Source organism: Ictidomys tridecemlineatus, chromosome 13, assembly GCF_052094955.1.
Source record: "Ictidomys tridecemlineatus isolate mIctTri1 chromosome 13, mIctTri1.hap1, whole genome shotgun sequence".
NCBI classification, from domain to species: domain Eukaryota; kingdom Metazoa; phylum Chordata; class Mammalia; order Rodentia; family Sciuridae; genus Ictidomys; species Ictidomys tridecemlineatus.
The window spans coordinates 46,195,002-46,403,014 of NC_135489.1; the positions used below are offsets into that span (position 1 = coordinate 46,195,002).

A 208,013-nucleotide genomic window follows, 5' to 3' on the forward strand; every position below is an offset into this window, starting at 1 on the left:
GGGGGGATGGGCATGAACAGTGGGATCAGATATGAAACAGAAGGAGAGAGGATTTTTTTCCCTTTAAATTCTTTGAGAACATATCACTGCTCTGGCCCTTTGACTAATGGGGGTCAGCTCTTGGGGCCCAGTGGGCAAAGATAGTCATGCCATGGAGAAGCTATTTCAATAGACTCAGAGACTCTTGGCTTCCAAGAAGGGGAAGTGGCAGCCAGGGAAGAACTGTCATTGATCAGGCTTCTCTTGGGAAACTTGGGCTACACTTAACCAACTCCCCCATCCCTGTGTGGGGCCCCAAGTGATGAATTCCACCTATGCTAAGATATGGAATTCATTCTATTCTGTGGTAAAGCTGATTCTTCTTAAGAATTTTCTCTCTCATCCTGCATGGTCTTTTCCAATTGCTTAGACTCCATGGCTGCCTCTGTTGAGGTCTGAAGCAATCTGATCCCCAGTTATGGGCTGGAGGTGAACAACCCACCCAGTTCTCTCATCTTTTTTTTTTTTTAATATTTTTTAGTTATAGATGAACACAGTACCTTTATTTTATTTAATTATTTTTATGTGGTGCTGAGGATTGAACCCAGTGCTTCACGCATGCTAGCAAGTGCTCTGCCACTGAGCCAAAACCTCAGATCCAGTTCTCTCATCTTTAAAGTGGGAAAAATAGTTTAATCTCCTTTTAGTTTTGTTGAGATAATTAAGTAGAGAAAAAAAAATTTTTTCTTGATACCAGCGAATGAGCCCAGAGGTGCTTAACCACTGAGTCACATACGCTGTCCCCCCTTAAAAATATTTTTATATTTTATTTTGAGACAGGGTCTCACTAAGTTGCTGAGACTGGTTTTGAATTTGGGATCCTCCTGTCTCGGCTACCATATAGTGACAGTACTCTTTCACTATGACGTTCTGCCTCACCTTGATCTCAGGGCAATGGTACTGAGCCAATCATGGATTAAACCTCTGAAACCATGAGCCAAAATAGACTTTTCCTCTTTTAAGTTGTTCTTGTCTGATATTTTGGTCTCAGGGGTAAAAAAACAGATTCACACACATTCATCCATTTGAGAAGTCACAGGGTGTGTTGTGTTTCTAGATAGTCATGATCATCAGTCTCCTGTAGATCTGGTGGCTTAGGGAAACAATAGCTATTCAGGTTGGTTCATTTTCCCCATTTCCAGCATGATTCCAAGTACTGTTCACTCTCTCCAAGCCCCCTGGCCCTTTTGCCCTCTGTCCCCATTTAAAGGGGCCTCACTTCATGTTTAAAGGGAGAGCAGAAGCAGTCAGGGAGAATGCTCTCTCCTTCCCACTGTTTATCATGCCTGCCTGCCCACATCTGTACTTCTCTTTCCTCCTTTCTGCCATTGAGAAGTACCTCCCTTCAACTTGACATTAACCCCTCTGCCTGGGCACATTTGGCAGTGGGCAGGTAACCCCTGAGCTACATCTCAGTCCTTTTTTAAAAAATTTTGAGATATGGTCTCATTAAGTTGCTTAGGGCCTTGCTAAATTGCTGAGGTTGGCCTTGAATTTGGAATCCTCCTTCTTCAGCCCCCTGAGTCACTGGGATTACAGGTGTGCAACACCACACCTGGCTCCTTGGTCTCATTTTTATTCTAATTTTTCTTTTCAGGAACCTGAGGATGTCTCTCTTTTGGTTTAAACATTAAACATTCTCCTCTGTATCAGCTTAAGGCATCCACATGTCCTTCCCATTTAAAAAGCCATGAAGCAAAACCAAAACTTGTTCCTTCATCCACTTTTTCCTAAGTCGGCTCCCCAAATATTGCCAACACATTGAGGAGACAAAGCTGAATTTACTGTGGCAATACGGGAGAACAACAGGGCTTGGCATGCTTTGGAGTGAGGAAGACAAGCTCATCTTTGGGGAATTAGGAATTTGGATTGAGGTGAGTCTTTTATTATGGAGATTCAGGAGTAAGCAGTGATCAGGATGCAAATATTCCAGGGTTGGTGGAAATTCAAAGTTGGCATCTTCGGGTACAAACTGTTGGTGCTTTCCAGTGAAGAGTTACGGGCCTCTGGGGAAGTTTCTGCTGGAAATAATCACACCATGTGCTAAGGAGAACAGTCCCCCCCCTCCGAAAGCAAAAATTAATAAAGACAACAAAGTGGCAAAGTTGTCCTGAGCTCTTCAGTCTGACTCCAGACACTTTCTAGAATTGTGCTCATGAAGGTCCTCAGTGATGTTCCTATCTTTAAATGCAATTGAGACTCCCAGGCCTCTCGGGGGCATTCATTCAATTCTTGCTACCAAGGAAACAGTCCTGTCTCAGCTCTCATCAACTATCACTCTCCCATCTGCCCCCTACCTTCCTCACCATGCTTTCTCCTCTCTGCAGACTTATTCTCTTCTTCCCATTATTAGAAGTTATCATCCCTCAAGCCTTGGTCTGGCATCTTCTCCTGGGGCAGTGTCATGCATACCCATCACTTTGGCCACCACCTCTGCACAGATAATTCACACATCCTTGTTGCCAGTGCAGCCTCTTTGAAGTTCTGGACCTACGTTTGCAACAGCCCCATGTCTCCTCTGAATGTCTTCAAGGCTTTTCTTGTAGGGATTCTATAGTTCATATTATAACAACCCCCCAAATTACAGGGACCTAACACAATTTATTTCTCACTGGCATAACGATTCAAAGAGAGAGTTCCTGATCGGCTGTCCCTCTTTAGACTGTTTCTTTCCACATGGTAAATCAAAGGCCAAGGTTTCTTCCATCTTGTGGCTCTTCCATTTTCTGTGTCCTCCAGTTGGTAGGGAAAAGAGAGTGTAGATGTTATGTGCATGCACATGCATGCACTCACACACATTGTCATAGCAGATAATGCAGAAGAATCATGCCCTCTTAGCCCCTTGCTACGAAACATATTAAAATGTGATTTCTGGACTGGCAACCCTGGCTATCTAGAATCTTGAGTCCCATCATCCTAGGCCTTCTGACTGGGCATCTGTATTTTATTTTTATTTTGTGGTGCTGGGGATGGAACCCAGGGCCTCGTGCATGCTGGGCAAGTGCTCTACCACTTGAACTACATTCCTAGGCCCGGGCACCTGCATTTTTAACAAGTTCCTATGTGTGTTGCAGTTTGAGAAGCCCTGCTGGGATCAAAATCTTTGATTGCCTTCAGTACATTTTGTTATGACAGCTTGACACCTCTATGGATGTGACTCTCAAACTTTGAAATGTAGAAAAGTCAACTGGGGAATTTGTTGCACATAAAAATCCCTAGATGCCATCCTCAGAAATTCTAGAATTCTCCTTTCTAAAAGGACCCTGGGTGATTCTGATGTAACTAAGACCACACTTGACAGGTGCTCATCAAATACCTCATTAGGGACTAGAGATGTTGTTCAGGGATAGAGCATTGACCAGCCTGAGCAAGGCCCTGGGTTCAGCCTCCAGCACAGCACAACAACAAAAATAATGACCTCTTTAGTTTTCCAGCAGATTGTTTGATTCTGAGAGTAACTGGTCTCTGAAGACTTCTCTTGACAACAATAAGAGTTCTCTCTCCAGGTCTAGGTCTTGTGCTAAGGAAAATTTAGAGATGAACTGTTTTAACTAGGAAAAATTTATAGAATAAATGGGTATTTCTCCTCTTTCTCTTCCTTTGTCTTGTTTTCAGTTCTTTGATTTAAAGCTGTTGTAGGGACTTTTTAAGAATCATATTATTTACTCGGGGGTAAAAAGGTATGTTGCCTCTTCCGGGATGGCTGAGTTGACATACTTTTTTGGATGGCTTGGTGAGGCCAGACCAAGCTCTGGAATGGGAGCTCTGCAAACCCTTCAGGACAAAGTAATGTCTCCCCAAAACGGTGGCCCCAAATGTCTAACTGACCAGATGGAAAACACCCATCCCCCAAAGTGATGGGGAATTGTAGGGACTTCCCAAACCCAGTGGCCAAAGGACTTTCTGTTCAACCACGGGATGTTGGTTGTGCTTCGAGTGGCCGCTTATATCCAGTGGGTGTGTGTGGGAATGTAGGATCCTGAGGTGTCCTGGAAAGGAAAAGGGACTGTGTGGCTGTTGGGGAACAGATTGCCCTCAGTGGGGCCAGCCAGCAGGACAGGTGGCAGCCAATGTCCAGAGGGAGCTTTGAGGAAGGACCTGGGGATGGGAGATCCCGGATGTGAAGCAGAGGTGCAAAGAGGCAGGAAAGGGGGAGCTTGGGGGTAAGCCAGGCTCTGGGTTGACAGAGAAGGGTGGCCTGGAAAGCTTGTGACAAAGACAGCTTAAAAGGCAGGATAGTGGGGCTGGGATTGGGGCTCAGCTAGCACATGTGAGGCCCTGGGTTCGATCCTCAGCACCACATAAAAAATATATATGAATAAAATAAAGGTATTGTGTCCAACTACAACTAAAAAATAAAATAATAAATAAACAAATAAATAAAATAAAGATATTATGTCCAGTTACACCTAAAAAATAAATATTAAAAAAAATTTTTAAAAAGGCAAGATAGTGAGAAAAGTGACCTCACTGCAGAGACCAGGAGTATGGAGTGTCCTGGGGTCGGGGGTGAGGGGTGGGTGAAGCAAGACCCTTCTGAGTGCAGAAGGGTGGGGCTGGAGGTGGTCTGGGGAGGAGAGAATACAGAACAACCTAGGCCTACAGAGAGCCACCACAGGGATGGCATGGGCCCAGTAAAAGGGACAGGTAGCATCTCATCCAGAAGAGCTTGTTTGGATTTGGGGACCTGTTCTTGGACTTATGAGGCACCTTGACCCTGTTGTCTGTGATTGTGTCCTGAGGCTGGACCAGGGCATTTCTCATCTGCGGTGGACAACAGTGAACCATGTAGCAGGGTCTTACCAGTGACAAGGTGGAGCCATGGCTCTTCACAGACCGTCCCAGGTTCCTCAGGGTGAGCAGTGAGGGACTGACTGGCAGCATTTTTAGCCTGGGCTCCGAGGTAGACCTAATGAGGGTGGCCGTTTGGTGTCAAGCTCTGCTCAGATACAGTTGTAGGGCAGTGTTGGCCAGCAGGCCTCCCTCTCTGGGATGCTCTGCCCCAGAGTGAGAGGATCTAGGCTCAGTGGGAGACACAGAGAAGGCCAGGCCATCTGCCAACCCTGCATCAATGAGCCCAGAGTCACCCGCTGACCCTCCGCATGGGGAGGAGAATAGAGGGAGAGAAGCCAGCTGTCACTGAGGGGAAAGGCCACTTGTCAGGGCAGGTGTCCATGGGAGCTTGACTCAGCCAAGGTCGTAACTGACTGTTCATCATGGAGGAGAAATCCTCGAAGGTTGTGACTGACTGTTCATCATGGAGGAGAAATCCTCGATGCCCGGGGGCCTCATAATCACCCCCATGGAGTTCTTAGTTCCTCAAGTTAGCACCTAGCGGTCATTTGTGTTAAAGGCAACATCAAAGCACCCAGTGTCCATAATACATTGGCCCTCAAATGTGGGATCCACCTAGTTAAAAGGATCACTGTGCCTCTTCAGGGACATCACCTGTGTTCCCAGGACTGCAACCATGGCCTCTGTTTGCCCAAGCAGTTGTGCCCAAGCAATGGGGACAAGAAAGGAACAGAATCCAGATGAGTCCTCATTTGGTTCTAGAGGTCTTATTGTCCACCATGATGTTATCCCATAAAAATATGTGTGTGTCTGTGCGCATGCGTGAGTGTGCATGTATGTGCACACGTATACGTGGACTAACTCAGTTCAGGGGAGGGAGTAATAATTGTTTCCATTTACTGAAAGCCAACTCTGTGCTGGGCCCTCGTTTGATTTTTCCAGAACCCTCCTGATGGGAGGTCTGCTCAGAGGCTTGTTAAGATTCACATGGGCCTGCCAGTCTTAGGAACTTTCCAACCTCCTACGCCTGCCTCACCTGGGTCAGTAGCTTCTGGGCTCCCTTGGGGGCCCCTGCTGAGAACCGTTTTTTCTTTTCCAGGCCTTTCTGATTTTGACTGTGCTCTCCCCCCCCCCCCAAATATCCGTACTCTAGGCTTCCCTTGAAAATGGCTGTCACTCTCCCTAATTCACACATGAAAGGAGAGGGGAACATAGGCTAGCCCATTCGCGTCTTTTTTTTTTTTTAATTTGGTCAATAAAAATGAGATTTGGTTTCATGGGAGATAGCAGCTGCCTTAGGAAAAAATGGTTATCTGGCTTCGATTCTTGTACAACAGTATGTAGTGTTCATAAGGGACTTCTCGGTGTGCCTCGAAGGAGTCCTTTTTCTAGAAATAAGGGTTTTTAAAAAATAATTGATAGTGAGAGGTTCTGGCAGAACATGCCATCCATCCTCTGCTTTGGACCACTGGGTTTTCTTTTTGGTTGTCTTTTATGATCAGCTCCTGTTCTGAGGCCCCTCATGGGGACTCACGAGAACTCCAAAGTCTGGCAGGGGCAACTTTAGCTGATGGGCAGGGGCCCAGGTGGGCTGCTCTGAGGTCAGTTTCACTGAAGCCAAGCTTCCTTGGGTCCTTTCCTTTCCCTTTCTCATGTGATCCTCTTGACCTCTCCCATCCATTCTTGATGCTTTCTCAGGACTCTCCTGAGAAATGCTTGGAAGTATAGACCCCCCCCCCCATTGCCTGTGTTTCCTGTCAACTGGGGGAATCAAGCAGGCAAGCAGGAACTGATGGCATGTGTGATGGGGTAACTGGAGTGATTGCAGAGAAGGAAGGGATGGTGAGACCGAGACGATCAGGGTTTCTTGGTTGGGGTGGGACCTGGGCTGTGGACGTACACCTGGACCCACTCTCCTGCTTTCCACTTTCTGATCAGTGCCTCTCCCTCCAGAATCTAACCAGAACCTGAAGGTGTGAGGGAAGCTAGTTACTGTGGTCTGCAGAAAAGAACAGATTCAGAGTTGCAAGGAGAACATTTTGTCCAATGGGGTCATTGTTTTGTCATGGTTTATCTGACATAACCAGCCATTTTGGAGAATTCTGTGTGCCAGGCACTGTGGTTGGTGTCTGGGGAGATAGCAGTGAACACCAGTCATGCCCTGCTGACCCCTGTGGTCTTGAGTAGCAGTAAGTGACGGTGGAGGTGCCTCTCAGCCTCTGTTAAGTAGAGGTGAACTAGAATCTACCTGTGACATCTGGAGGCTGCAGCATGAGTGGTATTGGACAGCTCAAAATCTCTGTATCATTCTTGGGGCTGCATTGTGAGATGTGTCCTTCAATGACTGCCCACTTGCCCAGGTATGGTTGGCTCAGCATTAGAGAAAAACACATTTATACTGAATACAGTGACTGAAGGGACAAGAGACAAGGAATATGCAGAGCAGTCGGGCAAAGAGAATTAGTGTTAATTATAACACACAGTGCAAGATCATGCATGTACAATAAAACAGTGGGTGGGATGTTGGTGGACAAGAACATTGGCCACTTCACTGTGATCTGTTTACTCCCCCTAAACCTTTAGTTCACTTGTTAGAGAAGTACATTCCCAAATACCCCATGTTTGACTAGAGGCCCAGATGCGTGCCCCGCAGCAGACATGGAGGCCACTCATACCTAACAGCATGATGCTATGGAGTTAGTGGCTTCAGATCCCTTCTCCTCTCAGTGTGTCAAAGGGCTGGTGGTTGCTGGGTGGGGTCAGGATGAGGCCCTTCTCACCTGAGAGGATACCACTGCAGCAGGCCCAGGGGGACAACTGACTCCAGCCTGCCTCTGGCCTTCCACCTTCTTTGCATTTCTTTTTGGACCTAAGCTGAGGCAGAGTGGCCCATTGCAATGGGACCTGGGTTTGGATCTTGCCTTTGTCACTTGCTGTATGCTGGGCACGTCAGGTGATGTCTCAGAGCCTCAGTTTCCTCATGTATGAAACAGGGAGCAGGATACCTAGATTTAGAGCTTGTTCCAGGGTTGTATAAGACATTCTTTAGGTGCCCAGCACAGGCCTGGGTGTGGTGTCCTTGGTGAATCCTCCCCTCCTCCCCAACACCAGTGCCCAGTGTCCAAAGGCTTATCTGTCCACCACAGTATCCGTCTCTGGCGTCTTACCAATCTCCTGGTGCCTTGGTAAGTCGTCTCCAAATGCATTTGCACTAGTCCTCTGAACATGAACTTGTCAGCTCTGGCTTCTTGGTTTTCTCTTGTGGGACCAAACATTTGCTCTAACTTACCCCAGCTAATTACCTGGATGCCAGGCTGATTCCCAACCCTGCTGCTTTGACCCTCCCCTAGCACTTTTGAGTTTCTGCATTATTTGGCTCCCTCTGGTAGAACTAGAAGCCCATAGAACCCAATATAAGATACATTTAATAAACATTAAGTGAACTTCGATGAATGTATTAACAAACTGGAGACCTGCTCACCCAGGGTGTCCCTAAGGTCACAGCTCTACAGCTCTTAGCCATTGTGTAGGGGTCATGGTGCCTTCAGTTGCCCCAACTCGCCATTGAAACTTCCCATCCCTGGGCCAAGGAGAGCCAGGCACACAGGCTGACCCAATCCTGGCTGAGGCGATAAGGCTACTGGAATCCAGGTGCCTGCTTGGGACCTGTGTATTCACTGTGGCTGAGTCTAGTTTGTATCTTTCTGGTCTTTTGCATCCAGAGATTATCTGATGAGGCAGCTAGGTAAACTGAGTTAGACCTACAGGATGACAACTTCTTTGGGGTTTAAAAACCATTGGCATTTTTTTCTGTATCTTTATCTAAGGCCAATGCTATACAGGACAAGCTGTACCTTTTAAGAAGATAATTCTGTCCTGGGCTTATATGGAGGACTAATGCTTTTCAGACTTCAGTGCATACAAATCACCCAGGGATGTAAAGATGCAGACCCAGTAATCTTAACACGCCCCTAGGTGATGCACATGCTGCTGGCTCTTGGCCCACCCTGAGCAGAGAGGTGGGTGGAGGGAGGTGGGGTATAGGGAAGCAGGGTACTCTCAGGCATGTTTGTGGTGTAACCAGCCCTACACTTGCACATTTTCTGAAGTTAGTAATTTGAATGGTCCTGTATGGGATGGGGCCTTGCTGGGGTACTCTCTCATTCTGGATGGGCCCTGTGTTGTGGCCATGTGTGGTTACTTTTGGCTTTTTAAAAAAATGTCAGTTATTCCTTGCAGGTACATTTTGGAAAACTGCTTTTTAAGCTGGTATTTTTAAAAAAGTGACTCCAGATCTGTACCTCTGGCCCTCAGTACTCCCCTACCTGGACCTGCTGTGACCTGGCTAGTGTTTTCCTTAACCAGACTGTCCCAGGGAGGTGACTTCAAGCTGCTCTTGGGAAGCTCCCCCTATGGACTGCTTGCTTTGATGAACTCAGTTCCTTTGCTGGGTGGACGGCACCAGAACTTTCTAGTAAATTTGAGTAGCTGGTTCAATTCTATTTTGTTTGCAGCTTGCAAGAGGCAGGAAGGTTTCAGTTCTCCAGTTATCTGAGGCAGCCAGGGCTGGGGAGGGCAGAGGGCCTGCTGTTCAGCACTGAACAGGAAATGTCTGAGGGAGAGATAAAGAATTCGGTAGCAAGAGCATGAAACAGTTTTATTTGCTGTTGTGGGATGAAGGGTCAGGAAAGAATAACAAGAAGGGGAAGGAACCTCGACCCCCTCCCCTGCCCCCCATCACTAAGGTAGGGCACATGGTACAGAGTGATCTGTGTGGAGTTAAGTGACCTCCCCCAGCCAAACCTGCTGGCTGATGACAACAGAAAAATCCTGGAAGGGGAATTTCTCATCAGAAAGAAAAAGCCCAAGAAAACAAACTGTTTGCCTTTAGTATGGATTTCCTGTTTTAACATGGGTTTTATTTAAGAGGAGAAAGGAGGGACAGTGGGGATGTCTGTGTCCCTGGGTTGGCTGAGGCTCAGGCCTTCAGGCAGGTATGGAAGAGGACAGGGACTTGCCCCAGCCCAGGTGGGTACCACCTTTCTGCTTATTTGATTCCCATCTGCTCCCCAACAGCCAGGGCTGACTAGAGGAGCCCAGGCCAGCTCTGGGGGAACCTACTCGGGCAGAACCTGCTCGTGTTTTAACTGAGGAGTGTTTGGCTGGGGTGAGCTTCCCCATGGATATTTGTGAATGGAGAGAACCAGAGAGGTTTCAGGGAGGTCTTGAGAGGGAGCAGGACTTGGAAATGTCCAGGACTGCACTGTGATAGAAGACGCCCCCCGCCTTCCAATTCAAAACAGAACTCTCCCCTCCACAGATCCACAGAATAGAACTTAAAATTCAAAATTAATCTTTAAAAGAGAAATGGACCAATAACTTTCCAAGTCCATCTCATAAACACTAAAAAAACAAATCACCCCAAAGCCAAGAATATTAGTCTGGACTATTTCATGACACAAAGTCTCAGGCTGCCCTCCCATGTCAGTCATTAGTGTCTCCCTGGGTCATTTTTAGAGGTTCTTCTCAGAACGGCTCTCCACCTGTAGCCACTGTCCACACACCTGAGCCAGGCGTCTCATCAGAGGTGACAGACACCAGGAAGTTGAAAGGCATTTTGTAGTTTAGGAGATGGAGATGCTTTGAACACTCTGAGCTTCTCAATTTGCTTTATTGATAATATATGCACCTTAAATACTAGTTGATTTAGCTTTCAACTAGTAGACCATGTTCATTATTATCCCTACTTCAAAATCACCGATTTACAACTGATTCTGGCCCAGGAAACTTGTTAGCAAAATATTAGGATTGAACTCAAGTCAAACCTAAGACTGATTTAGAAGCCAAGTATTATTCCCTGTTCTCACCAGCTGCTGCTTGATTGCCCTTGCCCCATCCTGTAGGAACCAGGCATGGTGGTGCCCACCTATAGTCCCAGCTACTCAGGAGGCTGAGACAGGAGGATCCCTTGAGCCCAGGAGTTTGAGACCAGCCTGGGAAACAGAAGAAAAAAAAAGTCCATCTTGTAGGGCTGTAGGATTCTTCTGAGCTCTGCTAACAAAAGCCATATACCCTCACTACCCACATCCCACTTTCTCTGGGTGATAGTGGCAGATCCAGGTCTGCGACCCCACTACAGCCTGTGTGTGACGGAGGCCGAGGAATTTACCACGGAGGGGGCCAAGGTGACTGGTGAGACCTTCGTCTCTACACATACACATACATCTATATATAAAACAAAATATTTTAATTCTTTTTACATGGCTACAAACTTTCTTCAGCCAGGTGACACCTGTCTGGTGGCTAACAAGGTGACCATGCAGTGACATGAGTCAGCACGGGTCATGCCCGAGCATCAGGACAAGTCGTGATTAAAATTCTGCACCGAGAGCTAAGGATTCACGGCAACAAGAGCCACCGTCTCCTGAATCAACTCAACCATGGCTCAAAATGCAGTCTGTCCCAGTGCAAAAGCCACAAAACGCGTCATACGTCTTACCCCTATACTGGATTTTTATAAAACACATATTTAGCACAATCAATGTGCTTATTATGCACTCTAACATAGAGCACAGGGACGAGACTGATGGAGCACGACCCCCGCCGTCTCCACAGTGGCAAAGTGTGCAGACCAGACAGGTGCCCGCAGTGGGATGGCAGGAAGGTAGAGCCACACTCCACGCCTTTCTGCGACTCCTCCAACACTGAGAACTTAGTCTTTGTCCGAATGTGGCAGGAGCAGTCACAAAAACAATGTCATTTCCTAAGGGCAGAAGATGCCAACCTGGAACCGAGGGATTCTTAACCAGAAACCACCCAGAAATCGTTGCCCCAAGTCAGCTCTGCAGAGGGTGACACTGACTTTGTGGGCTGAGGGCTGACGCAGGACCTCTGACACTTGCACACTCACATCCACATGCCCCCGGGGGAAAGTGCACTTCCAATGGCTGATACAAAAATAGATTGGCACACTCTTTTGACACAGGGAGGGTAGAAAAGTTTCTTTCAGTTCTGCAAATCTGCTTCCCTCGTCTGCTCTAGCACTCTGTGCTCAGAGTTGGAATGGGTCTGGAGCGAAGGCCCAGGGTCACGCTGGCAAGGTGTGCATGCCTGGCAGGAGGGCCCTTGGAGGCAGCTGAGTTCTTGCTAGGTAGGGGCCTTTGCTGTCCTCAGCATGAATCTTCTTTTCACTTGCTTGTGTAATGAATGGCTCACACTCTTCTCGGCCAGCCAGACTGAAGACTCCGTGAAGTTTCCAGTACTGCTTCTCTGCGAAAACTATGACGAGGATAAGAAGCTTGGTACTTTTGAGTTTTACTTTTTGCATTTCCAGTAGTGAACTCCGCTCCACGGCGCTCAGAGGAATGGTCCTTCACCCTGCTGGGCCCTGTGCTAGGAGTTCTGGATCAGGCGTCTGTAGTGTGGCATGACTTCGTGCTCTGGTAAATGGAGTGCAAATTCTAAGGCCACTAATACTGGGAATTCAAAGGCAATCAGTTCTCGCCTATTCAGCCGGAACTTCTCTTCCAGTTTCTGCGATAAAATTAAGACATTTTAGTTTTAAAATTAAAATCTAAGGGGTTTTCTTCCAAGTGCAACTTCCCTATCCATCAGCCAGTGAGTGCTCACAGAGAAACTTACGAGTCTGTTTTTTGTTGCTTTCAGAATACCTGAGTCTGGGTCACTATAAATACCAGTTCTGGAGGCTGGGAAGTGCAAAGTCAGGTGGTCACACCTGTTGAGGGCCTTGTACTGCTTCAATTCCTGATGGAAAGTGGAAGGGTGAACAGGTACATGCAAATGAGGGACAGCCTTGCTTTATCATGAGCTACTCTTGTGGTAAGTAATCTAGTTCTGAGAAGAACAATTCCCAAGAGAAAGGCATGATATTATTATTACTTAGTTGTTAATAGACCTTTATTTTATTTATACGTGGTGCTGAGAATCGAACCCAGTGCCTCACACATGCCAGGCAAGTGCGCTACGGCTGAGCCCCAGCCCAGGCATGAATTCTTAACACCATCTCCTCTCCAAGGCCCCACCTCTCAACACTCTTGAGATGGGGAAAAATTTTCAACATGAGGTTCAGATGGGGCAAACCATATTCAATTACACACCCATTACAAGCAAGGCTCAGGAAGAAGGGGAGGTATGGACGGCACTTCCTGCCATGAGTTCTGGTGGCCTATGGTCTGCCAGGAGACTCACATAGGTCCCATCACTTCATTTAATCTGAAGACTCTCACAAGGTTGGTATTGCACTGATCTCCATTTTACGGGCTCCAAGAGGTCAATCACTTGTCCAAGGGTGGCAGACTGCAGTGCTGAGAAGCAAACTGACATGAGACTCCAGCACCACCCTGTTACATCCAAGTTATTCAGGTCTAGAAGTAAAACTAAAACGGAGCCCATCACCTACAACAATAATAACCACACCTAAGTTCTGAATGCGGGGAGATGATTATGGGCAATTCATTCTTTTCATCTTACCCACAGGGCCTCAAGTCCTGGTGAGGCTGCCCTACTTTCAATGTCACGTATGTGAGCTGTGGCTCCCTGACTGTCCATCCAACTGCAGGGGGATGGCATTAGAAATGGAGAAGAAATCTCACCAGTAGAGCTGTTGTTGCTTGCACTCAGATTATAACTGAGATGGGCTTTATTTCTTTTTTTTTTTTTAATTTAGTTATACATGGCAGTAGAATCCATTTTGACATAATTATAAAAGCATGGAATATACTTTGCTCTAATTCAGTCCCCCGTACCTTACTTTTTCCTCCTCTTTATTGATCTCTCTGCTCTTAGGTTTATTGCTAATGCAAATAGCTTTTTAAACCACTGCTGATATATTCTGCACTAATACTATCAGCATTTGCTGTGTGGCATATTATTTAACTATGATGTGAACAGTATCATAATTTTTATTAATATTTCTCAAGGTTCATTAGTTCAACAAAAATATATACACAGGTATAGAGTAGTTCCACTTTATCCATGGGGGATATGTTCTAAGCCTCCCTAAAGATGTCTGAAACCACACAATACCTAACCCTATAGATTATTATTATTATTTTTACTATATATACATACCTATGGAAAAGTTTAATTTATAAATTAGGTGCAGTGAGATATTAACAATAATAACTGGTGGTAAAATAGAGTAATCACACTATAGTGAAAGTTATGTGAATGTGATCTTAATTATTTATGGTCCTGTACTCATTCTTCTTGTGGTGTGAAGTGATATAATGCCTCTGTGATGAAGGCATTGGGATGCGTTAGGCTACTAGGGGTCACGTCAACACAAGTACTGACACTGGGAGAGTCAACCTGACAAACCAGGTGGCAAAGTGACTGATGGGCAGTAGCATATGCCACGTGGACAGAGATGACCCATGTCCCAGGACACAGTGGGACAGAGAGATTTCATCACACTACTCAGAAGCGTGCAGAATTTAAAACAAATTGCTAATTTCTGAAATTTTCCATGTAGGATTTCTGGACTGGTTGACTGCAGATTGGCAAGTACCTGCCTCAGCTCTTTTCCTTTCCCTTTGCTTCTCAACTAAAAATGGTGCTCCCTAGCATGGCCTCCCATGGCTGTGGCATGCCTACTATCTGGACTCTGTTTGTGTTTCTCACAAATCCATGGGTGCCCCATACCCCATACTAGGAGGTGAAGCCTCTAGGAGTAATTAGGCTCAGAGGAGATCTTAAGGGTAGAGGCCTCATGATGAAATCAGTGTCCTTACAAGAGAGACCAGAAAGCTTGCTCTGTCTCTCCCTATGCAATTAAGGATACAGCAAGAAGACATCTGCAAGTAAGGAAGAGGGCCCTCATCAGGAATCAAAGCAGCTGGTACTTTGACCTTGGGCTTGCCAGTCTCCAGAACTACAAGACGTAAGTTTCTGTGGTTTAGGAGATCTAGCCTACAGTATTTTGCTATGGAAGCCCAACCTAAGACACCCCTCCTCTTGGGAACTGTGAGTAATAAACCTATCTTTTCAATGGCATTTGTCTCCCGATCTGTTGGCTTTACCGTTCCCCAAATTTCCTATTACTACACTGAATTTTAAAACAGGTATTCATGCATTCACCCTAGGAGATCAGTGTTTTCTTGCTTTGATGAGACTCTCCTTTAAAAGAAAGACGATACTACCCAATGCTGGAGCTCTTTGGTCTTGTCCAAATAGATCATCCCCCCAGTTCTAAGAGAGCCTAGGAGAAGGCATCTGACATTGCTTGTGGGAAGGTCAACTTCATGGCCCTTAGCTGTGTAGAAGTAAGTGTCCCCCAGCCACCAGGATGAAGGCTACTTACATCAATTAAATGCTTGACTTCATGCTTTTTGAGGTCACTTCCGATCTTGGCTGCTAACAGCACACAGGCTCCAGCACAAAGCTTCCGGTTCTGCTTGTTGAGCTTTCCCTTGAGGGCGAGCTTCTCAAAGTAGACGAAGGCCATGGCCACCGTAGGCTCCTCAAAGCCACAGTCCTCCTGGGCAAGTTTCCGCATCTCCCGTTTCAGACTAGACAAAGAAAGCAGGGGAGAATTTCACTAGAACCCAAGAGTTTCAGGGGACCCCCAAAGAGGAGGATGACTCCATCGGGAAAGCATCTTCTCTCTTTCATACCCAGAGGGTGATGTGGGATGGGATTAAATCCCCAGAAGTGTGAAGGTGACATTATGTGTGGAAGAAGGCCACACAGTTGGGAGTCTGGCCCCTTCCTGGTTGGTCTGGCTGCCCAGACCATGTTCACTTTTGCTCCAGATCCAGTGCCCAAAATCGCCACTTGCAGGAGGATGACAGACAGGCAGCAGGCCAGGCAGACAGAGGGGCCAGCAAGGGCGCCAACGAACATGACGTGGAACACAGAAGGACCCCACTGAACACATGTGGCTAGCTGAGGGTCCCCTTGGAAACTAAGGGCGGAGCTATCCCGAGTCAAAGAGGGACACCATCTGGGGAACTGTGCTCATTCCAGGGATGATAATAGAAATAAATCAGGCACTTGGTCTAAACTCTGCCAAATATCAGTTATGTTCATTAACTAGGACAGAAAAGGAGTCGGCCTAAGAGCACATCAACCAGTGTCCTTGGGAAAGCCGCCCAGCACACGGACAAAGCGTGAATACTTGATTTTTCTCAAAGTTTTTATGGGGGGGGGGTTCTTTGGCTTGGAACATGCCAGAATCAAATCTTATCAGGATATACACTCGCATAAATACATACGGGCACATATTCCAACATGACATGGCTGTGTAGCCTAGCTTCTGTTACCATGCACATGTATGCACAAACACCTGCAATCATGCTCTCACGGCACACAGACACTAGTTAGTTCCTCTCTGGCCCAGCAGGGTCAGTCACCTTAACTATTTGGCTGACAGCCAGGGTCACCGTATGATTGATCTAATCAACCACATGGGAAGTACAGCTTGTCTTTTTTTTTTTTTTTTTTTTTTTTTGGCTGCTTTGGTGACTACTTAAATACAGGTCCTAGCTATCATCTCTGGGAAAGTGATTTTAGATAAAGTTATCCCATTCCCCAAGATATTAACCCTTTTCTCTTTGGCTTTGCATATACTTGAGAAACCAGAGAACTGAACGTCACCCATTCTGTTTTTCAAAATATACGTCTTACTGAGCTGGCACATTGCATGCACATAGCCTGAAATGTTTCTTTCACTGAATGAATGTCCTTCCAGATCTGTGTCAATCATAGGTCTGGAGCTTGGCCTTCTGTCCTGGCTCTCTGGACTCTCCCACCATATCCAGGCACGAGTCAGCCAGCTGTAAGACTTTTTTTTTTTCTTCCTTAACTGAATGTGACCATGCTTCATTCCTCAAAGAACAGAAAAAACCATCACAGAAAGCATGAGCTTAATGCGGGCTGGAAGAGAGGCTAGAAGGGCAAGTTCAAGGTGAGTTAAGGTGACATAAGTTTCCCGTACCTCCTTATTTTGCTGAGTGTCAGCTTAATATGAGGAAACTTCTCCTTGAAGGTCTCGTTCATGTCCTTCTTGAGATCTGAGGGCTTCACATAGTCAATTACTGTGGTCTGTAACAGATAAAGCAACACAGGTCACTCATTAAGTAAGGGTCCTATGAACTAATGATGTGCAAGTCACAGCCAACTTACAACTCCAAAAATGTGATGCAATGAGGAAACTCAGATTAGAGCCACAATTAGGGTCTCTGCTGAATCCAGGAGGGACAGTGGCTTTCTGGAAGCTTATGGAAAGGAAATCAATCACCTCATCCTACTTATAGCGATCTTTAAAAAAAACTAGCCTGTAGACCATCAGGAGAGAGGGAGGGGAGTCTTTCTTTACTGCATTTCAACCTATGGTTCACACAGTGCGGTGCTTAAAGGCACCAGGTTTGAACTTGCACAGATCTGGGTTCAATCCACAGCAGACCATTCATCAGTTGCAGGTTTTGGAAGATGTTATTTAATCATCCTATCTCAAGTGGCACGTCTGTGAAATGAAAACAATAACTGTACCTACTTTACATGGCCATTGGAGAACTGTGTGAGAAGTCAAGAGCTCTTGGCATACAGCAAGCACAATAAATGCTAGTTACTGTTTTTTAAATGTATTAAATTGACTAGGGCATTACAGTTATAAAAATAGTGGGGTTCATTTTTGACATTCATAAATGCATAAACTGTATTTTAAAAATTAGAAAATGTACAAAACTTACCATTTTAACCATTTTTAGGTGTAAAGTCTAGTGGCTTTAAGTACATTTCACATTGTTAAGCACCCATCGACACCCTCCACCTCCAGAACCTTTTCATCTTCTGAAAAGGGCAGCTCTGTACCCATCAAACTCTAATTCCCCATCTACTCCCTCCAGCCCTGGCAGCCATCACCCCACCATTTTTCTCTGTGCATCTGCCTCATGTAAGTGGAATTATGTATTTCCCTTTACGTCTTCAAGGTTCATCTGCACTGCAGCATGTGTCCGAATTTCCTTTCTTTTAAAGAGGCTGAATGACATTCCATTGTATGTATATAATGGTAGCTATTATTAACAGTCCCTTGAAACTAGAGTTCCTCCCCGCTCTCTAAATTCTATTCATCCCTGAAGACTGGCTCCTTTGAGCGCTTTCTGAATATTCTAGTCTTCCTTGTTCCTCCATGCCCTGCACAGTTAACTGTCAATTAAACAGTCTTTTGCTGGGCTCCCTGGTTAGTCTCATCCTTCCTTCACTGTACGCCTGCCAAGGGCTGGCTCTCTTCTGGCTGACTGTATGGCAAGAATCTTCACCAAGCAAAGCCAGAGGAAGCAGCAGCTGCAAATTCGGATGTGAAGGCCCATTCCCAAGGATGGCCCACTGTCAGCAAAGCACATCCAAGGTTTCCTTAATGGCTCTAACAAAAGTTGGTGGCTTTCTCTGATCATTTCCATGTATGAGATACTTGGTTTGATTTTTAGAACAAGTTCATGGAATGTCTCTGGTGGTAGTTACAGCCAAAAGCATGCAAACAGCTAATAGATCCCAATTCAAACGGATCTTAATGGTACCTTCTCTGCTTCTCTGGAGAATTAAAGCAAATGGTCCCAATATGAACTCCCAACCTGGCTTAGAGTTTTGTAACACATGGGTAAACAAAGATTTAGTGCATCTTCTTCCTGATACTTGATCAGGAAGGGTCTCCCTGGGGCTGGTCCGTGACATGTCCATTCTCTTATGCGCCAGTGATGTGCTTTATGAGAAGTGGCAATCCAACTCTGACCAAAGTATTTGGACACGTGCATCTGTGCTTGCACTGTGTGGCAGGGAGGGGAGGTGCACTTGGAATTTTTATGGAGGCCTCTCTGGCTGCCAAGGTCAGGCAGAGTGGGCACCGCCCTGGGGCAGCTCTCCAAGAAGGATTTGCCTCCCTCCTGCTTCAAGAACCACTTAATTTCATCTCAAAAAAACACCTCTGGATTGAATAGGATGTAAGATAGATGGATAGATAGATCTTTTTATTTCCATTCCTGAAAGCAGGATAGAGGGTTATCATCTACCATGCTTGCCTCCAGCTGGGCCCACCAGCCAGTCCTTGTATCCTGAATACCCAGCACAATGCCCCCATCTAGGTACCCTGACACACCAGACAGGCCCCTTCTGCTCTTCCGCTGTGGACAAAAACCATGAGACTGGAATGATATGAGCAGGTTTAAGCAAAGTGTCACTTGCCTTTGTTGGGGGCCAGAAGCCCTATGAGTCCTGAGCAAGAATACCCCATTCTGTAATGATCATTTGAGTTTTAATACTGGTTTCCATGGAAATGTCTGAGGCAATGGGAGGCCTGGATCCCACCCTGCAGCAACTACAGCAGCTACCTGGACAGTGCTTCTATGAAGATCCTTGCAACGGTTCTCTTGAAAGAAGGTCCCACTACCGAAAGAGAAGTCTGTGAATGTATCCCACCCACCCCACCTGATAGACAAGGAAACTGAGGTTTAGAGTGAAGAGGCTCACCCCGACCTCAGCCAGCTGCAGACAGGGCCAGAGCTGGGAACTTGGTCTTCCAGACTGCTTGCTTCCAACTCATCCTCCCACAATCCACTCCCCCCACCAACAGTCCTCCTGGCTTTTCTTTCCTTGACCAGACTGAATGGGCAGTGAGAGGAGCTCCCACCTTAAGGGGCTCTTGGGAGGTCTGGAGAAGTAGTAGCCTGGTGGCTTCCATTCCAGTGTCAGGCAACACAGAGAAGGTCACTTAACATGTGGTCCCTATCTGCACCAAGACACATTTCCTAGGTGATTTCTACACGCCGAGGTCAAGGGAGCTGCACATCCAATTCTCCCCGCCTGACTAGCACCTGTTCCAGGTTCAGCTTGTGATGCTGCTTCTGCAGGCTCATCCTGCTAAGCCACCCCCCTGCGCACATGGCTCTTCCTGTGACTCGCCTTCATGAAACAATAAGCTCTGGATGTCCACAGTGAAGGGCAAGACAGCTAATAGTTCTATTTCCTTAAGACTTTGTACTTAGGAGCCCCCCAAATGATTCCAGTTTTCCCTTTAGAATGCTCTGGTATGAGAAGGCAGGACTGGAGAAGTTACACACCTGCCATTTCCATTGCCAAGATGCACTGAGGGAGAAGTCCTGGAGTCCAGTTTGTAGCCTGGTGTCCATTTTGCGGGTACAGACCACAACAAGGGCAGCGTGGGTCTGGGGCTAGTGGTCAGTGCCACCCTCCAAGCCAGGAGTCAGAGTCCTGATCCCAGAGAATGCGAGTTTCTGCAGGGTGGCTTGGGGATCATTTCTGAATTTTGACTTGGGCTGTTCTGTCAGCCTCCTTAATGATTCTCTGAACTCTTCGGTATCTACCCAGCTGCAACACACCCCTTTCTTCTTAAACTAGCAAGAGTAGATATAGAGTTCTGCAACTAAACTGGTAAACAACACACACTATACTTCCATTGATGGTCTTGACCACTACCACTGGGGACAACAGGATAAGAGGAGAGTGTCTGATCCCCTGAAGGTCTAAATGTGGTCAGGTCACTGGATTCCACTGGGGGTCTTGCCCCCTATCTCTGACACACATTTCCTGGTGAGTCCAAGCCTCAGAATAACTCCTGAATACCAACTCGGCCCAACCCATGGCCTTGGTAAATCATGCTTATCAGTCAGAGCACTGGAGGCTGGTGGAGAATATGAAGTAACTATTAGTCTCCTGGGGCTGCTGTGACAAATGACCACAAACTAGGCAATGACAGCAATGCATGGTCTCTCAGTCTCTGGGCAGAAAACCTGAAATCCAGGTATGAGCAGGCCGCGCTCCTTCTAAAACAGAATCTTGAAATAGAAACTCTGGCTCTGGGTAGAGACCTACCTTGCTCAGAGTTTCTGGTGGGCCCTGCTTGTCCCTGGTTTGTGGATGCCACTGCTCTAACCTCTGCCTTTGCATGGTGCTGTCCCTCTTGGCTGTCTTCTATGACTCTGTGTCTCCTTATGTGGACAAAACCATGTGAGATTATGAGGCCTACTCCAGTTTGATTGCATCTTAATTTACTTTTGAATAAGGACACACTCTAAGGTAGTGGAGGGTTAGGAAATCTTTTGGGGGACACGGCTCTGCCCACTAACTCCTCATGGTGCACTCTGTGCAGCTCGGTGGACCCTGACCCTCGGCTTCCACACTGAGCCTAGCTCTGCCCCTCACAGAAGGCCTGAGCCTTGGTCTGACAGAGGACTTCATAGGAGCTTCCTTCCCTGCCTCCTCTGCTGGCCATGACCACCCTTCTCTGTGTCCCCGATTCTCCGAGTTGTGGCTCAATGGGAAAGAACTGACTCGGGAGCCAGACCTCTGGGTTTAAACCCAGCTCTGCTGTGCAGTATCTTGGTGGCCTCCGGCAAACTGCTTAAGCATTTGGGCTTAGGCTTCCTCCTCTGGTTTCTCCATCATCTGCTAGATGCTGATGGCTGTGGGACATCTGCTCAGGAGGTGGCTCACATTCAGCACACAGGATACTCATTTGGAACAACAGAGTCAGCAGTCCCCAAAGTAACAATCTGCCCCAAGACCCTTGCTCAGACAAGGCCTTCATCCAGAGTTGAGGTTATAAACAGGCCAAATTCTTGGTACTAAATAAATCACCCTGTGACCAGGTCCATCTCTCATGTCTTCAGGTATCTGAGAAATGATGTCCCCATTGGCCTCTTACCCCAGGTCCCAGTCTCTGGAGCACAGCAGGCTGAGATTTCTCAGCACAGTCCTGGATATCTTGAGGGAGCCATATGATAACACTCAGAGGCTGGACATCTCAACCATGTGGGAGACCACTCTCTTTCCAGCCATGGTCATGAGCAAAGAGGCAGTACTGGGAAACTCGAGCTACAGGCAGGGATTCCCAGCCCCCAACCTTTCTTTCTGGCTTGGGAGAGAATCAATTAAACGTGAAGCTGTTGCCTTGTTTAGGCTCACCTACTAGTGGAATGGTAGGAGTTCTAAAAATCAGCAATGCCTGAGTTTTGCCAGAGTGTGTTACTATAAATCAAAGTGCTAATTAAGCAGACTGTGGCTCCTTCCTGGTCTGGGACAGTCTGTGTCATTGACACCTAATTCCAGACCACAGAATTTGCCAGATGAAGGGCTCCTCTTGGCCTGCAGCTGTAGCCAAAGCAGAGCTGGCTAGGAGACGGATGGGCAGCTCTGGCCCTGCGGTGCTTGCATTTTTTTTGGAGAAGAGGTCACTGTGCTCTTGGAGAGGTCACTTGAATGCACTTTCTCGCAGCTGCCTGTGCACAGCTGCAAAAAGGGGAAGGGGGGGAGGTCAGCTGGGAGGAGGAGACTATCCAAAACTGTCCACAAAGAAGCCCTGCCCAGCCTGCTCCACTGGAGATGGGAAGCAGAGTTAGAAAGGGCTGGGGTGGGGTGAACACCCATGAATCCCTTCAAGATACCAAAATGAAAAGTCCACGACTGAGTTATCTAGCCGGAAGAGTCCACCACTTCTATCCTGGAGATGCTGGGACACCCTTTGTTTTTCAGAAAAACAGTCTTGACTAATCACAAAAGGAGTAAGGGCTGCCGAGGAACTGAATTAAGCCCCAGGTGCAACGTGGGGAACAGAGGGCCTCCCAGGGTAGGGTTGGGGTACAATGTGAGCGGGTACGGGCACATATACCGCAATACTAATTCTAGAGAGGTCAGGGGTTCAAAGCAGATAGGTTGCTGGTCTGATTCTGATAAAAGCAGCCAAGATGCCTCCGCTTCAGGGCCTGGAAGAGCTCTGACCTTTGTCCCCTACTCTCCATAGGAATTTATGAGCACCTCTGAACAGATGTGTTTGCTGTGGATTCTGCTCTGGGGACCACAGACTCCTAATCCCTAGAAAGGAACATTCCAAGGGATCTGGGTTCCAGCCCCAGGGCTATTTATACCCTAGGAGCTGGCTGGTGATCTGGGGCAGGTAGACACCTCTCCATGCCTCAGTTGCCCTGCCACACTTGTGATAGGAAGGAGGCATCCAAGGCAACCATCTGGGCAGCTCCTTGTAGCCCTGCAAAATCAGGGCTCTTCTGCTTTGCCTGCAATTGACCGCCAGCCATCAGCATTTCCAGCTCAGCTGGGCACTGGGAAAGCAGATGTTTGATGCTTGTTCAGGTTAATTAAGCAGGGGGCGGCCCTGGACTAAATCTATGTAACCACCAACAGATGGGCATTTCAGCTGTCCTGTGCATTGAATCCCTTTCCCTAGGAGGACAGTAAATCACAAGGAAACTATAGGAATGAGCAGGCAGTTGACACAGCCTGGGGCTGTATTTGCTATTCTACTCCTTGGATTCTAATTAAGAATGTGATCCTGAATGGACTCTCCTTCCCATCCCTTTAGGGGAGTAGCCCTTTAATATTCCTCACCGACATGAAATGATTTGAGGTTGATGCTGTCACATGGGGCAGTATAGAGCTCAGTCTGTGGCAGGTATCTGCTGGATATTCATCTGGTGCTCCAGAACTTCTGGGGTAGTGTCTCTACCCATTTGTGATGACACGGGGTGGCTATACCCCGAGTTCACACATACCCAGATGTTATTTGGATGTACTTCAACATACATGCTGCTTCTTTTTTAAAAAATATTTTTAGTTGTAGATGTACACAATACCTTTATTTATTTTTATATGGTGCTGAGAATCAATGGGTTTGGCAAGCACTCTACCCCTGAGCTATAGCCCCAGCCCCTACACATGCTTCTTAAACCGTGGCCACAGACGTGAGCCAAATTTGCATAGAATGTCATGTTCAAAATTAGAAAATGATGACCAAAAAATCCAAGAAAAATACTTAGGAAGTGAGCAGATGCTGCACATCTTGGGACTGTTTTTACAAGAAAAAAAAATGATTTAAAAGAAGAATACTGTATTACTGCTATATGATACAACATGGATGAACCTTGAACATATTTTGCTAAGAAGCCAGGCCTATCTATTGTATGAGTTCAATGATGTGAAACATCAGAATAGACAAATCCAGAGAGACAGGACGCGGGGCCGCCGAGGGATTTGGGAGAACAGGACCAAGGAGGATTACTAAAGCCTATGGGGGCTTCTCCGGGGGATGATGAAAATGTTCTGGAATTGACTGTGGTAATGGCCACATAACTGAATATACTAAAAAACCCCACTAAACTGTGCACCAAAGACAGGAATTGTACGCTACATGAATTATATCTAATAATGCTGTTGCTCAAAGCCACACGAAAAACAACAGCCACCCCCCACCACAACCCAACAAGGCATTTTAATTTCTCACACTTAAAGCTGGCAGGCCTCCAAGACCCTGCTCCTCGGTTGCTGCCCAGGCACCCGATGGAGCCTCTGGAGAGCACTAGCAATCTGACTTTTGTAGCTGGCACCGCTTCTGTCACAGCGGCCCGTCCCCCAAAGAGTGAGCCATAGGCACCATGAATCCTGAGCATCCTGGAAGGGACCTTGCAAGGGAGGGAGGACCCCAGTGCCAGCTGCGATAATTCTCCAGCAAATCCACCCTGCAGGTAGGTACATAATTGCCTAAGTCATCGACACAACTTTTCATGAAACACAAAGCCACAACGACACCAAAAAATTATTTACACATGAGGGGCACATGGCAGGTTGAATGAGTTGCCCTTTCGTCGAGTTGTTCAGCTCCCACTGCCAGCATCTCACACTGTATTGGAAACCCGAGTCTCAGACATTGTCTGTTGACACTGTGGGATGCAGGGAGGGAGTGCCGAGATTCTGCTATCATAACAAACAGGCACTGTATCATGAAGATCAACTCTACAGATGCTCTCTTGAGACGCAGAGGTATCATAAAGGATAGTTTTTTTTTTCCCTTCCTCCCTTTTTTTGGTGTCAAAGCAGGGTGAGAGGGATTTCTTTCTGAGAAGGGAAAAGGATCCAAAATTCCATTCAAGTCAAGTTAATTTTGTTGGCATTACCTCAACGCTGTCACTTTCTTCTCTTAATTGCTTTCCAAACCCATAAAGGGAGAAAAAAAAAAAACAATGAAAAACCACTACCCACATGAGCTGCCAGGTTCTAATGATAAATAATAACTCTCTAGTGAAACCCTAATTACATGCCAGGCCGTGTAGCGGCCGGAAGCATCCGGTTCTGACTCAAGGCCTCCTGCCCTCCTGGGCAGCACATTAACTAATGCCCTACAAGAACCTGCATGCAGCTGAGCGGTGCAACGTACTTTCATGTCCTGTGGTCACCTTCTAGAAACCCAAAGTCCAAACCACAGGAATAGCTGTAATTCAGTCTCCATGCCTGGCTTGGGGATTTTTTTTTTTTAAGTTCAGAAATCTCACTTATGCCCTTTCTCAATGGATCTTAGCAGGAATGACTGCATAGATCCAAGTTTGAAAATACAAATGTCACTACAAGTTCAAGGCCACTTTTAAAAAGATATCACTTTTACTCTGTAGATGCGCTTCACCTCTGGAACTCTCCAACTCTAAGGCACGCCCTAACTGTGGTGATGAGTGGCCTTTCAAACAATGAAAATATGCATCTGACTATATCTTGGCTGGGTGATGTCATGTGACTCGAATCTCTCCGCTAGGTATTTACCCAGGAAAAAATGAAAATATTTGCCCACAAAAGACGTGTGTGAGAATGCTCATAGCAACAGCACTCATAATGTCTCTATGTTGGAAATCTCCCAAATGTCCATCAACAGGGGAACATCCAACACCACTCAGCAATCAAAAAACCTACTAATATACATGCCTGGGCGAGTCTCACAGATATCAAATGAGAAAGCAGATGGATTAAAAAAAAAAAAAGACATAGCCTATGATCTCTTTTACATGAAGTTCCAGAATAGGTAGATAAACTAATTATGATGCCAAGTCAGATCAGCAGTTGTCCTAGTGAGGAGGTGGACAGGACGAGGCAGGAGGAAGGCATTTTCTAAGGGGACAGAAATGTCCTGTCTAGAATAGCGGGGTGGTGACAAAATTCATGGGATTGTACACTTAAAATGGGTGCATTTGGTTGAGTATAAACTACACCCGATACAGCTGCCACAGAATTAGATGGGTAAAGGATTAGCACATCACTTTGAGGGGTGCTTGGTTCTGCAGAGGCCACTGGGACATCCCATAGCCTGAAATTCCACAAGAACAGGACATTCCCGAAAGACTGGACAGCAGCCTCAGGTCCCAAGAAACCCAGGATAAGGCAACAATACTATGAGGCTGCATGGTCCCCAGGGCCTGCTCCCATCAGCAAGTAGAGGTGGCAGCAGGAAGCCCTGGGGAGAGTGGGCCAGAGCCTGCTTCACAAGCTGGGGGCATCTAGGGAGGGAAAGTGCAGACCCAAGTAGGGTCTGTTGGCTTAGAGCTTCCCACACCCACCTAGGAGCCAAATGTGCCCCAGGCTCTCAAAGAGGGCTTTCAGCAACCTGGTTCAAATACCCTCTAGCTTTTGCCCACCTTGAGAGTCACTAGCCTGATACAGGTACATCCCTGAGCCTGGAGCCACAATGGGGAGAAAGGTTTGTAGGGATCATCATTCTGTGGCCTTGACCTCCCTGCACGCCTGTGTGTGTATGTACACAAAGTCAACTTCTTTGACACTTCAGGATTTTCCCACGGGGAAATTCACCTCCACCAATCTCCTACTGCCTGTCCACACACTCCTCCCAGCTCTAGTGATTTGTCTCCCCCTTTATAGTCTGACTTCCCCATTTGTTCTAAAGTTAATGAGAATGGGGATTATGGCTGGTTAGTTCTCCACCGGATATTAAAAACACCCAGTGTGGCACATATGAGGGCCCCAACAAATTTGCTGAATGGGTAAATTCTGTACCTGTTACTCAACATGTAAAAATCAAGCAAACACACAACGACAAAGAACCACCCCTGTACTCTTGTTCCTACAAGTTCAGTGCAAATGCTGAGAAAATAGTCCTGTCATCCATGCCTGCTTCTAGGAAGGGTGTCTCTGGGAAGCTGGGTTGAGGCTCTTTGTAATACATACTGTCATTGACTTAGATAACAGCGGGCAGGGTGGTGCATGCCTGCAATCCCAGCTACTCAAGAGGCTGAGGCAGGAGGACCTCAAGTTCCAGGCCAAGTCTGGGCAACTCAAAATAAAATAAAAAGGGCTGGGGCTATAGCTTAGTGGTATAGCACTTGCTTGGCATGTGCAAGGCCCTGGGTTCAGTCTGCAGCGTTGAAAAAAACAAAACAAAAAAACAGAAAACAAAACTTGGATGATAACATTTAAAAGTAGATTTCCCACATTATCAAAGTACCAGTATGTATAGTTAGGAGGCAAAGAAGTCTTACAGATCTGACCATTAAATGCAGCTCATGAGCAACTGCATTCTCTAAACATGACTCTTACGGGAAGCACAAACTGTGGAGCCAACATGAGGAAATGAAAAATGATCCATTTGGGAACATAAAATGAGGAGGAAAGACCTATATGCTGACTTGACAGGTCATCTAACACACTGTCTAAGGAGGAAGAATTATCCGTGTGCACGTGCATGCACACACACACACATATACTAAGCCCAGGACATCAGAGTGCACAATGAAATTTAAAGGGGGAAAAAAGAGGATTGGATCTGGCACCAGCCCCACAGCAGGCTTGTCAAAGGGGAGGTCAATGTTATCATGACATGTCCACAGGAAAGGTCCCTGCCAGACCCCACTGTTGGCCATAGTGCACTTCATACTCTGTTAAACTGCCCAAAGAACCATATTTTGTCCTGCCCTTGGGTCAGCAATCCACTGCACAAAGCCCAGCAATCGGTATTCAGACATGACCCAGAAAAGCGAACAGAGCCCGGGCCAGGAGTTGTAGCCTCAGCATCCATTTCCTGCCTGTCCAACCATGACCATCAACTGTGACCCTCACTTGGACTCTGGGCCACAGTTTCTTGCCTAAGTTACTCAATCAACAAAGTGAACTTTAATAAATAAAGCCGTGCACCACAGAAAGAAACCAGATTCTTACAGGAATGGCAGATTTCCAGTTGCTCCCTCCTCGATGTCAGGGCCATGGCTCTGGTCATTTATTGAACACTTTATTAGACTGTTCAATAAATGTGTCCTAGAGCGGAGGCCTAGGATTAAGGGTAATTTTAAACTAAATGCCTTTGGAAATCCATTCTGACTCAGAGTGGCACATCCGAATGGCCTCTGCAGAGATGCCAAATATAAGCAGAGATATGCTGAAGGTACCTGGCAAGGGCTGGCTGGGTACTGCCAGGGGTTTCCTGACAATGGCTGAAAACTCTAAGCTCCAAGTGCAGATGTGGATGTCCGTTGAGTACATGGGGTTGGTTTGTGCTTTGGTGTCTGCAGACAAGAAAGCCCAGAACAAGGACCTTTGGGATGCTTGATGCTCAGGTGAGGGCTCCTAAGAACAGCACAGGAGGAAGAGAACCAGAGGAGGAAGTGCTGAGCTAGGCCTGCCCTGCCAGAAGGCAGGGAGAGATGGGGTATTCTGGGTTGGTGTCCAGGCCGCTGATGCTGTGGGGGGCAGGCCTGCTCAGTCCTCCCACAGCAGCCGGGCTCTGCTTGCCTTGGAGTCAGGGCAGGTTTGCCCAAAGAAAGTATGTGGGACCCTGGAAGTTCCCCCTGGTGTCAGGAGAAATAGTAGCCCTTGGTGGTGGGAAAGGTGGTTAGCCCAAAGCAGAAACCAGAACTATAACAAAGGGAAAAACAGGAAGAGTCTGTGAAATAAAAACAGCAAGGAAAGCATTTGCATCTAACACCCACAGTGTCCTACTTTCACTTTCCCAAGAGATAATTCTGTCATCCCCAACCTAGTGCCAATTGTTTGCTCTGAGTGCACGTGGAATCCTGCATTCAGTGAGGCAATCCAAACAGAGCTGGACTTGAACTTGGCACTTTCAGGGATGGGCTAGGTCCTCCTCTATGGAAGTGTAAGCTGGGCCATGCTACTTCAGAGATGAGGGACCCCAACTTGAGCTGGTAGCTTTCACAGACATTGGAAACCCAGCCTTCTCAACCCCCTAAAAGTGGTGTTTACAGGCCAGGTGATCAGATTCCTGGATACCACGAAGGTGCTGGTCCTTCTGTAGGGAACCACCACTAGCACTTTTCCAGGAGATGCTCCAGGCAGAGCAGTTTCTGATAAAGTCCCCAGTCTGTGAATGCAAGCAAGCCACCTCCAAGCCAGTCCAGGTGACTGTAGGGATGAGCAAACCATCCATCCATCCCACGCTACTCACCATGTATGAAGGAAAGATCAGAACTCGCTTGTGCTTGCCACAAGGCCACTGGGGGTCATCCAAGAGATTTGGGTCATAGTCCATAAAGTCTCCCAGGTCACTACCTGAAGATCACATGCAAAATGATAATTAGGGGCCCAGGACTCTCTGAGGCAGAGGCAGCTAGGAGAAAGCCAAGTACAGTCACTGAAGACAGTTTTCAGGGAATCTGGCTCAGTGTCATATTCCTGGCTCTGGTTTTTAGCAGACGGCTCTGCATGCCAATGAGGTGTAGCCCCTTGCCAAAGGGTTCAGCAAATTCTTACCATTCTCTTTTTTTCCCTTCCATCTTAGAAAATTATATATTAATCTTCCTGACCCAGAAGTGTAAAAATCTTTATATAGGACCTGAGATGCAGAGAGCCCTTGCAGGTTACAGAATGTGGCCTTGAAAAGATTCATTTTCTAAATTTGCAGGCCAAATTACTAGATTCATGTCATGCCATCTAAGAGGCATGACTTAGCGTGGAAGCTTCTGGGCAGGCTATTGTGTGCAGAGCAACTCAAACCAGAGCATCCACCAGGGTACATAGCTGTAAAAGACCACAGGTGTCTGGGACATGAGGGCGGAGGCTCGGATGACCTGGGGAACTGCACACTCACCTGGAATTTCTCTGAAAGTAGAAATAATGCTATTTCTTAAAGAACTGGTACCCTCATGCCCATCCTTACTAAGGTTTGTGTGGATAGAGTTGGGATATGCACATTTTCCTTTAGTTGCCAACTTTGCTCGAGAGAATATCCACAAAGGAAATATCACCCTCATTCTGTACTTCAGGGTCCAATTATTTTAGGGGAAAATAAACAGGAAAAAAGAACAAAACAAACGAACGAAAGACACCCCAGAGTTTCACGATGTGACAATGCAGGATTGTAACCAGGCGAAAGGTGAATGAGGAGCCAAGTGGTCTACAGAAGCGGGGAAACCCAAACTGCTCTAAATGATGCAACTTTAGCATTTCTCCATGTAGGTAAGACCCTACAGGATTGGCAAGTGTGACATCTAGAGATAAGATCCCCTGTCACCTGGTTATGGGCCTACATGGCCTGAGATCACGTTTTCCCTAAAGTAGTGTCTTCTGGGAAGACACTAGTGTCCTCCAGCGTGCAGAGGGAGACACAAACCACACTGTGAACTGAGGCATCTCCTGTCACAAACTACCCAGAGCGCAGAAGGGCCAAAGTTACCTGTGTCGAGGCTCCCCTGGGTGCTGCTGGCCCGGCCTATGGAGAGGCTGCGGTGGCTCAGGTTGCGGAACTGGGAGAAGGAGGAGGTGGAGTCTATAGTATTCCTCCGGGCTCCGAAGGCATTTGTGGGTAACAGAAACTGGGTATAAGAAACTGTCTACAAGGTAAACAAACAAACTAGTGATTATTCCCAGGCAAGGCTAGGTTTGCATTCTGACCAAGATATGTGGCTCCTCCAAGTTCAGATCTACTTTTTAAAACCTGCAATTCTAAAAATCCAATGAGATCTGAAAAATGAAAAAAATTTTGGGACTCACACATGCCATATTTGTGCCCAAATTCCACCCTAGCGGACATGAGGTGAAACATAGTTTTAACAGAGCTCACTTAGTAGGACTATTCTCATTTTGTGGCAGAAACGTTAACATGTCCGACACATCGTATTGCTTTTCATAACCTATCCGGCAGGATTCCAGAACACATCAGGCCACAGAATCTCCCATGATGTTCCTCAGCAGACGCTGTTTGTGATGTTCAGCTCTATAACTCCCCTCCCTCCTGGGGAATAAAGGTGGAGCAAAGGCATTTCTCTTCTCCTGCCTGGGGAACTGCACCCTACCTCTACCTGGAGGCTCAGGGTTCCTGTCATTCAGGTAGAGGAGTGACCAGTTAACTTGGAGGTAAGGAGGGCAAAGGTCATTCACAGCCCCAGAAGCTTCCCCTGTTGGAACTATTCTGGGATGGTTTCCCCAAGGAAACACAGGCTTTGGGAGGGTTGAACCTAGTGGATGCAGGTCAAGTTCATTTTCAACTTTCACTCCTCAGATTTCAACCCAGCTTGAAACCATTTAAGGTTGAGGGATTCTTGGCCCCTTGGGACCATGAGAAGCCAAAAACTTCTAGTAGTTGGAATGTTGCTTGCTTACACCACCAGTGAGTAATGTTCAAACTGCCACTTCATCCTGGAATATCCATGTATTGTGGGTGGGTGGGGGCAAGAGTGTGAGGTACTTGTGTTACACACTCAGTTGTCCAGGTGACTGTAGGGATGAGCATACACATGCTCAGTGGACTCCGCCACACGGTTATTCAAACAGCTTTGGTGGGTTTCCATCTGCACAGTGGCAGAGCCGGGGTGGGCTGGTATCACGTGCCCAGGAATCTGCCCCCAGAGCTTGCTTCCCCCCGTCACAAGTGGGGTTCAGTCTGACTGCCTCTGCTCCCTGCCCCTGGTAATTGAGGGCCAGATGGACTTACCTTCCCGTCAGCACCCAGCTCCACACCTTCAAGACCAATGATCTCTTTCAAGCTCATGGCGCCTGCTGACTGCCTCCCTCCATCCAACTTCAGATCCCTGAGGAGTACAAGCCAAAGGGGAAAAAATGCTTTTGTGTGCACCCCAAAGAACGACGATGATGTTTACGACATGAGACACCACAGTTGCACTGACAAAATGACCAAGTGGGTCCTGGGGGATGGAATGGGATGACCTGGTGTCCTTCCTTGGGGGCCTCACCGTGAGGTTCTTGCTGGGGGCAACTCCATTTTATTTGATTTACATGGAAAAAGGAAATCCAATTGATCACAAAGTCTGCAGATGGGAGTTGGGCTCAGAAGCTGGAGGCGACCAATGCCACCTCTTCCTCAGCATGGGGCCAGTTACTGAGAAGCCACGGGAATGCTCTCTGAGCACCCGGGACAACTGGGCCTCCGGGGCTCCTGCTGCTGGGTTCTTTTTAAAGCTCTTGAGGCCACCTCTCCTTTACCAGACAGGAGAAGTAAATCTCCTAAACAGGCATCCGTCTCACTGCTGGCAATGAAAGAATGAGTGGCACAACAGTCACCCTCACTCGTTTCCTAGGCTGCCTGACAAGGTAGCATCTTTATTAGACAGTAATTCCCAGTAAAATGACAAGCATTTACACAACACCACATGATTCAAAGACTTGCACACACACACACACACTTGTAAGGAAACTTGGAGGGACAAGACAGGCATGACTATTGTTAACCCATTTTACAGAGGGGCAAAGAGAGAGGTTCAGAGTAGGTAAATGGCTTGCCAAGGCCACCGGGATAATAATAATATGTTGAAGGGACTAGTCTTTTTTGTGCCCAATGCTCTTTCTAGTACACTTGCTTTGCTTTGGAGATGCAAGATGGGCTCCCCGTGACTACCCTCATGTGCAACCGCTCGCTTTGTCAAAGGATGATCCTCCTTCCTTATGAGTTTTTCAAACTCTGCACATCAGAGTCCACTCGGGGACCTCTGAGAATATGGGGAGGACCTGGGCATCCATACTTCAAGTGACCCAGGTGACTCTAAATTGCAGCCTCATTTGGGGACCGTCTCCCAGCCTCTGTCTCTATGATACAGGGTGCTGGTAAGGGAAAGCCACCTCACACTGAAAGCCTCCTCACTGTGTGATCTGGGCAGAGGGACCGTATTCAGGGAATGAGAAGCCAAGTAAGAACAAGCCAGACATAAAGGGAGACTCTCCTGGCCAAAGGTAACCGGGAGAAGGAGAGAGGGACAGAGTGGGAGTGGGGAGGACGGGCACGCCCTTCTCAAAGTTGGAGGACACACAGGCTGTCCTCACCTGTGCCCTTCCGAGGGTGGACTGGGTCTCTGGTGTTACGTAGAATGCAGAGTCTGATCTGAGACAGTTTTCAAAATAAACACCCCAGGCCCTCGGCACCCAGCATTGTGGCAATCCTCCTCAGAAGGCGATGGCCTCGGCATGCTCAAAACACCACCAAAGCCACAGAACAAGAGCAACCAACCCGCCCATCCCACAAGTCTTCGCTCTTTCTATTTATTTTACTTTAATCAGCGCTTCTCCCATTCCTCCACCCATACCCCATGCGTGTGAAAGACTTCAGGTCATTCTAAACAGCCAACCTGCCCCCTTAAGGGACAGAAAAGGACAGTAAGTCTTGCAATGGTCAGTGTTTTCAAGAAGGTGCAGGCCACCCCAATGAGGGCTCTAAACACGTTCTGAGAAGGAAGCCCTTTTCCACGTGTCTGAAATCTTCCACACGTGTCCCCTCTGGCAGGGACCATGCTCCCTGAGGGCTATGAGGCCCAGGATTATTTAAACCCAAACACACTGCACCCACCTTCAACTCGCTGCTGCCAAGACCCAGCAGGCCAGAGGACAGCGGGACTCAGGGAGGCCACCAGGTACTGTCCACACCATCCAGACCTGCTGCTCTGCCTGCTACTAAGCTACTCGGGGCAACTTCTAGAAGCCTTCGGAAAGCAATTAAGGATGGAGACATGAACACATCAGAGCATCCACACGGGGAGAAATGCCTACAAAGAAAACCTTGAGCAAAGCGAGGAGGCAGAAGTCGCACGGTGGGGAGGGACCCAGGGGACCAACAGCAGCAGTGCTGGTACAGAAAAGCAGGCTTTGGTTTCAGTGAAGGACCTCGGCACAGTTCCATGCACTCCGGCTTTGCTTAAAGTTTGCTAAAGCCGAAGCCAGCAATGAGTCTCTCATATTCCCAATTTTCTCCTTGTTTTCAGAGAACGTCATTTAGGGCTGAAATTAATAGAAGAGAAGGGAAGATCTTCTCAGGATGAGAAGGCCAAGGGAAAGGAGAATGTTAAAGCCAGCCTGAACTAAGAGCAATCCCAGGGGAGCACTAGGCTGGCTACACAGCATGTCACAGGTAAGGACACTGAAGGACTTATTTACTGAGCAGGCGTAGTCTGTCTCACCAGTACTGGTTTATAAAGATGGGATGAAACATGGGTGCTTTTTCATTGAACCCCTCTTCATTTATCTTCAATTTGCTCACAGCCTTCCCTGAACAGCCTCATCCTGGAGGCCAGCTGTCTGTTTGCGGCTAAAGGTGCAGATCCCAGTGAACAGAAGCAAACTAGCCACGGCTCACCCCACACCCTGCTTCTTGGTGCTAACCTCAAGGGAAATGAAGCTGTAACAGAAAATATACTCTATGTGCTCATCTTAAACCCAAGAGTCCTCTCTCCAGGAGCTGAACCCCAAACCCTTTTTAAAAGATTTGCAGACCCAGTGGATTGTCCAAGGGCCTTGGGGACATGAAAGAGAGGATTGGGCGAGGCTCTACCACACCTACCCAGAGGAACCCATCTGGACAATTAGTGTGACTTGCTGGAGTCACTACTTCCCACTGGCTTTTCACTTACATCATTCTACTTTCTAAGCAGCTGGGGCCAAGCGTAAGGAAATAAGATCCATGGGTCCACTTTCAACTGCACCCGAAATTACATATAGACTAGGACAGACCAGCACTATCCACTAGAACTCCATCTGTGCTGTCCCATGTGGTGGTCACTGGGCACATGTGACAAGTGAGAACTTGGAAAAAGATCAGCTAACTGAGGAACTCAATTTTTAAAAAAATTTTTTTTCCCACAATACGTTTATTTTTATGTGGTGCCAAGGATCAATCGAACTCAGTGCCTCTCACATGCAAGGCAAGTGCTCTACCACTGAGCTATAGCCCCAGCCCCTCAGGAACTCAATTTTTATGTTATGGTTTGGATGTTAGGCGTCCTCCAAAAGCTCACGACAATGCAAGAAGGATTAGAGGCACAAATGATTGGGTTACGAGAGCCTTAACCTAATCAGTGCATTAATCCCCTAATGAATTGGGTAGTAACTGTAGGCAGGTAGGGTGTGGCTGGAGGAGGTGGGTCCCTGGGGATGTGCTTTTTGTCCTTATTGAGTGGAGCTCTCTCTTTTTCCGCCTCCTGGTACCAAGCTCTGTGCTCCTTCCCTCCGCCATACTGTTCCACCACGATGTCCTGCTTTACCATGGACCCAGGGCCATGAAGTCAGCTATCTATGAATTGAGACCTCTGAAACTGTGAGCCCCAAAATAAACTTTTCTTCCTCTAAAACTTTTCAGGTCTTTTGGTTCCAGCAGTGATAAAGCAGATAATGTAAATTAATTGAAATGTAAAACAGCCACAGGTGGATGATATGTACCACATTGGATTATCTTAGTGCTTGTCAGGACTTAGGCTGCCATGAACTGTACCTTCCCATGGCAAAGACAATACAGTCACAAATGACACATTTCTGATTCTGATCTGGTCTCTTAATTTTTCTTCCCCAAAATGGCTTGGCCATTTTTTGGTCTGTTGTCCTCAGGACCTGTTTGCCTAATAGGCCCCAGCTCACTGAAGAGACTGTCAGATGTCCTAGAGACAAGACCCAGCAGGATTCCCCCAGTGGGGTGGGAAATAATGACCAGCGCTCCGTCACCATCCTTGAATAGAACTCCCAGCCTTAACAGAAGCTCCCAGTCCAAACATGGCACGCTGTAGTAGACTTTCCTGCCCAAAGCAATGGGGGTAGGAGCGGTGGGGTGTTGACAGTGCTGGAGAATACCAGCCAGCAAGGACTGGTGGTGCTCCCTGTGTCCTAGGGATTACAGAAGGCTCCGGGGTCCTTCACATGATCCTGGAGGAGGGAAGGATACCCCAGGATAAATAAATTTGAAAGTCCTTTCAGTCCTGATGAAGGGGGACTAATAGTTCATATTAGATACATTAAAAAATGGTAATTTATTGCACACTGAATCTACTACCCTGGAATCTGCTACATTCACACTTTAAACACTCCCACTGGCATGATAACCACCATCACACCACTCTAGACCACTGATTGCTTCATGGTGGCTGGAGACAGACACTTTTCTGTACATTTTCTCTCTTGGATTCAGGGAGAGGTTGTCACTAGCTTTGGGGTTCCCATCTTGGTGGATGTGAACTAAGAGAGCACATAGGGTGCTCAGTGCCACCACACAAAACAAAACAGGTCATTGAAGCCATTTCTAATGAACATGGGTTCCCTTTTGTCAACTGTTGAATTTGTGTAGACAGAGATTGTCAGGATCTGAAAAACATTTTTTTCATAAAAAGGCTGACAAACTACTCTGGGTTAATTTTTTTTCTTAGCTAAATGCTCTAAATAATGTCACTGCAACCTGAAATTAACGTAAATCATAGGAAATTGCTCTTCTTTGGCTGTATTTGACCCATATAATGACAGCAATTTTACAATGTACCCGCTAATAGTACTGATGACTGCTCAGGCCTTGAGTGGCCTTTGCTTTCCCATGGTTCCAGAAGCCTAAATAAAGGGTTGGTGTTGCCTACAGACAGTAACTGTGAACACTGGATAGTCACTGAAAAAGAATCTTTAAGACACTCTAGTGAAAAAGAATTCAGCAGAAGTCCCAGTGGAGTAGCGATAAAAATCTCGATGTTTCCCAACATCACTGTTCTGAATTCTAACAAACGCTATGAAAATGAAAATATCTGTTTGATTCACGTTGCCAGCACTAACCCTCCAGTACCAGGAGACAGAGCTGAAGGATATGGAAGCGAATTAAAGTTGCACTTTTCAACATCTTTAAAGAGTCTAGATTATTCGTTCCCCCAGATATATCTAGAGTTCAAATATTAATTTATTGTTACGATTTAGATAGGAAGTTTCCCCAGAACCTTGTGTATTGAAGGCTTGGTCCCCAATGCAGTAGTGTCTGGAGGCAGAGCTCTTGGGAGGTGACCGGATCATGAGGGCTCTGACCTTATGAGTCCATTAGTCCACGGATGGATTAATAATCTGATGGCATTACTGGAAGGTGGTGGAAACTAGGGTCTATTGGAGAAAACAGGTTACTGGGGGTATGCCTTGGGAGAGTGTGGCTTGTCCCTGACCACTTCCTCCTCTCCCAGCCCTGCTTCCCAGCTGCCATAAGCTGAGTAGCTTTCATTCCCCATGATGTTCCTCCTCACCTCGGACCCAGAGCAATGGAGCCAACTGATGGTGGACTGAACCCTCAAGTCAAAATCAATCTTTCTTTCTCTAAGTTGTTTTTTTTCCCCCCTCAGGTATTTTGTTACCCTAATGCAAAGCTAATTAACACATTTATATTCCACTTCCTTTTAAAAATGGAGGAGGAAATGCCATACACAGATATCATCCAAAATTATGTCTGTTAAGGTTGAAAGGCTACAGCTTATGATTAGTCAGGTTACAGGAGGAAATCTCATTTCTGCAGATGCCCTAATGGAACCACTGGTAAGTAGCCACAGAGAACTGAAGGTTCTAGTTCTTGTCTACCATATCCTATTGATGCTTCAGCTTGGACTTACTTCCCTACACAAGCTCATTTCCCATTCTGTGCAGGCTTGGTAACTTCTGCAGAGGTGGTAGGCAATAAAGAAACTTTGCAAACCCAGCATAAAGATTTTCTTCTTTTTTTTCAAAGACTGATGTTTGAAACTGGCCCAGAGGAGTAGTTGCATGGGGGAACAAGGGAAGGGCTAAAGGAAGGTGTGAGGCCACTGAAACCAGAGGTGAAGGTATATTTGGCGAGAAAGCCAAGCAGCACTTACACCCTTAAGCAAGAAACGGAAAAACATGCTGGCTCATTTTGGGGACGTAACATCCTTCACAGGATGGCCCCATGATTCATTTAACACATTTCTCCCTGAAAGCCTGTAACTTCTTGGTAGGAATCCCCAGACCCGTCTTAAGTCTTTGCCTCCACAGCATAAAGCCCCCCAAATGCATGTGATTTTGCCACTGTGGGGGTCACCTGATCAAAGCAAAGGGCCAATCTAGATACCTAAGTGCCCAAAGGGGATTATCTAGGTTACTATTAACCATAAAATCGCCAACTCCTGATTTCATCTTTTACAAAAGGCAAAATGATTTTTCATTTCCTCTTCGTGGCGTGCTGGCAAAGGCCCAGCTGGCTGCTCACTGAACCATCATGCATGGAATTGATCTTGATGGGAAAACAAGATTCCCTATTAGATAACACCAAGTTCAAGCTATGGCTCTTTCCTTGGGGAACATCATTAATTTGAACTAGAATTACTCCTTTAAAGAAAATATGATCTGAATCCTTTACACCTGGGAAGTAGATGGAAAAGAGTGTTTGTGTTTCAATTAACTGGCTTCCAGGACTTTCTTCTTCTAAGATGGGGTTGTCCTGCCTTCTAACTGTGATCATTTTCTCTAATGGTGGCCTCGCTTAAGACCCTGGAATGCCAGCGAGGCGCTCCACTGGGCACTTGCTCTTTAAAGGACGACAATAGCTCAAACACTTTGATGTGTAAATAATTTAGGAGCCGATTAAATATTAACAGGATTTCTAGCCCCTTCAAAAAGAATAAAGGCAGAGATTGGCTGCACAGAAAGCAAAGCTTGAAAGCTGGATTAGGAAAGGAAATACCACTGTGCACTAATTTTAATTAAGAGATTATGCGTCCACTGGAACTCCACCAGTGTTCATCTTAGCTGCAGAAGCCCCATTTATTGCCTGCTGGAGTTCGGATCTGGAATGTTCTGCAAAGACCCATGTGTTAAAGGCTTGGTCCCCAGCCAGTGGCAGGTCTGAGGTCAAGGGGCATGTTCTTAGAGGGGAGAATGGGACCCCCTACCCTTCCTTTTTTTCACATCCCAGCCATGAGGTGCATGAACTTCCACCAACACACACTCCCACCGTGATATACTACCTCACCACAGGCCCCAAAGCCAGCGGGCTAATAGACCTAAGTGGATTATATCTAGTATTTGTCAAAGTAACAGAAGGCTAACACCCTGCTCCTTCAGATGCTGTGCAGCTGCCATCTTGGATCGGGTCTGCTTACTTAGGTCAAAGCAGAGAATCACACCAACAACATTCAGAACCAATGGACAAGGCCCAGAGCGAATGGGGGAAAAAAAAAAAAAGTGAAATCAAAAGCAGCTTTTGGTCTAGAAGTCCTGCCCCCTCACACTCAGCACTTCATGGATAAGCCACCCCACCAGGGCAACTGGCAGACAATGAAGGGGGTCTTAATGTAGCTTACACCAAAATCTTTGTGTAAAGGCAGCTCCTATAAACAGCCGGATAAATGGCATGATTCACCCATGAGATCATTCCAGAATGGGTCTGTGTGTGTGGGAATATGCTCGTGTGAGGAAAGAAACACAGTTTGTGAATGTGTAATTTTCCACAACGAAAAAAAGAGAAGTTTCTGGGGGAAAGTGGTTGGGCAGGAAGGGGGGGGGGATGGGCCTGGAGCCAGGCAGAGAGCATTTAGGCTTGAAGGCTCTCTCTAAGAATAGAAGAAGCTGTTCTCTGTGTCACAAAATGATCAACACTCAGGAAATGGACCCAAGCGGATGACCTCATCTGAATGCCCTGAAAGCCAAAAGCTAAGGACATAAACACCATGTGGAAGCTGTTGACAATTTAAAGTCACACCCCCAGAGATACCTTGCAGTCCACTGGAAGACCACTTCCATCACACAGTCGCCGATGCATCTGGGGTAAGCAAACCCAGAAACCTTCGCTCCATCATGGATAGGTATCCAGATGGGTCCGCACCTTCCACGGGCACCATGGAAATGGGTTTTTGCTGGAATCCTCCAGTTTGGTTTGTTTCACATGACCTCCAAACCCAAGTTTACTGGGTTCATTTCTACTTTCCTCGGGTCAGATCCATATACCTACCGATGTCCAAATGCTTCTGGAAATTAAGAACATTGGGGGGCACTGGCTTCAGTTCCCTTTTGCATAGGGACAGTCCCAGGACCAGCCCTCCTGGGACCACACCATGCCTGTGGTCTCTCTCTCTCACTCACCAGTGAGTTACACTCCAAGTTTCTGAGCTGGTAGCCCGACTCTCGGAATGCATTTTCTCATCGCTGCTGTGTGATACATGGAGATCAGCCCACAGGGTACCCTTTTCGCCTCTAATGTCACTGAACCAGCTCCACAGTACAAGCAAGAGCTCTGGCCATAGAAGCAAAACGTCAGAGGGTAAAAGAGGGCAAAGGAAAGGGAGGAAGTGGAGCCTTTCTCTTGGTTTCCTGGTTTGCGACCGACCCTCAGCAGCCTCCTGAAAGCTCCAGTTTGCATTATTCCAGCTTCTTCTCTGAACCTCCCTTTCCTTCTCTGGGCTCCGGCATCCTTTTTCCTAAGCTGTTTTTTTTTAAATTTTTTTTCCTCCCATAATTTCTTCCCTATCTACATCTAAACCCATAAATTCCCTTGCAGTTTCCTGATTTTCCACCCCTGGTTCTGCGGTAGTGGCACAGCAGCAAAGCAGGATGCGGGTGGGGACTGGAAGATGAGAGGAGAGTGGTCTTGGATAGGAAGCACGGGGAGAGTTGTTTACTAAGCAGGGGAAGAGTCGAGAAAGTTCCTTCAAAGTCCCTTTATGCACCAAACTTTGCCAAGCCAAACCACAGATCCACGCTAGAATAGAGAGCGCGATGATGACTCATGTGGATAAAAGGCAGAGAGATTCAGGCTTGGCCTTGGCAACTGTTAGCTGAGGGAAGAAGAGCTGGTTTAAGACTGGGATTCTTCCAGAAAAAACGGTACAGTTTACAAGCCTCATCTGAGAAGAGTGTTTACAGCAACAGGGAGATTTGATGTTACAGTTATGGTGGAAAAGATGGGCAACATCTGTTCCCCTTCTCCACAACAGGTTTCTACTAGCATGTTGTGAAAGGTGGGCTCTGGCAAGACAGACCAAAACAATCATCTTCACATTCCACACAAACATACTAGTGGGGGAAAACTGGAAGGATATATACCAAAATGTTAATGCTGGCTTTGTCTAAGGAGGTGAGCCTCTCATTTATATCTTCCTTTTGTTTGTATGGATTTTCCAAATTTGCTTTCTAAGCACGTACCACTGAGGAAAAAAAAATTAAAGTCCAAATAAAAGCAAATCTGAAGATGAATTCATTGTGTATACAGAACCACTCGGGGAACCAGGCTGGAGCAGTTCTAGAAAGAACAAGGAGACAACTCTGGACAACAAAAATGGACCTGAAATAGACACACAGCCTGTCAGGCACACAGAGGGAACATTTCACCTAACACTCTCCGAGCCTCTGAGGTTGACATTACAGTCAGTTTTATAAATGAGTAAACCCAGGATCAACAAGGCTAGTTGGTTCACCAGCACCACCGAGTGCACCACTCCACCACCACCAGATGCCCACCAGCACCGAGGGCGAGGATGGACATGGGCAGTAGTTTCCCTAAAGGGGGAATGGTGGAGAGGAGGAGTGGGCTTCTTGTTCCCATTCCCGATTCTCCAGAACAATTCTGAGGTCAGCCGTTTTATTTATTGGTGTTCTGTATAAACTTGGGTTGAAAGATTGGCTTCTGAAGCTTTAAAAAAAAAAAAGAGGAAGGGGTGGTGGGAGCCAGAGAGGCAGAAGAGAAAGCTACAGGCCTCAAGAGGCTGCACATTCTTTCTCATTCGGGCTGAGGAGTGCTCCTTATCACTGAACTCCATGGAATTGGCATTACACAAACTAGCTCCTGTTTCAAGCACCTTTTAATAAGTCAGCTCAGGGACACTCTGACAAGTAGCAGCAGTGCCCTTATGTGCAGGAAGGGCTTCCATGTCCACGGAAGTCTGTTTGGCTTACCAAGCTCGGCTCGTAGGCCTGCTGCTGTGGGAGGTAATCCATCCCTGGTAACGACTGGTGGGACCACAGGCTCATAGCCATGTAATTTGAATGGAGTGGGCACAGCCTGTAGCCAGTTGTCAATCTAAGCACGCCAGTAAGTCCTGACATCTTCCTAACGCACGTACTGATTAGAGACGGCCAGGCTGGGCTCCAAAAGGGTTGGGCGATGTGGATGATGTGCCTATGGGTGGGGTGAGGAGAACCAAGGCAGGGGCTTCCTTCACTTTATCCTGGACATGAAGAGGGGCTCTAGGGACAGGGTGAAGTACTGAGCCTGGGAAAACTGCTTCCTTCTTAACTATGCTAGATGCCACCCAAACACGTCCCTTGCTTTCAACAGAAGCATTATACACAAAGGGAAAATCATGTATTGATCTGCTCAAAATAAGGCTGGGGGTTATTTGCATTTTGCTCACGTGGTGCTGATTCGAAGTTCAGACAACTCCATGTGACAGAGGGCTAGGTGAGCCACTCAGCCAAGAGCCAGGCATGCCAATGGGGCTTGGGGAAAGTCAGCAGGTGTGACCTTAGCAAAAGGCCCTGGGATTTCTTGGGTTTCACATTAAGGATTCAAGTATTTGTGAGCTGCACTGAGGATGCGCAGCAGGCTGCTCAGGCCAAGGCAGATCTGCACAGGCTGGGGGGGCTGATGGGCAGGGGGCGCCACCGGGGAGGGAGCATGGGCCAGGGCACCTACATCTGGAGGTGGCTTGAGACCCTCTTTTGTCACTGTAGGTGTAGCAACTTTCATTGTTGTTGTGACAGAAGCACTCTGAGAGGCAGGGCCCCGAGCTCCAGGCCAGACCCCTCTGGCCTGAGGTCCTCTCCCAGGCCCCTCTTCCCAGCCATCAGAGCAGCTCTGCCATTTCTCTGGAGAGGTCCACAAGAACACAGTGCCAGGCTGAGGGCTTCTGAGACAGGACTTGCTCCTGCTAAGGTAGACTAGCCTCATTTGTTGGGGGAAAAATATAAACATATATATACACACGTTTGTTTTCCCATATATACATGTATACACACGTGTATGTAGGTATACGAGTACACACATATAAACATAAATTTATATTTATATGTAAATCTTCCACAATATTAGCAATTCTCAGAAGCCTGGAGATGGCCCTCAGAAACATTTCATTCCTTCATTCAACAGATGGAACCCAAGTGTCTTCTACGCACCATGCACAGTGCTGGAGCTGCCTTAGACTAAGACACAGTCCATACCCTCAAGTTAAAAAGAAGTCCACAAAACTTGTTAACACTTTTAAGTTGTTGTATGCGCTACCATGGGCTGAGGCAGAGATGCCACAAACATGAACAAATCCTTGGCATGGTCTTGGGGGTGGGGGCTGGAAGGCTGGGGCAGCTCCCTGAGAACAGAACAATCTTCCAAACTTTGCACCAAGCATTAGAGCCCCACAAGCGAGGAGAACCTTACCAATTAAGGAACTGTGAGCACCCTGCTGGGGCTGAGGGGGGCTGGGGAGAGATGGTGCTAGGGAGGAGAATCCAAGCCGCACCGAGAAGGGCCCTCTCTCTCTGCTAAGAAGCCCAGGATGACGAGAGAGGTTGACCAGGGGAAAAGCCTTCCAAAGACACAGGCTGGAACCTCCAGCTCTCATCTGACTTCAGACCTGTTTTCTTAAACTGAACAGGAAAGAAATCACAGATGTGAGTTGGGATGAGGAGCTGGCTTCAAAGGGGAGGCCTGAGTGGGCAGAGCAGGACGGCTGGCCCTCTCTGCCACCAAGCCCAGGGCTGGGATGGTGCTGCTTATTGCTGGGCCTGGCAGAACTTAGACCCCTGGGGTTCGGGAGCTTATTTGGATATCTATGGAATCTGACAGGAAATTGTCTTGCTTTGAAGGAGACACGAGCACTGGGTGGGATTTCTTAGGGACCCTGGCTGCCCGGAGGGTTCCACAGGTTAGAGTTTTCCTTGGGTTGGAGTCTTCAGGGGCCAACCCAGGTTCAGTTTGGGCACAGGTGGATTCTTCAGTGACCCACTGCGGAAGAGACCACAGACTGGCTCAGCCCACCCAGGAAGACTGCACCACATTTCCAAGGTGGCCTCCTCTCCTGGGGTCCCCTCCAGAAAATAATATACCAAATAAAACTGCAAGAAGTCACTAGATCTGCACATTTTTCAAAACTGCCAAGTGGAAGTGCTCAGGTAAAACCTGGCAGAGGAAGTGAATCACATGCGGGGGAGGACTTCTAGCAAGCCCTGGCATGGGGACCAGTGGCAGTGGCAATAGTGTATCTATGGGAGAAGTCCCAGGGCATGGCTGTCAACTGGCCCTGGCCACACTGGCTCCCACTGTGCTATCCCCACGTGGCCATCCTTGTTTCTCTCCACCAGAGTTTGTGTGCTATTGCCCCAAACTGGCCATCAGAGGATTCTGTTGTCTGCAACCCGGGACAGTGTATACTAACTACTCTGTACTCCACACCCGTATCGCTCAGGGCCACCGTAGGAGTTTCATGCTGCAGGCACGACTTTGAACTCCTAAATATAAGAATAAAGGACAGTTCTCATTCAGGATTCACCCAGAGACACATGGGGTGTGCCCTGGGAGGATCCAATGCCAGGGGTAAACCTGCAACCTCTAAAAGCCATTGAAAGTCACCACCCTGATCTCATTTAACCTACAGATGATTTCCTGAAGTGTCAGAGGCAAGCAGAAAGCTCTGTATTTGAACTGTCCTGCCACCCATCCTTTGTGCAGAGGCATTTCTGGCATTGTACACAGTCACCCTCCCACTGGTCGTCTTTCTCAAAAGCATACATTTTTTTCATGCACTGGATCAAGTCTTTGGGGAAAGGCCCTTAGGAAGCCGTAAATCACGTCGTGGTGGTGTTCGGAGGGTGACCTGGGTGCAGCAGAGAAGATGCTTCCAAGACAAACAGGCAGCATTTCAGTGTCACGACAGGAATGTGCCTCTGCAGACAGCCACAGCATCAGTGCCACATAGATGCCTCCCCCTGTTCACATTTCCTGGTCTTCAGATGACAAATACCCACATGGGGATTCACAGATCATTCTTCACTCGAGATTCTACCCAGAGAAACCTGGGGTGTGCCCTTGGAGGATTCAGTACCACAGGGTAAACAAGCAACCTCTAAGACCTTTGAAAGCCACCACCTAACAGCTCAGCCAACAGGCTCCTGGAGGTGGCCTCATGTGGCACATGTACAAGAGCCAAGCTGGTCCTGACCTTGGAGCTTTACCATCACCCAGATGCACAGTAGCTGGCATTGCCTGGGTGTCACTGGTCCTGAGCCAGCAAGCCCAGCCCCCAAGGGGTGGTCATAAAGGGAAACAGACTTGCTGCTCCAGTGTGTGGTAAGCCTGGGGACTGCCTCTGTGGGCTGAGCTGGCCCCAGCACAGTGAACACAACAGGTCAGGATATTTAGCGACCCTCCTACCAGTGGGGGAGATTGCTAACACCTTCTCTACTCCAGCCTTCTCAAGACGGTACTATGAGCACCTCCCTTAAATGAAATTCTTGGGAGGAAGAAATGAGGGATCTCTAGAAGGCATAGAGAACAGTGCCTAGCACCTTGAAAATAACATTTAGATTTCGAGGTTTTTCTTTTTATTTATTTATTTAGCAGTGCTAGGGATTGAACCCAGGGACTCACCCATGCTAGGCAAATGCTCTATCACTGAGCTATATCCCCCAGAGCAGGTTTTAGCTTTATTAACTTTATTTTAGCAGGTTCACACAAATGTATGACTACACTCTTCAGTTATTCCTAAGGAAATACACTCTTCTCTCAAACAGATTTCTCTACAAATTGAGGCAAGGAAGCATAAGTTTGAATTCATTGGTTAAATAACCAGAGCCATCTGCTTCCAGTTGAAACTCTAGAGAATCACCTTGGGAACCATCCTAACATCAGCTTGGTGGAACCAGGTGGCGTGAAAAATGACCACAAACATCTCACATTGTTCTGGAGCACAGGTTGTTCCGGGCCCTCTCCTGTGGTCCACTCCAGAAAATAATTTAGCAAATAAAACTGCAAGAAGTCACTAGGATCTGCACATTTTTAAAAACCGCCAATTTTTAAAAGCTGGATGAAGAATAACTATTCGGGCATGAGCTCGTAGAAACTGCCAATCGTTGACAGGTGGGAAGTGTGAAGAACACATCTCACTCATGAATTCCTTGTTGTATGAGACTTACCGCTTCCACATGGGCTGTGCCAGCAAACACGAAGACAGCCATCTGAGCTGGCAGGATCTCTGGAGAGGAGAGCCAAATGTCCCCACCTTACGGATGAGGAGCTGAGACAGAAGGCCCAGTGAGCACTAGGGACATCCCAGGACCTGGTCCCCAGCTCTCTTCCCTCCTCTCATTACACAGAGCCCAAGGATGCAGTGTTGGCCAGAAATGAGATTCCAACTTGAAGACAGCCGTACTTAATTTTCTGTAACTAAAGAGCCACTTTCTCTAGGGGCGACCTTTACAATCCCTCTGCCTGAATTCACTGAACTCTTCCTTCTGTGTTCCAACACACGCTGCTTAGAACTCACACAATTATTTGCTATTTTGTTTGATGGAGAGTTTGTTTATACCCGATTTCTGTTTAGGCTCCATGAGGCAAGAGTCATTGTATCCCTACTGCCTTGGGTGGTGCCTAACATAGTAGGTGCTCAATAGAATTGAGTGCGTAAAAAATTTCTGGCATGCAGTGATTGCACATGAAGGTCCACACAGGTAGTGTGTAAGAATGGCAATGCACTTGTGGAGGTGGGTGGAGGGAAAGGGGCGTTACATAGCAAAGGACTTTTAGGTAATGACTTGGGGACAGTTAAAGTGTTCTCCAGCTCCTTCTTGGGGACCCTAATTTTCATGAACTGGAAACTCATCCCTATATCACTGTCCCCTCCATTCACTGTAATCCATCAGAACCTCACACTTACTGGGGTAAGAACGAGTGGCCTAATGCACAAATGAATGAACAGACAGTAAAACCTCTCCTAAGATCTGTCTGCTTTGACCAACTGATGCCAGGAGCCAAAATCAGCTCATTTCCAGCTAAAACCAAGAACAAAGCTTTGGACCACTGTGGAAGGCGAGGCAGGGAAGCCAGGGTGCAGGAGGTGGAGCTGGGAACCGCTCTGCAGCACCAGAAGCCAGAAGCCAGGTGTACTGAGATGAGGCTTCCCGGGAGATGCATCCCAGGTGGAGGTGGTTCAAGTCCCCAATGGAGGAATTTTGGAGTTTCCTGATTTTATAACTTTCTTCTGACAAAGCTGGGACTGTGTATTATCCCCTTCGTTGGGGACGTGTGTTTGTCTGGAACCGTCAGGCACACATGGCCTGGTCTGTGTGCCCGAGTACAACGGAAACACGGGTGCCAGAAGCCAGAGCTAAGTTGCAGAGCTGCTGCCTGTGCCTCAGCCGCAAAGCATGAAGGACAAACTACATGACCTGAAGGCCCTGCCACCACTGACCCTTAGACGTATATATATCTAAGTCACAGAGAGGGTTTCAGTTTAAAAGTAAAGGAATTTAGTTGGCTAGTTAACACATCCATGAACTAAAGTAGGTTGAAATCTGTATATTATTAGTAAATTGACTGGTGTTTTGACTAGTATATACTTATCAGGATATTTTTATTAATATTTGAGCATAGCTGGTTCTCAATAATCAGTAAAAAGCAAACTTAATTATGGAAAACAGGTTATTTATAAACAGGACGCCTGCTCATTAAAAAGGCAAAAGAGCAGAATGTTCTTAATCCTACTGCTAAAAAAATATGCAGGATTATGAATTGTACTCATGGATTCTTAGGTGCTCAGGTAGAACTTGCTGTTGAGCAGGTAACGGCATTAGGGACAGCGAAGAATCCAACGTGTTCTGTTATAGGATTCATTTTTATGCACCTTGTTTTCCTTAAGGAGTGGCGGATTTGAATGTGCTCTTTTCCAAGATGCAAACAGTGACGTTCCACATTCAGTTTGCTTCTCCATCCCGGGCCAAAAGGCAGAATGTCCAAATTCCCTGACAGTTCTGTCAGGTGGGCTTCCCTACAACCGGTGAGGCCTTCTGGAAGTGGGAAGGAGACCCAGGGATGGACAGATGCTGTTTTCTAGCACCAACTGGCTGACATCTAAGCATTTCCTGAGGTTTTTAAAAATAGGGAGGGCCACATGGATCCACAAGGATGCTTTAAGGAGAGGGCTTGGATAACCTCTTCCTGGGTAATCTTGGTTAAAACATGATTCTTATTGGCTTTCCAACCAATTTTCAAATTTATCTTCAATTAATCTTCAAATTAGCCATGCATGGAAGTAACTTTCCTGTCCATTCTATGCAGGGGCAAACAAGCTCACAGAAGGTAATTTAATTTGCCCAAGTGAAAAACTTGTCAGTCTTCAAAGCTCTCCACACTGATCCCCTCTTCTACTATCAGAACTAGGGGTCCTTGATCAGCTGGTCCCACCTACCTCTCTGCAAGTCAAGTGCCATGTGGGGAAACTGTGTCCACAAGCTCCTATGAACCTGTTACCCTCTGGAAGGTTGATAATGTAACGTCTGGGGGTTTGTGTGTTTGAAAAAGTTTCTACAAATAGGAACTTGTCTGGCCTGGCTTCCAGGACATGGAAAAACCTTTGGCTGGACAGACAGAGGTTCAAATTCCCATTCTGGCCCAAAGTTGGTATTTGAGACTACAACTCTTAAAGATCATTATCTATAAAATGAGGATACGCATTAAAGGAACTCGGGATTATGGAAATTAATTCACCCTTTGAGGATGAACCCAATGTGAACACTTCAAAGGTAAAAGCACAGAGAAACCAAATCGTCATAAAGAAATGGAACGAGTCCTCTGCCAGGAAGATGCAGTAGTTACCTGCTGGGCTACCTTTAGCATCTATTAAAAGTTATAATTACTTGTGCCTAATTCTGTGTCTCAAGTTCAGGGTGGACAGCAACCAGGCCCATCCTTCACCCCCTGGATCCTTAGTATCTGATCACAAGGTAAGGCAATCGGTGAATGAGACAGAGTTAAGGAAAAACTGGGTTAACTGGAGAGGTCCTGCAGGAACCCCAGAGAAATGAGGCTTACTCTGCAATGCCCACCTAAGCCCCAGCTGGAAGAGGATGTGCTGGCAAACGGCTGTCACCCGATGAGGCACATTCCTCTGGAGGTTTATGTACAGGCTGCTCACACTCAGGATATTCAGGGTCCTGGGGACATCAGTTGCAACCGGATGAAAAGAGCTGGCCCTTTAGGGTCACATCCCAGGTGTGAGAGCTGCTACAAGCTGAATTCCCCAGGAAATGAGCCTATGGGGCCATGGAAGGTTGATCAGGTAAAGAAAGCTTTTCTGTGACATTCTCTAGGCCAGCCCACTGGCCACCACCCCCAGATGGTCCTTATACCTCTGAGCTGCAAGATCTGCTGATGATTTCCCCAGAATACTTCTTTTGCAAGGTGGTTGTAAGGAGGCAGCTAATAAGAAGGACCAGCCCAAAAATGCATGCGCAGACACACAGTGGGATCACTGGTGCTCTGAAGGCATGCACCAAACTAATGACTGTGCCAGGCTTCCGTGAATAAAGATTGCTCTTTTTCTGCCTCATGGAGCTTCTGGAACAGACTGTAATCTGACAAGTCTAGAAGAGCCAGGGAAGGTCATGGTCAATGGGAATTCTGGGCAGAGCTCATGGAGAAGGTGCAAGATGAATAAATGGTGAATCAGCCCCAGAGGCTACACTGCCCTCTTTAGGGGTCTGTAATGTGTTTGGCTGTCACAATGACCAGAGAGCAGTTCCCGCTTTTAATGACTGAAGGCCAGAGCCAATATCCTATATTGCTCCTGACAGCCTCTGCAGTGAACTGCCCAGCCCTAAATCCCAGCAGCATCCTAATGACCCTGGTGACATGGGAATGGGGTCTGAGATCTAGAACAATGGAGGGAATGAACATAGGCAGCAGGGGTAGAGATTAGGAGGGGACACTCTGCAAGGACAGATCCACAGTTATTTTTTTCCCAGAGTCAATGGAGGGCCTTTTTGATATAAAGAGGGGAATGTTTCTCTAACCTGTAGCTAATTATATGTTTGTTCTTGGTGCCACTTACGATATCTGCCCTTTGGTGGCAGCTCCAGCTTGTTGGTCAGTTTCTAAACCCAAGCCCAAGATACACCTTGTGTGTCTTGCACAGAGAGCCGCACAGTTTTGGTCCAATTCCTTTCCTGATGTCTTTTTCCAAAAGTTGGTGTGACCCTGTGGGATGTGGTGGGCCCCATATTGCTCTTGCTTTGTAGTATTGGGAAAGGTGATAAAATGCACATTTAGAAAGAACAGGCAATATGAGAAGGACACACAAGGGACGGACACACACACACACACACACACACACACACACACACACACCAAGAAGGAAGCCTGCTGGCTGAAAAGAAAGCATAACGTCTTTTTTTTTTCTTTCAGATTCACAAATACTGAATTTGCAGCATCAAAGCAAGGCAAGTTCACGAACATGGAAAGGGAAGCCACATTAGGCACACCGGCATCTGAACTTTTCACCCAGAGAACTACAAAGCATGCATGCATATACATACCCGGCTTGGGTACTGTCGCGATACGGCAGCACGGAAAATATACTACAGAGGGATCTTCTGCCACTGATAAGGACTATTCTAAAAAGTGGAACAAAAAAACAAACAAACAAAAAAAAAAAACAACAAACTAAATGCAAAGACTCAAATTAAAAAAAAAACAACTCTATAGCAATTAAGCATTCACAGGATTCACAGCAGTATTTGCATACTCCCGCCCCCTCCTCCAACAGATGGTATTCTGCTCTCCTTGCAAAATGCAGCCTCAGCACAGAAGTATGCTGCCTCTATCACCCAAATATTAACACGTGCGACACCAGCGATCCGTGAGTCCTTTCTCCCTTAAAGAGGTGCTGGCTGTAGGCTGAACATGCAAGACGGGAGCAGACAGTGCCAAGTCTGGGGTGGGCAGTGCTGGTGAACAGTCAGGCTACATTTAAACTACTCATTTGTCTTCTGCAGTAAACAATGCAAGAGCAATAGCGCCAGAAACCCTGAGCAGGAAAGACACTCCGATGCCATTATGATCATTAGGTTTTTTTTTATATGCTGGCAACGTGTTAGGTTCTGAGAATAGATCGAGGGAACAATTACATAATCAGTCTTAGCTTCCATTCCTGCCATAAAGAAACTACTGGAAACAGTTCTGCACGATGCTCTTATGCAATCCAAAGCCACTTAGAAAAACATTCAAAACAAAAACAAAGACCCTCAAAAGTACTTATCCTGGCATCTGAGAATAACTTTTGCCAAAGGGAATCGCTGATGAGAAAAATGGATAAATGAGTGAAAGAGATTTAAAAACAGCATTCTCTTTAGTGTCAGGTCAACATACATCACAGACAGAACTTACTTACTTTTCTAATATTTTCCTTCAATAATCATAGTGAGACCAGAGAAAATAGTACTTAGGCAAGGATCAAGGTTTGGGAATTCTAACCTTGTTTTAATGCTAGGCTATTAGACTGCCGACAGCCCTGGGAGAAAGTCTGGTTCTCTGGCATGGCAAATCAGGCCTCTGCTCCTAGCTCTGCTTTCTCGTCTGAGCTTTATCACTCGTTTATACTAAAGTGTTTGCAGTACCCCAACCTAAAGAACAACAACAAAAAATACTTGCTGTTTTATACCTGTGCCCATCACATGCTATTCCTTCTTTACGTGATGCCACTCGTAACATCACTTGGTGAACTCCTATCGATTCTTCAAAACCCAGCTGAGAAGTTACCCCTTCAGATTGACCCTCTGCTGTTGCAACCCCCTGCGGATCATTCCTTCTCTTCTCACTGCTGTCTCCACTCCTTTTCATGTTTCCCGGAGTGCCCTGGTGTGACCAGTGCTGCTCACCATTTGCTGCTTCCTCGCCTAGAGAGCAAGTCCAAGGGTTTATAGCACATGGTGTCTCCTCCATAAATGTTCATTTGATGTCACTGAAATGTAGCCTGACTGCAGAGCAGCACCAGAGGATGCACCAAGGGGCGGGTGGGGCCAACTGTCTGTTAATCACAGGATGGAAGCAATGCTCCCAGCTAATATCAGCTGTCACGGTTGTATAACCTCAGGTAGTTTACTAACTCTTCTGAGCCTCGGTCTCCTCCTCTAAAAAATGGGGTAAAATTAGGAAGTCTTTCATTGGAATGCTTTAAGAGTTAAATGTGTCCACACTGGGAGAATTCTTGGAATAGCACCTGGCAAAGAGTGTACACACTTGATAGATAGGAATGGTCTCCCCTGCAGATCAGCTTCCTGGGGTGAAGTTGTTTCAGCAGCACAGTACTTAGATTGGTACCTCTCCAGATCTCCGTGCTAAGTACCCAGGCTGCTAAGTATGAGAGGCGATGCTGTGGACAGCTGAAGGACCACAGGCCTGGCCCATCTGCAACGATGTAACACAGCAGTATGTGTCTGAAAGTTGTTTCTCCTCAGATACTTGAGACCCCAACTCTGCTAACTGCAGCGAGGACAGAAGCATCATGTCCTGAGTGGGCCGTCCAGGCCTGTGGGGCCAAGAGCCAAATAAAACTCCTGCTCAATACCTGCCAGGTTCCTTGGGCTCTGACATGAAGCCTGGCCACAGAGCTTCCTACGTGACGGTGACCCTGCAAATGTATTTAAGCAGGCATAACAAGGGTTAACACTTGTTAAACATCAATTACAGGCCAGACTCTGAATGCTTTAACTGACGGGACATGAGCCAGCAAGAGATGCACCAGAGTTCAGTGAAGCTCCAGCAGGTACGGCAGACCAGGGATTTGAACTTGAACTCTTCACCACCATGAGTGCTCTTCTGTAATGTGCTAGAAAGGCCTGCTCTGGTGCTTAGCTGGGCACCCTTGGACATCAATAAGTCTGTCTTCACTTATGTTCCACGGTGGCTTTGGAGCCTGGCCTGCATGTCACCCCAAGAGTGTTACACCAGGACAGTGCCATTATCAGAGCTGGAGGCACGCGGGCTGCATCCCCCCCTCTGCTCAGTCTGGGCCCCTTCTGGATGATGGACAGAGGCTCTCCACCCTCCCCCTGCCGTTCCCACGATCCATCCAAGGGAAAGCTTGGAGCCACTGGCCGTCACTCAACACCCTACAACTACTGGCTCCGTATGATCCCGCTGCCTTCATCACCCATTGCTGTGTCTTTCCTTTCCACACAAGAGCTTGTTTGGACATTTTTAAGAGAACAAGAAAATGAGAGAATACTGATGCAAGCACAATCCAGGCCTTCTTCCCAGTGCTGCAACGCAGGGTGCCTATCCATCCGTGGCTGTGTTGTCCTAGGAAAATGAGTGCTCACTCTGGGTGGTCCTCGCCATTCGTCTAGGAGATGCTGGCGACGTGGCTCTCATTCAGAAAAAAGTATTACTCTACAGCATAGGCCAAGTTTGGCAACTGTGAACAGGGACGGCCTCCCAATAATTCCAGGAGGGTTGGCTCTTCACCGGTTGGCCCGTCTTCAGCAATTGAAATGGGAAGGATGAAGGAAGGAACTCTGCATCCTTGGGCCTTTCCCTTTTCTCCCCGGATCTGATCATCTCATGGACTCCTGCTCTCCCCAGGGATCGGAGACAGAATCCATGGCAGGGACCCAGACAGCAGCCCTACAACAGCACTGCCAACAGGGCTCCCAGACACATCTTCCGTGTTTCCTGAAGGAGTTCTGGCATCCGGGAGAAACAGCAGAATGCATGCAGAGCAGGTGAACCAGCCTGCTCAGCTTGTCACGCTAACTACTTGGGGCCCATGATCCTAACAACAGGTCCTACACGACCCTCTGCTGTGTTTAGAACCTCGGAGTTCTTGGGAATTTGCAGCTTTCCTCACATGAGGGACATCCATCAAAATGCAGAAGCCCAAGAAGAAAGTCTTGGTGATTTGGTAAGTCTCCTCAAGTGCCTGTTATTGATGAAAGAATTAAATCAGATGCTGGTAGTCATGAATGTCCAAGGACAAGCTGGGCGTGGTGGTGCATGCCTGGAATCCAGTAGCTTGGGAGGCTGAGGCAGGAGGATGGTGAGTTCAAGGTCAGCCTCAGTAAAAGCGAGGTGCTAAGCAACTCAGTGAGACCCTGTCTCTAAATAATACAAAATAGGGCTGGGGATGTGGCTCAGTGGTCGAGTGGCCCCAAGTTCAAGCCCTGGTACCCACCCCCCCAAAAAAAACCCACAAAAGAATGTCATAGGACAACCAAACTCCACATCCAATGGGCTTCAGAAGTTGACTGCTTCCTTGTCTTTGCCTCCAACTACTGTTGCTATCTTCTTTTATGCCCCATGGCACACAAAAAGTCACACAATTTTCACCATCTGTGACATACAAGACTTCACTTGAAGTCAAGAAGGCCAGAAAGCCTTGCTCCAAAAAACGATGACTTCAAAAGAGGAATTAACTCCAGGGAGATGGGGCTTTAAGGAATGAAAGGTCACATTTCCATACAAACATCTGTCAGAGGGGGGAAAACGTAGCAAAGGAAAAAGCTCCACAGAGCTGCCGCCCGCCCACGTGGGCCAAGATGCCTCTGGAAACACCACGTTCTCCAAAACTTCCAGGAAGCACCGAATGTTCCCTGCAGCTGGAAGTCATCAAACTTTCTTCTCCACGTTCCGTGCTCCTGGGAAGTGTGGCCGGTAGGAGGGATCTTGCAGCTTCAGCCCACCAAGCCTCCCTAGCCTCACTTTGCTCGGAAGATACTGGAGCTTCAGAGCTGCCAGGAGAGGCTCCACACATCGCCATCCCTCTTGAATCTGCTTTCAGCCCCTCGGCCCAGAGCTGGAGGAGACTTCACCAGGGAGCGTCTGACTCCACCCAGGATCCTCAAGGGTTCCATCATTTGCCACAAGCTGGCTTCTTGATCCATTTCCAGAACCCCGGGGAGTCTGCTGGCCACGACAAAGTTCAAATTCATCCAGGTGGAATATTCCACGGCAGCGGAAATATTCTTATAAGGACAATAAAAATGAGCAATCAGCTTTAAGGGGTGAAGGAAATCGTGTCTCCCACAATGGAGGTACGGACAGTGAGGCCTGATCATAGCCCAGGGGTGTCCATAGCCCAGTGGGGGAGGTCACGTCCGGTACCAGTCACACCTACAAAAACACATTTCCCGGATTCATTCCTTACTGAGACCCAGTATCCATGGATGTGCCTTGTTTGGAAATAGGGTCTTTGCAGATGCAATAGAATTAGGATGAAGTCATATTAGATGAAATCTAATAAGCAGTGATCTTATAAGGAGAGAGGGATCTGGAGATACCTAGACAGACACAGAGGGACGAAGACTGTGAGGCACAAGCCATGGAAGCCAGGGACTGCCAGCAACCCGAGAAGATGCCAGGGACGATTCTCCCCCACAGCCTTTAGGAGGAACACGGTCCTTCATGCCCAGCCTCCAGAGTTGAGAGAACCCCTTTTTGTTGCTTTAACCACCCATTTTGTAGTGCTTTACAGGGCAGTCCTGGAAAAGAAAACCCAGCTGGCACCGTCACTCTCTTCCTGGCAGGGCTCTGTGCCACACGTCACCTGCTGGGTAGATCCTCTGGACGTCTAGAATATATTTGCTGAGCCCCAGGAAGATGAAATGATAGAGACAAACATCAGGAAACAAATGAGCGGAGTGAAATCTGGAAAGCCATCGGCTGCCCAGCTCCACTCTGACCCCCTTTCCCACAACTGCTGCGTCCTCTCCTCACAATGCTTTATTAAAATCTGGAAGAAGGGGGACTTGACCCCTTTTTCTCCCTCTTCTGAAGGGTTGGCAATTACATAATGAGAGTTGACGAAAACAGCAGCAACAACAAGAAAAGGTTCCTGCGCGCCCCATTCAAATACTCATTAACCATTGGGGGGATGCGCTTCCTCCTTGGGAAACGCTCCCCTCGCTGTTGGAGGTGGCTCATTCTGGGTACAAGGGCAAAGCAGAGTTTATGGGGCGTCCAAGAACATTCTTCACAAAGCGATCCGTTCCCTTCCTGGAGTGGTATGGAGACGATATCCTGGTGCCAGGGAGCTGGGAGGAGGGAAGGTGCCCTGGAGAAGAGGTGCTAGAACCAGGAGCCTGAGGAGGCGGTGGGGCTCACCTGGCTCAGGACTTGGTATCTGGGTCAGGCTCTGGAGGAGGATTCCAGCAGGTGAGAACAGGAAATGCAGGGAGAAGGGAAGCTTAGACAAGCTGCAAAGGACTCGAGAGGCAGGCAGACAGCTAGCATACATCAAGTGGAGAGATGGGGTCACTGATATTGGTGGTATCAGTCTTCTTATCATGACGATTAGGATTACCACCACCACAATCAACTCCATTACTGCTCTTATTATGACTACAGCACAGGCCTTCACTGCCTGCTAAGGAGGTGTACTTTATCCTGCCATCTAGGGAGTGGCAGAAGATTTCAGAGAAACAAGTTATGTGACCGTCTGCCCCTCCTCCTGCCTACCACAGGTATTTTGTGAGCACTCCCTCTATGCTAGATATTTGCACTAGGAGTTGAGGATCCTACGATCAACGATGCAGCCAAAGGCTCTATCCCAACACAGCTTGGTGTGAGGTCGGAGATGTTTACATGTAAATTCTGAGATGGGGACGTAGAGGGCGCTAGTGAGCACACAGAAGAGCTGCTAACCCAGCCTGGAGGAAAGGACCAGATGAGTAAATGGTAATCAGGGTACAGTATAGAGAGATGTTGGCTGAAAGGACTGGTGAGGAGTTGCAGAGAGCCTAACTGAGGATAGTACAGTTCCCTTCACTGCGCCACTCGCCAGGCGTTCCCACTGAGGATAGTACAGTTCCCATCACTGTGCCACTCGCTGGCGGTCCCACTTCCCTCTGCAAAGCACTGACCCATGATGCTGCCTCCCACAAAGCTAAGGTGAAGGGCTATTTATTGTATAAGCCACATCCACCGGCTTGCATGTGTATGATTTTTGTGTCCCAAACCCGTTTCCATTTAGTCGTACTTATTACTTCTATTTGCTTTTATTCAATAAAAGCTGCACTAACTAATGTGAAAAAAAAAACAGGAAAAAAAAAGGTGTTTATATTAAAACACTGCTGAATGCTTTTAAAAATAAGGGTGGGAATTTAGCTCAGTGGCAGAGCACTTATTTACCTAGCACATGCAAGGCCCTGGGTTCTCTCTCCAGCAAAACAGAAACAACAACAACAAATTCAAGCAAGGCCAGCCACTGGGAGGAAAAAAAAATGCAGTTGAAGTAAGTACGGGGGTAAGGTAACTACAAAACTTTAGGGGGAAAAAATGGTCAAAATCCAGAAGGACTTGCACTTAAGATTTTTGGGTCCAGTCTGGACATCCCAGCGATGGGTGGGGGTGATGACATGCGGACAGTTGATGTCACAAACTCTCCCTAGACCCACAGGCAAAGAAAAGACTGTTGCACCGATAATCACTAAATATGCCTTAAAGCACAATGCTAAATACGTACAAATGTGTCCGTGACTTTGTGGGCATTTCTTCTAGTGTTTACCAACAGTGGCCCTTAACCAAGCACGACTGTAGCAATTCAGCACAGCTGAAGGCTGGCATGGCGGGAAGAGTGGCAGAAACTGGTAAGGCACCAGTTAGCGGACCTGGAGTCATCCTGGAGCTCAGCAGATCTGGGAGCAGGCTGGGGGTCCCCGGCTTCAGTGAGTGATGGAAGCCACGGCACAGAGGAGCTCTCACAGGGATGGCAGTGCCATGAGCAGAGGGTAGGGGGCTGGGATAGAGCTGCGAGGAAAGCAGCAGGTCAGGATCACAGAGCAGGTGAGGCAAGGGAGTGTGCATCTGTTAGGGCCACCATGACAAAGCACCAGTGTGGTTTAAACAACAAAAATGTACTGTCTCACAGTTCTGGGGGTCAAAGCCTCTGAAGTGTCACCGGGGCCCTGCTCGGATGGACAGGCCCTTCCTGGCTGCGGATAGTTCCTTGAGCTGGGCAGCATCACCCTCATTTTGATAAGACAGAAGGCTCTGTGCGGTGTTTTTTGTAGAAGGACACGGGTCACAATGATGAGGTGTGGGGGAGTCCACTCTACTCCAGCATGACCTTACCTTAACCAATTCATCTGCAATACCTCCATTTCCAAATAAGCTCACATCCTGTAGTACTGGGGATTAGGATTTCAAGTTATGAATTGAAAGGGGGACACAATAGGGAGGTAAGAAGAAAACAGGTTGAGCCTGAGTCACAGAAGTTAGGAAATCCTCCAGACAGTCCCCTGTCTGCTCTAACAGGACAGCACTGGTAACCGTGTCCTCAGTGTGGCCCTGGTTGATCTGTTAAAAATAATTACGTTTTCCTTCCAAGCACTGCCTGCCCCTGATGGCCAAGGCTCCAGGCTCTTTCACTAAGGGGAGAATTACAACAGATCTGCCGAGAGAAGGTTGTGTCCACGTGGAAGTGGTTTCCAACTCTACACTTCCTTCTGTGACTCTTCCTATTGTCTATAAATCACACTGGCTGTAAACAGCAAGGGCTTAAGTCCATGAACTTTCCAACAGCAAAGGTCGAATGTGTACACACACCCACAGAGGCACCTAGTGCACTTGAGAATGAAGATCATTTCTCTTAAGGACACAGAAAACGCTGACATCACAGCACCATCTCCACGCTTTTTTTTTGAGGGGGAGGTGTGCAGGGGGTTTACTGGGTATTGAACTCAGGAGCACTCCACCACTGAGCCACATCCCAGAGCCCTATTTTATATTTTACTTACAAGACAGGATCTCACCAAGTTGCTTAGCACCTCACTTTTGCTGAGGCTGATTTTGAATTCACGATCCTCCCGTCTCTGCCTCCAGAGCCACTGGGATTCCAGGTGTGCAATACCGCACCTGGCACCTCCACACTTTTTGAAGAGGTATGAATAATGAAACCTGGGCTGTGTGATGCTGAGCCAGCACCCAGGCATGGCTGGGTCCCCCTGGGCACCTGCGTTCTAGTGCCAAGTGGCAGCTCCAACCTTCCTCCCACTACTCATCAGCACAGGCAGGTAAAGCGGAGGAGACATGACGGACTGAGACATGATGGGCAGCGAAATCCCATGGGCTGCGAGCCGTGGTGACGTCCTAGAAGTTCTGGAGGCTCCTTCAGGCTGGCCACTCACTTTCCCTTAGAACCGAGCTTTTGCTGAAAATTGGTGGCTAATGCAAAGATGATAGGGATGAAGTTTCCCTGCTGGACTGCTGCTGTTACTGTGATGGGAAGTGAGATGCATGCTCAGCAGGGGCTGTCCTCCCAGAGGACACACGCCACCGTCTGTCACACACTAGATTCGTTCCAGGGAGAAGCAGCAATGATACTCATCTTCCTCCAAGGCAGTCTGTCCACATTTTATTTTTTGAAACATGCCACTTTCTCCAACTCATTTTTCAAACTAAATCAGGCTGACGGAATTGATGAGATCACAAACAAGATCTTAGTGCACTCAGGGCTTCACAAACCCCTTTTTCCTCCCAAAGTTTTCATTACCAAAAAGAAAAGCTACCATGTGATTCTAGTTCCGGCTCTTTTTTCATCTTATTTCAAAAAGATAAAAGGTGCTGAAATCTTCCATGTCTTTTTTTTTTTTTTAAAGCTTTTTTTCCTATCGAGTTCACACTTAAAAAGAGAAACCACGCTTGCTCATTTTTTAAAAAAAATCCACTCCCATCCCGTATCCTTTTAATTTTAAATCAATTTGAAAATTCCTCCCAAAGGATATCACAGCTCAGTAGCTCAGTCCACTTACTGTTGAGAGCATTTCTCTCCTTGTTCACAATGAAATGCTTCTGGAAGAAGCCCCAGGACATGGGCACTTCCGGGGCATGTGGCAGCTGTCACTGTGTGCGATGTAGACGTTCCAAAGTCCGATGACCTGGAAGACTCTCATCTGTTGTTCTCAAAGACACATGTTTATGAGTCTCAAGACCTGCAAGCACCAAGAAGAAATGTCCTTCCTTTCCTAACAGGATGATGAGGGTGACTAGACATCACTGTCATGAAAGTACTGGCTGTCTTCAGTCTTCACGCTCAGAATCTCTGCTTGCCGCTCGGGGGATTCAGTCCTACCTGCCCAGCAGTGGGCTTTCACATAGCAACAGCTGGCCTTGCTCACCGAGGCTCTGTAAATGCCTGTCGTTTTCCAGGGTGTAACTTAGGCCCAAGGACTGAGCTCTGTCTTTACTTTTGCTTTAAGTCAGTGAAGATGCAGATGGGAGTTATGGTGATTGGCAGCTCCCCCTCAACCAACCACCCTCAACCCAGGATGTTGAAGGGATGCTGTGGTGTGGGCCATTGGCTGCCTCTCTTCTTCACCAAAGGAGCAGATGTACATTTGTAAACAGTTTTTTAAAGGCCTCAAGTTATTTTGAACTTCACATCAAAATGAATTCATACCACCCTTTAATTAATAATCAATTTATTTTTGGTGGTGCTGTTTATTTATGGTACCAGGGATTGAACTCAGGGGCACTCAGCAACCACTGAGCCACATCCCCAGCCCTATTTTGTACTTTATTTAGAGACAGGGTCTCACTAAGTTGCTTAGTGCCTCCCAGTTGCTGAGGCTGGCTTTGAACTTGCAATTCTCCCATCTTAGCCTCCCAAGCCGCGCCCAGCTGGTGCTGGGTATTGCCTCAGGGCCTCACACACGCTAGGCAAGAGTTTTACTACCACTGAACTTCATCCCCAGTCCCTCACCCTTTGATTTTTCTATAAGAAAGAGATTTCCTAACATGATCTGTAATGCTTGTCCTTAACTCTTGGTTGGTCAGAGTGGTCACGTTCAAAGGCAGGCCAGGTCATGCCTCTCTTCTGCTTGGCACCCCCCATGGCTCCTACCTTGTCTATAAGCATAAGTTCCCCAACTTCTTGAGGCTCTTCTTCTCCTCTCTTCCTTTCTCTCTCTGCCCCACCATACCGGCTTTCTTACAGTTCCTCAAACACACCCTCTGTGTTCTGGCCTCAGTGCCTCTTCAACTACTGTTGCATCTACCCTGTGGCTCCTCCTGTTGGGATAGCATAGGGCTGGCTTCCTCCCCTCCTGCACACCTCCACTGGGTGCTCTCCCAGGGTGCTGCCCAGCACGCCTCCCTCACCCCTTGACCCTCAGCAGCTCCAGTCCTTCTCCATAGCGCATGTCTCTCTCTCCTGCTACATGTTGAATTGTTTATCAACTGTCTCCCAACTAGTCTCAAGGCAGGACCTTCCCTGTCCACTTTATTCACTACCCTATCCCAAGAGCCTCATCAGAGTGGGTGTCGGGAGCACATTCTGAATAGACAATCCCCGGGCATCACCGCAGTCCGTGTAGTTAAACCACTAGCTAGAAAAGGGAGGGGGGAGTCCAGTCCAGGCAGCCTGCGGCAAAGGGGATGGTGGGAGGTAAACACCCATGTGCTGTAACAGAGCACGGATGGCATGGTGGAATGAGAGAAAAAGTCTCTGTTAAATTCTGATTTTTAAAAAACCTTTCGCTAAAGGCCAAGGACTAAAAAAAGAATGGCTTAAGCAAACTCATAACTCCGTGAGAGAGACATTAAAGTCCAGAAAGAACTAAAGAACTGGACCCCCAAATTTTACCTTCTGTCTAGAAGCACGATTCATTCTGAGAAGTCTACTGCAAGGGGGCCATCAGAACACAAATCCAATGTCCTCAGACATGACACTCACGCTGATCCCAACACAACAGATGGGACCAACCCTAACTGTATGCCAAACAACAACAACAAAAACAGTATGTAAAAGCCATACATGTGTCTGATACTAGCCTATTATGACATGCTAAATTAGCTTACCCTGTATCTTACATCAAATTATTTGCCTTGTGGGAACACGCTGTGCATCTAAATGCCAAGAAGTTTTTTTTATATGAACTTCTGAAAAAGTACTGTACTGTAACTGACAGTTTAACTAAATGACATTTGTGCTCATCTTAATCTTGGCGAACCAGGCTCCGCATTTCTAGCTGATGACGCAACTGCATCCTGGTTCCCGTCTGTAGCGTGCATTCTCTCTGCCTGTCCCTGCTTCTGTCTTCCATGTGCTGCCTGCAGGCGAGGCTTCCCAGCTTCCTCTCCAATCACAGTCTATGTGGGGAGGAGATGCTGCTGCTGGGAACACGGTGCTGTTCTGCTCCAATCCCCCACTGCCCCCCACCCCCTGCAGATGAAGGTCAAAGGTCACTAACAAACTCCAGCTGCAGCAGCTTCTGCTGCTTCAGAATCGCCAAGCCCCTTGCAATGAGCTGGGCTCCACTGGGCTGTGCTCGCCTCCAGGAGCAGCCTAATGTTTTGCTGAAATAAAAACTGTAATGTCTACAGCAGCCCCCTCATTTACTAACCTAGTTATTCCATCCATGAAGATGAAGTTAATTTAACGTGACTTTTCCTTGGTGAACTCATGCGGACGGCAAGCACCCTCCACATTCTTTGCTAAAAAGCACACAAACCATCTGTTCCCAATATCTGCCTGCAGTCAGCCCCAGGCTTCTCCAGTGTGATTATCAGAATTCACCCTCCGCTACTATCACAGCCTCTTTCCTACGCAAGGCGGCATTTGCCTGGGCATTAGACTCAGAACTGCTTTTAGTCTTCATGGCATTTTAAGGAATACTTCTAAATTCTCTCCAATTCCTGGGATCTGAAGACTGAAACCTACTAATCAGACCTCTCCATTCATTTACTTAACACTTAGTGAGTGCCTACTGTGTGTTGGCACACTGCTTTGTTTAGGGCCTACATTTTACAGTTGTGCTTGAAGAACTATAGTTCCTTATAGTTCCTCTCTGAAGAGGCTAAATGTAGGCCAGCAGCTGCCATCAACCCCAAAAGGCTCAGATCCTGTCCCTTCCTCTGCTGAATATGGTTTTAAAACCACCATTGAGGGCTGGGGCTGAGCGGCACAGCACCTTCCTAGCATGTGTGAGGCACTGGGTTCGATCCTCAGCACCACATAAAAATAAATAAAACAAAGGTATTGTGTCCGTCTACAACTTTTAAAAAAATATATATGCCATCAGACAGTCTGTAAGAGTATAATTCAGTGTCACTAAGGACATGTACCATGTGTGCAAACATCCCATCTACTTCCAAAACTTCTCTGTGACCCTCAAACAGAAACTGTGCCCACTCAACAATAACTCCCCTGCCTCTCAGCCCCGAGTAAGCTCCCGTCTATTTTCTGTCTCTAAGAGCTTTACCTATTTTAGATATTTCATATAAATGGAGTCGCACAATATCTGACCTTGTGTGTCTGGCTTCATTTGTTCGCTCGGCAGCATTTTTGAGGTTCACGTGCAAGGCGGCGTGTCCTGCACTTGACTATTCTTCGTGGCCCAATGACCTCCTGCACCACGTTTTTGTTCTGTTTATCCATCTATCCTTTGATGGACACTTCTTGTCTCCACCTTCTGGTTACCATGAATAATGCTGCCCTGGTCTACAAATACCTGTTTGAATACTTTGTTTCGATTCTTTGGGGTGTATACCTAGCAGTGAATTGCTAGCTCATGCGGTAATTCTAGTTTTTTTTTTTTTAATCAAGTACTAAACTGATTTCTGTAGCAGCCACACCATGGAACGGTGCCACCAGCAAGGTACATGGGCTCCAATTTTCTTCTCTTTCCCATGGTATTTAGTTCCTTTGGGGCTTTAGTCTCACTTTATTTCATTCTTATAAGCTTGCTCAAACCATTCTTTTCTAAGTCGTAATGATTTTTTAAAATCAAAATTCCAGACTTCTCTCACATTCAACCACGACGTGCTGTGTTACAATGTATGGATTTCACCTTTCCCTTCCACGAGCAATCAGATACCTGCATTGGAATTCCACTCTCCTCCTCCTGGCTGTGTGCTCTTTCGACTGAGAAAGATCAGTGCTTTAGTTTACTGTGTTTGTGGTAACAAATTACCACAAATTTAGTGACTTAAAACAACAGAAATTTATGATAATTGTGGAAATCAGAACTGACATGGGTCTTGTTGCTGGAATCCACTGGAGGCTTTGAGAAGTGGTTTCTGGCCTTTTCCACCTAGAGACTGCCTGCATGCCTTGACCTGCAGCCCTATCTCTATCTTCAAAGCCTCCCAAGGCTGGATAAGTCTTACATCACATTACCCGACACTGATAATCTTGACTCCCTCTTCTATATTTTTGGGGGGAGGGGTACCAGGGATTGAACTCAGGCACTCAACCACTGAGCCCCATCCCCAGCCCTATTTTGTATTTTATTTAGAGACAGGGTCTCACTGAGTTGCTTAGCGCCTTGTGGAGGCTGGCTTTGAATTCATGATCCTCCAGTTTCAGCTGGGATTATAGGCGTGCACCACGCACCCAGTTCCCTCTTCTACTTTCAAGGACAGTTTACATTGGGCCACTAATCTCCTACTTACAGGTCAGCTCACTGGCAACCTAAAAGCCCTCTTGCCATGTAACCAAACATGAATTCAAGATCTACTCCTGAAGACTGAAATTTATTTAAAAGATACCTCCAATTCAGGCATTCAGCAAACACGTATCAAGTCTTGAGTTAAAGTATATGAAATACTTTGAGTCTGACACCCCGTAAGCAATCAATCAATGTCACCCATTATCATGTAGCTATCATAGGCTCTTTTGGCAACATGGTCCTAGCCTCAAGAATTCACTCCTTAGTCTGCACTTTTGGAGATCTGTGCCTCTAAAATCCAGGGGAATGCTGCTTTCCTTTCTACCTGTAAGTCTACCATCACTCCCCCAGGGTCCAGAGCACCATCCTGTCTTCTGTGTTAAGCCAGAAGAGCAGCAGCCCCCGCCTCATGACTTCCCCTACCTGCTAGTGACAAAAAAAAAAAAAAACACCTACAGGTCCAGTCAAGGGCTCATCACTCCCTGGGACTGTAATGGTGGAGGCTGTGTCTGGCCCGGGACCTGAGTCAGGGAATGGTCCTCCTTTGCCAGTGGCCTGCAGCACAATTCCCAGTCACCCTCAGCTTGCTTCCTCGGCACTCTCCAGGCCCCAAGATTTATTCCTCAACAGCTGCTTGCACATTATTGGCCATGCAGTCTACTTGGGATTTTTTTTTTTTTTTTTTTGCTTTTTCCATGCTACTAGTATTGTCTTTCATCCTATCTGGTTCTCCGTTTGAGGATATCTATCCTCTTCTCCTATCTCAAAACTGCTCTTGAAACTCTTGCTTAGGTCAGAGTCTCACCACAAAGCTGTCTGCTCACTTTGTGAGCTGCTCTCTGGTCCTCGCTATGAGGCGGGACCCAAATCTTCCTCAAGACTGGGCCTCTATCACACAGTCAGCGGATCTGGGGACAAGGGAGGGAGTCTCAACACCAGGGTCTTCAGTTGGGAAGAGTGACTGGGCCCTGGGTCTGCCCTGCTAGGAGGCTGGGCTGGGTTGTGCTAGATGAAAGTCATCAGGAAGGGGGTCACCACTGGGCAGGAGCAGGACTGGAGCAGTGACTGAGAATGTTGGGGTTGGAGGAACCTTAGCAGCTGTGCACCTGCCACTCCTGAGGTGGGTGGGGCCAGAGACCCCTACCATGAGCACCACCGGGACCCCCTCCTCCCACCACCACTGGGGCTGCAGCTCCTCTTAAGTGGCATAGCCCCCCCCCCTACCAGGAGTCCCCCTCTGCTCCCACAGTGCTCTGCTTCCCTTTCTCCAAAGCTGGGTCACATCCTCTCATTCATCGGCTCCTACCCACAATTTCCTCCTGTCATCTCAGAAATCCGATTTTCTTCCTGGCTTCCTCCCAAGTTCTGAGGACGATCCATCCTTGCTAATAAATCTGAGGGAGGAAGGCAAGCCCCTCCAAAACACGAGGCCTTTCACGTTCTGTTGGTACTGGAAGGGCAGCTCTCACCTGGGCAGGTACGGCCTACCGAGGCCTGTGGGCCTCACAGCTCTTGTTCCTGCCCTCACTTCCAGTCCGTGCATCCTGGGTAGGCCAAGATTCCCCTCCAATCCCCCCGGCCAAACTTCCAGCCACTGCGGGTCTCTCCTGTGGATGCCGCTTGTAGGTCAAGGGTACGTGGGGAGGTGGCTCCAATAATGTCCTTTGGAAATCCCGTGAGTCCAAATCTTTTATGAACTACATCCTCTCACGACCTAACCCTGCCAGGGAATTATCTGACTTTGTGCCAGCCTCAAGAGGCAGAACACTATTCATTTGGCCCATTTTGTTGGCTCTGTCATTGATTTTATTTAGGAATTAAATGCTCTCTGTGCTTACGCTAATGTCAGAGAGATGATGGGAGAAAAAACACAAATGTAAATAAGTGACGGTTATGCTAAACCGACTCAAAAGAGATCGTGGTTAAATGAATAGAGTATAATAATTGTGACAGTATGTGTAAGGGTGAGAGAAAATTTGTTAAAGTATTCCAGTAAAAAAAAAATAACAGTCGAGTAAATTTTAACTAATAGCTCTGTACTCAACGTACGAACATATACCAACTTCATTTTGTTGTTCTAAAACCATTCCAACTATTTTAAAATTAGGTTCCCTATCTTGATAAGGCTTAAAAATTAGCTATAAATAACTCCAAGAAAATAACCTGTAAAAGCCATAGTCATTTTTAGTGTTATTAAGTAGGTTGTAAAAGTGTATTTTTCAACAACCAAATTACAAGAATTCTGGGCTTGAAGGAGCCTTACTGAAAGACAATTTAGCAATTTTCATTTTTTTTTGGAAGGACTAGAAAATATTAGTAGGACACATATGGTCTTCTAGAAATTAGCAGACCAAATAAAATGGGCCAGGTGTGGTGGCGCACACCTCTAATCCTAGTAGCTCAGGAGGCTGATGCAGGTTGATCAACAATTCAAGGCCAGCCTCACCAACTTAGTAAGGCCCTAAGCAACTCAGTGAGACCCTGTCTCTAAATAAAATACCAAAAAAAAAAAAAAAAAAAGGGCTGGGAATGTGGCTCAGTGGTTGAGTGCTCCTGGGTTCAATCCCCTATATACCACCACCACCCCTCAAAAAAAATGATGATGATCTGAAACAGGACAATTCTGCTCTGGGTCAGCATCTCTAACTCGCCCACTCTAGCCAGCAGGGAGGAGCTGTCCCTGAGGGTTACAGAGCATCAGGGGATCCAGAAACCAGGAGCTTGATCCCCACCACAGGGCTGGGATGAATGCACTTAGCCATGTGATCATAAGCATGCTGGCAATGATGACTCTATTTGTCATCAGGAGAGTGTTGAATCTCAAGGCCATATAAGTTTCAATTACAATAATTTTTATTTAATAGTGCTTTTCAAAGGAAGTACCCAAGAGCTGGGTAAACACCTATGTCAGAGGTCAACTGGCCCAGGAATCTGAACCAGCCCTGAAGAAGAATCTGTTGGCAGAGCCTTGGTTCCGTCTTCCTAAAGAGAGCTGAAGCCACAGTCAGAGCCAGAACCAAAGCCAAGAGCTAGAGCCAAGTACAGGAGCAGATCTGGCAGGGAATTTATTGACCACCGCATACAGTGGTGGTAAAAAAAAAAAAAAAAAAAGAAAAGAAACAAAAGAAAAATAAAACCAACAAACCAGGGAGAGAAAACCTGTTTTTCTGTTCAAAGCATTTTATAAAAATATTATGTATTGCTCTAAAAAAATCGAATTTTTGCTGGTCTAAGCTTCCCACCAAGATTCCTTTTGGTGATTCTGGAAGGAGTGGGTAGAGATCATCTGGAGGGGGCAGGGTCCCCCGAGATCCCTTTCATCCTAAAAGTGTAGGCTTAGCCTTGTTCAGCTCTGGCCATGAAAATGGTTCCCCCCCCCAACCCCACCCACGCCAGGCAAGGCAGCTTTGGGTTCGGGTGGTACCTGCCATTCCTGGTATCGTGTTGCCGCATGTTCTTGATAAAATGAATCTTCTTAAAATTCTTTGGTCTGGGCGAACCTGAGAGAGTTCGACATCTGAAAAATAAAGTGGTTTCAAAAACAGAGTCAGTTGCCCGCTGGACAGCTGAGACATCTCCACACAAAGACAGGAAGGAAAGACCAGACAAATGGTTTGAGTCACCCCCAGGCAGGCAGGAGTCGCTGGGATAAGGAAGACAAGGAAGACAATACGGCTAGAAGCAAGGAAGTTAAAAAAAAAAAAAAAAAAAAAAACCCAATGACAGACAACTTCCTTGATAATACCGATAATATTTTATATGTGTCTCCAAAAGCTGGCTAATGAAAACTACAGTCTACAGTTATCATAGCATAGTCTACACAGATTCCAAAGACATTATTCTTTATTGTCATTAAAAAAAGAATCCTCCTGCATCAACACAGGTAAAGGGAAGAGAAAGTTGTAAACTTAAAGGCTCTGGGGCTAGAGCAATAACATGGGAAATTCAGTTTCAAAACAATCCTGAAATCATTTTGCTTCCAAAGCACAATTTTGGCCTGACTTGCCTGGACGGTTGCCTCAACTCCAACTTGACCATGCTTTTAATGCGAAGAAGAATCAACCCAGCTAGTGTGTTTCATCTTTTATTTATTTATTTATTTTTGCTTTAAGGTAAATTTTAAATAAATATCTACTGAATCAAAGTGACTTGGATTCAAATTTTCTCCCCCTACCCCGAAATATACGACATTCACTGTACTGCAAGTCTAAAGGCCATATAGATCTTATTTTCTATACAATATATTCAAAGTTACCTGGGAAATTCTAAGTTACAAAACTAACATCATCATCATCACCACCATCAAAGCAAAAAGCCCAATAAGTGAGAATTTGGAGTTTGGTCTTTTCTTGACAAAGGGAGCTATGACTTTTCTGGACCCCCCACCCCCAATCCCACACACCAAAAATCCTTTTTGACCACCGGCTCCAAGAGCTGGCTTCTGCTGTGGGGCACAGGTGCCCGTGACCTTGTTTCAGAAGGCAAGTTTGGGAAAGCAGTGCCCAGCTTCACAAAGGCCACGCAGAGGTCTGGGCTGGGACCTCATCTGAATTCAGTCAGTTCTTACTAACAGGCTTCAGGCAAAGGAGTAAGATCAAGACTCAACAGGAAGTGAACGTGTGAGGGGCAGGTATAGGAAGTAGGCTGGGGAATGGGTAGGCTCACAGGCCTGTAGAGCAATCCCCATCTTTACCGTCTCCCAGAAATATCTCCAGGGAGGTCACGCCTGGCGCATCTTCCACCCACCCTGACCTACACTTCTGCTAAGGGCTGATACTTCTGGGAGACCTTTCTCATAGTGCTGAATGCTATTTTCCCTCCTTAAGAAACAGCACCTTGAAATGTAATTTAACTTGCAAAAATACCTCTGAATTAGTCAGTGTGACCAAAGCAAAGGGATATACACTATCAGATATTTATCTGGCCAAGGGCCTTCCATGGGCTGTGGATCCAGAGGACAGCCCCACGTCTGATCATCATCTACTCCCTTGGAGCCAGAAGCTTTGGCAAAGACCACATCCTCCCAACCTCCACCATGAACTCACTACGGTGAGTTCCGACCCATGACCATTAGAGTGTGCAGGTCACTTAAAGTTTCCACTGTGTCAGACACAGAAGGTTCTAGAAATATGAGATTGCTGAACAGAAGAAAATCTCTGAAAGCCTAAAGGAAGGTATGGTTCCAGGGGTTCTAGATAGGGTCAAGGACTCAGAAGTGTCTTACTTTTTTACCTCACTCCACCCCCAAAGGCAGAGTTCTTGGGCCAGCTAGTCTGAGGGTGGTGGGGGGTCAAGAGATCAAGAGTGCAGTCCCCTCACTGATCCTGCCACTTTAGCAAACTCTAGCACCTTCCTCCTCCCACCTCTAGGAAGCAGGAATTGGTGCCAGCCCATAGGAGGAAATCCTAGCTGCTCCCCATCTCCAGGAAGAAGGAGCACCAAATTCCAAGAAGTCAGCAATAAGGCCAGAGGTAGCTGTCCATGCCAGCTCAGCAAGGCGGCAGTGACAGTAAGAACTTCAACAGCAGAAGCCATCAGCACCCATCAACAGGATAACTCAATAAAAGTCCTGTTTTTATATCAGCTCCCCTTTCTAACTATATACCCTCCTAATCTAGCTCTTCATTCAGCAAGCTGTTTGTTGTCTTGCCTTTTTAAAGCACTCAACTAAACCACCAGGGAACCTAAGTGATGCTTTAAGAGAATTGTGGCATTAGCAACAATTGCCAAGGAAACAGGGATACCGAGTGCGCCGGTTGCAGCAGGTTAAGCAAAGAACAAATTAATTTCAAAGCCGCCTGCATTAATCTGTAAATATCCATTGAAAACCATACATTTTAAGTGATGCAAAATTAAAGTAGGATAGAATTAAACTAAAAACTAATTTAATGAAAGATTAGCTCTTTCTTGTTAGCACTGATTATAGGATACACTTAATGATGCAAAAGTTTTAATAGATGCCTTGGAGCCATTTGTTTTATGTGCTAAGCTTAAAAGCAAGTTGGGTTAAAAAGCCTTCGGAAAGACCCTCAGAGATGGAGCCCACTCAGCCCTCCCATTTTACAGACGGGAAAACCGAGGCCCCAGAGACACTAATAGAGATTGCAAGGCCACATAACCAGTTACAACAGGCCAATCTCTCAGCACCCCAGATCCCAAAAATAAAGGACCCTTCTACACTGTGTTAATTTTTATTTCCTAGGAGCAAGTTCTAAGTTAAGTATGAGAAATATTTTTTTTAATTAAAAAAGTCCATTTGGGAAAATAAAGACTTCTAAAACTGCCCTGATTTCTGATTGTTTTAAATGGTTTACACTTAATACAAAATTGATTCGAATTTTTCATCACTATATTCTGTAAGTGAAAGTTCAGTGAAGTCATAGTTAAGGTAGATAAGCCACTTTTTTTAATATATATATATATTTTTTTTTATTGGTTGTTCACAACATTACAAAGCTCTTGACATATCATATTTCATACATTAGATTGAAGTGGGTTATGAACTCCCAATTTTACCCCAAATAGATAAGCCACTTTTTTACTTAGATCCTTTGCCAGTCTAGACAGATTCTGAGAGGAGGGTTCCAGGATATAGACCATGAACACAGCACCCAGGTTCTCCTCCTAGGCTCCCAGAGACCCAGTGTCACCTGTGTTCAGAGGCATAGTGGCCCTGTCATGGAACCCTGGGGAGGGAGAACTTTCGCCTGTATACCGAGTGTCCTGCTCACAGCTGCCACACAGTTCTGAAAACTGAAGCTTCTAGCAGCCTCTTAAAGCCCCAGGGCCCTTTTTTAGATTTCTTCACTGATTTTCCCATTTGCAGCAGGAGGAGAGGGAGCCTTGGTCAGAGGTGACCACACTGCTCTAAGGCCAAAGCCACTTGCAGCCACCTGAAGACATTGCTCCTCCATGCTTAGCAATTATCTGGACCAAAGCTAGTTTCCCACCTTGACTTTTAATGCAGGTCACTGAAAAGTGTTCCTGCGGGGAAACAGCCTCCTCCCAAGATTCAAAAGTGGCTTGCAGAAAGCTCGTGACCAAGTTGGGTACTCTCCACCACCACGGCGGCTCCACGCTGTTCATCCTCCCGTGCTCCCAGAGGCTGCACTTATTTTCAAAGACTTCAAAAGTGATGATGAGACTTTTGTGGCTTTGGCTTTTTTCCCTCTTTGGGATGATGTCAGTGACCAGAATCACAGTCACATGCCACTTTCAATTAGAGCCTTGGCCAGTCTGGGCGTACCCTGCCCTCTACTTCTCTTGTGGTTGGGACCTGTGGATACCACCTCCAGCCTGGGAGTGGGACAAGGAGCCCTCTCTAGGGTAAGACACTGCCCTCCACAGCAGCACCTCCCAGGCTCAGGGGGGAAAGTCCGGGGACTTCCAAGTCCTGACCAGCAGCCAAGGCACATGGAGTACAGATGCAGGTTCAAGGAGGAATGGATGCAAATTCATGGGGGGGGGGGGTCACGGGGGCTGGGGTTCCTGCCCACTGGCTGCCTGGTGGTCCCTGTGCAGGAAGCCCTAGAGTTCCATCTTGCCTCAGCCCCTTCTGCAGGGTTGAGACCCACTTCCTCACCCCACGCTGCTGCCCCCATCCAGATGAGGGCTGCAGAGGTCAGTATTTTCTCCATGGAGGGGGCCTGGTTGGGCCTCTGTATGGGTGTCAGTCAACAGAGAAAGCAAGAGTAGAGGAGGGGTAAGTTACAGGTACTGCAGAGCTCAGCAACCGCCTTCACCCAAAAAAGATGCCTGGCCAGCACTTTCCTCATCTCAAGGGGGAAATGGAATGCTTTCAGACCCCAGGGAGCTCTTCAAACTGTCCTAATTGGGTTTCCCCAGCAACCAGCCAGGGAGTGATGTCATAGTGCCCTCCTAAGGAGTTCAGCCGTCCCTTCTTGCTAAAAATGAAGTTCCAAGACTATAACGACTGTGTAATTATACCCAGGACAATACCGGGCTCTTCTATAAAAGTCGCAGCTTTCAAAATGAAAAGGTGGGCGATTCACTCAGAGGTGGAGCATGCACAAGCCCTTGGGTTCAATGCCCAGCACTGAACAGAGAAGAAAAAACAAAAGGGGCGGTAGGAGGGCGAGGGTAGGGGACCATAAGAGGAAAAGCACCCAAATTCACAGATTAACTAAGCCACTTGCATACATAATAGGGATTTTCTAGTTTTCTAGTGCTGTGTCCTCAGGGTTGGGGCTCCATAGGTCAAGATGGTCATTTTAAAATTTTAACTCTGTAGATCAAGAACTTTAAAAATAAATCAATCTCATACTGCCAGCCATTTATAAATACATAAATGAAATAGAAAAATTACCTCCGGAGAGGGGCATTCTCTTCAATATCTTCCAGGGTCTCCAAGGATGATCTCTGGGAGATGAGGCGACGTCTACAGAGAGGAGACAAAAAAAAAAAAACAAAAACCTAGGAGTTAAAATCGGATTGTCAAATTGATCAGACATGTCTGTAAACCTGAAACTGTCCTTAAAAATGAAGCCCATTATCTGATTCAAATGTATGATATGTCAAGATCATTGTTCTGTCACGTGTAACTAATTAAAACAAATTTTAAAAATTAAATGTATAGATAACATGAAAAAAAATAAAGCCCATTAAAAATAAATAAATAAATAAAAATGAAGCCCATTGCCAGGTGCGGTGGTGCACACCTGTAATCCCAGCAGCTTGGGAGGCTGAGGCAGGAAGATCATGAGTTCAAAGCCAGCCTCAGCTAATGAGAGGTGCTACGCAACTCAGTGAGACCCTATCTCTTAAATAAAATACAAAATAGGGATGGGGGTGTGGCTCAATGCCCCCGAGTTTAGTCCCCTGTACCAAAAAAATTAAAAATAAATAAAGCCCATTAAAAAAAAAAAGATTAGACAAAAGCTGTCTGTAAGAGGCTGCCCTGCTCTTACCCTGCACGGGGACCTCCACCTCCACCTTGCCTTGCAGCATCCTGAACATTCCCCCTCGGGAACAGGGCTTCTTTGTGGTGACTAAGAAAGTGATGTTATCTTTTTAGGCTACACTTTTCCCTAAAAGACAAGGTGTCTCTTGTCACATGTAGTATAACTGTGTGAAGGTTTTCTAAAACACTAGATAATACTGTTAAGTATGAAGTATCAGTGAATTGAACTAAGGAACGGATAAATCAATTTTCAAACCAGACTAAATAAAAATCTCAAAATCATTAGGAAACAATTTAAAAAGTTGTTGTCCATGCAAGGCTTTGAATTCAAAGACAACCAGAAGCAAAGAAGAAATTCTTCTTTTAAAGGAATTTCTCAGAGACCAGTAAGAATGAATATTCAGCATGATTATGTGTGACAATAACTTTTCTGGGCTGCTAAAGAATCGCATACCACCTGCTAAAACCTCCTTAGTCTAGTTTCTTTTGCCAGGCTGAAATAAGAACAGGTCCTAGTTAACTAAGAATATCTAGTACAGGAGCAGGGCAGGCTGGTGGTAACTTTAAATAAATCCATTTGAACAAGGACCACTCATTTTATAGAAAATGATCTGCCTGGGGGTGGGGGGGAGTGGATCTTTGAAAAGAAAATAGGACTAAAATTAAAAGTTAATTTTCTATTATGTTTGACAACTTTTAGGTTAAGAGCATGCAATCATAACTATGTTCTAGTTTGTTCTGAAGAACAAAGAGTGAAACACTTTGGGGCTTCTGTGTAAACTTCTTCTGAACAACTACCCTCAAAACCTTTTGCTTCATGTTTTACTTTTGGTAAGATAAACAGAAAGGTCATTTTTGCAAACTATTCAAGGGCTACATCAATTTTCCAAGAGTCCTTCTTAATCTTTTGATATTCAAATCCTTTTTGAACTGCTCCTCACACACACTCCTCTTCTTTTTCTCTAGCTATACATGGTCTGATTTCCTCAGATCCTCATCCATCAATATGTGAGCACCAAACAGTTCCCAACATCACGGGCATTGTCCCTGTGACACCTTGGACCTTCTGCAGGGCCACAGTTTCACCTTGTAATTAACTAATACTGATTTCCCATTTGCACAGTACTGCCCCAGTTTCCCCCGGTTAGCCAGAGCTACAGGGGAGACACTGGTCTTACCTGGAAATGAGGGAGAGGTCCCAGGAGAAGGGTTAGTGCATTCCCCAGTAAGCAGAATTTCCCAGTGCAACCCTGTAACTCTGGAGTGCTCAGCTCTCCAAGAACCCCAGTGATAGCATCCTACAACTGTGGCTCTGAAGCACCTGCATTTTCAGTTCAAACACAGCCTCTCTGAAATCTCAGTTAATCCTGGAGAAAGCGGGCAAGGGAGCCGCCAGGCTGTCCAGGTGCTCAGTTTAGCTGGTATGCAGTCTCAAACTGGGAATGGGTCATCATGTGCCTGCTACTGTGGCTCTCAGCAGCAGCAGGCACCCTCCGTCCCCACAAGTCCCATCCACAGGTCTACATAATTCCACCAATGGTCATTCCTGGGTACTAAAGTTTTGGGACCTTAGAAAGCTGCTCCAGCCTCAGTTTCCTCATCTATAAAATGGGAAAATGAGAGTAACTAAAAATCAAATACATGCAAAGTCCTTGACATTCGGAAATTCTAAATGAATATCGGGTGCACCCTGACCTGCATCCCAGTTCAGCTGACTAGGATCAGGATGACTGTCCTAGCTCTGACCCTTCCCTCCAGTTCCAGCCAGTAGGAAGTAGAGTCACGTGCTCCTGCCACACTTTAATATCATGCTCGTCTACCACAGGGTGCTCTGGGAAAGCTCCTATTATGTGTGTCTCCTCAACAATGAAAGAGTTAATGGTTTCAATGATATTTACTCTACCCCTGGAGAACACTGAATATTTTGAAATTAAAAGTGAAACATTGACCCAAGGATGCACACCTAAATCACCTGGGAGAGAACGTCACATCCACAGGCAGAAACAAACATATAGCTTCATGTGCTGGAAATCTCAACAAACTCACAAACTTGGAGCTTTCCTTTGTAGAGCACCTTTTTCAGGTGACCAGTAAATAGTCAATCGAATGTGCCTCCGGGTGGCTACAGGGACCCTGAAGTGGGAGGACTGCCCTCCTTCATCCACCCAGAGCAGGTCCTCTGGAGGGTCTGCAGTCAGCTGTAGGGTGGGAGACACAACCCAGGCCCCAGCAAAGTTCAACCAAGTTCATCTTCCCCATGGAGCCACGACCACCCGGCTGCCCACCTGCTCAACCAGAACCTGGGGCACCTCGCCTGCTGTGACCCAGAGCTGCCCTGGCTTGGCTCCTGCCCTCGAGGGGCTCACATTCAAGTGGGAATCTGAAGGACCACCGAGAACGCCATCAGAATCTCTCAACCCCACCACCCTCGGGGGCTGTCTCCTGTGAGGGGCAGCCTGGAAAGCCCTCCAGCCCAATCCCACACGGGGTGCACGCAGACTGGGGCTCTATCATTCAGAGCACGTATTCACCCTAGAAAAAACAAGTCCTTTCACAATAACCCTACCGACAAGCTCTTCCCACACTGGAAAAGAAAGCTGTTTATCTGGAAAATAACCAAATCAGAATATAAAATTCTTTCTATACAGTTATAGGAATATAATAATAAGTACTTCTTTTTCTTGGTAGTACTGGAAATTGAACCTAGGGGGTTGCACATGCTAAGTACTTGCTCTAACTCGGAGCTGACTAGTCAGCCTTTTGTTCCTCATTTTGAGACAGGGTCTCCCTAAGTTGCCCGGACTGGCCTTGGACTTGCAATCCTCCTGCCTCAGCCTCCCGAGTAGCTGGGTTTACAGGCCTGCACTGTGTCCAGTAAGAACATTTCTTGGAAAAAAAAAAAGTTCTGATATTTTCCTCATGAGTTGAACATGTATAGATTCACGCACACATTGCTACAGACTACACATACCCTCCCTTCCTAAAACTCATGTTGAAATCCTAGCACCCAATGTGATAGTATTAGAAGTGGGGTCTTTAAGAAGCAATTAGAGGGGCTGGGATTGGGGCTCAGTGGTAGAGCGCTTGCCCAGCCTGTGTGAGGCACTGAGTTCGATCCCTGGCACCACATAAAAATAGACAAATAAAATGAAAATACTGGGTCCATCTACAACTAAAAAATTATTAAAAAGAAAAAAAGAAGTGATTAGATGTGTGGGATCCTCACAAATGGAATTAATGTCCCTATAAATGGGATCCCAGAGCACTCTCAGCTCCCAAGGAGGAGAGAAAACACAAGAAGCCAGTTGTCTGTTACCTAGAAGAGGCCCTCACACTAGCCCCACACTACCCTGGCACCCGGATCCCAGACTTCCAGCCTCTTGAACTATGAGAAAATAAAACTATATCATTATAAGCCACCCAGACTATATCCTTTGAGATGGAGCTAGAGCTCAGTAAGGACCACCACAGTCAATACAAAGACACTGTCCTGTGGCATCATGGGATACCTGCCCTTCCTACGATGACCTGTGCATTGCCACAAGGGCAGGCCTTTGGACCTCAACAGTGCTCATTACCACCTTGCTAGATCCTTCCAGGATATGCAGTCATGTCTTCCATCTCCCTTTCTGTCCTTAGGGAGCCCACAATGGATGGGGTGGCTAAGGGCAGGCAGCCAACCTTAACCAGTCACTTTTCACCCTACAATTTGCCCCATGGGCTAAACGCATCACCATGCCATCTCCTTATCATAGGGCACAGTTAATAAGCAGAGGTATCTGCATAATTTAATGACTGATAAAGAATACCTAGCCATGGTCCAAAAGAGCAGGCCACCTTGTTAACCAAACAGGCTATCCAGTAAGAGACTGGCAGGGCTCAAAGCAAAAGCATTATGCGCTGACATCATCAAATGGAAGCACTTCTGTCTAGTCTCCAGACTGACGTCCACTTGGGGTTCCTCATGTGGTCTATTACAAGTTGGGGCCTTCCATGCTAAGACGCCCATCTGGCTCCCACACATAAGGCTTACATTTATCAGCCTCCCAAGACAACCAGAATTGTTTTAGAACAACTCAGTGCACGATTATGCCCGAGTAAGTCATAATCCAAGACAACACAGACATCTGAACACACCTATGTGGACCAAATTAATGCAGCACTCATCATTAAGCACTAATGGTTCATCCTGGGGATGGGGAAGTCACTATATGCTCCAGGGACCCACTGCTGGGCAAAGTGGTCCTGTTATAATAATCTCATACCAACAGCTTAAGGAGAGGTGGCTGTGGAAGAAAAAAATGGGGAAAACCCCCATCTGATAAGACTATGAAACTGGGGTACAGAGGAGTAGGAGAGGCAGAACCTGGGCCAACATTTCCAAAGTGTCTTTTATCACAGAAGGGTCATTGGCTCCATTTCCAGGGCAGGAACAGTGGCCAGACATACAAAGTAAACACCCAGGGGAAGGGGACCCCAGGACCTGAGAATGCTCAAAGGCCTTCTAGTGATTTCTCTGTCACTGTCCTGGTTGGCAGCAGCTCTGAGGGGTTTAGGAGCAGGTCAAAGAAAAGTTATGTGTGGTGACTTTGTCAGCCATTTCAGAAGAAGGTCCATCTCTCCTTAGCCTTGCAGGGCATCAAGAGAAATGGGGCTTTTTTTTTTTTTTTTTGGTACTAAGGACTGGACCCAGGGGTGCTGAACCACTGAGCCCCATCCCCAGCCCTTTTTTATATTTAGAGACACAGTTTTGCTGAGTTGCTTAGCGCCTCGCTAAGTTGCTGAGGCTGACTTTGAACTCACAATCCTCCTACCTCAGCCTCCAGAGTCTCCCGAGCCGCTGGGATTACAGGCATGTGCCACAGCACCTGGCTGGGGCTCACTCTTACCCCTGCTGACCAATGAGGATGTCACAGGGTCATCCTCGGGTCCAGTGGAGCAAGCTGGTCAACTTGAAGACAAAGGAAACGGGCATTGGCCAGAGAATTAGCCCCAGCCTGTGATGTGCTAGAAGGTGACCCCTGGCTTTGGTCTGTTTCCTCACCTTAAACCAGGGAGGTTATTTTCTACCAATGCTCTGGAGCCTGGCCATACATCCAAATGCCCAGGGAAGGTTAAAAATCACTGGCACCTGGGCCACCTCCAGAGTCTAACGAACTTGTCTGGCTGTGGCTGGGTGAAGGTTTGATTATTTTTTTTAAAGCCCCAGGGATTTTAATAAGGAACGAAGAAAGGTCTTTCCCATCATCTTGCCCAAGTCAAGGGTGGGCATGGCTCTGTTCTTTGAATGAAGGTCTTGTAAGGGTCAGTGAGCAAAGGAAAGGGGGCTGTTGAGTCTAAAGGACTGAGGTTATGGAAAGACCAGGATGGTTTTCAGGTACGAGCAGGTGGATCGAGTATGGAATGTACGTGTTACATATGTCAAGAATCAGATGAGCAAAGACCTAGCTCTGTTTCCCAGGGAATGAAACATCAGCTGAGAGACAGGAAGGGACCTTAGGGACCCCAGGGCCAGTCATCCTCCGCTCATGGAAAGGCCATTTCCACGTGGCCCTTGCCTTCCCAGCGTAGGAACTCCCTGCCTGGCTGCGAGCTGGGCCACTAGAGGGCAAGGTGTCTCTTCACAGGGGGGGAAGAGCCGCCAGCACAGAGACCTCCATCATACAGGTGACAGGCAGGCTGAGGTCACCATGACTTCACATCTGTTCAGACCGTTGTAATGACAGGGAAAAAAACCCCAATCGTAAAAATAAAATTTTAGTGGAGTCTCGAGACACCCACAAGCTTCAATGGACTCACCTGCCCACTGACCAACCTTCCTGTAACCAGAGGGAACCAGGCTAGACAGTCAGCTGCCCGGGGGCAGGCCTATGCCTTCCCCTCCTGGGTCTCCCTAGGAAGGGACCAGGCTTTGCAAACAGAAGAGCAGCTGAATAAACTAAAGAACCCCTCCATCAGGCAGGTGGGTGTTCTAAGACTTTTCCCAGAACAGTACCCTGTCTTCTAGTCTAGGCTCTTCTGTGCACGATTATTAGCAGACACCCCATTTCATGGGTGAGTTCTCAGTGTGGTCAGCAGAACCCAGAGCTCATCCTCAGGAAGCTCCCCAATGTCTCGGCACAGCAAGGTGATGGGGAAGCAGTGGGGCTGGGCAGTGACGAGTTCCATGTCCACCTTAGAGACTCAGGGAGGGTACCATCTCCGTCTCCTTTATGACTGAAAGCCTCAAGGTGCTCAGTCAGGACCCAGCAAGACGAGGCTTGGGGACTCACCAGCCTCAAAAGTAGAACTGGCCGTTTCTGACAGCTGGACAATCCCTCTGTCAAGTGTTCTAAGGTCCCATACTTTCTGGGTGTAAGATCCTGGATCTTGCACCCCTTCCTCGCAGACACATTCTCCTGCTCTGGAAATAGGATTTAGCTCATGCAGAAAAGGCAGTCCTAACACATGACATAAATCTGTCACTTGTCATGGGTTTTCCTACAGAAGCCTACTGCTTGAAGGAGCCCTAAAGTGCAGAACTATGTGTCAACCCAAGACCTAGACTGTCATTTACCTATCTTTTGTGAAAATGCTGGTTTCCAGATACTAGGCTTTCCTTAAAGCAAGATGACTTCTCTCAGTTACCTCCTTCACTTCTCCAAATTTTTTTTTTTAGAGAGAGAGTGAGAGAGGAGAGAGAGAGAGAGAGAATTTTTAATATTTATTTTTTAGTTCTCGGCGGACACAACATCTTTGTTTGTATGTGGTGCTGAGGATCGAACCCGGGCCGCACGCATGCCAGGCGAGCGCGCTACCCCTTGAGCCACATCCCCAGCCCCACTTCTCTAAATTTTAAGCTGCCAAGGGGCACAGCACATTCTTGGCTCTGTGGGCAACAGGTAAGTTCAGGTAACATTGTTTGTGCACGGGCAAACTTTAAAGCCAAGATTCCAGATGATCCTTCAGCAGAAGTCAAGTCAGACTGCTCACTGGAGGAGCAACCACTGTGGCCCAGGGCCTCGGGTTCACAGCAAAGTCAGCTGTCACTTCCTGATAGGCACGGCATGGATTTATTTTCATTTATTTTTCACTTTTTTTTTTTTTTTAGTTGACAGACCTTTATTTATTTATATGTGGTGCTGAGAATACAACCAGTGCCTCATTCATGCCAGGCCAGTGTGCTACCAGTGAGCCCCAGCCCCACACCAACGGCATGGATTTTTAAAGCAAAATGGCCATCACTTCCGTCCGAGGATGTGTTCAGCAGGTAAGAACTTAGTCTTGTTTCCACAGACCTACGCTTTTGTCCAGCAGCAAAGGTGCGGATGAACTTGAACATGGCCTTCTACTTGTTTATCTGGCAATATGCTGCAGGAAGAAGTCACAAAGAAGAGCTGTGGAATCTGACAGAATGGTGGCATACTGACTAAGCCAGGTCACCAGGCTGGGTGAACCCAGTCAGGGTGCTGGAGCAAAAAAAGGCACACAGCTGGAACGAATTCAGAGGAAGAACTCAACATCCCCAGGGGCTCACGGAGTCTTTCTCGAAAGGAAAGAAAATAAAATCATCTTTAAGAAAAGGAAGAATGGGGCTGAGGATGTGGCTCAAGCGGTAGCGCGCTCGTCTGGCATGCGTGCGGCCCAGGTTCGATCCTCAGCACCACATACCAACAAAGATGTTGTGTCCCCCGAAAACTAAAAAATAAATATATAAAAAAAAAAAAAAGAAAAGGAAGAATGGTTAGGATTTTGTCTTGTTTTACAGCATTGGGGATTGAACCCAGGGGTGCTCTACCCCTGAGCTACACCCCCAGGCCTTTTTATTTTGAGATAAGTTGCCCACCCTGGACAACTTAAGGAGCCTTAACTGTCTCAGTCTCCAGAGTCGCTGAGATGGCAGGTGTGTGCCACTGTACCTGGCCAGGATTTTGTTTTTAAATAAGACAAAAAAGCTACAAAACTGATTTTAAATCTGACTCCTATTTTGAAGTCTCCTGCTGATAAGTCAGGCAAAAGCCAATTAAAGTCAATACACCAAGAGCTCTCAATTGGCTCGCTGAAATAAGATCTGTTTCTACATTGTTATCCGCAGGTCAAGAAGAGACTCTCTCCAAGTTTACAGAGAATACAAAACAGCGCTTGGGTTTCAAGGTTCTCTCCAGAACTGCCAAATCCTGGAAAACCAAGTGTAAGGTCATCTCGGCCTGTCAGGCTGTTAAGATCAGGAGCAGTCATCCAGCCAGATTTCCTAACAAGCCAGGTGTTCATCCCCCAGAGCCACAGTCCACCTGGTCCACTGCCACCCTGCTGATCCGATAAGAGCCAACAGCCCCTTTCCATCGGGTCAGGGGAAGATCCACGAGGATCGTTTCCCTCTGGGAACAAATTCACACCCCTCAGATAAGGAGGCTGGGGAGACAGGTCAGGAAACAAGCACAGATCGGACACATGTGGCCACTCTGAAGACACTGCCCAGGCTCCTGGGACATCTTTGGGTATCAGGAAATACAGTTGCCAGTCCAGGGCCCCTGGCTGGATGATAATCACAGTCACCTCATCCTGGAGGGAGGGGCCTATCCTGCAGCCAGGGGGTGCACACTGATCAAATGCACCCAGAAGAGAAACCAGGAGAAGGCAGCACAGGGCTTTCAGGGGTTTTTAAGTTAAGATACAGAAAGGTTTTGTGGGGCTGATAAGTGAAGGGCACCGATCTTCCTACAGAACACACTGGATTCCCCTTTAGAGGTGGAAATGGGAGGCGAGAGCCACACCAGGAAGGAAAAACACTCAAAAAGAGTAGTTTCACCATAAAAGGGGAAGACACCCACCACCACCACCCTAATACAAGTCCAAGGAGCTTGGGGCCAATTCACAGATGTTCTGAATGATTTCAGGATTCACGAAATCTGCTTCAGATCCCCCCCACCTCTCTGTACCGGGGCTTCACCTCAGGGACATTTAGCCACTGAGCCACATTCCCAGCCCTATTTTGTATTTTATTTAAAGGCAGGGTCTCACTGAGTTGCTTAGCACCTCGCTGTTGCTGAGGCTGGCTTTGAACTCACTATCCTCCTGCCTCAGACTCCCCAGCAGCTGGGATGACAGGAACACGCCACCATGCCCCGCCTCAGGTGTTCTCTATAAAAGGGATTCCTTGAGCCAGGAAGGAAGGGTGACTGGGAACGTGGTCCCTGGGCTGGGTGTTAAAGGCCAGGACAACCAAGTGTAGGAGAGGCAGGGGAGGACACCTGTGAGCTCAAAGGAGAGATAAGATTTATTTTAACGGGCAGGAGGCCCCCCCGAGTGTGGAAGGAGGTTCCACAAGTGTAGTCAGAACAGGCTTCCCAGAGTGGAACAGGATGGGACAAAGGTTTGTGTGAGGCCTAGGAGGAATGCCTGGAAGCCAAGTCCAGGCCCAGGGAAGGAGCCAGAGACAGACAGGCTGCCAGCCAGATAGCTACATTAGCTCTAGGAGGAATCAGAGACCCTGAAGGCCAAGTGGACACACTGGACACGTGCACAGACAGGCAGAGCTGGTTTTGCATCATGATGGTACAAACGTGCTCACACACGACCAATTCTGCCTGAGGTCAGAACAAAGGAGGTCCAGGGACACTGGCAAGGCTCATTCAGGGGGTGAAGGCACAGCAAACAGGGGCTAGAGGTGACCCACCCTCATAAGCACCAGCATCCACTGTCTGATGGAACTCAACCCTCACGCATCTCCAGCATTTGCAAGAAGGTGGGGGGGGGGTGGCTGGTTTTATCCTGCACCCTCCTCTCTATTCAGGATGGAGCCTACTCTTAAACACCCCAAGTCTGGCAACGGCCTGAGCCTTGGGAATATTACCCTTCTTTCTTTCCCAGACACTGGATGAATTATTGGTGTTTTAGAAGAACACCTTTTTATGCTGAGGATTTTCTAGGTCAGATACACATTCATCTTTCATTAGAAAGCAAAATGAGGGTCCTCTGGACCCAGCTCTATGGAGTTTGCTGCACAAAGACTGGAGAGGGAGGTGAGAAAGCCCAAGTCTGCATGGAGGTAAACACCTCTCCCTTCCTCCCTGTTCCATGGGAGCTAATTTAATTAGGACCAGCAGGGGGTCAGGCTGAGCTGGTTACAGCCAAGCTGGTATTTAGGGACCTTTATGTGGTGCCCTCCTGGTAAGGACACTGGCATTAAATGTTCCCCTGAGTCTCTCCCTTGGTTTCCAGCCTGACCTTTCTCTGTTCTGAAGGGCCTTTAACAGAAATGGATTCTGACAGCTCAGGAACAGCAAGCAATTATTTATAGCAAATTCGAGATTGATGGGGTTTCATAAATCTTTATTTTCTAGGAGTCTTTCAGATTAACTGTGGCCCATGCTGATCAGCAGTTTATGAAAACAAAGACGGAGACCTTTTTCTTGTCTTTCCCGATTTCCTACCAAGGGGACTGATTCGTTTCTGGAAGCCCTTTTAAAAGTGGCTATTTCTCTTTGGCCACCCTATTCATTCCCTTTTATAAAAAACTGGGGAGGGCTGGGCACAACTAAATGAGAGCCTAATAAGAGATTTCAGGGATATGAGATGCCCCATGGTGACCAAATCCTACTTCAAAAGAAAACACAGAGCTGGGCATGGTGCCAAACACCTGTAATCCCAGTTACTCAAGAGGCCGAGGCAGGAGGATCACAAGTTCAAGGCCAGCCTCAAGGCCAGCCTCAAGGCCAGCAAATTGGCAAGACCAAAAATAAAAAGGGCTGGGAACGTAGCTCAGTGGTAGATTGCCTCTAAGTTCAGCCCCCAGTACCAGAAAGGAAAAAAAAAATAAAACACAGAATAGGTAGAATCCTCCGTTCATCCCAAGACACAGTGTACTAGGCCACCCGCTCTGTGAAGCCAGCCCTGACATCTTCTGAATTCCTGTATCTGGTTACTTACTACATTTGGAAATATTCATATGTAAAATACTTATAGACTGGATACTTATTGGTCTAGGAGGGGCAAAGAGAGAGCTTAACAGTCCCAGGTAGTCAGATTAATATTTCTCTTTTGAGGATCCTCATGAACCCAAGAGCAGCTCAGGCCACATCAGGAATGAGGCAGAAACCAAAGCAGGACTTAGAGATTATCTATAACGCTGATGCCCAAACTTGTTTTATGCAGCCAAATGCTTTTTTCCCCCCAAACTAAACCTTTCACCAACTCTCCAAATACAAAATAAATGAGAACAATTCCAACTTGTATAAATTTAAGTGTAAAACATCTACTTTTAACTCCATCACTGTTAGAGCAGTGAAACTATTCTGATGTATAAACAAATATGAAACCAGAACGTATGGACGGCATTTCTAGTCTGGGGTCAATCTCAGCATCTAACATGTTTCTTTTGGCCCTGGTTGTACGGTAGGGATATAATCCCCCTGGACGGAGATAAGTAGGTATCTATGGTAACCATTTTTAAACATCTCAGGACCCAATTCAATTTAATAGATGTGGCCAGTGAAGCTTAACTGCACAAAATCTACTTACTCTGGCAACATGAGTTAATCAGTACATAGCTAATTAGGTAATTACTGCATAGGTCACTGGTGTGTTCAACTTTGCAACAGAACACACTGACACTACATATGTGTTACTGTATATTTTATTACAGTTTCAAAAACTTTCTATACACCCATTTCATATATAATACATATGCACATATAAATTATATCCCCCAAATGCTAGTTACCTCCTAAGACCAACAACTCCACTCCTAGATATAATCCAAGAGAAACACAAGCATACGGTCATGTGAAAAATTTACACAGCAGCAGTTAATCACAACAGCCAAAAGGCAAAAACCCAAATGTCCACCAACAGATGAATGATGAAGAAAATGCAATATTATTCAGCCATAAAGAGCAGTAAAGCACTGATACATGTTACAGCATGAACTTTGAAAACACCATGCTGAGCTAAAACAGCCAGTCACAGGAGAGTCAAGTCCACAGACAGGAAGCAGGTGAGTGAGTGTGGAGGGTGGGGTATGGGAGCGAGGAGCGATGGCTAATGACCACAGGGTTTCTTTTTGGGGAGATAAAAATGTTCTAAAATTAGACAGGGGGAGGGCTTGCCTGGCATGTGTGAGGCCCTGGGTCCAATCCCCAGTACCATAAAAAATAAAATTAGATAGCCATGGCAGTTGTACAACTTTGTGAATATACTAAAAAGCACTTTAAACAGATTGCGTGTGAATTGTATCTCAATAAAGCTGTTACAATATTTATATATGACACATAAAATCTAGTACATAGCAAAATATATATTGGAAGCTGGGCGTGGTGGGACATGCCTGCTGGGGATACTGAGGCAGGAGGATCACAAGTTCTAAGCCAGCCTCAGCAACTTAGTGAAACCCTGTCTCAAAAATATCAAAAGAGCTGGGGATGTGGCTTAGTGGTTAAGCACTCCTGAGTTCAATCCCTGATACCAAAAAAATGAGAGAAAAAAAAAGTATATATATATATTGGAAAAAAATATATAGTGAAACCATGGAATTCCTAAAGTCCTTGCTGAGATCCTCAGGGCCCCAGATGACACATCTTGAAAACCACGGATATGCACTAATTTCTGCAAGAGTGAATGGCTTACCTAGGTCAGAGCTGGGTGATGGGAGAACAAGGATTAGGGACCAGGTGATCTCATTTCAGAGTCAATCTCACTTCCCTCTGAATGTGGGTTAAACAGCTCCTCTGGGTTTGCCAAGCCCTCAGCAGTGGGCACCAGGTTAGACATGGACAAAGCCTCACAGCAAACTATCAACTTGCCGATTTTGTGGCATCTCCCACCAGCTGCCCTGAGCTCCTTTTCCTACAAACAATTCGTCCATTTTGCCTCAAGTATAGCACCCAACGTCTCCTGGGGAGTCCAACTCCTTCCCTCTGTGTCCTTGAGACCTCAAGGGCTACTCCCTCCCATATCCCTGACCCCTGGTGGAAGACTTCCTTGCCAATCACCTCTCTAAAGGCCACTCTGGTTTTCAGAAGAGCAACCCACAAGCACCTTTGGTCATCCAGGAGGAAAGACAATACACCAACCAGGCCGCTGTGTCTGCAGAGTAGTTTAATTTTTTAACAGCTCGCTCAGAGCCTTTTGAAGATATATTATTAGTGCATCTGCCTTACTGTATATATAATTAGCCACCACAGTTCTAATTACCAGGTTTCCAAAGTGAAGCTGCAGCAAGAGAGCTGTGCCTAAAGCCACATGAATAGTCACTTAGATGTAATGTGGATTCCTCCGCTTATCGGATTCAAAAGCCAATCTTAAAGGTCTGAAAGGTTGGCACCCTTTATGCCAGGGCTTTGGTGTGGCATCTGACGGTTATTGTAGAAAACAATATATTCTTAACAACTAAGAAGGGTGTGGGATATCCTGTTTTCAGAAAGCAACAGGTTAAAATAAATGCAATCAACTACCATTTATTTTCCTAAGGGTGTTTAAAGATGTCATTCTTTAGGGCAAGATGTTTGAACGTGGGTCCCTGTACCTCAAAGGGGCTCTATGTGAACTTTGTAAAAATCAGATTAAAAATGTGTGCCCACCTGTCCATTTCCCCTTCTCTTGTAAAACAGACCAAATGATCCCAAGAAAAAAAATTAGAAAACTCTTCTGTAGGGCAAAGGATGATAACCACAGGGTGGCAATAGGCCAGGAAGGTTACACTGACTGTGTAACCTAAGCAAGTTGCTATGGCATCACTATCATTGTAACAAACACACTAACATTCAGATGTGCTAGGGGTACAAAGAAGGATCAAGAAATCTAAGACTTGGTGCCCATTCGAGGTAGTGTCTGAACTATGCTGAGAGATGCCAAAGCAACACCAACGTAGAAATGAGGCCAACCTGTGAAAAATGGGTAACTTTGTAAAGATGACAAGGACAAAGACCACTTTGACTAGCAAGCAGAAAAGGGGGATGGGGCAGACAACAGTTTATATAATTTCACCAAGATACTGAGGCATGGATAGAGCATGCACAGTGGAATGGTTCAGGGCACATGAGCCCCTCTTTACCTTCTACCATCCTGGGATCAAAACCATCCGAACTTAAACTGTGGTTCATCCACGCATCCAGTCACCCACCCTTCACTGATTAAGCACCCACTACAGGGTGCTGGGGAATCAAGAATGACAACAGCGTAGGCGCCTTCAAGGACAATCTAGTGGGCAAACACAGAGCTCATTATAAAAATGGAGAGTACACCCAATGATGGTAACAAGGAGGGAAGAGCCAGCCTAGCTCCGGTTAGGGACATAGAGGAACAAATCAGAGAAGTCTTCCTGGGTGTTGGCACCAGGACAAGCCCTGGAGGTCACTAACCTGGGCAAGGAGACCAGTTACAGAGGTCGCATGTACACAAGCCCCACCCACCCCACCCAATCATCTTATCTGTAAGGGAAGGAGCCAAGGCATGGGAAAAGGCGCTCTTAACCTTTTCTCTACAGAGTGGGGCAGCCCATCCACTTGCTCCTGGCTCTCTGCTCGGTCCGTACTTTCACAATGCCCTTTGAAGCTGAACTTGTCCAATGTCAGGACATGCAAAGCTCCTTCTATGCCGATCTGTGCCTATTAAACTGATTCTCACAGTTAATGCCTTGTAATCATCAAAAGCCCATTTTCCTGGGTCCATAAAACCCCAATCTGGCTTCTGATATTTAAGCAATAAAAAGCATAAGGGGCATTAAATGAACCCAATGCCCATCCATGTGCTGCCGGGCACCTGGGACGTGTGGTCTCAGAACCCAGGAACAGGTAAAGCTCAGAAGCAACCCTGCCCTCCATCAGGCAGAGGGCAAGCACAGAGGGGGACATCACTCTGTGTGTGGTCAGATGTCCTTCACACCTCATGAATGCTCTTAAGGCAGACCCTAGCTACATGTTATAATCCCTCTGGGGAACAATTTGCACCAAGTACTCTGCTAAGAATTGTCCAGACATCTTCATATTTGATTCTCACAGTAACTGTAACATGGGTACCATTCTCCATTTTCCAGATAGAGAAAGTTCCAATATGGCATATAACTTGCCCAGGACCTCAGAGCCAAGAGATGGTAGATGAGGCTAAGTCCGTGGCCCTTCTCTTAGAGGAGTACATTCTCATATCTCAATCTTCAGAGGTAGGTCTCTGCATGGAGGAAGAAACAGGGACTATCTTCCAGAATGAAGGGGCATTAAATGACAGAGGACTATTTGGCCATCCCACCCTCCCACAGGGACTAGTTGCCCGCTCTATTGCTGGCTCTCAACTGTCACCCCATGCTGGGCCAGCCTGCAGCCCACAGGCTGTCCATGTATGAGCCACCTACCCTGTGACTGCCTATGACCCCAGAGAGGAGCTGGCTCCAATGAGAGGGAACTATAAGGTTTCTTCTTTTTTCAAATTGATGCATAAACCTTGTACATAGTTATGTGGCACAGTGTAATAACTTGATACCTGATTACAATTTGCAATGATCAAAATCAGGATGATTAGCAGTTCTCTCTCCTCAAACATTTGGTTTTCAAAGGAGCGCAGGGCCTCTACAGGTCACACACCCCTTCAAACTCTCTCAGTACTTTTCCCTGTGACAGGGCACCTGTTGCCAAGTTCTTTCTAAATTCTGATGAATTCTCTGGAACGTTCAATAGAAGTGATGCTCTTTCTGTTTCTGTCATGTTTGGAAAAAAGCTCTTTTAGCTTCGAACAACTGCAAAGTTTATTTTCAAATGAAAGTTATCATGCCAAAGGAAAAAAAAGAAAAGCTTTATCCAGCAGAGGAGGGATGATCTGGGTTTTAAAAAATAAACCTTGGAACCTCGAATTGGGCTGGAGGAGGCTTCGCTCTTGGAATTCCAAGGCGCCACTGACATTAGAAATAACTTTGCTTTTCTGGCAGAGAGGCAGCCGCTTAAGAGGTCTGAGATCCCTTGTTTAATGGGTTTTATATAACAGATCAGGTCTTAGGTGACCAGGGTCCAGTGGAGATAATGACCAGGGATATGGAAAAGAATTCTGCCGGGGAAACATTAGTACATAAGGGCACACACAGATCAGGGAGCGAGGTGAACAGGACAGGGTGTCTCCCAAGAAAGGAACAGGCCCAGGGGATTGTCTTCTAGCTTCCACATCAGTCCTGCGTAGGGAAAGCTTTGCTCCAAATTTATTATGGTAAAACATACATTTCATAAAATTCGCCAGTTTAACCATGTTTAAGAATGCTATTTAGGGGCACTGAGTACATGTACATTGTTATGCAGCCAATACCACCATCTTTCATCTTCTGGAATTTTTCATAATCCCAAACTCTGCACCCAGAGAACACTCACTTGCTATTGCCCCTCCCTAAGGCCCTACCAACCCTCCTTATACTCCCTATCTCTGTGACTCTGACCCATCGAGGCATCTCATATGAATGGAATCACACAGTATCTGACCTCCTGTGACTGGCTCATTTCTTAGTGTAATGTCCAGGTACATACATGTTATAGCCTGTGTCCGGATCTCCTTCCTTTTTAAGGCTGAAAGATATTCCACGGCGAGTGTAGATCTCATTATCTGCTCACTCCTCAGTGGACACTTGGGTTGTTTCCACCTTTTTAGCTAAGGGACCTAATTCTGTTGTGGACACGAGTGTGCAAATTTCATACCTCTTTTCCTTCACTCTGAGAGGGAAAATTATCATCAATTCCAAACTCCAGGGTTGGGGTTGCCCCAAGTAGCCTCCTGTGTGAAAGGAACAGAGGGATTCCCAGGAGCTCCACTGTCCAGTCCTGACACAACTGCTGGTGTCACCCCGGGAGCTGTGCGCTCAGCTCCACGGGGCTCACACAAGAATCTGCCCATTGCTTTTAAGCATGGGAATGATCCAAGGGCTCAAATGCCTGCAGGTTCCAATCTCCTTCAGTGCCAATCCTGCGTCATGCTTCCGAAAATATGCCCCCTTTCCTCCAATGAAGCAGTGCCACCTGCTGAAGTCCCCAAAGGAACACCTATGGACTCCAGAAAGCCCCTGGCTTGGAATGGCCCTTCCATTCTCCTCTCCTACATACAGGACCCCCTCCCCCACAGTTCCCTGGGCCCCTGGGCATATCCCCTCTGCTGCAGGGTACATTTTCTATTCTAGCTTTCCCAAGAACTCAGGGTCCCCTAGGCCCAGGGTTGTAATTTACATCAGGTCCACAATAAAGGACTGTTGAATGACTGAAGAAACCAAAATACTCAGTGCCCCCAAGACCCTGAAATAATTAGCACCAAATTAACACCACAAATTCTAATCGACAGAATCTAACCAATATGATTTCCATATGGATGGCACCTTGTAAGTCCTTTTGAAGAATATTTTGAACGAGCTCATAAAACGGCCAAGAGAGGCATCTGGTAAATAAAAAAAGACAGCATTTCCTAACACTTTTGAAAAAAAAACTGGCCCACAGCTGGACCATATGGAGCCTGATGATTCTCCACGGGAGAAGTGAAGACAGCCCAAGGGGCCAGTTCCTTCAGGACAACTGGACTCTTGTGAAGTGGCTCCCCAAGTTTCCAGCCACATAAGAAGAAAGATCCAAGATGTATTCCAAGGGAGCCTGGAAAGTTTTCATTTTTTTAAATTAACAATTAAAAAAAAAAAGAAAAAGGATGCAGAGTTTAAATTACCATTAAGCAAACATAAAAATACTGAAGCATACTCCCAGGAGATTAAGGGAAATAATTTCCGCTGATAATGATCTTAAGACTAGTTTTATCAAGTGAATCAAGCACAAGGCAGCTCTGAGTGAGTGATCTGGTTTCTATTTCCAGCTCTCCTGGTCCTGGTTAAGTCATTCAGGGCTGGTTTCTGTTCCTGGTTCGCTGCTCTATAAAATGGAGGACACGCCACCCCTCATGCTCCATGAAGACATTCTGCAGAGAAATCATGCACAGCCACTGCAGGACACCCCAACTTCTGATGAAGAGCCACCCTAGGAACTCAATATGATATATGTATATATTTTTAAATTTGCTGGGAATTGAACCCAGGGTCGCTCTTCCACTGAGCCACATCCCCAGTTCTACTTCTTCTTCTTTTTTTTTTTTTTTGAAACAGGGCCTGGCTAAATTGCTGAAGCTGACCCAGAGCTTGCAATCCTCCTGCCTCAGCCTCCAGAATTGCTGGGATTACTGGGATTACAGGAGGGTGACACAGTGTCCAGCCTCAACACAATCCAGGAATGGAGTGCTATGCTATCACTCAAAGTCACACGAAAAATGGGACTTAATGACAAGGGAGGATGCTTACAGTGTACTGATTGGTTAAAAAAAAAAAGAAAAAGGGGAAGCATACCCAAAAAGCATGCAGTTTGGTTTTATTTGATTTTTTTTAAATGGATAAAGATGAATGGATAAAGACACTGTGGTATATATACACAATGAAATATTACTCAGCATTAAGACAGAACAAAATTATGGCATTTGCAGGTAAATGGATGGAGCTGAATAGCATGCTAAACAAAGTAAGCCAATCCCCAAAACCAAAGGGTGAATGTTCTCTCTGATAAGTGGATGCTGATCCATAATGGGGAGGGGGGCATAGGGAGAATGGAGGCACTTTGGGCAAAGAGAGGGAGGGAAGGGGATACGGAGTTTAAATAACCAGGAAAGACGGTGGAATGAGATGGACCTCATTACTCTAGGTACATGTAGGACTGCACATATGGTGTGACTCTACATCATGCACAACCAGAGAAATGAAAAGCTGTGCTCCATTTGTGTACAATGAATCAAAATGAATTCTGTTGTCATATATGGCTAATTAGAACAAATTTTTAAAATTAAAAAATATTTTTTAGTTGTCAATGAACCTTTTATTTGTTTGTCTGTTCATATGTGGTGTTGAGAACCGAACCCAGTGTTTCATACGTGCTAGGCAAGCGTTCCACCACTAAGTTACAACCTCAGCCCTGGTTTGATTTTTTTAAAAATCAAACATTTATACACCATCAAACATTATAACTGACAGAACATGACCCCTCCGCATCCCTGTGTGTATGTACATGTCCTATACTAATATATTAACTGGTCAGTCATCTTGGAGTGGTAGGTTTATAGGTAATCTGAATTTGTATTTTCTAAATTTTTTTGTTGTGTGTTATTAGAGAAAAATACACAGTTTTAAAACTAATGCATTCTTATTACATAGAGTTATAAACATGTACATCCATATTATTATGGTATTCTGGGTAGTAAATAAACAAATGGCAACATTCTTGAACATAATAGGTGGAAGGGCAAGAAACAATAAAAAGTTGATCCTAAAAAAAATAAAAGGCTGTGACCAAATACTTCTTGGTTGCTTTCACACACAGAATTCCTAGAACTGCTGATTTCCAACAGACAGGAAAGCCACTCATTTCCCTTGAAATGTGAATTATTGGGCAACATCAAGAAATCACTGCATTCTAAAATGACTTCCTTTTCCTTTTGCAACTCGGAAAGGGAAGGCTTCTATGTGAGGGAGCTTCTAGATAGATGGAGAAAAGAACAAAAGCTAAATTTAGCATGATGTGCACGTGTCCATAGCAGAATCACTCAAGGTAGCCAAAAGGTACAGAAAGAAAAAGCATCCACTGATAGGTGAACCGATATGCAAAAGCTAGTCCATACCTAACAGTGGAAAAATGGAAGGAACTTCTGGCACATGCCAGCACACGGATGAACCCTAAAAGCATTAGGTGAAGTGAAATAAGGGGAGTTATTTAGAGGGTACGGAGTTTCAATTTTGTAAGAGCAAAAGAGTTCTGGAGATTGGTTGTGCAACAATGGGAATATACTCAATGCTACTTAATTGTACATTTAAAAAATGGTTAAAAGATGGCAAAAAATGATATAGTTTACCTTAATAAAAATGTTTGAATTATCCAGCAAAAGAAAAAAAAAAGGCTTCAGCTTGTTGTTGCTTTGCACTCTGCTCAGTTTGACTGGTAGATGCAGGGAGCAATTTCTGGAACACAGAAACATCTCCTTTCCTTGTCTCAAACCTTTCTTTCCAAAGAGACCTGGCCTTGAGCTAAACCCAACACGGAAAAAGAATCTCAATCTCGCTCGTGCAAGTGGCCACATCAGCTCAGATGTCAAAAAAGTATTCTTTAATAGGCTACAGCACACACATGGGTGCCTCTGCACTGCCCTGTTCAGACAGTGGGGTCCCTAGGAGGACACCGTCAAGGTCAGGTGTGTACTGGCTGCAGGCTCCTATGATGAAGGACAGTGACATGCATGGACCTGAGAAGGGACTACCCAAAAATACCCGCTTGCACCGGATGGCACGCTGGGTGGGCTAGAGTTGGCCCAACCCTAACTTGCAAAGTGAAATTAGTCACCAATGCTGTTTCTGGGAGATCTGAGAGAAAGGATTCTTTAGATACTTCAGGGGAAAGTGGTGTTTCAGACTACATTAAGTTCCTGAAACAATTCTACCTCTTTAACAAAGGAGGGTGAGAAAGTCCGCCACACTGGACAAAGAGCCCCTGAAGTAGCATGGCACAGTAAGACCTCGACCCCAGAACCAACGGAATAAACTTGGGTCCTGGGATTTTTAGATGAGCTCAAGAAACACTATGTGCCTCGGTTTTCCCATCTGCAAATGGGATAACAAGACCTACTCTCAAGGACACAGATTACATATGTTAATATTTTCAAGCACTTGTTTTTAAATCTTTTTAAACAAAACAAGAACCAACAAGATAAGTGTTCGTGTAGTAAAAGGGAGCTAGGATACATCATGCTCCCGGATGCAACTTCCACCTGAAGGGACCCCTGGTTTCAGTAACCATACTTGCTTCCTTTGTTAAATGACTGCATAGTCCAGTGGCTTGTGTCACTATAAATCATGCTTACGAGCCTAGGTAGGCACTCCATGGTGCGCCCAGCCTGTAAAGCTTCTGCATCCACTCCCTCTCCATACTCCCTCAATGCTACCTGTGCTTGCTTCTCCCTCCTCAGACCCTCTCCCATGTCCTCTCTCCCTGCCCCAAACAGTGACAGCGCAGGGTGCTGGCTCTGCTTCTTGGCTACCCTGCCTCCTCTATTCAACTTCTCAATACAGGAGTCCCCTCTGAGGTTCGGTTGTCATCTCTCTGTACCTCTTCCTGGGTGAGTTCATCTTTAACTTTGGTTTTCAATATCGCCTACATACTGATGGCACCTAAGCCCAACACTGTCACCTCCTTACTTCAAAGTTCCAGGCTCCTGGTATATAAGTCGCTTCCTTAAACCTCCATGAGACATCTTCACAGGCAGCTCTAACTTCCTGTGCCAAACTCAGCCCTTCCCTCAAGCTGTCCCATCTCAGCGATCTCCAAGAAGCCGGGTCACAAGCCTAGTCGCCTTTGACTCCTCTCCCCAACACATCCACGTTCCATGCATCACCAAACACTGTCCCATTTCTGAAACAGACTATGAATCCTCCGCTGCCTGCCCACCCCAGCCTGACCCACCATCACCTCTCTGGCTTCAAGCAGCAGAGCTTCAAGCAGCTGTGTGCCCACTGCACCAAGAACACGCTAATGCCCCCCCAGGATATCGGCGGCCCTGCCTACCTCTCTCCACTACTCACCCTTCCCAGCCCCGTTGCAGTTTTCCTTTCTGCCCAAACTCTGCTATTTCTTGCCAAGTGGCCTTGGAACATGCCCTTATGACCTATGCCTGGACCTCTTTCCAACCTACCCCTCTTGGCTGGCGATCCCCCCCCACCCAGCAGCCTAAGACCCCTCTCCAAGAGGTCCTCCCTGCCATCACCAATGGCAGCAGCCACCCCCCACACCCCACTTCTGTCTTTCACAGTTCGCATCCTTTTCTTCCAGGTCGCTTAACACAACTTATATTCATACATGTATTTATTTGTTTGTTTGTTTCCTGCTCAGGACTGCGAGTTCCTGCAGGGTGAGAATCAAGGATATTTTGTTCCACCTTCTATGCCCCCAGTAAAAACTCAACAAAGGCCTCCTAAAAGAAAGATCTGGAAGCGAATGCCAGGTGTGTCTCCTTTAAACTGCCTAAATTTGTAGAAGGACATTTGGACCTTAAGAAGGTAGTTGTCCGAGTCCTGCTTACAAAGACTGTAAGGCACCCACAATAATCAGTGAAAATTAGCTACCTATTATAAAAACTGTCTTATGTTTTCTTGATTCTTAAACACTGTAGTATGGGATAAGTGTGCATGAGGCCCTGTCATTCAATCCCCAGCAACCAACCACCAAAAAGTGGTTCTTTGATGCCCTAAGTCAAAAAGAAAATAATTCCAAAAATGTGTATAAAGCATGATAACACACACAAAAAAATAGGTGTAGATATACACAGACACATACATGACTTAGTTCTTAGACTCCATGACAGCAGTAGAAATACTGGACAAATAAATGGCTGGATGCAGATAGAGCCCACACCAGGAGTTAAATGCACCAAAAGTTAGCAAAAGTGATGGGATTTCACATATAGACTTATTGTATTTTTAACTGACCCTCTTTTTTTTTTTCTTTTGTACGTGCCTGGCCAACTGACCCTCATTTTTAACACAACTGTAACTTAGATACAACCTTTTTAGGACATAGCACCCCACAGAAAGCACCAGTGAAGAGTTTTGGGTAAGCTGGATGCACTGGCGCATGCCTGTAATCCCAGTGGCTCAGGAGGCTGAGGCAGGAGGATCACAAGTTCAAAGCTGGCCTCAGCAGCTTAGCGAGGCGCTAAGTAACTCAGTGAGACCTTGTCTCTAAATAAAATACAAAAAAGGGATGGGGACATAGCTCAGTGGTTAATTACCCCTGAGTTCAATCCCTGGTACCCCGCCCCAAAAATAAATTTATGTGAAATAGGCAAGACATGATGATAAAGTGAGAGTTACCATTATTGTTTTGTTTTACATTTTCAAAGTGAGATTTTTATCAGTCTGGAAGTCAGCAATAACCTTCTGTTATTGTTTTTTCTGAGACAGGGTCTCATTCTGTTGCCCAAACTCCTAGCATCAAGAGATCCTCTTGCCTTCTCCCAAGTAGTTGGGACTATAGGCAGAGGCCAGCACATCTGGCCATGGGTCAGATTTTATTTAGAAGCTTTCACCGACAAGGGAATCTCAGAATAAAGACCAGGCTGGACGGACACAGGGTCCCCTACCAAGCACATCAGGGAACGGTTTGGAGACAATGACTGTGAGCACCCCACACCTGACTCTTACAACTTCAAACATTGAATGTGCTCAAGGTACCTCCAGGAAGGGGCTGCTGGAGCCACCAGCAGGCCATCGACAGGTGTGTTGGGCCATCACATGGTCACACATGGCAGCCACACACCGCTCAGTCCCGGACGTGCAGTGGAGGATCTTACAAAAGACAGCTTAGCCTTTTCTATTTCTAAGTTTGAGAATCTTGTAAACCATCACTTACCAAAAAAGCTATTTGAAAAAAAAAAAAAAATCAACATATCCTTTTGAAAGTTCTTACTTGGGCTAGTTTTAACTTATTTAAGAATTTCAAAGAATGTAGATAAAGAGTTACCTTAAGATTCCAAAGAGAAGTAGAAAAGTCCTGATAGCCTGTGTCGCTTCCAATGTGTTTAAAAACAAACAAACAAACAAAAAAAAACAATCCCAGGGGTGGGGGGAGGGAGGAACCTTTATCATTCATTTTACCTTTAAATTTTTATCTTTAGTAAAAATTAAAGATTCTCGGCTTAGGAGGCTGGGGCAGGAGGATCTCAAGTTCAAAGTCAGCTTCAGCAACTTAGGGAGGTACTGAGGATTTCAACAAGACCCTGTCTCTAGATTAAAACACACACACACACACACACACAGGATGTGGATAAGTGGTTAAGCATCCCTGGGCTCAATCTATAGTACCAAAAAGAAAAAAAAAAAGATTCTTTTAAGACAAGTACAAAAAGCCTGTGCAAAAGGGTAGACTAATTTTAATCCTGCTAGGAGCAACAACCTTTGTCTAGGCGTGTGTGTTAATTATTTATTTTTCAACTTAAACAGATGCCTTTCATAAGCTCACATGGTCGGGATCAGCTGACTGGAGTCTATTTAGCAGCAAATCTTGCCCTGGGCAGAATGAAAAGATGAAGAAAGAATCAGCTGCTCACTGATACAAGGTATACAGGAGAAAAAACTATCTAGGGTACAAGGTCTACTTCAACCACCTCACAAAACATCTGCTTATAGGAAAGGTCCCCTCTTCTCTCAAGGAAATGGGAGTTTTCTAAAAACAGCACTTCAGCAAGCCTGTACTATTATTGCAAGCAGGTGAGGCAAAGAAAAATTGACTATTAGGGAACAGGGCAAATATGAATTTAGGTCTGTAATTTTGTGGAAAGAAATAACAAAGCTTCCCCCTGGGTCCCTGGGACTGGAAGGTTCAGAGACCCTGACTGTAAGACGTTTCCTAAGTGGCTCTCAGTTGTCTAAGGCCTGCTTTACTTATCTCTAACGGAGGCATCTCCCATTCAACTGAGAGCAGGGCCAATAGAGGGACAGAGACAGGCCGAAAGTGGGGCTCTCAGAAGGGAAATAAATAAATGTCCCAAATTACTAATGCATCATTATTATACAGATGTGGAAAACAACTGCGTGTTTTGTAATCATCTTCTGTTGGTGACACGAAAGGCATTCTACCAAGTGGCTGGACTGGTTGCCTGAGAGATATCTGTCTGGGTCCAGGGCAGGCTGCAACCTGAAGACCCTGCATGGGACGTGGCTTCCTCCTCCCCATCCCTGTGGGACACACAACTGCTTTTTTACTAAACAGATGCTGGTTAGCAGAAGGAAGGGAAGGAAGATTTAAATACACTTTAGTGGCTGCAAAGATGGGGGTTTGGAGTGGTGGGGAAATTCACTCCTTCCCTGACTAGTTATGCTCTGCCTTGTGACATCTCGTGTCCTCATTCTCTTTTATTTTAAATTTTCACAGGGACTATTAAACTCAGCAGGTACCCACTAATATTTGCTCATCTGATTAGCAGTCCACTCACCAAAAAAAAAAATGACACAAGGTTAATCTGCTGACTGCTGATGGTCAAACTGGAAAATAAAGCTCGAAGACAGATTTTCCAGGCCTGAGCTCTGTAACCCAAACAGATCAAAAGGAACTGGAAAATTACAAAATCCCTTCTTGGCTCTGGGCTGTGCCATTACCGCCATACTATACCATTTCCCTCCTTTATTTAGAGCCTTTGTTAATAGACTCAATGTGCATTTCCTGAGTACCTATCACACCAAATGACCATCTGGGCCAAAGTGCAGAGGGTCTATAGGGTGCCAGGCCCAGACCTCAGCACCAAGTCTGAATTAATTCAGTTAAGTCACACATTGTCCCTAGGGTTGGGTTCATCACTATCTTTGTTTTACAAATAAGTAAACCAAGCATCAGAAAGGTTTTACTTTACTTCTAAATCTCCCAAAGCCCCACAGGTAAGGAACAGCAAAGCCAGGATTCCAACCTAGAGTCTGGCCAGAATTTAAGCTCTTAATCATAACTCAATGCTGCTTCTTGTCTAATGCAATCACAGATAGGTCATTTTAGGTACTATTCAAATATGATGACAGATAGGTCATTTAACTTTCTATCATTGAAGACACTTGTCCCATCATGAAGCTCAGCTGCCCACACAGCATCATGGAAGGGAAAAGGAACTTGGGGCTGGGAGATTAGACTCCACCTTCTGCTGTGACCAGGAGCCTCATGTATCCTCATCCATAAAGAGAGGAGGACAAAGCCAGCCCTTCTCACCTCAAGGAATAAATGTGATGGGACAAAGCAGGCCTTTGTAGAGGAGAAAATGGATTCCTTCCAGACGCCCCCATCTAGGGAAGCCCCCAGCACACAGCAAGCATCTTAAGCAGTGTCTGAAGAAAGTGCACTGGATCCTCATTCATGGATTCGGTATCTGCAAATTTGCCCACTTGCAAAATTTATTTGTAACCCATAATAACATCCATCCCACTTTCATGGTCATGCGCATGTGCAGTGGTAAAAAGATGGGAGTCATCTGGCTGAAGTGATCAAGGAGACACTCAACCTTTGTTTCAGCTCCTACTGTAAACACGTATCCACTTCATGGCACTATGCACCACACTTTTTCTTTCTTTTTTTGTTGGCAATTTCACTATAAAATGGTCCAAAGCATAATGTTTCAGTGCCATCCAAGCGTCCCTAAACACAAGGAGGCTGCCATGAATTTTAGGGACAAAATTAGTGTGAGAAAAGCTTCCTGCAGGCATAAGTTACAGTGCTGCTGTTTGTGAGTCAACTAAGAACAAACAGTGCTTATTAAAGTATCTTTAGCCAGGTGCGGTGGTGCTTGCCTGTAATCCCAGCGGCCTGGGAGGCTGAGTCGGGAGAATCATGAGTTCAAAGCCAGCCTCAGCTAAAGCGAGGCGCTAAGCAACTCAGTGAGACCCTGTCTCTAAATAAAATACAAAATAGGGCTGGGAATGTGGCTCAGTGGTTGAGTGCCCCTTAGTTCAATCCCTAGTAACTAATAATAATAATAATAATAATAATGTATCTTTAAATAGAAACACATAAAGAACAAGATTATGTACAGATTGATTATGAAGATGCTGTGACCAGAGGCTTGCAGGAAACTGTCCCTGCACTTCCCCTAGGATTGTGGCCCAGTGTTCCCTAGGACTGTGTCCACAACAACTTTATAAATGAACCACTCTGAGAATGAGAACTGGTGATGTTAAACTCTGTTACAGAAGTCATCCCCTTAGGAGAGGCAGCTAACATAGGAGAACAGAGTCCAGAACCTGACTTCCAGAATCCTGGCTCTGACGAGGAGGTAAAAGTACTGAAACCCACAGTCTTAGTGGCCTCTAATCTCTGGGTCTCCTGTCCACATTCAGGAAGCCACTGGCCAGTATCCGCCCAGAACACAGTGTCAGCAGCTCTCAAACTTTTGTTCCAATGTACATCAGCTTCCTTCTTCACCCATGCGTCGGCCCCTGTGAGCAATACCAAGGTGTGTCTGCAGGCTGGAGGGGTCTCTGTGGGCCCCTCTCTGTTCTAGTGGCTCACTCCACCCCACCATCCTCCAACCACATCCTCACAACCAATAATCCTCTTTTCTAGGCTGAGTGTCGAAAGAGTTTCTCACTGAAGTCTGACAGCACCCCAAGTTTGGAGCCAGAATAGACTCCACTTTCCCAGCTCTCCAGGTGGCCTCTGACAACTTCCAGGGGAAATGTGCCTATTCTCACATGGCCACACCTCTTCTAGAGCATCCCAGGAGCAGACATGGCCATCAGACCATTCCCAACTTAATGCACAAGTCATTTGAAGGCCAGAGAGAGAGGGGCCTACAGGATAAGGAAATTCTGTTCAGTCCAAACCTAAGACTCAAAAACGAAAAAAAAGCTACTGTTTTCAGCTCTAGGGGAAAATGTGGTCCACCCCACCAGGGTTCTGGGATCCTGCCACGTGGAGCCCACATGAGGCCCTGCAGCCCCAGACAGAAATGCTCTTGTACTTCTCCTCTGCCCTGAGGTTGAAGGAAAACGGAAATGCAGTGACCAGCTCTGGACATGGCTACACAAGGCTGAACTCACTCCCAATGCACGCGGGAGATGCCAATGCTAATAAAATGTCACCTCAATTACTTTTGCCAGGGTTATAAAAAGAAACTGGAGACTTCCTCCCTTGGGCACCTTCTGTTAATTGCCATTTATAAAAGTTCTCTTTTCTGGGTCTCTAATACACATTCTTTTCCCTTTGGAAAAAAAAAAAGAAAGAAAGAAAAACTTCTAAAACACCAATCGGCACTCCAAATGGCAACGTGACTTGTTGTCCAACTCACACTCTCAGATCAGCTTGGGAGACTGTCTGAAATGCAGGCATCTGGTACTAATTTGTGACAATATAAAAATCAATGCTGAACTCCCATGTAAATATTTCTTTTTATGCCAGATTTCACCAGCCTTCACGTATCTTATTCATTTCCTTATATTTCAGTCTTGACTTTTATTTTCCTGGCTCCAAAAGAACTAAAATTACGCAGAATGAACGTCGCACCTCTTTACTAAGCTCTGCAGGCTAAATTCTTTCCAGCTCTGTGAAATAACTGTTTGCAGGAAGACTGGATTGAAATATATCATTCCCACTGCTCCCAGTCTGCCTGGCCTCAATTATTCACTTGCGTTCGTAGCAGACAGGGTCCATTTTAAAAATCTGGTTTCACCATCCCATGTACACACAGCAGCTTGCCACCGACGCAGAGCCTTAGTCAAACACAGGCTGGGTTGTAAATGACAAGAACGTCAGCATATATTCCTAGACAGTGCAAGTGACAAAGAGCACAGGTGTCAGGAAACACCACCCAGATTCTAGAGCAGAACCTATTTTGCTCAGGAAAGCCACCAAATTTTAGACAAAATGTTACAAGTGTCAAAGGGTGACAGAACCCAGAGGCATGATCTTTAGTTAGACAGGATCCCAATCCTGCTGGCTCCCCAGGACTTGGGGAGAAAAGGACACACTCTCAAGTTCAAGTCCCTCATTTACATGGTGATATCAGATCCTGCAAAATCTGTAAAACACCAGAAGAGTATCTGAGAAATGATAATCACTTCAGATACTGAGAACTAAGTTTCAGGTACTACAATAAGTGCTTTACCGAGATCATCAGACTTGCTTTTTGCAGTCACACTATGAGGTATCCAATTATTAAATATCATCTCCCCCTTCACAGAGGACAACTGAAGCTTAGGGAGCTCAGGGAACTTCCTAAAGCCACCCAACCAGGAAAGGGTAGATATGAGATGTGCAGCAATTTCCATATTGCTCCATAGCTCATAAAGTGAGTATTTAATAAACACCATTATGCAACTTGTATTTGGGGTAAAAAATGGGAGTTCATAACCCACTTGAATCAAATGTATGGAAGATGATATGTCATGAGCTTTGTAATGTTTTGAACAACCAATAAAAAAAAAGAAGAAGAAAAGAGCCAATAAAACAAGGGAAACATGCAATTGCTGCCCGTGATGCAGAGCCCACACCAACCTGACTCTGAACCACAGATCAAGAACACCTCTCCCGCACGCTGGGAACTGGTTTAGTTACCACAGGCAACCACTGTGCGCTTGACCAAAGATATCTTTTTTTTTTTCCTCTTGGAGAACAGATCCTCCCTCATAAATATGAGAGGGTTCAGACTTCAGCACCTGGCAATTAGTTGAAAATCTGTACAGGCTGACTTAGGAATTGTTCAGGAAATCTAATGACCCAGCACAAGGATTTTTTTTTTTCCTGTAATACACAGAAATTGTATGTCATTATGATTAGATGCATGAAATCCGATTCTTAAAAAAAAAAAAACCAAAAACCTGTTACATTCAACATTTATTTTGAAAGGTATTATTAGAACTTTTAAGCCAAATAAGTTAGAAATGAGTACAGGATGTGGGGTGACCTCTAAGCATAAACACCATTCTTAACTTTGGGAGAAATGGGAAACTCTCCATATGCACATCATCAAAGAGTTATTTATAAGGGCTGGAGATGAAGCTCAAAGCCCCAAGTTTCAATCCCCAGCACAGAAAGAAGAAAAAGATACTTCTAATCTGTAGATAAAGCCCTTCTGTTAGGACAGCAAGACATAAGATTTGGGGGGTGGGTGGGGCTGTGGCAATTAAAAGAAAAAGGATCATCCTAGGCTGTACAATTTTTCCTCTAGGTAGCATTTTTAAAATGCCTCTTCCGTCCCTGTTCTCCATGCTCAATCCGTCTCCAAACCCACTCCGTTGCCCTGTGACTGCTGACTCTACTCAGATCTTCCATCACCACCACTGTGGTCCCAGTGACCACTGAAATGGCCTCTCTCTGGCCTCCTCATACTTGCTGCTCCTCCCATCCGCCGCAGTCCTAGCCCCGGTCTCCTTCACCAGCTGCTCCTCCTGACTACCTACCCAGTCCTCATCAACTCTGCCTGTTTGTCCTTCCTTGACCCACCAACGTGGCACATACCACAGGCCAACAGAGTCCAGGCTGCCCCCACCTGTAACATAAACCATGTCTGCAGCCTTCCATCTGCAGTATGATTGCTCAAGAGTCTCTCTCCCTTTGGATCTAAGCTTCACGATGGCAGGGACCAGTCAACTCCTCTGCGACCAATGTCACCACCAACACACCCCTGGAGCGCATCAAGCCCTCATGATCTCTGCCCTGACCCAGACTATTGTCTCTCCCGGAATGTTCTCCCCCAAAGCAGAAGGCTCCCAAATATGTCTCCCCAAATCCACAATCCAGTCTCCACACAGCCATCCGTGGGATTTTAAACCACTAGCCAGAGAACACTGCTACCCAGGGTAGCACTGTGCAGGGGCTTCCTCTAATAAAAAGAGAACTCTCGCAGTGTGTATCAGCTCCCCCACATTCACTGTGCCCCAACCCCACTCTTGTTGTTCTTCCTAAACAGATCAAGCATGTTCACATCCGAGGGCCCTGGAACATATGGTTCCCAGTGCCTGAAACCTGCGTTTCACCTTTCGATGGCTTTAACTGCTTCTTCATCTTCCTCAGAAAGGCCTTTCCCGGCCACTGGATCCACCAGATGTTCTCCGACCCCAGTGATTCCCTCCCCACCACTCTCCAGAATGTATCTGACTTGTCGTTTTCCGATTGCCTTTTTAAAGCCCATCTCCCAGACTAGACACCAAGATCCATGATAACAAGGGCCCCATCTCTCTGATGCACCCCCGGATCCTCAGGGCTGGGTAGAAGGCACTGAACAAATCTGTTTCACTATTTAAAACAAAACTGCTAAGACCTTAAAATAGAAGTCAATGTAAGATACTCTAAGACACAGATGAGGGAACAGAGAAACACCAGACAGGAGGCGGCTGCCAGGGAGAGCTCAGGTGCAAGGAACTCAGAGCTGAGTCTAGAAGTTCACCACATAGACAGCGTGGCCCAGGGAAGACAGAAAAGCAGCCATGAACTTACATAGTCATGTACAGCCTCCATCCTGTCACCTGGGCTCTCAGCGGGGCCTGGCTTAGGAGGTCACTTCCACTGATTTATGCTAGAATGCCATGAAGTAAAATTAAAGTATATCTCCTAATAAAAGCACCAGGTACTGTTTCCATCTTTCAGAAGGTACAGTAAAGCTTGAGGAACTCAGGAGGTTTTATCCACTGTGAATGGGCATCAGATACACCCTGAGAGCTGGATGAAACAGATGGCTAGGCCCACCTCCAGGGTAGGGTCTGGGAACTGCATTGCTAACAAGTTCCCAGATACTGCTGGACCAGGGAGCGCGTTCTGAGAACTACTGGTCTATAGCCATATCAAAGAATTAAAACCAAAAATATCCAGTATAGACTTTAGGGTTCCCCTCCCCTGCAAAATTCTATGGTGCCTCAGCCACCTGTAGATCTGTAGATCCCCATTCCCCCAATTCAGGCTTGGCACTGGGACTTGCTGTAATCTGGATCAAATGTCCCCCAAAGACCCCTGTGTTCAAGGCTTGGCACTACTCAGGGGTGGTGGAACCTTTAAGAGGGGGGTCATGAGGGATGCCCTCAGAGGAGACCGTGGGAGCCCAGCCTCTCTTCCTTTTGCTTCCGGACAGTGATGTAGCAGTTCACATGCTCCCACCCTGAGGTGCTGCCCCATCACTGGCCCAAAAGCAATGGGGCCAACTATAGTTTCCTTCCACCATGGCACCTGCCTCCAGCTTCTAACAACCCAGCTCTGGTCACACCTGTCCCTGCTCAAAAGTCTACATGCTCTTTCTGAAATGGAACTCGCTCTTCTTAACAGAGTATCCGGCACGTTTAAACATCAAGCACCCATGGCCAAGTCACAGCCAATCTGTAGGCCCACCTCAAAAGCCATCTCTAAGTCTGCCACAGGCTCCCACCTCAGGAATGCCCCTCTCAGCTCCTACCCTGCCCTTTCAGTCTCCTCTTTGGAGCAGGCACCAGGCTCCATCATCTCTGGATGACCAAGCCACCCCAGCTGGCACACAGGTGCATGTGCAGAGTAGATACTGAAATCGCTGCTGACCCAAAGCCAAAGCGGCTATACCTGGGAGCCCTGGACAAAGACCTAGCTGTTTAACCAGGGGAGCAAAGGCAGAAGGTGAGGGCCACGTGCAGAAGAACCTGAGCACAGGGAGGGAAGATAGAGGGGAAAGGTGAGATGCCGGTGGAGTAGCATTCAACACTGACTCCATGTGTCGGGGTCATTATCCATGGGACCCCCAAGGAGCCCTCACTCCCAAGTGGGTTATCCTGCAGTGGGGGCTGGACAGATTCACACAGACTGAGGGCTGTGGCTTCTGCAAAGCAGGTGAGCAAAGGTGAGCCTCCTGGAATTATCTAGGAAGTTTTGCCTTGCTCTCACAGGTGCCCCACTGCGGGTGACAGGGACACTCCTAGCAGGACTGCCTCTTCTATGAGCCTGTGTAGGCAAGACCAGCTGTTACTCTTTGTTTTTTTGTTTTGTTTTGTTTTTTTAAGAGAGAGAGAGAGAATTTTTTTTTTTAATATTTATTTTTTAGTTTTCGGCGGACACAACATCTTTGTTGGTATGTGGTGCTGAGGATCGAACCCGGGCCGCACGCATGCCAGGCGAGTGCGCTACCGCTTGAGCCACATCCCCAGCCCCTAGCTGTTACTCTTCACCTCATCCTTCCTCTGCTATAAAGCTAGAGTGACAGGTGTGGGAATTCATCCAGCCTTGCTTGATTTTGGTGATGGAAACCGTCAGGGCCACAGGCTAGGTGGGATAAAATCAGCAACTCATGCAGGATTACAGTTCTCCTTCAGGGCTCGGATTTTACTATTTATGAAACTAAAACAACACACTCAGGGTTCCAGAACATCAGCTCCCCATGATCTCGGAAGACCCCACCCAACTTCTCAACTGCTTCCTGAGAGAAGTGCAGGGGGTAATCTGGTACCTTCCAGGGCAAATGGAAATACCAGCTCCGACTTTACTGCTCAGTCGCTATGGGGCAGACCTCACTAGGTGCTGAATGCTGCTTTTTTATTTTAACACTTTGACACCCCAAAAGGCAGCAATTCTTATCCCCACTCTACAGATAAGGACAACGAGGCTCAAAGGGGTTCAGTAAGTTGCCCAGAAGGTGCTACTCAGGGTCAGAGCCTCTGTGCTCCAAAGCCAGTCTTTCCCCTTCTGCAGCAGTCGGGGGCAGAAAAGGAGCAAGAGTCCACCCCCTAGGGAAGGAACTGACACCAAACTATAACCCAGACAGCTGCCATCCTTAGGAAAATTTTCCACCGCTCACCTCAGCCCAGGGTCCTGCTGGCCTGGCCCAGAGGTTATCACGTGAAAATCAGCATCCGGGCTTGATGAGAAGGTGCTGATCTGTCCGGGCACAGTATTTCTTTGTACTTTAACATATGACCTTGACTGACTCTGGCCAATAGGTCTGACATGAACAATGGCCTAAGAATTTTGTTCTTTTAACTGATTTATAAATGAAGATTTGGGGCAGGAAGGAGAATAAATTTTCAAAGCACTCAACAGGAACCTTTGGTTTTCTTAAAAGATATGACTATGGTAGAGTTTTTGTTTTTAAACTCCCAACTTAAAATCTGAAGATGCAGATTTAAAAACTCCAGCTGGATACCTGTTAGGTGTCCCAGCAGCTTGGGAGGCTAAAACAGGAGAACAGGAAGATAGCTAGTTCAGGGACAGCTTCAGCAACTTAGTGAGACCCTAAGCAACTCAGGGAGACCCTGTCTCTAAATAAAATACAAAAGGGCTGGGGATGTGGCTCAGTGGTTAAGCACCACTGGAGTTCAATCCCCTGCACCCAAACCAAACAAAACAAAACATACCCTCCAGCTCCAGCCAGACCTGGTGGCTCAGGAGGCTGAAGCAGGAGAATCACAGGTTCAAGGCCAGCCTTAGCAATTTAGTGAGGCCCTTAGCAATGCAATTTAATGAGACACTGTCTCAAAAAATAAAGAGGGCTGAAGATGTGGCTCAGTGGTTAATTCTCCCTGGGGTCAATCCCCAGTATCAAAAAAAAACTAAACCAAAAGCAAAACCTCCAGCTCTTCCACATATAGCAACTTTCTAATTGATGTGATCCTACCGCCTTTTTGAAATGTCTTAATGAAAAAAATAAATGCGAGAGCACTTTGTAAGTTTTAAAGCACCAGGATTACCAATTATGAATTTTGTGATGGATAATTTTGTGATGGATTTTGGTTTTTGCTCCCTCCCTCCTGCAGTACTGGGAATTGAATCCAGAGCCTTATACACATACACTAGGGCTTTTAATTTTGAGACAGGGTCTCACTAAATTGCTTCTGGCCTCACTAAGTTGCTGAGATCTGAGACTGGCCTTAAACTTGTGGTCCTCCTGCCTCACCTCCGTAGCTGCTGGGATCACAGGGTGCATCACCACAAGGGCCTCATGATCTTGTGACAAGATAAATTGAATCTCACAATTACTTTAGACATTTGCAATCTCATCTGCCCTCTTCACTATTCACCCTCCAAAAGCAAACTCTTATTCAACTCAATAATACTTCCTGGAGAACTAATTTTCAACTCTGGATCAATCATCAGCCCCATTAACATGCCAATTTTTGTCTTTCAGCAAAAAACTCTATTTAGACTTTGCCTGTCTTCCATTCCTTTTAATCCCTGCCTTCCTGAAACTATCAAAAAAGACATTTTCTTCCATAAATAATTGGGTCAATGAGGAAAGTGCTTTAAAATAAAAATCAATGTGCTTAGCACACAGAAATCTTTGGCATTCTCAAACATTTTATTAGTCTCTTGTTGAACGGTATTTTAGTCTATTTTTCACAAAATGTACCTTAGACTTAAGTACACAGTATTCTATAAATCAGAAACAAGACTGGGTTTTTTCACATACTCCCAAATTTATTGCAATATTCCAAGTCCTCAAACACTAACAATTGCATGTTCTATTTTACAAGCTTTTGTCTTTGTGACTAAATGTGCAGCAATAAACCCCAAACCACATTAATGATAACCTCGTTAAATATAAACTGGTGTGCAATTATCCAAACTACTAACACAAACAAAGAGGGAGGGGAAAAAAAAACAGGAAACATTGATTGATTATATGTTCCTGAAGGCTCTTAAAAACCAAACAAAAATAAAAACACAACATTACAGTTTGTTTAAAAAAAAAAAAAACACTTAAATGATTTTATGATTCTTAACATGTAATGCTAAGGCAGTCTGTTTCAGCTCTAGCATCTGCACCAAAGTTTGGGTTTTAAATGAGGGCAGGGTGTTTTGTTGAGGAGGTGGAAAAATGGGTGGCCGATGACCCTGGGGGAAAGTCACATGCTTTCTTTTGACAGTGACATTTGAACAGCCCCAGAGGGCAGAATGGAACAAAAAGATGGGTATGGCACAGCTCCTGGTGCACATGCTAATAAGCCAGCTCTCTAGAAGCAGGATAAAAAGCCTGCTGGCCAATTCCCATGGTGTAAACACTCCTACTCTGAGACTCAAAAGACACCAAGCAGCCCCGAGGCCTCTATCAAGTCCAGCTGAAGCATGCTACTGCCTGCAGCTGAAACCCACAGGCAGGCGGGACTCACCTCACCCCAGGAACGGGGACAGTCAACTTGGCGGCTCAGGTCAGTTGTGAAACTGAGGAAAAGGTGGTAGATAGACTGTTTTCACCCAATAAAGGCGCAGGAGTGGCTGCAGGGAGAAAATAAAAACCCCAGGAGGAGTGGGGCTTGTAGAAATAAGAGGTTTTGCCTGGTGTCTAGCAATCAGATTTCCCTACTGACACAACTGGGTTTTGTTTGGGTGTCGTGGTCGCTCTGCAGAGGGAGGCAGGTGGTCCATTTTGGTGAAGCCAGTCCCCAGCTGATGCATCATCATACCCCTGAGCCGAGAGGAGGTACTGGCATAGTTCAAGGGCTGAACAAGGTCAGCCAGGACAGCATGCAGGGCTCAGTGAAGCTTCATCAAAGGAGGGAACATTCTGTGGGAAGGCGCCAGGGACCCTCCCCAGGGAGAAGCCCACACACGGAGCAGCGATGGTATTCTCTAGAAAGCCAACACAGGACAGCAAGGGTGCAAAGGAGCAGGGGAGAGTACATCTGGGAAGAGAAGTGGTGTCACTGGCAAACTAGGCACTGGGCCAAAGGCTGCCTTGAATGAAATACAAGGAATTTAAGACTGACAAGATCAGACGTGGGTCTCAGCAAGGTCCTTCTGGGGAGGGAGGGTTAACAGGGGTCAAGCAGCCAGGAAGCTCTCAGAAGGTGACCTCATCCCTCAGGGTACAAGTCCAGGCCAAGACAGTGAGTGTGGGCAGGGAGGGGCCCAGGGCCCTGCACACCTCCTGGGCACTGGGCTAGGGCAGAGGTGGCACCCTTTTTCTGGGACAAGACAGCGGGGAAAAATAGCTTAGAGTTTTGCAGGTCATATGGTCTCGGTGGCAACTACTCAATTCTGTCATGGGAGCACAGAGACAGCCAAAGAGGACACATACACAAGTAGACACTGCAGTTTCCAAGGGAGTGTTATGTATACACAGCCACAGGGCCGCCGTTTGCCAACCCCTGGCCTGGGGAAAAGGCGACATTGAGAAGATACAGAGGCCCAGGAAGGTGACGGGGTTATTATTCCCATTTCATGGATGAGAACCTGGTTAGGATGAGGGGCAGAGCCATCACCACCCCGGGGGAGGCCAGGCTGGTGCTCCCAAAGGGTGACCCCACGCCCTGACAAGCCAGGGCCAGAAGTAAGAAGCAACAAAGGAGACGGGATCCGGCTGAACAGGGGAAGCACAGGAAGGCACTGGGCAGAATTTCACTACTGTGGCCACAGTGATCCCCGTCCACCCTGGCCCTGCCTCTGGGTCCTCATGCACAAAGGTCCTCCCTGAATGACAGAGAGGTAGAAATGTAAATAAGGAAATCAGAGTAGGTGGTGACCTTTGAGGTCATTTAGGTCAACTTCTGCCAGGTTCAGATGAAGCCAGTTTAACAAGCATTTGTGAGTCTGGCTCATAGTCCACAGAGCCAAGTGAGGTGGGCAAGACGGCAAATTCTGGAGCCTAGCTGCCAACCCAGTTCCCACGTTCAGACTGAGAGAACTTGGGTAAGTTACTTAACCTCTCTGTGCTTTGAAACAGGGGTGCTATATATGAATTCAGTCCCTATAAAGTGCTTAGAATAATGCCTGTCCCATGTTTGTTGAATAAAAATACTGTGTCCTAGGCCATTTGCAAGGCCTCCCACAGGGGAGGGTCAGAAGAGTCCCACTCTGTGGGGGCTCAAACACCCAGTTCACCTCTAACCAAACACTCATCACTGTGCTAAATACTTGTTTGCTTACCCAACACAGTCAGGGACCCGGTTTTATGTCTCTATCTCCTACGCACAGTGATGCCTCATAATTGATACTCATTATGTTCCAGTTTTGTTGAATGAATAAATGATGCAAGGCATTAAGTCTCATTAGTAGAATTTCCTCTACTACATACCTGACAGATAACAAAGCACCTAATGCCACCCCTAGTCCACTGCGTGACCTTGAACTCCTGCCTTCTGGGGCTGAAGTCAATGTCTACAAAAGTGCTTTGTGAACTTAAGGCTCTTTAGCCACTAAGTTAGAGAGATCACTTCCGCCCAGAGGAATGGAGTGTTGACTGGGGAACTGACCACCTTGTCAGGCAAGGTGGCTTCCAGCTTGGATGGCCCTAAGTTCTTGTCCAGCTAGGAGACCTACAGCTGAGGGCTCCCTGCTACTCCAGTTCCCTCTACTCCACTCATTCATTCATTCATTCATTCATGCGCATTCTGAGACCAGTGCTGTGGAACAGACACCCAGCTGCTTGGCGCCTAGAGTTCAATTTCCCACATGTCCCCATGCTAAACGTGTCCCAGGCCCTGCAGTGGGCCACAGGAATGCTAGATCAGGAAAAGAAGGCAGATTCATCTGTCCCAATCCTTTAATTCCACCAGGATTCCTAAGAACCCACCTGGCCCAGAAGGTAGGGTTCCCAAGTCTCTGTCCCACATGAGGTCACCACCTCACCCACCAGTTCTTCCCATTCTGCTCAAAGCCTCCTGTCTGCAGCCCCCATCCACAACCTAACCATCTCCAGGCCCGAGGGAAGCTCCCAGGCCAGCTGTGGGACAGTGTACAGAGCCCTGCAGGCTGCCCCACCCTTCCAGAGAGCAAAGGGTCACCCTTGAACTCGCTGCCCTCACTGGGCACTTGCCAGCACGGAACAGGCTGCTCGTTTATCCTGCCTCCTGAGCTCACCCACACCACAGGCTCTAGGAGGACAAGGATGGGGGAGTGGGCGGGGACCGGGATGCCTCTGCCAGCAGCTAGGGCCACTAGTTGACGGCCTAACTCCCAGCCAGGCACAAACCAGGCGTAGGCTTTGGAAAGTGTCCTGACCAGAGCCGGGCCTGGCCTGAGACTGCGTGCAGCCTGGGCTTCTGCCGCTGGGAAAATGGCTCAAAGACAACTTTAGCAATAAGCTAGGGAGATCAAAGTCACATGGCCAGGTGGTGACAAAGTTAAGGAAGAATGACCATCTCCCTTCCCACTCGCTGATTCTCAACTACTGGTCCGGTCGCATTTTTCTTTTCAGGCAGGACACTGACATTCGTTTACAGCCAGAGCCCAGTTTCCACCCCAAGAGGGGCGGTGCACAGAGGAGGGGCAGAAGCCCTAAGTGGCCAGGGTAAGCAGTCGGGAATGAGCCAGAACTCAGCGAGCAGGGCTGAGTGACCTTGAGCAAATGACTTAACACATCAGAGCTCCAGTTTCCTTAGCCTTACAATAGGAACAAATCAGTACAGGATAAGCCTCCCTCCACAGAGCCTGGAGCTAACAAAAAGAAGAATGTGCCATTGAAGGGACCCCCCCTCCCCCCCATCCTAAATACATTAACATTTGACTAGCCTCTGGAAGCTTTTAGCACCCCCTGCCCACACTCAGTCGCCGGCGCCTGCGTTCCACAACAAATGTCATTGCCACAGGCATCTAGTTTAAAGGGCCCAAGCCATCCCCCAGGCTCTCGGAGGAGAAGGGCTAATTAACCTGCCTGGGATGGAAAGGCTACCCTGGCCACAGCACTGGGATCCAGGCCAAGGGGCTCCTCTGCACCTGGTTCCCTCCTCCCATGGAGGGCCCAACTCTCCACGTGGCTTGATTCAAACTCAGGTGTTCAGAAAAGGTAAAAGACGCTTGCCATTTCTCAGGACTACCCCAGTCACCAAGTCACCCTTCTGGCAGGCACAGAGCTTCCACCTGGGCTGGAGACGGCTGCTGGGCAGCTGTGTGGCCATCAGAAGCTCCAGGAAATGGAGTAATCAGGATTGCTGCCAGCAGCTGCCTGGGTGAAGTTTTTAAAGTAAAAGAAGCCTTAAGACACCTTCTAAGTTTACACTCCCTTTCACCCATTAACACCCTCCTGGTGGGAGTCTCACTGCTCCAGCAGAGAGGAAACCCAACAGGGGTGCCTCTGCACACCCCAGTGCAGGATCCCCAGGCCACAGTCCAACAGAACAGAGCCTAAGACGCAGCAGCAAAAACGGGGGACCCAAACACAAGAGGCAAAACTTGCCAGGAATCACTAAAGGAGGTACAAGCCAGATATAAGGACAGGTAGTCAGGGTAGCTAGTTAAATCGGGTCTGAAGGAGAAAATAAGAGTCCGATTTGAGCCCGGATTGGAAACAGCCCCTGGGAGACTGGAATGATCCTCAAGTCTCCAGAGTCCTTAGATACTCCCCCTCCCAGAAAGGTTGTAAATGAAGCAACTCCAGAGCAGACAGGGAGCTGCTAACCAACGCCCCTGGGCAGATGCTCCCTTCGGCCAACAACTCCACCTAGGCCCTTTCAGCCCACCTGCACCTGCACACTCCCCCACCCCCTGCCATGCCATCCACAGGCCCCAGTCACTCTGCAGGATGAGGGGAAATAAACAAGGGAGAAGAATGGAGAACAAGGAAAACTTTAGACATATAAAAGCGACAGGACTTCCACATCCCACAGATTCCATCTTTGGGTCTGTCCCCTTCTTCCACCCGGGAGACGTCTGTTTTACTGTCCTTTAATCAAGTTTCTTACTTTCTACTCTAGGCTTGGTGTGCTTCTCTGGTGTTATACTACAACATTTGAGAAAGCAGGACTCGTCAAGGTAACCGGTAACCTGCGATATCAAATCACACCAAAGTGACCTGCAAGATGTATCCTAGACATTTATAGTCAGCAGCTCAAACATGATAGGTGGCCTTACTGTGTGCAAGGCAGGGTGACAAGGGTTGAGTGCCTTAGGGAAAATATGTCAGGCTTGGATGTCAAAAACTCAGGTTCCCTATGTCAAAATGCATTCTACTGTAAAATTAATTAAAAAAAAAAAACTCAGGTTCCTATCCTGGCCCAAATGGGGCCCACCCATTATCTTAAGTGCCTCTTAGTAGCTGGGCCAGTCCGAGGTAGTTAATAGGCCTCCCTAAGGCCCACGGTCTCCACCTGTGAAAGAACTCACAGTGGCTGTGAGGGTCAAATTTGACAGATGTCAAGGATCAGCATACAGAAATGGTATGATCTTCACCTCTCTTCACTGAGCACTCACTCATGCCTAATCTTAGGCATGGAAATCTTACTCCCTGTTGTATTTCAAAGTTTGGAAGTTCAAGCAATTCACCCCATCGGTTTTAATTCCTTGGACTGGTTTAAGACTAAGCAGTGCTTCCCGCAATTTAATTTGTAAATGAATCCCCTGGGGTTCCGGTTAAAATGTAGATTTGGGTTGAAGCAGGAGGGTGGGGCCGAGGAGTTTGCATTTTTAAGAGCTCCGGGTGAGGCTGAGATCTGGGACCTCAACTTTGGAGCAGAAAAGTTCTATGGAATTCAGCTAGAAATGAACCCAAGACAAATCTAATTTCATTGGCAAATGACATCCAGGTAAAGTAGTATACAGAAGCACACAGGCTGGCTTCTGAAAGGGAGCTCACTGGGAAGGGAGGGAAGGGAAGCCCCGAAAACAGGCCTCACCCGTGCCTTATTCAAATAAGTTTGTACTTTAAACCAGGTGAAAGTACACTTCAGAAATCATAAAAGCAGTATACTTCAGACAATGGTCTGAAAAACAGTACATGTCCTAGGATATGCCACATTTGACCCCATTCCTCAGCCAAGTTGGGCTGGCTTAAAAGGCCTCTTCTCAAATTAATTTTCTCTACCTCCTCCCTTGCTGGCACATCAAATTTGATACTGTTTCTGTTGACAGTTGTCATTTTAAAAGTGCCTATCAAGTTGCCAGATATGGACTATTCAGATATAGTAAGATGAACATGACTGACAGGTAAGGATGCATCTTAATACTAACTCATCTTAATGTGTTGAAGTTCGAGGAATCAAGAAAAACATCCTAAAGGTTCACAGAGATGGGATTAGAAAGTAAATTGTGGATGTTCTTTGGCTCAGAAATAACAACCCAAGATAATCCATATCCCCTGAAATTAGCTGCTTAGAGAAAGAGCAAGAGGTAATCCGATCTCCAGCTGTTTGCAGCACAGGGAACACATCTGTCTACCAGGTGACACAGGCCAGCCCTTGCACACTGGCTTAAAATAACACTTATGTTTATTATAATTCCTGTCATGACCCACTGACTGCTGGGCTTGGGCTCAAACTCCAGAATTATGAGCCGGTGTGCAATGTCAAGCAGTAATACAGGGCTGCCCAGAAACTGCTGAGTGTGCACTACTTGCCCAGAAAGGGATTCCCCTCCCACACACTCACCCGCTACTGGGGAGATGCATGCTCTAACAAGAAATGCCAGAAGCAGACTGTCACCTGTGCCCAGTGTCACTAATTCATCCATGCAATCACAAGGTTGCTTCCCAGACTCCACACCCCTGGCCCTTGAGCCTACAGGCACTTGAACTGCAATCTACACATCAGCACCGGCCTGATTTCATCCACCGCCAAGAGTCAACTTTGGATGAGCCGGCTTGTTCTTTGACTTGATTACAAGAAGTTTTCCAACAGGCTACCTTCTTACTTGGGCTAGAGCAAAACAGGCGCATTACAGGAGACAAGCTGTAATAGAGAAGTTCTTCCAGCTCATCTTGATGCCTTCAGAATCTTGGCAAGAGTCTACCCCTGAAGGGTAAACTGAGGCTAAATCAACTGCTAAATCAACCGAACCCAGGTGGAGTCTATGTTGTAACTTACTTCACAGTAGATTGACTTAAGATCAGAGCCTCCCAGGGAATAGGCATAAATCTCGCCAGTTGCTCCCCACTCCCGCTGCTCCCCAAACTCCAAATCCCACACAAATCTAACAGACGGTCCCTTGCATATGATAACAAGCTCCTGCCATTTCCTGAATAAGTAAATAAGAAACATTTCGTGGTTTTGCTAGTTTGCCTGCAGGTAAAATAAGCTCTTAACTAACTCAAGCAAATTCATCCTGGAATGGGGTACGGAGGCTCAAGGGAATGTAAAGACTTCCCACTTCTTAGGAAAGCAAAAAGAAAACGCCAAGTTTCCCCCTACCACAGCAACACTGAACTCAGGAACTTTGGAAGGTTCTCGCGTGTCTGCTACTAGTTCAGGCTCCCGCGCGCCCAGCCGCGAGCCCCACCCACCGCACCACGCTGCTACCGCCGGCTGCCAGCCCAGCTGGAGGATCGCACCTCCGGAACCGAACCGGGTTCCAGGAAGTCAGGATCTCCTAGTGCTGTGAGGTTCGGGAGCCCCTTTTTAATGGGTTCCTGCAACTCCCAACTCCCGGGCCGTGACATTAGCAGGGTGCTCCTGCTCTGCAAGTGCCAGGTTCACAAACACACGTGTGACCACACACCCCCTGGACTCTCTTCCTCTCGTGCCCCAAATGGTTTGGAATTCGGGCCAGAAGCCCTGGATCCAAATGGACGCGGGAAAGTGGGAGCTACCAGTGCGTGCAGTACAGTCTAGAGACTACCCGGAGGCTGGGCGTGCCGGGGGTGGACAGCGACGCAGAGCAGGGCGCGTGTAGCGTCCAGGATACTCACCGAGACCTCTGCAGCTGCTCAAAGGCGCTGGTGCTGCCGCTCTGACCCGACTGCTCCAGGGAGCAGTAGTTTTGTGAGATCTGCCTGGAGAAGGCGATGGGCAGGATTCCCTGAGTGAACGAGTTGAGACGGCCCCGACTGCCGCTCCCACTCCCGGGGGTCCCGGAGCTCAAGAAGGCGGCTGCCGGCACCTGCACGGTGGTAAAGGCATCGTCCTCCTCCAACTCCTCCTGCTCGGCACTCCCGGGCCCATCCAGCAGCTGCAGTTGAGAACAGGCGGCTAGAGGCGCCGACCGGGACGTTTGCAAAAGCTCCCCCGACGTCCGGCCGGCGCCCAGAGGGCTAGCGAGCGCCCGCGACGCTCCGGGGCCAGGCAGGGTCGCGTGGCCGCCCGGAGCCAGGGGCGGCAGCAGCGAAGGCTGCAGTGGGAAGGGGCTAGACCCAGTAGCCAACGCCGCGGCCGCTGTGCCCGGTGCGGCGAGCGCGCTGCAGCCGGCGGCCAGTAGGCTGAGCCGAGTCCTAGCGCCGTAAGCGCTGCCCGCTCCGGGCTTAGCTGCTCCGCTCTCCTCGCCGCCGCCCCACTCCTCCTCCTGCAGCGGCGGCCGTCCGTCCAGCGAGATGTTGGTGAGGAAGGAGAGGGCAGCCTGGCGGCGCCGTGGGTCCATGCGCGGCTTCCGGGGGGGTTCGGGCGGCCGCTGGGCCGGTGCGGCGGCCGCGGACTGGGGCTGCGGCAGCGGCGGCTGCAACCCGCTGGTGCCCGCGGCGTCGGTGCCGGCGCTGCCGCCGCTGCTGCAGGCGGCTGTGCCGGCGGTGGCGGTCGCCGCCGCCATTGTGTCCGTCTGCGGCGTTAGTTCCGCGATGCCCGGAGAAGCGAGCGGCGCCGAATGCTAAGCGGCTGGCGCGAGCCGCGGCGACCCGGGCTGGGTAGGGCGCGGGGCGCAGGCGGCGTGCGCGGCGGCCCAGCCCCCCCGCGGGCGGGCCATGCTCGCCCCTCGGTGCTCGGGCGGGGGGCGCCGCCGACCCACACGCGCGCCTCCCTCACTCGTGCTGGTGCTGCTGCTGCTGCGGCGGCGGCTGCTGCTGCTGCTGCTGGCTCGCTGGCTGTCCGCCCGTCCGCGGGTCGCCTGGCTGGTCCGGCTCCCGGGCCCGGTGTTCGTATTTATAGGTGCGCGCGCCCCGCGCTCACGCTCCGAAGCAATAACACAGTATCACGTGTGGGGAATGAAACCTGGGAAGAAAACAAAGCCGCAGGCGGCGGCCGCTGAGGCGGGCGGCGGGAGGCTAAAGGGCCAGAGGAGGAGGAGGAAGAGGAGGAAGGGAGAGCTGGCGCGTGGCGGGGCTGTGCAGGTCGTCCCAGCTGCCTGCAGGGAGAGTTGGTGGCTCCCGGGGCGCGCAGAAGCCAGGTGCGGGAGGCGAGCACGTTACCCCGGCACGCTAGCTCTGAGAATTGGGGGTGCAAACAGAACCTGTGAGTCACAGCGTGGGGATGTGCTCCAGGGAGACTTATGATTCTGCAGGAGAGTTATTTGGAGCGACACAGAGATTTGGACAAGTTAACTGGACCCTGCCTTACTGTTGGACCCGACCAATAAGTCTTATTAATAGTTATACCCGTAGGTCCGCAGCCCCACCTGAAAGCGTAGCTAACCACTGAGGTGTCTCTTATTCATCCGCAGGCCAGGGGAGCTACCCCAAGACGAAGATATGCGCTGAGGAGCACGCACATTTTCCGTGTGATCGAACTGATTTACACCCCCGCCCTCCTATTTCATACTGCTGGAACTTTTCATCTCCCTGAGTAAAGACTAACATAAATTTTCACTTTGGCCCTAAAATGTGATTGGTTTTCTATAGAGACTGAGACGGGCTGAAACAGTCTCCTTTCTCCTTGTCGCCTTGCAAATTTTTGAGGATTATGATCTTTTCCACCCCCATAATCTAGGACCAACATGGATAGCTACTCTGGCACTTATTTCATAAACATCCGTTTGACGCCTATCTTGTCTTCTTGAGATGTGGGTTATTTGCCAAGGACGCTATGACCCCTCCAGAGGGGCGGCTCCTAATCTAGGAGGTGTCGCAGCCCCAACCCCACCTCCTACCAGTGAGGATGGGGGGTGGAGCCATCGCCTGAAGCAATCAAAAATCGTATGGGGATTTCTATAGGCAGTTTGAGTGATCTCCCAAATGCAGTAAAGAACAACTGTCACACTGAATTAAACTCTGTGACACCTAAAAAACTTGCTTCACTTCTCTGAGGGAGAAGCAATGTGCTTAAGATCAACAGATTAATTTAATTAAAGGTTTAAATTTAGCCCTGGAGCTAATAGGTAACTCTACATTGAAATTCCACTCCATTTCAAGTTCAGGAAAGTAAATTAAGTAATGGAGAGCAAACACAGTGTCCAGAGATGTGCAGCCAGCCTTGAGTAGGAGATAGGTTGTGTTTCAGGTTACATTTGCTCTGGGACACACAGGTCACATGGCTTTTTACATGAACATGAACATGAACAATTGTTCATATTTTCTGCCTTTTTAGGCCTTTTGAAAAAGTGGAGCTTGGTGTCTATTTACTGCATTCTTACAGCAGCTAAGTCAAAGCTTGGTGATCAACTTGGAAATTTCATCAGGATTTTAATTACTTTATTTACCTTGAAACATCCAAGTCTCTTTATTACAGTTGACTTAATTTACATAACTACTGGCCTGATTGTGCTAGCAGGCAGTATTTAATGAAGGACTTCAACTCTGCTCCTATAAAAGAAAGAACTTTCTATATTACAAAATGTTAAGCAGAGAGGAACAAAAATCAACAATCTCATCCATTAAAATACCTTAATATTTTGACTTGTGTATCTTTTTATTTTTTTATTATTAGTTGTTCAAAACATTACATAGCTCTTGACATATTTCATACATTTGATTCAAGTGGGTTATGAACTCCCATTTTTCCCCCCATATACAGATTGCAGAATCACATCGGTTATACATCTACGTTTTTACATACTACCATACTAGTGTCTGTTGTATTCTGCTGACTTTCCTATCCTCTTGTATCTTTTTAAAAGAAAATCAGGCTGTTTGTATCATGTGGGTTTTGCCTCCTGGTCCTCATCGTCTTTCCATTTAGAATATTCTCCTAGAGCATTGCTTTAATGGCTACACAGTATTCAGTTTGAGGAGAAACTATAAGTTATAAACCTGTGCATTTAATAAGTTGGTATTTCTACTTTTGCTATTATGAAGAGAGTGATGATGAGAAATGATAAGTCTTGCTACCATGCAATATTATTTTCTTAAGTTAAATAGTTGCTGGGGCCAGTCACTTATCATTTTAATCCAGAAAACTGCTTCCTCGAATTCTTGCTGGCTGTTAAAATTTTTCATTAATCTCCATTACTTTACCCACTTGATGTAACTCTTTTTTAAGTGTCAAGTATGCAAACTAATTTCAAATATTTATTAAAGCATTAAATAAGAATCAATGTCTGTTTTACCTCAGGCCTCTATGATCCCTTATGAAGTACATAAAAGTTGTGATTTATTGTCTTATGACCACCCTGTGATGATGGAGAGAGCATTATCATTAATATTTTAAAGAGAAGGCTCAAAAAAAAAAATGAATAATTTGCCCCTGGTCAAGTAGACCAGAGTGGCTGGGCCAGCATACAAACCCGACCCATTCCAAGACCTTTTTACATTCTTGCGCCCTCTGCTGGTAAGGATGTTCTGCAGGAAGGGGCAGTCTCTAGACGTCATTGTATAGTCAGCCTTAGGAAGCAACAATAATGGAAATAATACAAGCTTTGAGGTAAAAGGGTCTGGGTTTTGAGAGTCACTGAGTTTCCTCTCTGGGTTACTGTGAGAAAAAAAATGAGACTACATGAGGAATGTTTTGTAAACCTTACTTTAAAAATGTCACTTGTTATTTCTACTATCCTAATCTATTTAATCCCTGAATTATCCCAAATTCATTTATTTTTCAACTATTAATTAGTCAATCAAGTATTATTGAGCTATTCCTATGATTACAGTACCATCTGTGACAAAGGGATAAGGTGGCCTTAAGCCCTGGTACCTTTGTTAGCTGAAATAGTAGAAAACAAAAGCTCAGGACACATTTAAAGAAAAATACAAAGTCAACTCTGATTAAAGTGTCAAGTGAGCAGTATGTTATCAGAATATGGAAAAGGAGCTTTTAATTTGAGCTGATACTTGTAGGGGAGGGTGTTAAACAAAAGCCAGGATTTTAGCTGACCTGGGAGATAAAAGAGGCAAGCAGAGGCAGTTAGCTAGAGTTTAGATTGTTCCACAAAGGACCGTGGAGTGTCAAAATATTGCTCTTCAGGGAGGCACTATTGGGAGGTAGTAGACCTTTTATGAGGTGCAGCCTAGTGGGAGGAAATTAGGTCATTGGGGACATGTCCCTGAAGAAGAATATGGGTCCCTCTCTGGTCCCTTCCTTTTTCTTTTTCTTTCTTTCTTTCTTTTTTTTTTTTTTTTTTTTTTTTTTTTTGGTACTGGGCATGAACCCAAGGGCATCATGCATGTGCGTATTAGGCAAATGCTGAATCTCTAAGCTATACCCCTAACCCTGTCCCTTCTCTTATTGTCTTTCCAGCCATGAGGTGAGCAGTTTTGCCCTACCTCATGCTCCCACCATGATATGCTTCCTTACCCGAGGCCCAAAAGCAATGGAGCCAACCAATCATGGATGGAAATCTATAAAACTATGAGCCAATATAAACCTATTCTCTTCATAAATTGATGTCTTAGGTATTTATTATAGTGACAGAAAGCTAACACAAACTTTGCATACAAATTCCCTGAGTATTATAGGTATGGAGAACTAGAACTTGAAATATAATTCTTTACTGCCAAGTCCCCTTCACTTTCATATTGCTCCTTTCAAGTTTTCAGTCCCAATCTGAAAACGTACTTTGCATGCATGAACTCAAAATGCACTAACTGTTTAGATTGGCATATGCAGGGCTAGGGGTCCATTGGAGGAGAAAAAGGAAGAAAGAAACTGCAAGTAATCAATAACCCTTAAATAATTCAGTAACCAAAATGTCTGAAAATTTCCTTATAGATGGTAGTGAACAACCCTCATATGTTTTTGATATGGTGGAAAATAAGGTTTTAGATTCAGGCAAACCCTGGTTCCAACAGCATGGGACCTTGCTCCAACCTGGGCAAATTATAAGTTTTATGTGTTGGTAGCTTCATCTGTAAATGTAGGTTTAGCAATATTTTACCTTGAAGAGTTATGAAGATTACTGATAATATAAATTATGTAATTAGCACCAGAGTATCTGGCATTAACTGGGTAGCTATTGGAAAAATGTAAAATACAGGAGGTGCACCTTAAGAACAGCCAGGATGTTTTAGGTTCTAGGTTTCTGTAGTTTTCACTGGTGCCAGCAGACAGACAAGACCATGAGAAACTCTAGCTGTCAGCTCCAGTTCAGATCGGATTGTTTTACTGTGTGTTCCACCAAAGTGCAGACTGCTACCCACTACTAAACCATACACCAGACTCTTAAATCTAAAATATAGGCCTGGTGCCCCAAGAACCTGCTGCTTTCCTCAATCCAGTAAAAGAGGCTGAGACTAGAAACGGGGACTGTCCAAGAGATGGTCCTCAATGTTCCTGCTCTTCTAGAAGTTTATCTACCCTATGGGGAATTATGATCACTTCTGTTGCCCTGGGAGAATGGGGAGGTGGAAGAGGATGGGGGAAGGGCCATTATGTCCCCTTTTACAATTTAGCATAGATAACCTTTTTATCTATTTTTTTCTTGCATAATTTCCCCAGGACATTTGGGATTAGATATAACATTTAAATAAGATTTCACTAAAAGCTGAGGGATATTAGGTGAAGAAATAAACACAAAAAGGAATAAATATACAGCTCCATAAAGCGTCTTACAAAATATGACTTTCTCCTACCCCTAATCCCTATATTTCCTAAATGCTAACTCCATGCCAGTTTCCAGTTTGGTTTCCGAGTACCAGGAGAAAAGGATGTGGTCCTATCCTGGATCCCTCAAGCTAAGTAGCACAGAAAGTTAGGCTAATATGTATTCACTAATACATTAAGAATTTTTAAAAGAAGAAGAAAAGAAGAGCTTTATACACTGGGATCAACCAATCCCTGGCACACTTCCTATGTAAGAGTCTATTTCAACCTTTGTACCCCAGAGCCACCCATTTAGGACACCGTCTCCCTATAAGAAAAGGCCAAGAGGACTTTGCTACTTCCTGGCAGGGTTCTGTCTTCCACCTGTCTTCCTGGCTGAGGACCTGCCCTTCCCTTGGTGATTAGCAATTAGCACCACAACCCCTGACACTCACTGTCCAAGCATAGACCCAAACAGGACCATTTTTGTGTCTGGACTTCTGACACTGTGGAGGAAGGAGGAAGAGCAGTTATTTCTTTTTTCTTTTTTTTTTTTTAAAGAGAAAGAGAGAGAGAATTTTAATTTTTATTTTTTAGTTTTCGATGGACACAACATCTTTGTTTGTATGTGGTGCTGAGGATCGAACCCGGGCCGCACGCATGCCAGGCGAGCGCGCTACCACTTGAGCCACATCCCCAGCCCCAAGAGCAGTTATTTCACTGCAGTTCCTGCAAAGGACCTTCCAGATTCTATAACTTGTGTGAGAAGCTGAAGAACGTAGATGATGCGGTGCCCAATGACTGTATGAACTGTCCAATAAACGTGTTATTGATTTATCGAGGGCAATGACTGAGGCCAAGAATGGGTTTTGGTACCTTGTGGATATGGGAAGAAGTATCAGTGTTCCAGGTAACCTTCCGCTACAGTCTTGTTGGAGGAGATGTCCAAAGACAACAGTGCAGATGTATTCAGTCTTCAATTTTCCTCTGTTCATCGAAATTCTCCCTTGGATGCAACTCAGCCAGTTGTGGAGAAGAGGGTATTAATAAACATTCAGAAGGAAATGGTCCATTTGACAAGTGTCTATGAGAGGCTCCTATGAAGTATGAGGTTGCAGGCTTGAGCTGCAGATAGATCTGACTCGTCACCAAATCTGGAACCTCTGGGCCTTCGTGTCTATACCTCCAAGCTACAGCAAATCCTACATCTCTTGCAGGATTATCATACAGATTAGAAACAAGGCATGTAGGGAGTGGGGATATAGCTTAGTTGGTAGAGTGCTTGCCTCACATGCAAAGGTCCTGGGTTCATATCCCCAGCACCACAAAAAGAAAAAGAAACCAGGTATGTATAAAACACCAAGTGAGTAGCATACAGTGGGTGTTTGTGGGTGGTGGCTATTCTCATTATTTAGAGGCTGGCTATAAAAAAGAAACCTGGAGAAACATTCCACTGAACAAATGAGGAGTAGATATCTTGTTTCATGGCCTAATTGGGGAAAAGACTCCATTTTCTCTATTCATACTAAAACTTCTGAAAACTAATACATAGGGGGTGGATTTTCCTATACCAACTAATTTTCCAACCCTCGGGATACCAACTGGGTATCCTGTAGTTCACTGCAGTTCAATTCTGATGTTATCTGGAAAGACTGTCCCAAAAGGCTGCCCTTCACTTCAGGCATTAATTACAAGGATCAAATACTCAGATTCCCCCCACTTTTGACCCTTGACTAGAAGTCGGGTCTGACAAGCTTCTTGTTGGGTGCCAGAATTTGCTATGATGGCTCACAGAATTCTGGGAAACACTGACTTATGTTTATTTAAAAGGATGTGATAAAGGATACTGATGAACAACCAGATGAAGAGGTGCATAGGGTAAGGTCTCAAGGAGTCCCAAGCCCAGGAATTATTGTCTTCATGGACGTAGGATACAACACCCTCCCACCATATTGGTGTATCACCAACCTGGAAGCTCTCAAAACTCTTTTAGGAAATTTTATGGAGGCTTTGCCACATGGGCAACTCAATCTCTGGCCCTTCTCCCCAGAGGATGGGAGTGGGGCTGAAAGGTCTAAGCTTCTCATCATGGCTTAGTCTTTCTGGCGACCAGCTCCCACCCTGAAGGTATCTGGGAGCCCATCAAGAGTCACCTCATTAGAACAAAGGATGCTCTTGTCACCCAGGAATTTAGGAGCTCTGTGTCAGGAACCAGGGTCAAAGACCAAATATTAGGACAAAACATACTCCTAGCACCCTTATCAGTCAGGAAATTACACGGTGTTTAGGTTGTCTGTGCCAGGAACCAGGGACAGAAAACAAATATACACTCCTCAGTATGTCACAGTGTCTAAGGCATTAACTACCATAGGAGAAACCTGACATCAAAACTGTTAGGGAAACACGCTTCAGACGCTCCCATGAAAACTTCATTCATAATCTAGCTGCAGAATTTAAATGATATTGGCATTCAGAAAACCAATGAACGTTCTTTGTTGTGTTACCTTTATACTTGAATCATACCAGACCCCTGGCTTTATTTTCTACTGGGATGCATGCACAGGTTATGGACAAGTTCTTGTGTATATACAGCTTGTGCACAGCTTATGGACAATAAAGAAACCAGTTCTTGTGTATATACAGCTCATGAACTTGTGACTTCCAGATGGCCTGTGTGCCTGGGCCTCTGGCCCATCTACGCGTACAAACAGGGAAGCAGGAGGCACTCTTCCCTCCCAGGGCTCTGTCTCCCAGTGTAACAGCTTTGTTCTGTAGTGTTTGCACTCTCTCAGATCATTCTCACATCAGAGTGGAATGAATGTGGCCAGATTCTGGGGGAAACATCACCAGCTGCTCAGCTGGATTGGCTGGTGGTCCATAGTGGCCTTTGCTATTGGATGGGCATCCAAGAAGAGGCAGCTCAAGAAGGAGAGATGCAAATGGCTAGAAACCAACTGGAGGAAGAAGGGAGAGCGAAGGACACTCGTTCTGTTGGTGGGGTGTAAATTAGAACAACCTCTCTGAGAAATCATTTGGCAATATTTATCAAGACCCTTAAGTTGTTCACAACTGAGAGCATCAGCTTTGCAGTAAGAAAGACTCACATTAAATTTCAACCCTTGCTGTGGTTTCAATCTGGTTTCTCCAGCTTTTGCTGGAGTTCAATCCCCATTGTGAGATGGTAAGAGAATGGAAACTTGTTCTGATGATAGTGTGTAAGGTGTGGCCTTTAGGCAGTGATTGGGATTAAGTAAGGTCATCAGGGAGAGACCCCTGTGATTAAATACTGGTGGCTTTGTAAGAAGAGAAATACCAGAGGAGACATCTCTTGCCATGAGATGCCCTGCTCTGCCTTGAGACTGTTGGCAAGTAGGCCATCACAGATGGCTTCCCTTTGACCTTGGAACAGAACCATGAGCCAAAATAAACTTCTTTATAACTTACCCAGTCTGAGGTATGTTATTAGCAACAGAAAATGGACTACGATAGCCCACTATCATGTGTTGAGCACATTCCTCTGTTTATTTGTGTTTCAGCTTCATCATTTGTGAAATGCAAATAATGCTGTCTCCTTTTTTTTTTTGATGCTGTCTCTTTATAGCACTGTTATGAGGATTTAGTGCTTCAAAAAGAAAAATGATTGGAACATGGTAAGCACTCAAGAATCATGGTTAGTGAAATAACTTCTAAGAAGCTATTGAAAAATGGGGTCAGAGATTGATGCACAAAAATAATTCATCCCAGTATTATTTAAAATAAAGAAAGCTTGGGAGGTAAAGATCCTAGATGTGGAACAATTATTTAAAAAGTAAATTACGATTTACTCATATAATGGGATATCATGCTTCTACTTTTTAAAAATTATCTTTACCAAATTTTCTTCATGATATGAAAAATGTTTTTTTTTCTTTTAAATAATGCTAACCAAACTAAACAGAATAAGCTGATTATAATATCCCAAGTTTGCAAGAAAAAAAATGGAATTATTTTAAACACCAATGTATGTAAAGGAGACATATAATATAGTTAAATGACTTGGGCTCGGGATGTGGCTCAAGTGGTAGTGCACTTGCCTGGCGTGCGGGGGCACTGGGTTTGATCCTCAGCACCACATAAAAATAAAATAAAGATGTGTGTCCACCGAAAATTAAAAAAATAAATATTTTTTAAAAAAATGATTGGCCAGTAGGAATATGTTGATTTTTATTTGCTTCCTTTTGTTTATCTAAATAGAAATAAATGGGGGCTGGGGTTGTAGCTCAGTGAAGTGTTTGCCTCGCATGTGTGAGGCACTGAGTTCCATCCTCAGCATCACATAAAAATAAATAAAGATACTGTGTGTTCATCTACAACTAAATACATATTTAAAAAATAAAAAATAGAAACAAGTGTATGTTCATATGATTTTTTTAAACAAGAAGTGTTGTGTTTTTGAGAACCATATTGGAAGAGCTTTAATTGTAAGGCACTTTTAAGACAAAGTGAAAGGGTGAGGCAGGGTTTTGTTCGCTTCCCCTTTGAACACCTGCTCTGTGCCATACTCTCTGCTGGGCACATAGGGTAAAGCAAGGGCCCAGGCTTTACCTTGGGCCTTGTGGAAATTGGGAAAGGGAGCCAAGGGCAGGTTACCTCTGACATGCAAGTCCTAACAGGGTCTTCCTAGGCATAGAGTTTCTCCACTTTCTCTCCACAGCCTGCTGTTTATCCTCAGGTGAAGAAGCTGAGGCTGCACAGAGCTAAGCACCGGGGACAAATCTCAGGTCATACAACTAACAGTTCACCTGACAGCCACCATCTGCAATGTCTTAGAATGGAGATTCAGGTCATATGCTATGAATGGTGACCCCTCTGGGTCAGAGAGGCCCCTCAGGGAGCCGTGTCAGAACTGGCTCAGGCCCTGCAGAGGAACAGGGACATTTGCGTGAGGACTCTATTACAAGAGTTCAGGCCTGAGGCGGTAAACCTTGGACTTGGCAGTGAGAATGGAAAGGAAGGGTCAAGGGTCAGAGGCATTCTGAGGGAAAACTGGCTTCCAGATTTGTAACCTGGGAGAGAGCTGTCATTCCTGAAAGAACCAAAAGTACCCAGGGGAGGGGAGAACAGATTCAAGAGTGAAATTCGGGCTAAATTTTGACATGAGTTCCTGAGCTATACCTTCACACGGAGACCCAGTGAAGAGGCTGGGAAAGGTAAATCACAATTTGACCTGTCTGTATCCAGCTGAGAGAGGAGCAGGCTCTGAATCTGTTCTGGCACTACCCTCCAGTTTGGTTTTACATGACCTCAAACCATAGGTGGCTGAGGACACCAGCCTGTGAGGACCCAATCCTGGCCACAGTCTCATACAGTAGTCCCCCTTCATCTGAGGTTTTGCTCTCTGCTGTTTTTTTTTTTTTTTTAAAGAGAGAGTGAGAGAGAGAAAGAGAGAATTTTTAATATTTATTTTTTAGTTATTGGAGGACACAACATCTTTGTTTGTATGTGGTGCTGAGAATCGAACCCGGGCCGCACGCATGCCAGGCCAGTGCGCTACCGCTTGAGCCACATCCCCAGCCCCGTCTCTGCTTTTCTATTACTGGTGGTCAATAGCAGTCCAAAGATATTATTTGCCTTGACTCTTTTAAAAAAGAGACACCACATTCATGTTTGTTACGGTATATTGTTAAAAATTGTTCTATTTTATTGTTATTGTTGATCTCTTCCTATATCTAATTTACAAATTAAATGTCAATCATAGGTATGTCTGTAGAGGAAAAATCAGTATATCTGGGGTCTGGTGCTATGTGATTTCAGGCATCTGAAATACTGGGGGTTTGGAACATACTTCCCATGTTAAGGGGGGATTACTGTTCTGCATTTGTTCTTTGAGACACAAGTCAGCTGAACCAGCCCTCTGGCTCCCTTTGGAGATATTCCTAGGAGAAGTCTTTGAAAACAACCCCTTCTAGGATGAGTCCCATCTGGGGCATTTCCAGTACCTCTTTGTCAGAAACTTAAGTTAAAGCTTAGGAGAATTTATTCTAAGGAGGTAGAAGGGTCTCAAGGAACACAGAGTTAGGAATACAGCTGAGCCCCAGCACATCTGAGCATTACAGACACGAACACTTAGGGCCTCTCCCCCCGACACCCCAACTTTCTCCATTTGCCTAATTCAGGCTCCATTCTGTCTCTCCACAGATAGAGTAGATTCTTCTGTTTCTCTGGTCATGGGACAAGAAGTATGGCCCCTAACAGATTCCCACCTTTATAACAGACTGAGTCCTCTAAGTTTCCATTTAAAATATATAAGTGTGGGCTGGGGATGTGGCTCAGGCGGTAGCGCGCTCGTCTGGCATGCGTGCGGCCCAGGTTTGATCCCCAGCACCACATACCAACAAAGATGTTGTGTCCGCCGAGAACTAAAAAATAAATATTAAAATTTTTTTCTCTCTCTCTCTCTTTAAAAAAAAAAAGAGAATAAAATATATAAGTGTGTGATTGGCAAAACTTGTGTGAGCAGGCTTGGACCAGTTATCCTGGCTGGATCTCAGCTCACAGGGGATCAAATAGATGGTGCATGATGGGGAGCAATTCCCAGTAAAAGGGAGATGTGGGTAGACGGATCAGTAGAGGTCCACCACCAAGACTGTGGGTCACTCTTGACTTCTCTAGATCTGATTCTTTCATATGCAAAATAGAGATACACTACCTGCCTTGCAGGTAGTTATTGTGATGATTAAAGACAAAAAAAAAATTGTCAGGAATACTCAGAATTCCCACCCAAGTGCTCCAAGGAAAGAGGAAAATATACTAACAATCTCATGGATCTGTCTGTGAAGCTCAAGGCATTCACAGGACATTCCTTTCAGGTTTTTTTTTGTTTTTGTTTTTGTTTTAGGCTCCCCCCACCAAAAAATGAATGAACCAGGGGTTGGGGATTTAGCTCAGTGACAGAGTGCTAGCCTAGCACATGCAAGGCCCTGAGGTTGGTCCTCAGTCCTGGACAAAAAACAAACAAACAAAAAAAATGAATGAACCATGGAAATTGGGCATAGAATAAAACTGATATCTTCAATCAGTAAAGAAGAGATTCTCTTGTCAATGGTGTTGGGACAACTGGGTTGCCAGCTGGAGGGAAAAATAAGATCCCTTATAGTTTACACCAATTGAAATTCCTGATGGAAAAAAAAATAAAGATTTAATTGCAAAAATGAAACTGTAAAAGTACTTTGGGAAAGTGCTACAGGAAAGCCTGAGCAAAAGAACTCTAAAAAGGCACTTCTAGTTTGTCCTGTTCCACCTTCAGTCACAACACCTGAAACAGTGCCTGGCAGAGTCAGAATCAGTAAGCTTTTGATGGAATGAATTAATGAGAGAATAGTTTTCAACCACCTCATATAGGGGAACAGCCTTTCTACATGACATAAAATTCAGAGGCTATGAAAACAAAAGTAAATTTAGCTATTTAAAAAATGACAAATGACTATGGAGGGGGGAATCAAATGACAAACACATGGGAGGGAAATATTTGCAATTCATATCACAAATGATACCTTAGTCCCCCCTCATCCCAGTGCTGAGGATTGAACCCAGGGGCCTCTTTTATTCTAGGCAAGTGCTCTTCCAATGGACTATACCTCCGTCTCCTCCTTAGTATTTAAAGAAATATGAAACATTGATAAAGACCAAGAACACAATAAAAAAATGGGCAAATGATATGAATAAGGAGTTCCCATAAAAGGAATACAAAGGGCTCTTCAACCTAAACAGAAAAACTCAACCTTTTCATAATACAAGACAAACAAATAAAAAGTCTTATGAGAAACGACTTTTTACCTATCAGATTGGCAAAGGTAAGAAAGTTTGAAAACACACTACTGTCTATTGTGTGTTGGTGCAGGGGTGGGTGAGCAAACACGGGTGCAGTTGGATTGAGCAATGTGGTTTCTTTGTGACCCAATTCTAAGCATTTATCATACACTTATCCCAGGCACATACAAATAAAGAAAATGTGAAGATGGTGCTTGCCGAAGTGTTGTTTGTAATAGGAGAATATTGGAAATGACTGGTATTTAACCAGTAGCTAACACTTCTGGCACATTTATGCAAATGAATTATTGTGCAGATGTTAAATGAATAAGATAACTCATATGAGTGTGTCATGGAAAGGTCTCCAAAAGGTGGTGTTATCTGGGAAAAAGCAAGCTGCTTTTTCATACTGTGTATGATATGCTGGTATTTGCACTTAAAAACCTGCATGCAGCCAGGAGCAGTATGCATGCCTATAATCTCCAGAAGCCGAGGCAGGAGGATTACAAATTCAAACCCAGTCTCAGCAACTTAGTGAGATCCCCCATCTCAAAACAAAAAGGGCTGGGGATGTGGCTCAGTGGGGTTGAGTTCCCCTGGATTCAATCCCTGGTACAAAAATAAAAAACAAAACAAAGCTGCATGCATAGGTATTTCCTTAGAATATGGGTAGAACTTCCTTTGGAGGATTCCCAAGAAACTGGGAACGAAGTCTGTTGGAAAACAGAGGTGTAAATTTCCATTCTAAACTTTTTTATACATATGTTTAGAATTTTGTAACATGAGTGCATATGACATCTTTAAATAAGGAAAATGTGTGTTCATTCAGCCTTCTGCTCTATAACATATCCACAGCTGATTTGCTGTAAAAATTAATAATCGTGTTCTAAACTATTTACCATTTACATGAATTAAATTTCCCTTCTAATCTTTGACTAAAAATAACATTTTAGAAAAATGCTTCACCTTTGTCCTGGGATTTTGTCTCCTGAGCATTTCAACAAGGATCCCCTTTCTAAAGAGAACAGAACTTTCCAAAGTTTTTGGCATATGAAGTGTTTGCTCTACCTGTCTTCCTTTGGAAAGGAACAGTTCTGGGGAGAGGAGTTGGAGGGAACCTGGCATCCTTGGTAAGGTCAAAGGGGGAGAAGTGCCTTGTACCCCAAGTAGGGCCTTGGGGGGCCTCACCCTATGAACCCAAGTCTATACTCTCCATCATAATGCAATGGCTCCTCAGGACTGGGCTCTGCCCACCTCCCTGGATTCCCTTTCCTGGAGAGCCCTATGGAATCAGTTCCAGCTCTTATCTCTGGGCACATTTCTTTGCCTGATTCTCCTTCTCGACTATTTAAACCTCAGTGTAAACTGTTTTTTCTCAATGAGGTCTTCCAAGAGTCCTGGGGCAGAATCTGGGTCTCCCAGGTTCCCACACTCCACGACTCACCTCTGCTGGGCACATATGACATTGCATGACAGTTGTTGCTCTATCTGCCCTACAAATTCCTTGAGGACAAGGACCCTGCCTTAATTCATTTTTAAATTCTTAGCACAGTGCCTGGCACAGAGTAGTTTCTCAAAAAGAAAAAAAAATCCTGAATGAACAAGCATACCAACTCATTGGATCCCATCTGAAGGAGTGGTAAGTGCTTTGGGGGAGTTTGGAGAGGTCTCCTGAATAGAGATACATTTACTCTGGTACATAAAGAAAGAATTCCTCACCTGTAGGAGTAGAAGGATGAGGTGGGAATTTCAGGTGGAAGAAATAGCTTATTCTGGGGTCAGGGAAGGCAAGAGGGGGTCTGTGGAGCCTGATGGCACTGAGGTCCCATGAATTAAGGAGATCCATTTTGATGAGATGTTTGGGTTAAGATGCAGAACATTTATTTGCTGCGTGGCTATCTCATACAATGCCGGTCACGTCAGGCTCCTGGCTTTATGGTTACATATCAATAGTGTTTCCCAAGTGTTATGACAACCCGGATGGCCCTCACATGTCCACAAAGCCCCCTATAAATGTTGTCCCCAGGGTGTGGAATATCCACTTACCGGCTCCTACCTAGGGACCAGCAGGTTGGGAGAGACCTGCAGGGCCTGTTAGATGAGACTGTGCAGTTGCAGGGTGGGCTACGGGTCCAGGTGTAGAATTTAGAAGTCAAGTTCAATCTATGCAGTGTTTTTGTTTTGTTTGTGGTGCTAGGGATCAAACCCAAGACCTCACACAAGCTAAGCTGGTGCTGTACCCACTGAAATACATCCCCAGCCCCAGACTGAGCCCCTTGGATCTAAAGGACCTTATTTTCTTCAGAACTAAGACTCAGGGATTGAACACTGAAATTCCTCTTCAGGTTCGCCAGTGAGAAGCTACGGAGCCCCAAGTTGGCCACCCTGCATGAGATCTGTGGCCCCAGACACCTCCCCCCAGGCCACCAACTTGGTGAGGTGGAGCCTGGTGGAATGGGCTGACAGCCACCTGATGCCCTTCTGATCCACAGAGGTGGAGTGTGAAGGGCAGCCATGGGCTGCAAGCTGTCCTTAACCCAAATGTCCATCCATGGCTGAAAGGATAAACAAAATGTGGTACTAGAATTCAGCCTTTAAAAGAAAGGGAAGTCTGACATGTGCTGTCACTTGGATGAGGTTTGATTAGGCTAAGAGGAATAAGCCAGTCACAAAAGGACAGTGTGTGGTTCCACATATATGAGAACCTAGGGTCATCAAACTCATAGTAACAGAAAGGAGAATGGTGGTTGCTGGGGACTGAGGAGGGGGAACAGGGAGCACGTGCATAATGGGCACAGAGCTTTTGCAAGATGAAGAATTCTGTGGCTGGGTGGTGGGGACGATTGCACCATGATGCAACAGTGCTCAGTGCCACTGACTGGATACTTGACAATGATGAAGATCATACATTTATGTTGTGTGGATTTTTTATAAAAGAGTGAAGACTCTGCTAGAAATACTAGGGATGGAATTTTGTCTCTGCTGTTTTCCAGAGTGAGAGATCTTGGCCAGGTTAACCTTTCTAGGTCTCAGTTTCCCCATTTGTGAAAGAGCAATGATGACTGTACCCTCCTCATTGGCATTACTGGAGATCTGTCATAACCTCAGGGCACAGTGCCTGCGTGGCTCATTGTCAGTGCTCAGGAAGGCTTGCTATTGTACCAGCAGGTTCAGAGAGGCTTCCTTTCTCCATCACATGCTCCCAGAGGAGCATTTGGCTCACCAGCAAGGTTCCAGATTACATGGATGGATGAAGGAGGAGGACTGGAGGACCCAGGATGCCGAGGACCCCTCGTGGGTCTTCCTGCCTGTGGCTCAGTGTGCCCCTATCCCTACAAAGCAAATCATTCCTCACAGGTACTTGAGCAGCTTCGCTTTGCCCTTCTCCATCACCCCCAGAGAAACACTTCAGAAACTTAAAACTTCCACCTTTCCCACCCAGCCTCATAGGGAGAGTTGATCATTGTTGACAGCAATAATAGTTCATTTTCTTTTGCTTGGATTAAACAATAATTTGATTGGAAAATGCTTCCTGGTGTAGCAATTAAGGACTGGCTGGAGGTAAAGCCAAAGGCATTTAACCCAGCTAGTCATTAAGTACCAGGAAATGTCAAAGCTGGAGGGTATTCACTGCTGGTATAAACTCTGAAATTGGTAGGAAGAAAAAAGGAAAAAAAAAATCTAAGTGAATTCTTTTTAAGCAATGAAAAGTTTAAAAACAGAGACATACGTTGCTATAGACACAATTTCTGGCTTTGGGTGGCTGCGGGCTGTCCTCTATACATGTACCCAGGGGCACCACTATTGGACATGGTTTGCAGCAGAGATAGCTGTGCCTCCCAAGTACCTATAATGAATATCTGCAGCTCCAAGCTCCCACGGAAATCCTCAAGCCTTCACTTGTCGCTGTAATTTCCTTGGGAAGTGTTTGTAATTACACAGTTCTTGCTGCCTGCTCCAGGTCAAGTCTTCTTGTATACAATACATGAATTGCATAAAACCACAAAACAGTGAGCAGACTCTACAGTGGTCCAAATTGCCATGTAGTTTTTAACTTAGTAGTTAAGCATTAGTGGGTGTAATAGGGCATCATTTGTGTGAGCAAAAACAGCATTAAAGGAACAGTATGCATCGAGTTCTTTCTAATTCTCTGTGGAGGTCAGAACCCATTTCAGCAAGTCCTCTATATTAAATAAGAATCTCCAAATCTAACACATGGACTGTTTATTTTAACTAAGTTGGCAGGAGCTTTGTAGAGAGGAACTTAATTATTTCCTTTTGTTACATGGGACCTGCCTTTTAGGAAGCTTCTAGCAGTTGAGTTTCCTGCAGGTGAAAACATCGTTATCTTTGGATTCTCTTAGTATAGGAAATTCTCCAAGATGTAAGGCAATTATTCGCCAGCTATACCTAAAGAAAACTCTGAAGTCAAATTAAATCAATAAACAGATGCTACTGTTTGGACATTAAGTTTTCTTTAGAGTTGAGTAAATTAGAGGTTTCTTTAGCTCTTAAAGGAGGGACAGAAATAGCTGGACCATGGCACCCCTCCCCCCTCCACAACCTTGCATTTTGGAAGACTGAGCATCTGCAGGATGGAGAGCTACTCAGGATGTCTGATCATCTTGATATGACCACAGCCCATGCCCTAGCTGGCCAGACTGGCCCTGTTTTGAGGACTTTATACTGAGTAAAATAAGCCAGTCACCAAAAGAGAGATAGAGAATGATTTTTTAAAAATTGATTATCATCAAGATCATAAGGACTAAAAGTAGCATGAAGGTTGCCAATGGTTGGAGGGAGGTGTATGGGGGCAGAGTATTTAATGGGCATAGAATTTCAGTTTTATAAGATGAAGGGAATTATGGAGATGGATGGTACTATTGAACTCCACTTAACAATATACTTGAAATTTATTAAGATGGTAAGTTTTACGTTGTATGTATTTCACCACAATTAAAAAAAAAAAGTGGCGGGGAAAGAGGAACCTATCCTGATCACACTTCCTAAGGAACAGCAGGAAGTGGCAGCCACCACCAGACGTGGCATCTGTTCCAGGCTTCCTTCTGCCCTTTGTGGCTCCTCCTCCTCCACCTCTACTTCCTCCCATTCTCCAAAGGTTGAATGTACCAAGGCCAACCCAGTACTTGTCTCTGTATACACCCATTTCCCAAGTATCTCATCCAATTACAGGGCTCTAAATATAATCTATGGCAGATTGTATTTTCTAGAAATGGCCCAAACAGTATCTCGCATCTTACATGTTCTTCTCCAATATGATCTGCACACTTCCACCAAGAAAAGGCATCAGCTACAGGGTAGATTTGGAATGTCTCCCAAGGTCCCATATGGAAAAGGCTTGGTCTTCAGCTTGGCATTTTTGGAAGGTGGTGAAAAACTTTAAGAGGCGGGGGTTAGGGCTGGGGATGTGGCTCAAGTGGTAGCGCGCTCGCCTGGTATGCGTGTGGCCCGGGTTCGATCCTCAGCACCACATACAAACAAAGATGTTATGTCCGCCAATAACTAAAAAATAAATATTAAAAATCTCTCTCTCTCTCTCTCTTCTCTCTCTCTAAAAAAAAAAAAAAAGAGGAGGGGGTTAGTGGGAGGTTCTGGGTCACTGGGGATGTACCTTCAAAGGGGATTATGGGACTCTGGTCTCTTCCATTCTTTTATGTACTAATCATGAGATGAGCAATTTAGCCCTGCACTACTGCCAAGATGTGCTTGCTGCCTTGCCACAGGCCTGAAGGGCAATGGGGACACCAGTCATGACCTAAGGGCTGAGAGCCATAGCCAAGTAGGAATGACGCATGGCATTTTTTGGTTGAAAGGTGACTCCAGCAAGCCATTGAGATGATATGATTATGTTAAGATCTGCATTCAATTGGATATTAGACCCCTGCTGTATGCCTCAGCCTGCTACTTTGGAGCTCTAGCGGGACTCCCAGAGAGTTCCCATTGGTTGGGGAAGTGCGGTAGAGGGATTTCCGGAGGAGGGATTTCCTGATGGTGTAATGTGGCCGGGGAGAATGCCGCGTGTGTGGTTCGGCATATTTCCCGGAAGCTGCATGGCATTGGCGGGAGTTTCAGAAATAAAGTTTGTTCCTGTTTGAGTGGCTCGTGATTTTGTGCCCAGCCAGACTGCAGCACCTAAACCTCCAGAATTGTGACCTAAAATAAATGTTTTCTCATTACAAACCAATTATCCTTGTCATTCATTACAGTAATGGAAAACTAACACAGGATCTATGTCCACCACCTCAGCCTACCCCATCTTGAATCTAGGCAGATCTGTGATTCTCTGTAGCCACTGGAATGAGGTAGAAATGAGGCTGCACAGCTCCCAAGGCTTTGTGAGGAAAGACAATGCAGCTTCCACATTGTTTGTATAAGTAGTCAACTACCTAAAGGCTGCCATGCTGTAAGGAAGCCCAACCTACAAGAAGCCACTATTAGGGATTCCAATCAGTGGCCCCTCCTGAGGTCTCAGTCAATTACCAGCCTCAACCACCCAATGTGTGAGGGAAGATACTTCTGGGTGATTCTGCCCAGCTGTCATGTTGCAACCAGTCCTTGATTCTTCCTAGCTGAGACCCCAGACATGGACCCCACACATTCCTGCTGTGTTCTTCCCTAAAAGCCCAACCCACAGATTTGGTGGGCAGATACAATAGCTGCTTTAAGCTACACTTTAGAATAAATTTTTAAAAATATTTTTTAAGTTGTGGATAGATACAATACTTTTATTTTTATGTGCTGCTGAGGATTGAACCCAGTGCCTCATGCATGCTGGACAAGCGCTCTACTACTGAGCCACAACTACAGCCCCTAGAATAATTTTTTTTAACACAGTGAAAAGTAATATCTGGAATACCATCTATGTGCTGATGACTTCCAAGTTTATATCTTACCTTGGTCTCTTCTCTGAGTTCTAGCCTCACATATCCAACTGATTATTTTGCATTTCCCCTTGGATGTCTGACAGGCTTCTCATGGAACACCCACAGATCAAACTGATCTTCCTTGTCCTGCAAAGATGCTTGTTCTTCTGGTGTCCTAATCTCAATATATGACACCATACCTTACCCAACACCCAGCTGCCCAGCCTAGAAATCTAGACCTCCTCAGCCACTCCTTGCTTTGCACCCACTCCATCCAAACCACCAGCAAACCCTGGCTTTTACCTTCAGATATTTCCCCTACAGAACCCTAACCCAAACCACATCATCTTTTGCCTGGATCATTGCAATACCTTTCTATCTGGTCTCCTGCTTCCGAGTCTTGCCTCAGATTCCTCCCCACAAATATCCAGAAGTCATAAGACAGTCATCCCTTAGCAGCTGTGGGGAGATCCATTTCAGGAACCTCCAGGGATACCAAAATCCACAGATGCTCAAGTCCCCTTATGTAAAATGATGTAGTATTTGCCTATCACCTACACATATCCTCCAGGATATACTAAGTCATCCTTAGATTACCTATAAAATCTAACACGGTAGAAATGTTATGTAAATAGCTGTATAATTTAGGGGAACATATAAGAAAAAAAACCTCTGTTTAAGTTCAGTACAGAGATGATTTCTTCTGAATAGATTATGTACCTGGTTGGCTGAATTTGCACATGCTGAACCCGTGGATAGGGAGGGCTGACCGTCATCATCTCAAGATGTAAATTACATCACAAGCCCCAAGTCTACTTACCCCACCTGCTGCTGCTGGCTAAGAATCTAACTGAGGCAGATCCTTAGCTTCAGAACATCCACATCTAGCCTCTCCATGTGGCCTGGACTTTCTCACAATGGAAGGTCTGGGTTCAGACAGGAAGCTTCCTAAGAGAGAGAAAGAGGGTCCTGCAGGACCCATGTTGCCTTCTAGACTCAGCCTTGGAGATCCTGTAGCGTTCCTTCTGCCCCATGCTGTTGGGTAAAGTAGTTACAAAGGCTCACCTAGGTTTAAGGGGAGTGAGCACAGACTCTTCCTGCTAAGGTCACATTCTAAAACAAGAAGATGGAGGCCGGGGATATACCTCAACGGTAGAGCACTTGCCTAGACATGCAAAGGTTCCATCCTCAGTAATGCAAAAATCAAAGAGACAGGGCATACACTGTGAAACATATTAATGCAGCCATCTTTGGAAAAGATGACACTGCTTCGTAAGAAAATAATTATCTGTACACCAAAAATACCACAAAAAAATGTAAATGCAAAAGACAGGTTAAAGAAATGCAAAATCCTCTTCCTTAACCCCTCACTGAGCTCTAGGTATTGTGGGTTGATTACAAGCATATTTGGCTGGTGACATTGTTTATAATTTACAGGGAGAAATCAGGTCTACACTGCCTGCTTCCTCTTCTCTCTGAGGAAGATGAGGACGGCCTCCCTCCTCTCTTCCTGTGAGGCTCATTTCAAACACTCCTTTCCATAGCTCCTCCCTGACCTCACTAAGGTACTCATAGTTCCCCCCCTGTATTATAGTTATTCACTTATCTGAAATCTTACTTCTCTTTAATCCCTCAAGAGTGTCAAATTTTATAACTTAAATACATGTAATTTTATGTCAATGATAATGAAGCTCTTTTTTGAAAAAAGAGTATACTGAGCTATAAATTTCTCAAGAGGCAGAGATTTTTGATTCATCACTGTTCCCTCTGTCTTGCCCTGTTTTCCTCACAGTTCACATGTATTTATTACTTAATTAAGTAATTAATTAAGGGGAATTCACCATGAAGCAGTTATGGACCAGTATCCATCTCGTCTACAATGAAAAATCCTAGAACACAGTAGGTGCTCAATTAAAATGTGTTTTTAATGATTGGATAACAATCTGCTAATCTGCTAAGTACAAGACACTTAAGGCATAAGTATAGGGGCTGGTCCTTGACTTTAGTTACTCTTTAATCTTGTATAACAATAGAAGAGCTTTTATAGGCAGGCCATGATTATGATTTACTGACGACAGTCTGCCGGTAAAGTCAGAAAACATAAAGGGGAAGATTGTTTCTCCTGCATGAAAATGAAAAGCTCTATGCATAAAAAATCATAAGTAAAATAGCAAGCCAGGAAAAACTTGCCAGTGTATTATTAACAAAGGGTTATAATTTGAAGGGGTCACGTAGTTCAGTAAGAAAAAGACAAATACTCCAAGAAATTAGGAGAACTGTCAAAATGAAAAGAAAAATATAAATGGTGAAAACCTTATGGAAAAAAAAACATATACTTCATTAGCAATCATTAGAAATTCATACTTAAATTGAACCAAAATAATTCATGTGTGTGTGTGTGTGTGTGTGTGTGTTGTGTGTGGAGTGTGTGTGTGTGTGTTGCTGGGTTCTGAACCGTACATTTTTCTTTTATCAGATAGGCAGTGTTTTTGTTGTTGAGTTTGTTTTCTTTTAGTAGCACTGAGGATTGAACCCAGGGCTTCACCCATGCTAGGCAAAGATTCTACCATCCCCAGCCTTTTTTATTTTTCATTTTGAGACAGGGTCTCACTAAGTTGCCTGATCTCCAATTTTCCATCCTCTTGCCTCAGTCTCTTTAGTAGCTGGCATTACTTGCCTGTGCCTCCACACCCAGCATCAGTGATTTTTAAGTTAATATGCACTGCTGGAAAGTCTGGGGAGGGAAAATTGATGTTAAAAGTTGCACGTCAAAAACCTTTAAAATGGGCATGCTCTGTGACCTGGTATTTCAACATTTCCAAATTTATGCCAAAGGATTTATGGCTGACGTCTGCCAAGATCTGTACACAAAGACTCCTCATGAAACACTGTTTTTAATACCAGAAAACTGGAAACAATGTGTAGCCCTGGGACTTGGTTAAACAAATTATGGCAATAATATAAAGTCATTCCAAATGCTGATATAAAATAAAAGGTAAAGAAATAGGAACATATTCACATTATAAAATTAATTTTTAAAAAGTTTATTGGGAAAATGTATCAAATCTTTTTATTTTTCATCACTACACATAGAAATTCCACAAAGAAATGTACATATAAGAAGCCTAGAATGATTTATACTAAAAATGTTAAATTCTTTAAATTTTATTTTTCTTATCTCCATTCTGTGTTTTTAAATGTTCCACACTTACATTACTTTTCTGTTCAGGAAAAAAAAATGTAAAAAGGAGTACCACCAGTCCTTTTCAGTGGCATGGTAATCATCCCTTCATAGAGAGGGGCCATGAGCATGGCTGTCGCCTTTGAACAGGGGCTCTAGGCCCCTGTGTGCACATTTCCAACAGCCCATTCTCTTGTGAGACCAGAGGGACGGTGAGAGGGATTTTGGTCTTGCAGTTCACCCCTGCAGTAAATCTTTAGGACTGTGGGAATAGGTGCTTTGCATTTCCTAGAACTGGAGAATGTACATCAGTTTTGCCATTTTGTCTACATTCTATGGGAAGATTGGGGAGGAAAGGACTTCATTAATCTAAACGCCATTCAAACCCCGTGGGGAGTGTTTCTGTTCAGAGGTGAGTGTTTTGATGAGTTTGCTCTATTTTTTTCCAGCAGAAATAAAGGGATGACACCATTCATTCAATGCATGGCACATGGGGTGGTGGTGAACTGAAAGTATCCTGCAGGGGAGTCCAAATGGGATGAGAAGCTGGATTGTGAGAGGGAAACAAAGTTACCTTATTTTTTCCCTTATTTAGCTCTCAGTTTTATGAGGATACAGAAAAACCATGCAATAAAACCTGATGGGAATAGTCTCTAAAACTGAAAAATAAAGCGATGGTCTGAATTTCCTGAATTCCTCTATTTTCAAAAATAATTCCTATATAAAATTTCACTGCACTTTGGGGAATCACGAAAATAAATGAATATTATAGGATAGAAAAAAGGAAGATGTTTTAAAAATACATGTTCAGATGCTTGCATCAAATCTTACATGTCAGCTCACAATGGCAGAGGTACCACTCCGAGGTACCTTTTTCACGTTTTGCTATTTGGTGGTATTGAAAGATCAGGAAATGTTTTTAAATGCACAAGTGTTTTACTGACTTTTTACAAGGTCCCTTTTGGATTCAGAAAGCTTTAGATGACATACACGGGCTCTGTGCAGATGCTTCTGAAAAGTTGATGGTGTGCTCACCTTGAGGTTCCTGGGAGTGGTTACTTCATATGGCACATCGTGGAGTCCTTGACCGATGGAGTAAAGTCAAAGGAGGCTGTAATTCTCCATCAGCCTTCTTCAGATTTGAAGCATGGAGGCAGCATAGAAAACAATAATTCAATGTCACAGGTGATTGCTGTCTTTCCTGGGCCTGCAGCCACACCTGTGAAGGACTGGGATTGTGGTGCCATTTATAACTGAGGACGGAGCCAGGGAAAGGAATCTAATAGACTTCTGGGTATTTCTGTTTTTATTTCACTCTTGGACAAGCTGATAAAAGAAAATGGTTTTAAACTACCTACTTGACAAAACGATGCCCTTATTTAACCAAATTATCTCTAAAAATACTAAAGGGAAATTTAATAATCACAAAGACCCACAGCTCTCTCCCTTTCTAAATATAGCTCCCATGTTCCTCTGTGCCCAGGGAATCTCTTCTCCTTTTTTCTCTCAATTTCCCCTCCAGCCCAATCTCCTTGGTTTTTCTCTCCTGTTTCTCATTCTTTTCCAGTATATTTTTTATTTCTTCCGGTAGCAACTCTGTTCGTGCCACTGTACATCAATCCAACTCAACTGTGGCCCTTCTCATTGTCCAACCTTACCCCAATTCCACACAAAAAATGTGCAGAATTTACCAGAACAGGGGGAATTCTCGGGATTAGGTATGATAACTCAAGGGTTACACATAGTTAACTCATCTGACACGTGAGAAACCCGTGTCTTAGAGAGTAAACAACTTACCCAAGGCCACATAGCCTGGAAGTAGCAGAACCAGTCCCCAAACTTCCTGATTCCCAAGCTTGGGCTGTTTCCAGAATGCAAGGGCAGGCCCGTGGGGAGGGTTCTGGGTAGATGAGGAACAGAATTAAGTCATGTTAACCCATTGCCACATCCTCTCAGATTTTCAGGGTGGATCTACTTCCCTGCCCAGGACAGGAAACAGGCCGTCTCCCAGGAAGTACCTTGTGGAATGTGCAGCAGAAAAATCTCCCAAGAGCACATCTGGAAAAAGCACTTTGGTTCCTAATGGCCCACACATCATGGCACAAGCCCCTTTACCGTGCTGTGTGAGGGGTTTGGGCCCTGGGTGCGTAGTAGTTCCTTTATTTCTCAGAGTGCTTTGGGAGAGGCCTGGTGGGGGAGAACCATGGCATCTTCTCGGGAACCTTTCCCAGGACTGCTGAAGTTCAAGGCCTACATCTGCTCCAGGGTCTTTCTCTTGGGATTCTTCCCACTGATTCTCATGGATGTTCGGGCCAGGACCTATTCCCTAAGCTTAAAACTTATGCTGTTAAGCACTTGTAAGAATCAACAACTCTGGTAGTTGGAAGTATTTCAAAAGCTGTGAGAAAGAAGTATCCCAAAATATGTATGTAAATACACGACCATCTTCTCTAGACGGTACTGTTATATAAAATTCAAAACACCACCACCACTTTTAGGTGAGTCTAGGAGGCATTTTGGTAAGTGAAGGAGAAAAGAACAGGGATAGAGGAGACTTCCAGGCTTCTGCAGAAACTCCTCCCCCCGCCCCCACCAGGTAGGTGTCCCTGATTCTGCCAGGGCCTCCAGAGTCAGAACTTCACTGTCCCTGGCTGCAAGATTACCAGCCTGCCCCACTGGAAGCTGTGGCCAACGTGAAGACCAAACACCACGAGAGGAAGGCAGTCTTGCACCTGTCAGTCAAGGGAGTTCTCCAAGGAGGGACACTCCCTGTGTTCCCAATTCATGCTCCTACATCTTTGATCTGCTGTTAGCATTGTGACCCATCAACAGATGACTATCTCACCAATGCCAAAATGGAAGGTGAAGCTGAAGGAGACTTTTAGACTACGGTGTCAACTGTTCTTTACACGGTATATATATTTAGATTGTAAAAAACATAAATATTAAATATGCTGTTAAATTTATATAGCGGGAAAACACTCAAAAAATTTATATAGCAGAAAAGCACTCAACATTGAATATACATGTACATATAATTGATTTGTGACATTAGTCCCTGCTGGATGTGTCTCCTACAGTGACTGTGGAAAACAGGTCAACAAGCTGGGGATCAGTCCCTGGCTTGGCTGGGAAAAGACTTCCCACGTGTGTTATCTCAGGCCCAGGGCCCTAATCTGGCCTGCACGTTGCTTCTGGATCCCAGCCAGAAGTAGGAACTCTACTTTTCATGTACATAATGTTTATTAAAATAAAGCCACTTGTTAGGCTGGGGCTGGAGCTGAGTGGGAGAGCACTAGCATACACAAGGCCCTGGGTCCCATCCCTAGCACACAGGAAAAAAAAAATGTTGTGACTACAAAAGTTCTTCTGTGCCAGGAAACTTCTCAGATGGGATTAGGAATATTGGAGAAAAAGGTGCAAGTATGGGGTCTGTTCCCCAGTGTTCTGAATTAGTGAAAGGAACAAACCTTGCTTTAAGGGTTGTCTTTTGCTTGGTGTGTTGGCACATGCCTGTATTCCCTGCGGCTTTGGAGGCTGAGGCAGGAGGATCACTAGTTCAAAGCCAGCCTCAGCAAAAGTGAGGTGCTAAGCAATTCATTGAGACCCTGTCTCTAAATAAAATACAAAATAGGCCTGGGGAGGTGGCTCAGTGATTGAGTGTCCCTGAGGTCAATCCCCAGTACAAAAAAAAAAAAAAATGTCTTTTGAGGACTGAGAATTCTAGAGCACTGAAAAAAATTAAGGCTGGGGTTGTTGATCAACAGTAGTGTGCTCACCTACCATATGCAAGGCATTGGATTCGATCCTCAGCACCATATAAAAATAAATAAATAAAGGTATTGTATACAACTTACAACTAAGAAAAATATTTTTTAAAAAAACATATTTTTAAAAAAAACATATTCTCAAAGGCATGAGAATGGAGATAAGGGAAGACCTTGAATGAGCTTATTGTGGTTGAGAAGATGAAGGAAAATGGTTTTCAACTGCTTATTTGATCAAACGATTTGTTTACTTGAGGGTTTTTGTTGTTGTTATTGTTTTGGAGTTAAACCAGGGCTGATACAGTGTTGTGGGGCATCCTTGGAGTCTTGTCCCAGGGATATTCACGTGGGAAAGATCTGGTAGGCTGGGATCCAGAAGCCACCGTGGGCTGGGTTGGGGCCATGGTACTAACCGCTGGGACTCAGACAACACATGTGGGGAGTATTTTCCCAGCCTGGCCAGGGCTTGTTGACCTGTTTTCCACGGTTACTGTAGGAGATACATCCAGCAGGGACTGATGTCACAAATCAATTATATGTACATGTATACATTATATGTGTATTCAAAGTTATTTGAGTTTTTAAAATATTTTTTTTGGTTGTCAATGGACCTTAATTGTATTTATTTATTTATTTTTATGCGGTGCTTAGAATTAAATTCAGCGCCTCACACATGCTAGGCAAGCTCTCTACCACTGAGCCACAACCCCAGCCCTATTTGGGTGGTTTTATGCTATATAAATTAGCAGTATATTTATAATTTGTTTTTTAGAATCCAAATACCATGCAAAGAAGAGTTGACAACATATTTTCTAAACATAGCTGAAGAATTTTAAGAAACCAAAATAAGACTTTAGAAAGAAAGAAATGTATTTGCTTTAAGTGAGTGAAACTCTATGTGCTTGAGGTTTGAATAAGCCTAAACTCTATAATTCATTTTTAATATTTGTCTTTGATCTGCTTTTAGCATAACGACAGATCAGACATGGGAGTTACTACTTGAAGAACCATTGATGTGGAAGACACCAAGATTCACTCTCTCAAGTCCTACCAGAATGCTGAGGCAGGAAAACATTCCTTCCAGCTTGGTGTCCTGAGGAAATCTCTTGATCAATTATGTTGGTATTAGTAATTTAGAGTCATTAAACTGTGGACCAGAATAAGATTGAAATCTCAGACTAAAGAGCTACATACAATCTTGATAAAAACCTAATACTAGGGCTGGGGCTGTAGCTCAGTGGCAGAGCATGTGTGAGGTTAAGGTACTGGGTTCTATTCTTAGCACCACATAAAAATAAGCAAAATAAGGGCTGGGGACATAGCTCAGTTGGTAGAGTACTTGCCTCACATGCATAAGGCTCTGGGTTCAATTCCCAGCAACACACACACACACACACACACACACACACACACACACACAAAGGCAAAGTGAAGGCATGCTGTCCATCTACAACTAAAAAAATAAATAAATAAATAAACTAATAATACACTAATACCATCTATCCAAACTGTGGCTTTCCTAGAAATTGTCTATGAGACTCTGTCTTCTTGGAGCTTCTCCAGTCTTCCACACACACCCCTTCCATTGTTTTCTACAGGGCAAGCAGAACTTAAATAGCCCCAACTGCTTTGTATCTCCAGTTGCTTTTCCCAAGGAAAACATGTTGTCATCAAGGGTCTGTATATTGTGAAATTTTTACAGTTTATCAAAAGCTCTTCATAGAGAAATGTGGGCCAATAAGCACAACAAAAACAGTCTCAGATACATGTGCACGCACGCACGCACGCGCGCACACACACACGTCCTTCAAAAATTCAGAACATTCATGCCTGTGTCAACATGATCTCAGATAAGCACAAACACAAGAAACCAAATATGGTGTTGACAGAGGTGGTCAGTAAAGAAACAGCATCATGTTTTGTTTGCCCTTTCTTCATCCAACCTCATGCATTGTATTTTAATGCATTTTTATTATATAGTCAACTATCATCCCAATTTGTGTCTACTTAGGCATTTTAGCAGGAAACACAGTTTCTAATTTTCAAAAAAAAATAATTGCCTTTATTTATTGGACTGTGAATGGCCATAACTTAACTAAGATATAAAAGATCTATGAAATGCACTTTTAAAAAATTGCATTTAGAGTGCATGTAATGATTTAGTTTAGATTTTCATTATGACCCCCACATAGACATGAATTACACATGAGCTTATTTTGATCACAGTTTGTATCACCATTCATAGTGACTGGCTTTTTGTGGCGCTGACGGGTTAAAGCTTTTTAAATTAAAAAATCCAGATATATTGCTATGGTTTCAATTTCCAACATCTTCGAATTATTCAAAATTATTCCAGTCTATCATCATAATGCATTTAGGTAAATTTTTCTATCATGTATAGTACTAATTTTTAAAAAAGAAAAAATATGAATAATTAAGAAGGAATTTATTAAAGCACAGAAAGAAAAGAAAAAAAAATGGGAACAAAGTTTTTCCTTGGATCTGATCCCAAGAAACACCCTAAGCCCATACATTTGGTTTCCTCTTCATGTAAAATGGCTGTGTTCATTCCCTTTCTTGTGAGCACAACTGGCCTGTTTGCCCAGGTGTAGCCAGTGACATTTGATTATTGCAAGCCAATGCACTGGTGGCAGATCAGAGCCGAGCAGGGAACAGTATGTGACACCCAGGGACCTGAGCAGCAATGAGTCAGAAGCAGGTGAACTATGGAAGCTGAAAGCCCAGAAATACTCAAGGGCCAAGCAAGTCCAGAGGGCCAAGGGGCCTGCACCTATCAGCTAGGAAAGCTGGTCAGAGGTCAAGTGCCAAATCAAGACATGGTCAAGCTGAGGCTTGCATTCATTTGCATTCCTTCCCCCAATTCTGTACCTTCTGCAAGTGCACCCTTTCTTTTTTCTATAGTTCTTCAGAAACTGCTCCACTTTGAGTGTTGTTTTTGCACCCTCTTTATTTTTTTTCAAGTAGTCCCTGCCAATTCCAGGACACAGCTATTCTCCTTGGCTTTGACTTATGCTATTTACCACCTGTGCAACTCATTTAGGACTTAATCTTACGGTGTCTTTTGACATCTTTGGAATGATTATTTTACCGTGTCTGGTTTCTCCAAATCATACCATGAGTTGAGGTTTTTAATAAAAATAAATAAATAAATCAAATAGAGATATTGTGCCCATCTACAACTAAAACAGAAATATTAAAAAAAAATTGGCAAACCCGGAGGAATATGGGTGGTGTGGATGGGGGTCTGATTGTTTCATCTTAATACTTATTGGCTTAAAAAAGACAAGAGGGCTGGGGACAGGCTAGGCTCATTGGAAGAGGGTCTAGTGGACCTGATCAATAGCAAGAGGCCAGATAGGAGCCTTATTTCCAAATGTCAGACTTGCTTACCCATGATGGAGTGTCTGGCCTTTGGTTTATTACATTTTCCCATGTGCTTATTACGTGTATATTATATATAATATATATGTATTTATGTATATTATATATTATACATATAAATATATAATATATATATAAATACACATAATTATATATAAAATACACATATATATATCTCCAAGAAAACAAATTTTAAGTATGAATACCTTTCAAATTTTATATGTACTTATATATAATATATATTTATATGCATATATATATGTGTATATATACATATATATGCATATAAATATATAATTATATTTATATGTATTTATATATGTACTTATATATAATATATATTTATGTGTATTTATATATGTATTTATATGTAATATATATTTATGTGTATTTATATATTATTATATATCATATATGTATAATATATAAAAACACATATAATATATGTTATATATAAATACACATAATGATATATATATCTCTAGGAAAACAAGTTTTAAGTATAAATACCTTTCAGAATTTTGAAATCAAATACAAAAATAAAAACATTTTTTGGTAGTGGCTCCAAAATAATGCCAACTTTAAAAGAATTAAACATAAATGTTCCTGAATGGAGACAAGATTTTTCACTGAGTCTGAGACAAGGGTAGAGACTTCTACCATCAAGTGGCCCTAGCACAGCCTTTTTGGGGATATGAACATAAATTCCTGGTAGAGTTTTCTGACTATATATCCTCTTCCCATTTTTCTCTCCAATTCTTTTTTTTTTTTTTTTAAACATGTTTGTACAAGCTTTTCTGGATTGTAGAAAATTCTCTCCTCTTTCTCAAATTTGCAAGAATTCTGTTCTTAGGGCTTTTCCATATTGTGTTTATTCTTGAGCCTTGACAAGCCTCTAATCTTCAGTTTGGGGCTCTCATGACCCACTTACTGCTCTTCCCTGTGGTCTGTACCTTCCCTCTTCACTGTGCCGTCTTCCCATGCACAGACCACATGCTTTTAAGATCAGCTCAATAGAAACACTCCCCGAGTGGCTACTGTGGCACTTTGGTTTCTTCACATTAGAGCTGTTCATTTGGGGACATTCCTGGCCTTGATGGAGCAATTCTATGTCCTTGAAGCTCTCCTCCCACTGAAAGCTGGTCTCACCATCAGTAAACAGAATGAGCAAAAATGTCCCCATGAATTTCCACACCCAGTCAAGTCACCTGTTTTAGATGCTGCTTCCCCACCCGGTATCCCGAAACACATACACTTTTCCACTGAAGGACGCTGTTCGAACTTCTACTGGTGGATTAGAAAGTTGGTCGTATCTTTAAGCTATTCTTCCTTTTAAAGAGTTTTTTTTTTGTCTTGGAATAAGTCATATGCTATTTTATTTTGTTTTGTTATCATGAGAAATGTCACACCTCTGTACAAATAGAGTACTATAATGAACCCCCATGGATCTAACAGCTAATTTCAATAATCATCGACTCATACATAATTCTGTTCTCTCTATACCACTAGATAATTTAAGAAAATCACAGACATTATTTCATTATCTTTGGGATAAACTTTCTGATATCTGTGTGTGTGTGTGTGTGTGTGTGTGTGTGTGTGTGTTCCTGGGGATTAAACCCAGGGTCTCATGCACGCTAGACCCTCTACCACGGAGCCCAGCCTGTCCCCAGCCCTCTTGTGTTTTTTAAGCCAACAAGTATTAAGGCAAAACAATGGGACCCCCATCCACACCACCCACATTCCTCTTGGTTTGCCAAACTGTTTTTTTTTTTTAAATATTTGTTTTCTAGTAGTAGATGGGCACAACATCTTTATTTGATTAATTTATTTTATGTGGTGCTGAGGATTGAACCCAGTGCCTCATGCATGCTAGGTGAGCACTCTACCACTGAGCCACAACCCCAGCCCGTGGTTTGCCAAACTTGAACCCAGTTTTGCAGCTGTCTTCCTTGTTTCTATCTTCTGGGACAAAAATGCCAAGATAAGCAGAGAGTTTATCAGAGGCTCTGTTTTCAGCAGAAGGAGACTTTTGGCAGAGCGTTTGGATTGCACACATAATGTTTCTACTCCCATTTGCCTGTGCTGGTTTGGTGACCAGCATTAGGTGACTGGCTTCCACATCTTCTCCCAGGTAGAGAGAATTGGAGTTCAACACCACTCAAACACCATTTTTGTATCTATCTCTCCCGGTGTCCCCTGAAAAGCCCTTCTGCCAAGCTGGGAACTAAGTCCATGATTTACCCACCCTTCTTCCTGTTTAGCTCCTTGCCTGTCCTACTGATGTGGAAAAGTAGGTAAATCTGCTAATGTACTGAGGGACAGACCATTCCCAGCCCAGTTCCTAATGCAACCAAACCCAAGGAGACCTCTGCTTTTCAGTTTTGTCCACAGAAACATTCTGAAAATGAGGGATGCACATTAAGTCAGTTAATGGTGGAGTGCTAACCTGCTACAGAAGATGAGAACAGGGTCTGTCACGATTGATTCTTAAATGATTAGGATAATCGAGTGATAAGGCCTACTTTCCTCCTGCTTCCTCCTTTGGGGATGTCTCTGCTGGCTATTTGATTGCCTGCTGGTTAGAGTTGATTAACACTGCTGACTTTGGGGGAGCACTCTGAAAATGAATTGATGAGCCACATACACGCTAAACTTGACTTTGAGATCTCCGAGCTCTTCAGTTTGTACTGGGAATCATGACCCCAGAATACAATTTTGAGTCAGTTCTTGCACTGAGTTATAGCCTTCCTTTTTAAAATTTGTTCCCAAATGCAACTCCCCTCCAACTCCTTTCTAGATGGGTGTTTGTGGCTCTTTTTTTGTTTGTTTATTTATTTTATTATTATTATTATTATTATTATTATTGCAGTACTGGGGATTGAACCCAGGAGCGGTTTGCCAGTGAGCTACTTCCCCAGTCTTTTTTTAAAAAAACTTACTTATTTTTTTGTTTGTTTGTTTGTTTTCTTTTTTGGGGAAAAGGCCTCACTAAGTTGCCAAGACTGACCTTGAACTTGTGATCCTCCTTCCTCAGCCTCCTGAGTTGCTAGGATTACAGGTGTGCCCTATCACACCGGGCTGGATGGGTGTGTTAGAAGAGTATGAATCTGTGTTAGGAGGAGCCTAACTACAGTATAGGGAAGGGGATGTTAAATGTTCCTAGCAAGTCCTCTAAAGGAATGCTTAGATCCTTCTATTTTATCAGTAAGTTATCTGCTGTTTAGAAAAGTCTTATCAGAATACTTTCCTATCCAAGTTTTTCCTCCTCAAGAGAGATACAATCTTGACTAGCTTCCTTTGCCTTTCTCACATTAACCCTAGATGGTAAGGTGCATTAGAATTCCCAGTGTTACTGATGCTGGACAAACACGGACAGTGACTGAAGCAAATTGCCTCAAAGCAAACAGTTCATTAGCAGAGGAGTCTAGAACCTCTGTCTCTGCCAGGAGGGAAAGTTCCATTTGTTAGGCCCTGTCCTTTCACTACAATCATGGTTTTCCCTGACCAGCATGACCATTTAAATGGCCATCCATGACCAGTATAGATCACTAGTTCAGTTGTGGTATGCATGCTCATGGAGACAAAAAGGATCCTTATCTTTGCAAACTCTCAGAGTTGTTGTGGCAGCCACAAATCCTACTGTATGTGAAAGTTCTCTGTAAACTATAGGGTCCTATTCAAGTGAAGATAATTCTTTTTTTTTTTTTTTTTTTTTTTTTTTTGTGGTGCTGGGAATTGAACCCAGGGCCTATGTGCATGCAAGGCAAGCCCTCTACCAATTGAGCTACATCCCCAGCCCTCGAGCTAAATTCTTTATGCATCATCTCAGTTAATCCTCAGAGTGATCTTAGGTTTTGTTGATTGTTTTCACATATGTTACAGTATAAAAACAGCCAAAGCATTACATGTGTTTAATGAGGCAGCTTTTAGGCTATGAAGACAACTCTGAGCCAATCCTACTGCAAATCACTAATGTCTTCTAGAAAAATACAAAAGGAAGAGGAAAACTGAAGGAGCACTGTAAATCAAGACACACACACACACCTACCACAGTAGTCTCTGGCATTCCTAATTCATCCCTCACATAACAGGGATTTCTAAATCTGATGGTCACTGGGATTATATACCTGTAATCGCAGCAACTCAGGAGGATGAGGCAGGAGGATCACAAGTTCAAGGCCAGCCTCAGCAATTTAATGAGGTCCTAAGCAACTTAGCAAGATCTTGTCTCAAAATAAAACAAAAATTAAAAAGGCTAGGGATGTATTCAATGTAAAGTGCTGCTGGGTTCGATCCCCACTAACAAGCAGTAAGAATAAAAATAATCTGTGGTTAATTTTAGGTGTCAATTTGACTGGATTAAGCATAGCTAGAGAACTGGGAAAGCATTATTTTTAGGGGTGTCTGCAAGGGTGTTTCCACAGGAGACTGAGTTGGTGGACTGAGTGGGGAAGATGGGCCCTCAAGGTGGGGTGGGGACGTGAAGAGAACAAAAAGGCAAAGGAAGAGCAAGGTCTCTCTCCTGGAGCTGGGACATCCTTTTCTTCCTGACCGTGAACATCAGAACGTCAGGCTCTCTGGCCTTTGAACTCCAGCACCTATACATCACGGGTCCCTGTTCTCAGGGCTTTGGCCATTGACTTTCCTGATTCTGCAGGTTTTCACTTTTGGCATCTCAGGATCTCCGGTTTGCACATGAGATACCTGTATGGGGACTTGTCAGCCTCCAGAATGGAGCGAGCCAAGCCCCTAACCAACTTCCCCCTCATCTATCTCACTCCGTATATCCCACTGGTACCATCTCCCTGGAGAACCCTGATTCACACCATGGTATCTAAAACTATATATTGTTTCTTTTTCTTTTTCTGTTGGGGGTGGTACTAGAGATTGAACCCAGGGGCATTCTACCACTGAGATACCTGCCCAGTCTTTCTCCATTTTTATTTTGAGATAGGGTCTTGCTAAGTTGCTGAGAGTCTCACTAAGTTGCTACAGCTGGTCTCAAACTTGCAAACCTCCTGCTTCAGGCTCCTGAGTCCCTGGGATTACAGGCTCGCACCACAGTGCCTGGCTAATATTTATTTATTTATTTATTTATTTATTTATTTATTTATTTATTTATTTATTTATGGTGCTGAGGATTGAACCCAGGGCCTTGTGCATCTGAGGCAAGCACTCTACCAACTGAGCTATATCCCCAGCCTGTAATTTTTAATAATATAAGTAGAGCACAGTAGTACATGCCTAATCTCAGTGACTCGGGAGGCTCAAGCAGGAGGTTTGCAAGTTTGAGGTCAGCTGCAGCAACTAATGAAATCCTACCTGAAAATGAAAAATAAAAAGGGCTGGGGGTGTAGCTCAGTGGGAGAGCACCCCTGGGTACAATCACCATTACCAAAAAAAAAAAAATCATAACAGCAGTGACCTACAATTTGTAAATAAGAACAAACCATCATTTTAATAATCATTCATTGCCATTTCTTTGGTCAGAGTTCCTGTAGGTGGTAGCTTCTTTTCTCACTCCTATTCTTCAATATAACAAAAGAAGAAGCTTCAAATGAAGTTAATATAAAACCAAAGACAGCAAAGAGGAGAACCAGAGGCTGAGAAGAGGAAATGCCAACTTCTTTCAGGATAATGTGACTTCCTTTTTAAAGACAAAAAAAAAAAAAATCTTTTCAGATTGTCTTGTCAAGGCATAAATGTGGCGCCTAAATGTCTAACGAAAGGGAAATAATTTAACAAATTATAAGTACTTCCATACAATGCAATATTTTGAGCCAATTAAGTGGATGTTTCTTAATTGGGTAAAATTTTAGTATGGAGAAATCCTCAAAATAAAATGGCAAGTGATAAAAATCAAGATAGAAGCCTGATCACTTGGAAAGTAAGCACACACACACAGAGGAAAGATATTCATGATCATTATACAAAATACATGTATGAAGATGTGAATTTGGTGTTAACATACCTTATATACAAACAGAGATACAATAAATTGTGGTATAAAGGTTTATTAAGAATTGTATGCAAAAAAATAAGAGAGCTCATGAATAATGGCATAATTTGGTATGAACATATTTTATATAACAAGTTATAAAAATTGTTCTGTGAATGGATAATTATGAATGTAATGCATTCCACAGTTGTCATATATGTAAGAAATAAAAAAAAAAAAGAAATGTTAACAGAGGTTGTTACTGAATGTTTTGCCATGAGATTTTGGTTTTTTTTATTTGTTTGTTTGTTTGCTGTGCTGGGGATCAAACTCAGGGCCTTATACATACAAGTGCTCTGCCACAGAGCTACACTCTCAGTCCAAGTTTTAAAAACATATATTCTTCCTCATTTTCCAAACATTTATGAGCATGTATTTTTTTAAAATAAAAAAATGGATGCAAAATAGTACAGAAGGTGAATATTTTGGCTTCAATGCAGATAACACTTTGGAGTCAGGAGTATAGGTCAGTGATAAAGCACTTACTTAGCACATGCAAAGCTCTGGGTTCAATCACCAGCACTGAAAAAAGTTTCTCAAGACTATAGTTTCTAAAAGTAAAAATGTGATTTTTATAGTCCTGTTTCATTGTGAATAGAAATACGAATTTTCTGTGTTATTCTGCCTGATCCTCAGTGTTTCTTTGTGTATTCTTATTGCACTAAATTGTTCAGATCTTCCCACCATCAACAGATTTTTTCAGGAATACCTGTTAAATGTTTTGGGCAAATAAATTTCAGACAAGTGAGACTCAGCCATGCAAAAGAATCCTGTAGTTCACTAAGAGTTTTCTTCCAGTTTAAACAAGAGCATTTATATCTGCTAAGCTGAAAGTTCTGCCAAACCAAGAAAACCCCTTATGGAATAAAAGTGGCAAAAAATAGGACTGAGATGCATCTTTATGAACAGATATTTTAATTTTAAATGTTAAAAACAAAGACACTTATTAATTGGAGATAAACTCTGGAAAACCACTTGAAATCTGAGTATGGAACCTGATCGTCATGCAGCGCTATTCATTTCTATCTTGGAAATTATTTTAAAACTTAATTAGAAAAACAAAACTTGGATTTATCTTTCCCCCAAAGTTGGCCAGCCTTCATGGAGAGGAGAGAGCACTCATCACAGAACGCCTCTGGCCCTGGCTTACTGGAGACAGGTTTATGAGGAGGTGTGTGCTGGGGAGCCAGAGCTTCACCTCCAGGGTTCAAAGGCATAGATCATGTTCCTTGGAGCTAGCTCTGTTTTCTGTCAGACCAATTCCTGGCCCCTCCCCTGCTCTCATCTGCTATCTTGGGAAACAGCACTCCTCAAATTCTTTGCATGATTGGAGGGGGTAAAGGGGAAGACCCCATCCCTAGATATAACCCCACTTTTCATCACCAATAACTAGGGTCAGGTCTCCATATAATCCAGAAGAGGAAGTGCAAAGCTTGCTAAGGGACTATATGCTGAAAGAACTGCAGGATTTAGCCAGTATATTTCAGGAGGAGCTGGGAAAGTCCGTATGGGATTGGATTCCAAGGGTGCTGGATGGATGATGTTGGAGCGTAAGGTCCAGCAATGGAGAATTTATCAATATGGGAGCATTGAATACAGAATTTAGCAGCCTAGCAAAGACCCCAAGAGTCAGGCAACCATGCTTACAGGATGACTCCTAGAGGCAGAAAAACAGTACTTTCCATCTCTTCTCTGTACTTTGAGTTGTGTCTCAGTTAGTAGATCCAGGGCTGTCAGGAGATGTAGAATCTGGGCTCTGTTAACACCCTCTTTTCCCTGTGATCTTTGAACCTTTATAGCTTCTCACTGTTATGTACCTATTTATCTTCACTTTTTAAATCCCTAACAATGAACCTCTGTATTAATTTCCCTCCAAAACATCTAAATTGGTTTCTGCTTTTCTGATGGGACCCTGTCAATATAACTGATTATAACTTAGGATCAGGCTGTGAAATCACTCCAGCTCAGGGAACGTTTGTGAAGGAATGGAAGACATCCCCCAATCGGAGGCACCATCATAGACATCTGTCTCCATGGCAGCAGGGACGTGTAGAAGCTGCAGAAACCAGCCTCTGTCTATGCACAGAGATTTACAGTGAGTTCGCAATCATGTGTCAAAAGAAAAACAGAAGCTGGTTATCATAATAATCCAGGTTTGATGGCAGTTAATTGGTGGTTTGTTTATGTTATCATGAGAAGCCATTTATTTCCTTAGGAATGAGCTTTTTGATACCACAGAGCTTCAAACAATGCTTGTTCCTGTGAGAAGAAGCCGTTGGGGGAATGTCTTAATTTCATAAAACTTGAACAAAGTCTGATTATAGTAGGGCATCTCCCATTCCTGTGCTAAGCATATATACACATAACAATTCTATACAAGGCATACATAATGGAAAAAAAACCCCAACTCTAGAATAATTACTAGCTGCATTTTCAATGGTAAAATTTTCAACTGTACTTATTAAGTCAGGACCATAATTTGTGAAATAAAATAATTACCAGCTGCTATAGTTTTGTCACCAATGGGAAAATCTATAGGATAGAGGCAGGCAGAGAACTGGTACCTGTTGTGTCCATTAAAAAAAAAGAAGGGAAACATGATGTGCTCGGTCCATGGTGGACAAACCGTGTTTCTTAAATGAATGGATGCCCACCTCAAATCTTCAATGAGCAGAAATGAGTAAAGCATTCTGCCTAAAGTAAATAGGATTTTTTAAACCGGGCTTCGAAGAATGGCAGGACATTGTGCTGACCAGACCAGGGTGGGATTTCAGGAAGACCCAAGAGGGTACGGTGCAGGGACAGATCAATGGCCAGGTGAGGCCAGAGGAAGTATAAAGCAAGGCTGGCTTTGGAGGTCACCTTGGGCAGCTTTATTGGCACCTTGTGTTTATGTGTGTTGGAGGGGGTTTGGAGGCTTTTAAGTTGAATGACAATCAGATCTGTGGCTTGCAAGTTCCTTTAATGTACAAGTTCCATAAATATTTGTCAAATTGACTTTTTAAAAAGATAATGGAAGAGCAGCTAAAAATCTTCTGAATATAATTACAGTGCTTTAGGTTGGGAACATTTTCATGCTAGGTGTGGTTAACACCTATTACTGGTTTCCTAGCAACCATGCATTCTTTCCTGGAGAAATCTGAAGGGCCACTTGAACGTCTCCACTTCAGAATTACTCCATGGAATTACTCTAAGACACATTTATCGAATTTGTTCCCTTAACTTCCAGACCATAGTGAGTCAGGCTCAGAAGGGACCATTGAGTTTTTGGGTGGGGTAGGTTTGTGCTCCAGCAGACAGGGTCAGGGAATACAGGATGGGAGACACAGTGAAGCACCCTCCTTCCTGCCCATTTACATCCGAAAGTCATTACAGGAAGCTTAGACAAAGGAATTAGTAGAGAGTGGTTCAGATGATACATGGGGCAGAAAATCATCAGGCAAGATCCCGAGGACCAAGATGAAAGGAACTTAGGGGTTATCCAAAAACATCAGCAAGGGTGTAGCACAGGGCTAGAGGGCTTGCCTCAAATGCAAGAGGCTCTGGGTTTGATCTCCAATATCCCTAAAACAAAAACAAACCATCATCAGGAGGCTGAGCATCATTTCAGTCATCACTGTGAAGGGTAGGAGAATATGCCACCCCCAAATTTGCCACTTTGGCATATGGATTATCTTCATTTGAAGGCAACTAAAAAGAAGTAGGTACAAGAAAAACTCTCTGGTCTCCTTTCTACCAGGAAGAGCAGGATCATTTACCTCCAGAGACAACCTAGATTATCAACATCCTAGACATAGTACCAGAGTAACAAATTTTGCTAAAACTAACCCTCATTGCCATTAGTTCCCCCCATATATTTATTTCTCCACAATTTGGGGTTCCTGAAAGCCCAGAGTCCTTTTCCTTTTTCTTGTCACTCCTCTTAAAAAAAAAAGAATTACTCTGTTGCCAAGATGCAATATAAACTCAAGTTCTAGCTATCCTTCCAGTTCCTTCTCTTTGGCTGCTCCCCTGTGTAGGCAGGATGCATATGCTAATAAGGTTTTTTTTCTCTTGTTAATCCGTCTTTTGTCAGTTTAGTTCACAGAGGTCCCAGCCCATAAATCTGAAATGGGTAGAGGGAAAATTTTTTCTCTTCCTCTAGTGCAGAATCGTCTTTAAGGAAGTCCTTATTGTCCTCCATTTATAGTTGTGTAAACAAGACTCACAGAAGCTAAACGACTTGACCAAACTAGCCTGACCAAGGCCTCTTCACTCCAGACACACTGGACATAAGCACAGAAGAGAACTTCCCAGCTCACCATGGTGGCCTGTGGCCAGCCAGTGCCAATCCCTGCATGCTGTTCCTGGACCTCTCTTTGGCTTTTGGCAATTTCCTATTTCCTCCTCAATGCATTGTAAGCTTCCTGTCCCCATCCCCCTCCCTCCCATCCCTCCATGCACCTTCTGCCTCTCCTTGTGAGCATCCTGGGCAGGATTACCTTCCTCTGGTAATCTCTTAAGACCTTTGAGATGAGGTTCCCAAGAATCAGCCCTCAGCCTCTTCTTCTCCTCCTGCAAACACTCTGCAGCGACTCCTCTGCTGCCCAGGCCTCAAGCACTGCTCACAGGATGACAACTCATGAAGTTTCCACTTCAAATAGTTTATCTACCTCCAGTTCCATAGTGCTCAAATTTGTAAGCAAGGATGTGCAAAGGAGAATCTTTGGACCAGCAGCCTAAGCATCACCAGAGGGTTCATTCCAAGTGCGGAATCCCAAGTGCTACCAAGACCTGCTGCATCAGATCCGCATTTAATGAGACCTCACAGACAATCTGCAGGCACATAAACATTTGAGAAACACTGTTCTAGACCAGAAGTTCTCTATATAGTTCCTCTATTGGCAATGTCAGGGCAGCCTGAGAAGTTGTTAGAAATGCAAACTCTTAAGTCCAGAAATCTTTACTGAAGACGGTCTTCCACGTGACTTGGATACATGTTTAATTTTGGAAATCAGGGTTGTGGAGTGAGTTCTTCAATGTGGCTAACAGCGCAATCACCTGGGCAGTTTTTAAACTGAAGAATGCTTCGTCCGTCTCCAGTGTCCAACTTTGATGGGTCTGGGATTCAGCATAAACACTGAAATGCAAAATAATAATAATAATAATAATAATAATAATAATACATCATCTTTCCAAGCAATTCTTTTTTTTTAGTACCTGGGATTGAACCCAGGGGTGCTTAACCACTGAGCCACATCCCCAGCCGTTTTTTGTATTTTTTAGAGACAGGGTCTCACTGAGTTGCTTAGGCTAAGTTGCTGAGGCTGGCTTTGCACTGAGATCCTCCTGCTTGGCCTCTCCAGCCCCTGGGATTATATGCATAAGTCACCACACCCAGCTTCCCAGGTAATCCTAAGGGACAGTAGTTAGAAGGCCCTGGCTCCTACTGTTCTCACACTTTGCAATGATGCAACCTCGACCCTGGTGCAACTGCCCCAACCCTGTTCACAAGCTCATAACTCATTCAATTAGGTCTCCAGCTGCTTCCAGCCCATAGTTCTCAGGTTGGTATCTGGCTGTCCTTCAATCATTTCAAACACCAAAGTAGAACCCACCATTTCTATCCTGAAGTACCCAACTACTTCAAAAACCTATAGGGACTTCTTCAGGAAGGGACACTTGGTTTCCAAAATATGGCTACTGTATTTTGTTTCCTTTCAGATCTCAACAATCCAACCCTATGATTTCAGAACAAGCATCATCCACCACCAGGACTTAACACCAGCACATCCTCTCTATAGGGAAAGATAATCTGTGTTTTATAAACTGAATGTAGCTTTGCCCTTGACATGAGATTTGGTCGGTAAACCCCTCACTCCACATACCTACCTCCCACTATCCTGAGTGAAATTTTTCTTGACTTATCAGTTAAAGATAGCAGGGAGGGAGGGAAAGGAAATCCTTCTAGAACTGGGGTCAGGAACTGTTAGGAATGAAGTCGGTTGCCTAGCAACAATGTCCTTTTCCTCTCCTCCCCCTAGATAACAATTTGTGATATTTTGTTCCTCCCTCTCTTCTCTTAGGGCTGTTCTAAGTGTTAATTTTAACTAGATTTTATCCATATAAAACTGGAAATGGGGAATGAACACATCATTGAACATGAAATTTGCATATCATAGAGAAATGCACAATCCTTCAAATCAAGATGTCTTTGGCCATTATTTATTTTACAGATATTCATTGACTGTCAACAAAATGCCTGATACTCGACAAAGTATTGTATTAGAAAATCTTCTACAGGTAGGTTTAAAAAGAGAAGTGAGTTGTTAGAGTCTGTAAACAAGTCAGGATGGTGCCTGGCAAATGTTAGAGTCTGTAAACAAGTCTGGATGGCGCCTGGCATTTTGCCAGAGGGAGTGGTTTGTGAAGTAATGCCAGCGAGCCATTAAGTGTGGAGATTTCTTATTGGTTGACTGCTGTATCTAGTTTATGCTAATTAAGATAAGCTGTGTGGAATGTATATATACCCCTCCTGTCCTACAATAAACGGCTCCCACTCCTGCTGTATCAATGTACACAAGTTGCTCGTCACCCCCGGGTTATTTTGCTGCAGCCGGACTGCGGCAGTGAGTCTCTTGAATCTAAGAAGATCTAAGAATTGGCTGAGGGATCACACATCAAAGTTCTAATTTTAATACATGGGCTGGTGCACATAATATCAATAGATCAAAAATCAATCATATTACTCTATATCAGCAGTACACATCTGAAAAATACCATTTACAATAGCAAAGCCAAGAACTATGTTAAAAAAAGGAACTAAACTAATAGTGTGTAATAAGCTCTATGTAAAAAATATTTTAAGAAATCTAAAGAAATGGAGGCATCTACCATGTTTATGGAAGGGAAGATTCAAAATCTTAAAGAAGTTGGGCTGGTGGGACAGCTCAGTGGTAGAGTACTTGCTTAGCATACCCAAGGCTCTGGGTTCAGTCTACAGGATCCAAAAACAACAACAACAACAACAAAATTTTTTAAAGGATAATTCTCCCTAAAATCATCTTTGAATCCAATAGGATTTAGGTAAAACAACCCAATGGATATTTTGAAGATCGTCATAAACTGATTCTAAAAATTATAAAGAAAAGTAAATAACAAATAATAGCCATGGAAATTTTCGGAGGGAGGGGTACTGGGGATTGAACCATTGGGTGTTAACCATTGGGCCACATCCTCTGCCCTTTTTTTATATTTTATTAGAGATAGGGTCTCGCTGACTTGCTCAGTACCTTGCTGAGTTGCTGAGACTGACTTTGAACTCGCGATCCTCGTGCCTCAGCCTCCTGAGCCACTGGGATTACAGGAGCGTACCACTGTGCTCAGCTAGCCATGATAATTTTAAATACAAAGAACATGGCAGGAGGCCTGACCAGATATGAGGATTTTTTTATGAAGCTACAGGGATTTGGCAATGTGATGTTGGTGCAAGAATGGAAAAGTAGACCACTAGAACAGACATATGCACACAGGAATCTTGATTCACAACAGAGGTAGAATTACCATTAGCAGAGAAAAGGTTTAATAAACAATGATGGGAAACTGGCTCTTCATGGGAAAAAAATGATAAATCTCATCCTCTTGTCATACCACAAACAAAACTGGATTCCAGATAGCTTAAATAATTAAAGACTTTAAAAGACTTCTGAAGAATATGCACGAGATTTTTTTTTGTGTGTGTGTGTGTGTGTGTGTGTTTGTGTGTCTGGGAATTGAACCTAGGGTCTCATACATGCTAGGCAAATGTTTTCCCACTGAGCTACATCCCCAGCCCCCTTTTTATTTTATTTTGACACAGAGTCTCACTAAGTTGCTGAGGCTGGTTTGGAACTTGTTAACCCTCCTGCCTTGGCCTCCCAAGTAGCTAGAATTATAGGCATATGCCACCCACATCTGGTTTATAGGAGAATATCTTTATATGCTTGGGGGAGGAAATAAGTTATTTTTTTAATTTTTAGGGATATATGGACACAACACAATGCCTTTATTTATTTATTTTTTATGTGGTGCTGAGGATCGAACCTGGGTCCCGCCTGTGCTAGGTGAGCGCCCTACTGCTGAGCCACAATCCCAGCCCCAGGAAATAATTTCTTAAGACTCAAAAACACAAAAAGTAATGGAAAAGATCAATACATTTGTTAAAGGAAAATTTTCAAAAAAAAAAAAAAAGATATGCTCATAACATAAAAGTAACACGTGCTACAATTTTTATTTACCTCATCTTGAAGGGATGTTTTATCCATTTGTGTTGCTATAACAAAACACCCAGACTGGGTAATTTTTAAAGAACAAAAATGCATATTTTTACTTTTCAGGAAACAGGGAAGTCCAAAAATCAAGGCACGGCCAGTTTGCTTCTCTGCTGAGGGTCTAAAACCTGCTTCCAAGATGGCTACCCTGAACACTAACTATATATAGGTCTAGAGACAAGAATTATTTGGCATTGTTATCAGTATCTGCCACTGAACAGGTGTAAAGTAGCTCAAAGACGATAAACACTCAACTTGATGAATCTGAACAGTATGTGCTAAACAATTCATGGCTTTCTATTAGAGACCCCAGTACTCTGCTTTTGTTTATTCCAAATTTTCTTACATATTTGATTGCATTTTAAAAGCTTTATCCGGGGGCTGGGGTTGTGGCTCTGTAGTAGAGCAGTTGCCTAGCATGCGTGAGGCGCTGGTTTTGATCCTCAGCACCACATAAAAATAAACAAATAAAATAAAGGCATGCTGTTCATCTACAACTGCAATTTTTTTTAAAACTTTATCCACCAAAAGACATTATCAACAAAGTGAAATAATAAACTATAGAGTAGGGAAAGCTTTTTTGCAGAGTCCATAACAATAAAATACTAGTATTTAAAATAAATAACAAATTTCTAAAAGTCAATAAAGAGACATACAACACTCAGTAGATATGCAGTATGCAAGTGATATGCAGAGGCAATTCAGAAAAGAGAAACTCAGTGCTTGCTAGTATTTGTAAATCTCTGAGTTCAACCCACAGTACTGTAATCAGTCAATCAATCAATAAAAGAGAAGCTTATGAATGTCATTAAATATATGCAAAGATGATCAATCCCATCATAAGAAGAGAAATGCAAATTAGACCTACAGTGACATAGCATTTCATTTTCATAAAAAAATGAGTCTGGTAATTACAAATATTGAGAACAACATCAAACAAACTACTATAAATTGGTACAACCCATTTGGGGAAGCAAGTTGGTTATTTCTAGCAAAATTGAAAATATCCATGCCCTCGATCCAAGTCATTAATTTCCTGGGAATTCTTTTACAAACAGAGAAAACCAGCAAGAGTATTTTTACAGTGTTGTCTATAATAGCAAAATATAATAGCAAAATAGGAGCCCAGGTATAAAAACCAATAAACCAATAAAAAAAGAACAATTAGAAAAAAATATTGGAAACCAATTGTTTTAGTCAGCTTTTTCAGTGCTGTGACTAAAGGATCTGACCAGAACAAGTGTATCGAGGACAAGTTATTCAAGGGCTCACAGTTTCAGAGGTCTCAGTCCATAGATAGCTGGCTCCATTCCTTGGGGCTCAAGGTGAGGCAGAACATCATGGTGGAAGAAGTGGGAGAGGAAAACAGCTCACATGATGAACAAGACAAAGAGAGAGAGCTTACTCTCCAGATACAAATATATACCCCATGGCCATGTCCCCAGTGAAAAGACTTCCCATAAATCCACCTGCCTCTAGTTACCACTCAGTTAATTCCATCAGGGATTAATTCACAGATTAGGTTAAGGCTAGAACATAATCATTTCTTTTCCAAATCTTCTTGCATTGTCTCACATGTGTTGTGGGGGGACACCACATCTAAACCATAACACTACCTAAATATCCATCAACAGGGGAACAAATAAATTGTGATCCAGTCATACAAAGGAGTACTACACAGCAATTGACAATGAGTGAAACAGAACTGTATTTATCAACACCCAAACACAATGTCAAATGAAAAAAACAAATCAATGTTATTGTTTATATCAAGTCTGATAACATGCCTGGAAATAAGAAATATTTTTAGGATAGTGGCAACTTCTGGGAAGGGAGGAAGGGAAAGAGTATGGGATTAGACAGTTTTAAATAGATGTTTTATTTGTTAAGCTATGAGCCTGAAGATACATGTTTGTTGTAGTGTTCTCTAAATTTGTGTATGTTTGAAATAAATGATAATTTCTTTTTCTTTCTTTCTTTCTTTTTTTTTTTTTTTTTTGGTACTGGGTATTGAACTCAGGGGCACTTAACTACTGAGCCACATCCCTAGCCCTTTTTATTTTTTTATTTTGAGACAGGTCTTGCTAAGTTGCTTAGGGCCTCACTAATTTGCTGAGTCTGCTTTGAACTGTGATCCTCCTGCCTCAGCCTCCTGAGTCACTGGGATTACAGGTGTGCAGCACTATGCCTGGAATAATTTCTTATGTATTTGCAGCTAGATTATATTTGGTGTAAATAGATGGTAGCTCCAAGGACAAATCAAAGCCTCCTTTTCCCCTCTTCTGTTAATTTCCCTCAGGAACAATGTTCCCCTTAACTTTGCTTCTTAGGGAACTCAGGAAGTAGACTCTAGATTCTTATCCCTTTTAAGGGACTGTGGTCCTTGCAGAGAAGGACAAGAGGAAACTCTGTCCAGAGCATCTGTCCTCTTTTAAAAGGACTACACTGGCCTCCTAGCAACCAGATGTGAGAAGTCTAGGAAAAGAGAGAGAAAGTACTTCACTGTGAAGGAAAGCCGGTCCCCCGCCCTGCTGTGCTTCAAGCTCAGCGAGATGGCGCCAGGGAGAGATTCCAGGACAGGGGCTCCTGCCCACTACCGGGAAGGCCAACTCTAACACTCTTTCCCTGGCTAATGCAAACTTGGTCAGTCATACACACACACACACACACACACACACACACACACACACACACACACAAACAAAAAACAGCTCAGGAATTTAAATTCTTGTGGCAAAAATGTCAAAGTCTAGGATAAAAATAATCCCAAGAAAATATCACGAATTTGTGGGTACTTGTAGGGGACATGTATCCTGTCCACCATCCTGAACCCTTTCCTAATTTAAAGGACTCACCATTTGCACTGTAGAAGCTCAAAATTCTTCACTGTCATATTTTTAGCCTCTCTTGTCCCCAAGACAAGTCACATGACCTTGATTCTGTCAGGTGGCACACCTTTGCCTCACTTGGTTTGGGGAGCCAGCGACAGAGAGAAGCAGAGACCCAAAACTCTTCAGGCTGGTTGGCATCTCCAGGCTCCCGGGGCAGCATCTGGCTCTGCTGATCCCGGTCGACTTTGCTGAGTGTTGCTCAAGGCTTTGAGGGTGCAGCCCCCACAGCTCTGCAGTAACAACAGCTTCCCCACTAGACCTGGGCTGTGGGTTGGTGCTGGGTACAGTTCTTTGCTGTGTAGCCTGAGCCTACTATTTCAGGCCTCCAAATAATTGTGGAGGGTTCTTTTTCTTTTTTTCTTTCTTTCATTTTTTTTTCTTAAATGAACCAAAGTCAGTCTCTGTTGCTTGCAGTTTGAAATCCTGAGTGATACAGCCTGTCAACACAGCCTTGGAATCAAGATGGAAAAAGGGACAGAATCACATGGAGAAACAGACAGATGCCAGGGTTAGAATGGGAGACTGAAAAACCCCCTTTTTGCCAACCGGGTGCGGTGGCACACTCCTGGAATCCCAGCACTTTGGGAGGTTGAGGTAGGATTGCGAGTTCCAAGCCAGCTTCAGCAACTGCGAGGGGCTAAGCAACTCAGTGAGACTCCATCTCTAAATAGAATACAAAAATAAATAAATAAATAAAAGAGCCGGGGATGTGACTCAGTGGTCAAGTGCCCCTGAATTTAGTCTCCTATATCTGTCCCCTGCCCCCCCCAAAAGAGAAATCCCCTTTTTGGGAGAATACTGGAGTAAAGGAGAAGGAGAGGGAGAGACAGGAAGGGAAAGGAACAGCAGAATGAAATTAACCAAACTATGTCATGTGCATGTATGAACACATCCGTCACAGTGGATTCCACTTTTATGTATAACTACAATGTACTAATTAAAAATAAAACAATTTTTAAGATAGAAAATAAAAATAAAATTCAATTTTTTTGGAAACTGCTAGATCTGGGTGATAAAATATCAAAAAAGATATGGAACAAGGAGATTAAAAAGTCTTAATAGTTGTAGATATAAATAGAACCCTGGGGCTGGGGGTTGTGGCTCAGTGGTAGAGCACTTGCCTAGCATGTGTGAGACACTGGGTTCGATTCTCAGCAACACATAAAAAATAAGCAAATAAAATAAAGCCATTGTTCCCATCTATAACTAATAAAAATATTTAAAAGTATGCACTAAATATAGAACTAAATCATTTGACAAATATTTAATGATCACATGCTATGTGCCTGGCACTGTTGCAGATGTTTGGGATACATAGTGAACAGAACAAAAATTCCATTGCTCCATTCCCCTGCCCTTGCATCTACCTGCTGCTCTCAGTCTGGATCACATCTCCTCCCACGAGGCTGCAGAGAATCTCTCCTCTCCTGTTCAGCAGCTTTCCCCATCCTCTGCAGAGTGGGCTTATCAAAACACCTCCCCACCCAAAGAAAGCTTCTTCCTGGAAGGAATTCTTACACCACAGCTAAGAGCTTAAAATTGTCTTCATATTGTTTTTGCAGGGAATTATTTTTAAGATAACTCTTATCTGGTGACTGCTAATGGGTATGGCATTTCTTTCAGGCGTGATAAAAATATTCTAGAATTAGTGGGGTTGGTTGCACAACTTTGTGAGCGGGCTAAAACCACTTTAAAAGGAGTCAGTTTTCTGGTATGTGAATCGCATCGAAGAAACAAAAAAGAATAGATTCAGCAATTAGCTCAACGCCTGGCTGTAATAAGTGTTCCGTAAGTGGTTGTTGTTTTTTAAAAAATGCTCTCTAGCTCTATCAATCATCTGTCCTTAAAAAGAAGAAAACACTTGGAGATTGTATAATTTTCTTACAATCTTTTTCCATCCACCACCTACCAACAAAATCTGGAGGGATTCTAATGCTAATGTTCTGTCTTCCATATGCACCATTCTGATTCTGGATCCGACTTTGTGTGTTGGGAATTAAAGGCCTAACCCTATTCCTTTTGATGAAAACTCTTGGGGGTTGATTGTGTCGAGTCTCAGAAAATGTTGCCCCCAAGTAAGGCCCTATATGCCTCAAAAAGTAAAAATCTCTCTCTGATCTTCTCCTGTCCCCCCGCCCTCCGTGTCCTGTTTCCTTTTGTCTTCCCCAAACCAGCCACATATGCTAAAATTTCTCTTCCTCAAGATGGGTCATAGAAAATAGTTCGGCACATTTATTGATTGGATTATTATTATTATTATTATTATTATTATTATTATTTATTTTTTTTTGGTGTTTAGCTTTTTGAGTTCTTTATATACCGCAGTGATTAGTGCTCCATCTGATGTGTGAGGGGTAAAGAATTGCTCCCAAGATGTAGGCTCTGAGATTGTTCACCTCACAGATTGTTTCTTTTGCTGAGGAGATATTTTTAGTTTGAGTTCATCCCATTTATTGATTCTTAATTTTAATTCTTGTGCCACAGGAGTCTGATTAAGGAAGTTGGGGCCTAATCTCACATGATGGAGATGTGGACCTACTTTTTCTTCTATTAGACGCAGGGTCTCTGGTTGTATTCCTAAGTCCTTGATCCATTTTGAGTTGAGTTTTGTGCATGGTGAGAGATAGGGGTTTGATTTCATTTTGTTGTATATGAATTTCCAGTTTTCCCAGCACCATTTGTTGAAGAGACTATCTTTTCTCCAATGCATGTTCTTGGCAACTTTGTCTAATTGTAGTTTTGTGGGTTAGTCTCTGTGTCCTCTATTCTGTACCATTGGTCTACCAGTCTGTTTTGGTGCCAATACCATGCTGTTTTTGTTACTGTTGCTCTGTAGTATAGTTTAAAGTCTGGTATAGTGATGCCAGCTGCTTCACTCTTACTGCTAAGGATTGCTTTAGCTATTCTGGGTCTCTTATTTTTCCAGATGAATTTCATTATTGTTTTTTCTATTTCTATGAGGAATGTCATTGGAATTTTGATCAGAAACAAATAACCAATCAATAAATGGGCTAAGGACCTGAAGAGACACTTCTCAGCAGAATATGTACAATCAATCAACAAATACATGGAAAAATCACTAGCAATTAGAAGAATGCAAATCAAAACCACGCTAAGATTTTATCTCACTCCAGTTAGAATGGCAGCTATTATGTATAACAAACAACAATAAGTGTTGGCAAGGATGTAGAGAAAAAGGTAGATTCATTCACTGCTGGTGGGACTGCAAAGTGGTGCAGCCAATATGGAAAAAACGGTATGGAGATTTCTTGGAAAATTGGGAATGGAACCACCATTTGACTCAGCTGTCCCTCTTCTTGGTCTATACCCAAAGGACTTAAAAACAGCGTACTACAGGGACACAGCCACATCAATGTTTATAGCAGCACAATCACAATAGCCAAACTGTGGAACCAACCTAGATGCCCTTCAGTAGAGGAATGGATAAAAAAAAAAATGTGGCAAATATACACAGTGGAATATTACTCAGCAATAAAAGAGAATAAAATCATGGCATTTGCAGGTAAATGGATGGAGTTGGAGAGGATAATGCTAAATGAAGTTAGCCCATCCCCCCCAAACAAATGCCAAATGTTTTCTCTAAAGAGATTGATTCATAGTGGGGTCCGGAGGGGGAGCATGGGAGGAATTGATGAATTCTAGATAGAGAAGAGGGGTGGGAGGTAAAGGGAGGGGGCAGGGGGTTGAATGTGATGATCATTATTATCAAAAGTACATGTATAAGGACACAAATTGGTGTGAATATACTATATATACAACCAGAGATATTAAAAATTGTGCTCTGTATTTTTGTAATAAGAATTGTAATGCACTCTGCTGTCATACATAAATTTAAAAAAATAGGGCTTCTCTTCCAAAGCCAGCCATAAAGCCTAGAAAATTACTCTAACTTTCCCCTGCCTTTCTATTTAGGAGCTGGCCATAAAGACATTCTCTGACCTACTTCATTCTTATTCCAGAGGGTCCTGTCCTGTACCCAGGAGAAAGGAATGCCACACACAAACAGTCAAGAATCCAGACAGGCCTTGCTACATTCCCCCACTGGATCTATTGTTTTTTTAGGTCACATTCTTTCTGTCCAATCACATTTTTTACACAGTAATCCATGTTTCATTAAATAAATGTGTAAAAATAGGTAGATTTTTAGTTGGGTATTGTGGCACATGCCCTTAATCCTAGTGGTTTAGGAGACTGAGGCAGGAGGATTGAAAGTTTAAAGCTAACCTCAGTCATTTAGCAAGGCCCTGAACAATTTAGTGAGACCCTCTCTCAAATACTAAAAGAGGGCCTGGGGATGTGGCTCAATGGTTAAGCACCCTGAGTTTGATCTCTTGTACCAAAAAAAAAAAAAAAAGGTTCTATGTCTTTGAATTTTTGTTTCTGAAGTCTGCCATGCATGTAAAATAAATTTGTCCTGTTTTTCTCTTGTTAACCTGTCTCTGTTATAGGAATATTGGCCATGATCCTTGCAATGAGAAGGAAAGGTATCACATCCCTAGATTATTTGTGCTGTGTTTTAGTCAATTTTTTTCTTTGCTGTGACCAAAAGACCTGATGAGAGCAAGTTAGAGAGGTACAAGTTTATTTTGGCTCATGGTTTCACAGTTTCAGCTCTGGTCACTGACATCATAGCTCTGGACCAAATGTGAGGCAGAATCATGATGGAAGCCTGCAACAGAGGAAGCACATCAAGACCAGACAACTGACAAACAGAGAGAGCTCTGCTCACCAGAGACAAAATATAACCCCCAAAGGCATATCCCAAATGACCTACTTCCTCCAACCACACCCTGCCTGTATACAGTTACCACTCAGTGGCTTAATCCACTGACTAAGTTTCTCATCTCAAAATCTAATCATTTCACCTCTGAAAATTCTTGCATTATCTCAGGCATGAGTTTTTTTTAAAAAATTATTTATTTATTTTTAATTAGGTATATATGACAGCAGAATGCATTTTGATTCATTGTACACAATTGCAGCACAACTTTTCATTTCTCTGATTGTACACAATGTACCATTGTACCATATGTGCAATCATACATGTACCTAGGGTAATGATGTCCATCACTCATGAGTTTTTGAGGGACAGCTCATATCTAAACCATAACATTTCATCCCTGGCCCCCAAAAGCTCATGCCCATTTCACAATGCAAAATACAATTAATCCCTTTTCAATGGAAGGAGACCCTCATTGTTCTACATAATTACATATAAGAGGTTGTGAGGGGAAAGGGAAAAAAAAACAAGGGAGAGAATTAAATTACAGTAGATGGGGTAGAGAGAGAAGATGGGAGGGGAGAGGATGGGGGATAGTAGAGTATAGGAAAGGTAGCAGAATACAACAGTTACTAATATGGCATTATGTAAAAATGTGGATGTGTAACCTATGTGATTCTGCAATCTGTATTTGGGGTAAAAATGGGAGTTCATAACCCACTTGAATCTAAAGTATGAAATATGATATGTCAAGAGCTTTGTAATGTTTTGAACAACCAATAAAAAAATAAACATTTTAAAAAAACCAATTAATTTCTTTTCAGGAGTCCCCACAGTCTTAATAGTTCCAGCATTGCCCCAAAGTCCAAGTCCAAAATCTCATCTGAGACTAAAGGCAAACTCTTAGCTGTAAGAGTAAAGATCAAAAACGAGTTACATATATCCCCTATATAATGGCACAGAGTAAACATCCCTTCACAAGGGAGAAATAGGGGCAATGAAAGAAGGGAGGGGACCAAAGCTAAACTAAAATCCGGCTGGGCAAACAAGTTCTATAACTCCACATTTAGCATCTGGGGCACATGGTATCATGACATTCTCTCCAAAGGGCTTGTGTAGCTCAGCCTTATGGCCTGGCTGGTTGAAACCTGCATGTCTCTTTCTTGACTTGTCTCAGCTCAATTCCTGCAGCTTTCCTCAGCATACATTCCATGTTACTGGCATTTATCGATCTTGGTGGTCTCCACTGCAGCATCAGCTTCCTTCTCACATCTTCATGCGTCATCCTTCAGAGGCTGCATGCAGAGATTCCAAATCTGCTAAATTTTGCCTGGCCTCCCAGGCCTTCCTTTCTAATCTCAGTGAAGACCTCCATGGACCCCCTGCAGGACAGCAGCATCCTGCATTCCTAAAGACCAGCACCATGTGGTTAATGCCAAGATCTGTTGTTATCTTAAACAATAGTCAAGTACCCTTGATCCATGGATGAAAGAGCCCCTGAGTACCTGGGCAGCTGTGCCCAGTGAAACAATTTCCTAGAACCACCCCCTCATAAAAGCTGGTCACTTCTCAAAGGAATTTTTACTTTTATGCCTTAGAGCCTGAGATGGATATGGCTTTGTCAATTCCTGAGATGTATTCAAGCCATCTTTCCTCTTGGCTCCTTTCAAAGTACTTAGCATCTCTTCAGTCACTATAATCTCTTTAACAATTATTCAATTAGTAAAGAGAACAATTATTCAATTTTTCCCTAGCCCCAGTTTTACTCACAATTTCCCGGCCAAACTGTAAGTTTTTAAAATTTTTTCTGCTTTGCATCTTATTCCTGATTACCACAGTAAACTTGTCTAAAACCCACAAGCAATATCCATACAGCCACCTGAATGCTGTTCAGCTTTAAAATTTCCTCTGCCAGATTAACTCGTCCATCATCTTTAAATTTGGCCTCACAGAAAGTCTCAGGACATGGGAAAAATGTAGACAACGTCTTTGCCAGAATGAAACATGAATGGCCTCTGGACCAATTTCCTAGAGAATCCTTCTTCTGCTCTGAAATCTCATGAGCCTAGTCTTTACTGTCTGTAGTCCTATTTGCATTCTGGTCTTCTGAACTTTCATAAGAATTTCCCATTAAGTCCTGCTTACAACATTCCAAAACTTTTCCAGTCAGTGTCTCCAACTTTTCCACATTCCTCTGTCAAACCATTTCCTAATGCTTCCAAACCACCCTGTCAGGCTAGTCACAGTAATGACCCTACTTCTCAGGGTCCCAATTTCTGATTGTGTCAGCTTTGCTTCACTGTGACCAAGAGACCTGACAAGAAAATCTTAGAGGAGGAAAAATTTATTTGGGATTCACAGTTTCAGAGGTTCAGTCCTTGGCCAGCTGACTCCATAGCTCTGGATCTAAGATGGGGCAGAACATTATGGTGGAAGGATGTAGCAGAGGAAAGTAGCTGAGAACATAGCATTAAGAAACAGAAAGAGCTCTGCTCACTAGAGACTAAGCCCCAAATCACATCCCCAGTGACCTACTGTCTCCAGACACTCCCTACCTTTCTATAGTTACTTCCCAATTAATCAAGATCAGTGGATTAATCCACTGTTTAGGTTACATCTCTCATAATCATTTCACCTCTGAAAATTCTTTCATTGTTTCACATGTGAGCTTTTGTGGAACACCTTATGTCTAAAGCATAACATGTGTACTTAATAAAGGACAGAACAACTTCAATTTATTCTTTCTGTCTCTCTCTCTCTCTCTCTCGTCTAATTTAAATTTTCAACTTTTCCTTAAATACAAGACTAAAACCATGGTTTAATCTGAATGATTCTGTAGTTAAAATTGTAAAACTGTGATTTGTGACTGTTACAGAGATATATTAAAAAGATCAGCTACTAGACATTGTATTAGGTGTTTTGTTGATTTCTCCCCAATGCTTATGTGGTATGTTTATCTTCTAAAAATTCACATAAAGCAAGCTTTTAAAAAGTTAACAAGACTCTAGTTTTCTGCTTGGCATGTAAAAAGCTTGGGAGTCTCTACTCCCCACTAAGAAGTAAAGGGCTGAACAGTGAGGCACAGGCTCTACAAAAGACAGAGACATAGTCATAGAACCATAGACTATTTCTCCTTCACCCACAACCTTATTGCCTCATTTACCAACAGCCCATTTACCATTGTTTCTCTTAGTATATCATGTTTGACTTTGAACAGAAAGTTACAAGGCATACTAAAGGCAAAACACACAGCTTTAAGAGACCAGAAAAGCTGGGGGTGGTGGCACATGTCTGTAATCCCAGCAGCTTGGGAGGCTGAGATGGGATAATTGTGAGTTCAAAGCCAGCCTCAGCAAAAGTGAGGTTCTAGGCAACTCAGTGAGACCCTATCTCTAAACAAAATACAAAATAGCGCTGGGGATGTGGCTCAGTTTTTGAGTGCCCCAGAGTTCAATCCCTGGTCCCCCCACCCAAGAAAAGAGACTAGAAAAGCATCAGAACAAGTCAGATATGAAATAAATATTCGAATTATCAAACAAGAAACTTAAAGGACTATGAATAATATACTAAGGAGTTTATTGGAAAAAGCAGATAGCATGCAAACACTGATGAATAATGTAAGCACAGAGGCAGAAATAGTAAGAAAGAATAAAAAAGAAACACTAAGGTTAAAAAAATACACTGTTAACAGATATGAAGAATGCCTTTAATATGCTCATTAGTAGTTTAAACATGGCTGAGGAAAGAACTGCTAAGCTTGAGGATTTAATGATGGAAATTTCCCAAATTGAAAAAAGAAAGAGAGACACTGACTGTATAATGCAGACTGACTGTGAAGTGCAGACCCTGTGCTACCAAAACGGCCCCCCACCATGACTGAGCTGCCAGCCACTGTGGCTTCATCTCTCAAGGCAGCCACCCACACCTTGGGACACCGTAGCCACCACCATAGCCACCTCAATATGGTAGCCTCCACCTTGGGACACCAGACAGGGCCTGGAGACAGCCCTTCACCACAGCATGGCATCTCTGAACAAGGCCAACTACCATCACCATATGGAGCACCCTCATGGCCTTGTTTCTGAAAGCAGTCACCTCCATCTTTAGACCCCTCTGCTGCCATCTTGGGTCAACTCTGCTATGATATCACCATCTTGAGTTTCAGCATCCTCCATCTTGGAACACCAGCCAGGTCCCAGAAGCCCAATATCAAGGTATCTACAGGTTTGCCATGGCTGCCACCATCTAAGGATGTGGCTACTTCCATATAGAGATACCAGATTCTGGAATACCATCATCAAGGTGCCTGCAGACTTGGTAACACCTGAGGTCTCCCTGTTAGATGTACTAATATCCACCATCTTGCTGCAGAGGCAGGAGAGAGCCTTGCATGGGGTCAGTAGATTGGAAGAGGGTATGAGGACATCTTGCTGAAGGCTTGCCCAGCCAACCAGTCCAGTACCCACCAGGTTTCCAGGGCCAATGTGGGCCAGCACTGGCTGGGACCATCCCAGTCCCTGACTCCCTCCCTAACCCAGCATCCACAGATCCCCTGGTCCTGCTGGTTTGGCAATCAACAGGGTCCTCCAGCTCCCCACCACCCTGTTGACACCAACCCACCCAGCACTCGCAGCTACGTGGCTGGTCAACAGTTCTCAATGCCTGGTCCTGATCCACCTGACACAGAACAGCTTTCCATGACAGATGTACAGGTCCCAGAGCTCAGCCCTCAGCATCTCCAGAGAGACAGGTGCCTGTCTGGGAAGTCAAAAGGGCAGGTGTTTAGAGACTAAATTACAGACCAGGAATTGTGAGGTCTGCAAGTGAGATAAAGGGCTAATATCAGGCTCTTACATCACATGAGTGGACCCCAAGGAGATTCCTGGGGTGCAGTCTTCCAACAGAGACTGGAAATTGCTATACTCCAGGGGTTCCACCTCCAAGACTAACCCTCCACCCTAGTAACCCTCAACTTCCTGAGGATGGAGATACCAGCAAACTCCACACAACCCCACCTACCAGCTGAGAAGGGAAACTGTTGAACTCCAACAGAAACAATTATTCAGTTTTCCTGTAAGATTTTTTTTTCTTTTCTTCTCCTGTACTCACACATCCTCACCAGTTTTGAAAACAAGTACTCTTCATGCATTGAGCTATTGAGTACTGAGATGTCTGAATAGTATATTACAGTTTTATTATATATTCTTTTATTTCTACATTTTTTTCTTTTTAACTTTTTTCTTATTTTATTTATTTATGTTTTTACTCTTTCTCTATATTTTTTCTCTCACTTATCTGTTTCCCTGGATTCTCTTTCTCTCTTTTCTCCTGCACACAGCCAAATTCTATTGATTCCTCTTTCACTGTTCCTGTGATCTAATACTTCTATCTTCTCCCCCACTACCCATAAACATCACATCCTACACAACCCTTGTTCTCTCTTTGTCTATCATTAGAAATCGGCAAACCTATTTTTATATTGTAGACAATAATTGAACACATCATTTCTGTTTATTGCAACAAAACTGTGAATGTCCTAATAGGAGCTATTTAGTTTAAGGCTGCCTATTGTTTGCAGTGGGTGTTGTTAATATTGATCTCCCCCTTAAAGGCAAAGTATTGGAAACCTTCAGGGGTACTATAAGTCTATAGGGTAAAAACTGTAATACCTTGAATATGCACTGCTAGAAGGGAAGACACATGAACAACATGAAAAAACAAAGGAAGAAAGTGCCCCCAAACAAACCAAGATGCTACAATTATAGAACCCATAGACAACACAGAAGAAGAAATGTCAGAGAAGGAGTTCAGAATGTACATAAATAAATTGATCAGTGAAGTAAAAGATGACGTAAGAGAACAAACAGATAGCAAAAGATCACTTCGATAAAGAGTTAAAAAAATAAAAATTCTGAAAACAACAACAACAGAACAGAACTCCTTGAAAGGAAGGAAACAATAAACCAATTGAAAATTGAATAGAAAGCATCACCAACAGACTAGATCACTTGGAAGACAGAACCTCAGGCAATGAAGACGAAATATATAATCTTGAAAATAAAGTTGACCACATAGTGAAGCTGGTGATAAACCATGAACAAAACTTCCAAGAATTATGGAATAACATGAAAAGACCAAATTTAAGATTTATTGGAATAGAGGAAGGCACAGAAATACAAACCAAAAAAATGCACAATCTTTTCAATGAAATAATATCAGAAAATTTCCTAAACCTAAAGAAAGAAATGAGAAATCAAACACAAGAGGCTTACAGAACCCCAAATGTACAAAATTACAGTAGACCCACACCAAGGCACATTTCAATGAAAATGCTAGCATACAAAATGATTGAATTTTAAAGGCTATAAGAGAAAAGTTTCAGATTACATATAGAGGGAAACCAATTCAGATCTCGGCAGATTTCTCAGCCCAGACCCTCAAAGGTAGGAGGTCCTGGAACAACATACACCGAGCACTGAAAGAAAATGGATGCCAACCAAGAATCTTATATCCAGAAAAATTAAGCTTCAGATTTGATGACAAGATAAAAACCTTCCGTGACAAACAAAAGTTAAAAGAATTTACAACTAGAAAATCCGCACTGTAGAACATTCTCAGCAAAATATTCCATGAGGAGGAAATGAAAAACAGCAATGAAAATCAGCAAAGGGAGGAACTACACTAAAGAAAAAGTCAATCAAAGGAGAAATCAAGTCAAGTTCAAAACCAAAACAAATCAAAATGACTGGGAATACAAATCATATCTCAATAATAACCCTGAATGTTAAAGGCCTAAACTCATCAATAGAAAGACATGGACTTGTAGATTGGATTAAAAAATAATACCCAACAATATACTGCCTTCAAGAGAATCATGTCACAGGAAAAGACATCCACAGATTGAAGGTGAAAGGATGGGGAAAAACTCATATGTACTGTGTAAACAAGCAGGGGTTTCCATCCTCATATCAGATAAAGTGGACTTCAATCCAAAGTTAGTTGCAAGGAATAAAGAAGGACATTTTATATTGCTTAAGGGAATCATACATCAACAAGACACAGCAATCAGAAATATTTATGCTCCAAGCAATTAATCATCTACGTACATCAAACAAACCCTTCTCAATTTCAAGAATCATAGACCACAACACAAAAATACTGGGGTGACTTTAATACACCTCTTTAGCCATTAGATAGATCTTCCAAACAAAAACGGAACAAAGAAACTATAGAACTAAATAATATAATCAATAATTTAGACTTAACAGCCATGTATAGAATATTTCATCCATCAATGAGTGAATACACTCTTATCAGCTTCACATGAATCTTTCTCTAAAATAGATCATATGTTATTCCACAAAGCAACTCTTAGCAAATACAAAAGAAAAATAGAGATACTATCCTGCATTCTGTCAGATCATAATGGAATAAAATTAGAAGTCAATGGCAAAATAAAAAATAGAAGCTACTCCAACACCTGGAGACTAACTCATATGCTATTGAATGACAAATGGATAGCAGGAGAAATCAGGGAAGAAATAATAAATTCTTAGAGATAAATCAGAACGCCAATACAGCATATCAAAATCTCCAGGACATTATGAAGGTAGTGCTAAGAGGAAAGTTCATTACATTGAGCTCATTCATGAAAAGAATAAAAAGTCAACAAATGATGCAATATTTTGAAGGAAGCTCAAATAGCGTAAATGAAAAAAAATACACCCAAGTATATTATATTTAAACTTCAGAAAAGCAAAGATCAAAAAAAAATCTTAAAAGAAGACAGGGTAGCCAAAAATCCCCTTATACATAGAGAAGCCAAGGTAAGGATCACATTTGACTTCACCTCAGAAACTATGAAAGCAAGAAGAGAGTAGAGTGAAATATTTAAAAGAGAGAAATGTTTAAAGTACTGAAAGAAAATAAAACTTGCAACCTAGAATTTTGTCCACTGCAAAATTATTCTTCAAAGTGAGGGACAAGTACAGACTTTCTCAAACAATAAGTAAAGGGATTTGTTGCCTGTAGACTTACCTTGTAAGAAATATTAGAAAACATTATTAGAGAGAAGGACAATGACAGAGTCAGACAGTTAAATCTACATAAAAAAGGAAGAGCATTGGAGAGCAAATAAGTGAAGGTAAATTGGTAAAATAAAAGTTTATATTTCTTATTTATTTATTTATTTATTTTGAGATGCTAGGGATTGAACTCAGGACCTCATGCATTTTAGGCAAGTGTTCTACCACTGACCTGCATCCCAAGCCCTGTCTTTCTTATTTTGAAGTGACAATAGGTAACCGTTTGTTCAAAATAATAATAGCAATACTATATTTAAATATTCATCACATATGCTATTGGATGAATAAAAACTGACCAAAATAATACAAATAACAAGAGGAAAAATTATGAGTAAAAATTAGATACTTGTACTGTTCATGAAGCAGTATAGTGTTATTTGAAAATAGACTTGGATTAGTTGTAAATATATATTCTTTGTGTGTGTGTGTGTGTGTGTGTGTGTGTGGTGCTGGGTTCAAATCCAGGGCCTTGCGATGCAAGAAAAGCATTCTACCAACTGAGCTATAACTCTAGCCCCTAAATGTATATTCTAAATGACAAAGCCCCTAAAATTTAAAAAGTAAGTATAATTAATATGCTAATAAAGGATAGAAAATAGAATAATAAAAAATGTACAAATAAAACAATAATAGCACACAAATATGAAAGACAAAAATAAGAATAGTTTCAACTGTTAACAACTAGGGTAGTTATTAAAACAACTATAGCAATAATCAGCTTAAATGTCAAGGTCTAAATACAGTAACTGAAAGACAGATGATCCGAATGTAATAAAAATCAAGACCCAAATATATGCTGTCTATAAGAAACCTACTTTAGGCTGGGTGTGGGGGTGCATGCCTATAATCCCAGTACCTTGGGAGGCTGAGGCAGGAGGATCACAAATTCAAAGCTAGCCTCAGCAAAAGTGAGGCACTAAGCAACTCAGTGAGAGCTTGTCTCTAAATAAAATACAGAGTAGGTCTGCTGATGTGGCTTAGTGGTTGAGTGTCCCTGAGTTCAATCTCCAGTATACCTCTACCTCCCAAAAAATAAATGGGTAGAGAAAGACATCCAGACTATCTGTCTATATCTATATCTATATCTATATCTATATCTATATCTATATCTATATCTATATCTATATCTATATCTATATCTATATCTATATCTATATCTATATCTATATCTATATCTATATCTATCTATATCTATATCTATATCTATCCAAAGTAGCTATATTAATTTCATATGGAGCAGACTTGAGAGCATGGAAAATTATCAGGGGCAATCAGTGGGTATTACATAGGGGTCAATACACGACAAAGGCATACCAAGACTTAATGTGTATATATCTAAAACCAGAAGGTCAAAATACATAAGGTCAAAACTGGTAGAACTGCAAAGAGAAACAGATGAATCTACTACTGTGTTTAGAGATGTTAACAACCTTCTATCAGAGATCCAGTAGGAAGAAAATCAGGACACAGTCGAACTCAGCAGTATTATCAACAAACTGGATCAAATTGACATCTGTAGAATACTTCATCCAACAATAGCAGAATGACATTCTTCTTAAGTTCATATGGAACATTCACCAAGAGAAACCATTCTGGGTCATGAGACATGATTTAACACATGGAAATCATATAAAATGTTTGCTCTCAGACCCAAACAGAATTAAACTACAAATTGATACCAGAAAGATATGTGGAAAATCCCAATGTTTGAACATTAAGCACATTTCTAAGTAACAGATGAGTCAAAGAAGAAATTTCAAAAGGAATTTAAAAGTATTTTAGCTAAATTAAAAGGAAAATACAACTTAAAATTTGTGGCAAGCAGTGAAGGCGGTCTTTAGAGGGAAATTCATAGTAGTAAATGCATCTATTAGAAAAGAAGGAGGACATAAAATCCTTAAAACTTTGACCTTAGAAAACTAGAAAAAGAAGAGTAAGTCAAATCCAAAGTAAGAAGAACAAGATAATTAAAGCAGAAATCAATCCAATGAAAAGCAGGAAATCAATAGTGAAATTAACAAAACCCTAATCTGGTTCTTTGGAAAGATCAATAAAACTGGTAAGCCTCTAACCAGGCTAAGAAAAAGAGAAGACACAAATTACTTATATGAGAAATGAAAGAGCAGAGACTTCATTACCGATCCCTTGGGTATTCAGAGGATAATAAAGGAATATTATGGACAACTTTATGCCCACACACATTTGATCATCTAGAAGAGATGAATCAATTCCTCGAAAGACACCATTTGCCAAAGCTCACACAAGAAGAAGAAACAATCTGAATAGGTTGATATCAATTAAATAAATTGAATCTCAACTCTCTCTGCAGCACTGCAAAAACAGTAAGGGTGCACACAGATGTGTATAGCAGCTTTATTCATAGTTGCCAAAGGTCTCAAGCAGTAAGACATCTTTCAGTTAGTGGATAAAGTGTGGTACCTCCAGACAATGAGATATTATTTAGCACTAAAAAGAAATAAGCTATCAAGTCATGTAAAGCCTAAATGTATATTATGAAGTAAAAGAAGCCCATCTGAAAAACCTCTATCGTGTATGATTCTAACCGTGGTAGTCTCTCCCCCTTATCTGCAGTTTTGCTTTTTATTATTTTAGTTACTGGTGGTCAACTACAGTCTGAAAATATTAAATGGAAAATTCCAGAAATAAACAATTCATAAGTTTTAGGTTACACACCATTTTGGCTAGAGCGATGAAATCTTGCTCTGTCTGGCCCTATTTCATCCAGGACAGAAGTGATTTCTTTGTCCATGTGGATGCTTCCTGTCCATTAGTCACTTAATAGCCATCTGTTATCAGATTGACTGTCCTGGTATCACAGTACTTGTGTTCAAGTAACCCTTACTGTACCGAATGACAGCCCCCAAGGGCAAGAACAGTGAGGTTGGCAATTCAGATATAACAAAGAAAAATCTTAAAGTGCTTCCTTAATGGAAAAGATTAGAGTTCTCCATTTAATAAGGAAAGAAAAAAAAATTGTGTGCTGAGATTGCTAAGATGCATGGTGAGAACAAATCTTCCATCCATGAAATTGTGAAGAAGAGAAATTTGACTTGTTGTGACCCCTCAAACTACCAAAGTTACGTTACTATTAATAGAGTGTGTGAACGTGCTTTGTTAAAATGGAAAAGGCATTAACTGTAAGTATGAATGGGATGGAGAAAACACAGTATATACAGGATGCAGTACTATCCAGGTGGGTCTTGGGACATATTCCCCATGGATGGGCAGGGGAGGCTGGCTATATGTGACATTCTGGAAAAGGCAAAACTATGAGACAGTGAAAAAGATCAGAGGTTTCAGTTGGTTAGGAGGCAGAGAGGGATGAATAGGCAGAGCTTAGATTTTTAGGATGAAGCTATTCCCTATGACACTACTATGTGGCTACATTTCACATTGATCAAACCCCACAGAATACACAACATGGAGAGTGAACTCTAATGCGTTATAGACATGGTGGTGCATGCTTGGGATCCCAGCCGAGGCAGGCGGATCAGGAGCTCATGAATTTGAGACTAGCCTAGGCAATGGAGTGAGACCCTGTCTCCATAAACAAACAAACAAATAAAGTGAACCTTGGTATAAACTAGAGACTTGAGTTGATAACAAGGTGTCAGTGTAGACTCATGGACTGAGCCTCTACTTGGGTGAGGGAGGTTGATAGTGGCGGAGACTGTGCGCCCTGGAGATGGGGTACATGGTAACACTTTACTTTCCACTCCATTTTGCTGAGAAAATAAAACTCTTCTAAAATGTAAAATTTCTTAAGTTAAAAAAAAGTTACTAAATCACTTTTTAAAAAGAAGACAACCAGGGATCTCGGAGAGATTCATTGCATTGGTCAATTATTGGCTTAGGCATATTTTTGGCAGTTGTTAGATTTACATAGTTACTCTTCTCTCTTTGCAAGATAAGGAAGTCCAGGCAAAAAAAAATAAAACATAAACCCCTATAATTTGTATTTCTACAGGTTTGCTACTTGGGGAAAAGCAATAAAAAAAAAACCCACAAAACTTGGCAATAGTGAGAGAATCCGACGAACACACAAGGACATTCCTATTTAAAGAAAATACATTGAATACAACACCATTTGAAGAAAACAAGCCACTTAAGTCATAAGTTTAAAAGTATTATTTAAAATAGTCAACTGATGACCTTTCTTTATGCATAACCTTAGACTATGAGCTCTGAGATCATAAAAAAAAATGAGGCTTCTTATCCACCCTAATGTTTGATCAACAGAAATGATATAAAGAAGACAAAGGTTTTTGTGTTTTGTTTTTGAAAGGACTGATTATATGCCCTTTCTGTCTTCTACAGAACAGATAGATTTTTTTTTTCAATTTGGCAACAAAGCAGTTTTTCTCTTCCAAAGAATTTAAAGTATTTGTACAAATATTAACTGATGGCATTGTGGTAGAGGAGGAGGAGGAGGAGGAGAAGGGGGAAGAGGAGGAAGAGGGATGGAGGAGATGAAGGAAGCAATTAAAAGGTGGTAAGGATGATAACATTCCCTCCTCCCCTTCCCCATCTCCCTCCCCATTTCCCTCCCGCTCCCTCCCTTTGTGGTGCTTAGGATTGAATCCATGGCCTCATACATGCTTAGCACATGCCCCAGCACTAAGATAAATCCCCAACCCCTTTATTTTTCTTAATCCCCAGGATGTCTCCACCTATGTCAGCTCACCAAAAAAAGTCAGGTGCAAAATACTCTGTTCTAATATTTGATGTATAAATGAGAGCACCCTGCTCTATAAAGTTGTCCTTACATGCCTGTGTTTCCATCTCAGCTAGGGAAAACTGCAAATATTTGCACAAGCTGATCTGTTATCTCAGAGACCAGAATTTTTTTCAAGTCTGTTTTAACTTGGTTTGATGAATATTTTTGAGCAATCTTCTCAATTCTGGACATCCTAGGGATTTGACCCTGGATATATGAATGCAGTGATTCTCAGAATATGCTCCTAGGGCTACTAACATCTATATTATCTGGGAATTTTTAAGAAATGCAAATTCCAAGGTTCCACCCTATGACTACTATGTGAATCGACAACGTTTCATTATTATAACGAAATACCTGAGATAAGTAAATTATAAAGAGATAAAAGGTTTAATCTGCTTCAGTTTTGGAGGTTCTAGTTTGTGATCCATTGGCCCCATTGTTTGGGGCCCTGTAGCCAGGCAGCACACTGTGACAGGAGCACATGGCAGAAAAACAAAAACAAAAACAAAAACAAAAAAACACTCACTGCATGGCCAGGAAGCAAGGGCGGGACAGGAAGAGTCCAGAATCCCAGGATGTCCTTTGGGGCCTTCCCCCAATGACCTAAATACCTCCCATTAGGCTTAACTCTTAGAAATTCAACCACTTTTTTAATGCCATCTTGAGGACCAATCATTTAGCACATGGCTTTTGAGGGACGTTCAAAATCCAAACTAGAGCAGCTACAGAATGGGAAATCAGGTGGCCTGGTGCAGCAATCTGTGTTTTAGCAAGTCATCCAAGTGACTCAGGTGCACTGACGTGTGAGAATCCCTATGTTAGGGGAGGACTTTCCATATGACGCCTCACACCTAACAGCTCAGTATTAGATGTATTGGATGAATAAATGCGTGAGAAAAATGCAAAGTGGAGCCGTTGGTACAGTTTGTTAGAGGATGAGATCTGAGCATATAGGCAAGAACGTGCTTCCTGTGCTCTCAGATGGTTTGTGGGATTCCTTTGTGTGTTTACTAGTTTATTGGTGATTGCTCACTGCCGGTGAGGAGACGAACAAAACAAACCAACACACAACATTAAAAACAGCAGCACGAGTTCTGGAGAACTGTAGCAACACAGACTTGGTTTCAAGTGATAAATTGGGGGTAAAAGCGAGTCCAGTTTGGTTTGGGATGTGTAAGGTGAACAGAATTAATTCATGGCTAACCCCCTCTGTCCTGAGATGAGAGAAGACAGCTACTACCCCTCCCTCTTTCTGGAAGGAGCCGGAATTGGTTGGAAGAGTTTAGCTCAGATTTTTTAGTGAAATTGGACTTGCTTGGGGACCCAGGACTTCTTCTACAAAAGTTTTTTTTTTTTTTCAATGGAGGAAACACTTCTGTCTCTTCCAAGCACCCGCTGGCCCTCTGCCTGGCTCTCTGCAGCCCCTTTCTTTCCCCATCTGACTTGGGCTCTGTGGGGGGCTTCCTTTGGCATTCAAAACCAGAGAACATTTTGCCCCCGTTTCAGAGTGAAATCAAAGCAAGAGGGTTTCTGCAGTCTCCGATGGAAGCCCTGGAGTATCCCTCTGCCCCCAAGGAGACTGGAGCTGCCTAAGAAATGAGGACACTTTGGTTTCATAATGTGACTTTTGTCACAGTGGAGCATACTTTTGACTCTCACTTCCTGTTTTAATTCTGTTTGGAAATAAGAAAATCTGCTGAGATGGAGTTTCCAAAGAACTTCTAGAAGAAGCTCTCTCTGCCACCTACAAAAGCACACGAGAGCAAATAGAGGTCAGTATGTGCTAACTGTTGGGCATGGTCACCCTTGCTCTGTGGATGAGGTCTCCTAGAGGTGAACCAAGGTTTCCCTGGGTGGAGCCCAAAGGGGAACAAGGAACGGGGAGCCCAGGAGTGGAGGGAAGTAGGGTGTGTGCAAGGTATTGGAATATCAAAGTCTGCAAAGGCATTTTAGGTCTGGTTATGAGGGGCCTTGGACCAGTTATAGAAATGCAGACTTCACCCCATAGGCCAGAGTGATGTGTGGGAGGTCTTTAAACCAGAGAGAAAATGGGCTCAGCTACCTGGATTTCAAAAAATCACTCCTCTGTGAAAGAAGGTAATTCAGAGAACGGATGGCAGGTGCTGGAGCTAATATGGTGTCCTGAGTGACAGTGGCTGGGGGGAGGGAGACAGGTGGAGTTGAACTTGGATTCTGCAGGTTGCTCCTGCTGCCTCTTGGTCCAGTGCTCTTTGCCCTACCCCAGAGCACCACCAACTCTTCCCCAAGAGCCCTCCTTGGCAGAGCAAAGCACACAGTCCCCGTGGAACTGGAGGCACAGCTGGAAATGGAATATGGTGTGTCAGAAAGTTCTTGGAGGTATCATATTTTGTCTGAAAAAAAAAATTCATGCCAACGTCTGCATTCTGCTTCACAAATTCAGTGCTTCAGGAAGCTGGGCCATATTTTTTCCCCCAGTGGCCTCCAGTGCCCTCTGCACACCCATGGCCACACGTTACATATGGTCCAGGATGGGAAGGAGCTCTGCTGCCGTGCAGCCCGCCTGTGGATGGCCCCTGCACTGTCCCCTGCATACATTATGGGAAGGTGGATGACAAACTCACTCAAAGCATACCTTTCTGTATCCTGGAGGCAAGGAATTCTCTTCTCAGGTGAGAGGATTCATGGAATGGGATTCATTGTGATTGCTTTCGAATACCTTTTTCCTCTCCTTATTCTGATACTCAGTTAATTGGCTCCGCAGATCAAATAACAGGTAATTTGTGGGCACAGGGTTCCATTCACTGATCGGAGGTCAAGGTTCAATTCCATTGCACTTTGTACAGTAGTCCCCCCTTTATTTGCTGAGGATATATTCCAAGATCTGCAGTGGATTCTAGAAACTGCAGTTAGTACTGAGTCTCCACCCTTCCTCCCTCATACACACAATGTTTTTCCATTAAGTACATGCACAAATTTAATGCCTTTTCCATATTAACTAAGCCCTTAGCATGCACAGTGGTCATAACTTTTGCAATTTGAGATGTGGACAGCAAAACTAGCATGAATTTCTTTTTCCTTCTTCCCAATTTCATGGATGGAAGACCTGTTTTCACGGTAGATCTTAGCAACCTTAGCATACAATTTATTTTCTTTCCTTAAGGTAAGAACTTTTACCTTTTTACTTGTAAGAAGCACTTTATGGCTTTTCTTTGACATATCCAAATGACATAATGACTAACTCTAGTAGTTTTGGAGCATTAGTAAGTAAAATAAGTGCTGCCTCAGTCAGTCCGTAACCTAGATGGCTACTAAGTGACTAAAGGGCAGGTAGTGTATACAGTGAGGATACATTGGACAAAGGGATGACTCACGTCCTGGGTTGGATGGACTGAGACAGTGTGAATGGAATAAGCTAAAAGGAATTGCTTATTTCTGGAAATTTCCCATTTGATATCTTTGGACTCCAGTTGACCACAGGTAACTGAAAACATGAAAAGTTGAAAAGCCTCGGACAAGGGTGGGGAACTATTGGCTTTGAATCTGACTTTTCTAAGATGAAATGTAATAGTTAACATTAACCAGGCAACTACTAGGTGCTAGACACTATGCCACGGAACACGATCAAGCATCTTTTTCCTAGAATGTCCCATTTATTTCCTATACCACCCTCTTTAAACTTATGTTCTGATTATCAGTGACACCCATTGACTCTCATGGAAACATTCTTTCCTGGAATTAGGTTCTGAATTATGATGATTTTTTTTTTTTGTCAGCTCAAGGGCAAAGTTCTGGAAGGTTCTATGGAGTGTTTGCTCCTGCATGTGATGGACTGGGCTTCAAGATCACCATGCAGAGACACGGTACTGCAGAATCCACGGAGCATCCCAGGCTTGTTTTGACTGAACATCAACACGGTTTCATACTGGGACAGGGAGGTAAAGGTGTCCAAAGGATGCCACCCAAAGAGGGCACGAAAATGCCATGACCCTTCTCCCATATCTTGCCCTATGCATTTTATCCCTGACAAGAACAACCTAGAGGAGGAAAAGCTTATTTTGGCTCATGGTTCGGCGGTTCAGTTCGTGGTCAGCTGAAACTCCATTGCTGTGGGCCCACGTGAGGCAGAACATCATGGCGGAAGAGCGTGGTGGAGGAACACCACTGTGCTCATGGCAACCAAGGAAGCAGAGAGAGGGGAAGGGGCCAAGGGAAGGTGAACCCTTCCAGGGGACGCTCTCAGCGACCCACCTCTTCCAGCCAGACTCCCCGCTTGGACAGTTACCAGCCAGTTAGTCCCTTCAAACCAGAATGGACTGATTAGGTCACAGCTTTCATGATCCAGTAATTTCACCTTGAACACCCCGTGTCAACACAGGATTTTTGGGGGGTCGCCTTAGATCCAAACCATAGCACCTCTGTGGTATTCTGTCTAGTAAGCCTCCTTATCGTGGTGGCGCACGCTTGTAATCCCAGCAACTCGGAAGACTGAGGTAGGAGGAGGATTGGGAGTTCAAGCCCAGCCTGGCCACTTAGGGAGACCCCCGTATTATACCCACATTATACCTTGGAAAAGTCCAAGGACAATTAGATGACAGTGGATTGGAGATCTAAATGTTTTAACAGGGCCTATGAGATTCAAATGGACATCAATTAAATAAAAAATGATTAAGCACCTACTGGTTTTAATAAGAGATTCATGATCAGTTTCTTTCCACCTCGAAATCAAAGTATAAAATCCAGCTATTTATACAGATCTTTTTTTTTTCCACAGTCACCTATAGACCAGATGAGTCCTTTGTGGCCATAACGGAAAACACGTTCCCTTGTGTCAGAGAAGGCAGTGCAGAAGAACATGCCCTTACTTTCTGGCTGGCCTGTATACTTCTCCCTAGTCACTGCTCACATTGGTCTAAAAACTTGCTTTGGCTCCTCTAAGCTGGCACTGCCCTGGTACTTTTTTTTTCATTGAATTGGAGTCAGGACACCTGGGTCTCATCTGTGTTCTGCCACCAATTTACCCTGTAAATATGGACAAGCCACGTCTGTTTTTTCATTTTGAAAATGAAGGGCTAGGCTATAACATTCCCTTGGGTCTTATCCACACCCAACATTTGGCAGGGATATCAGATCAAGGTCCTTTATTGTGTTGGCTTTCTGCCACTATGACTAAATACCTGAGAGAATCCACTTATATAGAAGAAAGGTTTATTTGGGCTCACAGATTCAGATGTTTCAGTCCACGATTTGTTGGCTCCTGTGGTAAGGCAGAAGACCAAAGGAGGGAGTGCTTGGTGGAGTAAAGCTGCCCCTCTCAAGGAAGCCAGGAAGTGAAGAGAGAGGAAGGAGCTAGGGTCCCAATATTCTCTTCAAGGCATGACCCTCATGATTGTTTCAAGCCCCACCTCCTAAAGTTTCTGCCTCCTCCCAATAGCTCCAGGGGCTAGGGACCAAGCCTCCAGCACATGGACTCCTGAGAAACATTCAAGCTACATCCAACTACAGCACTTATAAATGATTGTATTCATTCTTACAGCTTCTTAATGAATAAGTTATTAATAAAAGTTGTCCAACTTCAGGAATTCCTTTTGTGAGATACTAATATATAATCTATCCATCTCTCTCTCTCTTTCTCTCATTTTTTTCCTGGTCCTTCCTCTTCAGGTGGAGGACTGGAAAAAGAGGACCAGATCTTAAGTTGAACACATCTGTGTGTTTAAAAAACCATCGATGACACCATTCCGTTTTAACGGGATTCCTTTTTTTCTTTTCTACAAGAGCTGGAAATTTCCATCTGATAGCTCGTTCATAACTTCTTAGGACAACCTCACCAAATCCCTGCAAACCGGTACTAAGAGAGAACACACGAGCCAGGAATTGGCTACTGTCTCCTGTTTGTATGATCAATGAATCAAAGAGAATTCTGGAAGAGGTTATTCATTCAAACTAGAAAAACGGTGGCAGGTGACAGGCTGCACAAAAAGAGAATATAAAGAGCAAATTGCCCGTCTGGGAAAGAGCGTTGTTTTACAGCTGGAAGAGGACTTAGGAATCAACTAGCCTTCCACTATCTTTTTTTGGATATGGAAATTCAACACTAAAAATAGGCTGACTCACCCAAGGTCAACAATATGGTTGGGTCTTATTTGGGGGAATTGTGCAAGTGACAAAAAAAGAAAGGATAACCTTCTAAAACAGTTCAGCAGCCTTTTTCTTCTCTCTCTCTTTTGTTTTAATAACCTTTATTTTATTTTTATGTGGTGCCAAGGATTGAACCCAGTGCCTTGCGTGTGCTAGGTAAGCGCTCTGCTGCTGAGCCACATCCCCAACCCAGCAACATTTTTCTTAAAGGGTCAGACAGTAAGTATTTTTTTTTCCCTTAGGCGCTATGTAGTCTCTGCCATTGTAGACATGTAGACAAATGGTCATGGATATGTTCCAATAAGAATTTTATTTACAAAAACGGTGATTACATTAGAATGGCTATAACAATTTTTTTTTTTTTTTTTGGAAAGGGAAAATTTGCAAAAATGTGGAGAAAATGGAACCCTCACACATTGCTGGTGGGAATGTAAAATGGTGTGTAAAAATGGTGTAGCCATTGTGAAAAACAGTTCAGCACACCTTTGAAAAGTTAAATATAATATTACTACATATCCAGCCATTCTACTCCTACGTATAAGCTAAAAAGTACAGAAAAAACAGATTCAAGCAAGTATACACCCATGTGGGTTTACAACAGCACTATTCACAATAGCTAAAAGACCAAACAGGACAAATGCCCATTAATGAATAAATGGGTAAGGATACTGAAGTCACACTCACCATGGAATATTATTTAGCCAGCAAAAGGAACTAAGTACTGACATGACATAATGTTGATGGACATCCAAACCAGTGTGCCAGGTGAAAGAAGCCAGGATAGATAACTCCAAAGAGACAGAAAACAAATAGGTTGTTGTCATGTCGGGGGGAGGAAGGGATGGCAAGAAACTGCTTACAGGGTGGATTTTAGTATTGATTAGACATGGTGATTGTATGACATGGTGAATGTACTAAGGACCTCTGAATTGTTCACTTTACAACATTATGCTATGTGAATGTCACCTCAATCAGTTACTTTCTTAAAAAGGCAACAAGATGAATATGACCCATGGACTATCACATACCACTTCGTATCATAAAAGAGAATGGAACGGTGCCATGAAGGCCAATTTTTATTGTCAGATATGTTTATTGTTATCATAATCATTTATCCCATCGAGGAAATGAATAAAGCAAATTTTCCAGGTGTAACAGAGCCAAGAAAATATTAACAAGTGTGAAGATGCCTCCAAACCTATTAGGATTTGTCCAGGCTTTGGAAAAATTTCAGACTCAATCTAAGTTCATTGAATCTTCTGGAAAAAGACCAAATTCAGTGTTGAATGGCTTTTGCTATTTTTAGAATCCACCAGACATCTTCCATCCCAATTTTGGGAATGAAAATAAATGTTTGGGTGTTTTCATCAACTTCCTGCTTCTAAGGAAGAAGAACCTATAAAAAGTCTCATGTAAAATGTTCCAGAAGCTTTTGGGACATCAAAGAACTCAGAAGGAACAAGGGAATTAGTTCATGGTAAAGGAATCCGAAGGACACTAGATAATTCCACTTAATAAACACACAGAATGACTTTCTCAAAGACAATTCCAGGGATTTAATCAATTGGGGGTTTAATGACCCCAGAGCCGTGTCTCAGCTGGATATGTCAACACAGTGTGAGAAGACGGGATGTGACGGGAAGATGGGAAATTCTCACGTGAAACTGCACAGCTTGGTCTCGCTGCTATTTGAAATTAATCTTAACAGCTAGGAAGCTCGAGGAAAAGAGGTTATTTTCAAAGGAGAAGGAGGTGTCTCTGTGATTCGATTCTTGGGTCCCAGGCCAGCTTTCTCAGGTGACAGATTGGCCACTGGAGAGCTAGCACCCTGAGATGAATTTTGTTCAAAGAATAGCCACATTTAAACTTTAGGCTTTAAAATAGGCTTTAAAATTGCCATATTTAAACTTTAGGCCCCTTTAGGCTTTAAAAGAATCACTAGCAAGAGGGGCTGCCTAACATTGGAAGGGCCCGGTTCTGAGTAAGAACTGTCTTGAGTGGCATGTTGCTCCTTACTCAGAGGCCTGGAGTATAAGGGGAGGGGGGTTCCCCCTTTTTCTTGTAGGAGCCAGTTCTCTAGGGAAACACCCAACAGTCATTGCTGGTTAGCATCCCAATCCCAAATGCTCCAAGATCTGGAATGTCCCCAAATGCAAACTTTTTGAGCACTGATGTGAGCCCCGAGTGGAAATTTCTACACCCAACCTACTGTGACAACTTACAGTCAAAATGCAGGCCCACAGCAAACTATGTATTCAGGATTCCTAAGTGGGGGTGGGGAAAGAGGGCTGGGGTTGTGGCTCAGCGGTAGAGAACTTGCCTAGCAAGTGCTCAGTCTTCAGCACCACATAAAAATAAATATTGTGTCCAACTACAACTGAAAAATAAATATTAAAAAAATAGACCATCCTAGACCTTCCAACTTTGTTACACAGACTGTTTCTCATGCACAGGATTACTAAAAATTATTGCGTTCAATTATATTCAAGTTCTGTGTATATGGTGTAAATGGAACAAGTGAATTTTGTGTTTAAACTTAAGTCCAATCCCTGAGACATCTTTTTAAAAATATTTTTTTAATATATGACAGCAGAATGCATAACAATTCTTATTACATATATAGAGCACAATTTTTCATATCTCTGGTTTTATACATAGTATATTCAATTTGTGTCTTCATTACTTTGGACAGTAATGATCATCACATTCCACCATCATTAATGACCCCATGACCCCTCCCTTCTTCTCCCACCCCTCTCCCCTATCTAGTGTTCATCTATTCCTCCCATGCTCCCCCTCCCCTACCCCACTATGAGTCAGCCTCCTTATATCAAAGAAAACGATTGGCATTTGGCTTTTTGGGATTGGCTAACTTCACTTAGCATTATCTTCTCTAACTCCATCCATTTACCTGCAAATGCCATGATTTTATTCTCTTTTATTGCTGAGTAAAATTCCATTGTGTATATATGCCACATTTTTTTTTTATCCATTCATCCACTGAAGGGCATCTAGGTTGGTTCCATAGTTTAGCTATTGTGAATGGTGCTGCTATAAACATTGATGTGGCTGTGTCCCTGTAGTATGCTGTTTTTAAGTCCTTGGGTATATCCTGAGGAGAGGGTTAGCTGGGTCAAATGGTAGTTCCATTCCCAATTTTCCAAGAAATCTCCATACTGCTTTCCATATTGGCTGCACCAATTTGCACTCCCACCAGCAGTGTATGAGTGTACCTTTTCCCCACACCCTCGCCAAAACTTATTGTAAAAAAATGTTCATCATCACTAGCAATTAGAGAAATGCAAATCAAAACCACTCTAAGATTTCATCTCACTCCTGAGATATCTTACTATGTTTATGCAAATATTCCAAAATCAAAAACAAAACAAAACAAAACAAAAAATCCAAAGACTGAAATATTTCTGGTCCCAAGCATTTGGAATAAAGGATACTCAACCCATGTTTACTTTTTATTATAAAAGAGTTGAAAGCAATGGACATTTAGATTTAGCCAGATTTAGCAGTAACGTAACAATTGTGTTTCTGGGGAACAGATCAGAAAAGAATATTTCTGGGCAGAAGTTTCCTTCTTGAACATTCACTTTAGAGGGGTGAACCCAAAGGCTGGCGTCACAAGGGCATACACACGGTGGCTTTGGAGTTGTGAAAGAGAAACTCTTTGAAAGGAGGGCAGACGTCAGGACATCTGAGGATAGCTGTTGATGATGGAAGATTCATTTAGCTCCACCTATTAGGTTGAAAAAGTTGTTCACTCCCAGGTTGGGAGGAGAGCTATTTGTGATTTTTTTTTCATTACGCTTTGCCATAGTTTCAAGTTGTATTACTTTAATAATCATTAAAAAATCTAAAACATGCAAAATCACCACTTTTTTCTGCCTATAAATCATTCTCATTGATGCCTCCACATTCCCATTCAATTTGTCATCACCGCTCTTTTGAAACTGCTTCTTAAAATAATGGCAAAAGGAGAATTCCAAGAATTACTCTGGCTGCAGGTTTTGGTCAGACTGATCGATGTTCTCTGTCCACACAGCGGCGAAGAGCTCCAAGGATTAGATGTTCCAATCTCGCTCGGGTGTGGACAGGTTGCCATGCTTGGTTTGATTGAAAGAGACAGTTGGAATTGTTCTTGGAACTGTTCTGTCCCTGTTTGGAGACAGTCCTTTTGTACGATTCCCCTCATTCTTACACTAAAACACCACAAATACTATGCTTGTTGTTAACAATCTTGTCTCCTTTATTGGATTGTGGAGGAAGAGGAGAAGGAGGGATTTTGTCTTCCTGTTTCAGTGCTAGTGGAGAAGGAGCGAATGAATAGGGACCCTCGGACATGGCATCCATGAGAGGGACTTCCCTGAGACCTGGATAGGAAAGGAGAGGAGTGTTTTTACAGATGTACTAAATAGATACATGTATTCAAAAATATATTTTAAAAACCATCTTTACTCCAATTCATGTCTCATGGGAGACCATGCAGATGCCACATGGGGTCCCTCTTCACTCAACTGTAGGTAAATATTTGAAGATTATCTCTCTTTCAGATCATAGGCATGTACCGTTTTGCACACTTTCTCTGACTTTCGAAACCTACACTTAATATTGTTACCGTGAAATAGGCCTCTGGGGTCAGTATCCATGTCTGGAAGAGGATAGGAATATTTTACTATCACTGCAAGTGGCTGGCCTGGCTTCACTTTTGAGAGCTACAATAAGGGTCTAATTACCAAACCACTTAGCCCTTGCTTAGATCTTAGGACAATGACAGCACGCAGTGCTGTTATAGATTATGGGAGGGCAGGGGGTGGGTGCCCCCCCCAGGCCCTGGGGCAATCCGTTGTTGGTGTCACTAGCTCAGGCTGAAAGGAGGCTAAAAGCTACACAATATCAGAATAATCCTGATCTCTCCTTTTGGGTATTTACACTTTGTGATAATGTTATTATTGTCTCAGCAGTTCCAGTTTCAAATCTTCCACCAGGAAGACTTGTTCAGGAGTGGGGGTTCCTGTCCTGAATCCTCACCAATGCATTCCTAACCCCACACCTCCTGGGCCCCTATGGACTGAGACACGTCACCTGTCTTTAACGGAATGCACTCTTGTATCCATTTCCAAGTCCTTGAAAGTAAAGCGTATATGATGAGGACCACTGGAGTTTCCTCAGAGACTGGGTCCATTTGAATTCCATCTCATGCCTCTGTTCAGCTCTGGGTTTTGCCTATTTGGAGTCTTGCATCCTGCAAGGAAATCACGACTTTGATAAGCTGCTGGGGTCATCCAAGGGCTGGAACAGATGAGCTCTGTTGTAATCAAGACAGTTTCGGAGAATCCAACCATGTGTTTCAGCCTGGCACCCCTGGGGTGGCTCTATGTTGGCAGGATCACCATGTTCAAGCCCTTAGCTTTGCAAGGTCAGATACTCAGTTTCATTGGATCCCCCAGAGAATCAGGTGTTGATTCTTCGTAGTTAAACTCACAAAAGACTGATGGCTAAGCCTACCTCCTAATGTTAGTGAGGATTCAACGAGAGAGTGGATATACAGCTTATTTACCTCTGCCTGGCACATATGGTAAGTGCCCTGTAAATGCTGACTTTTATTTGACACAGTGACTTGTCAAACAGCATTTGCAGCACAGAATAAATACCAATAACTCTTTACTCTTAATGGCACCTTCCCCTACATTCTGGCATCCATACAGAGCACGGTCTACCAGGCAGTCACCATGTGATAAAATAGGTCACTTCAACAAACTGTTGAAGAATGAACCCTAAGGATGCAATCCTAAGGATGCAGTTGGCCCACATTGTGGAGGCACTCTGGTCACTTTGCCAGCTCAAGATGTGCTCTTGTCTGCTGACTATGTTTGGACCATGTTTATGAGGATGCTTGAAGTGGTTGGCTGCAGCTGATGGCCAATCGTAGGCATTTTATGTTGATTCATGTCAACTTTCCCCTGTGATATTGACTGAGTAGGTGAGTTTCCCGCTTGTGTGACATCAACCAGCTGTGGTGGCAGAAGCCCAGTACCTACTAGTAAATGCTCACTACCTGGATTCTAGAAATCATCATGGTGCTAGGTTCACATGTGGGACCAGAGAGTTTGGTGGTATTCGCTCTCATACTCATGAGTCTGGAGAAACTCTCCATTCCCAATTTCGGTTGTGCATCAAACTCCAGCACCTTCCTTTGCCTCCTGGTTATCTCCGCTGAGATAACCAAACAAGCCCTTGGGAAACTGAGCCCTGATAAACTGAGACAGGAGACTGGTTATCCTTCAGGGGAATATGCAGTAAAGGGCAGGTTGGGAGCACAAAGCTCTGTCCGGGAAGACAACACCTGCCTACAAGGCTGGGGTGGGGATCAGGATGCTAGGGTAGCTGGGGACCAGCGGGAAAGTACATCATACCCCTCGGTAGACTGAAGGGAAATGGGCCCTTTGGAAAGAGGTAGAAATTAGGGAGGAAGCTGAAGTGGATACTGTTCTTTACCAGGGCCCCAGGGTAGATTCTGTCTATGGAAGAGGTTTAATCATGCTCCCTGTCCTGGAATAAGACAGCTGCAATGCATTTGGAAGGCAACGCCAACCAAGACGAGCACGGCTTCACTCCACCCCTCCTTGCTTTCTTTTGGGGAAACCAGAGCTGAGTGTCTGCAAATGGTTAGCCTCTGTGGGTGGGAGGAATTTATCCTTCTCTTCTGAGCCACGGGGCAATTTTTCATCTAGCTGTCTGCAGTAACCGGATAGATGGATGGGTTATAACTCTCTACATCGTCTCGAGAGACACTCAAGAAATAACAACTTCACTTAGATTCTGACTTGAAAAGAAAGACACAAATTTTCTTACGTTTGAGCCAGGAAATCCATTTGCCATGTTACCAGGGAAGTCCTTCCATAGTCTCGGTGGAATTGATGTTATCTTTGGAGAAGGGGGTGTGGAAAGGGATATAGTGTTGCCAAAGGTGCCCTATTTCTCTGTCATTAAACCCACAGAGGCCATTTGGGTGTCTGTCCCAGGAAGCCAGGTCGAATCCCCAGTCAGATTGTGCTGGAGGGGCTGGAGATGTAATTCAGTAGTAAAGGGCTTGCCTAGCAATGTGCAGGGCCTTGGGTTCAATTCCCAGTCTCAATCCATAGACAGCTGGCTCCATTCCTCGGGGCTCCAGGTGAGGCAGAGGGAAGCAGCTCACATGATGGTCAGAAAGCACACAGAGAAAGGGGGGGAGAGGGGGTGAAGGGGGAGAGAAAGGGGTCTTCATATATAAAAATATATACCCCAAAGCCACACCTCCAATGCCCACCTCCTCCAGCCACACCCTACCACTCAATTACCACTCAGTTAATCCCCATCAGGGGATTAACTCACTGATTGGGTTAAGACTCCTATAACCAATCATTCCTCCTCTTGCACTATCTCACACATGAGCTTTTGGGGCACACCTCACATCCAAACCATAACAGGCAGTTACAAGCATGACCCTGTGGGCGAGGATGATGTGGAAGGGTCAGGCTACACTCTGGATGAAGGTGGTATCAGCCTGGGTGGGGCTCTGGTTACCTAAGACCCTTGGGACTCAAGTGTTATCCTCTGATCACTCAAAAAGAAGCCCATCAAAGTATAGCCCTTGATCTTCACCTACAGGCAAATTCCCTTTCCTCAATTAACTGTTTCTAAGCAGTTGTTTCTCAGCTCAAACCCTCCCCACCTGACACACACTGCCAGGGTGCTGAGACCGGAAGTCTGCTCTAGGCTGCAGTTCCCCTTATCCAAAGCTTCTTCGCTTTGCACGGCTTTATTTACCTGAGGTCAACTGGGATTCAAAAATCCAGTCTAGTGCAATAAGACATTTTGAGGGAGAGGGGCGCAAGCACAGTCACATAACTTTTATTACAGCATATTGTAACTGTTCCAGTTTATTATAATCTCTTTCTGTGCCCCTAATTGATATACTAAACTTTGTCTCATAGGTATGGATGTCTCCAACGCAGGTGTTCACAGGGGGTCTTGTCACGTCACCCCCTGGAGGGGACCGACTGTATTTTCCCCTTTACCAGCGGGTTCCCTGCTGGCTGTGTCCATAGTGGGAGCTCCAGGGAGACTGGAGGGGAAGTGGGACTGGCCCTTTCCTACATGGTTGGCTGGGCTGTCATTGTCCTCACAGCAGTGATTCTTCACCTTGGCAACAACAGTTGACTTCAGTAGCTGGAAGTTCCTGTTTCCAGTTTCTGCACCATGGCTAACCTCAGAGGTGCCCGTCTCAGCGGGGCGCCCCTCCAGTTCCAAATCCTAGTGGCTGCAGCCTCCTCCATCTCCCCCAGCCCCAGGGTGGTAGCTGCTCCTCAGTTACTATTCTTTTTGAATTACTTCATGCTTTTCCCTCACATTTCAGTGTTCCAAAATCCAATTATAAATGATTTTTGTTAATAGAACTAATACAAGTGGCTCTTTTAAGAATTAAGATCTGGAATAGGTTCTGTGCTGGAGGCTGTGGTTCCTAAACAACATGTGTTCTTTCTCTTTCAGGAAATTCACATGGAATAATTAGCAAACCTTGTATAGAACTCTAGCTTGCAAATCATTCTTTAAAAAAAAAAAACAAAAACCAAATTTTAGTTGTAGACACACAATATAACTTTAATTTATTTATTTATTTTTATGTAGTGCGGAGGATCAAATCCAGTGCCTCACATGTGCTTGGCAAATGCTCTACCACTGAGTACAACCCCAGCCCCACAAATCATTCTTTTACATAAAATTTCACTTAATCCTTACATCAGCCTTATAATGTATTATTTCCCCTTACAGATGAAGGAATGCAGCTAATTCACGCTAACTAATTTTTGCAAAATCACAGAACTAACTAGTAAATAGAGAATTTCCTGGACTTGACCCCACACTTTTTCCCTGTTAGCAAAAAATAATCAGTGGTTAGGTTAATTGGAATCTGATGTCTCTATCATGTTTCGCTTTGAATTATTCTTCACCATTTAAAGTGAAAGACACTTTGAGGTACCTCAAACAGTTCACTGACTGTTCTGTCTGTCAGCATAAGAGAGATGGGGACAGGAGACAATTTGCAAGTCACCAACAGATAGCTTATTGTTTTCGTCAGCTTTGTCCCCTATCTGTTACTAGAAGACCTGACAAGAACAATTGTAGAGGGGGAAAAGTTTACTTGGGGGCTCACAGTTTCAGAGGTCTCAGTCCATAGACAGGAGGCTCCATTCCTTGGGGCTCGAGGTGAGACAGAACATCGTGGTGGAAGAGTGTGGCAGAGGGAAGCAGCTCATATGATGATTAGAAAGCAGAGAGACTCCACTCTCCAGAGACAAAATATATATCCCAAAGGCACACCCCCAGGGACCCACTTTCTCCAGCCACACCCTACCTACCTTTGGTCCCCACTCAATTAATCCCATCAGGGAATCAACTCACTGATTATGTTAAGACTCTCATAATCCAATCATTTCTCCTCTGAACCTTCTTGCATCGTCTCACACATGAGCTTCTGGGGAACACCTCACATCCAAACTATAACATTTACATATAAGATTCTCTTATGGGCTGGGGATGTGGCTCAAGCGGTAGCGCACTTGCCTGGCATGAGTGCGGCCCGGGTTCAATCCTCAGCACCACATACAAAGATGTTGTATCTGCCAAAAACTAAAAAAAAATTAAATAAATAAAAATAAAAATAAATATTAAAAATTTTTTTAAAAATTAAAAAAGATTCTCTTATTTTTCAGTTTCAGTTTGGGTTCTTAAGCACCTTGGGTCCAAGAGTCAAAGGACCAGTGCGTCTGCAGCCCACTCTCTCACTGCTGGGGTCTCCCAGTAGATTGGAAGTTGGAGGATGTGGGACGGTACAGAAATCTGTTCCCATAGCCTCAGAAGAGGCAGCAAGAAGAGGTGGCGCTGAGCCCAAGGAGTGAGCATTACAGACACATCTCCTCCTCTCCCTGCTGCAGCCCATAGCTGCAGAGTCTGAGTAGAGGACTAGGAGGGCCTCCCCTTCTTCCAGACCTGGAATGTAATCTTATGACATCTTAAAATGAGGTTAGATAGTGCTGTAGTTGGATCCCGAGTGTCCTGCAAAGGTCCATGTGTTAAAGTCTTTGGTTGCCAGCCTGGCACTAGTGGAAGGTGATGGAACCTTTAAGAATGGGGGTCTAGTTGGAGTAAATTAGGCCACTGGGGGATGTTCCCTCAAAGGGGATGTTGTAACCCTGGCTCCTTTTATTCTCTTTTTGCTTCCTGATGACTCTGAGCAGTTTCCCCGGTCACATGTTCCTGCCATGGGCCCAGAGGCCATGGGGCCAAGCAACCATGCACTGAAGCCTCTGTAGCTCTAAGCCAAAATAATTTTTTTTTCTTCTTGTAAGTTGATTATCTCCGGTATTTTGTCACAGTGATGGAAAACTGACTGGCACAGGCACCTAGTTGCATTTAATGAGTGCATGTGCTGAAGCTATTGCATTGTTAAATGTGAACAAAATGTATTGGTAATAACCCTGTCTTAGGGATTCTCCTCCTTCCCTGCTTCTCTTTCTCCTCCTCCCAATCCCTCATCACTGACCTTATGAGGCAACCTTTGTTTTAAGTTCATGTCAGTTTGATAGGAGTTTCTTTGTGGAGCCTCTATTGGTGATATGGTTGCTATTTCAAGCCATTAAAAATAAACTATATGTGAGTGGTGGATAATATTTTGAGATATTGAGGTTCCCCCCCCCAGGCTTTCTTGTCCCCATTAATCTCCCACCACTAGGGACATAGAGATAGGTTTCCAAATACACTGTTCTCAGGAGAGGATTGACAAAAGAGACAAATTCTTGGCTCTGAGTTTTAAAAAGGGTCTTTCAATGTACAGCAAGGAGAAAAGTCCCGAAAGGGAAGGCTGTCCACTGTAAGTCCTGGGTTTTTTCAAAGAGGTGGGAAGGATTTTATATTCTAAAAATCTGGCCTTGGCGATAGCATGGGATGTGTCTGAGCTGGCAGATGGTGAACTTCTTCCAAACTCCCTGATCGGTGACATCACACTGGGGGTTTGCCATCGAAACCACTGGAATCGTTTACACCATGAACACTGGCCAAGGAGAAGCACTTTTTAAACATTTACTAATACATCACAGCTTTTGTCTATACATTGATTCAAAACAACAAATAATGATGTAAGAGCCATTTCTACGCTTGTGTAGAGAAAGAGTCTCTATTAGAAGAGCACAGGAGAGTTGCTGGACCAGATGCTTTCTGAGCTGAACTCATGGGGACTGGGGGGATGGGTACAGTAAAACCCCCAGATTAGGCTGAAGACATGAGGACAGAGGGGCTTGTGTGCCCCTTTCCACCTGCAGCGCTGTGAGAAGATGCAGCTCGCTCTACCAGAGCGCTTTGTGTGAAATGAGCAGAAAGAACAGCAGGGCGGGTGGGGGCTTAGAGATGCCTGGGAGAGGTGGCTTCCCCACCGCCCCTTGCTCAAGGCCTGTCTCTCTCCACCCAACGAAGCCAATGAGTTTGCAGACTTCCTGGGCCCCACCAAGACTGGCAGAGACTGACTCAGGCACACAGAGTGCACAGGCCAGTGGGACTGCTGACCTCTGGTCAGGAATGCAGGGCAAGTGCTACCTGTCAAGACCCCTGGGACCTGCATATTACAGAACAGGACAACAGACAGGAAGCCAATGAGTGTAGAACAGGATTCTCTTAAGACCTGGGCCCCCTGCCACTTAGCCAGCTTCTGGGAGAAGATGGACATTTCCCATTGCTGGGTAGAAAGGGCAGCTCAAGAGAGAAGGTCAGTTAAAGGAAGATAAATTTTTCCCCCAGGAAACTTTTTTTGGGGGGGCCAGTATTAGGAATTGAACCCAGTTCCTCACACATGCTATGCAAGCGCACTATCACTGAGCTCTACACCAGGAAACGTTAACACTGTAAAATTAAATAGTAAAGCCATTTATGAACTATCCTGTGAGTGTGATTTTGTTGGTTTTTCTTTTGTTGTTGTTGTTGTTTATTTATTCTCAGTGGCAAACATGGGAGAACAGAGCAGAGAAGAAATACTTCCTAATTTCACTCCTTGACAATCGTGTGGCAGAGAAGAGCCCGTGAGGGCTAGGGACCACAGCGGTGCTATAATTTGCCATCTATTGTCTCAATGATGAGATTTATCCACTCACTGATGAATCAAATATTGTTTTCTTTTTTTTTTAAGAGAGAGTGAGAGAGGAGAGAGAGAGAGAGAGAGAGAATTTTTAATATTTATTTTTTAGTTCTCGGCGGACACAACATCTTTGTATGTGGTGCTGAGGCTCGAACCCGGGCCGCACGCATGCCAGGCGAGCGCGCTACCCCTTGAGCCACATCCCCAGCCCTCAAATATTGTTTTCAACAAGCCAGCTACTTAACCAAACAGTGACAACTTGCTTTCAAGAACAATATTCATCATATGAAATTAATGCTCCTCATTAAAACATGATTGATTTCTGTGGTTTTTATATTCCAATGCATTTGTGTTTATGTTTATGGGAGGGTTATAAACATTCAGGCTTTATGTCTACTTTATGTTTGGGCTCTTTAAGTACATAATAAAAATAATTTAAAGCAACACTCGAGGTTCATGAAAATGAATTTTTCTTTAAGAAGGGTTTAATAGCCATCTTTTTTTCTTTAAAATGGTACATGAATTAGTTAATGTTTGATGACTAGCTATTGAGGTTTGTAAAAAAAAGACATTTTCTTAATCAGCCCTCTAGAAATTTGCACTGTTTTTATTGTCTCGTTTTATTATAGGGCTTGATGGTTTTCCCTCATGACTTCCTTGCTCTGCTTTTCTCATTAATGAAAAGCTGTGTATCGGGTGAGCATTACAAGGATATAACTTAAGATGCATCCTGGGTGGCTCAGGGTAGAGCCCTTGCAACGTGCCCTGTGTTTGGTCTGCAGCCCTGGAAAAATAATCCTGTGAAAACTTACCCCTCTTCTCTGGTTGCTGAGATTATTAAGATGTGGCACTTAATATCAAAGAAACCCAAAGAATGCCCCCAAAAGGCTGAGCCTGCAACAGATTTCCTTTGAGTCCTCTGGTCCCATTTTAAAATTATGCTCTTCTGAGGCAGAAAAAGGAAGAGAAGAAAAATTGGATATACCCATATTTTATTTATTCATTCATCCATTGATGGACATTGGAGAAAACCATGGAAAATGGTAAGGGGAAAATTGTGTGCTATCAGATTGGGTGGCACATACCTGTCATCCCAGTGAAATGGGAGGTTGAGTCAGGAGGATTCCAAGTTGGAGGCCAGCCTCGGCAAGTTCTGATTGTGAGACCCTGTCTCAAAGCAAAAGTAAAAAAGTTTGGAAAGTGGTAGAGCAACCCTGGGTTCAATCCCCAGTACCAAACACACACAGAGACACACACACACACACACACACACACACACACACACGGAAAAAGAAAAAAAAGCAGATTGAGCCTATAGCTCTTACATTATGAGAAACATAAGAAATTTGGGAAATATTCATCCGGTATTTAAAAATTACTATCTAATGCATCAAAAAATTGCTTACATCATTGACGGAGAGTGACATTCCAGCATGTCTTTGTCATTTCTGTCTTCCTTATTAAGTGAAAATAACAAGCCAACATTCATGTGAGAGCTACCCTTGTATATCAATTGCAACCATTATTGGTTGCAGATACAAAAGAATTTCACAAGAATCCATAAAATCGTTCCCTGAAAATCTATTGGTTTTGTGGAATTTAAAATAAAGAATGCTGTATATTTTTTTATAATGTATCAACTATGTAGCTCACTTCCTTTTTATTAGCAAAATTTATAAAAGACTTGTAAACAAATGTTTTCATTCACGTATGTTTTGTTCTTGTGGTGGAGTCAGTTGTTGAACGGGGACCCGCATACCCCAGGCAGCCTGATCACTATCCATACTTACCATTGAGGACACCCACAAGTCTTCTTTAGCAAAGGCCTCAGGGTCAGTGAAAAGCACAGCATATTTTCCTGCCTTTTAAAACATTGTTGTAAAATACACTTAACATAAAATTTGCCATTTTAAGTAGACATTAGATGTTGTTCATTGCACAATGACATTAGATATTCACATTTTTGTGCATCCCTTATCATCATCCATCTCCAAAACTTTTTTTTCATCGTTCCAAGCTGAGGTTCTGTATCCATTAAATGATAATCCCCTATTCCCTATCTGGCTGCCTTTCCCTTTGCCCCTGGTAACCTCTGTTCTATTTTTTTTTTCTCATGAATTTGCCTATTCTAGGTACCTCATATAAGTCGAATCATGGGAATCGTGTGTGTGTGTGTGTGTGTGTGTGTGTGTGTCCTATTTCTCTTAGCATGATGCCTTTGAGGTTTATCTATGTTGTTGCATGCAAGAATTCCCACCCTTTTTAAGACTGAATAACATTCCATTGAATGAATATACTCATATTTTATCTATTCATTCATCCATTGATGGACATTTGGGTTGCTTCCACCTCTGGCTTTGGTGAATAATGCTCTTATGAATGAATGAGTGCAAATATTTGTTCTTTCCTTCCTTCTTACCAATACTTTTAACTGCAGATCTCCTATAGGACCTATGAGAGCTGGATACGCCAAAATGGAGCCCTGGGACAAGTTTAACTTTTGTTCTCTCTCATGTTCACTGTCTGTGTTAGCTCCTTATTCTCAAATGAGAGGATGTGTGCTATGGGAACAGTACACAAGGATGCCAAGTCCAGCTGCAGATATATGATACTGCTGATGCTTTTGCCAATGGCGAGGGTGAAGTACAGTGTGAACTCCTACCACAATGCAACCACAACAGTCCCCAGGAACTGGGTGACAGATACCCCAGGGAGGTGTCTGGTGAGCAAACGGTCTTTGATATTGTGAGATGTTGACCTTAAGGGATGAGGGAAACAGCCAAGGGATTAGCCCCTCTCAGGGTCAGGAAATGCCACCGGCCCTGAGCAACCAGTTATGTGGATCTGGATCTAAATAAACTTTTTTTTTTTTAAATGCTGGAAATAATTTATCCTGATGTGCGCCTCATTGCCGAAAATGTTGATCAGCCTTTCCCAGATGGAATGAATTATTTGCCACTAAAAATTCACTTAAAAAATAACATGCCAATCATCATGTTTCATTGTCAGCTTATCTTCTTCTCAAAAGAGCTGAAAATAAAATGGAACATGGAAAAAAGTTTCCTTTTTTTTTTTTTTCCTTGAGGGAGAAAAATAGACTTTTTTTTGACTCCTCTAAGCAAATGGTAGAGCCATGTTCAGCAGGGCAAGGTCACTATGACAAATGTTTTTAGGTGACATCAAAGCTTGGAATGGAATCAAAAACACTGAGATGAAGAGCACTTCCAGATATATTTTTAAATCTTTTGTAAGGCTTAGAAAAGCTTCCTAAGTTGTAGTGTGCTGGCCCTTGTTGATATGCTAAGAACCTTGATAAGGTGCGGGTAGAGGACTGGAAGGTTAGGATTGCTGACCAAGGTTGAGTACTTACACAGCAGCCACCTCTATACCCTCTGCCCTCTGAATTCCCATCTACCAAGGCCCCCAGTTAGAGGTATTTGCACTTTTTCTCCTTAACTCTTGCCCATAACTCCTGGTTATGGGACTTGCCTGGAAGATCCCAAAGCTGAGTACATGCTGGGCACAGTTACTACAGGGGAAGTCAGTAATAATCCCAGAACTCCTCTCTCAGTTGTGCCCAGGTGATTCCCAGGACTGTCACTGTGGAACAGGGATAGTGCTCTGGACTGAAACTAGTTGCTTCAATCTATGTCTTCACCTGAAATAGCTCCTACCCCAGCCAACACCCTTGCTAACACCCCAGCTAACACCTCCAGGAGCCCAGCTCAATTCACAATAGCTAAACTATGGAACCAACCTAGATGCCCTTCAACAGATGAATGGATAAAGAAAATGTGGTACATATACACAATGGAATATCACTCAGCCTTAAAGAATAATGAGCTTCTATAAACATTGATGTGGCTGTGTCACTGTAGTATGCTGATTTTAAGTCCTTTGGGTATAAACCAAAGAGTGGGATAGCTGGGTCAAATGGTGGATCCATTCCAAGTTTTCTGAGGTATCTCTATACTGCTTTCCATGTGGTTGCCTCAATTTGCAGTCCCACCAGCAATGTTCATACATACTCATGTGAACCTTTTCCCCTACATCCTTGCCAACATTTATTATTGCTTGTGTTCTTGATAATTGCCATTCGGACTGGAGTGAGATGAAATCTTAGTTTTGATTTTTCATTTCTCTAATTGCTAGAGATGTTGAACGTTTTTCATAGGTTGTTGATTAATTGTATTTCTTCTTCTGTGAAGTGTCTGGTCAGTTCCTTAGCCCATTTATTGGTTGGGTTATTTGTTTTTTTGATGTTAAGTTTTTTGACTTCTTTATATATTCTGGAGATTAGCACTCCATCTGAGGTGTGTGTGGTAAAGATTTTTTTCCCATTCTGTAGGCTCTCTCGTCCCATTATTGATTGTTTCCTTTGCTGAGAAGAAGCCTTTTAGTTTGAATTTATACCACTTATTGGTTCTTGATTTTACTTCTTGTGCTTTAGGAGTCTTGTTCAGGAAGTCAGGTCCTAAGTCAACATGATGAAGATCTGGGCCTATTTTTTCTTCTATAAAACACAGGGTCTCTGTTCTAGTGTCTAAGTCTTTGATCCACTTTGAGTTGACTTTTGTGCAGGGTGAGAGATAGAGGTTCAGTTTAATTTTGCTACATATGGATTTCCAGTTTTCTTAGCACTATTTTGGTGAATAGGCTATCTTTTCTCCAATGTATGTTTTTGACACCTTTATCTAGTATGAGATAACTGTATTTATGTGGGTTTGTCTCTGTCATCTATTTTTTAAAGAATATTTTTTAGTTGTAGTTGGAAACAATACCTTTATTTCACTTATTTATTCTTATGTGGTGCTGAGGATCGAACCCAGGGTTTCGCACATGGGAGGCAAGCGCCCTACCGCTGAGCCACAACAGCCACTCTGTCGTCTATTTTGTACCATTGGTCCCACGTGTCTTTTGGAACCAATACCATGCTGTTTTTGTTACTATTGCTCTGTAGTATAGTTTAAGGTTTGGTATTTCGATGCCTCCAGGTTCACTCTTCTTGCTGAAGATTGTTTTGGCTATTATGAGTCTTTTTTTTTTTCTTTTTTTTTTATTGGTTGTTCACAACATTACAAAGCTCTTGACATATCATATTTCATACATTAGATTGAAGTGGGTTATGAACTCCCAATTTTACCCCAAATGCAGATTGCAGAATCACGTCGGTTATACATCCACAATTTTACATGAGTCTTTTATTTTTCCAAATAAATTTCATGATTGATTTTTCTTGTTCTATGAAGAATGTCATTAGGGTTTTAATAGGAATTGCATTAAACCTGTATAACAGTTTTGGTAGTATGGCCATTTTGACGATATTAATTTTGCCTATCCAAGAACATGAGAGATCTTTCCATCTTCTAAGATCTTCTTCAATTTCTTTTTCTTGTGCTCCGTAGTTTTCATTATAGAGTTCTTTCACCTCTTTTGTTAGATTGATTCCCAATTATTTTATTTTTTTTAGGCTATTGTGAATGGGGTGGTTTTCCTAATTTCTTTTGTATGGATTCATCGCTTATGTATAGGAATGTATTTGGTTTGTGGGTATTTATTTTATAATCCTGCTACTTTGCTGAAATCACTGGATATTGATGATCAATCCAATCTCTAGCTTCTCTCCTAAGAATTGGGGTTGAGGTAGGAAATAGGACTGAAGGTCCAACTTCCAATTATGCTTTGTTCTTTCCAGTTAGCAGCCCCTATCCTGAAACTACCTAAATACCAGCTATCTCATTAGTATACAAAAAAATATTATCACTCTGGAAAACCTATGGTCTCAGAAGCTCTAGTGTCGGGAACTAGAGACTAAGGGCAAATATTATGACCAAATAAACAACCCTTCTTTTCCTCCTAACACCAAGGAAATAACAAGGATTTTAAGAGCATTGTGTGAGGAACTGAAAATGAAGATATGCCTTCTAGTACCACAATATCACAGGTAGAAATTCTAAGGATTTATGGAATTAACTTTATTTTTTTCTGACCCTGTTTTAAAAACCAGCACTCACCAGGTTGTCTATAAACAACCCTTAGTACCTCTGAAAGTGCTGTGGGATAAAGGCTGACTTCCACTTAAAATAAAATTTGCTAGAATACAGATGGACTTCCTATTGGCAAAAGTGAATGAATTTCCACTTAAATATCAACCAATACACAAAGACAAGGAAAGTTTTAAAGGTCAGTTAAAATGTGGAATCTGAAACCACAGCAATTTTGATTTTTTGGGTACCCCGTTTTATTAAAAATCATATATCTCTCTTGCAATTTGAATCTTTTACCCATACATGATTATTTAACAAACATCTTGCTTTGGTCATCTGGAAAATATTGGTTTACTGAGGTATTCAGATCTCCTAAATATTGACATATTTATTATATAATAAAACATCACCTTCATTAAAACCATCAATAAGCTCATCAGAAAAGTCTTAAAGTATTGGGGGAGCTGTCAAAGTTCATAGTATCAGATACAAGTTTGTGAAAGTTCCAATTTTTACTTTAAAGCTTGAATTTTATCATTTCCTGATTAAGGAGGCTTTCCCCTGGTTTTGAGGCAGAGTCAGATGGCGGGGTACAACAGGGAACATCTCTGGTTACCTAAATTCAGCAGCTCTGTCAGTTAACCTGGCTCCACCTCCACACCACGTGGAACAAATGAGGTGCAGGGGAAGGTACACTGGGGGGCAGCTAGCGCTGCTGAGTGGACACCTTGTACCTGAAATGCATACCTCCCTTCCAGTAGAGGTATCAGTGCTCTGGGCACTGCATCTGCAGAAGGCCAAACTGGCTTTTCTTTCAAGCCCTGAATTATGAAACAGTGTTGAGCACGTTTTGGAAAATCCCTCTGTGTTTTTCTAGATGTGCTCACTTGGTCTTTCACTTGTCATTTGGTCCCAGGAAGACTTTTCTACATCTGCCTCTCGTCCTTGCTGACTTCATTCTGAGCAAATAAGAATGGCCAATTGACATTTAGGAAATAAAATCCAATCTTCAAAAATGACAGCATTTTAAACGACTCTGTCATTAAAAGGAGTGACCTGTATCCCTCCTCCAGGGTTTTAACCTTTAGAAAGCAGGGAGGAGCCAGGGGCTTAGAATGATGGGTTTTGGAGCTCACGTGGTACAACTTCAGAGCTCCTGACTTACCAGTGGACGTGGGCCCTGACGGGTTGTGTCTGTCCTACTGGACTGTCTTGCGAAGGCCAATTATTGTACCATCCCCTACAACCTGCAACATCCCTCCTGTTCTTCTGCCTCCAGACTTTTGGTCATGTGACTCTCTTTCCTGTCTGAAATCACCCTCTTGTGCCTTGCTCCCCTAGAATACCTAAATCTTACTGTTTTTCAAGGCCCAGCTCTGAGTCTGACTTCTCTGAGAGGTGTTCTTTCTGATTCATCAACATCTCTGCAATACAGATAATGCTGACGAGGGCTACCTGTTGCTGAATAGCCTCTGTGTACCAGACACTGTAGTAAGCCCCTATATCATCTCATTTAATCTCCATCATAACCTTGTTACTTGTGGGTATGAAAAGCTCAGAGAATATGAATGCACTACTCATATCATACCCTGAAGTGACAGAACTGGAACTCTAGCCTGGTTTATCTGGCTCTAAAGAGCAGGCTACTAACTGCTTTTGAGTCTGCCCTCCTGAAAGATGCTAATTATCTAAGCGTAGGAAGCCGATGAAGCTAGATGGGACCTCAAGATCATATCATCCCATCTCTCATTTTACAGATGAGAAACTTAAAGCCCCCAAAGGAAAAATACTTGACCTGGGTAAAATGGTGAAGTGTTGGCAGAGCCTAGACACATACCAGTTTTCCTGGCTCTGACTCATTTATTATTTATTTACTCAACAAACAGGCATTAGGTCCTACTATATT

At 44.3% G+C, this 208,013-nt stretch overlaps 1 protein-coding gene and 1 long non-coding RNA gene across 5 annotated transcripts; one reads left to right on the plus strand and one right to left on the minus strand.

Annotated features, from left to right (window-relative positions):
- Nucleotides 1-10,485: 10,485 nt before the first annotated feature.
- On the minus strand, nt 10,486-117,739 carry Cables1 (Cdk5 and Abl enzyme substrate 1). Of its 4 annotated transcripts, XM_005329061.5 has the most exons (10): nt 116,156-117,729; nt 72,530-72,601; nt 67,628-67,720; nt 50,356-50,433; nt 31,535-31,631; nt 30,278-30,434; nt 29,051-29,154; nt 16,790-16,896; nt 15,155-15,362; nt 10,486-12,366 (listed from the first exon to the last, which is right to left on the minus strand). In XM_005329061.5, exons 1-10 carry the CDS (start codon nt 116,983-116,985, stop codon nt 12,226-12,228), a joined length of 1,887 nt encoding a protein of 628 aa, XP_005329118.2. In that variant the 5' UTR covers nt 116,986-117,729; the 3' UTR covers nt 10,486-12,225. The 4 variants fall into 4 exon arrangements, with proteins under 4 accessions (XP_005329118.2, XP_077886394.1, XP_077886395.1 ...); XM_078030268.1 differs by lacking the exon at nt 50,356-50,433 and having other exon boundaries at nt 116,156-117,728; XM_078030269.1 differs by lacking the exons at nt 29,051-29,154; nt 30,278-30,434 and having other exon boundaries at nt 116,156-117,739.
- LOC144369838 (uncharacterized) lies at nt 116,656-119,002 on the plus strand. Its single transcript, XR_013429637.1, has 2 exons — nt 116,656-116,779; nt 117,832-119,002. It is a non-coding gene; the product is annotated as an uncharacterized LOC144369838 (long non-coding RNA).
- The last annotated feature ends 89,011 nt before the right edge of the window (nt 119,003-208,013 follow it).

Bases quoted from the DNA above. Each gene is read 5' to 3' on its own strand.
- Cables1 (XM_005329061.5), bottom strand. From the start codon at position 116,985: ATGGCGGCGGCGACCGCCACCGCCGGCACAGCCGCCTGCAGCAGCGGC. The intron at 31,632-50,355 runs GTATGTATATGC...TGTACTCCTCAG, and splicing joins CGCGACAGTACCCAAGCCGG to GGATCTGAAGTTGGATGGAG. The intron at 12,367-15,154 runs GTAAGTAGCCTT...ATTTTATCGCAG, and splicing joins AAGTCAAGCATTTAATTGAT to AAACTGGAAGAGAAGTTCCG.